Below are 268,207 nucleotides of genomic sequence, written 5' to 3' on the forward strand. Positions count from 1 at the left end.
TTTTTTTTGCCTGAAGCTTTTACCCTAAATTGTAAGGAGTTTAAGGTCCTGTAACAACAACTTTTAAAGGTACATAATTGACTTTAGTTCACCAATTGGATGATCATATATTCAGTTAAGCTAAGGAAATATCACTGTTGCTCCGTGTGTTTATTGGGGCTGCAGAAGTTTTCAGTCAGTCAAAGTTGTGCCTTAATATGTACAGCTTGTGCACGCACTTAAGACTGAAAGCATTATCAATGTGAAAATCGTAGACTTTGCTTGTAGAAAATTGACTGTTATTTGAACTAAATGCTTTTGCATATCTGTCCAGATCTCTTTTCTAAGCAATTTTTTGGGGTGGGAGAGAGAGGAACAGGATTGGCAAAGGACCTCGAGCCAGGAATCAATCGTGTTACCGGATGCGCAGTTGTGCTGAATGTTGGAGCACTGCTCACGAGGTTATCTACTCCGACATCAGTCCAGATCTTAAAGGAACTTATTCAACTATAAATCAAAATCAGTCATGATTAAGTCACTCACGTGTATTTTGAAACATACTTCAGTGGAACACAAACATGTTAGGCAGGATGTCCAAGATGCTGTTTTCCATATAAGATGAATCTTAATAATGACCCACAGATAATCAAGGTAAGATGTTAAGTTAATTATGACTTAAACTTCAGTCTGTTCCCCATTCAAAGTTATTGTATGGCTTTAAAAGACTTGAATTCAGACTACTTTTATGATACTCTTATTGTGCTTTTTTGAGCTTGACAACCCCAGTCCCCATCTATGTCCATTGTGTGGAAAAGAGCAGCGTGAACATTCTTCGAAATATCTTCTTTTATGTTCCACAGAAGAAAGAAAGTCGTACAAGTTTGGAATGACACGAGGGTGAGTAAATGCTAACAGTTTCGAATTCTGAAAAGTTACTCCCTTAAAAAACAACCCTATCACCACAAGCACTGCTGTTCTTACTCTTATCTGCACTCAGCCTTTTTTTAGAACATCATCACGTCATTTTTACCTCGATATGGTCTAAAAAAAGAACAGCTAATCAGATTCGACCCACATATGAAGTTGAACCTTAATTAGACTGTCTCAGGAGATCGCAGCAACATTTACAAGAAAGTGTTGTTGACTAAACTTTGTCCAAGTCCACATGTTGTTGCTTGTGCAGAAAAACATGATCACTTTAGATCATCAATGCAGGTCCATTCAGAACACAATGAGATAAACCTGTCGGGATGGATGCCTGACGCGTATCCCTCCCTGCCAGCGTTCCGTGGAATCTCCCATATCTGACTGACAGCTAATGTGTGTGTGTTTAGAGGTCATGTGCTACTGTAGGAGTGTGTGTGTGCTGAGGTAGGAGGGGCGAGCAGTGTAGAAACAAGCAGTGTTTCAGCATATCTGACACACTTTGCACTGTCACTGCTGTAGCACTGGGCTGTATGACTCTGACTGTCGGACAGGAGCCAAGATGAGCCAACTCCACCTGCTAGGGCCACCTTAAAAATATATTTATATATATATATATACGCTCTAAACAGACCAAAATCATGGGGGGATCCCAAAGCAAGAAGGGCAATGGGTCAAACTCCCTAAAGCAGAAGAGCATTAGCATGTAAGTTTGACTTGTATTTCATATTTTAAATTCATATTATAGATTCATGCTGATACGTACTTTAAGGCGGTGTGACGTATCATGCATAATCATGTAAATGTGCTGTAAAACCCTGTTAATATTTCACCTGTTTAGACATTATGTCAGTGTTATTGTGTCATATGCACTTCCCGATGTGACAGCAAAGGTGTGGTCATCGTGCTGGTGAAGTTTCTCATGGAGTAAAATTAATTCTGAGAACTGAAAGGGTTAAAAGTTGTCTTTGTTTTATGCAAGCCCTTCATATAAAGATTTCCAGGCTTCAGTCACCAACTTTTTAGAAATGAACGCAATGCTTTGTTTAATGCAAACCCCAGCTCTTGTGCAAATAACTCCACGCCTTTTAAATACACTGACAAGTTTCAGGATTTTAGTCTATATTTGAACATCTTTTATTTAGCAAGGCGCTACTGTGAGTGCGATTTATATATGGCATGTCAGCTGTATTGAAGTGTTTTTGTAAAGTGTCTGAAGTGTGCTTGCATTTGTTTATATCCTAAAGACCATCCATAAAACTGATGACCGATTGCATCACCATCTATAGTGGGTTGTAAAGGTGTAAAAATGACACGTCAGCTTGTCATCAGTTCATATTGAGGGTTAGATTTGTTTAACTCATATCGAATGAGTTGGTCAACTCAGTTTGGCTTGTGGCGTAATTTGTGTAGCATATTTGCATATGCAAATGTATGGATGATTCATACCCTCTTCAGGTTCATGTATTGTAATGCATTAAACTTAAGAAGATATTTTAACGAATGTCGGTAATCAAACAGTTGACGGCACCCGTTTACTTCCATAATATTTTTTCCCCCAGACATTTATTAATCTTAGTCAATGTTAATTTCAACATTTAGAAATCAAAAGTTGTATTTGTGAACATTAATGTACTGTGAACAATGAAATATTATGTTTTTACTAACTAACATTAACAAGCATGATGCTTTAAAAAGTATATTGTTCATTTTAGTTTATGTTAGCTAATGCATTATCTAATGTTTAGAAATTAGACCTTATTGTAAAGCGTTGTAAAGAAAATATTCTTGTCAGGTTTTCATGCTTTGCACTGCTTGTTGTACAAACACACACCCTAAAAATAGCTTTTCCATGCTGGTAGCGCTTCTTAGAAGGACACTTGAATCAATGTTACCATTTTCCCAGACAGCAGGTCAAAAATGCCATAGTTATTGTTTATTAGTCATTTTGAAGTTAGTACTGTTAGAGCTTTTGTTAGATAAAGAGAGACTGTCTGTTCAAAGAAACATTCCTGTCGTTTTATATGGATTGGTAATAAGGAGGTCCTCTGATGAATGTTTGGAGGGGGTCGAGTTTCTGGTTTTAGGTCAGAGGGTCAGTGCTGAAATGATATTCTACATTCATGCATGTGATTAAGGGTGCACATCTATGGACAATGGCATATTTGTGTTGAGTTTCTGTATTGTGATGTATTATGTCAAGTGTGCTGGAGCGTGATGATGCATACGTGGGAGTAGTACTGACATGCCTCAAAAAGACTTTTATTGAATTAAAATAAGAAAATATTGTAAAACATTATTATAATTTAAAATTTCATATTTTTTTATATGTAATTTATCCCTGTGATGCAGTCTTCAATGTCACATGATCCTTAAGAAATAATTCCAATATGCTGTTTTAGGGCTCTAAAAACATTTATTATTGTCAATGTTGGGATATGTAATATATGTTTGTGGAAATAGTGATGCTGTTTTTTCAGGATTCTTTGATTAAAAAAAAATAATTCAAAAGAACAATTTATTTGAAATAGAAATCTTTTGTAACATTATAAATGTCTTTAAGGAGAACTCTGGCGCAAAATGAACCTTTGGTCTAATAAAACATTGGTACCTAGTCAACCGTTCTTTGAGATTTGTTTTCATGATATTCGAATGTAAAGAGTTTTATCTCTTTTAGCGTATAACGCTAGTAATGGGGGCATCTATTAAGTAAAAATAAATCGCTAGTTTATACCACTAACAAGACTCAAAATAGCCCCACACGAACACAGTAACATAATGAGGGTCCCTACATGCAAAACGAAGCATTGAGAACTTTGTAAGTGTACAGACCGTTTAATAAGAAGATATTTTATGAAGACAGTCCACTTCGTGTATACAGACAGGAGCCATCTTTGGAAAACAGTCTCGACTAATCAAACCACGAACGCCATTCATACAGTTCAGAAGTTCACTGAACTTCATACAGTTCAGCTCACTTACCACGTCGTTCGTGGTTTGACTAGTTGAGACTGTTTTCCAAAGATGGCTCCTGTCTGTGTACACGAAGTGGACTGTCTTCATAAAATATCTTCTTATTAAACGGTCTGTACACTTACAAAGTTCTCAATGCTTCGTTTTGCATGTAGGGACCCTCATTATGTTACTGTGTTCGTGTGGGGCTATTTTGAGTCTTGTTAGTGGTATAAACTAGCGATTTCTTTTTACTTAATAGATGCCCCCATTACTAGCGTTATACACTAAACAGTTTTTAGAGATAAAACTCTTCACATTCGATTATCATGAAAACAAATCTCAGTGAACGGTTGACTAGGTTCCAATGTTTTATTAGACCAAAGGTTCATTTTGCGCCGGAGTTCTCCTTTAACTGTCAAGTTTGATCAATGTAATGCATCCTTACGGAATAAAAGTATTAATTTATTTCAAAACAGAACTTACAGATTTTTTTATTTTTTTATTATAGTATATAAGCTATACTATTGAAAATAACAATATAAAAGCAGAAGTTATTTTAGATCTGTTATGATATTTAACAGTGGTGGGCCGTCAGGGCCAGCAAGGCCTTCTCTGCTGGCCTAAACACTATCAGAATCACTGACTTGCAGTTTAATATATTTTTTCCATGAATGAGTATTAAATTATTCCCAATAGTTCATTCTCTTAATTTTATAGCTTTTCTCTTGGTTGCTCTGCTTCCAGTAGTGTATGTTTATTTTAGCGCTTTTATCCAATCATATTTCATATTTCATATATCTCATTGCTTTCGTTCAAAACTCTGTGTGAGAGCATGGGACAGCGGTACACATCGTCAGGTTATGCGGTGACTGTGTCCACTGCTTCTGTCGAGCAGACACTCTCTAAAGCGAATTAAAACTTATGCTAGAAATATGACGGGACTCGACTTTCAGCATTAGACTCGTTATTGTTGGAACTGAAACGCACAGATAGCCTGTACAACAGAGTAATTTAAGTCTTCCTGAGGAAAGAAATAAGGATGGATTTTGTGTAAAAAATAATCAGTAGTTTTGCTGAGTATAATGCTTTTTTTCCCGTGGTGAATATGATTTTCTTCTTAATTTTTCTTTTAAATTTATGATCGAAACTTAATTTTTTTTCAAACATCCATACTATTGTAACCATTGAACGACAAGATAAGGGAGGCTCCGTTTCTGAACTTATAATCGGAACGCAAGCGCACCAGCCGAACTCAAGCCTTGTTTATACTCGACGCGTCCGCACGAGCGCGAGTCTCCGCTGACTGCGCGCGGACCTCTCCATATGGACGAGGCGTTTATACTTGACGCGCTCGCCGTTGTGCTATTCTGTGAAACGACAGGGGGCGACTCGGAGTAATTCTCCTCTAAACCACCAGGAATCAGCAGTGAAGAAGTAGTTTGCCATTTATTAGTAGTTTATTAATTTCTGATTCATATAAAAAGAGTAATAAATGCAGTAGGTTTATTGTACTTTCACTGCATGTAAACTAGTAAACAACTGAAGCCTTATTGAAGAGTGTTTAAACCTTAATTTCATCAGCAGGGCTTACTTCTGCTATTGTAGGCTTATTTTGTAAATATAAGCAGTTACTTTAGAGTGCAAACTGGGTGCTTAATGTAAATGTGTTCCTATTCAAAAAATGAGAGGCTTTTATGGTCGCCCATCAATGCAAATGTCTCTGTGTATAGAAGGATCATAAACATGCTGATACAGACGCACCAGTTCGGCCAGATTCGGCTCGAAGTCGTTCATCTTCGGATGCGGCGCCGCGCGCGATGTTACAAAAAGTGCCGTGCACACCGCCAGGCGAAATGGGGTCTTGCGCACCCAACGCGCACGACCGCCCACACCGCAATGACGTCATTTTTGCCGCGCGCACTTCGCGCTCTTGCGGACGCGTCGAGTATAAACAAGGCTTCACAAGCTCGTTTCTTTCTACCGGCCTTTTCCAAACTCACCGCATTAACCCAATAACTGCCGGTGCAAAATAAAAACAACAATTATAGAGTCTTTGCACTGCTGCTACACTATTAAAAGTTATTAATTCAGGTAGGACAGAAGGCCTAGGTGTGAAATGCACGGCCCGCCACTGATATTTAAATATTTTAGAAGTAACTCCCACATTTGTTCACATCTGTTCATCTGCTTGTATATCTGCATTTGACCACCAGATGTAGCCAATGTGCTTTATTTACAGCTGCTCAAAATATTTTCTGAAATTATTGTTCAAAACTTCAAATGATTTTAATGTGAGCTATTGCTCTTTTCCATTATTTGCAAAGCACAATATATTAGCTCCTAATAGTTACAGGTAACAACTTTTCTGATATTTGTTTCAGCTTTTACAATATTTTTGTTAGTTTAAAAAAAAAGTCTAATTAAATATGAAAACATTTTTATATTCAGGTAAGTACATTTTTGGTTAGATTCTTTTACTTTTAATGAAGTTAAAAAATACCAATGCTTTAATTAATTTCTTTGTATTTTTTACACCCCTGTCTAGTTAAAACAGTTATTACTATGGACCTACATGAAATGGAGCAAATTCTCTAAAAATCCAAAAGAATTACTTTACAGTTTGTGTGACGGTGTTGATGGATCATGGTCACAACACACAAAATGTAAGCACTATTATTCTTTAAATATATAACCATTACAAAATTAAGCATCTTTTGATTATTTTCAACGTTATGAAAGTGATGGATACTAATGTCTGTTAAAGTTGTGAAACATGTTCTATTTCTTAAGAATCATTTAACTCATTAAGAATATAGACTATACAGGGATGAAGTTGATATAGTTCCCCTTTCTGAATACATTCGTTGTAGTTTTATTAGTAGTTACATTTCTCACCACAAGGTGGCTCTGTGACTTTAGACTAACAGTAGACTAAGGCGTGCAAGGCCTTTGGATTTGACTGCAGAGTTTATATGATTTTAGTTCTTAAATCTACATCAAAAACACACCAATTTGCAGTCAATGGAAAATTCTCTAGAATTCAGTCTATCGAATAATTTTGGTACTTTGTCATCTTTTCAACTTTGCATCTTTGTTAACTTTATATCACCCAACAGTTTGGATAACTGTGTTAAAAAAAACCTCAAATTGTAAAAAAGTAAATGATTGCTAATGTTCCACTTATGCTCACTTATATCATAGCAATCTAACCTCCAGTTAATCTCCTGTATTATACCAAGATTAAACATCAAACTGTGTTACTGGACTCATGTTGAGATACACCCTTACTTTGAAGGGAGTGGTTTTTCTCATGTGAATTGTTTTTGGACAGCTGTTCTCCCTGCCTTGTGACTTCAGTAAAAATAACAATGATTATTGCTCAGCTGCAAATAGATATGGCTTCATAAAAAGCCTATTGGATAGACTATTGTCCATCATGTTCCAGTCTTTTCTGGAAATGTGAAGTGTTTGCTGATTGACCTATTTAGCGCCTGTTTAGTACACAATGAAGTGCAGCCGTGTGAGGTTGTTCTGGAGGCGTGAGCTCAGTTCTGATATACTGGTATTTCTCACATTAGTGAAGATTGTTTATGTAAAATGGCTCTGCACCCATTCATGTTCTTTGTGTAGTTCTGTCTGCCTGTTATTATTACATCTTACTGTATGTAGATCTAATATTTCCTTTAAGGCTGAGTAACTCGGAAAACATTGCTTTTTGAAGACATCCTCCCATAAATTATACTTTTTTCGAATGTTCTTGAAAAATATTTGAAATCCTGCACACTTTTTTATTTTGTCATATCAACTTAAATATTGAATGTGGTTCAGGTAACATATTTTGAGTTTCTATTTATTAAACCAATCTCCTTCATTGTATTAACTCAGTTTTAATTTCAATTAACTCATTTATAGTCTTATCTAACACAGTGAAGTCTCCCTAGTAGCAGATGTCATCATTCACACTCAAGCTTGATTGGATGCTTGGAGCTAAGGAGATCTCGTGCAGAGTCTGGCACTGAACACAGGAATATGATGCTCTGAAGGTTGTCTGAGAGTATCATTGTTATGATGTGTTAAGCTGGCCTGACATCACAAGTTCATAGGCCATAGCAGCTGTTCAATAAATAAAAGTAGCCTGAACAAAAAATAGCAAGTGTTGATTAGTCAAATTCCCCTTAAAGTCTTTGAACTAAACACATATCATATAAAGAAACCCTTTTTGGGTTGCTGCTTCTCTAATAGAATCATGTGCAACAAAGGTATTTCAACAGAGCAAAACTTTGATTATGAAAATCCCATGTGTTGGAAACTCGTCTCAAAACGGTACTTTTGTGTTTGGTGGAAGTGGGTTTTAAAAAGCTGAGCTTCACTGGACAAACACATGTAAAGCTCACTGTACCTTTATTCTGTAAATCAGTGTCAGGTGTCGCCCAGGGAGCACCCAGGACAAACTGATTGGAATCCTTCACATTTTTCATCTCTTTTAGAGACTCCTTTGTTACAAACAAGGGAATTTTGTCTTTCTTTGAGTCCCAATCGTGGCGTTCAGTCACAGGCTATTTTGGATCCAAACACAGAGCTTCAACTACTTCAGTCTGTTCGACTCTGCAAATGTGGAATCTGTAATTAGAAGCACAGACGCACACTCCCTTTGGACTTTTCTCTTGAACCAAAACTGTCTGAGAAACCATCATATTTAGGTCTGTTTAGTTTGCTTAACGTCTTGTTACCGGGAAATGTTCTGAGGCGTGGGCCCAGTCATTGTTTTGGGGCAAGAGAGCAACGTTTCTCTTACTTTTTAAGAAGCACTTTCTTCAGTGGCCTGGTTTTCTTTTATATTGTGTGTATTCCTGCTTCTGATGTGTCTCTTGCCAAGTTTTTTTTTTTGTGTGTTTGAAATGTGAGACCTCCTTGTAAAGTCCCCCTGAACTTCATATCCTGAGCATGTGGAATTAAAACCTCACAAACGTATATGGGTGGTCTCCTATAAGCAAAAGTCAATGAAGTTTTTCTGTGATTATTCAGTCACCAAAACATGATGCACTCAATTACAAACGAATGTTAGTAACATGGCTAGCAGTGTATGCTAAAATTCTCTCCCAAGCTTCTAAGAAAAACCCAAACCTTGATAAAAGATGCGTTCATTTTGTAATTAGCATTAGCAATTCTGCTAATATCATACAGGCTTCCGAAACGGTTTCTGTTTCCTTAGTTAAAGGTAAACTCCGGCGCAAAATGAACCTTTGGTCTAATAAAACATTGGTACCTAGTCAACCGTTCTTTGAGATTTGTTTTCATGATATTCGAATGTAAAGCGTTTTATCTCTAAAAACTGTTTAGCGTATAACGCTAGTAATGGGGGCATCTATTAAGTAAAAATAAATCGCTAGTTTATACCACTAACAAGACTCAAAATAGCCCCACACGAACACAGTAACATAATGAGGGTCCCTACATGCAAAACGAAGCATTGAGAACTTTGTAAGTGTACAGACCGTTTAATAAGAAGATATTTTATGAAGACAGTCCACTTCGTGTATACAGACAGGAGCCATCTTTGGAAAACAGTCTTGACTAATCAAACCACGAACGCCATTCATACAGTTCAGAAGTTCACTGAACTTCATACAGTTCAGCTCACTTACCACGTCGTTCGTGGTTTGACTAGTTGAGACTGTTTTCCAAAGATGGCTCCTGTCTGTGTACACGAAGTGGACTGTCTTCATAAAATATCTTCTTATTAAACGGTCTGTACACTTACAAAGTTCTCAATGCTTCGTTTTGCATGTAGGGACCCTCATTATGTTACTGTGTTCGTGTGGGGCTATTTTGAGACTTGTTAGTGGTATAAACTAGCGATTTATTTTTACTTAATAGATGCCCCCATTACTAGCGTTATACGCTAAACAGTTTTTAGAGATAAAACTCTTCACATTCGATTATCATGAAAACAAATCTCAGAGAACGGTTGACTAGGTACCAATGTTTTATTAGACCAAAGGTTCATTTTGCGCCGGAGTTCTCCTTTAACTGTGTCTCACCGTATGAATTCTGCCTGACATATCTGCAGATCTCTGATGTGGAATGGTCCATCTTCTCAATGAACATCAGTTATATAAGTTACCCCGAGCCATTGAGGGACATCTGGTTTCATAAAGATTTGAGTTCATTATCTTAGCACTCACATTATCATTCCTCAGGACATTTTGTCAAAGCTAAGTCGAGTGATGGCTTCGAGAACCGTTACTCTGGTTGTGTGGGTAGACTTTGTGATGGCAACGACCAGCAACACAGCCTCACTGGGGTTATATTTTTAGACTCTTGACAGTGATCAAAGGATGTGGTTGTGGTGTAAAATGGAGATGCTTGGTTTGGTATCCATCAGCTAAATCCTTGAGCATCGTTTTATCCTGATTAAGATTATGTGGACACCGAGTGTACTTTGGTCGTGTTGGAACCCTTTATTTTGTGTTTTAAAGGCAAGCTCCTGACTTTTTGTATAGATTATATTGTGGTCATTTTACCTTTGTAAAAAGATTTCGGTTTAAGTACAGATTAGTCATGGGAACGCTGACTTCCCCTGGCAATCTGCTAAGGCATTCCAAACAGGTAACAATGTGTGTGTGTGAAAGGACAAGTGAAAGAACAGGTTTCCCTGGTTGTGAGCCGGAGCTCAAGGCTAGAGATGGTTAATGGAAAAAAGACTGAGGAGGAGCTCAGCTCTGCATTCCACAGTCTCCCTACCGAAACCACGGAGCCCCTCTCTCCCTTCCCTTCAGCCTCGGTTGTGTTCCTTTCTTCTGCTTTTCATGAGAGAGAGAGAGGCAGTTCTGATTTGGAAGCTACCATTTCTGTTCCACAGGGGCTCCCGGACAAGCTGGACCAGAGATACAGGCACTCTCTATTCTCCTCCCCCCATTAGTTTCTTCTCAATAGTCTGATCCTGAAAAGGAGGGGTGGACGGGGGAGTTATCTGGCAGCCAGCTGATCTTTGCTGTGGTATTCTGCGAGGGAAAGGAGACTGCAAACTCTTCGTTACTCAGCTGCACTGAGAAAGAGGAAGCCACGAGAGAACTCAACATCAACACTCGCGTAAGAGGAAGGAAGCAGTGAGGCTTTTGCGTCAAAAACATGAAGCTCGGCTTCAAGACCACGTGAGCCCTCCGCTGAGAAAAAAACATCTATAAGAGAGAAAAAGAGGCAAAGAGAGACTGACTCATTTGTTTGGATTCGCCCACAAGGTGTTCCAGTAGACGCTTGGCGTATCACCAGTAAGAGGTTGAAGATGTCTTGGCTGTCACCAGTGCAGTGGGCCAAATGGACCTGGTCAGCCGTTAGAGGAGGAGGGGAGGAAGAAGATGAGACCGATTCTGGTATGGACGACGAACCCCTCACTGAAGGGATGCGAGTGGCTATGTCAGGAGATCAGGAGGACGACGAAAGGTCTCATGGCTGCAGGCAAGTCTAGAACCTTGTAAACTTCCCAGCGTGAGAAAGGAAATTACTCTGAAGATGTGATATATGGAAGTATGAAGTAAGGGTGGGAGGTTGCTTTTAAGAGAGGAAGTGTGGGGATATCTGTTTCTTTATAATGCTCTTATATCAAGTTCTTACCTTGAAAATGAGCCCAAGATCAGCAGTGGAGGCCAACCTTAGAAAAACTGCCTTTAGAGCCACCTGTTTGAGTCAGATGATGGCGTTAACTGTTCTGAATGCTGTGCAGACAGCCATGGCTTAGCAGTCAGCCACATGGATCAAAGCAACCAGAGATCAGAGGCTCTGAATGTCCATGTCTGTTGGTGCTCTTGTCGTGGTTGGGGAAAGTGGCATGTAAACGTTTGCTCATCTTGTATGCGTGTACTCAGTGTGTCTGTGGGTGTTTTCAGCATCATTTGGGGATTTCCTTAGGAAGTGTGCATGGCTCAGGTTCTAGCTGTTAGTCGAATGTGTCCCTATGCTTAGATAAAGATCAGAATTTAGCCGTTCTCCTCTCCCAACCCCCAACTGTGTCATGGCTAATTTCCTTTGCTAGTAGATAACAGTCTTTCTTGGCACTTTCGATGCTTTAAAAGAGGAAACGTATTTGTATATTACCTTAATTAATTAGTAGTGCTAATCTAATTCATTAGTAGTGCATGCTAAGACAATCATCACTATTTCTATTGTTTACATTAAGGATTGAGGATTTGACTATTAACCTTTGGTGGTGCATAATTTGTTCCACATCTTTATGTGACAGACATGCTGTTAAGCCTAACTCTAATATAATTGGGGGGTCCAAGCATGGGCGTCAGTTTGGTTTGAAATGTGGTGGGGACAGAGACGCATTCGGAAGGGCATTTTCAAAAGTGCTGGGTACAATGACGCATTCATTCTTTTTTCTCTTTCGCGCAGGTCATGGTTTGAAAGACGATGTCCTGTAGCTTACTGATTGAAATAAATAAAAATGTATGATGTCCGACCAAAAATGTGATGGTACTTTGGGTTTAATTGGTCGTAAAATGAGATCTAATATAATGTTGTCAGAATCGAGAATTTTTACGTGAATAAATACATAGATCCGCCTGCGTTGCATATGTATTGTGATAGTCCAGTGGCAGAATTTTTGCCAAGCGTGTCGGGGGTTGAGGGTTCTAGTCCGCACTCGGTATAGTTTTTTCCCCTCATCAAAACCGATAATGTTTATCAGTGGTTGTATATCAAGAATCTTGATATACTTTATCACTGATAAACATTATCGGTTTTGATGAGGGAAAAAAAACTATACGAGTGCGGATTAGAACCCAGAGAAGCAGGGACACGTTTGTGTGCATTTTGAATTGTGATTTCTCTGGAACGAATAGAATCTCTGCAACGGATTGAAGCGCGCGTCCGAGTGAAGACAACACATTTCAGCGCTAGATCGCGTCTTATTTAACAAATGAATGAAACGAATGCTGCTAGTTAACTGGAGATGTTTTATTTGTATTGTTACATCCGTGACGCGAGATGTTTCAAAAGTGGTGGGGACAATATCGACCCTGGCAAAAAGTGGTGGGGACATGTCCCACCCGTCCCCCCCGTAAATGACGCCTATGGGTCCAAGCCATATCTAGAGACCAGAATAACAACAGCAACCACCCAGAGCATCCCAACTACTGCAAAGCAATGTGCTGCGAACATCTTAAGAAACACATAGCAACACTCTGGCAACCACCCACAACAGTTTAGCATTGTAGAAGTTTTTTTTTTTTTTTATAGGCAAGCACCACTCATAAAATTTAGTTTATTTTTGTTTATATAATGTTTAATTCGTATGTGTCATCCGGGCAAAAATAATGTTTTGGTTTGGTTCCCCTAAGCTGTGTTGTTGACATCCTGTCTGTGCTGTTGAGCTGTCTGCTAACATTCCTTTCCAGGAAGAATCTTTTCTTTCCCAACGCCTCGCAGCCTGAGAGACTGTTGCAAATTAATCACCACACAGACCTGAACAATGGCCCAAAAGAGTGTCGGGATCATGAAAGTTGTAAATATACTTAGAAAAGCACACAGTAAGCCACCCACACAGAGAGCTACTCATTTCTCTGGAGCTCAGTATGAGTTAACACAAGCAGCATGAGTTGTACAGGGAGGGATTTTATGAAAAATACAGTGATTTAGTGGAGTGGTTTGTGTTGGGTATAACAGAATGAAATTGATATTTTTGCAAAACCTTTTCACAGCACTACTTAATAAGATTTCAGTTGTGTTTTTTTTTTTGCAAGTTCATCTATTCTCTCGTCTGTTGTGTTTGTTTGCTGGGCTAGTAATGATTACTTCCCTAATGGGACTGCAGGTGGCCTAGTGCAACAAGACTGGGCAGTCCTCCCAGATTGGGGACCGATCACACACACACACACACACACACACACACACATACACATACACACACACACACACACACACACACACACACACACACACACACACACACACACACACACACACACACACACACACACACACACACACACACACACACACACACACACACACACACACACACACACACACACACACACACACAGAGATTAACAATGCTTCCCTTTGAGCTCAGGCTCATGACTGTTATGCTCTGTTGTGAATGTAAAAATGATAGTACACCCAAAAATGAAAATGTTGTTTTAAACCTGTACACTGTAAAAAATTATATGATCAATAAGTTTATATGTACACTGTAAAAGTTTATATGATCAATAACTTTTTTTATTCAAGTTATACAAGATTCAGCTCATTTTTTTAAGTCAGTTTAATGTAATTTAAGTCGAAATGACTTAAACATCCAAGTTGATTGTTCTAAAAAATTGAAGGCAGCAATTCTTTTTTACAGTGTATGTCTTTCTTTCTCTGCAGAATACAAAAGAAGACATTTTAGGAAACTGTACTGATCGCATTTTCCCATTCAATTACAATGAATAGGTTTTAAGAAGTCATATATGTTGAAATGTATTTCATTATTCCCTTAAAATCTTTCAAACCCTCACACAAAGCTTTCACATAACCCCAGAAGACTTAGAAAATAGCGCATGGGTAATCTGCTCTGCTTTCGTGACACTTTTATGTAACAAGTGTCTTTTCTGAAACTTGAAAGCCTAATATCATAATGCTTCTTTTGTTTTCCACGGAAGAATTAAAGTCATATGGGTTTGGAACAACATGATGCTAAGTCATTTTCCATTTTTTTTTGTGGGACCTATTCATTTACCTAAAAAGCTCTTCAGTGTTACCTCACACAAACACACACGTGAGCACATAAAACCACCACACGTGATAAACAACAATTTGCAGAAAGTATTGGTGTCACAGCTATACATAGTTATTATTTAATGAGGACATAATGTGCTCAGTTCAGTTTTGTTTCATCCAAGGCTAAAGCTTAAAGCCACATGTACAAAATGTTTTATTAAATATTGATGTAATTTGATGATCTGATGAGTTTGAGTTTTATACTGATCAGCTCTGATCTGACATCAGCATTATCCATCTGATTTAAACCAAGCTGCGCCAAACAGTCATGTCAATGTCCTTTTGTCAACATAGTACAGATTTAAGAACTGTCCTGTTACTAACCACAGAGTTTTTCTTCATTTTCCATCAGTTCGGACTCAGAGGGGCAATTTGACACACCTGAAGCTGATTCACCTGTCCATCAGCCATTTAAAGAACCATCAGCACTGGATCAAACAATAGCAGAGAGCACAGGTAAACAAAGACCTCATAATAACTGAGAGCCATAGAAACAGTACATAGATTCAGAGATGCCACATAGCACCTGTCTCTACATATGCCTCTATTCCTCTCATGCAATGTGATGTTGCCATGGCAACGGGAGGAAGGTATGTCTCCAAGTGGTTTTGTGTGATCTTTTAGTATTACTTTTGTATGTAATATATTGTAGGTACAATTTATTGTAGTGTTGGCAACAGGGGATAGTGGGTCAGGCCCATTATAAATTACTATAAATTATACTTTACCTTATGGAATGCAAGTAAATGGGCAAATATTTATTTTAACAAAGCAACAAAGTTCTTCCTTTTATGGTTGAGTAATTTACAAACATGAAGGGAAAAGGACTGTTTTAAAATAATGATTGTTTGCAAACAATTGGGTACCACTATTCATAAGGCCTGACTTGCTTGTAGAATAAAAGCTAGATTCTGACTTATACTCCATTTCCAGTTCTTTATCTAGAAGAGTTTCTTTTACTTAAAAACATGCCTTGTTTTCTTTAAATTTTCCTCTTAAAGACACGTGTCCAAATTCAAGGGAGTGTACCATATCACTAACTGAAAACAGCTGCACTTCCCCAGACTCTTTTTGAGGAACTTATCTGCCCATTAAAATCTCATAAACGCTCTAAAAAATGCGAGTTGTCACTACCGTTAAGCCTACATGAAAACATGTGTATGTTGCTATTGTTTTGCACTTGAAATCTTATTTTAGTCTCTAGGTGTACTGTAGCTCTGGTAAAGTTGGCCAGTGTTTTCCTCAGTGAGGACGAGTTTCTTTGTTTTGTGTTTCAAAGATTCAACTACAGTGACGCATTTTGACCTCAGCTTGAATCAAAAATGTGCAGACAGTATTAGTTACTTAACTGTAATGGAGTGGAAGAGGTTTTGAGGTTGGAAAATAGAGGTTTGGGTAAAGAGAGGCCCCTGACCCAATGTGGGAAAAGCTCACAGCTTGGAATTCAGGAGTTTGGAATTGAACAAAAGCGTCCGCTCCTCTCAGAGCACGTTTATCAATGGAAAAAGGTCAAAGGCCTGCAGCGAAGAACGTCATGTGATTTAGTTCTTTTCTCTAAATGCCACACACAGACGCTCTAAAACACACATTCGCACTCATTGAAATTGTGCTTGCTAGCTCGCTTTCATCATTTTGGTTTATTATGGTTTTTTACGAGTTTGTTGTATCTCTGTAAACGTGACTGTTACTTCACAGGAATAAATCTGTTTGAGACATGAGACATTTTTGGTGAGTTTTGTAAAAAAAAGTTGTCCTGAGAAATGCGGAATGCTTTAGGCTAATAGAGCCAGCCTTTCCAAGCCTACGTGTTGTGGTTTGGATTGCTTGAGCAGACAGACAATCTGTTTCCACAATCCAGTTTCCACTACAGTCGTCCTCAACCTCACATCTGCACAGACACATGCCATTGCTGAAGAACACGTTTTCGTGGCTATCCGTGCATTAGCCAGAATTTGTGGTTTTGTAAACAGAAGCCTTCTTGTGTCCTCTCCACCCCAGGTACTAAATCCTGCTGCACCTTCAATGTAAAGTCATACATAAACACAGTTTCTTGTTGACGTCAGAGAATATAACCGAAAAACAAGTATTATTTATCGTTTGATTGCCTTTTCTACTCTATAACAAACTCAGTCATGTACAATGTAATTTTTATGGCTCTTTTGTGCATATCTTTATGACCGTATTGACAAATGTGTTGTGACAGTATTATGCATTTGCCTGGTATGAGTGTTCTTATTATTTTGCTGTAGTTATATAATCAAAACCGCTCTGAAACGTTTCTCAGGAGGGTGGAGATGAAGCATTCGTGTTTTGAATTTATTAGCTCATGATGTCCGAAGCACTGTCTGCTCTGTTTTGATGAAATAAGCATTGTCGATGCATCACACTCCCACCACAAAGAGGAAGCTTAAGTCACTGCCACTAGCGCTGGCTGCATAACCAATACCATTGTGTCTGATGATAATTCTCCTTCACTGGTGTTGCATGTTCAAACGGCAACAGTTGGTTTTATAGCCTGAAAGCTTCTGTTTCTGTAAAACATTCATGATAACATTCAAAATAACATTTATGTCATAGAAACAGCTTGAACTCAATTTTTAGTAGTCTTCCATTTAGCAGACACCTTTATCTGATGTACAAACATACATTTCAGATACCACATATACCCAATATAAGGTCCTATTTCAAGGCCCTAAATTGACAGATGGTAAATACGACATTCAAAACTTCCTGTTCTTAAAAAAGGTCATAGAATGCATAGTTACATGGTGTACTTCATATCTGCCAAGAGGTTTATCTATTGCAGAAATTAGCTCGCCCTATACACTGTAAAAAAAACCCAGCTGTTTCAACTTAAAAAGTAAGTATTTGTGCTGCCTTCCAATTTTAAGTTTAGTCAACTTGAAATTTTAAATTGTTCTAAGTGACAACTTGGATATTTGAGTTGACTAAACTTAAAATTAAGGCAGAACAAACACTTACTTTTTTAAGTTAAAACAACATGTTGAGGAGGAGTCTTGACCTCTGGAAATGATGACAAGAGCAGCTGTAGAGAAAGTGCTGATCAGAGTGCATTGTGTCCTCGATGGGAAGGGCTGTCTGTCATCTCATTTAACAGTGAAGGACATCGTAGTACCAGATGTGTGGAAAAGACACAAAGAGTAAGAGATAGCAAGAACTTGGCGAAAGGAGGAGGAAGATTGGGCGTAGACATTGGAAAGGACTCATGGAAGGTCTGTGCTCTCTGGGTTGAATATTGTCATTACAATGCTGAAGGCTGCAGTTGTGTTTATTTCATACATGAAAAGAGGAACTTGAGCTTCACAAACTTGTATTTATAATGCTAGTTCGTGAAGCTCAAGTTCCTCTTTTTAGATGTCCAGTAGAAATCATTGTGTTACAGTTAAGAGATTACTAGCCTAAAAGTTGTTTTTGTTTATGTGATTTTTCATGTGATGTTACCCTAGAACAGTGCTAAGAACCTTTTAGTCAGGAGCAGTCTTTGGTTAAGGTATACTCCTTACTTAAGAGTACAATAGTTAAGGCTTATGGCTTGCTCATTCTGGGGATCAAACTTTTAACCTTTCAGATAGCACCCTTGAGCCTTAACCACTACAGAATATCACTCGAACAGACTCAAACTCATGTTGCCCACATTAGCACAAATGTCAGAATGTTGGAACGGTAACAGAATTCACAAATTCAACTCTGATACAGTCGCCTGTTGGACATGTTCTTTCCTGCATGTAAATATTTTGAACAGCTAGTACTTCTCAAAGCCATCTCAATTGGAGGTCAGCACAAAGTCATACATCTTATTTATAAATAGACTGTCTCCTCCTTTCTCTTAGCAACAGACTGTTGCATCAAAACTCAGTGATGACTGCCAGGAAAACTGTTGGTTAAAGGGAATTGTTTCAAAATGACTACTTTAAGACTATTGACAATTTCACACGTAGATGCTTGAATTGTGACTTGTTCAGCAGGTATCCTCTTGTTACAGTGGATTGAAATGCAGTTGTAGAGGCAGTTTTTTTCTTCGTATTTTGGCACCGAGGCACAGAACCTGATTTTACCAAGTACGACATGTTCCTGGATCAACATCTTAGTTGATCCTGGAACAACATTCCAATCAATTAATCAGATTTGAGGGACAAGTTTAAAGTTTATGTCAAGTTTAGGTTTACAACCAGGGTTAGGTGCTTCTAGATCAGTATTGTTCACCATTTTTCCCTCTGATTTTAGGTATAAATTATGGTTAGGGTTAGATTTATAGGGATATGGTTAGCATTACATTTCCTTAAAGGAATGTTGTTCCAGGATCAACAAAATATGTTGACCCAGCCAGGAACGCGTCTAACTCGGCAAAACCAGGACGTGTCTGAAAGGCCAAGTCTTCTTTTCAGTAAATCAGAAATGGGTGTGATGAAACATCTAGCCCACTTTTATGGCTGATTGTTGCTTGAGGTTGAGTTATTTTTGCCTGTTGGAGACAGGGAAGAGAAGACTATAATTGTTCAACTCTTTGCATCCTGAGTGGAGCATTTCCTGTCTTTTCTGACGCAAGGAAGTCTGTTCTTCAAATATCCTCCATAGGTTTAACAATAGAGCATACTGTATGTATGTGCTCTAAGAACATATGAAAGGAAAAGTGAAAACACTCTGAAAATACAACAAAGATGATATTAGGGGAACATATTGCATTATCCTGTAACACATTATTACATATTTCAAAAGGATAATTCTATCAATTATATAGACCATGATAAAAAATGTTTTACCTCTTCTACTCTCAACAGGTTTCCCAGAAGATTATGTGAATCAGTTGACCTCCATTACATCCGAAGCCCAGAACTTGACCCTGGATGAGCGTTTTCCTGAGGATGCACCTGCCCTGGTCGTACGCCAGAACAGTGTGGACCCCAGCCCGACCCTGAAATCCAGGAACCAGCTTTCCTCTGCTGACATGGATGTGGACCAGCCTGATCCTGCTGAAGCTGTTACAACAGATGATGCCAACATCTGCAATGGTCACATTGAAGAATTGTCCTCCAAACCACACACTAATTCCCTCAAGCTTAGACCTCCTTCCCTCAAGGTGAAGGCCCCACTGAATGGCGTAGACCCCAACGAAGTGGACGACAATCCTCCGATACTTCCGAAGGGGAGCTGCAACTTTGACCCTAAACAGTTTGATAACACCATGAATACATTTGCAACTGAAGAGGCCAAGTTGCAGAACTCTCCACCTGCCAATCCCACTACTAAATCAGAGTTGGAGGAAATGCCTGCACAGCCAGTAATGTTGGAGTTTGGACTTGATGATGTTGAAGCCAAGAGACCCAAGAAGTTTGGAAAAAAGACAAGCAGCAAGCTGATTACTCCAAAAAAACTGCGACCAAAACCAGAAACAGCAGCTCTACCACCGGAGACTTCATCAGAAAAAGACCAACCACCATCTGAGAATGTGACTCCAATGAACGTTGATGACATTCCTATTCCTAAGAAATCCAACAACTTTGACCCAAGTCAGTGGGATGATCCCAACTTTGATCCTTTTGGTGGGAACGGTAAACTTAGCAACTCGGCAACACTCCCTAAAGGATCATATAGTTTTGACCCTGATCGTTTTGATGACTCTATTGATCCTTTTAAGCCATCAAAGACCTTAGGTGAAAGTGACACAATTAAAACAACGACTGAGAAGCTAATGGACAAACACAAACCAGACGAAACTCTGGAGCAGAGGAAGCAAACAGGACAGTCTCAGAAGAAAAACAAAGACAGGATCATCACGTGAGTGGCAGTTATGCTAGACAGACAGGCAAAAAGTATGTTGTGTGTTGCATCTGTGGCTTTCTGTTGTGTCTATTAACAAACAGGAGTGATTTTCACCCACTAAGCATGATAAACACATCAGTCACACCTACTTTTCACTTTTGTGTTTATTGTTGGAATGCTACCCTGCCTTTTCAACATCTCAGTTGTTGTCTAATCATGCATCTTTCATGTGGTGCAATCGTATGTGGTAGTTCACAGTCGTAAAATTTATGGTAGTCTTGTTTACTCTGTCCCAGTGTATACGATTCCCACTTTCCACTTAACTATGGCATCCCTTCGACAAACTAACTCATCTTTGTTTGTGAAAGTCAGGAAGCTTAAACTCACTCCTACTTGTTTTCTTCATGCTTCTATCTCGGCCTCTAATGTCTTATGGCACGTCCCCTCTCAACATCCCCTCCTCTCTGTGTCTGCTCCCTCCCTCCTTCCCCTGTCCCTGTCATACTGTCCTCAGGACCACTGAGCAAGTGCGGTTTCTCTGTTTTCTATTGTAAGTATCCTCTCCTGCCCTCTTTTCCTGTACTTTCAATGTTATCTCTTCTGTCCCATTGCACGTCATGAGCGCAGTTCAAGGCTGAACTTCCCTCTTGCTCCAAATCATGTGCAGTATCAGTCCTCCAAACTAACTAGGGCAGAATGTGTACATTTATTTATTTTATTGTATTCTGACTGTTCATGCAGACAGTATTGATTTAGTCCATGGGCATTTTGTAATGATTTTCAGATTTGACCCTCTCATGGTGCTCTATATACTAAACAGTTGTTATATCAAGCACAATGTAGATATGCAGGCTCTGTTTTAAATGGTCTAAACTGTTTTTTTTTGTAGGATACAATGACTATCCCTATTTCTGAATGGTTAACCATAGCCAGTGAGTTGTTCAATAGATGCCAATACCAAGAAAACAGGCTGGATGGCCAACATAATGTTGACGTGTATAGGCTATTTAGATATAATGCACTAATATAACTGGAGTTTTTAATCTGATGTTAGTGTGCATAATTTTAAACACGTTTATGGAAATAAATGAAAAATATTTAGTGCACTTTTAATTATGCCAAGATGTCAAGAAAATTGCTAAAAGTAAGTTAGTTCACTCAAATGTTTAAAAGAATAAAATGTGCATTATGCCTTGACAAAATATCTTAAACGTGTCGTGGGCAAAATATCACCAAATGGTGATTAATCAGCCTGTGTATTGTTCTCTCTGATACTATCTGTATTATTGCAACTATGAGGGAAGTTTTTGCTAAAAGTTATTCCAATGTTTCTTGGTCGCATACTCTGATGTTGTCAATATTCTTTTCTGCAGGAACTCGTGTAAAGTAAATAAGTATGAGAATCAGTCCCTGGTTCTGGATGTCTGCAATCAGGTAAGATTTCAGTACTGCCCAACAGATAAGAGTATGCATCTTGTTTTGTGTGGGCATGCGTGCATCTCTGTATTTGTATCTGTGCATATTACTGTATATATGTGTGTGCTTTTGTATGTACATGACTATGAAAGCATAAGCAATATTATACAAAGATTTGCTGTATTGTCTTGGACCTTGTGGTTACTGCAGTGACTCAGCAAACACCCTCCTTCATGTTCCCTCACAGTCTCTCTCTTTCTCCCATTAACCCACTCTGAACAAACCTTCCTCTTGAAATACAATATCTCTATATTATTGCTCTCTCTGAACCAGGACACTAGTGTGCGTCATTGTTTGTGTGTGTGGCTCAGTAAACCCTAAGTTATGGGGACGAAATGTCCCCACAAAGATGGCAATATCCAAAGTCGTTGACCTTGTGGGGAAATGTTTTGGTCCCCATTAGGAAAACAGCTTCTAAATCATTCTAAGTGATGTTTTTTGAAAATGTAAAAATGCAGAAAGTTTTCTGTGATGGGTATAGGTTTAGGGATAGGGTTAGTGTAAGGGGATAGAAGATATTGTACAGTATAAAAACCATTATGTCTATGGAAAGTCCCCCTTAAACATGAAAACACAATGTGTGTGTGTGTGTGTGCACCACGCAAACTGAAATAGGATGCGGTTCCCTAAACAGGTCACGGTGTCCGCCTACGCTTTTGTCCCAGAGAGTTTAAAGCTCTATGTGGAGAACAGAGTCTGAGGGCTGTGACTGATTTTTTAGACTGTTCAAATATTTTGCCTGTTTAAAGCTGAATTACAGTGCTATTTTGTATGCAGCCAGGGAAAATCACTGTTCAGTGCAAAATCTGTTAAGTATTACCATTACATATCAAGTGTTTTAAGTTTGTCAAGTCTATATGTACAACATTATTATCTGCTTTCTTATTCACAGGAGAAGGACGTGCAGGAGGATCCTGCGTCTAAACTGCCTCACCGCGTCCATCACGCCACAGATGAGGAGAAGTTAGCCTCCACTGTCATGGGCCAGAAGGACGGGCCAGAGGAGTTTTCAGACTGCACCAAAACAACCACCTGTACCAAGACTGCAGATGGTGAGGCTTGTAACTGCTCATTCTGTTCTACTTGTAGTACTGCAGTGTTTATTCTCAGATAATAAATCAATAATCATTAGAGACTGGGTCAATCTGTCACTAATGAGGTTTAACAAGCACTGCTCTGTTAGATCAGACAGTTTGGGGGCATTGTATGGGAAACAGACTTACTTGTTCAGCTAGCTTCAGTTCAGTTCTCTCTCTCTCTCTCTCTCTCTCTCTCTCTCTCTCTCTCTCTCTCTCTCTCTCTCTCTCTCTCTCTCTCTCTCTCTCTCTCTCTCTCTCTCTCTCTCTCTCTCTCTCTCTCTCTCTCTCTCTCTCTCAGGAAGAGTCCTCTGTTCTGTTGCCATTTTAATTTGCCCAGTAAACAAAAACAGTTCCAGACAATCCTATTTTTGAGCCACCAGAGAGCAGCAGTTTGGCAAGATTATGAAGTTCATTAAGTTGATTAAACAGTGGTCCTGTCATCATAGATGTTGAAAAAAATATGTCCCTGCGGTTACCAAAGATAATGTGAAATCACGCAGACAGATTATTTGAAAGAAAAATGTTTTCATAATGCTTATAATACATAATGCTTTCATAAAAATATAAATTTATCAGCTTTAGAAACTTACTTTTATATTTTGCTGCTGACGTCGTGTCTTGGAGCGGGAAGCGAATAACCAATACAACCATAACACAGCCTTCGCACGATCCAATCAAATCGCAGAGGATACAATTAAGTCCCGCCCTTCATTAGATCCCACTGAATATTGTTTTACCATTTTTACAAACGAATGCCGTTTTGTGTTGTCTCTTTAGATAATGCCTGCATAAAGAAAGAGCTTTCTCTCCGTTTCTTCTTTCACTTTCATTAAAATTTGTAGTTATGGGTAGATACATTTAAATTAGAATAAAGAAGTGAACGCTGCACTCGCTTTTGATCTGAATACAAGTGATACCATTTCGCTATAGTAGCCTGTGCTGCCCTCTAGTGGATACTTTATGAATGATTTGAAATCTTACTATTTCCTTTAGAGAGACCCTTATAAACGGTTTACATATTTTCAAATAGGGCTTACATTTTTGTCCACTGGCAAAGTAGATATACTGGTAACACTTTACAATACGGGTGCACTAATATGCATTAATTCATGTTTAACTAATGCATAGATAATCATGAGTTAATGTATGATTCATGAAGAACTAAACCATTAATTAATGATTACTGCATCAGCAACTAATAAAGAGTCTATATGATTAATAGATTAAGTAATACATGAATTGCTATTAATTCAATGTGTCATTATGTATTAATTCCTTAATAACATATGTTATTAACTAATAGTGTAAATTAATGTGTTAATTACCACAATTAGTCAAAGCTATGCACTTCAACTTCCAGTTGTCTGCTTTAATTAATCATTAGCTAATGATTTGCAAAGGTATCATTATGTTATGACTTTACTTGTTGAGGCACATCGTTATTAACTAGTCTAGTTAATAACGATGTGCCTCAACAAGTAAAGTAATTACATAATGATACTTTGCAAATCATTAGTAATGATTAATTAAAGCAGACAACTGGAAGTTGAAGATAGCATAGCTTTGCTCATTGCTGGTAATTAACACATTAATTTACACTATTAGTTAATAAAATATGTTATTAAGGAATTAATACATCAATGACACATTGAATTAATAGCAATTCATGTATGAACTAATACATTAACCATACAGACTCTTAATTAGTTCCTAATGTGGTAATCATTAATGAATAGCTTAGATAATCATTAGTTACACATTAATTCAGTATTATCTGTGCATTAGTTAAGCATGAATTAATGCTTATTAGTGCACCCGTATTGTAAAGTGTTACCGATATACTTTTTTACCGATTATAAAATCCTAGGAAATTGTTACAATATAGGCTAATCAAATCAGTAATAATCTGCCTTTCTTTTTAATCAGATCTGCCAGTAGGGATAACAGACCGGTTTGATGAGAAGGACCTCTCCTCTTCGGTAAGTTCTGATTGATTAGTATCTATGGCATTCCTTTAAATTCTGTATGACTATCTTCAACACACTAGGCTACTAGCAGAGGTGCCATATCTGCATGACAGAGATTCATAATTATAAACCCTTTAAGGGGATTAGTGATGTCCACAAGATTTAATCTGTTCAAGGGCAAGCTAATAACTGGGTCAGAGGAAAGAGCGTAGTCATTATTTCATCTCCTAGAAAAATGTGGTATTATGTATGCTGCCATATAGTACTATTATTATTGATAGGAACATTTGGTATAATAAATCAATTTCAAAAGGAAACGGTTCCTAAAGTTTTTCTCTGATTGTGCTTGTTCTGCAGAGTGAGAGTCATTCTCTGAGCCTTTCAGACAGCGAGACCATAACGAAGACGAGTCCTGGGCTGGATTCAATCCCTCTCAGTGAGATGGATAAAGCAGCAGTGCTCACGCTGATCAGAGAAGAGGTAACACTCAAACACCTGCCCTGTTTCTACTGTCCTAAGATCAGTCCGGCACAATATTCAGTACATGTAAACACATTAAATGACAAATAAACTAAATAAAAATGGTTACATTTATTTTGTTTTTAATGACATATTTTTTACATTATTATTATTTATTTATTTTGCTATCCAATTAGTTGGAATAGTTTAATGTAGCATTTTAATGTAGTTTTAAATTGAATTTAAAAGTCGAACTGGATAAAGTTGCATTTTTGTAACTGTAGATCATCGCCAAAGAGATCGAAGCCAATGAGTGGAAGAGGAAATGTGAGGAGGGTAAACTGGAGGTCATTGAAATGAGGTACATCCTTATCTAGAACCCTTCCCAGAATGCATCGAGTTTAATCTGACACTGAAACTGACACTTCACTGACAATGAAACATTCTAACATTATTTACTGATTTTACTTTAGGAAAATAGTTGATGAGTATGAGAAGACGGTAGCTCAAATGATAGGTGAGTGATCTACCTCTCAAAACCGTTCAAAAACATAATGAATAAAGTTAAGTGTTTGCACATTTCTGCAATGCACTAATCTTTTTTTTTTTTTTTTTGATTTCCGCAATACAGAAGATGACCAGCGAAAGAACATAGGATCTCAGAAAAGTGTCCACCAGGTAACCCTGGAGAGAGATCAGGCTCTCGCCGACCTCAACTCGGTGGAGCGCTCGCTGTCCGACCTGTTCAGACGCTACGAAAACTTGAAGACCGTCCTCGAGGGCTATAAGAAGGTAAGATGTCTTCTTCAGTCTCCAAAATTCTGAATATATAAACGATTCATGTGAATGTGTACAGATGATTCTGCTGCTCTCTTATCAGAATGAGGAAGTGCTAAAGAAGTGCGCTCAGGATTACCTCACGCGTGTGAGGCAGGAGGAACAACGTTACCAGACCCTCAAAATCCACGCAGAGGAGAAACTTGACAAGTAAGAACCATTTTCACTATTAGGGTACGTTTACACGACAACGATGTGCTAAAAAAAAAAAAAAAAAAAAAACTTTGGACAGATGACAAGGAACCTTTAATTTTTCATGACAAAATGTTATATTGTGTTGATTTGTGTAATTCTTATAACCACTTGTGGTGATGTCAGTATGCCTCCCTTATTTCTTACTGTTAATATCTCTATCCTTTATTTGCAATAAAAAGGGTGTCGTTTTCAAAAACTTCAAAAGTTTGCGTTTTCAGGCCACCAAAACGCAGTTGTCGTGTAAATGAACGGCCAAAACGCATAAAAAGTCTTCCGTTTTTAGTTGAAAACGTTGTCGTGTAAACAGACCCTTAAAGGGGTGGTTCAGAATTTTGGACATCGGGCCTCATTTCCAAGTTAGCCTTAGTGTTATTTATCAGTGGAGACAGTTTTCAAAAATTTTCATCCAGTCGTTCCAGTTGCATAGTTCGCCAGTGCTAGGCTAGCGCGAGTCAACGGTAACTGCTAGCCTGCCATTAAAAAACAGTTTTACCCACTCCACAGTACACCAAAAGCAAATATCGTAAATGTCTGTTGAGAGAATAATGTTAGAAATCAAACTACCCTTTCATTGCATTGCAATAGTTACTTTGTTCCATGTATTTATTAGCACAGTCTACAGCAGCGGCGGAGTGATATGTAGTTACCTAGGCAACCAAGAGAGGTAGTGAGAGAGAGAGGTAGAGAGAGGCAGTTCCGACTGTAGTGCGCTTCGGTTCTGTGTTTACTTTTCGGTGCAGTACTACTAACCGGAGCAAAGTAAAATTCCGCCGCTGCTGAGAAACTAGTTCCTGTAAATGTATTGCGATCATTGAGAGATGCAAGAGTAGTTTGATTTTTAACATTATTCTCTTAACAGACATTTACATCGATAGTCTGGCGGTATAATTTATTTGCGTTTGGTGTACTGTGGAGTGGGAAAAACTGTTTTTAATGGCTGGCTAGCAGTTACCGTTGACTCGCGCTAGCCTAGCACCGGCGGAATATGCAACTGGAACAACTGGATGAACATTTTTGAAAACTGTCTCCACTGATAAAAAACACTAAGGCTAACTTGGAAATGAGGCCCGATGTCCAAAATCCGGAACCACCCCTTTAAAATGATGCGTCAGTTTCCCATGTGCATGTTTGACCTTTTATCCAATGTATTTTGCATAGCCTTTTCATAGTTCCTATAACTAATTGCGGGAGTACCAGCTTTTTGGTGTATTCGCACCGCATGAACTGAAACACCAGCACCCACCATTTAAAAAAAAGCCGTGTACACACAGTTTATAGCTTATATATTTACTCCACGAACTAACTGTACATGGAAAACAGTGATAGATGGACCTTTCGATGTTTACGCTAAGGAGAAAATCCAACGCAACTATGAGGGGACTAAGCGAAACATGATTATGTACTTCTGCTCAGCTAGCAACACATCAAACGTTAATACTTTTTCATATACGGTCTACTTTCTTTGTATAACAGCTCTATCTATTAACGTATTAAACAGGACAGTTAAACGGATCGTAAACTAATGAAGGCGGAGAATAGAGTTGCGTCACTTCAGAGTTCCTATTGGCGGTGCGAATACAACCAGGAAAATGGTCCTAGGGGAACATTTAGTGCTCGAAAAACCTAGTTCCTATAACCAAGTTCCTAGAACTGCCTAGTGCGAAAGGGATATTGAATGATTTCTGACCTGCGTTCGTTTTTTGCAGAGCGAATGAGGAGATAGCTCAGGTGCGAACTAAGGCCAACGCAGAGAGCGTGGCGCTGAACGCCAGCCTGAGAAAAGAGCTGATGAAGGTGGAGTCCCTGGAGCGGGCACTTGAACAGAAGGTAAACTCTCACACATTCATCCTCACCCACATCTGATGTGTATAACACATGCTGTAACATCAAATCAAGATGTTGCAATTCATTTTTTCCAAGCAAACCTTATTTAAAAGTCACATTATTATTTCCAGAATCAAGAGATTGAAGAGCTCACTAAAATTTGTGATGAGCTCATTGCAAAATTGGGCACAACGGACTAAAAGGAACTTAAGGAAGGAGAACCTCACCATTTTTGACCCAAACCCACCCCGACCAAGAACGCCTCTGGATCTCCCATTGTTTTAGTTTTTTTCCTTTTTGGAAAGGAGTCACTTTTCCATGGGTCTGGCTCAGGCATTGGAAGAAACAACAAGATATGAGTCCCAAATGTTTTTTACAGATTCAGAAAATGCTGATGTTGGACTTACACCTATATTTTGGTGGTATAAAATGTTTCATTGGTCTTGAAGAAAGTGGGGAAAACCACCCACATATCTCATTCTGATGACTTTCTGCTGGCTGTTATGGCAGCTGTGTGTTTGGGAGAGACTCCGGGTGTGTGTTCAGGTGTTTGTGGAAAGGCCTTGTTCATAGTTTACATGATTGCACTGCTGCTATTTGTAACGGAGGGAGCAAATCATATTATTTACAACTTTTTTAGTTACATTTCTTGCATTGGATAATACTGTAACCTGTGTAATTATTTGGTTATATATTAGAGATCATAATACAAATTTAAAGGAATTACGGGTTCAGTACAAGTTCAAGATCAATTGACGTCACTGGTGGTATAATGTGGATTACCACAAAAATGAATGAATGAATTAATTTCCTCTTGTCTTTAAAAAAAAGCAAAAATACAGGTTTACAGTGAGGCACTTAAAATGAAAGTGAATGTTAAACGTTACAATATCAAGTAGTTCAACTGTATAGTCATATGACGAAACAATATGAGGGTTAATATGATTTTAGTGTGAAAAATCACTTGCTAACCTTTTCTATGTAAAGTTTAATGCAATTTTCCTACTTTTGTTGCCACCCACAAAGCCTAAAACCCTAAAAAAAAATATTTTTGAGCTTAAATAATATGCACATGTTCACAGAAGAATTAATCTGAGTACTTCCATACAATTGTAAGCATATTTCTGCTCTAAAATTGGCCCCCTTCCATTCAAGTCCCTCACTGTAATCTCGGTGGAAAAAAGCAGGGATTTATATTACATTTGTATGGATTCAAAAGACATTTTGTGTTACTCAACACAAATGCTGTCGAGTTTAACTTGTATTGAACCCGCAATAATCTTTTACGGAGTAGCTTTTAGCATATTCAAGACTTCTGTTGTAAGAGTTTGTAGACAGTTGTAGTTCCATACATTGTTTTTCTTACTCTCTGGGTGTTTATAGGTGCCAAATTATCATAATTTATTATATTAAGCCAGCTCTGGTGTCACCAGGTGTTCTGATGGGTTACTTTTTTCTAGGCTTGAGGTCATAATAATCCGATCAAATGCTTGCTTCGCAAAATGTAACGGCACAAAAGCAAACCTAACTGAAAGCACTTAAACTTTTTGTATGAAACACTTTGTAGTCTGCATGAATTACAGAGAATATCACAAGTTTACTCTCCGTCGCAGAGAAGCTGTCCAAAGTTATGCCTGTGGACCGAATCATTTTCGAAACATTCAAAAGTCATTACGAGGATTGACAATCTTTTGCCCGACTAGTATACGTGCCTAATGCTGAAGTGATGCTTTCTTTTGGCTGTTTTTTTTTTTTTTTTTGTACCCACAATTCCTCTGTGCTATCTTATGCAACATTTTTGCTCAGAATATCCAACTGCCAAATGAATCCGCTATCCGTGTGCCAAGCGTTAACGGGTCGTGTAGAGAAATCGAGCCTGCGTTTCACGAGCGTGTTGGTGTTCTTTACAGTACTCACTGACCTGTGTATATTTTTATGAGAAGTTCTTTTACTGTGTTATTAATGTTTGTAAAGTGGAAGAGAGAGTTGCACAGATATCCCGTTGACTAATATATATTTTGTGCATAAATGCAATCCCTGAATAAAGAAATAATTAGCTTGTTGAATGAATGCCTTAAGAAGTGTTATTGGGTTGCAGTCAGTATCGGTATCTGTCTTTACAGAAATGATTGTGAGTGTGTAGCATATATAATCTCTTCTTAAGAGGGATATCTGGTGACAGGGTATTAATATGTGCACTCACAAAGAGATTGTCCTTATGTTGAGGACAGGTACACTGCAGTAAATTCAATCAAAACAGTGTTGTGCTGCAAATAACACACAACAAATGCAATGTTTGAATCATTGAAATGTACAGTAGGCTACACTGTTAATAATAAGTTCCCGGGTGTCATTCTGTGGCCTTCTGGTAAGTGTACTTGACTTGCATGGGTCCTGGAGTCATTTTTAAAAAGGAAATCTGTGTTGAGATGTTCAGAGAAATGTCCAGATCATGAATCATTTCTCCTCTGTAATGGTTCATCCTCGCTCTCGCCTGGTTTACAGTTAATTATGCAGATGCGTCGTGTGTGTTAAGCCGGTGATGAATGCACACTGTGGGATTATGGAGAGGCGCTGAGGTGTTTTGTAGTTTAAGACTTTCACACTGTCTCAGCACTTCTCTCCAAACAGCATCTCCTCAACATGAAGACTCTCCTCGCCGCAATAGTCCTGTTCACCGCTGTGTTACACAGTGAGTATCTGTATAGAACCAATACCAAACGCGTCCAAATCAAATGTTCTTTTTTTTCTTTCATATTTCTTTATGGTTCATTTTAATGCTGCCATTACTTTGAGTGTTGATACTCCTGTAATAGAGATTTTACAAAAATACTTACAATTGTTCAAATATTAATCGAATATTCATTTTCTTTCCCCGCACACATAATAAGTATACATGTAGCCTATACAAATATAATATACATTTTCGTTATTTATTATTATTGCTATTATTTATAATAAATATAAATATTAAAATGGATAGATGTATTATAAATATTTTTATATACATTTTGTAACAGCAGTAAGTGTTTCTACATTAAATGTAATTATTATTTTATTATTAATATTGACGACAACACGTTGCTGTTACTAAATGTAGCCTATATAAAATGGTTTATTTATTTATTTACTGTTCATTTCGTTCATGAATTAAATGTATGTGAAATTCTTTATTTTAGATGTATCATAAATGATCACATTTTAATATAAATGTTATATATTAATTTTAATGTTAATAATTGTAATGATACAAATTAAATGTAGGCCTAATTATATATATATATATATATATATATATATATGAATTTATTTAATAAAAAAATCCAGTAAAAAAAGTAATGTTGTGAAATATTATTACAATTTAAAATAATTGTTTTCTATTTTAATACATTTAACTAAAAATGTAATGTATCCCTGTGACATGAATTTAGCATCATTACTTCAGTCTTCAGTCTCACATGATCCTTCAGAAATCATTCTAATATGACGATTTTCTGCTCAAGAAACATTTCTTATTATTATCAATGTTGAAAACAGTTTTTGCCGCTTAACATTTTTGTGGAAACTGTTACCATTCAAACATTTGTGTAAGATTAATACTTTTATTTTATATTAAAATAAAAACAGTTCTATTAATGCAGACTTGTTGAGCATAAGAGCATTTTTAAAACATTAAAAAACAAATAATTCTTCCAAACTTGACAGGTAACATATTTACAACATATATATATAAAGCGCTTTGAGTACAGAGAAACCCGCTATATAAATTTAATGAATTATTATTATTATTATTAATTATATATTCAATACAGTCCTTGTAAAGAGATTACTAGTATTTGCATAGTTTGGAGTGGTATAATCTCAGATCAGTGGTGTTGTCTTGTTCGGTGTGTGAAGGTGAGGGGTTGAAGTGTTACACCTGTGTGGCTAAGAACATGGAGGATTGTAACCGGCAGGGATCGACAGTGTGTCCTGCTCACTCAGATGCCTGCTCTACTATCACGGGACCCAGTGAGTAGTACACACACACACACACACACACACACACACACACACACACACACACACACACACACACACACACACACACACACACACACACACACACACACAGACACACACACACACACACACACACACACACACACACACACACACACACACACACACACACACACACACACACACACACACACACACACACACACACACACACACACACAGACAGATTGCTGTTATAGTTCTCTTAGTGACCACATGGTGGAGACATCCCTCTTGAACATCTGTGGTGTTTCAATTTAATATGGTGGGGCAAACCGGGGCTAGTTGTCACAGTTTTAACCCAAGTGATTATTTCCGAGGGTGTGATTATTTATGAAATACAATTAATGTACTTGGTTACAATTAAAGCTATCAAACATTTACACCTTTACTGCAAAACACCGTTAATTACACAGTTAATTGAACTCGTTGACCTATTGTGACAACAACATGCCCCGATATTCTAATCTATATGAAGTTGTTAAAATTTAACCTGCCATTTAATTTTTTTTAAATTGAATTAAAGCACTGAAATAATAATAAAATGAAAAGAAGAAAAATATGCAACAACTTGACAAGACCTGATATTTAAAGTTAGAAAAGTACTCTAGTCTGCATGTTCTGTATGTCAATATGATTATGCTTTTTCCAATTGTTTACCCAGCATCTATAGCAACAAACAAACAAATAAAAATATATATTTTAATTTGGAGGTCAGAATTCATAAAAAATTATGCTGATTTAAGACCGTTTTGAACTGTGTGTTTAAAGCCAATATACAAAAACACTGCTAAAAAAACATTAATGTAAATTATCTTCTGACTTAAAACCTACAGTTCTTGTGACAAATAGCCCCGGTCTGCACTATTACTAACATAATACTGTGTGTCTGCTGGATTGCACACACACTCAACCAACAGCACAGACCAAACGAGGATAATCTGACGTGTCCTTCAGCAATGCTCGGACTGAGGGTGATGTGTTTCTTTAAATCTGTGTGTTTTGTTCACCGCAGACTCTGTGATGAAGTCATGCGCTTACAAGTCTTTCTGTGACAAGTCTCACATGAGCAATGGTGAGGTGAAGCTGGAATGCTGCTTCAACGACGACTGCAACGGCCCGCACCGGTCCCACAGCCACGGGGAACACGGTGCCGCCCCGCCCCTGAGCTCCTGCCCTGTCCTGCTGCTGGGGGTCCTGCTCATTACACTGGCTGTCAGTTCCCTGTGAACCCTTTAGTCTTACATGTCAAATAAAGCCTCCTCTGATCTATTTAATGTAACTGATAGATAGATGAGCTTTTGTCTATTGGGCAGCAGCATAATCTGTGTGTGTTCATGCTGTTACACACACAGGGGTTAATTAAACACTGCTTAGATTTTGTGTTGATCTCTTTTATTGTACTTGAGCTCAAATGAGCATCTGCTGAACTAATGAATAAACTAATAAATGACCAAGTAAAAACAAATTGTTAATTGTGATTATCTATCTATCTATCTATCTATCTATCTATCTATCTATCTATCTATCTATCTATCTATCTATCTATCTATCTATCTATCTATCTATCTATCTATCCATGTCTAACCATCCATTTATATCCATCCATCCGTCCATGTCTGTCTGTCCAGCCCATTCTCATCCTTTGGCGTCATACATGTGACGCTTTGGACATTTCGTTGAAATCTTACGCACATGGCATCCTTCAGCATCAATATGAGACGCAGAACCCAAGGCGTCATACAGGTGACGCTCGTCTAAATCCAACGCACATGGCATCGTTTAGCGTCAATATGAGACGCAGATCCCAAGGCGTCATAACCGTACCCAGACCTAAACCTACCCATAACAGTGCGTGTTATATTAAAGGATGCCATGTGCGTAAGATTTCAAATGTCATATGGACGTCACCTATGACGCCAAAGGTCTGTCTATCTATCTATCTATCCATCCATCCATCTATTCATCCATGTCTAGCTATCCATCCATCCATCCATTTCTATCTATCCATCCATGCCCATCCAACAGTCTGTCCGACGCTGGATGTTGACGTCAACCCTTCTTTCGTTTCCAACCAAAATGCAACCCCTGCAACCAAAATCATCCCCTGACTGGCGTTACTACTTTCTACTCGAGGACCTGACAGAAATGTAGGGGAGTAAAAAGTATGATAATTGACTTTCAAATGTAGTTAAGTTAAAGTTAAAAGTTTCCAGAAAAAAATAATACGCAAGTAAAGTACAGATACTCAAAAAGTGTATTAAAGTACAGTACTCAGGTAAATGTAGCCTACTTTGTTACTGTCCACCTCTGTCAATCCATCGTTGTCTATCTATCCATCCATCAATCCATCCATCTATGTCTATCTATCTATGCATCCACCCATCCATGTCTCTCTATGGTGAACGTGATTTCACCAAGTACCACATGTTCCTGGATCAACATCGTTGTTGATCCTGGATCAACTTTCCAATCAACCAATCAGATCTGAGGGACAAGTTTACAGTTTATGTCAAGTTTAGGCTTAGAACCAGGGTGAAGTACTTAAACATCAGTGTTATTCACCTATCATTACCCTCTGATTTTAGGGAAAAGTTATGGGTAGGGTTAGGTTTAGGGGTAGGGATTGGGTAAGGACTACATTTTGGGACAGGAATGTTGATCCAGGGTAAACAAAATATGTTGATCCAGGACCATGTCTTACTTCACAAAATCACGGTGACCGTCTATCTATCTACTGTATCTATTTATCTATATCCATCCATCCATTCATGTCTGTCTATCTACTCTATCTATCTATCTATCTATCCATCCATCCATCCATCCATGCCTGTCTGTCGTTCTTTCCGTCTGTCGTTCTGTCACAGTCAATGGAAAAGTAAGCGTTAGTCGTGAGAAGCCTCACCTAGGTCTACAGGGCATCCCCAGCTGTATGACGACAGTCATGTGCAGCACGCACACACACACACACACACACACGGGGCGTCTGTAACTTTCATAATGTGTCAGCGATGGCTGGTTTCATATTGCAGTGGTGGTGGGAGGCGGTGAAGCGCGTGTACTGGTTTAAAAGTGTTGCAGGAGACAGACAGAACCAGCGCTGCTGCACCAGATCCAGATCCAGCTCCAGCTTCGCGTGTAACTGGGCAGAGTTTCTTCACTACAACAAACTTTGTCCAAAGGTAAGTTAAGGCGCCAAACAGAAATTATATTTAGTAGCCTATTTAATAATTTGTTTACCACTGAATCGAATTCTGTTTGAAACTTCAAATGCTGACTTCGTAGTTGTGTTGGATGTCTTTATTAATAACGAAATGTGATTAATGATATAGCCATGACTGGAATTTAACCCCAATAATATGGATATGTAGGAACAATCGTTACAAATTTGCAGTCATGTTCTTAGAAATGTACTCGTTGTTCATGTTGGTTTCGGCATAGACTTTTGAAAATGCTTGTATTTATTGTATTATTATAAAATTCTTAAGAAGTGTAATCATCAAGTGATGAGGTAGGCCTTATACAACTTTCCTAGCGCCTCAAATACAAATTATGTATACCTAGGCAATGTGTATTTTTCCCCAGAAAATTGTTTTTCAAAAATCAACAATGTTTAATGTTTTTTTTTATAACTAAATTGCTTTACAGCTTAGAAATATAAATAATGACACAATCACACACACACACACACACACACACACACACACACACACACACACACACACACACACACACACACACACACACACACACACACACACACACACACACACACACACACACACTCTCTCTTTTAATTATACTTTTATTTAATTGTAGGCTATCTCTGTATAATAAAGTATTAATGCATTATCAATGTGTACAAACTTATTTGGCTCTGAATATTAGCATATTGTATATGACAATTAATGTGTAATGAATGAAACAAAAAAAAATAGTCATAGTCAACAACGTTTTAACAATGATGTCATGAATCTAAGTGTGCTGTCCTGCTGCTGCTTGCTCTGCAACACTGAAACGGGTGAGGTTGCATTGTTTGGACAGTGATTGACATCACGTTAAAGTCTCTTTAAATTAATAAAGCGACTCACTGTAAAGGCAGCTTTTTGTTTTAGTGAATTATCTGGGAACAGAATCCCAAAGGGAATAAGTCAGAAAATGGGATATTGTGTTACGGGTAATTGTCCTGCTGGGTGGACAGATGAGGAGTGTGCTAAACTTTAATTCAGTCACTAATCTTAACATCATTTCGTGAAGATAAAAGTTTAGTTAGCGTACTTCACACAAAGTACATGATACATGTATGGGAGTTAAACATCTTGACCATGTTGATGTCTACTTCTATGAAAATGCCCACTGTGGTTTTGGCGGTTAGATGTGTATGAATGAAGGAGGTTGTAATGCCATGCTGCCTTTTCTAGAAACTAGAAACATCCTGGAAACCATTTGGCATAGTTCTTGTTTGAATGCTGAGCTGTCTTTTTTGAGTCCAGAATTAATGTGCATATATATGCAGCTTTTAATGCAGTACATGCATTCCTTTGTGAGACATCAATAATGTCTGTATATAGGTCTTATTCCTACAAATAAAACCTCCGACTGACAGAGATGATTGGGATTTGGGATGATTGATGGAAAAGGTAGACACTAGACATCTGTCTGCATGCTATAGCCTCAGGATTTGGGGAAGGGAGGACTGACATTGAGACGGAGTTCAGCATCGTCATACACATGCTCTGCATTAGTGAAGAAAAGACCTTTACCTCCCTTGTAGCATTCATCTAATCAGTTTTTGTGGTCATTATACACTGCATTGAATATGCTGATATCCAGTTCACCAAATGAATAATGTCCCAAATTGGTTAAGTAAATTAGGTTATTTTATGTTAGATTATTAATCTTGTGTTTGTGCTGTTTAATGCTCTCGCAGGTCTTTGTGGAAGTTTAGCCATGGCGGTCTCTTCTGCATTGTACATCTTCAATCTGTTGGTCCTGGTTCAGGCCCAATCTGAATCCCAGCAACCCAAGATTCAACTCCGCCTAGCCGGTGATAAACGCAAGCATTACGAGGGTCGTCTAGAGGTCTTCTACAACAATGAATGGGGGACTGTCTGTGATGATGACTTCTCAATGGAAGCGGCTCATGTTGCGTGCCGGCAGCTTGGCTTCCTGGGCGCTGTGGCTTGGTCCCCATCTGCAAAGTTCGGACAAGGAGAAGGTAGGCAAGAATTACTCCAAAAACTCAGTCTGATAGGCATATTATAAGCGTATATGGTCCATTGAAAGATCCACTATGTTCATATATTCTTAATGCATTAGTAATCCATCATGTTTTAGTCATTAGCAGTAATTGATACCAATCAGACAGTTAAAAAAGTATGGAAACAAGATCCAACGTCAAGAGCAGACATAATCTCATCTCTCTGTCTCTTTACTAAAGAAACATGATGATTTGTTTCAATAAATCTGTCCAAAGATTGTAAATCAAACTCCAGAGTTCAGTGGGTGGTTTTGATTGAGCCCTATGGAAGAATAACCACTTTTATTTCATTTTCCACTGAGTACGCAAAATCAAATGCAGCATGTAATGCACAGTGAGAGGAAATTCTGGAAGGATAACTTTATATTGAAGCAATAGAAAATAGCTAAATCTAGACTGACTAGGTCGGTTAAAGACGGTTTACCAAGGAGGTTTTGCTGTGTCACTATCAGCCTTTTTAAATTCATCGTTCACTTCAAATCTGAATGACATTTTTGAGAAATTTTAAAGAAAGAATTGAGACTGGGACTTTTAAGCTACAAAGAGCATCATAAAAGTATTTTTTCATTGGATCACTGAGTTGATCCCGAGAACCCAATCAGTCCATTTCATGATCGAGTCATTCAGCAAATTCATTAAAAAGATCCCATTCAAAAGAACAATTAATTTATCTAAGGCAGATCTGATTTTTTATCTGATTTCGGTCTGTTCATTGTACAAAGACTTTCAGAACACTTTAACAATATAGCACACGAGTTGTGTGAAGCACTTTTAATGATACCTTTATGGTGCTTTTTAAGGATATTGTTTAAAAACTCACCTTTTGTGGAAGTCATACAGTTTTAGAATTAGATAAAGTAGAATAAGAGAGTACATTTTGAGAGTTCCTCTTAAGGAATAATTCACCCAAAAATGAAAGTGTTCCCGTTATTTACTCACCCTCATGCCATCCTAGGTGTATGTGACTTTCTTCTTTCAGCCGAACACAATCAGAGTTATATTAAATAATATCCTGGCTTAAATTAAAAAAATTCCCAGTTTGTAATGGCATTGAATAGTGTCCTAGTTTTGAAGCTCCAAAAAGCACATCCATCCATCATAAAAGTAATCCATTCGACTCCAGGGGGTTAATAAATACCTTCTGAAGTGAAGCGATGGGTCTTTGTTTTTATAATCAGTGGTTTCCGGCAACAGCCATATGTGCGTTCACGAGAGAGTTGAGTTCCAGCGGAAGGGTGACCTCTGACCCGATGTAGGACATAGGCGTATCGTAAGCTTAGTAGAGAATTGATGAACGCGGAAGTGCAGCGTATAGAGCAAGGCAAAACAAAACGCCGGTCATGAATTAGTAGTCTGAAATGAGAAGTTTTAAAGAAAAATGTCATACGTCAGGTCAGAGGTCACCCTTCTGCCGGAACTCGACTCTCTCATGAACACGCGAACGGCCGTTGCCGGAAGCCAGTGATTATAGTCTATAAAGTTTTAAATATGGATAGTTTTCTTACAAAAACCCATCGCTTCGCTTCAGAAGGCCTTTATTAACCCACTGGAGTCGAATGGATTTTAAACATTTGCTGGTGATTGACAAAACCAACAATTGTTCTTTATTCCACAGGTCGCATTTGGCTAGACAATGTCCATTGCACAGGAAGAGAAAAATCTTTAGCCGAATGCCCCTCGAATGGCTTTGGGGTGTCGGACTGCAGGCACAGCGAGGATGTTGGGGTGATGTGCAATCAGAAGCGGATCCCTGGCCACCGGTTCATCAGTACCATCAACAACAATGTTGAGGTACGTCAAATCACTCTGGGCTCATAGAACATTGTAATCATGGTAGTTTAGTAACCTAACTGATGTTGACAGTGCTGAGTCACTTGGATTTTACTGAAATGCAGTGCAGATGTGAGTTCAGAGCTAGTAAACCAAGCCTGTGGTAATTAGATTTGAAACAGACCAGATATGCCTTTGAAATGCCTTTTTAGGATGACAATTTCCACACTGTATCAACAAAACCACTCTGTTTCCCATCAGAAGAATCAAGAATCCTACCCAGAACCTTCCTCAAAAGCATTATTTCTTAGAGAAACAACCACATATCTTTGTCATATCCGGAAATTCAGTCGAGTGGAGGTTCTGCTTCCCCCACATTCCCTCATCATTTTATCTCTTGGATAAAGGGAAGTGAAGGTCTGCTACTACTGGTCACACATTCCTCTCCAAAGTTCTCCGCTCTAGAATAGTTTTTAAGCATTCAATTCTCCTTTTATGACGTGCCAGCTGTCCACACACACCCGTTTTCTTTGATGCAAAGGTCTGTGCCAGAATCATGATGTTTGTATATTTGCCATGTTACTGTGGCAACCACAGTAAGCAGGTTTAAAGATGGACATTTGAGAGCGATCAAAGAGCCCATGGTGTGCTTTTCCATTTCCACAACCCTGAGGTTTAATGACATTACCACATTGTGTGTCTCTCCCCCGATCCTTCCTGTCCCAGAGCCGCTCCCCCACTCTTTCAATGCCTTCTTTGGGAATTGCTGACTAATGGAAGGAATGAAAGCAAAAAGCAAAAAGTCCCACCTGTCAAACGTGAATTCTTTAATTATGAGAAGCAAAAAGACTGCGCTGGTTAATCGGTTTCAATGAGGGACGGTGTTTTTCTTGTCTGGCATTAAAAACACCAGCCGTCAGGTAGGCAACCTTCTCATATTTCCGGCGTTCAGAAGTCGTCATAGTTGGGTAAACGTCTATAGTGGTGAATGGGATACGGCAACAAATATTAGTTTTGTATTCCCATTTTCTCCAATAGCAACGACTTTCCAAAAGAGTGAAAAATATAGAGAGATTAATTACAGCAGTCAGAAGAGAGAATGTCAAATTTGTCGTCACTCCCTCAGCCGTTGTATTAGAAAAATACAAAAATACTAATACCGGCCCACATCTAGACCATGTGGAATCCACGTGTACCAGATGTGGGCCGGATCTGGGCCGACACTATGTTGCTGTCTGGGGTGTTAATCTGTTTTGTAATTTACTGCAAAGGTATGAATATAACACAAAGTGTGGCATTATAAATGTAAATAATTCTTTTTTAGAATTAAAATATGATAACTGTGGAATTGTGTTTGTGAAAAAGGTTCCACTGGTCACTTCAACACCTCAAATTTCTGTGATGTCACCAGTCAGGAGACAGTCTGTGAATGAATGTGAGAATTGGTAGGTGTTATCGTGACTTTTCCTGCGTCACATACCAGAAGTCTGAGACACAGGCAGTCTCTGTGAACCTTGTATGAGTGAATTCTCAAACACCAGCGCAGCAGGGTGACCTGAACTGAGACAGACGCCCAGATTCCTCAGGCTTCCTTTCACAGTCAATGTTTTTATAAGCAAGAGTCCATCTTTTTGTGTATTTTTTCTCATCAATGGACAATTTGATGTCAGAAATGACCAAGAGTAGCCAAAACCGGCAGCTGGACCGTGCTAAATTCTTAGCGCGTCACGAGCAGTGGATTACGAGATCCTTCCACAAATATTATCCTTTGCCAAAACTGGAAAATTGCTAAATAAGGGGTTTTCTGTCACATACATACAAACAACACCATTTGAAAGTCTGTTTGCCTGTTTTATTTACCTTTCCTGGGTGTCAGCACAGCTAGCCAGTGTGTGCTCCACCCAGCAAACATTACCTCTTAAAGACCTTGTTTAAAGATTTAAGAGAAGATGACAGATAGACAGATAACTCCGTTGCATCCAGTATGCTCATATTAGCTTATTATTTCCATGTAAGGAGACACTCCATTACCCTGAAAACATGTTGTGGTTAGCGTTAAACATTAGTGTTAGCGTTATTTCAGAGCTCTAAGTGCAGTTTAGACACTATATTTGACTAGCTGGGTTTAATGGCTTGTGAAACAGTTTAGAAAGGTCATTTAAAGACTGTTTAATTGGATGACCTCTAGCAAAAGCACAAAATACTTGATCTAATGAATGTCTTTCAAGGATGCCATTAGATTTCGGCTGCGTTTAGATGCTCATAGATTTATATTTTTGCACAGAAGCACAGATATTTTTCACATTCACATTTTTGTGTTAATATACGCATTGCCTGAAATACTTCTCTAAAGACAACCATGCATAACAGTCTAATAGCATAGAAACATGCTAACAATCACTACTCGAGTGCGATCATTTCTTTTGGAATGATAAATCAAATATGTAACTGTTTATATTGTTTCCTGTTTCACAGTTTTCCCACTTTATTATTGGCCTCTGAAACATAAACAGATTTTATACTTATAACTGACCACACTCAGCTGGACACTAATAAGAAAGACAAAAGACGGGCTCTCAGAACAGACAGCAGGGGTAAATGAATGAGTGAATTGTTTGTTTTGTATTCTTGTAAACATTCAGTGGAACAGAAGAACAGCTTATCGTAATCAAATGAATCGCCACCACACACAATCTGCCACAACACATGGAAACAATCAGAGGTCCACAGAATGGTCACCAAAAGTTCAGAGCATGAAAGTTTGCTTGGATTGAGTAAATGGATTTGTTGCAATTAATCAGCTAATGATTATATGATTTATTTGTTTGTCTATAGCAGATGTTTCCTAGCAAGCGAAACCTCAGACAAAATTCGGTTACAAAAAGATTCAAATTATTCAAAATCATTAGATATTGAGTTGTACCTACTTTATTTGTTGTGGACAGTCAGGAGATGTTTAGCAGTCTTCAGGATAGAACATTGTAAGGTCATGTTCATAAGGCAAAACGACAGGTCAGGACCTGAAGATGATTTGATGCTTATAATGGATTGCACTCTTCTTGTCATGGTGATTGATGAAAAAATATATAGGCCTATATATTCACCTACAGACAAAGCATGGTCTTAAGTCAACAAACCAGTGTCTGTCTCAACCAGTTGTCTCAACAGAATGTACCAGGAGTGAATCTACATGCTAAATGTAGCCTGAAGAGGTCAAAGTTCAGGATTTTCCACCAGGCTAAGAGGTGTTAGCTTTCTCTCACATTCCATTTTCAAACAAGAGTAGGAAACTCAAGATTCTTCATGATTTCTAGACAATAAAAGCTGTGATATTCAAAACCAGGAAACCAGGATGTATAGGGAGAGGAGGTCAGTTGTGAGGTTAGGATGCCTTTAACATCAATTCTTTAGGAATAGCAAGCATAAAATGTACTGATATAACTGAAAAGGGTATATTGAGAAATTACTGAAACACACATCTTATTTGGGACCGGACATGTTTATCCAAACAATGAATTTTGATTGATATCAATCCACAATCTGACTTGCGATGCAGTCTGGAATAAATCACACCATGTTTGTTCATTTGGCCTGAGGAAAACTTGCCCCCTGACTGATCCTGATTTCTCCCAAAGTTTATTTCTCCATATCTGTCACCTGATGGGGTTTGGGTTCCTTGCCATCATTGCCTTTGGCTCGCTTGGTTGGGGTTTAAAAGACACTTTATTCCGAAATGTTATCAAATTGACTGCAGTGACATTGGATGAAAACAAAACTTCAACTGAATTGTGTTTTCTGCAGAGCAGCTTTATAGCTGAATTGACTTTGAATTTTGAAGTTTGCATCACTGATTATTGTGTAAAGCATTACATATAAAATAAAGATGACTTGACCTGACAATGGTAAGATGGGTGATTTTTGGAAAAAGTTATTATTTTGGCAATTCCATTTAGTGCCACTAGTGGCAAAGAAAATAGTCAAGAACGAATCCAAATGCCCCTGAGTCCATGACAAGACCAAGACCATAAAAATATGGTTTTGGACTTGGAATCGAGTCTAAGTTATTTTAAGTCAAATCGATATTTCATGTCTAATTATTATTTATTTATTGGTTAGTAGCAGTGTTGTAGTAGGCTACTCAAGATAGAAAGGGGAAACAACCAGTTAAGTGGTTTTCAGAGACAATGGTCTCTGGTCCCATAGAAGTTTATGGGTCATACAAAAGTTTATACAAAAATATTTGACCACAGAATATTGTCCAATCAGAATCATGTACTCAGGGGTGGAACGTACACAGAAGTCACGGTTCGGTTCATACCTCGGTTCAGACATCACGGTTCGGTACGATTTCGGTACAATGGAGGGAAAAGCAAAACAAAAATGCAGAAGGTATTGTATTTTTAAAATAAGTTTTATTAATAAAGGCATAGATGCACTGACAATAGTTGTATATAATTAAATTAATAAAAAGACAAAAAGACCTTGCGATATGTTTGGTAATTGTACTATTAATTTAAAATTATTTTGCTATATTTCAGATCAATATATTTGTTTTCCTTAATTTTAATTAACATTATGAATTGACAATGTAACATTATTCTCATCTGAACTATAAATAATTGATTTCTGCATGTATAAAATAATACTACCATTAAAAACATTCGATTTTCTTTTTTTAATGAATGTAGAATGTGTAAGATTAGTGCTCCGAGGACACGAAATGAAAACCAATGCAATATGAAGAATGTTTAAAAGATGGGACCCACAGACTGTTTTGAAATGGAGTTGGATAAATATGTTTTGCTTTTAAAACAGTGTGTGTGTGTGTGTGTGTGTGTGTGTGTGTGTGTGTGTGTGTGTGTGTGTGTGTGTGTGTGTGTGTGTGTGTGTGTGTGTGTGTGTGTGTGTGATTTTGGTTGGGTGACAGTTGTAGGTTACAGTTTGACAAGAGTTTACAGTGTGACAAAAGCACAATGTTGTGTTTTATTGCGAGTGTACACAAATATAAGTGAACACTTTGCAGGTTTAATGATCTGTATGAACAAAATGACGGAGTAGGCCTATGTTTTTTATGTTTTCACTGTTCGATCTCGCGCCACTCTCTCTCTCACACACTCACACAGTTCGATCGCGCCCGCGCGCCTCTCTCTCTCTCTCTCTCTCTCTCTCTCTCTCTCTCTCTCTCTCTCTCTCTCTCTCTCTCTCTCTCTCTCTCTCTCTCTCTCTCTCTCTCACACACACACACACACACTCCAGCATTGCAATCTTGACATCGCAGCCTGTTCATTATGCGGTCACGGTCACACCAAACGCGAATAGAGCGTCAAATTCGCGTCTAGTTCGACGCTAGTCCAAAGCGAATAGGACGCGCATATAAAGCCAACGTTTGAAGTGAACGCGCGTTCAGAGCTAAGCCGATGGTACAGATTATGTGTCCCTAAAGAACCCGCGTATCTAACAGTAGTTCCGCATTACATTAATTAATTTGCACGCGAGTTTTATTTATTTTTATACCGTGTATTCTCCGTGTAAATTCGTGCACCGAACCGTGTACGCCCGTACCCAGGGTTCTCAAGTTTTATCAAAAGCTTGGACTGAGATCACATGCGGTTAGGGGAGGAGCCCAAGGGGAGGAGCGGAGCCCCAGTGGAGCCCCGCCCACCCCCCAATTTTACCCATTGTTCATAATTAACCAGCACAAATTAAAATTATAACAATTGGTAAATCTGATAAATGACAGAGCAATTCATCACATCAAATATACTCTTTAATCTTATATTTCAAAATTACTAAAATATAACAAATTGCTCCAAACAGTTTGGAAAAACAAATCTTTTTGCATTTTTCCCTGACATCTTTGAAAAATACAAATCCAATGGCAGTGATTATTGTATGTTTTGACAGGATATAAAATATTACCCAGAGCACTCTGCCTTAATGTAGCCTTAATGTAACTAGAAAGACTATTAATACAGTATAATATATAATTTAAAATAAAATTCAATTCTTCAATAAACTTCATTCCTTCCCATACCCACTGACATTTCCCTTAGCAAAAGCTTCTGGCTTGGTTGCAAAGTAGTTGTAGAGTTTTTGACTGCATCAATAATAATGTATACGTTTGGCTATATATTAAATGTTCTAGCCTAAAAATGTTAGACGAGCTTTCTTCCAACTTACCTTCTCCATCACGACCTATGATCACGACGTGTGTTCGCGCGATATTGTTGGTTACCTAGTAACGAACGTACGGTGGCCGAAAATGTGTGTGCGTACGTTCGCGCGATGGCCGAGAATGTTCCGTCAACTTCCGTGTGTTCGCGCATCTATGTTGCCATAGTAACGAACGCAATCTGGCCGAGATACAGAGGCGCTGGCGGCAGGAAACTTCACTTTGTGTGCCTGCGCCTCATATACAACGTTATATAAAGCTTGCAGGACAACTTGGTTGGCATTGCCTTTTCAGCGTGAGAAATACATGGTGTGGCGTGTGAGCGTGTGAACTGGTTGAATTGCGTGTGTCTCACGGCCAATGCGTGAGACTTGAGAACCCTGCCCGTACCGTTTCGGTTCGATACGAATACATGTACCGTTCCACCCCTATGTCTTGATGCATTGACTTTTAAGTTCATTTAGTTGTATTGCCGCCTTTAGTTTTTAATGTAAAGGCTCATGCATTCCTCCTAAAACTCTTGTTGTCCCAGAACCCAAGACTTGTTCTGACCAGTGTCTTTGTCCACAAACGGTTTAGATTTTCTCCCTTTTTTTTGTGAAAAACCACCCTTGTGGGTAGAACGTAAAGGTTGAACGTAAATATGGGATGCTCTGTGAAATGAGAGTTTAGGGATCACGTTAAACTGGAGCGTTTCCTTGGAACCGACGTGTTCATGGGACCCCGTGACCCTTTACTGCTCCCAAGAGTTCACCATTAGTTCTATCATACTTTGTTTCTTGTCCGTCCACCCTCTCTTTTCTCTCATGCACAGAATTGCAAGTGGTGCCCTGACACAAAAATGACCCTGAAAAATGTCAAAGCCTGTCTGAAAATGGCATTCCTCGCAGATAGTTGTAGACAGGCTGGCTTTGGTGTGGTGGTGTGAATATGCGTTATGTGTTTGAGAGCGTCACTGATGACACACTGAGCTGTAGAAACATCCTGCTTTTTTGGGGGGGGTGGGAATGATTGTGTGTATATGCTTGTCTTGTAACTGTAGAGAAAGTCCAGATGTTTTTCATGTATCCCCTTTCTCTGGAATTACTTCAGCAAAAATCAATATATCAGCTGAATCCATCCATCCCTCACATTTGTTCCCCCTTTATCCTTTTACTTCCTCAAAAAGTGCCTAAAATACCTCTGTTCCCTTAAACGTTCACCACAAACCTGGACAATCAACAAGCGTTTTCACTTCAAGTCCCTGGAGCAGGCACGTGGAGGACCAACGTGAAACACGAGGCAGGAAGTGAATTAGAGAGGAGATTTTGACTTCACGTCTGCACCAGACACCGTCACCTCACCCTCGCCCACCCCGAAAAGCCCTGCGGAGGAACATTAATGGCATGTAAATATTTTGATATCTGGATTCCATGAATGTAAAAGAAGGTGGTCCTGTCCCAGCTGGCACCTCAGCAACTGAGGAATGTCTGGACGACGAGGGGCTTCCTCCCCCTCATTTAGTCTTGCTGCTACCGTTTCCATCGCTTACACGTGCTCTTAAACGCAGTCAGATGTGGGATTGGTTTCTCACTTCTATGAATGACTGTAAGTGCGTATGTCTCAGACATACTGCTGTATATTAGCTGAAAGACAGCATTTACAATCTCAAAGACCTCTTTGTCGGGTCTTATTACTACTAAAAAGCCACATGCCACGAAGGAAAGGTGACGTGATTTAATGAAATCTGTTTGGTCGTACACTTACTTTAAGATTATTAGCAGTGGGTTAGTCACTTGACAGTTCATTTAAGCACTGTTCCATAAGCACTGTAGTCGCGTATGGCGAGGCGTTTGTACATATTGACAAAAATGTATACCTGTTTTGTTGTGTATAAAAGCACCTGTCAAATGTGAGAATGTAGATATCTGTAATGAGTCATGTTATTTGTGCATCTAATGAACATCTTTAAAAGGGGGTTGAACATTCGATAAATACCTTTAAAAGGTAGTGCTGTAGGGACAATTTTCAGAATAGGAAAAAATACTTTGTATAAAAACACATTAGCTGCATCTGAAATCACATTCTTTCTAGTAGGTACTACATTTGATGAGCAGCTTCACAGCCGTATGAAAAAAAAAGTTCTATATAATATGAATGTATGGTATGAATGAAATTTGGACCCATTACATTCGCCATGCTGTCATTGTCATGTGACTTACTTCTTCAGTTGCGTCGTTTCACTGCCATTCACAAATCATCTTATGAATATGTATTCAGGCATACTTACTCTTTTCAGATACTGTTGTGTTTCTCACGTACTATGTAGGGAAGAAGGCCTGAACTACAATGTTGATAGCTAATGGGTGTCTGGCACTAAATCAGTATTTTATTTATACAGCAATGTCAGACTTTTTTTCTTGGATTAGATAAAGAGGACTGTTATCTGGAGTAGTTTGCTTCATTTCATTTATTTTAAAGGGACTTACAGTACAAATTAGATTCACATTTCATCACCATCTGTGTTCAATGGGAATTGAACCCACAACCTTGCCATTGCTAGGGCTTTGCTCTACCAATTGAGCTACAGGCAAACTAAAAGGCATTTCATGTACATTCACAGTGTTTTAGGGTCAAACCTTAGATTTGAAGCCTTGATGGCTCCTGTCAAACTTGTCATCCTATCAGTCAGAGAGATTATACCATTGCCTTCATTGTTAGTCACTGCATGTTGGGTCTTGGACCAGACATTCTTCAAGCTTCACAAGGCGCAAACTGTTGGTTCAAATGTTATGTACAGAGAACATTCCCTGTTAGCCTGATATTTTATCCCTTAAAAGGTGCTTGATGTATCACCGAACTCCTGCATGGCATTTTGATAAGTAAGTCTACTACAGCTGGCGAAGGATTGCATATATATATATAGAGATTTATAAACATTCCAACGGTATTTTTTTTTATCAGTATGTTGAAAAAACCCCAAATGTACCTGTGCTATCATCGTAGCTCAACCTCTGAAATTTGACAAAGCCTGAGATTGATTAAGCAGGGCGTCTCTTTGGTGTAAAAATATGCTGTGGAAGGGTCTGGTTTATTTAGGCGGAGGTCACGCTATCGGGCAACAGGCGTGGACTCTTCCTCACATATGGCTGGATGACCCCGTCCCAAACCCTCAGCTTCAACAGTCAGCTCTTTAGTTTCCTCCAGACTTCCAGTGCTTAAGAAAACAGGGATGTGTCTGACTTGAGAGCCCACTTCAACTCAACCCATTGGTCTGGCCTTTATATAGTAATATTTACATTTAACTCAGTTCTGCTCACTCTGCATCTAGAGCATTTAGGTCCATGTGAGGCCGCCACATTCCTTTGGTTTTAGCCTGCTGGCCAACTTTCTCTCTCTCTCTCTTTTCTTTCATGCACATCAAATTGAACACATGAACACACGCTGAAATTAAATTAGAAGCCTCAGTCTTCGTCTTATGTTTACCGTGGTCAGTTAAAACATCCAGTAACCACCTCCTTGTTAATAGTACAACATTTCTGGTGGTTTTACACATCTAAAACATTCCTTTTAGGTGATAATACGGCAAACAGCCCTTGTGAGAACACGTGAGCTAGCAACAACACTGTAAAAAGTGATCAGTTGACTTAAAGGACTAGTTCACCTCAAAATGAAAATTTCCTGATAATTTACTCACCCCAATGCCATCCAAGACGTTCATGTCTTTCTTTCTTCAGTGGAAAAGAAATTGAGTTTTTTGAGGAAAACATTTCAGGATTTTTCTCCACACAATGGACTTCAATGGCAACCAACATGTTGAAGTCCAAATCAATGCACTTTCAAAGGGCTCTGCATGTTCCCAGTTGAGGAATAGGGTCTTAAATAGCGAAACGATTGGTCATTTAAAAAAAAAACGAAAAAACATTTATATACTTTTAACCACAATTGTTCATCTTGTGCTGGTCGGCGACGCGCCAGGCATTACGGCATCACGTTGGAAACGTCACCATTTTTTTTTTTTTTTTAAATAATAATACAAAGATGTCAGACGATTTTGAAGTTGGGGTAGAATACGGGAGAAAATGAGATGGAATTTTTCGCCTTTCCCTGCCTTTTTGAACCGGAGTGCACAGACAAATAAATTAGATAGATGACGTGACGCGTGACGTTTCCAACGTGATGACGTAATTCCTGGCGCGTCGCAGACCAGCACAAGACGAACAATTGTGGTTAAAAAGTATATAAATGTATATAGTTTTTAGAAAATTACCGATCGTTTCGCTAGATAAGACCCTATTCCTCAGCTGGGAACCTGCAGAGCCCTTTGAAGCACTTCATAGCCCTTTGAAAGTGCATTGATTTGGACTTCAACATGTTGGTTGCAATTGAAGTCCACCATTGTGTGGAGAAAAATCCTGAAATGTTTTCCTCAAAAAACTTAATTTATTTTCCACTGAAGAAAGAAAGACATGAACATCTTGGATGGCATTGGGGTGAGTAAATTTTTAATGATTATTTCTCCAAGCTATAACATTCCTGTAAATGAATGGATTGGATGACAGATTCACGTGTTACTGTAAAAAAAAAAGTTCATGAAGGTCAAACACAACCCTTCAAAATCTAGGTTAACCTCCACAAGACTGGTTAAGAATGTTTTGAAGGCATTTCTGAAGTGACATTGAACTGCTGTTTTAGGTCAAATTCCAACGTTGACCTTGTTTCAGGAACCATATCTGATCAGCCTTGTCAAATGTGAGTCATGATTTATCTGGCTCCTCCTTATCTGCCTCCTCAGATTCCACCTTGCAGGAGTGGAAGACACTCTTAAACAGTGCCTAAAACATCTCCCAAACTTTCCCCAAGTGATCTACTGCTACTTGAGGAAGTGACCTGAATAAATATTTCATGTTGGCCATTCTGGTAATATTGTGGGAATTCTGCTAATGAACAATAAAGTTTTCTTTTGTTTCTTCCTCTTAAGACTCTTGAAGAACGGGTGGAAGAAATCCGTATAAGACCCATATCGTCTCACCTCAAGCGCATCCCAGTCACAGAAGGCTATGTGGAACTGAAAGAACGGGGGAAATGGAGGCAGATCTGCGATGAGGAGTGGACCCCCTTTAACAGCCGAGTCGTCTGTGGAATGTACGGATTCCCCGGAGAGAAGAGCTACAACAACAAAGTCTACAAGTAAGGAAAAGTCCCCACTGTTTTTGCTTTGTGTGAAAACTGGGCATGAGACAGACATGAATTAGAGGACATAATGAGAATCTCCCTGTGAAAAAAGATAAAAAAAGATTATTATGATACAATGAAAAATGAAGAAAAAACAGACAAGAAAGAAGGCAAACACACTATGTCAAAAACATTGCATGGAGAATTTAAGGTTTCCCCTAAAGTAACATTAACTTTGTAAAGTTTAAAGTTACCATGCAAACATGCGGCAAGAGTTATTTCGTCCTCGGATGTGTGTGAACGCCTCCGAAGTGAATTATAGCCAGATTGTTTCCCAACATAATTCTTGGCCGTTTCCCATCTAGCAGAGAACATTGTGTTTCCTCTGTAACTCTGTGAAGAACATTTAACTGTAAAACTCCCTAAATTATTATAGTTTTGGTGTGTTCTAACCACATCGGTACACTAAAATACACTATTACATAAAAGTTTATAGCCAAAAATGGAGCATTCCAGGAAATAAGTGTTATGAAAATGTTTTATTTTTCTTAGATGTTTTCATGGCTTTATTGCTAAACTAAGCCATATACTAAAGAAAGTAATGCCTGGTAGTATTTAAAGGTGAGGTATGTATATGTTTTTTTGTTTTGGAATATTTCATAAAGGAGCAGTGTTTAAGCCACTGGCAATGTGACCTCACTTTTTCTCAGTGGCAGTCCATGTGTTTTAAGTCTAGGCCTATAATGTTATTCATGCCATTGAGAAGTCTATTTAGCAATGAATAGCACACCCTATGGACATCATGAATTGCATTGCATTGCCTTACATCACAGTCAACATATAGAACCAAAAAGAATATTGACACAATTTCTCACAAATTAAGCCCTCTTGTGTTGAACCCAGAACATGTTGTACTCATTAAATTAATATTTAATGGTTTCCTAATCTGGAGGAAAGGAAACCTGCAGGCTTCACAGCTTGTTTGAGTCTTGATTGTCTGATTTAGGATTTTCTCTGGACTGAAGAAGCATGGGAAATTTTCTAATGGGTACCGTTAGCACAACGTTATTGCTACAGGCAATGTCTGATCACTATAATAATCATAACAGATGTTCCTCTGAATCATTGTTGTGATATCCTCCTAAACAAGAAGGAATCACTGAAATATGTACAATACTCCATAATTTAATGATTATTTTATAGCACCAGTGAGGTTTCTCTGTGGCTCTGTTTTACAGATCACTGTCCATGCGTAAAAGAAAGAACTACTGGGGTTTCTCAGTGAACTGCACAGGAAATGAAGCCCACCTGTCCAGCTGTAAACTGGGCAAACCCCTGGTGTCCAAGAGGAACGGCACTTGTGGACGTGGCCTGCCTGTGGTGGTCAGCTGTGTGCCTGGAAGGGCTTTTGCTCCCTCATCCTCCACTGGTTTCCGCAAGGCCTACAGACCAGAGGTTGGTAGTGTCAAATTTGCATTAACAGCCTTATGATTTGAGAGGTTGTAGCTTTTAGCACGGCTTTGCGCCAAAATAAGAAGTGACACTGGAAATCTACAGAATCTAATGTGCATAAACTACTATGGAAACACATTTACCGAATAAATTCCTCAATGCGCATCAAAAAAGTAATGTGACTGCACGATTGGACATCATACCTGGACAAGACCGATCTCGTTGCACAGCATCTGAAATGCTGTTTTGGTCATTCTGAAATGCCTTAGCAAAGTCTATCGTCAAAGTGGTTCGGTATAATTACTAGGGGTGTCACGATTCTCCAAATCCTCGATTCGATTACATTTTCGATTCTAAGGTCACGGTTCGATTCGATTCTCGATTTTTACAATTATTTTTTTAAAGCCGAAACCGGCCAATCAGGATGCTCTCTGTCTTACATGCGCTTCATGAGGCACATACGCTCTCGCTCTCTCCCTCTCTGCCGTGCGCGCGCTATACGGTTCGGAGAACAGTCTTTTCTGTCTCGCATGCGCGCTCTTGCTCACTCACTCTAGATTCCGGAAGATTTTAACTAATTTGCGGGCATCAGAGCCGCTATCAATATGCGGGAGACTCCGGACATGACATGGGGGCGTGGCAGCATCGACGATTCCATTTTTTAATTCGAAGTTCGAGATTGTGAATTAATTTGACACCCTTAATAATTACATCCCATAACTGTCTTACACGACTTCGTTCCCAAACAGCAGGCATCCACCACTGAAAGCAATGGATGGAAACGGTGCTTTATTCACGAATGCTTTATGCGATATTCCAATTAAGCGCATAAGTTAAATTCATCACAACTTTAGATGGATACATAGCTATTGGCATGCACAACATTCAGAGCATGAAGTTAACATTAGCTGCCTCATGATTGTGGTGGTAGCTATAGCTATAGCGCTGTTTAGCAGCAAAGTAAGGAGGAACGCTGGAATAAAAATAGGTTTCCTAAGAATCACACAGTCATCCGCAATGACATCATGAAGGAAAATTATCTTTGGACTGTCTTCCATCAGCTGTTTCCCGGTAGCATTGTGTTCACAGACTTTTTGTTTGTACTTTTGCGCGCATGAACATTGTATTAATTTTCCATTTTTTCCTTCTGTCTGTCTGTAGATGGTTGTATGTTGAACTCTAGGGTTACACTCCCTCAGAGATGATTTGTCGTTGTGGAATGTTTGGCGAGTCTGTTTTTTCTCATCTATCGGCCTCTTGCTCACATTTCTGGAAAGAATCGCTTCCTCTTCCAATATTGTATTGTGGATTATCATTTTCATTCAGCCTGGATGTCATAGAGACATTTGAAAAGTCAGGTAGTACATTAAATCACGTTTCCTTTTGAATGAAAAGGAAATTACATAACATTCAAGCACGGCACCAGAGAGCTGAAGTGAGTGTGTTTATACTGGGGATGGGAAAATATTCAGGCTGAATCACCTGCATCAGATCTGTAGACGGAGAAAGCTAGACTGAACAAACACTGGTCACTGAGCTTTTGTGGATTTACTCCCTCCCTGTCTGATTTCCCAGCAACCCCTGGTTCGTCTGCGGGGAGGTGCGAATATCGGTGAAGGGCGAGTGGAGGTGCTGAAGAATGGTATTTGGGGAACGGTCTGTGACGATAACTGGAACCTGAGGGCCGCTACCATCGTGTGTCGAGAGCTGGGCTTCGGGAGCGCCAAGGAGGCTCTCACTGGAGCAAAGTTAGGGCAAGGTTAGTATGTCTTCCCTTGCATAATACATTATATCAGTGGTTCTAAAATGGTGGATCACAGGCAGGATTGGGAGTCGATCCTAAAACAACCAGATTTTAGATTCCGAAGCATTTCGAATCAAGAGTCTACTCCATTACCTTGATTTCCAAACTACTACATGTCCCAAGAGAGGCTTAAGAACTAGTAGAGGGAATTTTTATTCATTCCATTGTCTCGATTGATCCAGTTTACCAATATGACTCAGATTCGTTCACTGATTCATTTGGTGATTTTTTTTTTTTTTTTTTTTACACCATTACGCTAATAGGTGGTGATGAGTGAGTATCTTTTTGAGTATTATGAGTGATACTTTCAATCATTCACTTAACAGATTCATTCAAAACCTGATTCGTTCAAATTTAAAATACAGAATGTATTCTTGGAATCTGCAATCTGCAAAAATTCGGAAAATCCAAATATAAATATAATGCTTATATAATATAATGCATGCATAGCTTATATTTCACAACAGGCTCTCAGAAATCTCTAATATCTACATTTTGGAAACAAAACAATGATGTAAACCCATTAAGCAGGAAGCAAATATCAGTCAAACACACATTGTTATTTTTCAAAACAACAGCATCTACGGCAGCCTCTGTCTCTGGCATTTAACGGAAATTCAATGATCACCGCCCTTTACTAAAGTGTCTTTGATCAGACACATGAGAGGCATATGTGAACATTCTTTGGCCAGGAGACTCATGCATAATGTAACATCTGTTCTCCAACTGCATGTGCAGATGTTTGTACAGGTCCTTAGTTGATTACTCCTTAATTTCTTAATTACTGGTCCTTACTTTGCTGAGAGATAATGTGAAATATTTACATGCGAGCTTGTACACTTTTATTTTATTCCTATGCATATGCAAACACTGTAATTAAAGGGTTAGTTCACCCAAAAATTAAAATTCTGTCATTAATTACTCACTCTCATGTTGTTCTAAACCCGTAAGACCTTCATTCGTCTTCGGAACCCAAATGAAGATATTTTTGATGAAATCCGAGAGCTTTCTGACCCCCACTCTTCGAGATGAGAACAATGTATTATTCTTTGTCAAAGAGGGTTGTTTTATGATTTGAGTAATGCAGCCTACAGATTTTCAATCTTCGAATTTACTTTAGCCTTCAACTTTGAGAACTACTTTAAAAAGGTTCCCAAGCTGTTTGGATTTACGTTAAAATACTTCCCGATCAAAAGTATTTGTGTGGTATTTTAAGGCTGCATTTAGTCATGTTTTCAAAAATTGACAGTGAAGTCAACAACTCTTTGCTTATTCTAGTATAAACAAATACAAACCTTCTGCAGTTCTCCCAAAACATCCTCTTAAAATCCATTTATGCACAGTTATTACTGTCATCAGATGTGGTCAGCAGAGAACATCAGATAAACAAAATTGTTTGCTTCATCTAATGGAGAAAAAAAACATGTTTTCATGTGACTCCAATGAGTGGCATTTGGTTGATACTTTTCAAGCCCCGAAAGGTGCTTATGAGCAAGTCAATTCACACTAGGTTACTTCAAGAATTGATTTGCATGAGTGCTATAAATTTGTGTATTAAATGTGCAATATATGTGTATCTGCTTGGTTCTGATTGGTCAGTAATTGCATCATTTAGTGGTCAAGTCTCAAGTCTAAGATGACTACAAAAAAACAAAAAAAACAATGCTAAATAAAATAATAAAATATGCTTTTTGTTATGTGGGTTGTTATGGACTTTTTAAAACTTTATCACATTTTCCTTTTGACATATCATACTATAAAAAATATCCTGTAGGTTTCAGAACTCAAATTCCCTTGTTAGTTCAAAAACAGCTTTTATTGTAACCAAGCCCAGAGAACGACTCCTTGTGGAATGTGCCTATAGATAGGTGAAAGACAAAAATCATTGCATCTTTGGCCCCGCCTACTGGCGTGTTAGTGAGATGACGAGGAGAGAACAAAGGCTATGTTCACACTGCAGGCTGAAACGACCCAATTCCGATTTTTTTGCCCCAATGCGACCTGTATCTGATCTTTTCATGACAGTCTGAACGACACAGATCCAATCTTTTCAAATGCGACCCAGGCCACTTGGGTATGTGGTCCAAATCCGATATGTATCCGATCTTTTGAAATGCGACTTCAATCTGAACGGCCAGGTCACATGTATCCGACCCGCACGTCATTGATATGCGACAAACGTCATAATTCTGCGTTGAAGTAGGCGGGAATTGACCGTTGAGTACTCTTCTGCGCATGCGGGTCACTTCTGGGTCATTTCACGTTCACATAGGAGATCACAAAAGGTCGCATTTAATTGGAAATGTGAACGGCCTTGCAAAAAAATCAAATTTTAAAAAAAAATCGGAATTGAGCATTAAGCCCCTGCAGTGTGAACGCAGCCAATGATACAGGATCACTGAACTAAAAATAACTATAGTTTAAGATCCTAATGCTAGGAATGTGGTTATGTTTTATTTTATTTGCTTTGCAAACAGACTTTTACGAAATGGACTCAACAGTAATCCGACAACATGTCAGTCACTGGATTAATTCTAATGCCTGATCTGTGACCAGTGATTTCTGATATGTAATGATTCATGTACAGTCAGATGTTCTTTGTCCATGTGGCAGTAAATCAAACCAGTAACTAAACGGTCAACTTCTCATTGATGCTCTTAGTAGAATGAAAATAATCTGTCATTTAAACTGTGATTAAATGATATATAGAAAGCGATCAAACAACGCTCCCTTTACAATTGATGGAGCTGTCAATCAAACAGCACAAGTTTATGGAGTTCTGGACTCTTGCCACCGTTATAATCAACGAATCTCTTATTTACATCGTGTTTGCACTTTCTCACAGCAGACACGCCCCTTCAAACAGAGCGTTCGAATCAGAGGGCTAAAATCAGGGTTGGAAAAATGCCTTTTATTTCTAAATTTTGACCATTTTTGAGGTAAAAAAAATCATACTAACATTCTAAGTGCACCCCAGGAAACATTATAAAACAATGCAGATCATGTCCCCTTGAGATAATCCACAGATAAGACAATAAAATGATTTAAACTCAAATTTCCTGTCCATTAACACCCTATTTCATGTTTTCCTTAGGAATGGGTCCGGTCCACATGAACGAGGTGGAGTGCTCTGGATTTGAGAAATCTCTCACTGACTGCTACTTCAATAATGATGCGCTGGGCTGCAGTCATGAGGAAGACGCTGCTGTACGCTGCAATATACCTGCCATGGGTTTCCAGAAGAGGGTGAGGACTCTTAAACGTTTACTTCATATTCCGTTAATGTTCTAGCAATACTTCGAAATTCATGGATCAGTAAGATTTTCAAGTGATGGATACTTTTGACTACAGATACGTCTAAGCGGAGGAAGAAACCCCCTCGAGGGACGTGTGGAAGTTCTCGCTGAGAAGAACGGTTCTCTGGTTTGGGGAACCGTTTGTAGTGAAAACTGGGGGATTATAGAGGCCATGGTGGTCTGCAGACAGCTGGGATTAGGCTTCGCCAACCATGCGTTTCAGGTAAATCTCCATCACTCTCAAACCAAGCAGCTTTCTGTTGGTCAACACTTCAAATCTGTCTGACAAACTTGAATCCATTAAATCCGTACACAAAATTCATGTTCACATGGAGTACTATTAAATTGTCCAGATTTCACCCATGCCATGAGAATTCATTGAACAATGGTAGATGAGACCACAACTTGATTTCCACACTCCAACCTTCTCACTACCTTCAATAGTGTTTAACCATCAATATCCCCAAGGCATCATTTGAGTCATCATGATAGAGTTCATAGCATATGGGACTATTTTGGAGTGTTCAGTGTAGATGAAGAACTTTAATAAAGGCACACACCATGGTACGGAGCCAGTGTGGCGTCCCCATTTCATCCACCAAAAGTTTGCTGGATGCCATAATCTAATTAAATCCCATTCATTTAAATCATAATTGAATGTGCATGTAAGATCACACAGACTTTCAAGAGCTGAAATGGCAGGACTGGAGACAGATCATTACCAGCCCAGTGACAAACTCATGGTGATATAGGTCTGGAAACTATTATTGCATTAGAAACGGTATGGAAGGAATAGCTTGATCGGCGGTTTTATGAGTGGAAATTGGAAAACGCTTCTGCAGGCTAATGCCATGATTAAGTTTTATTATGATGATTGACTGAAATTTGCCACTAGCTGATGCATATGGCCGCATGTCAAGACATTATGGCCGTAATGGCTTCGACCTAGGGACACAAAGCAGTTAAATCTGTCACTCATTAGAGTTCTTAGAGCGTTTACAAGAGTTTATGCTTGTGTGGTGTTGATTTAACTGTTGCCCTGCTTAAGAATAAACACCTTAAACCAGCTTCAACATTTGCTGGTCTTATTTAGTCTCCCAGCCCAGTCCGACAGTCTATTTGCTGGTTTTAAAGGGTTTTTAGGCCCATTTCAACTGGTCAGGCTAGGAGAACCCATCTAAACTAGCTAAGACCAGCTTAAACCAGCTTAGGCAGGTTGAATTTTTTTCTTTTGTAGCTAAATGTAGCAGGTGAAGTTAGTCAACTATCATCATCTTTCTTGTTTAGTGGTTGACCAAGAAAACTAGTCAAACTGACGTCGTCCAGTGAGGGCTTTTTCTCCTAATGAACTTTAGTCATTTTAAATAAAATGAAGTCCATACTGTTCCACCCATATACTCCCATTCAAAATTTTGGGCTCGGTAAGTTTATACTTTTATTCAGAAAGAACACATAACTGATCAAATGCGACACTGAAGACATACAGTACTTTCAAATAAATTCTGTTCTTTTGAACTTTCGGTTTATTAAAGAATCCTGAAAAAAAAAGTATGACAGTTTCCAAAAAATATTAAACAGCACAACCATTTTCAGCATTTATAATAAGAAGAAATGTTTATTGAGCATCAAATCAGCACATTATAATGCTTTCTGAAGGATCATGTGACACTAAAGACTGGAGTAATGATGCTGAAAATGCAGCTTTGACATCACAGGAAGAAATTACATTTTAAAATATATTAAAATAAAAAAATATTATTTTTTTAAATTGTAATAATATTTCACAATATTGCTGTTTTACTGTATTTTTGATCAAATGAATGCAGCTTTGGTGAGCATAAGAGATTTAAAAGCATAAAAAAAACATTAACATTAAATTATGCATTAACTTAATAGTGAGGTTTGTACACTTTGGCATGCTGTTGGTCACGTTTTCAGACTGTTACCAAAGCTCAAAAAGTGCAAGATACAACTTCCAGATGTCTGAGTGGCCATTAAACATGATTTGTCTGACAGTCTGGAGCGGTGGGTCTTTCCAGACAGCATGTGTGGAAGGTTTTCGACAATGCACATGGAAAGTCTGACAGAATGTGCCCACTTTCCCCCCTGCCCACGCTGGGAGTCCTGAAGGCTTATCTATCAGAGGAGGCTGTGACTCAGCCCTGGTCAGCCTAGGACACAGCACATGGAAAACAGAACATAACACTGTTTGATTAGTCATCACGAACATATGTTTTTGCAGTCATGAACACTGACAAAGACTTCCCCGATCTTGTGGGGTACGGGACGTCTTGTGTTTCAAACCTCTAAACTTATGCAACAGCTCTAATCTTGAGAGCAGATGCTCAGGAACATGCAGTCGATCTGTAAAACGTGACTGAACAGCCCTCGTTTGGTGAGAAGGTGTAATGACACCCAGATATCCATCTCCAATATTCAGTTTTAAAACACACTAACGTTTCTTTCCGATGTCATTGAAAAACAAAACACCTTAGAGGTATTCTATGTGTTACATTCCAGTTTGTGTGAAGAACAGACTGAAAGTGAAGTTGACAATCTGCCTGAATCAATGACCGAATCAATCGTTTGTCAGTTCTTTTCGGTAAACTGATTGATTTGCCTCGCAAACCGAACTGATTCTTTTACAAATTGCTTTCTTCCCTATTGTGACGTATATCCAAGTGAAATGACTTCTCGAACAAGAACAAATGTAGAGCAGGACTTGATTTTGTCCACGTGGAATTGATTGGATGGTCGGATGGTTGTGGTTTGCTATTGGTCAATCTCATGTGAGTGACAGGTTGATCCCGCCCTTGCACCAGTAAACACATCATCAGAGAAGAGAAGAGATGCCATTGCAATAGTGAGGGGAAGTTATTGTTTGAAGATTATGAGGACACGTTTTATGTTATTTTATTTTATGTGATTTCATTGTGACTTTAAAATGAGAATGTTGTGACTTAAATTTCAGCTATAATTCCTATGATAATCTTACCGACTAATATTTATCACGTGTTTGTATAGGAGACGTGGTACTGGGCTGGAGATGCAAATACAGACAGTGTTGTGATGAGTGGGGTCAGATGCTCAGGAACTGAGATGAGTCTTCCTCAGTGCCTTCATCACGGCAAACACATCAACTGCCCGAAAGGAGGAGGACGCTTCGCCGCTGGGGTGTCCTGCTCTGATAGTGAGACAATCACCTCTTATTAATTATCATTCTCTTAAGAATAGTGATTTAACTTCGCCTGTGTCGAGCTTGATGTAATGGTAGACTAAAAAGCAGCTCCAAAAATAATTGTTGTTTCCCTCAATGCAATGCACTCCACTTAACCTTTCCTTTCCACTGTGACAATTAACATTCAGTAATAAATTATTTGAAAAATGAATGTTTAACTTTTCCCCTGCCACAGTTGCCAAATTTTGTTTTATGAATATCTGAACATATATCAAAAGAAAGAACAGTCTCTGATTTTATCTCTGATTTTACCCCCCCCCCCCCCCCCCCCCCCCACCACAAAAAAGACTGCTGCGTCTCAATTCGCCTACTAATACTACGCCTTAAAAGTATGTACTCTTTTTGTGAAGAAAAAGTGCATACTTCTGAGTGTGTAGCAGAAGAGTAGACAAGCTTTGGGACATATATCACGTCATATGTCTTTTACAGTTTCTCTCTGTCCCTTAGTTACCCGCATCCTGTCACGCAAATGATGTTTAGTTCCTCCTCCAAAGCACAATGGGTTGTTGTGGGCACTATTAGCCTACTATTAGAGTGTGCACAGATCCACACTTCGAAAATTCACCGGAAGTAGTAGACCCTCCGGGGACTTCTGGCGTACTCTTGTCAACATACTATGCTTTGGGACACACTTATTTTAATCTCACATACTGTTTAGGATGGATAGTATGGACATACGCATGGCTACAATGTGCATAAGCAATGCTTTTATCGCTTGTTTCTGCCTCTCCTCCTGTGTTTTGATCTGGAGATTATGCACTCTTTCAGTAGATGTGTAATAGCGCCCCCTACCGTATAACAGTGAAAACACAGAAAGCCAGAAAGTTTCGTCAAATTCCCCGTGGCGGGGAAGTGTTGTTCTCATAAATGACAGAAAATTGCGTCAATGGTGGCATTTTTTAAAAATGAAAATTTGCTTTCATTTGTTCAAAATTTTGGGGTTGGTAAGATTTTTTTAAAAAGAAATTAATACTTTTATTCATCAAAGATGCATTAAATTGATCAAAAGTGACAGTAACATTTATGATGTCACAAAATATTTTTATTTCCAATAAATACTGTTCTTCTGAACTTTCTAGTATTTTAAGAATAATCAAATAAATGCAGTCTTGGTGAGCATAAAAGACTTTCAAAAACATTAAAAAAATCTTACCGACCACAGACTTTTGAACAGTAGTGTACTAATAATATAAAATAGTGTGCTACTGTGCCATATGTAGTAGTATGCTAGTGTTCCATTCTGAACATGACTAAACAGCTTTAATATGACACCTAAACAACTTATATTTTGTGAAACTAAACATAAGATGGTAGATCTTCAGGACCAACTAAGCCCACTGACCTGGTTGTCTAGACTGATATGCATGTGGAATTTGCTCTGTCTGACCTCTGATCTCATCGCTCACAGCGGCTCCTGACCTGGTTCTAAATGCTCAGCTGGTGGAGCAGACCACCTATCTGGAGGACCGGCCCATGTACGCTCTAGAGTGCGCCCTAGAGGAGAACTGCCTGTCCAGCACAGCGAAAAAGAACGACCACAGCTCCTACCGCCGCCTGCTCCGCTTCTCCTCCCAGATCCACAACGTCGGCCAAGCTGACTTCAGACCCAAAATGGGTTACCATTCCTGGACCTGGCATGAGTGTCACAGGCAAGACCATAAACACCTTAGTAAACGACAAAGACGTCAACACATGATGCCAGTATGGCGACGTTTAAAGGGGTGGTAAAATGCCCTTTTCACAAGATGTAAAATAAATCTCTGATGTCCCCAGAGTGTGTGTGTGAAGTTTTAGCACAAAATACCCCACAGATATTTTTATATAGCATGTTAAAATTACTTTTTGAGGGTTAGCAAAAACGCACCGTTTTGTGTCTGGCCCTTTAAATGCAAATGAGCTGCTGCAGAGGGCGGGGTTTCAAGAGCTCGTGTGTGTTAGCAGATGCGATTACCAAAATGACAGAAACTGTTCTGCCTTTAATGTTAAAACGGAGTCAGACAAAGACGGAGAGACTCGAGAAGAAGTGACAACACGTAGAATGCAACGGGAAGTCTCTGAATGGTTAGTTGATGAATTTATGCTGCTGATGTGAAGTTAACTATCTTCAATTAGCATATTCTGTCATGATCATCTATAAATCGCTCATATAGGAATTGTTGTGAGTTGCACACAGAGTGACTTTCTATTGCATGTGAAAAGAAGGATGCTAAAGTTTGAGCTGACTCACAAATGTACTCTTATACAACAACTTTTCCTCTTCTCAACATGGACTGCGTGTTCCCGGGGGCGGGGTTTATGTACATTTTAGGGTTGGTGATGTCACTAACCCGGGAGGAATGTTGTGTAGTTCCTGCCAGCCGTTTGTTGTAGTCCTTTTCTTTAAAAGCAAATATCTTCCTTTTGCTTTGAACTTGAAGCATTGTAACTTTGCAGATGTTGTTTATGCTCAAACACCAACATATTTTACACTAGCTAAAATTAGAAAAGTGAAATCATGTTTTACCACCCCTTTAAAACTTCTAATCATTGTTTTGTTGTGTCTCTGTGTTCAGGCATTATCACAGCATGGAGGTTTTTACACATTATGACCTGCTGAGTCTGAACGGCACCAAGGTTGCGGAGGGTCACAAGGCCAGTTTCTGTCTAGAGGACACTCAATGTGACGAAGGTGAGAACTTCTTACGAGATGGTCCAATAGTATGGCAAGCCGTTTTAGCTTAAATTGTACCCAGCCTTACTCGTCATAATTACATTTTTACTAGTAAGAATTCAGTTAGATAGCTCTGCAATTCAATTATTATTAGTAACAATTACAATTAGAGAGCTCTCTAATTCAATTCTTACTAGTAACAATTCCAGTTAGAGAGCTCTACAAATGAATTTTTACTAGTCATATGTCTCCATTGACTTCCATTCATTTTTAATTACAGAGCTCTCTAATTGAATTGTTACTAGTAAAAAACAAATTAAAGATATGTATAGTTGCAGAGCTCTGTAATTGAATTAAAGAGCTCTGCAATTGCATTCTTACTAGTAACAATTGAAATAGAGAGCTCTCTAATTGAATTAATGAGCTCTCTAATGCAATTGAGTTGTTACTAGTAAGAATTGAATTAGAGAGCTCTCTAAATGAATTGTTACTAGTAAGAATGCAATTGCAGAGCTCTTTAATTCAATTTGAGAGCTCTCTAATTGTAATTATTACTAGTAAGAATTGAATTAGAGAGCTCTCTAATTGTAATTGCTACTAGTAATAATTGAATTGTAGAGCTCTCTAATTGAATTTTTCCTAGTAAAAATGAAATTACGATGAGTAAGGCTGGGTACAATTTAAGCTAAAATGGCTTGCCATACAATAGTGCTAAAGTTACTCAACACTAGTACAAAGGTGCGTTCACACCATGTCGTGATTACGGTAATTACGAGATTCTGACTTTTAAAAAGCGTTCACGTCCTCGTAGAACTCGTTATTACAACTTGTAAACTCGACCGCTGCAGATTGATAGTGTTGTAATAGAAAAACTTTATTCTGAGTCCGAGGATGTGAACTGCTCTGAGTAGAATCCCAGACAGCAACATAGTGTCGTCGGCCCAGATCCGGCCCACATCTGGTACACTTGGATTCCACATGGTCCAGATGTGGGCCGATGAAACGAGTTCTATTCAGCCATAAACAGCTCTACAGAAGACGATAGTGTCGTTATTCAGCTCGAAGATCTAATTGGTTGTTTTCTTTGATCCAGGTATTCAGAAACGGTATCTTTGTGCCAACTTTGGTGAACAGGGCATCACCGTTGGCTGCTGGGACACTTACAGACATGACATTGATTGTCAGTGGATCGATATCACAGATGTGAAACCAGGAGACTATATTTTCCAGGTACTGGTTTAACTGAAGTGAACTAAAAATAAGGATTTTCTTTTTTACTAACATGACTCTGTCACACAGGTCGTAATCAATCCTAACTATGATGTAGCCGAGTCGGATTATACCAACAATGTCATGAAGTGCAAGTGCCGCTATGATGGATACAGGATATGGACGTACAACTGTCATATAGGTGAGTTGGTTAGAAAAATACTGTATCGAAAGTCTGCCAGGACAGTTGAACTATTTCCCTGCCATTGACGGAAATTTCCGTCATTTGTGAGACAACGCTTCCCCGCCATTGACGGAATTTTTCCCGGTTTCCGTGTTTTCACTGTTATACAGTAGGGGGCGGTATTACAGATCTTCTGAAAGGGTACAGAATCTCCTGATCAAAACACATGCGAAGAAGAGGCATAAACAAGTTATATCATATGTAATCATATGCATATGTAGAATAATGCGATCACCAACCTTAAACAGCATATAAATCAAAACGGCCTAATGTTACTGAATGAAATGTCAACCCAGGACGATCTACAGGACTGTAAAGGTTTGGGGGTGTTGATGGACTCGATCTACTCCATCAATGTTTAGATCATCGTTCTGAATCCCATCCAGACATACTTTGACAAAAACTTGATTTTCTCAGTTTTATCTCTTATTATCTCTTATATAAGTCTCTTATTGGCCTGTTTAGCCAAGCCCTCCATAAAACAACCCATCCAAATGAATACATATTATACAGAATATTCCTCTTTAATAGTATTAGATTATTTGTTAATTCCATTTAATACTTTCAGTAAAACTTTTGCATTTGGTTTGTAAAAGTGTTTTTATGCATGGTTTTGGTGCATTGACTCTCGAAAAAGTGAATACTTTTGCGAAGCAATTGGTTTAATTGATTCAAAGTTTCGAAAAGGTTTATTTCTCCAATCAGTAGTTAGAAGTAAATAATAATACCACCTCTACCACTTTCCAGGTGGCTCGCGGAGTTCAGACATGGACGAATACCCTGGAATGAGCAACCAGTTGCACCTCAGATAGGAGACAGTGAGGAACGACAAAGGCTCTCAGTGGAGGATGCTGCAGGCTGTCACTCAAGACTATTGAAATATGACTGACCACTATAGAGACTCCAGCACTTCAATAGGCAGAGACCGCTGCTCTGTAACCCTCTACGCAGTCGCTAGGTTGAAGTACAGCTCATGTCCTTTCACGGCCCTCCCTATAATATCAAGCTTGCTTTGTACAGAAACTATTTAAATTCTTTAAACGTACTGTACTTGTTGCATTTCTGTGTTTAAAATGCTAGTTAATTGTTGTAGTGCTTTAATGTTCAAAATTGGAGCTTCCATAACGTTTCGATTCTTTTTGTATTACAACTTAAGGTATCGCAAAGCCTGCAGTTTCATGAACCAAACGCCACTTGCGACTCTTTTGTGGTTAATTCATCAAGCATGTCAAGTAATTTATTGTGTTCAGTCAGGGATTATCTTTTGTCAACTTTTGTGTATGCAATGTGAAACTGTAAGAATTTGTTGCAAATTTGTGAAGCATCTACCCTCCGTTTTACGAGGGTACCTATGACCAGTTCAATGGTTTCCAAATATATACTGTGTTTATGACTGAACAACACATTTGGTCAAACCATTGCATTGTTTTCTATTATTAAAACAATTCATGTTTGTTACTTGGAGGATGGTGAGTTTTTTATGTTAACCTGACAACCCATGTATTTTCAGAGCTAAAATGTGTGGAAACAATTAAAGACTTGACACCAATCAAAAACCACAACAAACATTTAATCAATATGTAAAAAACAGTTTGAAGTATCAAACAATTTTAAAACATCATAGTGCAGAAATAATTTTCAACTTGTTAGTATGGAGAAACAGAGCAAAAGAAAGCAAACAAGGCCGTTTCCTGCTAAAAAGGGGGGGTATTTGGGGGAAAAACACTCAGGAAAATAATCAAATGATCATTGACCTATTTCTCTAAAATAGTAGAGAACTAAAAAAATAATAATAATAAACAAAACTGGAAACTTGGGAGACAACATATTTCATGTGTTTTAGATTTTCATCTTCGTGGGCTGCTAAGATAAAGCTTCACTCCTTTTCCTCCTCCTTTCTGGATGATGTCTAGAACATTAGTCATTTGAATGAATAAAAACAAGACAGGAACTGGGGTAGATTTCTTCAGTTGGGGTCATTTCTTCAAGCCACTGCTCAACCCCAGCGCTCTGGTCACCATCCTGCGAGCCACCTCTGTGTCCGTGCGGGGCCTTTCCTTCACCGGCTGAATGAACTCTAAGGGGACACAACATCATCACACTTGATAGTAATATACTCATGCTCATTATGCGGATCAGTGTCATGATGTTTGTATCTATTCATTTAAAAATACATACACGTTTAAAAGAAGCACAAGCGACATCTTTTATGAGGAGCTTATTATTTTATTTCCCAATTAAAATTCATAGGTTTTTTTGTACCATGAAATGTCAGTCTGATGCAACTCCTTTAAAAAAAAGCTTTTTCCCCCAAAATTGCAGTTCTTTTGAACTTTCTATTCATCAGAAAATCCTGAAAAAAAATGTATCATGGTTTTCCCAAGAATATTATGCTGTATTCAACATTGATAATAATCAGAAATGTTTATTGAGCTGCAAATCATCATATTATTAATCATCAAAATTCAGCTTTGCATCACAGGAATAGATTACATTTTAACATACTGTATATTAAAATAGAAAGAAAATGAAAACAGTAATATTTCAAACATTACTGTTGATTTGTATTTTTGATTAAATAAATACTTGGTCTTGGTGAGCATAAGAGACTTTCAAAACAATTTAACAAATCATACCGACCCCAAACTTTAGAACAATTTTCTGTTTCACCACTTACAATTTAAATTTCTTGAAAAAGGTACAAAGGTTTTTTGTTTTGTTTTCTTGCTCACGGACACACTAATGTCTCCTAATATAAAAATCGCCATATTTCTGAGAGCCGTTTATTCATACCTGCTCGTCTGGCTGCTTTCCACTTCGCTTTTTGACTCCCCTCTTGTAGCACGCGGGTTTTCAGTATCGGATGCTTAAGAGAGAGTGCCTGTGTGGCTGAAAACAACCAGAAATGTGTCACTCAAACAGAACAATATAAAAGAGGATAATTCTTGACACATGAATGGAAAAAAATACTGCCGAATGAAACAATACCTGCGGACTGACTTGAAAATATACCGAGAGCATGAGTGTTATCCACCCACTTGATCTTCATCCCTCCTTCACTGGAAACAGAAGTAGACCAGTGTCACATTTATGGATTTGTATTATTATTATTTCTCTCACATTATAAGGGTGACATATCACCTATAATCAGCAAAGGCATCAAGAAGGTCGTCTGTTTTAAACAAGGCAGGGAAGTTGTAGATCTCAATGACGTGGCCGAACTCCTCAGGGTCAAGCCAGATGTTTGCATAGGCGGGGAAATCATTGCAGGTGTTCAGTACGGTGATGTCCTCGCATTTGAGTTTGGCTTTGATCTGACCAACACAGAACGAATGACAAAATGTGGGAAAACAAACAGAATAAAGATGACGGTAATTACGGTAAGAGATGCATTGGGTCTTTATGCAAATAACAAACCTCAAAGGGCCCGTTTACACCTGGTCACGTCATGTGTTGTTACTGATCGGATAGTTATCTGATTTGTTAAAACGGTTCCATTTACACTTCCACATAAATGGGTCTCCGCAAAACGAATATAAATCCAATCTTCAATTCCCGCGCTAAATGCAAATTTAACAGAGTTCACGTCAATGTAAGAAACAGATATGAGCTGGATTTCAGACCGCAATAGGAGAGAAAGCTGCATCATATCTGTTCGCAATGCGTGTTGCAGTAGCGCTGTCATATCTGGCTAACCGGAGCACTATAATAACACTCTCACATGATTTTATATATACATTTCATATACAACTATTTTGGGAAAAGTAATGTTTACATATAGTACCGGTCAAAAGTTTGGAACCATTCCTATTTTTAATGGTTTTGAAATAAGTATTTTATGCTCATTAAGCCAGAATATTTATTTGATAAAAAATACGGGAAAGAAAACAGTAATATTGTGAAATACTATTACAATTTAAAATAATGTTTTTTTATTTTAATATACTTTAAAATATTATTTATTTCTGTGATGCAAAGCTGAATTATCATCAATGTTGGAAACAGTTGTGTTGCTTAATGTTTTTTTTTTTTATAACCTGTGATTCTTTTTTCAGGATTCCTTGATGAATTAAAGTTACAAAAAGAATTTTCTAGCAATATACACTACTGTTCAAAAGTTTGCGGTCAGTAATTATAATTTTTTTTTTTTTTTGTTTGAAAGAAATGTATACTTTTCTTCAGCAAGGATGTTAAATTGATAAAAACTGATAATAAAGATTTCTATTGTTAGAAAAGATTTCTATTTTGAACTTTTTAACTCGTTTACACTTGTCCAGTTTCATCTGGAATGCGTCTCAAGCAAGCGGCAACATTCTAATCTGAAAAATGAAGCCTACCCGGAAGTGCGAAAAACTGCAATACATCGAAAATCCGCTAGAGGGAGGTCCCAAAAGGGAGCAAATCTCCATAGACCCGCATGTTAAAATGTCCGTTTTCACAGCATAAATTTATATGTTTACATGTTGGTCCCATGGACTTTTATTGTATTTTTGGATAGGTCCCGAGTGCCTGACAACTGTGAGGGGGGTGAATTTTTTTCTAACTCGGTAGTTTAGATCGTATTTAGATATAAAATGTATGACAAATAAGCGCGTGATTGACAGCTGATAACGGGCTGCCCCGAGTGGAATTCCTGAAATTTGACGTCTTGGCCATGATCTGACACAACACATCATACCACCTCTGTATCCTTTCTGAACATTTGTATTTGAAATATCGTAAGATTTTCCAAGATGGCACCGCCCATACCCCCCATAAACAGCCTCAAAACCGTTCTTCAGAAAGTCTATGGGTGACGTATCAGACGCTTTGTCCATATTTTTTACAGTCTATGGTCTCAAGCCACCACTTCAAGTGGTTTGAGGGATATACAGTAGGGCCCGGTTTACACCTGATCGCATTAACATTAGAATGGGGCTAACAAATTCATGCAAGTACGCACATGCTGTGAATTAGGTGGACATTTTTCATGAGAATTTGTGCATTTAAATATGAATAATCCAAGCAAGTATTAGTGTACGAGACCCATTAAGTTACAATACCTCAGAGAGTAAACTTTCATCAAAGTGCTGTAGTTGGAGGGTCGCATCAGCGGGAAGGCCCGTGTTGTTGGCACAATATTCATCTGCTTGGTCATCTAATGTTAAAGATGTGAAGAAAGACACAGTCTGGTCCCAGGCTGGAGGCCACGGGGAAGGCCCGGACCTTGAAAGCTGCACAAACTTCTGATCGGCCAGTGATTGGTCAGTGCTGTCCACCACCTCTGTCTCCTGATTGGGTGCAAGAGCTTCCTTAGCAACGTCAGAGCTAGAATCCTCAGATGATTCCTCCAGATTCACCTTATGTCTCCTAGCGAGTGGAACATAAACAGCCTTTTCTGGCCGTCTGGCTCTTCTTCTGTTGCATTCGTCCTCCATTTCCCCACCCCGACCGCGTGCTCGTTCATGGAAACTGCTCTTCGTATATCTATGATCCTCTTCTGGCAATCTGTCAGATGCACCACAATGATGAGACACCAAATCTCTGTGAGCATGTCACGTGACATTAGGTCTGGCAGCTTTACCTGAGCTCGGAATAGCACACTACGACTCTGCGGGCGCAGCCCTCACCCACAGAGAAGGTGCTGAGGTCGGGGAGATTGCCAGTGGTTTGGTGAATCAGGAAGCGAAGTCGGCTCGGGATAGGCGGGAAGAGTAGAACGCTACAATTGGGAAACATTAAAAGATAAACAATATGGCAGATGTCTATTTATCTATCTATAGATAGATAAAGACAGACAGACAGATAGATAAGATAGATAGATATGCACAAAGTACTCTAATCATTACACCGATGGTAAAATGTGTAGCCCATTTGAATTACATAGAAAATTTACTAACATACAACGCTATGTAGAAAGTCAGTCATCTAAAACAGCCACACAAACTAAGACTGATGAGAAAAAAGGGAGACAACAGACACGCACCAACATAAATTAGAAGGCTTATTAAAATACTCATGACCACCCTTACAAGAATTAATAACATTTTATTTTAGTAACATGTTGTAGTTACATTTCATAGAAAGTACTAGACCTGTAGATTGTACATTGGCCTAAAACATGGTAATGAGGAGCCATTAATGGTCTTATCTGTTAATATAGTCTTAACAAATGCCACAATTACAAGAATTATTATTATTATTAATAATAATAATTAATAATAGGGCAAGCCAAGTACACATCTAGAGCTTTAAAGTATGGACCTTCATGAATTATGGACCAAGCTAGCTAGTAAATCAAGTTAGTTAATTTATGTACAAAATGAGTTCTGTTCTAAAGACGATTGATATTAAGAAAAACCTGGCTTTCTGGCATTCAAAAATACTACATAAATCATTAAGATCCTGGTCAAACGAAAACAATATCTGTGTAAGCAGATTGAAGAAAATGTTTAAGTTTAAAGTAAAAGTAAAAAAAGAAAATGCTCCAGATCATGGTTATAATATTAAATACTTAATACCCGTGTATGCTATGCAAACAAGGAATTGTGTTAATAATTGTAACGTTAGTATTCAACTTTGCAAGTGTGGGTTATAGGCAAGTTATCGCAATAATAAAATCTCACAAGGGAAAATGTCTCAGGACCCTGCTAAAACGATTAGCTGTCCTAATAATGTTGGTGAATATCCTTCCCTTCCTCAGAACAGATATGTGATGAAGTTACCTTTTCGGCTCATTTCTCTGTTGAAATACGTCCAGCTCCTCAAGGACTGTATGGATAAACGCAGTCTCTTGTTTGGGGAGGAAACAGCCACTGACGCAAGGACGAGCCAGGGTGCTGGAGGACGATCTCTATGCACAGAGACTAGGTGCTGTCAGTCCGGATTTCATTAATACACTTAAGAAAAAAGAAACATTAAAGAGCGGATCAAACATCATGTACAAGGTCGCTAGTGTTCGCTGAGTCAAACTAAAGAGATCATTAATTCACCTAACGTTATAACTGTACAAATCAAACCTAAAATGAAGGCACTTTAAACGTTATTTTATGGCTAACTTACTGGCTCACGTATACGTCAAATATAAAAAAAAACACTAAGTATATTAGGGAAAGAGAATGATATAAAACATCTGCTCGTGAATCTAACAGCGAAATTAAACCCATTTAAACATTAGCAACTAAAGTTAGCTTAGCACACTAATCTCATTCAATAACATTATACGCGTTTGAAGACGAGACTGACTAATAACAAATAAAAGTATGCCACCCTTTAAAGAGACCTTTAAACACTATTAAATCCCAGTTAAAAACGACATCCCAGGACAGCCGCAAACAGCAAGCCACAAGTAACAACACTGAATTTAACCGACACCTCTGACGTCATTAAGATTTTCGATGTGAAGGCTTTTCGTCCCCTCTAGCGGTCAGGGGTGCAAAGTGGGGTCCGGAGCTCTATAGAGTTATTTTTTAAGTTACTATGAAATCAATTCTTTTTTTAATTAAATATTGCAGTATTATTCTAAATGATTTAATAAGGTCATGCGCCCTCGTAATCTTTAAAGACAATATCTTCTCTGATGACGTTTTTACTGGCGTGAGGGGCAACCTTTCACTCACAATCACAACCATCTATCTATAAATTACAGGAACGTCCGTGTGTCTGTCTGTGTGTCTGTCGGTCTGTCAATCGAATATCTCTCCAACCGTTGTTTGGATTATAAATGCAAAAGATATCGGTAAAAGAAGCACACATTGAAGTTGTGGTTTAAAAAATAAACATTCTGACATTAGAGAGAGTTGTGGTTTAAAAATTGTGGTTTAAAAATAAACATTCTGTCAGCTAAACAAGTCAGCTACACTGTTTACTTCTGAATATTGTAGTTATTCAGAAGTAGTTAGTTGTCAGTAGTTAGTTATTGTTACATTTTCCATATTATTGTATGTCATTATGTCAGTATCAGTATTTGCTTTCAACCATGCACAAATAAAAATGTCACTGAACTTTTGCTGTGTAATTGTAACAATAAGCACTCAAACACACCAAACACACAATTACTAAAAACACACACAAAAACGGATTTTGAACGGGCATATCTGTTATTCGCATATCTCTCGAACCGTTAGTCCGATGGATTTCAAACTTGACAGGTGTCTTGCTATGGGCACGAGTAAGTGCAGTGCCAAAGAATGCAAAATATATCATTAAATATATCGGTAAAAGAAGCACACATTGGCTTTTGCCGCTCTAGCCGCTGGCCACTCCCCCTCTCACACTGCACACTGAGTGGCCACTCCCCCTCCACACTGAACACTGAGTGGCCACTCCCCCTCTCACACTGCACACTGAGTGGCCACTCCCCCTCCACACTGCACACTGAGTGGCCACTCCCTCTCTCACACTGCACACTGAGTGGCCACTCCCCCTCCACACTGGACACTGAGTGGCCACTCCCCCTCCACACTGCACACTGAGTGGCCACTGTCCCTCCACACTGAGTGGCCACTCCCCCACCACACTGCACACTGAGTGGCCACTCCCCCTCCACACTGCACACTGAGTGGCCACTCCCCTCCACACTGCACACTGAGTGGCCACTCCCCCTCCACACTGCACACTGAGTGGCCACTCCCCCTCCACACTGCACACTGAGTGGCCACTCCCCCTCCACACTGCACACTGAGTGGCCACTTCCCCTCCACACTGAGTGGCCACTGTCCCTCCACACTCCACACTGAGTGGCCACTCCCCCTCCACACTCCACACTGAGTGGCCACTGTCCCTCCACACTGCACACTGAGTGGCCACTCCCCCTCTTACACTGCACACTGAGTGGCCACTCCCCCTCCACACTGCACACTGAGTGGCCACTCCCCCTCCACACTGCACACTGAGTGGCCACTCCCCCTCCACACTGAGTGGCCACTCCCCCTCCACACTCCACAATGAGTGGCCACTGTCCCTCCACACTGAGTGGCCACTCCCCCACCACACTGCACACTGAGTGGCCTCTCCCCCTCTTACACTGCACACTGAGTGGCCACTCCCCCTCCACACTGCACACTGCTGAGTGGCCACTTCCCCTCACACACTGCACACTGAGTGGCCACTCCCCCTCCACACTGAGTGGCCACTCTCCCTCCACACTGAACACTGATTGGCCACTGTCCCTCCACACTGCACACTGAGTGGCCACTCTCCCTCACACACTGCACACTGAGTGGCCACTGTCCCTCCACACTGCACACTGAGTGGCCACTGTCCCTCCACACTGCACACTGATTGGTCACTCCCCCTCCACAATGCACACTGAGTGGCCACTCTCCCTCCACACTGCACACTGAGTGGCCACTCTCCCTCCACACTGCACACTGAGTGGCCACTCTCCCTCACACACTGCACACTGAGTGGCCACTCCCTCTCACACTGCACACTGAGTGGCCACTCCCCCTCCACACTGCACACTGAGTGGCCACTCCCCCTCCACACTGAGTGGCCACTCTCCCTCCACACTGCACACTGAGTGGCCACTCCCCCTCCACACTGCACACTGAGTGGCCACTGTCCCTCCACACTGCACACTGAGTAGCCACTGTCCCTCCACACTGCACACTGAGTGGCCACTGTCCCTCCACACTGAGTGGCCACTCCCACTCCACACTGCACACTGAGTGGCCACTCCCCCCTTACACTTTACACTGAGTGGCCACTCCCCCTCCACACTGCACACTGAGTGGCCACTTCCCCTCACACACTGCATACTGAGTGGCCACTCCCCCTCCACACTGCACACTGAGTGGCCACTCCCCCTTCACACTGCACACTGAGTGGCCACTGTCCCTCCACACTGAGTGGCCACTCCCCTTCCACACTGCACACTGAGTGGCCACTCCCCCCTTACACTTTACACTGAGTGGCCACTCCCCCTTCACACTGCACACTGAGTGGCCACTGTCCCTCCACACTGAGTGGCCACTCCCCCTCCACACTGCACACTGAGTGGCCACTCCCCCCTTACACTTTACACTGAGTGGCCACTCCCCCTCCACACTGCACACTGAGTGGCCACTTCCCCTCACACACTGCACACTGAGTGGCCACTCCCCCTCCACACTGCACACTGAGTGGCCACTCTCCCTCCACACTGCACACTGAGTGGCCACTCTCCCTCACACACTGCACACTGAGTGGCCACTGTCCCTCCACACTGCACACTGAGTGGCCACTGTCCCTCCACACTGCACACTGATTGGCCACTCCCCCTCCACACTGCACACTGAGTGGCCACTCTCCCTCCACACTGCACACTGAGTGGCCACTCTCCCTCCACACTGCACACTGAGTGGCCACTCTCCCTCACACACTGCACACTGAGTGGCCACTGTCCCTCCACACTGCACACTGAGTGGCCACTGTCCCTCCACACTGCACACTGATTGGCCACTCCCCCTCCACACTGAGTGGCCACTCTCCCTCCACACTGCACACTGAGTGGCCACTCTCCCTCCACACTGCACACTGAGTGGCCACTCCCTCTTACACTGCACACTGAGTGGCCACTCCCCCTCCACACTGCACACTGAGTGGCCACTTCCCCTCACACACTGCACACTGAGTGGCCACTCTCCCTCACACACTGCACACTAAGTGGCCACTCCCCCTCTCACACTGCACACTGAGTGGCCACTCCCCCTCCACACTGCACACTGAGTCGCCACTCCCCCTCCACACTGCACACTGAGTGGCCACTCCCCTTCAACACTGCACACTAAGTGGCTACTGCCCCTCCACACTGCACACTGAGTGGCCACTTCCCCTCACACACTGCACACTGAGTGACCACTCCCCCTCCACACTGAGTGGCCACTCTCCCTCCACACAGCACACTGAGTGGCCACTCTCCCTCACACACTGCACACTAAGTGGCCACTCCCCCTCTCACACTGCACACTGAGTGGCCACTCCCCCTCCACACTGCACACTGAGTCGCCACTCCCCCTCCACACTGCACACTGAGTGGCCACTCCCCCTCCTCACTGCACACTGAGTGGCCACTCCCCATCCACAATGCACACTGAGTGGCCACTCCCCCTCTCACACTGCACACTGAGTGGCCACTCTCCCTCCACACTGCACACTGAGTGGCCACTCCCCCTCCACACTGAGTGGCCACTCCCCCTCTCACACTGCACATTGAGTGGCCACCGTGGCCACTCTCCCTCCACACTGCACACTGAGTGGCCACTCCCCAAAATAAACATTCTGACATTAGAGGGTTGTGGTTTAAAAATATCTGAATATTATATTTTATTCACGGCCATCATTTATAGTAGTCTATTCACAAACTGTTTGCTCAAGCGTAGTGTTTTCTCAGAGTTCACTGTGTAGCGTGCTCCAGCCAAGGTCTGAACCTCCCCTGAATCGTCACGATTATTCATTTGTGGATGTTATCTGAATCTGCAAGTCAGCTACACTGACTGTTTAATTCTGAATATTATATTTTAATCTGGTGCGCTTAACGTTATCGTTTTCTCAGAGTTTAGGCTCCTGTGTAATAGTAGCCTAGGCTATTCAGCAACTCAAACATACCAAACCAACAATTACTAAAAACACACAAAAACAGATTTTGCACGAGCATTGCACTAGTCTAATCAATTCCCCATGGACAAAATCAAGTCCCACTTAAAACTTTTTTTTTTCAATGGAGAACATAAACAAAGAAGGAAGCAGTCACAGTAAAGAACAAACAAACAAGAAAAAAGGTACAAAACAGGGGTATATAACTAATCAGAATAGATCACCTATCAAAGGACGAGATTAAAAGACTTAAATATTTCAATTGTTTTTAAAGCCTTCTTGTTACACGAGTTAGAGATAGTCCTGGACCTGCTTATGAAAACATTATAATTGCAAAGCAATAAAACATTTAATTAGAGGAAAACAATGTGGAATAAAGTTCCAGACAGAGGTTGGATTTTTGAGAAAGCGTTTGACCTAATTAATTTTAAGAGTATTATTAAATGTACAAAAATATACAAGTATCTAATCTACCAAAAGTATGTAAAACAACATATTTCTTGATATAATGTATTTCCCATATGAAATTAAAAAACATTGTCAATATTTATGAAATATTTAACAAACAGTTACTGAACAGCGTAATACATGGCATTCTTTAATTGAAAGTAGTTCTTTTACACATACTTTTTCTTGTTTGATAAGCAGTTTCACTCGGATATACACTCACCTAAAGGATTATTAGGAACACCATACTAACACTATGTTTGACCCCTTTCGCCTTCAGAACTGCCTTAATTCTACGTGGCATTGATTCAACAAGGTGCTGAAAGAATTCTTTAGAAAGGTTGGCCCATATTGATAGGATAGCATCTTGCAGTTGATGGAGATTTGTGGGATGCACATCCAGGGCACGAAGCTCCCGTTCCACCACATCCCAAAGATGCTCTATTGGGTTGAGATCTGGTGACTGTGGGGGCCATTTTAGTACAGTGAACTCATTGTCATGTTCAAGAAAACAATTTGAAATGATTCGAGCTTTGTGACATGGTGCATTATCCTGCTGGAAGTAGCCATCAGAGGATGGGTACATGGTGGCCATAAAGGGATGGACATGGTCAGAAACAATGCTCAGGTAGGCCGTGGCATTTAAAGGATGCCCAATTGGCACTAAGGGGCCTAAAGTGTGCCAAGAAAACATCCCCCACACCATTACACCACCACCACCAGCCTGCACAGTGGTAACAAGGCATGATGGATCCATGTTCTCATTCTGTTTACGCCAAATTCTGACTCTACCATCTGAATGTCTCAACAGAAATCGAGACTCATCAGAACAGGCAACATTTTTCCAGTCTTCAACTGTCCAATTTTGGTGAGCTCTTGCAAATTGTAGCCTCTTTTTCCTATTTGTAGTGGAGATGAGTGGTACCCGGTGGGGTCTTCTGCTGTTGTAGCCCATCCGCCTCAAGGTTGTGCGTGTTGTGGCTTCACAAATGCTTTGCTGCATATCTCGGTTGTAACGAGTGGTTATTTCAGTCAAAGTTGCTCTTCTAACAGCTTGAATCAGTCGGCCCATTCTCCTCTGACCTTTAGCAGCATCAACAAGGCATTTTCGCCCACAGGACTGCCGCATACTGTATGTTTTTCCCTTTTCACACCATTCTTTGTAAACCCTAGAAATGGTTGTGCGTGAAAATCCCAGTAACTGAGCAGATTGTGAAATACTCAGACCGGCCCATCTGGCACCAACAACCATGCCACGCTCAAAATTGCTTAAATCACCTTTCTTTCCCATTCTGACATTCAGTTTGGAGTTCAGGAGATTGTCTTGACCAGGACCACACCCCTAAATGCATTGAAGCAACTACCATGTGATTGGTTGATTAGATAATTGCATTAATGAGAAATTGAACAGGTGTTCCTAATAATCCTTTATGTGAGTGTACGTCACAATAGAGAAGCCTTACGTTATGCTAACTAACATAGAATGTACCTCTGAATATAAAATAAATACAACTAAAAGAAATATTTGCAGACAATGAAATTTGTTCAAGAAAACACTATTTATTGTACGATACACAGTTTAAATAAGTGTCAAAAGATTTTCAAAAAAGACTATGATACAACACTGATAAAAAGATTTTACGCAAGAAAGTTAGAGCTGACAGCAGTCTGAAATACAAGCTGGATATGCAATATTAAATGCAAACCATGCCTTTTAAGGATTTTATGGCATTTGTGTGTAATAAGGATTATATTGCAGACCCAAATAAAAGTACAGTAGTTCATTGGTAAATATAGTAAAATGTAGTGTTACAAAAGAAAACTATTTTTTTTTTCATAGAGGGGAATGGAACAATGTTATAAACTAAACTGATTATTACTTAAAATCATTAAATACAACAAATTGTAAATATAAGTCTCAAATTTCCATGTACATATAACCAAAGTTTCTTCATGAATGTATTGACAGTTTTAACAAGCACATATTTGATCAGATTTCTCAAACTATTTTTTACTATGAGAACGCAGAGTCATAAACGATCCTAATAATCAAGATGCAACTGTAATGAGACAGAACATTGTGCACTTAATCTATACTTCCTATTCAAGACAAGTATTTACAGAAAACAAGAGACAGGAACATAATGCAGAGAAATCAAATGCAGCAATAAAAAAAAAATTACATGGCACAACAGATTTAAAATAACTCCGATTAAGTTACACATTGGAAAGCTGCTAACTGAGGGAAAGCTGAATTGGAGTTTAAGATGCATTATATAATCAGTCTCTCCCTCTGTCAAAAAAAAATAAAAAATAAAAAAATTAATGAATCAATGGTCTGAAAATAAAGGTATACTATCTTCATTTAAAGCAATAGGGTTGTGATATCATGAGATGGAGAAGCAGGTTCTGAGTCCAGCAGGCCAATAATCACATTCCAAACATGATCCTGCAAGAAGAAATATAACATTGCATTATTTCAAGATTAACTAATGCACTTCCAAAAAATGGATATCATATAGCAGAGTCCAAAAAAAGACTTACCTTTGGTGTGTTTTATCTTGAACCAATACTTCTATCCTCAAAAATAGTGATCTCCACCTTTAAAAACTCAAGTTGAGGAAATCTAGTGCTGCAAAACTCTGAAAGTGTTTTTTCCCTGCGATACAGACATGGAAGTTGACTGCTCACCTACAAGAAAATCTATGAAATATTCAGTTTTAGCAGCCAAAGACGTATGACTAAATTAAGGTTTTCCATGTCAAATACGATTTGTATCAAACTTGAACATGGGGAGAAAAAAGCTTCTCATTTCTTTTCCTTGAGCAAGACATCTTTATCTGATGTACACCACTGTTCAAAAGTTTGGGGTCAGTAAGATTTTTGAAAAGTCTCATGTTCACCATTTATTTGATCAAAAATACAATAAAAACAGGAAAATTGTGAAATATTATTAAAGTTTAAAATAACTTTTCTCTTTTAATATATAATATATAAATGTAATTTTTTCAGTGGCCATTGTCACATGATCCTTCAGAAATCATTCTAATATGCGGATTTGCTGCTCAAGACACATTTTTTATTATCAATGTTGAAAACAGTTCATATTTTGGTGGAAACTGATCTTTTTTTTTTTTCAAGATTCCTTGATGAACAGAAAGGTCATTAGAACAGTGTTTAATTGAAATAGAAATCTTTTGCAACATTATAAAAGTCTTTGCAGTCACTTTCGATCAAACTAATGCATCCTTGCTAAATAAAAGTATTAATTTCTTACTGACCCCAAAATTTGAACGGTAGAGCAAATTCCTAAATATTAAATGTTACCAGAATTCAATGACAATTCCACCAGGGGACAGAAAGACCCGCATGATGTTTCGATGTAGGAAAGGATACAACCCTGAGTCCCCTCTCTATGGGGTCAGTCAGGAGAAGCCCAAGGGGAGCAAAGATCTTCTCATTCTGCTCCTGGATGTACTTGGCAATCTTTTTCAGCACCTGCAAGAATTAGCGTATTGTTGAAATCCATATCGACAATGTCATATTGATGATATCTACAGCCTACAACACTGTCAACTGACTTTCTCATAGTGGGTCTCCATGCAGAGGAAGATTGTGTACGCAGTGAGGCAGGCCAGACAGCCCTCCAGATAAGACCTGCCGCCCAGCTTCTCCGCCTCTGCATAGAGATTATTCAGGGTCTGCATGGTCTCCTCAAACTGCTGCTTGTCAATCTGAGACAACAAAACAATTATCAGCATTCACACTCAGTGAGAGGTGTGAACTAGAAGTACAATCACAGCAGAACATTCAAATCTGCATTGAGAGAGCAGTTGTCATACATAGTTAGGGAACACCGGCTCACAAACAGTCTTTTCAACCACACTGTATCATTATTTCTATCTTACAATAACTCATTATCACAGAAGTACTGGGATAAAAGTTTAAAGTTTGGATATAAACACTGATGTCTACAGTAGTGATCAAAATAGAGTAAATGACCTTTTGAAAGCAACTTGTTGCTTCAAATATATGGGGTTAGATTTGGGTCACAATTCTGCGCGCGCAAGATCACATTGTTGAGCGTGCAAAAGGGCATTTCGCACGCGCGTGAACTGAAAATATTCATTCGTCTCGCAGATAAGAAATTATTTCGAGCGAACGAAAATCAATTTTGCATTTAAAATACGTATTTGGATGTGCGCAGACGTTCTCTTTCGCAAGTGGAAAGTTTCACTTTCTTGCTCCTCTCATACCAGCCCTGAGCGCTCTCTGTGGTTCTCAAACCTGTCCTGGCGCCCCCCCAACACTGCGTGTTTTCTTTGTCTCCCCAATCAAACACACCTGATTCAACTCGTCAGCTTATTAACCCATGTGATTATGAGCTAATGAGTTGAATCAGGTGTGTTTGATTAGGGAGACAAAGAAAACGCGCAGTGTTGGGGGGGCGCCAGGACCGGTTTGAGAACAACCCAGCGTTACAATATGCCATAATTCCAGCCAATCAGAGATGTCTGGCTTGACAACCAATCACAAGACTCCCTGCATCACCGACAGCAGAAGAGGAAAATTACATGGTGGAAGAGATGTTTTTTAATGGCTTGAACGCTTTAATTAACATTAGTGGAATATGAATCTGACCGAGCTGGGGTCTCAAATGTTACACGTTTTCAGAAATAAAGATGGACAGACTTTTCCCCCTTTAATGAGATAAGTGTGTAAAAACGGTACATCACTCCATTAGAATAAAAAAAAAAAGCCATCAAATAAACATAGCCTAGAAATGCAATGTAATAATAAAATAATAATCAATCTACTTCATATCCTTATAATTATTTAAACAAAAACATTCACAGCAGGGATGTTCTGTAAAAACAACTATCGTACTAAAAATATAGACTATTTTCTTATACCATTTAGGATGGATCGTGTGCACATTGGGATGCAGGCTTATTCCCCTTACTGCAAAAAAAAAAAAAAAAAAGACATGTGGGGAACAATGCAAACATATAATGCAAATATAACCGTAAATGGAAATCTTGGGGGTGTGACCCACAAGACTTCTAACACATAATTACTCGCATAATTAGATTTTAATTTTTTTGCAGTGTGTATACAATCCATCCTAAAAGTAGTTAAGATTACTAATCCAGTCTATATTTTTACAGCTCGGTCACAATCATATTCCACTAATGTTAATTACATAACTTGGAGTTCAGAGCTTGCCACTTGAGGTGTAGGAAACCCTGGGACATGCCATTATGTACAGTAATAGTACGATTTGATTTTTATTAAAAATAAGCTAGTTACATGTGGTCGTCGAGTAGTAGACATTTGAACTTAAATTAAAGTGTTCAAGCCATTAAAAAAAACATCTCTTCCACCATGTAATTTTCCTCTTCTGCTGTCTGTGTTGCAGGGAGTCTTGTGATTGGTTGTCAAGCCAGCCAATCAGAATTTAGCAGCCTCATCTCTGATTGGCTGGAATTATGGCATATTGTAACGCTGGGTTGTGTTGAGCAAGTGCTTAGAGAGCGCTCAGGGCTGGTATGAGAGGAGCAAGAAAGTGAAACTTTGCACTTGCGAAAGAGAAGTCTGCTCTGCGCACATCCAAATACTTACTTTAAATGCAAAATTGATTTTCGTTTGCTCTAGTAAATATTTTCTTATCTGCGAGATGAACATTTTTCCGCAAAACGCGTGCAGAATTGTGACCGAAATCTAACCCCATACAAATAAAGATCAATTACATTGTTACACTAGTAGGTGGCGACAAGTGACTTAATGTATTTGTCAGTAGCTATGTTTCCATCCATCCATTTTTTTATGTACATTTTGGGATATCGCATAATAATACATAAATATATAGTGTGTTTGCTATGGATCTCTACACACCCTGCTCTCCAGCTCTGCAGGGAACTTGGTCTGAAACTTGCAGATAGTGCCGGAAGCGTAGTCTCTCTGAACGAAAACCTTGGAGGCGACGGCTGCTTGCCGCAGGTCCTGCAAGCTGTGCGTCTGGAGAGAAAACAAGAGAGTGGGTAATGAGTATTGTTAAAAACATAGGAAATATTACATTTTATCAGCCAAAGCTGAAAACTAAACTTACGTTTTCCATGTCAAAAGAATATGATTTCTATTTTATTTGTAAATACAGGTAAACTTTTTTTCACCCTAGCAAGACATCTTTATCTTTAACATACACTACTATCATTTAAAAGTTTATGAAAGAAGTCTCTTATGCTCATCAAGCCTGCGTTTATTTGATCAAAAATACAGTAAAACAATAGAATTGTTTAGTATTATAACAATTTCAGTTTTCTATTCGAATATATTTAAAAATGCAATTTATTCCTGTGATGACAAAGCTGAACTTTTTTGCATCATTACTCCAGTGGCACATGATCCTTCAGAAATCATTCTAATTTGATGATTTGTTGCTAAAAAAAAATAATATTTCTTATTATTATCAAATTAATGAGAAATTAAAAACAGGAAATCATATCCACACAGAAACCTCACACAACGCCCTTATAGCACCATGTTCAAATAACACTACTGAAATCTGATGACAACACGAAGCTCGCTCTAAACATGACACCTGGTTTTATATTTATACGTGTATAGTGACAGTGAAACTTAGGATTTGAATTTTACTAAAGTTACTGATCGACGTAGATAATTATCTTTGACGACCACTAGAGAAGCACTAACGTATCGAATAATGACGGTTTACAAAGACACGTATGTATTATCCGATTAGTAGGATAATAAAACACGTATTATAACGTGTTATTTCAGGCGTTAATCCTTGTTAGTGGACAAGAGGAAATTGTAATAAAATGATGTTTTTATTCACATACCTCCGCCATGGTAGCTGCTGCTGCTGCTCCTCTTCCTGTTACTCAACCTCCTGTCCTCCTCAAAATACAGTCCGGTAGGAACCTTTTGCTGTATTCATCAGTTCTGCTGCCACACCAATTCCAAACTAATGACTAATGGGGAGTTCCCCCAAAGTTTTTTTTTTTCAATAAGAATAATATTAGCTCGTGTACCAAAAGTAACGCATTTTTGTTTAAATAACACATCTGAACGTTTAAAATTTAAAATAAATGCCATCACCAGCCCACCGCCATTTTATATGAAATGTTTTCACTCAAATTAGTCCACAAATAGGCGCCTAGGAAACATGTGTGATTCAAATAAAATTGTAAAACATAGAACACCTTACTTAGCTTTTAGTCTATAATTTCTAAGACTGAAGTCATTTCTGACAGTGGGGAGCGCGGGGCACAACGTAACGCGGTGACTAGTTTTTTTTTTTTTTAAGATTCTATGGTTGTAACGCACTTGTACTTCCACACATGCCAGCATGACGAAACTTGGTGTATCTATTTACTAGTTGCCATTTCAACACTAGAGAAAAAAATGCGCCAAAATTCAGAAATCTTTGTAGGCTTTCACTGAACATTTATTTAACCATAGCAAAAGTACATTTTTCATCTCTATTTTTTGTGTTTATTTAAAATGAGACAAATCTGATATTATTTTAATCTCCAATCTGTTGTTTAACAGTTGATATAGTTCTTTAATGCTTCGCTAACAGAAGACACTAGCAGGATTTAAACCCCAGTTGTGCAGTTGGGGCATTGTAACACTGCGTTACAATGTGCCCCTATTAGAAATATGCTATTATATTCTATACTTTTATTAATTCTATTGAGAAAAGATGAGAAACATGTAAATAAAGACTGAGAGTCAATGTTCAGAAATTATTCATTATTATTTTGTTTTGAACTATGCTGTAAATCTGTGTTTTCCGGTGTGTTTGTTGTCAAACTAAAATATGAGTTCATTTTTAATTATTAAAAAATGCCATTATTTTATATGAAAAAGTTAACAATTGTATTTTATTAAGAAAATATTTTGGTTTGACTTGTATTTTTTTTTTATTAGATCAGATAGCATTTTAAGCTGTCATGGTGATGTTAATGTGTCCCTCACATGTTACAATGTACCCCATTTGGGACATGTTGTCACATTTCACTTCCATTCTTTCGGGGTAAATCAAGAAAAAAGTATACACTGTATTAATAAAACAAGACCATATAATTGTACTAGACATGTGGGAAATTAATGTGGGAAAAAATAAATACTCGAAACCCTAAGTAGATTTACACAAACTGAGAAAGTAAAAAAGCGTTACGTTGTGCCCCGCTCTCCCCTACATAACCATGAACCAACCTATACAAGTTTAAATAGGCTATTGATTTAATTGTTAAACCCAACAGAAGTAATGTCTCTGTGGTAAATTAAATTTAATGTAAGGGAGAAGGTAATTAAGGAGAAGATAATTAAGCAATCTGACTATTGAAAATAAAAAGTAAAGGACATGTGTAACAGTTACAGAAATGAATTGGGAGAAGCATGTGGCAGAAAAATAAACTCATAATTTGTCTATAATGTAAGCTATAATCCTCCTTTTAAAAAAGAATGTATTTGTAATTTAGTTTTGCATGTAATTTAAATGTAAAACATATGTTATCTCATCTAATATTGTATTTGTTTGCCAGCATTAGGACACGTCCGAACATTTCGGAGAGGATGACATTGTGTCTCTAAATGAGAAAAGGAAACAGCCCAGTCCAGCTTACTAAAAGTAAACTGATGTTTATTCACGATAACGCTCACTTTTATCACAGATGCATTTGTGATACTGAGCTAAACCTAGGAGGAAACTATAATGCCTAAAACAGTTATTTCCTTGTCTCCATCTGTCTTTTTACAACAGAGAAAAGTCTTTATGATTGAGAATACAAAGAATCACTCTTACAGCAGTTCAGTCATCCTTGCATGATAAATGATTCATAAGAAGGATCATTTATTGCTAAAGGTTCCCTTGGGAAACCTGGGCCATTTTTCACCATCACTCAGTTCCTTTTAAACAGTACTGGATCATCTCACTTGATGGACATAAAAAGCATGTGGCCTTAGAAAGTCTGTGAGATCTGTAAACCATTTGTCAGATCATACAATATTGTGTAAAAATAGGATGTTGCACATGTGATTTTTTAATCTTATCAAGTGTATTATCTGCAGTTTATCAGCAGGCAAAGGTGTTTTATATTTTCTGTTTTAATTTTAGTTAACATTTTAGTAATTACTTTTCATGTTGTGTTTTTTTATGACTAAATAAAAATTAAGTTTTAGTTTATTAGTTTGAGTTATTATAATATTTAAATTAAATGAAAACGAGAAATGTTCTCAGAGAATAAAGTCCACAGAAAAGAAGGTCAGATGAAGATGAATTAAAAAATAAAAGTATTTAATCAAATAAGCTCAGATAATCCACAGGTTATGTAAATGTGTTCTAGTACAAACTCCAAACACAAATAATAACAACTCAGGCAGAGAAATGAGGGGCTTAACAGATAATGAACTAAAACTATTAGCAGGCTGACGATTAAATGAATTACCATAGTAACAAATGAGAGAGGGAAACATGAACAAAACACAGGAAATTAAGATTTTCAAACCAAAAGTCCATTATTATTATTTAATGATTTTTCAGTTAATGTTTATTTTATTTTATTCCAGTAATGAAAATGTTTATGTTAGTTATAACCCTGATCTGGGTAAAATAATTGTAGTTATTGGTACAAACTTTTACTTAAAATTAACCAAATTTAAATGAGACATACATCATCAATTCTTTTTTCAAAGCGTGTTTTTATCTTACCCTGATTCGCTATAAGCCTATTATAAGTGTTTATTTAAAAGATTATCATCATAAAACATTTCATTTATGAATAAAGCATTTTCATCCAGTTAGTCGAAGAAAACAAAATCGTCACTTCCTGACAAACTGACAACCCGATCTCATGAAATGTGTCTCTATAGCAAGCATGTAAATGGAAGTTGTTGCAATAGGAGAACACACTTAAAGGCTATAATGTTTGTATCCTATAATAAATGACTTGGGTCTCAGAGTGTGGGGATGAAACACAATAAACCCAGTCTTGCTTTCAATAAACATCTTGCTTTCAAAGGTGGATGCCTGCTGTCGTGTAAGTTCTGAAAGGTAACTTCATAAGTGCAACGAGAGCGGTCCGCTGGTTGGTCCAGTTATGCCGTCTCATCATACAAAGTCACATGAATTTTTTGATGCGCATAGAGGAATTTATTCGGTAAATGTGTTTCCAAAGTAGTTTATGCGCACGTTTTCGTCTCGGACAAAAAAATGATCCGACTCGTAGCTTGTGTCCCGTTATATCCGTAATAGAGAAAAGTTGCTCCAGCTACTGACACGTGTATACGGTGTGGGAGTGGCATAGTTGTCACAACAAGCGAGAACTGTTGACATGAAGCAGCTAAATCTCGAACCTCCGGGGAATCGCCTGTTTTTGTTTTGATTTTAAAAACGCTGAACACCGGAGAGTCTGCTGGCAAAAAGAAAACGTGACATTCGAAATAAAACAAGAATCAACATTGGCTTGTCTTTTTAGAGATGGCGAGATCTGAGGGATTTGAAATGTTTTTTATGCATTTTTATTACTCAACAGGTAAGTTATTTTATTGAACAGATACATTGCCATATGTAGCTCTCTAACAGTTCATTGTAAAGCATTATATTGTGAAAGGTCATATTCATTCAGTCATGCAGTTGTTTTATAACGCTGTAGGGTCAAAAGTCACACAGTGTACCTTTAATAAAAATATTAAGAACTCAAAGTAAAAATAATTGTTTTTTTTATTTCGAATTATTAAAAATCGTCTGTCGGTGCTGTGAAGAGAGCGGGTGTTTGCCATGTTTTACTAAATTGAAGAACTATTTTAAAATTGGATTTATCGACTACCACTAGTCTGAACAAAAGTGTTAGCCCAAAACTATTGTAAGCCTATATCAAACCAAAAACACAACTCAGTCCTCAATCATTTCCTAGTGCTCTGCAACTTTATTTATATTTCACCAAATCAATGTCATGGGAACAGAAAATATGTTTAACTAGAGAGTGCTGTCTAAAATATCAGGAAAATATCTGATTCCATGCCAAGTCAAAGGAGACTTTCATAAATCTCTGAACGACTCCTATTTCTCCTTGCAATCTCTGAGATTCTTCCAACAGGTGGTCTCATTGGAGGGATATGTGGTCTAAAGATCTTCTTGTGTGGAGAGAAAAAAAGGTGGGTAAACACATCCTTATGATAGATGTATTTTGGTGTAATTAAAACATCTTAAGTGATGACTAGTTTGGCATCTCATGATAGCATGTCTGTTTTTATTCAACTGTCACTTCATTATGAAGATTGTGAAATAATTCTGCTCTGTGTGGTTATGAAAGCCAGTACGCAGCTGCAGTAATGTGATAGAGGAAATGCACACACTGATTTTTGTGATGGCTGAAGTTAGTATTTGAGTAGAAATTCAGCAAAAAAAAAAAAAAAAAAAAAAACTAGATGCATTTTGAAAGCATCTGCATCCCAGTCCCAGAAACCGAGCCAAAAGGCGCAGATGCTGCATTGTAAACTCTGAATAATGTGTCTTTGTAGCAGAGGAGCCATCCAGCTTGCTGTGACCAACTTGACAAACACTGTTATAAATCAGGCTGTGGAACTTTTATAGAAATAGATCAGACATTTTACAGATGCACCACTGACACAGTCCATCTACAGCCATTTTCACTTTCATTTTATTAGTCTGTTACTGTTATAAGGTGAGAGAAAACCCAACAGCGAATCACAGTCAAAGTGTCTTTAATTCAACCAAATGAGGAAGCCGCCAGCAACTGAAATGATCTTGTAGGAAAATGTACAACAGAAACAGCCGGTACTAGGGCCAGATTAACACTAACAGAAAGAATCCTCCTTGGGAGTGCGTGGGTGGCAGACAGCAAGGATAAAGCAGCAAGGCGGCGGCTATCCTCTGGTCACTCGGGAAACACACGATGGATGGTCAACGGGAAACAGTAGCAGATCAGGCAGCATAGGTACTGAATAGATACAGAGAGCAGATTTAGCACAAATGACAAAAGTACTTGCAACTGATGATTCCCAGTAGGACTGTTCAGGACCAGACAGGACAGGACAGGACAAATCTGTGACAGGATGGACACGACGGAGGTTGAAAGGTAACTTTAACTTGACCGAGACAGGACTAATTACCTTGGAGACCCGAAAAGGTCCGACAAAACGGGGGGCTAATTTCCGAGAAACGGACTGGAGTGGTAGGTTATGAGTGGATAACCACACCTTTTGGCCGCAATGATAGCGGGGGCTCTTCACACGACGTCTATTAGCGGCGATACACATTCGGGTTCTAGAACGACAAAGGGCTGATCTCACCCTCCTCCAAGTACGTTTGCAGCGGCCAACAAAGGCTTGAACAGACGGAACGCGAGAGGCGGGTTCTTGGGAAGAAAACAACGGAGGTTGGTACCCAAGGCAACCCTGAAAGGGAGAAAGACCGGTAGCGGATGATGGGAGAGAATTGTGGGCGTACTCGGCCCAGGGCAGTTGCTCGGACCAGGAAGCGGGGTTCTGTAAGGCGAGACTGCGCAGCATGCGGCCGACAATTTGATTGGCGCGTTCGGCCTGACCATTAGTCTGGGGGTGAAAGCCGGATGAGAGACTGGCAGAGGCCCCAATCAGGTGACAAAACTCCTTCCAAAATTGAGAGGAGAATTGGGGACCCCTGTCAGAAACTATATCGGAAGGGAGCCCGTGAAGTTTGAAAACGTGATCAATCATTATCTGGGCCGTTTCCTTGGCGGAGGGGAGTTTCGAGAGGGGGATGAAATGTGCAGCCTTAGAAAAGCGATCGACGACCGTAAGAATAACGGTATGTCCTGCTGACGAAGGAAGACCAGTGATAAAGTCAAGCGCTATGTGCGACCACGGACGCGACGGCACGGGTAGGGGTCTCAAGAGGCCAGACGGAGGAGAATGACTAGACTTAGTTTGAGCACAAACGGTGCAGGCGGCAACGAATCAACGGATGTCCTTCTCACGGGAGGGCCACCAAAAACGCTGTCGTACGGAGGCGAGGGTACCCCTAACGCCGGGATGGGCAGCTAATTTAGACGAGTGGCCCCACTGAAGGACCGCTCGACGAGCAGAGACCGGGACGAAAAGTAAATGCTTAGGACAGCCTCGTGGAGTGATGGAATGAGAGAGAGCGCGCTTAACCAGTCTCTCTATTCCCCAAACAGTAGCTCCGACGACGCGCGCAGGGGAAACTATAATCTCCTGGTTAGGGGTGACTGTGGAAGAATCAAAAAGACGAGAGAGAGCGTCGGGCTTAACATTCTTAGACCCCGGGCGATAGGAAATAGTAAAGTCGAAGCGAGAGAAAAAATGAGCCCAACGAGCCTGACGCGCGCTCAATCTTTTGGCGGAGCGAATGTATTCAAGATTACGGTGATCGGTCCACACAATGAACGGAACAGACGCACCCTCCAACCAATGGCGCCATTCCCCCAAAGCTAAACGGATAGCAAGCAGTTCACGGTCGCCAACGTTGTAGTTACGTTCGGGTGGCGAGAGACGATGAGAGAAAAACGCGCACGGATGGACCTTGCCATCAGAGGATGAGCGTTGGGAGAGAATGGCCCCGACCCCCACCTCTGAAGCGTCAACCTCCACAATAAACTGCTGGGAAATGTCGGGAGTAGTTAGGATGGGAGCAGTAGTAAAGAGTGTCTTTAAATGGTCGAAAGCTCTCTGAGCGGAATCGGTCCATACAAAACTAGACTTAGACGAGGTAAGAGCGGTTAAAGGGGCTGCCACTTGACTAAAATCTCGTATGAACCGGCGGTAAAAATTTGCGAAGCCGAGAAATCGCTGGAGCGCCGTGCGAGACTCAGGAACAGACCAAGTAGTGACGGCCTGGAGCTTAGTGGGGTCCATACTGATCCCCTCCGCCGAAACTACGGACCCTAGAAATGTTACCGAGGTTGCGTGGAATGAGCACTTCTCCGCCTTGACAAAGAGACGGTTCTCCAAAAGGCGCTGAAGTACGCGACGTATATGCTGAGTATGTACCTGGAGAGAGGGTGAGAAAATTAGAATGTCGTCCAAATACACGAAAACAAAGATGTTGAGCATATCACGTAAGACGTCGTTAACAAGAGCTTGAAAAACCGCAGGTGCGTTTACCAGGCCGAAAGGAAGAACCCGGTATTCAAAGTGCCCGAGGGGAGTATTAAACGCGGTCTTCCATTCGTCCCCCTCCTTTATGCGCACTAAATGGCAAGCGTTACGCAGGTCTAGCTTTGTGAAAAATTTAGCTCCCTGTAATATCTCAAAGGCTGATGACATAAGTGGCAGAGGGTAACGATTCTTGACAGTTATGTCATTGAGCCCGCGATAATCGATACAGGGTCGCAGAGACCCGTCCTTCTTTTTAACAAAGAAGAAACCTGCGCCGGCGGGGGAAGAAGAGGGAACGATAGTACCAGCATTCAGAGCCTCGGAAAGGTAATTCTCAAGTGCCTCGCGTTCGGGAATCGACAAAGAATAAAGCCTCCCACGGGGGGGCGTGGATCCGGGCAGGAGGTTGATACAGCAATCATACGGACGGTGAGGAGGGAGAGAAGTGGCTCGGGAACGGCTGAAAACCGCTCGCAGATCGTGATACATCTCCGGAACTCCGGTCAAATCACCAGGCTCTTCCTGAAACACAGAAACAGATGAAACAGGGGGTATGGCAGACACTAAACATTTCACATGACAAGACAGGTTCCAAGAAAGAATAGTGCCCTTTGACCAATTAATCTGAGGATTGTGCTGGATCAACCAGGGATGCCCTAACACTATGGGGGAGAAAGGAGAGTGAAAAACTAAAAAAGAGATGGTCTCGCGATGATTACCAGAGACCGTGAGAGACAGTGGAATAGTCTCACGAAAGACATTGGGAAGAGAACTGCCATCTAAGGCGAAGAGGGGTGTGGTCTCCTTTAGATCAATGAGGGGGATACCTTGTCTCAGAGCCCAAGCCTCATCAATGAAATTCCCCTCTGCCCCGGAGTCTATCATAGCACTAGCAGAAACTGAGGAACCTGACCAGTGCAAATGAACCGGGACGGTAGTACAGGATTTTAGTGGAGGGACCAGAGAAGTAGTGCTCGCCAGAACTCCTCCTACTACTGGCGAGCGTTGGCTTTTAAAGAACAAGTCGAGACGAAGTGCTTGTCAGAGCCACAGTAGAGACATAAGCGGTTTGATATTCTCCGATCTCGCTCCTTTGAGGAAATGCGCAAGCCTCCCAGCTGCATAGGTTCGGGAGTGGCATCAGCGACAGGGGATGAGGGTACAGCTGAGAAGGGTAGCAGAGAATGTGGAGCAGCATTAGAGTTCCTTGCCCGTCGGCGCGAGTCAAAGCGCTTCTCGATACGGATGGCGAGATCGATCAAAGGATCAAGAAGACTGGGAACCTCCCTGGCGAAGATCTCATCCTTGACGTCCGCGTTGAGTCCCTCTAAGAAACGAGCCACCAGCGCAGGTTCATTCCAGCCAGCCGTAGTTGCTAGAGTGCGGAATTCAATCGAAAAGTCAGCGACTGAAAGCCTCCCCTGGCGAAGAGATGAAAGCAGGCGGGAAGCCTCCGCACCATGCGCTGAACGGTCAAAAACGCGGATCATCTCCTCCTTAAACAGGGAAAAGCAATCCATGAAGTCAGCTTCAGCTTCCCAGTTGGCCGCTCCCCACTGACGAACCCTTCCAGAAAGGAGCGAAATCACATAGGCGACCTTGGTGCGGTCCCTGGAGTAGGTAGAGGGTTGAAGAGAAAAAATGACCTCACACTGTGTCAAAAACGCACGGCATTGCGTGGGCTCACCCGAGTAGCACGGTGGATTATTGATCCTGGGCTCCGGGGAATCAGGCGATCTAGACGGAACCGAGGCTTCGTGACGGAGGCGATGAAACTGCGTAGAAAGTTCAGACATCTGCTCAGCCAGAGACTCCACGACGCGTCTTGTGGTGGTCAGCTCCTCCTCATGCCTGCCGAGTAACGATCCCTGGCGTTCCAACGCGACATGAAAGGGAGTCTCGTTCGCTGGGTCCATCTTGGTCAGATTGTACTGTTATAAGGTGAGAGAAAACCCAACAGCGAATCACAGTCAAAGTGTCTTTAATTCAACCAAATGAGGAAGCCGCCAGCAACTGAAATGATCTTGTAGGAAAATGTACAACAGAAACAGCCGGTACTAGGGCCAGATTAACACTAACAGAAAGAATCCTCCTTGGGAGTGCGTGGGTGGCAGACAGCAAGGATAAAGCAGCAAGGCGGCAGCTATCCTCTGGTCACTCGGGAAACACACGATGGATGGTCAACGGGAAACAGTAGCAGATCAGGCAGCATAGGTACTGAATAGATACAGAGAGCAGATTTAGCACAAATGACAAAAGTACTTGCAACTGATGATTCCCAGTAGGACTGTTCAGGACCAGACAGGACAGGACAGGACAAATCTGTGAAACTCCTTTCATCAGAGGTTAACAAACAATCTGACAAAAGACAGGGAAAAGAGAGGAAAGAAGTAGCAAGCGCAATCAGAGAAAAGAGAGAACAGGTGCGGGGAATCTAGAGAGAAGCAGAAGGGAACAAGGAACAGCTGGAGAGAGAGTAATTGCGAGTACAATACCGTGTGTGACCAGGAGAGGGAGGAAGAGGAAAGAGAAAGAGACTGGATCATAACAGTTACACAAGAGCTTTCAACCCGAAGCCTCTTCAACAAATTTAGCTGTTCAGATATCAGTTTTGCCATTGTTTCTTTTTAAATATGTCTCTGACTGTATTTGATTCATTTTTATTTCAGTTTTAGTTTTTATCAGGGTAAATGGAAATGAGAAATGTTTCCTAGGCAACTAACTGAGATAAAGTAACTTTTTATTTGATTTTATTAAAGTGAACTTTATTTTAATTTCAATAAAAAAGCGTTTGTTTAATTAGGCTACCTATAATAACCCTGATTCACTCACACAACAGACTATATGAAGCAACATAAATTATTTGAAGTGTGATCACTCAGTGTGACTGTGTCTGTGACCCTTCGAGAACCGATCAGACTGCTCGTGAACAACCTGTTCATTAAAAAGATTCGATTCAAAAGAACGATTCGTTCGTGAATTGGGACATAGATATTCAAGTTCTTTATAATACTGGTATTAAGAGGGTGAGTGGCTATTGCATTAAAACGACAAGCTTACTGTTGTATCATTTTGTTAATTCCGTTAGTCTGTTTTTAGACGTGAAGGGGTTAATTAAATAATTTATTTTCCTCTTGTCTGAAAAAACATTTGTCAGGCACGTTGAGCAATCTTCGCGTTATGCCAAGCCGGTTGCATTACTATTGGTTGTTTCACCTTTCGCATTCATAACTGCTCTCGCGCTGCGCAAACGAACGGCAGCGCGCGACACTTTTATCGGGACTGAGGAGAACGAGGACGTCAAAGAAACCAGTTCATGCATAGATACTAATGCAAATACATTCTTCTGAAATCTGAACAGTGCAACGTAGTGGATAGGCCTATAACTGTTATCGATAGGCTACTTCTCCCTCGAGCCATGAAGAACCTTCTCCCCAAGCTGTGCGTCTTCATCGCTGCAGTCCTCTTCCTCCCTTTGCTCAATGCTGCCGAGTATGAGGACTACGTGTGGACACCGGAAAGTTACGGCAGAAGCCCACAGTGCATGGACATTCCCGAGGACCTGCGGTTGTGTTTTAATGTGGGTTACAATCAGATGCTGCTTCCAAATTTGCTCGAGCATGAAACCATAGCGGAGGTGAAGCAGCAAGCGGGCAGCTGGGTTCCTCTGGTGCACAAAGCCTGTCACCCCGGCACGCAAGTGTTCCTCTGCTCGCTCTTCGCCCCCGTGTGCCTCGAAAGACCCATATACCCGTGCCGCTGGCTTTGCGAGGCTGTTAGAGACAGTTGTACCCCTATCATGCAGTCGTTTGGGTTCCCTTGGCCTCAAATGCTCAACTGTAGCAAGTTTCCCGAGGGCGACGTGTGCATTGCCATGAACGACAGCAGCAGCGATGATATGGACAAATCCCCAGGTGTGTATTATATACGTATTTGTGTGTGTGTGTGTGTGTGTGTGTGTGTGTATATATGTATATAAGCTATATATTTTGTCTAATATTCTTCCAAAACTATTAAAAAACATTTTTTTTTTTCATAAAAGAACCAATTTTGGTTCCACAAAGAACCCACAGTGAGCAGTTTTTAAAAGAACCATGATTTAAGAACATTTAAAAAAGCTAAAGAACATCTATAGGCCTACCACTATAAAGAACCTTTTGTGGAGTGGAAAGATTCCATTGATGTTCAATTTTCATCACCACAGATGCCAATGAAAAGAACCTTTTGTTTTCTTTTTCCCCCCACATTTTGTTATTATTCTACTACAATTCTAACATTTGAAAAATTAGTACATTTATAATGTTTTGACACCTATTGATTCTGTAATAATATATTGATGGTTTGATAAAGCTGATAAAGCAGATGTGTTTGTGATGCATTATAAACAAATAAAGTTACTAAAATGAGATATTATGAACTTAGTAATAGCTCTCACTTAACATAGATTACATTTAACATAGACTAAACTTAACATAGATAATTTGAAAATGCTACATATATAAAAAATTTGGCCGATATGATAACAATAATTCTTTAAAGCCAATAACCGATATATTGGCTGATAATCCAAATTTTTATATAATTTTTGAGAGCCTGATTAAAAAATTAAAAAAACGTCTCAACATTAAAAGTAATTTCTTATAAGCACAAAATAACAATGTTGTCATTATAATTTTATGTAGCCTATATGACAGACCTGCACTGCACATGTTGCACTTATCTGTATTTTCCTTATTTTAAGTGATTCCAATCATATTTCAAGCAATTCAAAACAATCATGGTGAACAGTGTGCATCTGAAGTGTCTCAGCTGAACGAAATAATCCATTATTCATCGGCTTTATTATATCGGCCAAATAAGATACTTTTACATTTACAAGCATTATTTCTTGCATATGCCAGGACATGCCATAATCGTTTTTCTCCTTTTCTAGGTGTATGTCCGCCATGTGACAATGAGATGAACTTAGACGCAATTCTGGAACACATGTGTGGCAGTGAATTCGGTAAAGAATCATTTATGTGTTGCATTAGTGTTTAAAAAAAGTAATTATGTAGTCTATTTAAAAAAATATGAATACAATGCATTCAAGATAAATAATAACATAATAACAGTCCAGAAAGTGGATGTGGCTGTATATTTTTCCTGACTACTATCAACATGCTGATCTTAAGGTTGAAACTGACTACAAAGTCAAAGACTACTAGGTTCAAAACATGTTTGAAAATGAGGTATTTTATAAACTATCATGGAAATCTGGCTAAAACATATTGAAATACACTTCAGATGTGAAGAGTTTTGGCATAGATCTTTACTAACATAACATGCACTGAAAACCAAATCTTTCTCCAAACACTTTTCAGCATCCTGCTACTAATGCAAGTGATTTCAAAACACTTCATTTACTGGCAAGAGCCTAATGACTTCAAGAGAACACAAAATCCGATCGCCTGATTCCCATCATTGTGATTCCGTTCAGGTCCAGGGTTTTAGCCCACACATTTGTTTCCAATAATATTGTTGCCTGAAAAAAGTTTTTTTTTTGCACTCCTTAAATCTATCTCTCTTGAGACTATTGTGTGTCCAGTATTGTTTACAGCTGAATTGGTCTTTTTTTTTTTTTTCATTCCCGTTGGTTTGTTTTTAAAAGCAACTTGACATGGTTAAACCTCCTTGTATATTTCATGTCTAGATTTTTTTGTCGAACCACATATCCTTGACAGTGGATTATTAGATTTCGACCGCAAATGGAGATATTTTGGATTTATAAAAAGCAGAGCTACTTCTTCCATTACAAATGCAGTTTCTAAGAACCAGTGATGTGGTCAGAATCCAGCAAGTCTCTTTTTTCAGGGTCTGAGATGTTGTCAAAGACAGGAAGCTTGCCGTTGGCAAGAATTTCATGGGACCTTTTATTTTTATGGCAAGCTATCAAGCACCGACCCAACAAAGGCTTTTTTCTAGTCATTATAGGATGACTGTATTTCAAGCTATGTGTCTCAACGCTGTAAAATGTGGAAAATGAAAATATGCAGTTGTTACCTTATTCAGGTAGCTATTTCTATCCGATCTGAAACTGAACCTAAAAGTTACTTGTTGTTTGTAACCAACCAAGCACATTTTACGTTACGTTACAGTGTGCTTGTGTTAAATGAATGCTTGTTTTATGTTGAAGGTATAACTGCAACACAACCTTTGGAGAGATATCAATGGAAAACTTGATGTAGTTTGTATCGCTGGCTGTCTATTTTCTTTTTCCATCCACCGCATCAGTGTGTTTGATGAAAATACATTCTCATTGATGAAAGTACACCATACAATCTGTTTTGTCAAAATAGAGCTCCAGGGAATAAGAATATTTTGCAACTCACTGGATGATGTTGAAAGGATTTGATCCTGAAAGACAGGAGCTGAGTTTGACACCCCTGTTGTAGAGTTTAAGAACTAGTACTTTAATAGGATGCTGTTAGCCTGATTATGTGTTTGATTATGTTTAGTAGATGTTCTGTGTTGTTGGTAATGCTAAACATTTTTATCCACAACACATAAATTCAGAACGGGCAAATTCTGTCATAATGCAGTGTTTGAATAGCCAGTGATTTGAGGAGTGCCTCAGGGATCGGTAATAAGACCCATTTAGTTGTTTAGTTACTAACAGGGAAAGTTTGGGACAAATTGTGCCATCTCTTTATTGATCTTGGTTGGATTTAGAATTTGATTCATACCCAAGAATCATATCCTCACACACCCTGAACGATATTGCGATACAACACGTTGCACCATCCAGCTTTGCATAATTAGTGCAGAATAGCATCTGAAAGACATAAACTAGAGTTCTTGGCCTAAATGTGAAAACGGATGATGAAAAACACCCAAGTGTTCAGCATCTCCATGGCAAAGAAATACAACAATGACCTTAAGCAAACATACTTTAAATATTTGTATTTTCCATCAGTACTTGAATGTTTTAAATAACGGTTTAAACTTGTAGTGTTTTAGAAATTACATAAATCTTCTAGATTTATTCATGACTTCATTGGTATGCAATGAATTTGTCTCATTTAAACCTTCATGAACATTAATGACTTGTGAAAATCTAAAATCTTCTTTTTTTTCTTTTTGTAGCAATCAAGACGAAGATTAAGGAAGTCAAAATAGAGAACTTGGACCGAAAAATCATTCTACAGAAAAAGAGGAAGCATGTGAAGCTTGGAACTCTGAAAAAACAGGAACTAAAGAACCTTGTTCTTTACCTGAAAAATGGAGCAGACTGTCCCTGCCAACAACTGGAAAACTTAGGGAGCCACTACTTAATCATGGGTCGTAGGGTGGGCACACAGTATATTTTGACAGGCATTCACAAGTGGGAAAAATCTAGCAAAGAATTTAAGAAGGCCCTTAAAAAACTTAAAAGCCATACATGTCCAACTTATGAGGCAGTGTTCAAGTGATTTTGATCATTTGGTAACTAATCTTGTTATTATAGCATTATAATACATTTTGCCTACAGTATAGAAAGAAACCAATCCAACTTGTCCGTTTTAAAAGAGTTTGTTTGCCCAATAAATGTCTGAATACATGCAAACAAGTGCAATTTAGTTCAAATTGAAAATGTTCTTCACCATTTCTAATGAATGCAAAATAAAAAAACAATATTCACAGTTATTTACATTTCATTATGCTGCAAGAAAGTTGAGTTTTGTTTTTGCAAACACTGCATTTCGATATATCTTGACATTTTCAAGTTGGATTAATATCTATTCATACAATCTGTTAATAATGTTTATGTTTTATAATATTCATCACAACTGTCAGTTATTACTAGCCTATTCAGTAAAATAAATAATACATGCACCTTAAACAATAAAGGGACACTTTTTTTGACAGTTTGTTTGGCTTGCATAGGATGCCAATCACAGTTAATCATGAAGTGTAAGATATAGCATTTCTGAGGACTTGCACAATGCACTGTAATCATTCAACATTAAAACATAAAATATTTTTAATTTATTCGACTGCACTGGATTCTTTCTTAGAAATTGTGCATTAGTGACTGCTTTAAGTAGTTATAAATCATGAATATTCAAAAGACAAGTAACAGTAGTGACCTGCCAATAGTCCAGATTTAAAACAAAGCACATGCTGTGAAATAACTGCGTCATAATCACTACGAACTGAGATCAGATTAGAGACATCTCAGACCGCAAGTGTCCTGTGTAAGCAAACAGCCAAAGTGTGTATCTTGTATAGACAGATCAGATATATTTGTTTTGGATGGAAGGAGAGATTTGGACATTTTTGCTCTCCTGAGGAAAGCTGGTATGAGTTTTCCCTCTTGTTTTTTATGAGGACAGTTAATGATATATTTTCATGTCAAAGCCAAAAGATTATATTATAAATTATTAACGATAATAAATGATCTAAGAGGATTTTCTATAAATAAACAAACAAATAAATACTGTAAAAAAATGCTCTTGGATTTTAAACAATTTATGTAACCAAATTTTCACAGGCAACTACCTCCTTGTGCTTTCTGGAAAGAAAGGCAATCTAGACAGTTATTCCCAATTAATGGCTTAGAAAAGCAAAAAAAGAATATGCAGCTAAAAAATTAAATGAAAAATTAAAAGTTTTATTCCATATTATTTTTTAAGGTCATCTATGCTAATGTACTTCTGACAACTTTGAAATACACATTTCAAATTTACAGTCTTCATGGAAATTGGACCAAACATATTCATGACTCGTCCTTTACTACACAGATTTTTGGCCAATCAAATGCTTTCCAGAGAGAGAATGTCACTCCGCCTGATGACTAGCATGCCTCCATGTATACAAATCATGGTTAATGGCTGTGACGCAAGGTTATTCAAAGCTTTTTGATATACGTCAAACTCAAGAAAAGCAAACTGCATGGTTTTTGACTGAGGGCGTTTTCCTGAGAAAACATCTGTGTTGTAATGCCCGCCAATCAGTGCCTTTATTTGCTGCTGATGAGCTGTGAAGCAGTAAGATCTGGTATCTACTATCATGGTCTAACATGCCTGGACTTTAAATAACCTAACTTTGCAGTAATGATGCATTCTGGTCTTATCAAAATGCTCACTTACATTCATCTGATTTCAGTTTACATTATATCAGTAAAGCACTGCATATGTGATCAGACCCATGCAGGATTCTATGAAATTCAATGTCAGCAAATCAGAGCCGTTGAAAGATGTTGACCGGATACCTCTTGTAAGTGTAAGAGCACATTACTCTCAGTGATGCCATTGTGTGTACATGTGTGTCTCATATTGCCTTTGGCACTACACCTGTTTACATTCCCAGCATCATAAAGTGTGCAAAAGAGATAGCATCAGATTCAGATAGTGCAGGTGTTGACAACATGCCTATGCCAATGAATCTGCCATGAAATCATTCTAGTCTGAACACACAGGTGCTGCTTTTAAAGAGCATAACACGGACATGTTTACGTGTGGAACAATAAAGAGTGAAAGCTCGCAAAGAACTTATAATTTCACATATAATTATGCCTTTCTCAGCATTTGACTTTTTATGTCATAATTATTACTTTTTTATCTCAATTTCAACTGCCATAATTTATGTCATAATTACTTTTACGTCATAATTTCGATTTGTTATAATTATGACATTTTATCTCATAATTTTAATCGCTTTTCATTTCTGAGAAGGCAGGTTCAGAAAAACCCTCGAGCGACTGGAAAAGACCTGCAGCAAGACTTGTTGGCAACAGGCACTGAGGTTTCAGCTGCAAGGCGTGTACCAAACGCATGCGGTTCCATGCCAGAACTCCAAGATGAACACCACTACTGACCCAAAAATGTGGTCCCAATTTGCTCAAAATCATATAAATGAGTCACAGAAGTTTGGGGATTCTGTTCTGTGGAGCGATGAAACAACTTATTTTCGGCCCCATGGATCAGCGGTATGTCTGGAGGAAGAAAAATGAAGCATTTGCTGAAAAGAACAGTTAAGCTTGGTGGTGCTCGGTGATGCTCTGCAGCTGCTTTGCATCCTCTGGCACTGGAAACCTGCTGCGTGTGGAAGGCAAGATGGATTCCTTGAAGTCTCAGGAAATCGTAGGAGAAAACGTCATGCCGTCAGTGAAGAAGCTGGAGGTTGGGCGTCATTGGACCTTCCAACAGTTACAGGACAATAATCCTAAGCATACCTCAAAGGCTTGGTTGCAGAAGGTCTGGAATATTTTACAGTGGCCATCACAGTCACCTGACTTGAACCCCATAGAAAATCTCTGGTGGGATTTGAAAAAGGCGGTTGCAGCACGCAAACTCAAGAATATTACTTAACTGGAGGCCATTGCTCATGAGGAATAGGTTAAGATTCCTTAGAAACGCTGCCAGAAGGTGATGGTGTCTGGTCATACATCTCGTTTGCTGCAGGTCAGAACAGCAAAGGGTGTTACTAAATACTAAAGATGCTTGCAATGAAGGGGTTGAATGATTTTGAGACTGCAGACGTCAATTATTTTTGTTTGATTTGTTCATTGCAAACAGCTGAATGTCTGTAAATTTTGCCAATAAACCTGATTTGCAATGGGGCTTGAATAATTTTGATTACAAATGTAAGCATTTCCAATCAAGCTGTTTTTGTCAAATTATGCAAAAAAGGTGATTTTTTTGGTGTGTGTGTGTGTGTGTGTATTTGAGACTTAGCCTCAGCAGAGAAAGGAGCTGACACAAAAATGTTTAATATGTCATTTCTACCAACATCATTTCAATCACAGAATGCTACATCATTTGAAATGAGTTTTTTCATGACTTAAAAAAAAAAGACAATTCTCCAGTGATGTTTGTATATACCCTCTTGAATATTGTTAATAGACAAATGAATATAATAGTACTAATAACTTAAGTTAAATACAAGTTTTTGGACCTTCTAGAATGTCGTGTCCCATAGACTTGTAAGTGCATTTTTGTGTGATTTTACAAACTGAGGGAAGAGTCTAAATTATTGTCTGTGGTAATCGACAGCATGCCACAGATGTTGTCCATAGATCTTAACTTGCACTGAACCAGGAACATTCCTTAAAAACTGTTTAGTTACATTTGAAGACCCCCACAACCTTTTGTTTTGACATCATTTCGAGTTGATTCAACCCATAATGAAATCATCTGCAGGGAACACGTTTCGAAAGAAAATCCATACATGGCAAGTGGCTAAAACCCGAGTGCGTGTAACCCCCAGGAGAAGTCGACCAATCCCAGCTCATGCAAAAGCATAGTGATGGTTTATCCAGGTTAAGCAAATAGCTGTGCTTTGTGCTCTGGGATGACACTGACTGCCAGACTCTATGGGATGATCATTAGAAGCAGCTGTTGGCTTTGCTGCTGCATATTTCCCAGCTTTATTGAATGAAAAAGACTTGCTCCTTTGCCTCCAGCCTTGAAAGGAGAAAAAAAAGCCTATTAAAAGCCATAAATAATATGATGCTCTCACAGGATAGCAACTGAGGTAAGATGGGCTCTGCGGCAAACATACTTCCACATGGGGTTTGGAGTGAAGTTCTCACACATGCCAACTGCGAATTCTGCCAGATGGGATGCGTAGACTCTGAATATTGGTGCCATCACTGTTTCCAATTCAATGTCCGCCAGTGTTATTATGAGTGTTAATTAGCATGCATACAAGTATCCAAACTGATCAGTTTGAGCAAAACCCGATCCATGATAAATCTGACTCACTTAGTTTGTTCAACTTCTCACAATTTTATCAAACAAATGGCCTTCTCGACTCCTGCGGGTGGGAGTGAAGGAATGCTGTCTCGTCTGGTGTAGTATTTCTCAAAACTTTGGGTCCAAGAAATGTCCTGAAGAAAATGACTCAAGAATGGTTTATTTAGACATCTTCAAGAACATGATGTATCGATATTTGGTATAACTTCCTGATAATGTTCAGGGCTCGGACACACTCTCCCAGTTTAAATCTAGACTAAAGACACATCTGCAATTAGTTAGAACAACTAAATAATTGTTGAGATAACTTAAATATCCAACTTAACTAACTAAAGTTAACCAAACTTAATATTTTAAGTCAAGCACGAACACATACATTTTTAAGTTGAAACAACACATTATTTCTTTTTAAATGTTGAATTTTAAGTTGTGATAAATAATCACAGCAATATTTTTTTTACAGTGTAGCCAAGCATTCACATGCATCTCATAACCTTGTACTCCAGTTATATTAGCTCAAATGCACATGGTTATCTCTTTGCTTAATTTTGAACAGCAGGCACAAATTCAATGCTGAATCAGATGCATTTAAATTCGGACAGCATGCATTTCAGTTTTAACATAACCAGGACAGATGATAACTGGCTTGGGTGTCGTGGATCATGGATTTGGCAGAGATGGGAGTTGTAGACTTGATTTGCTCATGCAAGTCTCGAGATACAGACCTGACCCCTACTGTGAGGTGAGAGCAGATTTTGGCAGGAGGGAAGGATTTCATAAATCAGCTGATGGCATCTCATACCTCTGGGATATAAACATATCTTTTTCATATGTTTCGTTTAAGACATTGACAAATTGAGAATGGGGTAAAGCTGTGGAGTTGAATTACATTTAGCCCCTAACAAGAGAAGAGTCCGTTAAATCTCAAGTCCGTTCTTTCAACATGAGAAAAATATGAAAAACAGTTTGTTCTAATTTATGACTGTCACTCAATAGGCCGATATATTGGCTCAAGGAATTCTCTGTCTCTTATTTCCACAATCAAGGCCTGACCTTTATACCGAGACAGTCAGTCACTGTGATGCCTGTAGCAAGTGTTATAAACATATCAATGTCTCAAAAGCATCATATGACGTATGACAGCCGAATGTTTATATATCCAATGATAGGGTATGTAAAGCAATCAACTGATTTACGAAATACTTCCCAGCTGCGTCCATCATCTCCATCCATGCACTTACACCAGATTCCCAATAGAGGGAAGCATCTACTTTACTTTATTCCTTTTTATGCAGTACCTGTTGAACTCTGCGACTTTGCAAAATGATGCTTGTGTCAAATGTAAGGAAATGTTTTTATGAAGGTATACCAGACTTTGGGAAACATGCTCTTTTCAGGCTTATGCACTTTAACTTTATAATTTAATCTGATTATTGTAACAGGAATCTAAACAGGGTGAAAATAAAGAGGTAAAATTGATCTATCTTTAAAAACGTGAGTTTATTTCAATATATTAGACATACATATTCGATGGGGACATGAAGATGCTGCATAGTAGGAATGACCCTGACTGCTGAAAAATCCAGCTAAAACCAGCCTAAACTGGTTGGCTGGTCTTAGCTGGTTTAAGATGGAAGTAGCTGGTTTTAGTTGGTCTCCCAGCCTGGCTTAGCTGGTCAAGCTGGTCTCTCAGCCTGGCTTAGCTGGTCAAGCTGGTCTCTCAGCCTGGCTTAGTTGGTCAAGCTGGTCTCTCAGCCTGGCTTAGCTGGTCAAGCTGGCCTCCCAGCCTGGTCAAATTGGTGGTCAGCTGGCCTCCCAGCCTGGTCAAGTTGGTGATCAGCTGGTCTCCCAGCCTGGCTTAGCTGGGGTTCAGCTGAGCTGGTCTCCCACCCTGGCTTCCCAGCTAACACACGACGTAGGCTAACAGTTTGATTCAGGTCAAATTATTGTGAAATAATGATTATGTTAAAACATAACCTACACCATCAGATCACCATTTCTATTTGTTCATCTGGCTGTTATAACTCATGTACAGCAGCCAAACATGATTTGAGGGTCAAGAGCCCAACTAAAACAAACACTTATCACCATACTGGTGGCTTAAAAATCGCGGTTTTCTCCTTCAGTGATTATGTTTGTTACCATCAGGTATCTTCAATAATACTCAATCATCACTCAATTAATCACTTAATTATCTCATTAACTTTTAACACTGCTTCAGTGTTCATTTAACACTCTGTTCAGGGTTTATATAATTCACACTGATTTTGCTGTGCCTTTAGAGTTACGTCTGTATGTAGTTTTTTAGCATTTTAATCATTTCAATTAATAATTTTGTACATAACTGTTAGCATATCAATGGTTTGTTTTAAGGGGCTGCAATATCAAATAAAAGCAATTTGTTTAAATGGTTGCCTCAGCTCCTGAAGATTATTCAAAGTGTATTTGGAATTGTTTATATTTGTCACAACAACCAGTGGCAGGAAAAATAGAGAACACATAGCCAGCCTGGCCAGCTAAGACCAACACTAACCAGCTAAGACCAGCCTGGCCAGCTAAGACCAACACTGACCAGCTAAGACCAGCCTGACCAGCTAAGACCAGCCTGACCAGCTAAGACCAACACTGACCAGCTAAGACCAACACTGACCAGCTAAAACCAGCCTGACCAGCTAAGACCAACACTGACCAGCTAAGACCAGCCTGACCAGCTAAGACCAGCCTGACCAGCTAAGACCAACACTGACCAGCTAAGACCAGCCTGACCAGCTAAGACCAACACTGACCAGCTAAGACCAGCCTGACCAGCTAAGACCAACACTGACCAGCTAAGACCAGCCTGACCAGCTAAGACCAACACTGACCAGCTAAGACCAACACTGACCAACACTGACCAGCTAAGACCAACACTGACCAGCTAAAACCAGCCTGCTAAGACCAGCCAGGCTGACCAGCTAAAACCAGCCTGACCAGCTAAGACCAGCCTGACCAGCTAAAAAAGTGTTCAAAACCCCTCTAGAACCAGCCTGATAAACCAACTATGACTAGGCTGGGAGACTAGCCAAAACCAAGGGGGTAATCCACCAGCCGGAAACTGAAGTCTCCCCGGGCGCCGCCATTGGCTAACAAGCCTTCACCTGCTGTTAGCATTCCATTGACTCCCATTCATTTTTGCGTCACTTTGACAGCGAATAACTTTACATCTGAGACGTTTAAAGACTCCATTTGTCCATTATTTATTTCTAAAGAAACACGACAATGTATAAAATAATCCATTACCTTGTATCTTACGTTGTGGCCCCGTAGAAGCAGTTTTTGTAAAAATAGGCTAACGATTGCGACATTGCGTCATAACACGCGACTCTCTGTCGCATAGAAGAGAAATGACCGTAAAGACAGATGTAGAAGCTCACGCGCAATCGGGGGACGTGGAGGCATAAAGTCAAGGGAGAAGCCCATAGAGAGTCATAAAGTTGCTCCTGCTGCGAGCTCATGAACAGCTAATACTCACGATCTCCGGCTCTGCAAGATTCAGAAGGGAATGATTCAGATTCCTCTTGGCACAGCTACTAGAAGACGTACAACTGTCAGTCAGGTTGCTCACGTCACAACTACGTCTTCAAGCTCAGTTTGAGCATGCGCAGTGCGCTTGGCAATCAGGAAGTGAGTGCTTCTATTTGACTTCACTTTTCTCCGTTGAAGTATGGGGTCGCTGTGTCCATTTCTTTTACTGTCTATGGCCAAAACCAGCCTGACCAGTTTAGGTTACTTTTTTGCCAACTCTGTTATGTGTACTGTGAATATACTTCTTTTACATACTGTTTTTTGCCAACTATATTTAGGGAAATAGGCAAACCTTTGAGATTTCAGGTGCAGTCCGATATAAAAGTAAAGCTGGTTTTGGATTTTATACTGACACCTGTTGGCCTGGATGCATGAAGTTTGTTTGCAAACTGCCGCCCATCTCACACCGAAACTGTTTGTTTATCTTTTGTTGTGTTACTTTTTATCTTTGTTATCCTTCCATCTCCCTATAATGAGCATGGTTGGATTCAATCTTAACAGTACAATCAATTGAACAAAAATTTGCAACAGAACATAAGGTTTCGTTTGTAACGCATTTTAAATAACTCACCGTTCTTCAAATGTTCAGCTGACATTTCATTTTCTTTATTTGCACGTTGCCGATGTCTGGCGGAAGCAGCAGCCAATGAGCGCGCCGGGGGGCGGAGACTGAGCGGTCGACGAACATGGAGCTCCCTGACACACACACACACACACACACACAGCAGCAGCACGCGCGCGGCATCACCTCTAGTGATGGGAAGTTCGGTTCTTTTCCGCGAACCGGTTCTTTCGGACAGTTCGTTTCAATGAACCGGTTCAAAAAACCGGTTCACCAGTTCTTTTACGTCCTCGCGTAATGACGTCAATTATATCATCCCGGCGGATAAAAATACTTTAAATTAAAGGCATTTGTAATCATAACTTCACTTAAATAATAGTACTCATCGTAATAATCCTCTTGGATAAGTTTCTTACATTTACATTTTGCAAACGAACCCTGTAGCCTACAGGCGATGTGCAAACGCGGATGTTTAACATGTCTTAAATATATAAAGTGCATAAGTGGTCTTCATCATTTTATTTGTAATAAACTTACATTTCGCCGAATTCGGCCCCTCATTTAAGTCCTCGGTTCACCCGTGCTGCGTGCTCATCAGCACATCATCAGTTGGCTGAAAGAAAGTTCTGTTTAGAGACGGTGCTATCACGCATGCTCAGTATCTCCAGCTCATCGGTTCTCCGTATCGAACGTGTCCGAAAGAAACAGTTCTCGGTTCTGTACTGGTGATTCAAGAACTGCAACAACCAGTTCTTGACTCCAGAACCGTAGCATAGGCTGTGTGCTGAGCTGAGAACTGCTGAAACCTGAATATACAGTCGACAAAACTAAAAAAATCGATGCATGTCTTTCTTCTCCAATATGTTTAATACGTTATGTTTTAACACATTATAAACATTTACTAAGCAGTACTGTGCAGTGTGCACCATTAAAACTTTGGCAAGAGTTTACATCAAATATTTATATCAACTTACTTAGAAATTAAATGAGCAGTTCCTGAAAATATTATTTTAATAAATGTTTAGTTTGACAGGTTTACAATCCATTCATTGTGTTTCCAAACTTTAAAATAATACAGTGATAATACAGTAATTATGTGATAAACATGTTTCCAACATGTTTTTTTTTATTACACTTACTGATGTTCAACTAAATAAATACTTAAGAAACGTACATTTCGTCCCTCAGAAAAAAATTGCACGCGTGCTCAGCTCATCGATCAGTTGTTCTCATTATGTCGAACGTGTCCGAAAGAAACAGTTCTCGGTTCTGTACTGGTGATCCGATAACCGCTGTACATGTGCGTTCGGTAGTACGCGCATGCGCAGTATCAGCTCGTGCTCATCACTCTCAAAAACAGCACGTTTCAAACTGTTGGATTTACTGGAGTGAAATATACTCCGGGATATTGGTTTATTTCGAGTCAGAGGGACTGTCAGGCATGTCTGAAAGTGAGTAACTTTAGTAACTTGTGTATCAGCACTAACGCAAGACGCGAACTGTTTCGAACGATTCAGTCCGATTTAGTGTACTGGTTCGACCGGTTCACTAAAAAGAACCGGTTCAAAAGAACGATTCGTTCACGAACCGGCCATCACTAATCACCTCACACACACTCTATGGACTGTATCAGCCCTCATCTGAACGTCGGTTCCGATCAACTGTATCGAGGATACAGTTTGGAATTACAAGTAAGCTTTCTCTTCACTTTTAAGAAAATGTTCATTATTTCTCATTCATCAAAATGCATGAACTTGCACAGGCGCAACTTTCTTAAATTTTTTAGTTTATTATTATCGTACTAGCCTCATACTACTAGCCTACTACTACGACTGCCATTATTACTACTAGGCTACTACTAATACTACTACTATATTCTAAATACGTTTTTAATGCTACTAAATCTGGAATATAAAGCTGAGCATTATTTAAATAAATGTCAAGCAACTGATAAGGGGTCTTCATCTATATTGGATCACAAGTGTTGTTATTTTAAACAAATATGGCTCCATAAAATAACGTTTTTGGGTAGCCTATACAGTATATCAAATTCCAGAATTCATATTTAAGTTGTAATTTTTAAGACATTTAGGCTACATGACCAAAAGTTCTGAATAATACAGGAATATGTCAGCTTTGATGTCTAAACTGGAATATTGGTTTAATCTGGTTATTATGGCAATCATGTTTATGGCTCTTTTGCATAATCAGAATATGACCATATGTTTTCATTAATATCAGAATATTCTTGTTCATATAAGTACAGTCAATGTCATCAATAGTATAGTATCGTGATGCTGGTAACTTATCAACTGTCTTCTCGTCTCAGAAATGGTGGGTTTTGTAGGAATAAAAAGAAAGCACCTGCTCTTCTGTGCCTCCTCTCAATGATATATTTTTTCTCCTCACTTCATTCTATAATGTTCCAAATAATGGAAATTGCACCCCCCCCCTAATTTAAGGGAAATCAATATGTGGTTGTGGGGTTTACGCGAGGCAAGCAATCACTTTTCCACACATGAAAGAAGAGCGTTATGCTCATCTGGTCAGGTCTTTGTTAGCCGGAGCTTTTATTGACGTGATTAACTTTGACAGGAGAGACTCTGATAAGATCCATCTCTTCAGAAAACCATATCTGGCCAAATCTTTCTGTCTAAAAAGCTAAATGCTTGCCTACTTTTTTTCCTCTTGATCTTTTTTTGTTAGATTTCAGACTTTTGGATTCCTAGACCGTCTTTGGAGTGACACCTGATATGTATTGAGAAAGTTATTCACAGGTAAAGTCTCAAATATAGTGTCGGACCAATCATGGTATACTTCCCAATTGATTTCTTAAACTGTTGTAATCCTACACTTCTAAATTAAAGGTTGAATTTCTGAGAAATTGCCAGGTGCTATTCTGAACTCCATTTGACCCATTGATTATCATTTAGAGGGGCTTTTGTAGTAACAGTTACTTAAGTTCAACCCATAATTCAGTGCTTTACTTTTGAGGAAGCAGATTATTATACAAATCAAAAGTTCAATGCATAAGTGAGAATGCATTTTGAGAGAGGATAGATGGCTTTTTTTTTTGGATGTAATGATTTTGGAATATTGAGTGTAAAGTCATGGACTGCTGGATGCTGCAGGGTGTTATTTAGTTTTTGGGGGGCATCAGAGGGTCACAGACTTTCTTTCTGCCTTTAAACAATTTGTCTGGAATAGTTATGGGATACTTAGTTGGTTTGAAGTTACCCCTAGGGCGAGAAAAAAGGGTTTGAAAACAACCATTATTTTATTTTTTATATAAAACTCTTTTATCATTATTCAAATTTCAGTTGGCAATGCCCTTGAATCACAAATGAGCCCTAAGCAGTTGTTTGCTCAGATCTGGCCCCCCGAAGTCGAATCTAGAGCACCATAATATCTCCCATGACAATCTCAAAATGGATGTGAAGGAGTAAAGAGTCATCAAAGCATGTGGAAAACATGTAAACTGCAGAATTATAGGGTTGTTGGTTTTCAAAGCTGATTTTAAAAGTAGGCCATTTTGTATGCCTTATTGTCTGTGTTCATAATTTTTCTATTTTTTATTATTATACACTCTTAAAAATAAGGGTTCTTTATTGGCATCTGGTTCCATGAAGAACCTTTGAAGGTATCATGGATTTTCTTTGGGGTTCACTTATAATGTTAATATTTAACCCCTCTGTCTAAAAGTGATCCGGCTTCTTTATGGCTGATCGCCAGTGGTGCAATAATATAAAACTATTTGTCGATGTTCTCGTTATGATCCCTTTAACATACATGGAAACTTTCCATTGCACAAAAGGAACTTCAGATTAGAACATCATCAAGGCATTGCTGAAAAAACAGCCTTTATTTGTAAGAGTGTAGATTACTTTCGGATTAATAAAAAATACACCTGGTGAATTTGTAAGGTCATCCAAAAAATGGAAAATTTGATCATCTTTCACTCACCCTCCAAACTTGAATGACTTTCTTTATTATGCTCAACACAAAAGAAGATAGTTTAAAAAATGTCTTTGTTCATTCAATGAAATTCATTGGGGTACAATGTTATGCTGTTGGACCCCATTAAAGGGATAGTTTCATTTTTTTTTTCACCCACAAATTAAAATTTGCTGTTAATTTCCTCATCCTCAGGCCATCCTCTTGGTGATTTATATAATGCAAGTCAATGGCTACCGTCACTTTAAGAGTAAAAAAAAGCTATTGAGAATGAGAAGGTGACGTCACACGTATCACTCCGCGTTGCATTGTGGGAAGGATTCGCCATCTTGGTAGGATACGCTATCCGTTGTCATGGTTACTTCGACAGTGAGACCGAGAGAAATAGCGACAGAGAGAGAGAGCAGCTTGATATTTGTTTGCCTTTTTGCGATAAGGCACAGTTTCTTGGGAATAAATGAAGAAGGGGGAAGCAAAAGGAAAGGGGCTCTATCGGGAGAGACTAAATAACAACACCAAGCAGCGTTATTTAGAGAAACTACTTGACATCAACATGGACCCGTACGACCTGCTACAGAATGGACGAAAGACCCAAAGCACTACCACTTTCACATACGCTGACATAGTTAATTACCTGGTTTGTTTATGGTATCAGTGCCTAACGTTACTGCCTACACAATGCAAGAGTTCAGAAGCTTTAAGTCATTAGAAGCTGATCAAGTCTGTTGCGGCTGGGTGCAAGACTTAGAAACCCCCAGACCTGTAACGTTAAACTGCGAGAGTTCAGTCATACTTGATGTTTCAGGCCTCATTCATATGGAAATAAACCTGATATGAATCAGACACGTGCATTTGCACCTGCCGTGCAACGTTAAGCGAACAGTTCGGACATTCCCCTGTCAATGCGAATCGTACGTCATTAAAAAAAGTGTCTTTTTAAAACATTTCGCGGTACAGATCTATAACAAATGAAACAACTCTAGTTGAATAACAGAGTATTAATTTCGTTCGTTTGTGTTAAATAAAAGGCGAACTGTGCTGAAATGTGTTGCTTTTGAAAGCAGGCTTTGCTCGCTGTTGCTGCTGTCAGTTTATTGACAAGCAGTTTCTCTAAACTGGCTAGCATTGTTATTTAGTCTCTCCCGATAGAACCTCTTTCATTTCTCTTCCTTCTCCATATCTTCCAAAGAAACTGCGGCGTATCAGTAAAATGTAAAATGTAAACAAATACTAAGCTGCGCTGTCTCTCTTTCGCTATTTCTGGAATGTTTTAGTCGCGCCTCTGTGAAGTTCTGAAGGCGTTGCCCCTGGCAACCGATGATAGCGTCTCCTACCATCATGGCCGACCGGCTCAGACCCCGCCCAAATCGGCACGTGACTCCTCATTCTCAATACAGGCAAAACAAAATTAATACACGTGGCTTCTGATGATTCATTGAGGTCTTATGAAGTGAAACGATCAGTCTGTGCAAGAAACTGAACATTATTTACAACATTATTACCTGTAATCCACAGCCTCTGCGCGTTCATGGGATAGTTCTCCCCAAAATTAAAATTTGCTGTTAATTATTGGCTAGCGGTCCTGAGCGCGTTCACAGGAGTCTCGAGCGCAATCTTCCTGTTGCATAATGACGTATGCATGGGAGCTCAAACGTTGGGAATCTGTAAAAAGTCAATCTTCCCAATTGAGATGATGCAAGCGAACGCAATCATCATTTTTAATACAGGTTGCGGCATCCAGGATAAGCACAAGTATGTACCACTTTGATGAACAATACAACACGCTCATTGGGTGAACTACCCTTTTAACAAAACCAGTAGAAACACTCTTCAAAATATCTACTCTTTTTTTGGTTTCACAGAAGAAAGAAAATAATAGAGGTTTGAATTTGAAATTACACTAGTTAAATTACATCATTTTCATTTTTGGATGAACTATCCCTTTAAGATCCCTGTCAGGTGCCAGGAGCTTTCCAAACGAGAGCATGGTCCGAATGGATGACCTCACCTCCTTCTGTCATTAAAATCTCTCTTTATTATGACCTACAATCATTTTGCAGTGTCTAGATTAAAAAGGTCAGTATTAGGTAAGGTTGGCGTCAGATGGTCCCAGATCAGCACTAAAAAGATGTCTACTACACATGCCTCTGCTTTCTCCTTCAGGCATATATAGTTGTGAGTTGTTGCCTCTTTTGACACGGAGCGGTGCCAGATTTATCTCTCCTATTGTCTGTCTCATTATACATCCCTCCCAACCTCCCTCTCCTTTTTCCAAAATCAAAATGTCACAGAATTCATCAGTTTGCACAAAGAATGTCACTCTACGATAAACCCAAAATGTCACAGCGATGAAATCTTGCATGATTGATTTCGGTGAGGTTATGACTGTACAAATACACTGAATATTGTTTGATTATCCAATCAGGTGTTTATTTGTTTTTTTTTCTCACTGTTGCACTATTAAAAAGTTTGTGATAATGATATTAGGAAAGAAGAGATGGTCATGGTCTCGCAAGACTTCAGACCTCATCTAGTTTGGAGTGTTCCTAATGAATGTTTGAAACCAATAACCATACTCACACTGATATTCCTCTTCAGATGAAGTCTACGGAAGTGGATCCGGGGTTATTCACTGACAGCTACTGCAAAGTGTGCAGCGCTCAGCTTATCTCTGAGTCACAGAGAGTCGCCCACTATGAGGTGAGTAACACACACACTCACATTCACACAAAGCATAAACATTTACTGATAGCTATTAATTTGATCTGCTGTCAATAATTTTCTACGGTCTGCTGCGCACTTTCTAAAAGAGAGCAGATAAGTAGGTTAATTAGATTTTTGTAGCTAATATTCATATGCAATTAAAAAATGGGCATGCATTTCAACCGCCATCAATCATAGTATGGAAATAAATTTAGTTTTCGATAATATCAAGCTAGAAATGTGAGCAGATTCATATAAAGCCTTATGTGATGCGCCACAATCCTGCCCATATGAAAAATCATAAATGAGATCAGAAGTGCATCTACATTCACCTAAAGGATTATTAGGAACACCATACTAATACTGTGTTTGACCCCCTTTCGCCTTCAGAACTGCCTTAATTCTACGTGGCATTGATTTAACAAGGTGCTGAAAGCATTCTTTAGAAATGTTGGCCCATATTGATAGGATAGCATCTTGCAGTTGATGGAGATTTGTGGGATGCACATCCAGGGCACGAAGCTCCCGTTCCACCACATCCCAAAGATGCTCTATTGGGTTGAGATCTGGTGACTGTGGGGGCCATTTTAGTACAGTGAACTCATTGTCATGTTCAAGAAACCAATTTGAAATGATTCGAGCTTTGTGACATGGTGCATTATCCTGCTGGAAGTAGCCATCAAAGGATGGGTACATGGTGGCCATAAAGGGATGGACATGGTCAGAAACAATGCTCAGGTAGGCCGTGGCATTTAAACAATGCCCAATTGGCACTAAGGGGCCTAAAGTGTGCCAAGAATACATCCCCCACACCATTACACCACCACCACCAGCCTGCACAGTGGTAACAAGGCATGATGGATCCATGTTCTCATTCTGTTTACGCCAAATTCTGACTCTACCATCTGAATGTCTCAACAGAAATCGAGACTCATCAGACCAGGCAACATTTTTCCAGTCTTCAACTGTCCAATTTTGGTGAGCTCTTGCCAATTGTAGCCTCTTTTTCCTATTTGTAGTGGAGATGAGTGGTACCCGGAGGGGTCTGCTGTTGTAGCCCATCCGCCTCAAGGTTGTGCATTTTCGCCCACAGGACTGCCGCATACTGGATGTTTTTCCCCTTTCACACCATTCTTTGTAAACCCTAGAAATGGTTGTGCGTGAAAATCCCAGTAACTGAGCAGATTGTGAAATACTCAGACCGGCCCGTCTGGCACCAATGCCACGCTCCGATGCCACGCTCAAAATTGCTTAAATCACCTTTCTTTCCCATTCTGACATTCAGTTTGGAGTTCAGGAGATTGTCTTGACCAGGACCACACCCCTAAATGCATTAAAGCGACTGCCATGTGATTGGTTGATTAGATAATTTCATTAATGAGAAATTGAACAGGTGTTCCTAATAATCCTTTAGGTGAGGGTATATCTCAATTATTTCTCCTAGATAACAATGAGATTAAATGACGATCAACTGGAGATTTTGGTGCAAGTCTCCTCTTGATTTTTCTCTTGAGAAGTAGACTGGTAAGTTTCATAGTTTCAAGTTTCACAGCTGTGCTGCTGATTTTTGTGGAAATCCTGATTTTTTCCCCAGTTTTCTTTGATTTATTAAGTTTAAAAAAAAAAATGAAATATAAATATTTTGCCACATAAATGTCTTTACTGTAACTTTTGATCAATTTATTGCATCCTTGCTGAATAAAAAGTGTTAATTTCTTTCAAAAAACTACTGAAATCCAACTTTTGAATGGTAGTGTATATTTCCATTTATACATAGAAATTATTTTTGTGGTCATTATTTATTTGCTAGGCTATGTCTAAAGAACATTTAAATTAGTTCTAGATCAACTGTGCTTTGGTAATAACCCCAATAAATCCACTTGAACCAGTACTGATGCAAGTCACGTGACTACACAAATTCCCCTCTTTGCGTAAGCATATTAGTACATTTAAAAAGAAGTAATTGCTTTTGTTTATTTGCATCAGTTAACGCTTCGCTGATGCATAAACCGCAGTGGGATAAGCCATTATATCGGGACACATATGGATCACTAGCAGCGCATTTTCAGCTTTCTTTCTTCATAAAACTCTCCAGTTTTCCCCCAGAAGCTCGCTATAGGAGTCACATTATTGCTGGCAATTTCAGAGCTATTTCCAAGTCAGATAATTACATAGAATTGAATATCTGCGTTTGTGATTTGTCAGTGGTTTGTCAGTGGTCACTGAAATCTCAGTGGTTCTCTGAAACACCCAGCTGTTCCTCATTTGCTCCTTTCACCCTACACTATTTCACAAACAACCTGAGGAATTAAATGTGCTGGCCTTTATATTGCACACCAATCATCCAGGCCCCCGGACCAGCTGGGGCTCCTTAATCTTGATATTTGATATGATATAGTTGTTTGCCCAAAATTGAGACTATTCTGCTTGAATAGCCCAGTGGTTTTTGTCTTTGCAGTCTTATCGGGTGCATCGGCCTGATGGGAAACTCCGAGAGTGGTTGATTTAGATGCATCATATTCTTCTTGCATCATATGTCATTACCTCAGCCATGAACAGAGATTTCTTAATTATTGCCTCTTAAATTTGCATGTCGCTCTCGTCTCCCGAGGAAATGGAGCCATGTGGTCGACACTTGAGCTGGCTGAGAACCAGCTGTTTGCTTGTTATCCCAATCTAGAGTCTGGTCTCGTCTGTAATATAATGTCTCTCATGTTTAAATGATGAGGCTTTCAACATGAGAAGTTCAGGTTTTATCTGACCTTCTTGTTGCCTCGCTAGGTCATGCAGGACTGCTGTTGATACATGGATCGGCTATGTTCTTGACTGAATGAAAGATCGTATTTAGAGATTGCTAGCACACTTGAGTCACAGTTGTACAGGTAGATGGGGAATAAATATGTTTCTTCAAACCTCTATTCAATTTAATAAAAAAACAACAACACGTTTTTACATTGTTACGTTGTTTATAAGCCGTTTTAGGTTGTAAGGAAGCTTGATAATGTCATTAGCAATGTTTTTTTCTCTCTCCGAGTGTCCAGTCACTGCAGGCATTTTTTTCCCTGTGATTCCTTAGTAACAGTGACTTTTCTGATTTCTTTGCGATTACTGTAGTTTTTCAACTAAACACATTCTACAAAAACCGTAACAATCTCATGTTAGGTCTGTATTGGAAGGTATGTGTGTTATTGATAAAATGAATAAAAATGAGATAGTTACACTTACAAAACCCCCCAGTTGCACTCTAGCCATCAAATGTATCGTGAAACGAACTGCATGTTCCCCATTACAACAGAGTGACAACAGCGCTTTTGCTTTTCTTTCTTTTTCCTCACAGAATTCAGAAAACAAAGCCCTGAGTTGTAGGCTTGTTATTGTCAGCCGGTTCGTGCTATAATGAGGACGCTAGAAGTTTGCTGGAGACGGAGCGATGAGGCCGTGTGGTCATGCATTTAATGAGACCGATCCCAGTGTCGCCACCACCCCGCTGAGGAGAGCCTAGCTTACAAGAACGAACAAAGTCAACGCTATAGCCTTAGCAGCTTCGCTTATTATAAGAGAACAGACAGTTAGGATCAATGCCAAACATTTGTCAGAACATTTGTGCATAAAGATGCCACAGCATCCCAGTTAGGTGGAACTGGGATGCTGTGGCTTCTTTATGCACCCTGGGTAAATGCAGACACAATGCAAGTGACGTATTCAGTGTTTTTTTTAATCAAAGGGCTGAAATGATCAGATAAGCAAGAGGAGAAGGAACAGTTGAGGGAACGACTCAGGGCTGACTGATGGGATCAAGAGTATCCCGGGTCAATTAGCACCTCGCTGCTCTACATTGAAGCACTTCACAGTGGTGAAAATGTGCTCTAGCGAATGAGAACAGTGGAATATCAATGGATCAGACTCAAGGTCTGCTTGACTAAATGCATACTTAAGTAGCATTTGCATAATGACTGAAACAGTTACTGTGAGGTTTAAAAGGAACAGTGCAACCTAAAAAGTCATGTCATTCTAAACCTGTATTAGCTTCTTTCTTCTGTGGAACATAAATGGAGAAGTTATCACAATATTCAAGCTGGCGTTGTCCATACAATCAAAATGAATATGAGCCTAAAAAGCAACATTAAAGTATGTTGCGTCTTGAAGAAATGAACTACTTATCTCATGAAGCATTTCAAATGACGTTCAAATTACAAATGTTACTGAATTTACTAAAAGTGATTTATTGTAAGTACAAAAACACCATATATTTGAGGATTCAAAATATATACAGCTAAAAAAAATGGAGGGAAAAGAAAACATTTAGCAGAATGAAGAATATCTCCATACAATGAAGATGAATATGAGCCAAAAAAGCATCATAAAGTAGTTCATACTAGGGTTTTTCGAACTGGGATCTGGAGAACATTTGAGGGGGAAAAAGACTGGATGTATTTTTTTTAGGGCTCACAGTTTTTAATTAAATCAATTTTGAAATTAAATATGTTTTAAAAAAGTAAATTTTTCTGATTTTAATGTAAATACCGTTTCCTTCTGCTTTATAAAAAAAAGGAAATCATGAGATTAATTACAATTATTTATTCAACTGACAGCCTTAAAGAGTAAGAAATAACAACCAAATCTGTTTTTTTTTATTTGAAAGTTTGAAATTTAACATTACTGTAAAATTGGATAGAAGATACGCTGTCAACTTAAAGTAAATATTCTCAGATAATAATTTAATTTATTTTGAGTACTGTGTCAATGTAAAAGAGAATTCTTTAATTTCGTAAACAACACAGTAAGTGGGTCTTTATACATGAAAATGTATTTATTTTATGGAGATATATGGAGTATGAGCTAATTGGACTACATTTGTAAAACTTTTATGCTGTTATTTTTGTCATTTACATTCATGAAAAGACCCACCAGGAACATTCAGCAAAATCTCTCATGTGCTCCAGATAAAAGAAAGCAATACAGGTTTAGGACGACATGATGTTTCATTATTGCGAACTATTTCTTTGATGTCTGATGATTCATCTTTCTGCCTTTTAGATTTCCAAAAATCCTTTGTCTTGCAGGCACCATAACTGCTACAAACCGTTTTAGTTTTATGGAGATTGACTATTTTGGGTTAGATTTCTTGATAATGGATTGAAGAACCCTCTGTGAGAATTACTCCTCTGGTGCCTTTTCACTGCTCATATGTTTGGGCATTCATCTGCTACACAACAATCAATACGGACCTTTATCCACCCACCAGAGCGATCATTCAGAGGGGCACATCAAGCTTTGAGAAATGAAAGCTGTAGTCCATAATCTTGTTCCTGTAGCTCTGATGAGAATTGTTTGGGTCGGGTCTGACATTGCTTAGCCTGATAATCAATGGCGAGCTGTTTTTTTGTCAACACTGGTGTAGAAAAGGCCCCAAAGTTATTTCAGTGTTGCTATTATTTTGTATAGTTGACCATATTAGGCTTTGTTTCACGTTTACTTCCGTTTATTCAGTGCTTGTAACGGTAGCCGAAGCGCGCGCTGGTTTGTATACTATCTGACGTCACACAGTTAGTATGCAGTACGATAGAGATAGTCAGTCGGTCGGTCGGTCGGATTGTAGATGTGAGCTGCACCTTTCTTCAGAGTGTGCGTAAATGAGAAGAGTAAGTACATATGTGATATTGTATTATTTGTTAAACTAGTTATTTCTGTTATTTGATGTGGATAAGAGTTAGGAGTTTAAGGAGTCGCTATGCGACCGTGGTGCTAATTATATCCACGTTCGTTCATTTCACGCTCGAGCTTCGACTCGTCTGATTTTAGTACGTCGAGTTAACGATATGTAATATCGTGTTTAGATGTGTTTATACTTTCATATTTGTTGTTAGGATTGATCAGTACTTTGTGGTTGAGTAAAATAAGAAGTAAGTGGTGGTAAATATTGTTATTTGGATCGCTATCGAGGTTTCTCAGTCAGGGCTTTGCTAGCTCGAATGGAATATAGCATTCAGTACGGGGTTTTTTCATAATAAAACCATCCAGCTGTTTAGTTAGTTGAAGCTATAAAGTGTATTATCATAGATGACAGTAAGTGCTATCTATGTTAGTGGGAATTTAACTTATAATAGAAAATCTGAGGATCCTTTATAATAAGTGTTTGAATCTTTACATTATGCTTACAGTATTAGAGTTTAAGAGATATACTGTATAGATATATTTTGACTATTGTTTGCTTTGTTTAGTAATGTATATTAGTGCTTAGAGAGGAATGAGTGTATGCATATGTTTAATTTATTCATTTGTAATTTGTTTCTCTCTTTATAGAAACCACACTCAGAATTACACTCACCCTCAAACTCACTCACACAAGAAAGAGGAATAAAGAAACAGAATCAGAACTATTTCTCCGCTCTTTATTTCATACTCTGGAACATTTGGCCTTAAGTGGTGTTCTGGCCGACACACCTGAGTGAACTTGGTGATAAACCCAGAACTAGCACCTAGACTGAGCGTCTACCCATTATCTTCACGACATTGATGGTCCTTCGAGCCGGATCACTGAGTTTACGTCAGAGATGGAACTACATCCAGAGTATGATGCTAGTGGTGCACGTCCCAAACGGCACATTCACCCACCTGTGCGCTATGCAGATTATGAGGTCGATTATAGAGGCTACATCGGTCAGAGGTACAGAGAGGAATCAGAGAGTTATCACCAGGAGGGAAATGCCAGGATGACACCCCTCACCTCCCCACCAGACTCTCCTCTTCGACGCCAGAGGCGGGATGCTATTCTTCAGGAGATGGACCTGGGCTATAGGGCTGAGAACCAACAGCACAGCCAGAAGAATCAGCTAGCCCCCCAGCGGTTTCCAGAGAGAGAGTTTAGGGAACAGCTACGAGATTACTCTACTCCCCTACCTCCAGCGCTGCACCCCATACATCCACAGCATGACAGCCGAGTTGAGTTAGATGACATTCGTCATGAAAGACACCTCCTGCAGCAGACACAGCGGCACATGGCATCAGACTTGGTCGAGCTTAGAGCGCTGCGAGCAGACATGAGACAGTTAGTAGATTCTGTTTGTAACATGCAGAGTCCAACCTCTCTTCATACCAGAAAGCCAGAGTTAACGGTGATGTCGCCACGGCCACCTGTCGAAAGTGAACCTAACGCTGAGGAAGAGGATGATTGGCCTGCACCACCACCATGGCCAGACCCAGTAATTGACGAACTTCTGCCTGGTGACCCACCTATGCTAAATTCGCTTATTAGGAGAACAGATGAGGTTCCAAGAACTAAGGAAGAAGCATTGCCAGCCCCAGCTCCTGACATGTTTGTGGGCCAGCCACAAGTTTATCACTCAGCACATGGGGCCCTTCCTACTGCAAAGCCATGGGAGGACACTGTCCGTCAGCCATCGCCCTGGTTCAAGCCCGTTCAGTTTCTGCCACAGCCACACGGATTACCTCCAGCTGAGCCCAAGTGCCCTACAGCTTATAGTGGTCAACGGAGTAAGCTTGGCTGTAACGCAACGCCCCAACAGCGACATCCAAGCATGGCATGGACACAGCCACTGCCCTTTAGATCACCTCAGGGTCATAACTCCAACGTCCCAGAGCCAAGTTACCGTGGGCCACGCCCAACAATCCGCAACTTCGCCAGTCGGGACCCAAGTGAGTTTGCACGGCTCAAGATCTCATTGGAAAACCTCTTACCACATGACGCATCTGAGCTGTTTAAATACCAAGTGTTGGTCGATCACCTGCAACTAGAAGAAGCCAGGTTAATAGCAGATGCTTACCTTAACTCCCCAACACCCTTTTCAGACACAATGGTTGCCCTGAATGACAAGTTTGGCCAACCACATCAGATAGCGCTGAGGCGTATTGCTGCTGTGCTGGACTCACCAGACATAAGACGGGGAGACTTTGCTGCATTTGAGAAGTTTGCACTCCAGATACAGTCACTCGTGGGAATGCTGAAAACACTAGGCCACGAGGGTGAAGTGGAACTACAATGCGGCTCACATGTTGCTCGTCTGCTGAGCAAGCTGCCATCTGAGCAAAGAGCCGAGTTTCGCCGCTGCATGTATCATCAGGGCACAAGAACCCACACCTTAACTAATCTTTCAGATTGGCTGAAATACGAGTCTTGGTGCCAGGACTTTGAAGGACAGTTAGCTGTGAGAGGAGTGCGGGAGAAGCCGGTGTTCCGACAAGAGGGTAGGAAGGGTAAGCAACCTACCACTGTCCTCCATGGTGTGAAGGACACAGCTAAGAAACCTGAGGCTCCAGTGCCACGCAGCTCCTTCAAAGGGAACAAGAGCAAGCCATACTGTCCATTCTGCAATAACGAGGAACACTACCTTAGCCAGTGTACAGAGGTATCCAGGCTATCAAAGGATCAGCTGACTGAATGGATAAAAAGGAACAAGAGGTGTTGGCGATGTGCACGGCCACACCAGGCGGCTCAATGCAACTTAAAGAAAACTTGCAGCCTCTGCCAAGGGAAACACCTCCAGGTGCTGCATGAGGTGAATATGAGGTCACCTAAGGAGGCATCATCGACACCAGCAGCGGAAAGCCATGGCATAAGGGGCACAACAGAGGTTCTGTATCTAGACAGACCCACTGAAGGCAGTCGGGTTCTTCTTAAAGTTGTCAAAGTCCGGATTCACCATGGTGACCAATCAATCAACACCTATGCCATACTTGACGACGGTTCAGAGAGAACTATGCTGTTGCCAGATGCTGCAGAGAAGCTAGGTGTGCAGGGGATTCAAGAGGACCTACCACTACGCACAATTAGAGATGAAGTGCGGACCCTCCGTGGTGCATCAGTGTCGTTCTCCATTTCTTCGCCGTCAAAGCCAAAGACTAAGTTCAAGATTATAGGTGCATTCACCAGTGCTCGTATTGGACTAGCTACCCATACTTACCCCATGGAGCAACTCAGGAACACATACAAGCACCTTATTGGTCTTCCCATTCAGACCCTTATGAATGTTAAGCCCTTGCTTCTAATTGGAAGTGACCACCCCCATCTCGTCACTCCCATTGAACCTGTCAGATTGGGACCTCCAGGAGGGCCTGCTGCCATCCGCACAAGGCTGGGCTGGACACTGCAGGGCCCAGCGAGTGTAGTCTGTCACCTCACCCAACCACGGCAGTGTCTATTTACAACAGTAGCACCCCAGGTGAGCGAACTGATGAAACATGTTGAGAGATTATGGCAGGTCGACGATGTCCCATTCAGAAGCGAGAAACTAGTTACTCGTTCAAGACAGGACCAAGAGGCCATCAGCATCCTGGAGACCAAAACCATCAGGGTAGAGGTTGATGGCATTCTACGTTACGCCACCCCGCTGCTCCGCAAGAGAGACATGCCGCTCTTTCAGGCTACTGAAGAAGCCGTCATGCCCAGTTTACGAAGTGTAGAGAGGCGACTGGCTAGAGATTCTGCACGGGCAGAAGCCTACAGAGTGGAGATGGAGAAACTTATCAAGGCGGGCTATGTCATCAAGTGTGGACCGAAAGTTTCAGCCGAGGAAGGTTGTGAGGAATGGTATATTCCTCACCATCTGGTGAGCCATAATGGCAAGAATAGGCTGGTATTCAACTGCTCCTACCAGTATCGAGGGCAGATCCTCAATGACAATCTACTGCCTGGGCCGACATTAGGAGCATCACTACTGGGAGTCCTGCTAAGATTCCGAGAGCATGCAGTTGCGGTTAGCGGAGACATCAGAGGCATGTTCCACCAAGTTCGCCTCCTCCCAGAAGATCGTGCTCTGCTCAAATTCCTTTGGCGCGACGTCAGTCAAGAAGGCCCTCCTGCAGTGTACGAGTGGCAGGTGCTACCGTTTGGTACAACATGTAGCCCCTGCTGTGCCACATTCGCCTTACAGCGCCACGTCTCTGATCTGGCTTCACGCCAGCCAGATGAAGAGGTGAGGTTCTCAGTTGAGAAATGCTTTTATGTAGATAACTGTCTCCAGAGTGTTCCCAATATTGCTGATGCGAGGCACCTTGTAGACAAGCTACGAGCCCTTCTTGCGTCTGCAGGCTTTGATCTGCGTCAGTGGGCAAGCAACGAACCAGGTGTAATAAGTCACCTACCAGAAGAGAGCTGCTCTGCCAGTGTTGAGCTATGGCTGGCTCAGAACAAGACGGATACCCCAGAATCTACTCTAGGGCTAAGCTGGCTCTTCCACACGGATGTCCTTGGCTACAAGCATCGCCATGTGGAGTATGGGGTTCCCACGATGCGTAATATCTATAAGGTGCTGGCGAGTCAGTACGACCCCTTGGGGTTCATCCTACCCTACACCACCAGGGCTAAGATAATTGTCCGACACCTTTGGGACAAACACAGGGGATGGGATGATCCATTACTACCGCAGGAGCTTCTGCAGCAGTGGAAAGACTGGGAAGAAGAATTACAAGTCTTACCTCAAGTCACCCTGCCCCGACCATACTTGTCGAAGGACGTGGACACCTCCGGTCTTCAGAGAGAGGTGCATGTATTTTGCGACGCCTCAGAAGAGGCTTATGGATCAGTGGCATACCTCCGGACCACTGACAGACACGGTGAAGTGTATCTGTCATTCCTGATGGCCCGTTCTAGAGTTGCTCCCAAGCGATTTCACTCTATGCCCCGATTAGAACTCTGTGCTGCCCTTACGGGTGCACAGCTCTCGCAGGTGCTGAAGAGGGAGCTTACCATCCACATTGATCAGACAATCCTTTGGTCAGATTCCACAACGGTGCTGACATGGCTGAGGTCTGAATCTTGTCGATTCAAGGTCTTTGTGGGCACCCGCGTGGCCGAGATACAGGAGCTGACTGACAGGCATGCCTGGAGATATGTTGATACCGCAAGAAACCCTGCTGATGACGTAACACGAGGGAAGAAGCTGAGAGAGCTTGTTCAGCCAAATAGATGGAGCCTGGGACCTGCCTTCCTCCTGACCAGTCCAGACTCATGGCCAGAGGACCCTGCTGTTGAACAAGCAGAAGATACCTCAGAGCTGCGCAAGTCTACTTTCTGTGGGGTCGCCGCAGTTGCATCAAGCCAGTCGACTTCAGAAGTGAGTCAATACGGCTCGTGGAAGGAGCTGCTGGATGAGACAGTGCAGGAGCTGCATGGGGCGGCCAACTTTAATGATAAGCCCACAGCTGAAGACTACCGACAGGCTGAACGGTTAATACTTCAGAGGGCTCAGAGGGATAGTTTTCAGCAAGAGTACAGCCTCCTGAAAGCTGGTAAACCAGTTCCCAGCAGCAGTCGACTCCGTATGCTGTCTCCAGAGCTGGATGAAAAGGGAGAGCTCATTCGTGTTGGAGGACGACTCCGTCGAGCAGAAGGCCTAGAACTGACCACTCTTCATCCAGTCATCTTAGACCCAGGTCATCGAGTGACTACGCTCTTGATCCAAGATTTCGACAACCGCCTACGCCACCCAGGCCCAGAGCGGGTGTTCGCCGAGCTTCGACGCTCCTTCTGGATCCTGCGAGGGCGTGAGGCTGTCCGGCGCTACCAGTATAGCTGCGCTGACTGTCGGCGATGGAGGGCAAGACCTGCAGTGCCGAAAATGGCAGACCTGCCATCAGCCCGTCTGCGCCTTTACAAGCCGGCTTTCTACTCTACAGGGATGGACTGCTTTGGGCCATTTGAGGTCAAAGTTGGCCGGCGCCGGGAGAAGAGATGGGGGATCATTTTCAAGTGCCTCACAACGAGGGCAGTGCACTTGGACCTCCTTACCTCTATTGATACGGATGCTTTTCTGATGTCCCTTCGTCGATTTATTTCCCGTAGAGGAACACCTGCCGAGCTGTTTTCCGATCAAGGGACAAATTTCAAGGGAGGTGAGCGAGAACTCCGTGAGACCTTCGCTGGAATGTCTAAAGAACTACAACATCTCCTTGCACCACAGAAGATCTCCTTCCGCTTTAACCCCCCAGCCGCTCCTCACTTCGGAGGGGTGTGGGAGAGGGAGATACGCTCAGTTAAGAGTGCACTCTATGCCACAGTCGGTGCTCAACCTGTTCCGGAAGAAGTGCTTCGCACTGTACTTACTGAGGTGGAAGGGATCCTCAACAGTAAGCCCTTGGGTTATGTTTCTTCAGATGCCAGCGACCCAGATCCAGTGACTCCCAGTGTTCTTCTTATGGGGCGGCCTGATGGTTCGTTGCCTCAGGTAGTCTACCCCGAAAGTGAGCTCATCTGTCGCCGCCGTTGGAAACACTCCCAAGTTTTGGCTGACCACTTTTGGGCCCGTTTCATCCGACTCTATGTGCCGAGCCTGCAAGCTCGCCAGAAGTGGCAGGCTACACCAGCTGATATTGAAGGGGACTGGGTAGTGATGATCGCTGACCCACATCTTCCGAGGGCTCTCTGGCCCATTGGGAAAGTGGTTAAGACTCATCCCAGCCCTGACGGGCACATCAGGTCCGCTGATGTAAAGGTGAAGGAGAGAATCTACACACGGCCAGTTGCCAGACTGGTTGTCCTCCCTGCACTTCCATCTGGAGAAGATGGAAACGGTTCCACTCCTGCCACTACACCCCAGCCATAGAACTTTGTTGCCTTTATTGATGAGCGAATGTATTACATACATTCGGGGGCGGCTGTAGAAAAGGCCCCAAAGTTATTTCAGTGTTGCTATTATTTTGTATAGTTGACCATATTAGGCTTTGTTTCACGTTTACTTCCGTTTATTCAGTGCTTGTAACGGTAGCCGAAGCGCGCGCTGGTTTGTATACTATCTGACGTCACACAGTTAGTATGCAGTACGATAGAGATAGTCAGTCGGTCGGTCGGTCGGATTGTAGATGTGAGCTGCACCTTTCTTCAGAGTGTGCGTAAATGAGAAGAGTAAGTACATATGTGATATTGTATTATTTGTTAAACTAGTTATTTCTGTTATTTGATGTGGATAAGAGTTAGGAGTTTAAGGAGTCGCTATGCGACCGTGGTGCTAATTATATCCACGTTCGTTCATTTCACGCTCGAGCTTCGACTCGTCTGATTTTAGTACGTCGAGTTAACGATATGTAATATCGTGTTTAGATGTGTTTATACTTTCATATTTGTTGTTAGGATTGATCAGTACTTTGTGGTTGAGTAAAATAAGAAGTAAGTGGTGGTAAATATTGTTATTTGGATCGCTATCGAGGTTTCTCAGTCAGGGCTTTGCTAGCTCGAATGGAATATAGCATTCAGTACGGGGTTTTTTCATAATAAAACCATCCAGCTGTTTAGTTAGTTGAAGCTATAAAGTGTATTATCATAGATGACAGTAAGTGCTATCTATGTTAGTGGGAATTTAACTTATAATAGAAAATCTGAGGATCCTTTATAATAAGTGTTTGAATCTTTACATTATGCTTACAGTATTAGAGTTTAAGAGATATACTGTATAGATATATTTTGACTATTGTTTGCTTTGTTTAGTAATGTATATTAGTGCTTAGAGAGGAATGAGTGTATGCATATGTTTAATTTATTCATTTGTAATTTGTTTCTCTCTTTATAGAAACCACACTCAGAATTACACTCACCCTCAAACTCACTCACACAAGAAAGAGGAATAAAGAAACAGAATCAGAACTATTTCTCCGCTCTTTATTTCATACTCTGGAACATTTGGCCTTAAGTGGTGTTCTGGCCGACACACCTGAGTGAACTTGGTGATAAACCCAGAACTAGCACCTAGACTGAGCGTCTACCCATTATCTTCACAACAACTGGAATGAAACTGGCTACTTGTGAAACACTCTCTATCTCATTTTCTTGCAGAGTCGAAAGCATGCAAACAAAGTTCGCCTGTATTACATGTTACACCCAGTGGATGGTGGCTGCCCTGCAAAGAAACTTCGGACAGACAATGTAAGTGAAGAAATACGCCTACATATGGCTTTTTAATGTACATGCATTGGCACTGATAGAGAATTTGTTGCTAGTTATGCTATTTGAATTTGTTAGATTGCAGGAAAAAAAAATACTAGCACCAATTCCAAGCCACTTTCCTTCTAAAAAATTGAAGCTGGCAGTTTCATTACTCCATTGAGGAACCCAGATGTAGCTACCAGGAAAAACGGTTTTATGTCCACAACATATTGATTGACATGGATGACCTGCTCGTCTAAGCGTATTACTTCTGCCCAGTCCCGCGTCTCTCACATTTCAGGCTATCATTGGGGTTTAGTGATTAAGTGGATCTTTTAGAAGTACGAAGAATGACCCAATCCATTTTGTTACAACTTTCACATGACAAGCTGTCACTTTATGTCACACATGGCTTGTGAATGTCTGGGGTTTGGACTGCTGTACATGACTGGTACAAACTAGTTGAGGTTTTGCTAATTTTGAATGGATATATTGGGCATATTTTAGCAAAAAATGTTCTTGAGTGACTTTCTTATCAAAGCAAATTACATAAAAAAACAAACAAATCTGTGACAGACTTGCATGATTTGTTTCCTCTACAAAATAAAATCTTATTTTACAAAATTGTATTTATATGTCGACAGGAACTTTTGCTTGTATAGTCTGTTTCAGATTACAGTTTATTCAGGCCAACTCTGATTGACCTGAATATTGTTAATATTCATAAACAACATTTGAATAATCTTAAACAATATTTGAGTCATTGTTTTTATATAAACAATATCACACGAGTAGCCGTTCAATATCGCTCTATATAAGCATGGCTGTGATTCAGGCAGAGTGTCGTAGGTAATCACAGCGTGCTGATATACAGCAATGTCGCATGGCTATGAGTGTGATATTGAGTTTATACAACAGTTCGACAGCACAAGTGTGTAAAAAGAAAAACTACAACGGAGTGTCTTTAAAACCCTCTTTGTACAGAACTATTTCCTTCCGCCACGGATTCAAATCTCAAGTTTACAGTTTGACAGGTGTGACCGAGTCTCCATTACTAATTCTAAAATGTCACTTTAGAGCTAGTAATGATGGAACACCGAGTCGCTTCATTGAAGCTTATTGTATTATGTAGAGTAGAGTATTATGAGAGAGAGAGATAAGGCCAATTCACACCACAAAGACAAATGCCAACAAACAAATTGGCCGTTTGATTTAGAATGTTATGAAAAATAACTGTCATGATCACACTGCCCCAACCAACGCCGACAGGGGTAACACACTGATCTGACAAAACCCTGCTGTGCGGTGTGAATTGGCCTATAGACTAAGCGAGTGCATTACCTGCATCTAGCTGATATTCTTCAGGTCAATCTTATATTCATAATCACAAGATCAGTTTGAAAGTCTGCTGAGGAAAGCGATATCTTTGTCTTTGTCCTTTTAACAGTTAAGGGGATTTCATACGACAGCGCTAGTCAGTGCGTCTTATTGTTTACTACCTTGTTTCAGTCCCTTTTAATATAAAAGTATTTTGATACTGACTCGCTCATAAAGACTGATGGTAACTTTCACTGAAGTCGAAATCACTATCACTAACGGACCCTTTCTCAATACCAAATGCGGCATGCTATTTATATAAAATAATATTTATTGAAAAATAATACTTAACTAAACAAGATTAGCCATTATAAAAATATAAGAAATTTGTACAATAGGAAATAAACAAGCAAACAGTTCAGTCAAAAGTACAAATGCAGCGCTAGTTATAGTACAGGATTTCAGTTAAATTAAAAATATAATGTTATGAAACTTAACTTTGCCCGTAGCCAAATCCATTTTCTCTGCAAGATATAATTCAAGAGACGCAGTCATGGATATCAGTCATGGAAAATGTTAGTCCAGGATATTACAAGCATTTTGAGGGAATGTTGGAAGCTGCTCCGCATAGAAAAAGGGGTGTTGTAGGGTGCAGATGCAGACAGAGTTTTGTTTTTTGTTTAGTTAAATGTAATTGTTGCTTGCACCTGTGTTTTACCCTAGTTCTTTCACCTTTTTCATGTAGCTGGACCCTGTGACGCATCCACTGTGTGTGGTTGAATCAAGCTCAAGCCTAACTGCGGAGCTCTGGAAAACATTTGTGTTTACCTTTTCTTGTGATATATAAGCAGCATTAGAATCAGCATTAGATTAGAAGACTATTTTAATTCAAAATAACAAAATAAAATAACCCCCGCAGACACACCTATAAAGCATCTAGAAACATTTGAGTCTCTGCTCCTCATGTATTTCTTTGGTTAATCTCACTCTCATAATGTGAGTTAGACACAGGTTTGTTTTGTCTCGTCACTGCCAGCAATATTAAAGAATTTGCTTGAAATTAAAAGAGATGCTTCTCTCCTGTGCAGAGGTGATGATTGTTTCCAGTCAAGGTCAATATCTAAATGGACTTTGACGGTTTAGCTGGAGATTGGTGAGGTCTTTTCCCTCGGGAGAGTAAATAAAGACATTATGGCGTGTCAGGAGAGGAATAACAAGAAGCAGAATGAGTGGACACAGATCAATGCCCCGCGGAGAGAAGACAGACCTCAGTTCAAGCTCAAGGGTTATAGAACAATTAAAGCTCAGAAAGTCAGTCAGGTTCTCATTATTTAATGCTTAATGGAACATTTCATGCAAGAAAAAAATTGTAGGTCACTCATCATCATGTCATTTTTCCGTGGAAAAAAGAAAGGAGAAATTTAGATTTAGATTTTCTTACCACAAATGACATCTCATGGATTGTATTAAGATACTTTTATGGTGGTTTTGGTATTTGTTGTTTTTTGGGGTCCTTTTTGAAGTGTGACAGACATGGTCACTATAAACTGTTGTTATATTGCAAAAATTGCATACCGATTCTTCAAACATTTCTTTTGTATTATAAAAAATAACAGTATACAGGTTTGAAATGACATGATTGGAAGTAAAAATGACATAACTATTCCTTAACCCTTTAGAACCTGAAGCTAAAATAGGTGTTTTTCTCACATTTTGATTTTTTTGACTGTAAAATTCTAAAACAATGTGCTATCTTCATGTGCAAGGTGTCATGTTTTTCAGAAAAAGATTAGCTTTCAACAAATTACAGTTATTGACCGTTATTGTGTGTGGTGAGTTTGTAAATAGAATTTAAATAGAAAAAAAAAAAAAAAAAAACGAGAATAAATTTACTGATTTTTATTTAGAAAAAAAGCCAACAACTAGCCTCTGCTCTTAGTTTTTTATTTATTGTTTTGTTAGGGTCAGGTTGTCATTGTTTTTGTTGTATTTATTTTCAACTTGTATAATCACACTCGCGCACACACACACACACACACACACACACACAAAGAGATCGACAGATAGATAGATAGATACAGTAGATAGATAGATAGATAGATAGATAGATAGATAGACAGATACAGTAGAGTAGATAGATAGATAGATAGATAGATAGATAGATAGATAGATAGATAGATTCAGTTAAAAAATGCACTATATTTTTAAATGAAATATATTTTTTTATTGAAAATATTGCCCTCTCATGTTTTTGTTATTAGTGTAATAGGTCTATTAATAGTGTACTATTAGCTTAGTAGTGTAACTACCTTTTCAAATAGTACTTTGACTGCACTTTAAAACAACAATTAGCTTTTACCGAAAGTTTCGATTTGACTTCCACAACAGTGTTTAGAGCCAAATTTCAGTCAAGATGAGAAACTCAAGAGTGGTTGCATCAGTGCAGGAAGTAGAATATATGCTACACCGTTTTTAGAAGTTTTTAAATTACTTCTCCACAGAGCGACCCACATCTGCCAATTTGACAGCCAAATTTCATATCTTCCTCTTAAAGTTTTGATATAACACATTTGCTTCATAAATCATTCTGTTCTCCAGTATTATTAGCTGAAGATGAAAAACGGGCCCGGTTAAAGGATATCAGAGTATGTGTCTGTCTCTGTGTCGTCCCAGGGCAGTGCGGAGGGAGACGTGGACAAGAACAAATGCTGCACGCTGTGCAATATGTCGTTCACTTCAGCGGTGGTGGCCCAGTCACACTACCAGGGCAAGATCCATGCCAAGAGACTGAGGCTACTGCTGGGGGAACCACCTGCCATCACATCTAAAGGTAGGGGTCTAAGATCAGCTCCACACTGACTAGATCACCATATTAATGAAGCCCAAGCTGTTCCTGTATCAGTATTCATACTCAAATGAGTTTTACACACATATGACGTCTTAAGCAGTCAGCGGGGAAGTGACCTGTTTAGCCATGGACAGACTCTGAATATTAGATAATGAGGCAATTTGTTCTTGAGAATGAGTTCATTATTATTAATGCTCAAGTTATTTGATATTATTGATGTTTGATGAGGTGTAATATGATATTTGATAAAGACTACTGCTCACAGTTAGAGTTTTGGTCTTTTTTAAAAACCCTAAACCTGCATTTTATACATAGGTGCTTAACAAGCCCTGCAATGCACAAAAAAATACTCGGAAGATCTTAGCCACCGCATAGGAACCATGCAAAACACCCGTGAGATCGCAACGCAGTGCACTGAAAGCTACTTAGAAACCTTGGCAACTGTTTAACAATCGCACAGAGCCATTAATCGAACCCAACTGCGTAGTAATGCACAGTTTCACAGAAGACCTTAGCAAGTGTATAGCAACCACCCACAATAGTGTCTCAGATCTTAGCAACCGCATAGCAATGCACTAAAAACTATTATGTGCAACAGCGGGGTTCCGGAAGTAAAAACTCCATTCATTTTCTCCATAAGGAAACTGATTTTGAATGATAACTTTTAAACCTTTAAAGACAGCCTTACTCTGAGCTACGAGGTTGTTAATCGATGGTATTTGGCCGTCAGCCCGCATTATTTCAGCTAATTTTTTTAAATAATCATGCTTAACAGTAGAATTATTTTTAACAGTAAAAAACTACATTACCCATGATACTGTACAGAAAATTACACCAATCAAAGAGTCGAAAAAAGCAACATGTAGACAACAAGACAGACAGACAGACAGACAGACAGACAGACAGATAGATAGATAGATAGATAGATAGATAGATAGATAGATAGATAGATAGATAGATAGATAGATAGATAGATAGATAGATAGATAGATAGATAGACAGTCTTGTACCTTTGTCTTTTTGTCTGATTTAAAAAAAATTTTGCTTCAAATCAGAAGTTTGTAGCAAATGAACAATAATAAAAGAATACTTCTGGGACCAGCACACACATTTTCAGAAAATGTAACAATAAATAAATGAATGATGAAGTTGACAAGTGAGTTTCACAAGTTTGCAGTATATCAGGACTTGGATGTCCTTTTTTTCATTCACCCAAATGTGAGTGCATTAGGCATATCAGAGGTTTGTGTTCTCAAAACTGTCGCTTGTAGCATGTTTATGATAAGAGCAGGGCCTTTAGCAGGGACAACACATCACTGACTCACTTAGCATGCATAATTGCGCGTGGCCAAGGTACCTGAGGGTGCGAAAGGACCCAAAAAAGAAACAAATGGAAAGAGCTCAGAAACAACCCAGAATGACTGCTGGATATGCAGAAACAGATGAAGTAGGAGTGTACTGCCATTTCTCATTGACAAAAGACAGGGACCTCTTGATGTTGTTGTGTTTTATCCAAAGTGTCCATCCCATGCAACACAGTATATCAGGTTAAATCCATTCACAAGACTAGATTTGACATTTTCTGCAAAAAAAGTGAGCTTTGCCTGTTTTATCATCCACATCAGGCGGCAATCCTATGTCCAATCACTTAGAAAGTAATAGCGCACCTCTCATCAACAAGTCTCATGATTTAATGTGCTTTTATGTCCACAGCACAAATGGTGCGGGACGAGTTACGTGCTGATTTTTTAAAGTGTTTGTTCAAATAGCAAGCCTCACTAAGCAACACCATTAAAAACTATTAGTAACCATAATAGGGTTCAAGAAACTGTCCTTTTGTTGTTTGTTCAGCAGTCATAGTAGAGGCTCAGCATTATTCAGTTACATTTGGACGGTTGCTATACGGCTGCTTCCGCCGTCATAAAGGTCTTACATGATGATGATTTTTCTGGTCCGAATTTTTTGTTTTACATGTGTGGCGAAAAACGCAAATTTTGAGGCAGTTATGTTTATTTTTGAAAACATGTTTCTAATAAGTAACTAGCATTTGGGGTGTGACTGTGCAGTTTACGTTGCAGGACAAAACGGCCAAGTATATTTAACACAGACCGTACTTTAATCATAAACAGAAAACCCCCCATTTTAAACCCCCGTAAGAAAATCTCGAGGGAACCAGTGGCGAATTAGACTTCCGGGTTTTGACGTCACTCCTGCACCACTCTATAATGATAAGGTGTAGACGAAATGGACATGGTCAAGGATGGAATACAGATGAGGATATCGTTTTATTAAATTACCCTTGAGTGTCATTGCCATTATTAAACCGGTCCACTGCAGATCTACATAATTACTGTAATGCTAATTTGAACAAGATATTATTAAAGCTCCAAATGATAACACATACAATTATGTTGATCTTTTGCACCTGCACCCCTTTCCAATTATAAACAGAGACAGAATGTCAGAAGAAACAGGTACAAAACCGTTCAAAAGCCAGTAAGAATTTTATAAACTTGCAATTTACTTGAATTGCTAAATATTTTTATTTATTTATTTAAAAAAAATCTTGCTGACTTTAAATGGCAGATAAATGTTTAAATAATACGAAATACCAAAAAAATCAGAAGTTCTCATTCTCCAATTGTTATGCTGATAACATTATTTGCAATTGAAACATTTGTATATTAAATTGTGAAAAAGAAAAGCTAAATATAACCATTTTCACTTGTGGTCTCAGACCACTGTATTTGTCACGGTATAGCGTTTCATATCACACTCTGATTATGTGTTATAATGAAAACAACCTTCCATTCAAACACCTCAGGGAACCTGAGACAGAAAGAAGAAGAAAAAAAAAGGAAAAAGAATGCTTCTATTATCGAGTTATGTTGACACCTTCTATAAATACACCTGTAGAGCTGCCAGAATCTACCCAGATATCTTTCATTTGAAAAACAGGAGAAGAGCCAAGACGCCCCATTTGTGCCATTCGCCGTTCCTATTTTCTACTTGTTATGACACGGGATCGCTGTCAGTGTAGTCTTATGTTTACCGTTTACTATAACTGAGCATAATTAGCATCTTCTTAGCTTTGTAATAAAAATGCACTTCTTAAAAACAAACAGAGAAACACCTGCTAGTGTGAGACAAATGACCTCCCGTCTGTTTATGAAACAAATTCATCATATTAGTGTCATGAGATTCAGAATGCACCTTATTAAGTTCCAGCCACAGGGGACATTGTGTGTTCCTAATTTGCGGCCTTTACCCATGAAATATTTCAAACTGACATGAGACTGTGCCCTATGCCTTGACAGGTGAGATAGACCACTAGCAAAAAAACGTCAATAGAATCACGTATGCATGTCTCCGAAATTCTAACAAGTGTTATTAATGCTGTCACACACCTGCTGTTGTTGCTCCGATATTGGTAAATAAAATGAGAAATGGATATAACATTTGAACTGTAAGGCTGGCTGTTATCTTGTGTTGGTATGTTGCAAATGATTTAAACTACGATTATGTTTTGTTTATTTTTCTTTTGTTGCAAAAATGTCATAACTGCAGGACTCCATTAATAAATAGTTTGATATGTATATGTTATGTATATATACACAGTTGTAGTCACAGTATTGGCACCCCTTGTAAATATGATCAAAGATGGCTATAAAAATAAACCTTCATTGTTTATCGTTTTGATCTTTCATTAAAAAAAAAAAAAATCTAACCTTTCAAAATCCAACCTTTCATTGAAGTAAAAGAATTGAAAGTGTGGGCACCCTTTTATTAAATAATTTTTACAAGCTCCTTTTGCCAAGATAACAGCTCTGAGTTTTCTCCTATAATGCCTGATGAGTTTGGAGATCAGAGACCATTCCTCCATACAGAATCTCTCCAGATCCTTCAGATTCCCAGATCCATGCTGGTGCTTCTCCTCTTCAGTTCAGCCCACTCTTTTTCTGTAGGGTTCAGGTCCCTTTTGAAGTTCCAGTCGTGTCTGACAACTGAAAGCTGGAGTTTGTTTTTGGATGAGTGAGGAGGATTTTTCTTGAAACCCTCCCAAACAACATGGTGATGCAGGGGTTGTTTGAATTTTTTTTTTTTTTTTTTTGGCTTTCTGACCCAAGACTCAAGTAATCTCTGCAATTCTCCATCTGTGATCCTTGGAGAGTCTTTGACCACTCAAACTGTCCTCCTCACCGTGCATTAAGACAATATAGACACACGTCCTCTTCCAGGCAGATTCGTTACATCTTTAGTTGATTGGAACTAAAGAAGCTTTTTCAAAGCTTTAGCTATTTTCAGACACTTTTTTATTTTGTGGAGCTCAACAATCTTTTGCTGAACATCATAATTATATATTCTATATTCTTTGGTTTTGCTCATTGTGATGGATGATTAAAGGAAATTTGGCCTTTGTGTTTCCTCATATTTAAACTCCTGTGAAACAAGAAGTCATAGCTAGACAATTTTATGTTTCTAGTCACCCTGGTGTGCTAAAAAAAAAATATTAATGAGAATACACTTCAGAGATATTTTACTCATAAATATTCTAGGGGTGCCAATAATTGTGGCAAGTTTGTTTTGGAGAATGTTTTTTTTTTATTTCATACTGTGACTTACCCCCCACTTTCAATTATTTTATAGGTTAGATTTTTGCTATTTTTTAAATAAAAGATCATAAGGATAAACAATGCACATTTATTTTTACAGCCATCTTTGATCATATTTACCAGGGATGCCAACAATTCTGACCACAACTGTGTATCTCCTGTATGAGTGGTAAAGCTCAGTTTCTCTCTCAGTCATGGTGTTTTTTTAACATAAATAGTCTTTATCTGTAATAATAATAATAATAATAATAACTTTAATTTATATAGCGCCTTTCATAAAACCCAAGGACGCTTGTAGCCCATCTGTAGCCTGTTAATGAACAGAGCACCAATACTAAGTCTGTTTTGCCCTCTTGCAGAGGTGACAGTCAGTTCAGAGCATATGGTGACTGAAGATTCCCCGGGAAGTCCTTCCGTACATGGCAGGCTCTCACACCGTTACTGCCAGATGTGCAAGGCCTGGTTCAACAACCCCGGCATGGCTAGACAGCACTATGAAGGCAAGAAGCACAAAAAAAATGCAGCCCAAGCTAACCTCCTTGCACAGCTGGGTAAAAGTCTGGAGGATGGAGATGAACTGAACGGTATGTTCGGATAGGAACAGACAAAACATGGATATAAAGGGATCGTTCACCCAAAAGTGAAAATTCTGTCTGTCATTCTGAGATAAAAAAAAAAAAATAGCTGTTTGCTCTTTTCGAAGCAATTACAATAGATGAGGTCTGGAGCTTTAAAAAGGATGCAAAATGCCATTAAACTATAAAAAAATTGACTTATGCCACTTTGTGTGCGCTATATTCCAAGTCTTTTGAAGCAATTCAATAGCTTTGTGTAATGAACCAATCAAAGCAAAGTTTTTTTTTTGTTGGATCTTTTCAGTAAATCGTTTGGTCTTAATTTTTCTTTTACTGACTGACCTGGTCAGTAAATTTCCAGTCGAATTAAAAAAAAATCAGTCTGTTCATCACACAAAGCTATCGTATTACTTCAGAAGTCTTGGAATATAGCGCACCAGTTTTATGATTTGCATTCTTTTTAAGCTTAAAAGCTGAAATTGTGTTTCATGTTAGGGTGACTCCTTTTATGTTCTGTGGAAGAATGAAAGCCTTATAGGTTTGGAATGACATGAGGGTGAATAAATTATGACAGAATTTTCATTCTGGGCTGAACTGTCCCTTTAAAAAAGTACATTCAACTGTAACGATGTTTGTTTTCATCAGTCTGTTGTAATGGCTCATGAATAACCCCGTCGTAAATGCCACCGTTTAAGCACAGATATCATCTTAGGCCATTGACCATCCACAGTTTTACAGGTCTCAGTAGAGGCATTTTAATGGTCTTAGAGTCTTTTCACAAGCAGGCATTTCATTAACGATTTGCATTATTCAGCAGATAGCTAAAGAGTTTTCGTACAAGGCAGTTATCAATAGGTAATTAATGGCACGGCAAAGAGTCTCCCCGAGCACAAGATCTTTGCTCGCCAAACAAACCGTCAATGGCTGAAGTTGCAGACAGCAAAGCCACCTCGTTGGTGAGTTGACGCGCAGAGGGACGAGAACCATTTCGTGGGAGGTGTTTACCAGCTGCCATTTAGCCAAATGTTGGATTTAGATTCATATTGAAGTGTCCTGTCCCTCACGTCACGCTTGTGACTCATAAATATGACTCATTGCTGCAGTTTTCATTAAGGCTTCCCAGTACTGCACTCTCGGGATTGAAAACACTATTTTTGTGGCAGGCTTGTTATAGTGTGGTGAGTTTAAAATATTAGTCTTCTATAAACATAGACTAGAATAGTATTTGACATGCTATTTCTACTCACAAGCAATTGTCTGTTCTAAAGCCGTTAGTGGTGCTAACAGCAGGGGGCTGAATCAATGCTCAATAATAACGGAATCCCATTTTATGGCGTTTCAATCTGACTTCCCACTTCACAGGAAGCCAGCAACTGATTTTTCGAGCTTCACATAAGCTTATAATTTACTGGTCTGTCCTAGTTAAAGGCGGAGAACAGATTTGGTGTAGGAAGACAGAGCTGTGGGAGGATACGGCTTATCAGTGTATTTCACGGCCCCTTCTGTTGTGTTTTTAATCATTGCAAATGTGCACAATGCCAAAGAAAAGCTGAGGCAGTTTGGTTGCAAAGATGAGGCCAACGTAATCTATGACTTTGATTGAATATAGATCCGTGGTAAATGGTGTTGATGAGACTCCTAGATGAGCCTCCATTCATTATCTGGCCCGATCGCTCAGATACACGGATTACAAAAGATTCCTCTTGTTTAAATAAAGGAGGTTGTTGCTTTTTGGCATATTCAAGGGTCATGTGGCATATGCAAGGGTCATTTAACACCACCCATCTCCCCATAGTAAATCGCATCACACGCTAAATGGTTCCACGTGTATAGTCATGTTTGGACATAAGCTTATGTTCATGTGTGAAGGAGGCAAATATATATATATGATTTATGCATAACCTGTTTACTGGAGCATGGAAGCCTGCATTTCATGCCTTTATATTTCATGAATGAATGTCACAGAAACAAGTCCACGTCATATTTTATACCAACAAACAAAAGAAATGGTTGTATATTTTATTATTACATTAATATTAAATGTTCCATGAAGAAATGTATATCTATTTGTTGGACCATTAGGAATTTCTTTGCATTCTAACATTATTACTTTGATAATTAACCATTTTTGTTTTATTCTCATTAGTCTCAATGGTTATTTTCAATAGTATATTGTAAGGATCTATAATTTAGGGTACATTTCACATCATCCAAAAAGTGTAAAAACAATATGCTTTCTCAATAAATCAACGATTGGTTTCAGTTTATATGTTTTAGGAGTGTAACTTATCTGCTAGTTGGCAAGCTAAATCATTAAAATTTCACCATTTTAATACAATTACAAAGAAAAACTGTTCTCTTACGAGAGGTTCTCTCGTACTGCGTAATATCTTACGCTAGGGGAAAACCTCTTTTCCACGAGATATTGAAGCCAAAATTATCCTTAATGTAAAACGCGTGGCGGCAGCATGCAGACATAGGCAATAGGCTCGCGTGCCTATTGGCTGTCCTGCGGCAACTGCAGCAGCCTATCGAGAGAGGCCCTTGGTGACGTCAGATCCAATGGGGGCCGAGACAGGCGTGGCCTGGGCCTATAAATACAGCTCGATGGGCTGATATAATCTGATTTTTCATCTCTTCAGCAAAGCTCACGCATCGCTGGATCCGGAGTGAAGAAGCCGCGCCGTCTGAGAAAAAGCTTTCTGCGGGACGAGCCTTTGCATCTGAAGCCGCTGGCCTTCATCTCGCCGCCTTCAGTCGCTGTACCTGCTACGCTTTCCGGCGTTTATATCTTTTTACTCTGCCGAGTGTCTGTTCGCCGCTGCGATTCACACTCTCTATCTAAAAGAGCAGCGTCTTTTTAAAGATGCCTCGTTCCTGTGGCTCGTGCCGAGCCGCACTCAGCGACGGGGACCGCCATTTCATCTGCGTTTCCTGCCTGGGTAAGGATCATGCAGCTCTCGCGCTCGCCGACGGCGGCTGCCATCATTGCGAGCTATTGCCCGTGGTGACTCTGAGGACTCGCCTGGCATTTTTCTCCGAGTCTGCACTTCCGCCCGCTATAGTGCCGCGCCGTAAAATGCTTCACCAGCTTCACTCGAGACGCTCACCGACGGACAACGGCCGCCGTCCGCCGCCGCTTCCGCCATTGATGACGAGATAGCTGCATCTGTAGAGGAGGCCAGCTGCTCTATCCTGGCGTTGGACAGTGAGGATTGGGCGAGCTCTGTGGACCTCCCCCCCTCTGCCCGTGAGTCGTCAGGGAAACGGGCCAGCATCGAATCCGAGCTGATGCGTCTGCTCTCACAGGCCGTGGCCGGTACCATGGCCCGCTTGCCTGCACAAAAATGCCGTTTCCACGGCGACCCAGATAAATCACATAAAGAATGTAATTTCTGGTATTCTGGCCACGGCAGATGGTGTTATGAGTGTAATAAAAATGCCCACGACCCAGTGTTCATTCCTACACACAAGCACAGCCCACCACAGTACAGGGCTCGCACAAATAAAATCGACTCATGTCGATTGTGCATTAAATGTAGTGAATGTGCCCACAACCCAGTGCCCACAAACACTACACACTGCATGTCCCACGGTTTCTGTAAAAACGAAACCAACACACATACAGTCAGCTCAGGCTGACGGTGTTTTCAGTGCAGTAAATGTGCCCGCTGTCCCGCGCCCACATTCACTCACAGACATGTTAAGCCCCACAGGGTTTGCCCCGCTCGCTCTCTCTCAGCAAACTGCCATAAGGGAGTCGAGCGCGGCCGGACTGCCCGCCGTGATCGGCACGCCCCCCGCCTCAGACCCATTCTAGATCTAAGACAGCTGAACAAAGTGCTTGTGAAACGCCAGTTCAGAATGCTCACAACCAGGAAAATCCTCGCGCAGATTTGCCAAGAAGACTGGTTTATGTCAATAGATCTGAAGGACGCGTATTTCCAAATACAAAAAGCGTCACGTCACAGGCGATTCTTGAGATTCGCCTTCGAGGGCCAGGCATATCAATACACAGTCCTACCGTCTATGACTATGACAGCGCGACTGTCGCAAGAGCGCAGACTGAACATTCAGCGCATCACGAAATCCTTCCGCTGCGGCACTATAGTCCCGCTCAAAAGGTTTCAGAAAATGCTGGGTCTCATGGCCTCAGCATCATCAGTACTCCAGTTGGGTCTGCTTCGCATGCGCCCGCTGCAGTTATGGCTAAAAGCGTGAGTACCACCTCGGGCATGGGCCTCTGGTCTGTTTCGCCTCAAGGTCGATCAGAAATGCGTCACAGCTCTGAAACCTTGGAGAGCAATCGACTGGTACCAGTCAGGTGTAAACCTGGCGACTTCCTCGAGTGTGAAGGTCGTGTCCACGGACGCCTCCACCTGGTTCTTTGGCCAGTGGTCAGAACGGGAGAAGCTTCTACACATAAACTGTCTGGAAATGATGGCAGTCGACAACGCGCTGAGGCGTTTTTGTCCCCAGATAAAAAATCACCACGTCTTGGTCCGCTCGGACAACATGTTAGTGGTGGCCTATATAAATCGCCAGGGTGGCGTCAGGTCCCGAAACCTTTACAGGTTGACGGAACGCCTGCTGGTCTGGGCTCAGCACAATCTGCGCTCATTGAGAGCAGCACATGTTCCTGGTCACCTGAATTTGGGACCAGACAGACTGTCCAGAAACAATGTTCCAGCAGGGGAATGGTCTCTGCTCCCGCAGACGGTCCTACTGCTGTGGGAGACATTAGGCAGAGCGCAGGTAGACCTGTTTGCGTCCCAAGAAAACGTTCACTGTCCGAAGTTTTTCTCCAAGAGCAGCGATGCGCTGGCCCACGTCTGGCCCCGCTGCCCACTCTATGCCTTTTCCCCTGTCTCGCTCCTGCCTCAGGTATTGGAACGAATCAGGGAAAACGGATGCTCAGTGCTACTTGTGGCTCCGCTCTGGAAAAACCAGGCTTGGTTCCCAGTTCTGATGCAGCTGACAAGCACTGCCCCATGGCCAATACCGATGAGGAAAGACCTCCTCTCTCAAGCCAAGGGCTCGATTTGGCATCCTCGCCCAGAGCTGTGGTCCCTACATGCATGGGCCATCAATGGGTACCCGCTAACCTCCCGGAGGGAGTGTTAAAGGGGTCATATAATGCCATTTTTGTACAAGTTAATATGAATCTTTAGGGTCTAAATGAAAACTTTGTAATATACTTTTATTAAAAATTCTCATTAGTATTGTAAGAAACACTAATTTTACCTGGTCAAAAACAGCTCTGTTTTCAGCACGCTGTTTCAGTGCATATGCCTTTAATTGATAATGAGCTTTGCTCACTCCGCCCCCCCGTTCTTTGGTGCGTTTTGATACAACGCACGTGGAGTGTTGCCTTGACAACAGTTGAGGGTATTTTTGGAGAAAGAATGGCAGCGGGAGTCTCTGAGGACACATCTGTGCAACCGTATCAGTTTGAACCGGAGTCGGAGTCGGACCTGGAACAAGATGATGGCCCGAAGAGGTTTGACAACTAAGGCTCGAACAGGACGTTTCTGAATGGTTGGTTAACGTAATGTCACTTTGATCTATTTTTGTATGTACTGGTAGTGAGATACGAACGCTGTGTGTTTACTGATGTATACGTTATTATGTTTTCGTTGACAGATTGATGTTACAGTTAATGGTCATGAACAACTCTTTTTTAAGTTGATTAATATAAAGCTTAATAAAACTTTACACTCACTTCTTCTGGAGGTGCAGCAGAAACACGAATAGTTGGTACCGATTCTTTTTTCAGGAGCAGATTCTTAGCAAAACTAGCTTTATACTGACCCTCGTTTATAAAGCAGTCTGGTGAGAAATGATTCGCGCAAACATGAAAGCATTGACGTTGCTCGTGGGGAATAACGTTATTCCATTCGAAAACAAAACTCAGCCACTGCGTCTTCAGCGGTTCGGATTTAGGAACATCAAAATGACTGCTGTGTTTGTTATTACACCCAAGACCAGAACACCACAATCGCTTAGACGCCATTCTGCTCCAGCGTATCAACAATGGCGGACTATGATGACAGCCCGCGGGTCTGTGTTGAAACCCTGCTTTCAATCAACAATCGTGGGGGGACGTCCGACCGTGTGACGTCACAAAATCGAATGGCTCGATTTGAGGCATGGGAAAACATATAAGGAGATTAAAACAAAAACACTGGATGAATTTTTATCATTATATGATGGTTGTGTACAGGCACTGCCAACACACATTTCAGTACAATCAACTTGTAAAAGTGCATGTACCATTATATGACCCCTCTAAACACGATCACGCAGGCTAGAGCCCCGTCTACTAGATGACTCTATTCCTCAAAATGGTCTGTGTTTTCTGGCTGGTGCAAAGCTCGAGGCTTTTCACCCCTAGACTGTGGGGTTACGGAAGTTCTCTCCTTCCTTCAAGAGCTACTGGATAAGGGCAGAATCCCATCCACGCTCAAGGTTTATGTGGCGGCCATAGCAGCGTTTGCTATACCAGCGACTGGCCAGTCACTGGGGAAGAACGATCTGGTCATCCGCTTCCTTAAGGGAGCTAAGAGGCTGAATCCTCCCAGACCCCCTTCAGTCCCCATATGGGACCTTTCGACGGTTCTGGAAGCCATGAAAGGTGCCCCGTTCGAGCCAATCCATTTATCAGACATGAAACATTTGTCGTTCATTTGTCGTTCTTGCTTCAGTGAAGCGCATAGGGGATTTACAAGCGCTCTCAGTAAGCGCGACGTGTTTGGAATTTGGGCCAAATGACTCGAAAGTCATACTCAAACCAAGACACGGGTACGTGCCTAAATCCCTCAACACACCGTTCAGGGCTCAGGTTATTTCTCTGTCTTCCCTGCCGGTTTACAACGAGGAAAAGGACGCAAGCTTCCTTTGCCCAGTCAGGGCATTAAGAGCTTGTGTGTCTCGCTCGTCTGTTTTCAGACAGACTGAGCAGCTCTTCGTTTCATTCAGCGGACGTTCTAAGGGACTAGCCGCATCGAAACAGAGCCTATCCAGATGGATAGTTGATGCTATAGCGCTGGCTTACACTTCTAAAGGCTTGCAGTGTCCTTTGGGTGTCAGAGCGCACTCCACAAGAGGCGTGGCCTCGTCGTGGGCTTGGTATAGCGGGATTACCTTGCAGGATATCTGTATGGCGGCAGGCTGGGCCTCCCCGTCTACATTTATAAGGTTTTATAACCTAGAGGTTCCCGCCTTACAGGCTAAACTACTTTCGGTCTAAAGATCAGTGCTGTCTGCCCCGTTGCTTCGGCTCAGAATACTGAAACCGCTTGAGCACCGCTGGCTGATCGATAAAATAACTCCATGGGCAAAAGTAAGACCCATACTGTTACCCAGTTCAGGCCGAACATTTTCACCCTGACTGTGTGGAACACTGATGCTACTTATACTTATTGGGAATGACGCTTATAGCCTCTCTTCTCAGACTCTCTGTGAGTCCCTGGTGTTTATGCACTATATGAGCCCCGGGCACCTGCCCTTGGGACTTTGGTGTTGGATCCCAGCACGCACGGCGTTTTACACTGTGTTCCTCTTGCGTAAGGTATTACGAGAGAACCTCTCGTAAGAGAACGTACTCGGATACTAACGTATCCTCGGTTCTCTCTAGAAGAGGGAACGAGTACTGCGTATCTTTGCCGTGCATACAACACGCTCTGGTTCGCTTCGGCGATGAAAAACCAGATTATATCAGCCCATCGAGCTGTATTTATAGGCCCGGGCCATGCCTGTCTCGGCGGGACGTGACGTAGTGGGCGCGAAGCGCCCCCATTGGATCTGACGTCACCAAGGGCCTCTCTCGATAGGCTGCTGCAGTTGCCGCAGGACAGCCAATAGGCACGCGAGCCGTCTTGCCTATGTCTGCATGCTGCCGCAGCGCGTTTTACATTAATTCAAAATTAAGGATAATTTTTGGCTTCAATATCTCGTGGAAAAGCGGTTTTCCCCTAGCGTAAGATATTATGCAGTACTCGTTCCCTCTTCTAGAGAGAACCGAGGTTACGTTAGTAACCGAGTACGTTTTACATTGTTTAAAAATGTCTAATAGATAATGTTTTTGGGTAATTCTCATTCATATGATTCTAAGTATTGTTATATATTATGTAAAAAATGTATCTTTTATTAAAGGGGTGGTTGATTATGATTTCACTTTTCTAACTTTAGTTAGTGTGTAATGTTGCTGTTTGAGCATAAACAACATCTGCAAAGTTACAACGCTCAATGTTCAAAGCAAAGGGAGATATTTGCTTTTAAAGAAATCGTTTTTTAAGGACTACAACAAACGGCTGGTAGGAACTACACGAGCTTCCTCTCGGGTTAGTGACTAACCCTAAAATTTACATAAACCCCGCCCCCGAGAACACGCAGTCCATGTTGAGAAGAGGAAGAGCTGTTGTAGTCAAGCACATTTGTGAGTCAGCTCAAACTGTAGCATCCATCTTTTCACATGCAATAGAAAGTCACTCTGTGTGCATCTCACAACAGTCCTATATAAGCGATTTATAGATTATCCTGACAGAATATGCTAATTGAAGATAGTTAACTCCACATCAGCAACATAAATTCATCAACAATTCAGAGATCTCCTGTTGCATTCTACATGTTGTCACTTCTTAGTCTCTACATCTTTGTCTGACTCCGGTTTAAACATAAAAGGCAGAACAGTTTCTGACATTTTAGCGTGTGTCAGCGTGAGGTAATCGAAGCTGCTAACACACACACTCTTGAAGCTCCGCCCACTGTGTCGGGAGCTGCAGCTCATTTGCATTTAAAGGGCCAGACACAAAACGGTGCATTTTTGCTAACCCTCAAAAAGTGACAACTTTAACATGCTATATAAAAATATCTGTGGGGTATTTTGAGCTAAAACTTAACATACACACTCTGGGGACATCAGAGATTTATTTTACATCTTGTGAAAAGGGCATTATACCACCCTTTAAGGCAGTACAACAGTTACTGATATGTAAATAGTGTGAAAATGTCCTTAAAATAGGCTTTATTTTCTTTAATTTTAGAGTGAATTAGACCATTATGGTATTGCATTATGTTTTTTTTTTATTTATTTTTTTAAAGAATACCAATGTGCTTTATTCAGGCTGTATGCTAATTTACCTCATGTAATTTATGTACTGTGAAGAGATGGTCATATGCTCATGATTCTAGCTGTTGGCGTTTGTCTAAATAAGTCGTTATATTTACCCTGAGAAAAGATTTGAGGTCATTTGCTGTTGGTTTGTATGAAACAACACAGTTAGTTCTAGTCTAATAGATGTGTATGTATTTATGTATGCTCTTAGGCCCGAAGCGGAGTCACACATGTGAGGTTTGCAGTGTTACGCCTAACTCCGTGGCACAATATCACGCACATCTGCAGGGCTCCAAACACCAGAACAAGTGAGTTTCAGCCACTGCATCTCATCTTGAAAAAAAAAGACAAGAATCAAAGGTAAACCTGCAGTGAACCACATAATGTTAATGTGACAGAAAATACATCTCTACAGTAATATCAAAACGCACATTTTAATAAAGCATAATAAGACTAGGTGAATAAGGTTGGCGAATGATTCAGTGACTCACTCATAACACTCAAAAAGACACTCACTGGTAACCACATTCTGGTGTAACAATTCAGAAAGTGCCACTGAATGAATCAGTAAATAAATCTGAACAAATCTCTTTGGTGAACAGGTTCAAAAGATTTAATTTAGGAACTAATTTATGCTTTTTTATATTTTAAAATTTCTTCGGTCTGCAAAATTACAAAGAACACTCTATATCAGTAAGCGCTGTTTCTGAACTCCCTGAAATGCCTCGATTGTAGTCTTGAGGATTCTTCTGGGAACAAACATGTCACAATATTCTTCATTTAAATAATTGCTGAAATTACTGAGATAAAATAATTTTTATCTCACAATTCAGACTTTTTTCTCAGAATTGTATGATATACTATTATTGCAAGTTATAAAGTAAAAATATCGATAAATAAACTAACAATTGCGAGTTATAAAGTCAGAATTGCGTGATATAAACAATTGCGTGATATAAACTCAGTCTTTTTTTTCTTCATAACTGGACTTTATAACTCGCAATTGCGAGTTTGTATCTTAATTATTAGAAAAAAGTCAGAATTGCGAGAAAATAAGTCAGAATTGCGAATTCTGAGAAGTAAACTCGCAATTGTAAGAAAAAAAGTGAGATAAAAAGTTGCAATTATCTTTTAAATAGTTTTATTATTTGGCAGAAACAAGCTTCCATACCCGACACGTACACAAAAATAGGGACGAGGCCTAGTTGAGTTGCGAAAGTAGTGTGTTGAAACTGGCGGTTATGGTAAGGGAATTTCTGAAACACTCTCGAAGCAGTTGATCAATCACAACACACTGTTCCAGCCAACCAATCAGAGCACCTTTTCGGATGGAGGGGCTTCATAGAGACGGGAACTAAACAGAGTGTTACAGGCAGACTGGGAAAAGAGGTGCTGCAATAAATCCTATTAGTATACCCCAAAAACAAAATCAAGACTTTGTAAAAGGGCATAATACTGTCAGTCATCTTCAAGTGTTGAGAAGCAAAATCTCCACCACGAAAAATGTTCAGCATTCAGAGACGTCATAAATGTTGTTGCTATTGTTATTAATTATACTGACATGTAATCGTTGTAATGCGGACACTGTAAAATGCTACAGTATGGAAGTGCGCAAGACCAGTTCTCATAACAGCAGACACGAGGTGTTAACTTGCATTGTGTTCATGCGAGAGAAGTTAATGGAGTGTTGTATACGCGATCAATATCTGCTCTGAATCAATATTCCGCCTGACTGGACCATGTCCTCGCGGTACCGTACAGGCCACAGTTTCCATGGGAAGGCTGCATCGGAGCAGGCAAGGTCAGAGCATAGCGTGCTGGGATGCATGGAATGTTAATTAGGTAGAGATGAAGGTGAAGGAACGTGAGATGCATGATGGGAACCGGCAGGCGTGTCCAAGCTGTCACAGAGTGGCACGCAGCGGAATTATTCCACCCTCTCTCCTTGCATGATGTGTTCATAAGCATGCAGAAGAAGAAGCTGCGATGAGCATACACAAGGACGGCCCTCAACGAATGGGACCCTGAGGCACATTACAGGAGCTAATGTTTTAATGTGGCTGAATCTTGAGAGAGAGGCTTTAGGGGACAAAAATACTAATCATCAACAGTACACTAATATTACTAAACTTTTGTATGTAGTTTCAGTCTTGAATATTCGGTTACATTGTACTTAATGATTTGTTCCATTGTAATTAAAATCATACTGGTACTGGTTATTAAAATCATACACCCTATGGGTGTCCCCATTCAGGGTTCAATTTTAGGTCCCTTACTTTTTAGCATTTATATATTTCCTCTTGGATTGCTCTTAAGATCACTCAGGCTTAATTATCGCTTCTATGCAGATAATAGTCATATATATATATATATTTACTCTAAGTCTGGAAAAAACGTGGATATTATTATTATAAACAAACAAAAATAGCCATGTCAACTGTTGGAGATTCATCTCAAAGACTCAAATCTTTTTAATCTGTTCACACAAAAATGAATTTGTTGGTTCAGTTATCTTTCTGCAGGTTATACAGTCATGCCAGTTCATAGTTGGTGACAAGTGACCGGTTTTCCATGTTATGAGCGATTCACCTGATTTGTTAAAACCGACTTTAAACATACACTATTGGTTAAATGTTTAGAAGAATTAAGATTTTTTTTGTGTTTAAAAAAAAAGTCAATTATGCTGAATAAGGCTCCATTAATTTGATCAAAAATACAGTAGTATTTTAATATATTAAAAATGCTATTTTTTCCTGTGATGCAAAGCTGAATGTTCAGCATCATTACTCCAGTCTTCAGTGTCACATGATCCTTCAGAAATCATTCTAATATGCTGATTTGATGCTCAAGGAACATTCATTATTCTCAATGTTGTAGTGTATGGTTTCCGCAAAAATATTAAGCAGCAAAAACTGTTTTCAACATTGAATTACCATCTATCTATAAATTACAGGAACGTCTGTCTGTCTGTGTGTGTGTCTGTCTGTCTGTTAATCGCATATCTCTCGAACCGTTAGTCCGATGGATCTCAAACTTGACAGGTGTCTTGCTACGGGCACGAGTAAGTGCAGTGCCGAGTTTGACGTTGTTTGGATTAGAAATGCAAAAGATATCGCTAAATATATCGCTAAAAGAAGCCCACATTGGTTTTTGCCGCTCTAGCCGCTGGCCACTCCCCCTCTCACACTGCACACTGAGTGAGCACAGCGCAGGACCAGAGACAGAGGGACGAAGAAAGCAGATTTGCTTCCTGAATCGTCGCGCTTATTCATTTGTTAACTGAATCTGTAAGTCAGCTACGCTGTTTACTTCTTAATATTATATTTAATGCGTTCGCAGTCTCTTTCACGGCCATCATTTGTAGTAAATGCTATTAACGTTATGTGTCATGCGCGCTGAAGTTAGCATGTATATGTTAACTATGTGATGTTTAATGTGCTATGTTAACTATGTCATGTTTAATATGCTATGGTAAATAGTTGCCCTGCCTATTCAACAGTTTATAGCAGGCTTTAACGAGCTTAACGAGTATAGTAATCCTCTTACCGATCGTGTGACAGCAAATCTATGAAGGTAAAATGATGACATAAAGAATCGCATGCACAGGGTAAGATTTGTGAAAGCGTACATAAGATTGCAAGCGTAAATTAAATTTGCATACGCAAGAGAAGATTTGTAAAGGTGTAAATCGCCCTTCAAGTGTAAGAAAAAAATATTTGCAGCATTTAACTGTTATTTGTAAGTGTAATTCATGCATTTTGAAGCTGCAGCTTCATGCTAATGCAAAATAAATAGGATCTGTATTCTTCAAACTTTCATTTTTCCGCGCTTATACTTTTGGCACCGTTTTTGCGCACAAACGCGGCCAAAAGCACTGCAAGCCTGTGAACAGCAATTTGCAACCGAAAACAACAGAGGCAGAAACTGCAAAACAGATTAACTGCGTAAAAGTTTCATATGTTTATTTAAAGCTACGCTGTTTACTTCTTAATATCTATCTATCTATAAATAGATATTAAGAAGTAAACAGCGTAGCTGTTTTTACTTCTTAATATATTATTTAATTCTGGTGCGCTTAACATTATCGCTATCTTTCACGGCCATGTAAATATATTACTGTGTCATGCTTAACATTATCGCTATCTTTCACGGGCATGTATCTGTATCCACTCTAAATATATCCTCCAATGCATCATTATGTCAGTATCAGTATGCTTTCTACCATGCACAAATAAAAATGTCACTGAACTTTTCCTGTGTAATTGTAACAATGAGCACTCAAACACACCAAACCAACAATTGCTAAAAACACACACAAAACAATTATTTTGCACGGGCATTTTGCACTAGTTAATTATAATTAGAAAATAACTGAGCACCAATAATAGATGATAATAATTAAGCACCAAATCAGTGCTCGTGCTATAAGACTTTGAAGACATCAGTCCTGAACAAGAACGAATGGTTCACTTATAAGATTCATTCAAAAACAGATTCGTTCACAAACAAAACCCCTCTAATGTGAACTGTTACAATATGTTATTAAAGGTTATCACATGTTACTTTTTAAGCATTACATTTTTCCTTGGATGTTGTCTCTTATACTTTATATCTCTTATTTGTGACTACGGTTGGGAAAGCGATCACTCATGCACGCAGGGCTTGAAATGAAAGCGTATGCGTACGTTCAGTAAGCATGTTTAGTCATGGGTGCTTAGACACTCCCTTTGAACTACTCACCTCAGTAAACACTGCTAAACAGAGCAGGGGATTTGGTCGTTCGCCACCAACATTTCATGCTTTTTGTGTTGTTCCAGTTTGTTCATCTTTGAATCCCCATTCCATTAACCTTACAAACACATTTAAACTAATCATTTGACTGAGTGCAAGGAGTCACAAATCTGTCCGGAGGCCGGTGTCCGAATCTCCGGAACTCGGCTCAATTGAGCGTTTGCTGCCGGATTTGGAAATTCAATGGCGGATCAATGCGAGAACAACGAGTGTCACTGCTGGAGTTCTGTTTGGGTCACTAATCACACACCCTTAATCAGTGTTAATGAAATTACTAATGAATGAAACTACTAATGAAAGTGTTTTTTTTAGTTCACACAAAGCACATTACATCTTGCAGTATTTTTATGTACTAACTATGCAAAACATAACTATTTTATGAGGTGGTGATTTTATATGAATTTGTTAAATGTGGTTTGTTCGGAAATTTTTGATTTTTGAATTGGCCACCATTTCGCAAAACGTATAATAATTACTAATTGCCATGAGAAGCGTTTTTGTATAGCGGGTCAATTGGCTCAACAAAGTGAATCCTAGATTAACCAGGTACACAGCATAAACGTAATATTACAATTTTTATCTTCACAAAATTATACACTGTAAAAAATTATATGATAAATAATTTATGACTACATGTTTTTATATTGCTTTAACTTATCACAATAACTTTTTTATAAGTTATACAAAATTCAACTCATTTTTGTAAGTCAGTTTGATGTAATTTAAGTTGAAATGTACTTCAAGTTGATTGTACTTTAAAATTTAAGGCAGCAACTTTTTTTACAGTGTACAAACGCACAAGTGAACTTGAACTAAGTTATTTACTAGTCAGAATGTCACATTGTAAATATGCTAATAAATAAAAAATGTTACGATTTCACAATATTATATTACATTAGTACTTAAGGTATTTAATTGATGCATTGGTATGTTTAAATGTATATAGCCTATAATATTTAAATATTTGCTTTCATTGTAAACTTTCTTGTACACTAAAATGTTATTTTCGTTTACTAAAATTAAGCTGCTTTTTTTTAACCATCGAGCCGAACGGTAAGGAATGGTTCAGTTATATTTTTGAGCTTGGTTCGGCATGGCACGATTACAAACCATTCTCGCCTGGGCCGGATCGCCACGGAATGGAACGGTTAAGGAATGAGAACAGTTTGGACCAGCGGTGGAAAAGTGACTTTAGATGGCTATTTAGCCACTAAAATGAAATATATAATAATATATAAAACATTAACTAAAGAAAAGGCATGACAGTCAAATCTGTTTTGCTTTCCCTCTTAGCATGAAGAACAAATGAAGTTTGATGGAGCATCTCTACTCCTGAAACTGAGGATCTTTCTGTGGAAGTCAAGGCAGCTTCTGCCCCTCCGTCTCAGACAAATGACAGCGAGATCTGCTCATATTCTCTTGATCCATTGTGTTTATGACAGTGGTATGGACACTACCAGTGCAGATAGAGACATGTTGATAATGATTACTATAAACCACAGTGCATTTTGCTAAATTACAAAAAAACCTTAAAAAACATTCACATCCTGCACACTTTAATGTATATATTTAAGGCATGTAAAATGGGCACAATTTTTGCTTTATTTAAATGTGTTGTGTTAAATAAATTATTTTGATTGTAATATTGTGTTTATATTTTAATTTAAATGTACATGTAAGAAATATACATTTTGTATTAAAGTGAAAATGTCAATCAAATATCATCTGAAGATGTATGAAATTTCCTTGTTTTATAAAGTCTGAGGGAATTGTTCTCTAATGATATTAAAACGAGACATTTTGAAGCTGAATTTAATCAGCAGATTCACAAAAGTAATGGACCGAAGTACAGGAATAGTTTTAAGTCATCTTCCTTTGAAATCTTCATTATTTCAACAAGACTTTACAGTGATTTGTGTTGCTCTAAATGTTCAGCAAAAGCTTTTTATTCTCAAAATGGATAGAAAATAAACCATTTATCTCTTGCAGTGAAGAAAGAAACCCAAGAGATCTCTATAGGCATTATTGAGATGAAAAGGGTGATATTATGTGCTATATTTTACTGAGATGGGGTCATTTTAGTGCTTTTTACAAAGGACTGATTTCCATTTGTGCACTGTTCCAATTAAAAGAGACACAATCTAATTATTCTCTAAATGACAACACCTTGAAATAGCATTATTTATTAAAATATTGCATCCTAGAAAATAAAACAACTCTGACACAAATAAGATGAGTGGTTCTGTTTTTTTTAATGTTATACATGAAGCTTGAATTTAAACACTATCAAGTTGAATGCTCGACTTCAAGTGTTGTGATGCTAATTCACACTTATTTAGGAAGTGCCACTGTCGTTTTTGTACTGGAATGACAGGCAAACAACAGAAGCCATGATACTCCTATAAATCACAGCTCAGTGTTTCCCAAAGGCCTTTTTTCTTACAATGTTTTTCATTCTGCAAATGATGTATGTGTGGTAAGAAACCCCATAGGGCTTTAAAGATAAAAGGACCCGACGTAAGACAATCTTTAAAAATGAAATGGATTGCAAGTGATTCCCAACAGACAGTGGCTGGATCTCTGAAGGGCCCGGAGGGGTTTCCTTTGTACAGATCCGATGACTGTTCCCTGATTTACTACTGATGACGCTCAAAAAGCATCTCAAAATCTCCATTTTAGTAGGTTTTATCATGCTTTGAGGAAATCAGCTACTTAAATATTAAAACATGGAACTAAAGTGTCATGATATCAAAATGCAGCTTTGGTTAACAAAAATGAGCCAGTTTAAACATTGTGGTTTAATGAAGTTGTTTTGTTGCAAACATATACAACGCAACTGTTCCATTTCTGTGGGCTCAGCTCATTATGCATCTCTGCACTACCATGATTGATTATTCAAATATATGCAAATAGCACAGCAAGGGCCTCTGATAATGTATTCATAACTTTTACCTTTTAAATAATGGCATATATAGTGGGTTTGGAAGAGAAAAATGTCATGTGACAGAAGCCAAAATTGTTCTGTCATATATGAATTAGCAATTGAATTGTGTAATTTTGCTGTGGAGCACATTTTCTGTAGTCTCCATTAAGTACAGTAGAGTAATCTTGCTGATTTCAGCTCTTTTGCTCTGGCAGTGATGTAAATAGTTTGTTCAGTTTCAGTGTGTAATAGCTTTACTCACACTGACAGGGAGTCCAACATCATCACGTAGCGCGAGCTTTAAGGCAAGAGGCGATTTTTCATTATAAATTTCCAACAGATAATCCCAAAGGATTCATGTATGTTCTTCTAGCTGCTTTTTCATGTTTTGATTACCTGAGATGAACTGGCTGTGCCTCTTTCGATTTCCCCAGTGCAAATTGCACTGTTAAAAAACAAGTCACTAAATAGACAGTGATAGTCACCCTGCGTCATTTGTCACGAAGATCCAAGGGCACGCTTGTAAACTTGTTTGTTTTTACTCATTCCCGGAGAATCCCAGAATTTTTTGAGGGCAAAATTCTTCCATATGTTGGCAGCTGTAAGCTGGAGGATTTCATCGGTTTGAGGGCTGTGGTTACTTTGTTTTCATTGGCTCTGAGTCAATTCAAAAGCTGAACTTAGACTAACTGAAGACTGGACTAAAACAATTTGCTCATTAGGACTGATGGATGGCCCATGTGTTGTTCCAAACCTGAATGACTTTCTTTTCTCTGTGGAACATAAAAGAGGATATTTGTGAGAATTCTTTTCATTGTTTCAGTGTTTTTTCATCCTAGTAGAAGTAAAAAAAAAAAAAACATCCTGTACAAATCTTCTTTTGTGTTCCGCAGAAGAAAGAATGTCAGGTTTGGAACAACACGAGTAAGTGAAAAGAATTTTAAATGTGGATGAACTATCCCTTTAAAGAATTACAACAGACAGAGAGATAGAGAGATAGATGGATAAACAGACAGATAGATAGATCAATACACGTAGACAGATAGTTATATATATATGTACAGACAGACAGACAGACAGACAGACAGACAGACAGACAGACAGACAGACAGATAGACAGATAGACAGATAGACAGATAGATAGATAGATAGATAGATAGATAGATAGATAGATAGATAGATAGATAGATAAACAGATATAGATAGATAGAGGTACAGATAGATATACGTACAGACAGATAGATCGACAGATAAACAGGCAGATAGATATTGATACATAGATAGATAGATATTTTATTATAAAAGCTTTTCATGAAAAAGGTGCTTTACTTGAATACATTGCATTACATACTACAGGTACATTAAAACACAAAAGGTGCAAATCCTTTATTGTCCAGAAGGTGGAGTCCTCTGCACAGTTTTGTACAAAATGACCTTGATATAGAGTCAACCCTGCTGGATCTGTTTTACTTGACTGTACTAACCATTTATAAATTAACAGTACTGACATTTTGAAAAGTACATACATTATCTCTAACTATGAGAATATACTTGAAGGCAACTAGTCCCCAGGAATAATTTCATATTATCTCTGGAATATTTATTGTGAGTTTTACCTTTCTAAAACGTGGTGTCATGGGCACACAAGTGTGTACGCGGCTTTACATTTTCAGAAGTATTGATGGTCAATGACAAAAGGTGAAAAATAAGTTTGTAAGCAGAACTTTAAATGTGACATGAGGACAGCACACCAGCTTCAGTTAAAGGTGTTGACTGAAGTTTAATCAGCAGAACACACACACAGTTTCAGTGTTTATCACGGCCTGCTGTGACCTAGAGAGTAAACACACGGGAGGGACACTTTTACCACAACATGCCTGTGTAAATGAAAACATTGCAAATGAAAACAGTGTTAAAAAATGAAGAGGTTGTGTATTTTTTTAAAGGATAAAAAAAGGGTAAACAGTTACTGAACAGGACTCAACCGTTATCAAGCAGCCCAAATATATTATTTTCTGACTTTTTATTTAATAAAAACAGAACTAAGTAAATCAGACAGGATTAGGAGGATGAATAATATTCCCACAAAGTCTATCTCTGAGGCATTTTTCCGTCTCATACTGAAACACGTCAACGTTTGGTCTGACATTTGATTTCCGAGGAAGAGTTTAGTCCTCGGGCATTCAGGACAGTCTGACCCCATGAAAGGATCTACTGTATTATATTTCTGTAATATGTCGGCTTTCATCTTCATATAGTACAGACTTTTGCCAGTTGCATTTTATAAGTTTATCTTTTGATAATATTGTGTCATTTGTGTCAGTCTATTGAAAATGGGATTAACCAGATTAGTTATTTTAAATGAATTGGTCACACTTTATATAGGTGTCTTTAACTACTATGTGCTTACATTAACATTTATTTAATAAAATATGTACACTATTATTAGGTACACAATAAGTGCATTATATAAATGTAACGATTAGACAGGAGTGAAGCGGAGAGAATCCAAATGCATGTGCTAATTTAATAAACAAACAGGTAATCCAGGGCAAAACAACAGAACATGAACTCGGAACACGGAACAAGAAAACAGCTACAAGCAACAACGACCGACAACCAACAACTGAAGCACAGAGACTAATAACCAAGACATGGAACAGCTGTGGACACTGAGAAAACAATTAACAAATGACAAGACACATGGCAGGATCACATGACAAACAGGGAATCACGTGACAGACAAGAACAAGGAACAAGACACAAAACCCACACCGTGACATAGTCCCCCCTCTATGGGCGTTTCCTGACGCCCATCACAACGAAAAAACACAATAATTCAGGAGTGTGGTGGAACGGAGGTGGTCTTGGGGGAGGGATGGAGGGCCAGGCCCGTGCAGGGGAATAGGACCAGGACATGGCAATGGCGGGCCAGGGTTGTGGAGTGTGGGTGGACCTGGGCCGTGGAGCTTGGGCGGACCCGACAGTTCAGGGGGCCAGGGCGGATCCGACAGTTCAAGCGGCCAGGGCGAAGCAGGCTGTGCAGGCGACCAGGGCGGAGACGACCCTTCGGGTGGCCACGGTGGAGAAGACCCTTCGGGCGGCCACGGTGGAGAAGACCCTTCGGGCGGCCACGGTGGAGAAGACCCTTCGGGCGGCCACGGTGGAGAAGACCCTTCGGGCGGCCACGGTGGAGAAGACCCTTCGGGCGGCCACGGTGGAGAAGACCCTTCGGGCGGCCACGGTGGAGAAGACCCTTCGGGGGGCCACGGTGGAGCCGGCAGTTCAGGAGACCATGACGGCGCGGCCTCCATGGTCCTCTCGCGGGACCTACTGCCCCCCCCCCAAAAAATTTCTGGGGGCAGCTACGGGGTCATAGGCTGGAGCAGGCACCGGCTCAGGAGGAACAGACACCGGCTCAGGAACAGACACCGGCTCAGGAACAGACACCGGCTCAGGAACAGACACAGACAATGTGGTGGCAGCCATCTTTTCCGGAGACACTGGCTCGGCGTGCATGACGCGAACAGTCTCTGGATCGGCAGACTTGACGTGAACAGTCTCTGGATCGGCAGACGGGACATGAACAGTCTCTGGCTCGGCAGACGGGACGTGAACAGTCTCTGGCTCGGCAGACGGGACATGAACAGTCTCTGGATCGGCAGACGGGACATGAACAGTCTCTGGCTCGGCAGACGGGACGTGAACAGTCTCTAGCTCGGCAGACGGGACGTGAACAGTCTCTAGCTCGGCAGACGGGATGTGAACAGTCTCTAGCTCGGCAGACGGGACGTGAACAGTCTCTGGCTCGGCAGACGGGACGTGAACAGTCTCTGGCTCAGCAGACGGGACGTGAACAGTCTCTGGATCGGCAGACGGGACGTGAACAGTCTCTGGCTCGGCAGACGGGACGTGAACAGTCTCTGGATCGGCAGACGGGACGTGAACAGTCTCTAGCTCGGCAGACGGGACGTGAACAGTCTCTGGATCGGCAGACGGGACGTGAACAGTCTCTAGCTCGGCAGACGGGACGTGAACAGTCTCTAGCTCGGCGTGCTTGACGTGAACAGTCTCTGGCTCGGCAGACGGGACGTGAACAGTCTCTGGATCGGCAGACGGGACGTGAACAGTCTCTGGCTCGGCAGAATGGACGTGAACAGTCTCTAGCTCGGCAGACGGGATGTGAACAGTCTCTAGCTCGGCAGACGGGACGTGAACAGTCTCTGGCTCGGCAGACGGGACGTGAACAGTCTCTGGCTCAGCAGACGGGACGTGAACAGTCTCTGGATCGGCAGACGGGACGTGAACAGTCTCTGGCTCGGCAGACGGGACGTGAACAGTCTCTGGATCGGCAGACGGGACGTGAACAGTCTCTAGCTCGGCAGACGGGACGTGAACAGTCTCTGGATCGGCAGACGGGACGTGAACAGTCTCTAGCTCGGCAGACGGGACGTGAACAGTCTCTAGCTCGGCGTGCTTGACGTGAACAGTCTCTGGCTCGGCAGACGGGACGTGAACAGTCTCTGGATCGGCAGACGGGACGTGAACAGTCTCTGGCTCGGCAGAATGGACGTGAACAGTCTCTGGCTCGGCTGGCACGACGTGAACATTCTCTTGTGCGGCGGGCACGACGTGAAGATTCTCGTGCATCGGGCACGACGTGAACATTCTCGTGCGGCGGGCACGACGTGAACATTCTCTTGTGCGGCGGGCACGACGTGAACATTCTCTTGTGCAGCGGGCACGACGTGAACATTCTCGTGCGGCGGGCACGATGTGAACATTCTCGTGCATCGGGCACGACGTGAACATTCTCGTGCGGCGGGCACGACGTGAACATTCTCTTGTGCGGCGGGCACGACGTGAACATTCTCTTGTGCGGCGGGCACGACGTGAACATTCTCTTGTGCGGCGGGCACGACGTGAACATTCTCTTGTGCGGCGGGCACGACGTGAACATTCTCTTGTGCGGCGGGCACGACGTGAACATTCTCTTGTGCGGCGGGCACGACGTGAACATTCTCTTGTGCGGCGGGCACGACGTGAACATTCTCTTGTGCGGCGGGCACGACGTGAACATTCTCTTGTGTATCGGGCACGACGTGAACATTCTCGTGTGCGGCGGGCACGATGTGAACATTCTCTTGTGTGGTGGGCACGACGTGAACATTTTCTTGTGCGGCGGGCACGACGTGAACATTCTCTTGTGCGGCGGGCACGACGTGAACATTCTCTTTTGTATCAGGCACGACGTGAACATTCTCTTGTGTATCGGGCACGACGTGAACATTCTCTTGTGCGGCGGGCACGACGTGAACATCCTCGTGTGCGGCGGGCACGATGTGAACATTCTCTTGTGTGGCGGGCACGATGTGAACATTCTCTTGTGCGGCGGGCACGACGTGAACATTCTCTTGTGTATCGGGCACGACGTGAACATTCTCGTGTGCGGCGGGCACGATGTGAACATTCTCTTGTGTGGTGGGCACGACGTGAACATTTTCTTGTGCGGCGGGCACGACGTGAACATTCTCTTGTGCGGCGGGCACGACGTGAACATTCTCTTTTGTATCAGGCACGACGTGAACATTCTCTTGTGTATCGGGCACGACGTGAACATTCTCTTGTGCGGCGGGCACGACGTGAACATCCTCGTGTGCGGCGGGCACGATGTGAACATTCTCTTGTGTGGCGGGCACGATGTGAACATTCTCTTGTGCGGCGGGCACGACGTGAACATTCTCTTGTGCAGCGGGCACGACGTGAACATTCTTGTGCGGCGGGCACGATGTGAACATTCTCTTGTGTGGCGGGCACGATGTGAACATTCTCTTGTGCGGCGGGCACGACGTGAACATTCTCTTGTGCGGCGGGCACGACGTGAACATTCTCTTGTGCAGCGGGCACGACGTGAACATTCTTGTGCATCGGGCACGACGTGAACATTCTCTTGTGTGGCGGGCATGACGTGTTCAGTCTCAGGTTCGGTGGCCCTGACGTGATGCGTAGGCTCGGCAGGACTGACGTGAAGTGCAGGCTCGGCAGGACTGACGTGAAGCAGCTTTTACCCCTTGTAAATATCAAGCCACTTATCTGAATGGCAATGTCAATATACTGGGTTAACGTCCATTGTGGGGTGTTGTCAGGCATAAGGTAATCCAGGAGGTCCGTAAGGCCGTAGCGGAACATGTCTTTCAAGACATCATCGCCAAAATCCACCCCATAGCAGAGCTCGTAAAATTCCTCCACATACCTCTCAATCTGGCGGTCACCTTGGCTGAGGCGAAAGAGACGGGTTGCTGGGTCCATGTTTGACATCGCTACTGGATCTTGGTGTGGCGAAGTTTTCTGTCACAAACTGCTCCGAGACACGAAGGTTGAGATCCAAATGCAGCTTTAATAGGGGCAATCCAGACACGTAATCCAATAACAGGCAATAGGTCAAAACACAGGTAGGCACTCCACACCAGACTATTATCACTCCCTCACAAACTACATTTCCCACAACTCACTGCCCGGACTCATCACTGATTGTATTCACCTGCGTCTCATTACCCTGTTAGTCTCTGTCTATTTATACCATGTTCACTCATTCACTCACTGCGAAGTTTTGTACAGTATGTTGTTGCACTGCACTTCCGAGCGATTTCCCTGGTTTCATGTCTCTTGGTTTTTTGGATTTCTTGCCTGTTCCGTGGATTACTGACCCCTGCCTGTTTTGTTTGTTTGTTTGTTTGGACTGCCTACCTGTGTTTTGACCTATTGCCTGTTATTGGATTACGTGTCTGGATTGCCCCTATTAAAGCTGCATTTGGATCTCAACCTTCGTGTCTCGGAGCAGTTTGTGACAATAAAATGATTAAATGTTATTGTAGTTAAAGACACTTAATATAAAAAGGGACTGATGAATTTGACTGTGAGTGTGTGTACGGTTGATGTCAGAGTGACTCACACTAACTAACAGCGCTGCCCACATACTGATGGAAAGATCACTAATAAATGACAACTCTTGGCTGAAATGTAACTTCCCCTCTCTCATTAATCCACAACTGTTAATCTGGACAGTTTAATCCACTAAAACAACAAGATCATCATCAACATATATTTAATAATAATTATCATTATACATTTAATGTATTATATTTAATCATGTTAAATATAAATACTATAATATTAGTACATTATATTAATAATAATAATAAATTATTTTAACAATAATAAAGAAGTTTATTTCTATTAATAATTATAATGTATTATTATTAATATTATTAAATAATTACTATATATTTGATATTACATTTGATACATTATTATTAAATATACATCAAATGTGTAAATATCTATGCAATAATAACTGTTGTAAAATAATAGAAATGTATTTCTATTAACAACAACAATCATCAACATAATAATAACAATAATAATCATCATCATCATAATAATTATGCCTAAATATATTATATATTATAAATTGATGTTAAATATACATATATTAAATGTTTAAATATAAATACTATAACATTAATACATATGCTAATTTATTTTAACAATAATAAACAACTTTATTTCTATTAATAAGAATTATGTATTATTGTTATTAATATTTACAAACACATACTATATATTAGATTTAGTACATTATTAAATATATATCAAATCTGTAAATATAAACACAACAACAACAATAATAATAAATATTGTAAAATAATAAACATTTATTTATATCAAAACACCAACAACAATAATAAATAAATAAACTTTTATTAATGTTTACACAAGACCTTACTGCGCCCGTCACTGATGTTTTTTTTAAATATAGCTTACAAGATACCTGAAAGCTTCCTCAGAAACACTTTAATGTTGTTCGGTCTGTAAAAAAAAAAAAAGAAGCAGCATTTTGAGTCAGACTTAATGAGATGACAGTTGGATTAGATTCAGGGTAATGTGATCCTCTGTTTGACCATAAATAAACCGCCACTGTTGTGATAATACGCATAGAGAGAAAGAACAATCTGAGCTTATAACTTCGTTGAGTCGGCCCTTCAGTAAACATTAGTTCTGGTCCCTATAAACATAGTAAAACAGTGTTGCATTATGTCATAAGTTAAAGCACGATTGTGATGTGAGAAGTGTCCACTGTATACCAACAGACTTCTTGAAACCATGTTCAAATTGGTAATATACATCTGATATTTATCCCTTTGCAAAAACAACTTCATATTTGTGACCCATAATAACATCCGCCTTTAAGAGCGCAAACTGGATCAAACTAGAAGAAACTGGCTCTTGCTGATGGATAACAGTCTGTCAACATCAGAAAACACCCTTATCTCGGTGAACAGACACAATTGGTTCGATAACATCTGCTGTGACTGTGAAAAGATTTCTAGCATCAAAAAATGTACTCACCATAAAACAATACTATCTCTTCAGGCCTAAGTCTATTGTTAATATTTAATCTGCATTTAAGCCATATAATGAGTGGTTCAGATTCAGAATCATACTTTCTTTTCATAAAGTCTTTTGAACAGTATACGAGCACATGATGTTTTGATGGTGGGGCAATCTGAATTTTATGCATATGAAATTTGGATTTGTAATGTTCTTTGTTTCATGTTAGTTCACAGGGCATTAACTAATGTTAACAAATACAACTTTTCATTTTAGAAATATGTTGGTTAACATTAAGATGAATAAATCATGTAAAAATTATTGATCATTGTTAGTTCATGTTAACTAATGTAGGCCTATTTATCTAATGTTAACAAATTATTTGTTATTATTATTATAAATGATTGACCTTATTGTAAAAATTGTATATATATATATAGGCCTAATACCTTGACTGTGCTATATTCATCAATAAAGAACCAATATATAAAATATAATATACGTTTTAATAATTGCTCTAATTCATCCCGCCAATTGTCAGTGCTGCGCTCGTTATGTTCTTTTTTACAGTTTGTATTTTTACAGCATGAAGGTAAGATCTTACGGATTTATAAATGAACCGCTCGTTAATGGCTTAATATAACATAAAAGATGTCTCTGAAATATGTAGTAGAAAACATAAAAAATATGAAGCAGTGAAGACTTGAATTGCTTCTCTTGTTGCCCTTCAACTGAAAATTACAACCAAAAGCCGCACAATGTGGCATCTTGTCATCAGTTTATTTACATATTTAAAACTTTACAAACCGTAATCTCTAACTTCCGGTAACTGTCGCACGCGCGTTCACGAGAGACTGGCGTTCCAGCATGGCGTAGGATCATAGACATTTCAACGGAGAAAATTGAAGCCCATTAGAAGCACTCACTTCCTGATGGCCGAGCGTATATACTGCGCAGGCTCAAACTGAGCTTGACGACGTAGATGTGACGTGAGCAACCGTTCTGACAGTTGAACGTCTTCTGGTAGCTGTGCCAAGACAAATCTGAATTGAAATCTGAAACAAATCTGTTGTTGAAATATTTCGTCCCGTTGCTTTTATGGACTCTCTATCTATGGGCTTCTCCACTTTATGCCTCCTTTTTTAACTATCCCTTAAAACTCTAATGAGTAAATCCACTTCTAATTAGCTAATTGTGCTATTTTCTATAAACAAGTTGTGCACGGCTTTAACATGGAGTTGATGCACGACAAAATAGCCTACAGACGTTTTGTTGACACTAAAAGATTGAGCTAAACACTATTTTGAAACCACTCTCATTCACTGAACTAAATGCTCGTTTGAGCAATATAATAAATAGGCATATTTATTTACACATTTACCTGACAGTGCTGAAAAAGAAAAAGGAATAAGCTACTCATGAGATTATCAAAACAATTTTATTTAAAAACATAGGCCTATAGATTTTTTTTAAGTAGACTCTAACATTGCAATAGACATACTGAATCTCTTCATAATCAAATTTCGCCCGTGGTATCAGTCCATACTTCAAATGTTCTGCGTCAAGAAGCATCAACACGTCACTCGGGTGTCTTCAGGCTCAAACTTCGTCGCTCTGGATCCGGTCAGTCACTGGATCAGTTCTTTATTTTCACAGCACACCAATATGACTCTGATAGGAGGACACCATCTCAAGTTCAGCACGAAGTCTTGAACAACACCCTTCAGCATGAGTGCCGAGTCCTCACGGTCTTTTTATCTGTGCTAAAAGACGAGAACTTAGACGAAAACTTCCCTCAACGAAACTTCAGCGACTGGCGCGTCAGTCCAGTAATAAGCATAAATTTGTCCTTCTTGTCCTGCTTAAGAGCCATAAGTGCTTTAGAGATTCCCTCAGGATCCTGGTACAGCGTGAGGATGCTCCTGGCTCTCTCCACCGCCTTCAGGTCTCCAGCTTTCTCGAAGAGTTTCACCAACACGTCCTGGTTGATGTTCTCAAAGATGTTTGGCGACGCTTTCTTGCGGTGCGCCGTATCGAATTTGACGCCGCTGGCGGGACTGACGCGAGGAAAGTCTGAAGACGCGTATGAAGACATGTCGTTAGATAGAAAAGACAGTTTTCGAGATCTCCTGTGTCTGCTGCAGTTGTGACTCCAGCATTGGAGATAACAGCCGGTTATATAGGGTACTGACTGACTGAACCAGAATTCCCTTTAGATGTGACGTCACATGGACGGTTAGTGAACGCCCAACTTTAGAAGCAGTTCTCAGTAAGCTGGACGCGCTTAGGGAAACTGCTCTGACGCAAAGATGAGCTTAACGAAGAATTCATTAATAAGTAACTGGCTCACTGTAAGCGAAATATTTCTGTTCATTTCAGTTCAACTTTAGGCATTGCTAAATTGGCATGACAGTAGGCCTAGATGCTAAGTTCTGCAACAGCCACAATGGAATAGCAATCTGCAATATTTCCTCAAGGATAGTGCCATCAATGACATTATGCAGTTATTTATTTATTTGCAAGAATTTATAGTAATATAATTCGGCCTATACATATTAATATATCCTACTATAATTTTGTTATAATTTGTGTTGCTGCGGGATAGATTACTAACAAATTGTAGTCGGTTAAGGCTACATGAGAAAAATTGTAGTTTAACATAATCCATTATATTACAAGTTTGAAGTAATATAATCTGACTACTTTTTTTTTTACCCTAATCGTTTATCACATCGATTTGAATAGGAATATTGATATTGGCCTAAAAATACAAAGAGAAGGAAAATATATTCCTTTTTTTTTTGTCGTCAACAATATGAAGTGCATTAAATATTACAGTGTCAGGGTTTCCCAAACTGGCATTCATGAAGGAACTGTAGGGGGTTCGGGAGTTTAATGATAGCCTTTTAAGTAATTAAATCATTAAAATAAAAAGAAATACATTTTAAAATAAAAACAGATCAAAATAAAACGCTTACTAAAAAAGATACAATAATGTTATTTGTTCAGCATGTCACCATTAACCAACATTAGAGAACGTGAACCTAATTTTATTATTTATTATCATTTTTATTAATGAATTTTTATTACTGAGTGTCTATTTAGCTACACCAAGTGCAAATAGTGGTGCAGGTATGACATCAATGTGTAAGCCAAAACTCACGAGTTAGCATTTTAGCACTTCCGGCTCCATCCTCCTGAAGTCAATGTGTTTTTTAAATGGGATTTTGGTTAAATGGCTGAAATAAGGTCTGTGGTGAACACAAGCTCAAAACACTTTCACGTTTTATTCTACAACACAAAATACATCATTATTAGCCTATATACCCAATTTTTTTAAGGTGTAATGTGTCTTGAAGAAGGTAGTAGCTAACAAATGGCAAAATGGGATTGGCAACAGCAGTGTGCATGGTGAGAATCCGGAAGTGATCCGGAAATGGAGGATGAAAATTTTGGCGCGGATGATGGAGGGAATGGAAATAAATGGATGGAATATAGTAGAAAATCGGAAAAGAAAGAAAAACAGGAGTAATGCATCTGAAACTGACAGTGAAAATGGATTGCATATGACAAGGAGAAGAAAAGAATAGTTTAAGGTATTGATGAAATTTGTTGCTGGGTCTTTCAGTAATATTAATCCGCTAAAGCTATCTAAAGCGATTAAGGAAATGATAGGACTGGTTGAAAGTGTTAAGAAGTTGAGGGATGGTAGATTGCTAATGTTTTGTAAATACAGTAGGCAACAAAAAAAGGCTCTAGAAATTAAATCAATCATGGGGCAAGGTGTGATTTGTTCAGTACCAGAAGAAAAAAAATGGATAAAAGGGGACGGGGTAATTACAGGGATCCCTACTGATGTGACAGTTGAAAAGATTAAGAAAGGTCTTATGGGAGGCTCAGTAATTGAGTGCCAATAACCAAACCAAGAAAAGACCATCCTCAGCCAATTAATTTTAGACCTATTGCACTGACATCAAATATATGTAAACTTATGGAACGGATGGTTATGAACATGTTGACTTATGAAATTGAAAGTAGAACAATTTTGTCAGAATATCAAAGTGGATTCAGAAAAGGGCGAAATACGATGGACCCAATTTTGAGTTTGGAAGCTGAGATTCGAAAAGCTCAAATTAACAAAAAAAAGTTTGGTGGGAGTCTTTTTTGATGTAGAAAAGGCTTATGCTACGTTGTGGAAAGAGGGGTTATGAAATTGGAAAGTTTGGGAATTGAGGGAAAAATGTATAACTGGATTTCGAGTTTCTTGTTTGGAAGAACGATTCAAGTAAGTGTGGGGTCTGAATATTCTTCTACAAATTGAGAATGGAACTCCCCAGGGAAGTGTGAGCAGCCCTATTCTTTTTAACTTAATGATTAATGACATTTTTCATAAAAATGATACTGGAATAGGAAGATCATTGTATGCGGATGATGGAGCTTTATGGAAAAGGGGGCGTACTATTTCATTTGTAGGAAATAAAAAAATCACCTTTCTTTCCCATTCTGACATTCAGTTTGGAGTTCAGGAGATTGTCTTGACCAGGACCACACCCCTAAATGCATTGAAGCAACTGCCATGTGATTGGTTGATTAGATAATTGCATTAATGAGAAATTGAACAGGTGTTCCTAATAATCCTTTAGGTGAGTGTGTATACAATTATATATGCAATTATCTAATGGCCCCCACAGTCGCCAGATCTCAACCCAATAGGGCATCTTTGGGATGTGGTGGAACGGGAGCTTCGTGCCCTGGATGTGCATCCCACAAATCTCTATCAACTGCAAGATGCTATCCTATCAATATGGGCCAACATTTCTAAAGAATGCTTTGAGCACCTTGTTGAATCAATGCCACGTAGAATTAAGGCAGTTCTGAAGGCGAAAGGGGGTCAAAGACAATATTAGTATGGTGTTCCTAATAATCCTTTAGGTGAGTGTGCATACGGTAGTGCATTATGGCGGTAATGCACCTTTTACGTTGGCTTGCCAATCCGCCATAAAACAACAGAAGAAGAAGAATGGTAATATGGGACTATAAAGACTGTCGAGGAGATTAAATGTCATCACGGCGAACAGGTGAACTCAGTCCAAGATAAAGATAAAAACTGAAAGAGTTGGCGGTATTAGGCTATTAGTGGTGGTGAAGTTGACCAACCGTTCGTTCATAGCCTACTTTTATCTTTTCACTTCTGCCGACTGGATTTAGGCTTCAAAACTTACAAAAGTTGTTTTACTGTTTTCATCTGTGAAAATTATCTTGGACTAAACGTGCAAGTATCATACACTTTTGCTGATCACAGAGCTTGTTTTTTGCGATAATCCAAAAAAATCGTTTGGGGTTTTTGTGAGGGAACCAGTGTAATCCTAACTGCCGGTTGGCCTACAAAGTGACGTCTAAAGCAAGACGGATTGTCAACAGTAAAGGAGGAGTGTTATTATAATCATATGTGATTATATCTAAATTATGACTAGGTTATGGAATACTCTAAAGAATATAGGCATAACTCAAGTTTCGGAGTTTTCTTGCTTTAGAGAAGTTGTAAGTATCTCCAGTGTATTTTGTCATACTATCTGTTTTATTGATGATGAGGGGACACAAAGCATGAGACCACTTGCTTAGTTCAGGTGATTTCATCTGTACAAGTTTAACATTTAAATGTTTTATGTCATGTGGGAAGTACCTGCATGACATTCGCCTACAAACTTTATGAAAATGACAAGTGTAATTTAAAATTTCAGCGAAAACTTTAAATATTTTAGCACTTCTTCCTCCTGCAGGACATTACGTAGTAAACGAGCTGTTTCATTGGGCAGAATGCTAGATCTCATCGGTAATGCTGGTTTGGGAATGAAGAACAACATGCAACTCTCTCATTTTATGAGATAATGTTCAGAAATAAGAACTGTTTGTTCTTTCCGCATGACCGTTCTTGTTCCATGCATGCATTATTGTGCATGTGCCACGAAACAAGTACACCATGCCATGAAAGCATTTGAAGAAAGGCGTATATGAATTTTCTATAAAAAAAAAGTGTTAAAATGTGTCAATATGTATAACAAAATAAAAGTACAGTAAAAACCTGTTAATTGTAAGTGAAAAATTCTATTTTCCAATTCTACTTAATTTAACAATTAATTATGGAGTATATCAAAATATTAAAAAATTATTTTAAAAAGACTTGTATGGTGAAAACAATACTGCTAAAATTGTATTTAAATGACAATGACAATGTCACCAAACTAACCCTATAGCCTGTATTGTCACTGTATTTTTGTCACTTCCAACAACCAGTTTGAAAATAAATAAATAATTATATATATATATATACACTCACCGGCCACTTTATTAGGTACCCCATGCTAGTAACGGGTTGGACCCCCTTTTGCCTTCAGAACTGCCTCAATTCTTCGTGGCATAGATTCAACAAGGTGCTGGAAGCATTCCTCAGGGAGTTTGGTCCATATTGACATGATGGCATCACACAGTTGCCGCAGATTTGTCGGCTGCACATCCATGATGCGAATCTCCCGTTCCACCACATCCCAAAGATGCTCTATTGGGTTGAGATCTGGTGACTGTGGAGGCCATTTTAGTACAGTGAACTCATTGTCATGTTCAAGAAACCAATTTGAAATGATTAGAGCTTTGTGACATGGTGGAAGTAGCCATCAGAGGATGGGTACATGGTGGCCATAAAGGGATGGACATGGTCAGAAACAATGCTCAGGTAGGCCGTGGCATTTAAACGATGCCCAATTGGCACTAAGGGGCCTAAAGTGTGCCAGGAAAACATCCCCCACACCATTACACCACCACCACCAGCCTGCACAGTGGTAACAAGGCATGATGGTTCCATGTTCTCATTCTGTTTACGCCAAATTCTGACTCTAACATCTGAATGTCTCAACAGAAATCGAGACTCATCAGACCAGGCAACATTTTTCCAGTCTTCAAATGTTCAATTTTGGTGAGCTCTTGCAAATTGTAGCCTCTTTTTCCTATTTGTAGTGGAGATGAGTGGTACCCGGTGGAGTCTTCTGCTGTTGTAGCCCATCCGCCTCAAGGTTGTGCGTGTTGTGGCTTCACAAATGCTTTGCTGCATACCTCGGTTGTAACGAGTGGTTATTTCAGTCACTGTTGCCCTTCTATCAGCTCGAACCAGTCTGGCCATTCTCCTCTGACCTCTGGCATCAACAAGGCATTTCCGCCCACAGAACTGCCGCTCACTGGATGTTTTTTCTTTTTCGGACCATTCTCTGTAAACCCTAGAGATGGTTGTGCGTGAAAATCCCAGTAGATTAGCAGTTTCTGAAATACTCAGACCAGCCCTTCTGGCACCAACAATCATGCCACGTTCAAAGTCACTCAAATCAACTTTCTTCCCCATACTGATGCTCGGTTTGAACTGCAGGAGATTGTCTTGACCATGTCTACATGCCTAAATGCACTGAGTTGCCGCCATGTGATTGGCTGCTTAGAAATTAAGTGTTAACGAGCAGTTGGACAGGTGTACCTAATAAAGTGGCCGGTGAGTGTATATATAGATATATATAGATATAGATAGTTCAAATATGTATTCATGGAATTAATCTTAATTACAGTTTTAGAGGATTAAAATGACAGAATACGGACAGATATAATTTAAAGTCTAAATTTAGTTGTCTAAATAACTTAGTACACCTAACGGATGGATAAAAATAACAGCCTATTCCTTAGAAAAAGCAAAACAGCCTGTACTTTTACCAGCTAGTGTAATCAAATTCCATAATCAGTGTTCATATTAGCTCCCACAAGCTACCAGTCATTTATGATGGGAAAAAGAAGGGTCTACTATAAATAGCCTACATATTTCAATGGCAAATGTGTGCTCTGATACTCAACATTTCTGAGGAAACAGAACGCATTAAGCTAGTTTTATTATAGCAGTGTGGTGCTATCGTCAGAGGGGAACAGCTGGGAAGCCCATTAGGTCTATTGGCTCCAGTAGTACAACAGTGTAACATCCGGCACTGAATGCACGTGCAAACTCACAATTTTATATTCAAAGCAAAACTACATGATTAAAATAATCTAAATTGTACTGCTCCTTCAATGGAAGGAAGGATCACGTCACATTGACTTCCCATTTGCACATACGCTACTGATTGTATTGTTAGAGGCTCTTGTGTTAATAACAGTCTCAGTTATTCACTGCTTAGTCAGGCTGACAACCATCAACAGGAGGACTCTGTTATGAAGCACGACAACAGTAACTAACAGTGACTCTCTGTACTCTTCCTTTACATGCCTTTCCTCTACAGTCACGCATGAAAAAGAAGTCCTGGCTGGAAAAACTGTTTCTATATGTCCATACCACTTTTTATTTTGAATTGAATTTTTTATTTCCTCTTAGGAATTATAACCCCTACGTTTTGTGTCTACCTCACTTGGTTTAGCATAATTAAACACTGTCACAACACGGTCTGACTCAGACTGAATAAATATGAACTCTATGTGCACACACTTAGTGGTTAGAGAACAGCGCTCTCTAATGGCTAAAAATAGAGGGGTCAAATTTACTGTTATTTATATGGGATCATCTAGTCTGACTGACCGTGACTACTATCAAGTTTGTCTTTGACTTTTCAGACAATAAAGGTAAGAATGAAATGGTCTCTTCTTTACTCCAGTTGACACATTTTCGCATCATCCTTTGGCAATTTCCCCCTACAAACGCTGATCCAGAGCAGGGTTTCATAACCTTGGTAAAAAGCGCTGCTTAGCAGTTTCTAAATTACAAGTGTGGATGGAACATGCCTTTACACAAGCTTTAAAGTGGGGTTTAACGATGATAACCCCATAAGTGCAGTGCGAAAAGCCAGTCGGCATGAAACAGAAGTTGTGATAGTCTTTTCTTCCCTATTGGATGTGAGGTACAGTCATGTGAAAAAGAAAGTACACCCCATTTGAAATTATGGTTTTATGTAGGACATGTACTGTAAATCTGGGCCCGTATTCATACAGAATCTTACTGCAAAGAGTAGCTCTAGTGACAAAATTCTAAGAAAGTTCTTAGAAATGTGGCCGTTTACACTTAAAGAAAAAATCCTAGTAAAGAAAAAAGTAATTCAGAAAGTATCTTAAACCTTAAAAGAGGTCTTAAGGTCAAAATTGTTAGGAGTACGGACAAGGACTTTTAAGAGGCTTAAGAGTTTCTTTAGTAGAGGAGAAAATGGCAGAAAGACGAAGAGGGAGAAGAAATGTGTTGCAGACAATAGATGACAGTGAGTTAATAAGACGCTATAGATCGACACCCGGCCCGAATTCTCCTTTAAGGATGGCCTTGTGTTCATCCACTATCTGGGCTAACAGTAAACACTGTTCCTCTGTCCAGTCGGGGTTACTTGTTCCTTCTTGGTTTTGATTCCATGTTTGTTACATTAAAACCAACATTCAAACCACCACTTAAATAGACATGCCAGCAATCAGTGTAATTGGAAAGAGTGGAACAATTTCATCATTCTAAGCCAATCAAATACCTTATACAGGAAATTAACAGCATGGTAAATAAAAAAAAGGATTTATATACACATATATAATGTGTGTGTGTGTGTGAGAACGGTAAAATATTATGCATGTAATTTCAGAGTGAAGGCTTAGAATAGACCCTATAGTTAAAATCACTCTTTTTTTCCTTCTTGGACAACCAACCAATCACAGTCTTCAAAAGATTGTGTCATACATAGCAACAGGGTCACCCCGCCTCCTCACTAAGATGAAAGTTTTTGTCTTTTCCTTACTCAGAGTTGCTCTCAGATCCTTCCCGGATCGCTCTTAAGCTAAGACTCCTACGTAAAAGTTTTTAAGCTAAATTAAGAGTTTTCTGAGAGGATTCTTAGAATCTTTATGAATACGGGCCCAGGTCTTTAGCTGGTCTTAAAATTAAGTAAATTAAACCTCAGATGAAAAACAACATGTCATTATTTATTTAACAAAAATATTAAGCTACAATGGAAAAGTCATGTGTGACAAACTAAGTACACCCTGTGATTTAATAGCTTGTACACATGAGGACATGATCATTGTAAATAGGATTATTATTGTGAAATTGCCATTAAAAAAAAAAAAAAAAACATCTTCAGAAATTAGTCGCTGGAAAATCATGGTGCTTTGTCTCCTTCACAAATACGAGAACATATAAACATCAATTTTTGCCTTCAGTTGAATCAACAAATGACTCGAACACTATAGTGAACAACAGTTTCTTAATAGAGTTAAATAAAATAAAAAACATACATAAGAAAACAAAAGAGAACACCATTGATTGGATTCTTGCAGCAATGGTTGCCATGGATTCCTGCTACCACTGAACATAAGAGGAGCACAATGGAATAGGAATACGCAGGGTTGCGTGCTGATCAAGGTTACTTCATCAAGAAAAGGCAGAATTAACCCTTTTATATACCCTCCTGTGTCTAATCTACAACCCCTGGCAAAAATTATGTAATCACCACATTTAGATGTTCATCAAGCTTTAAAAAAAAAAAAAAAAAAAAAACTTTTCAGCTAATAAACAAATCAAAGATATGAAATAAAATAAGTTTTGTTCAATAGCTTAACATGGCTTCATTAAAAATACCTCAAACAAATGTAATTACATTTTTGGTAACACTTTATTTTACAGAGTCATTGTTACATGTTGCATGTACTTTAAATTATGCATAATTACAAGCAATTAACCCTAAACCAAACCCTAATCCTAAAACTATTGTAAGTACATGTTGTTAATTAGTATTAGTCAGTACTTGATTGTATAATTAAACTGTAACAAGGAGGACACCATCAAATAAATTGTAACCCTTTTTTTTTATTATTAATGGCATGTTTTTTTCCAGTAGAGGAAAAAAGTATGAAATCACTAAAAGTTGAGGGAAAAAATGTATGGAATAATCTTTTAAAGCTGCTGTAGGTAAATTTTGAAAAAATGTATTTGCTAAAACTGTCATTATGTCCTGACAGTAGAATATGAGACAGATAATCTGTGTAAAAATCAAGCTCTTCTGGCTCCTCCTAGTGGTCCTATTGCCATTTGCAAGAAATACACGCTCCCGGTCAGAAACAACCAATCAGAGCCAGGAGGAGTGTCTTAGCAGTGTCAATCACGCTCGTGTACGCGCTGATCACACCCCTCTCTTGCACAGCGCGAGCCGTCATTCAAACTCAAGATTGCCGGCGTGCTGCAGCTGTGCTTATGACGGAGAAACAACCTAAACTGCCAATTCTCGAGTGACACCTGCTCATAAAACAAAGAGGTAAAAGGAAAAAGACCGATGACGATAAACAAGCGAAAAAGAAAGAATTACGCAGAGCCCATTGACTCGGTGTCAAAACTATAGCCGCATAACATGTATAAATGTCACGCACTCTGCTAAGCAACAATTGAAACCTGCTAATTCACTGGCTTGTCATGTTGCTGAAATAATGTACTAGCACACCTTATCTAGCATTATATATCGCTAGAATAATTACTTACATACTGTAACGTTAGTTACCGTTATATTAACGTTATCTTACTAGCTATTTATAACTTATAGAAAGAGTGCAACGTTGTAAAGTTACATGTAGGCTATTGCAAAATACATAATGATTTGAGGACCAAGTTTGTAGTCAAAGTATGGGCAGGACATAGTCAATGTAAAGCATATTATTGACGTTTAGTCCCGGTCAGGCTCCGCTGTGGAGGATGAGCTGTGGAGGGAGGGCCCTGAGTTTTTCTCAAAACTCCCTACTGCAGCTTTAATTTGCATTTCTAAAACAAATACATTTTGTTTTGCATTTCTTTTGACCATTGATTTTTACACATCAACGGCGTTTTGGAGGCCTGAAAACACTTGAAAACAGGATACAACGTTTTTTGAAAACGATACCGTGGCGTTATTGTCTCAGTGTAAACTACAAAAACACGAATTTGTGAAACCGGTTACCTCATGCATATCATGTGTTCAGTCCAAGCGGCAACCTCCCTGTCTCTCTCTTGAAACCAACACGGAAGTGAATTAAACTGCAATTCATCGACTGGCCGCTTGAAGGCTGCAGCAAAAGTGAGTCAAATCTATATCTCCCCCATGTTAAAGCAACACTAAGTACGATTTTTTACCTTAAAATAATGTTTCCAAAATCGTTTCAGTGGTTCATTAAGTCATAACAGGGTGAAAGGCATTTCTGGATTCGCTTTGCGGTCCTACATCTGCTATAACCACGCTATGTAAGATTGCCAGATCACGTTTCTGTTGTTGCAAATTTGACTTGCTTTGCGTCAAGCGTTACAATGGTCATTATTTTGTTTTTCTTCGTTTCTGATGTCGCAATACATCATACTTTCATGAAATCATGCAACAAACTCTACCTTGTCTGTGGACATTGTTAATCCCAAAGCCGGTGCTGGATAAACAACGAGCGTGCGTGCGACAGTAGGCTGCGGTAGGCTAAATTATTTACGACAGCGGTAATGGACAATTCCGCTTCCAACCTGTAGGGCGACCACAGAGGAAAAGTTACGGTGTTGTTTTAAAATGCCAAACTTTACAGCAGAAAAAATATGTTTACAACCTGGTGGCAAATAGTGGTTTTGGTCTATAGCTAATTTTGCCCTTCATGACAACTGTGAGGGGGGTGAATTTTTGTACAACTCATCCTTAAAATTATATTAAGCCTTAAAGTTCTGAGTAATTAAGGGCGTGGCCAGTGACAGGTGAATTGCGGCTGCTGTCACTGCTAGCCGTTTGTCTGCTGTCTGTTAACGTCACCCTCGTCTAATTCCAGCAGCTGCTGTACTTGCCATCTATGCCGTGTTTGTGCTTTTTTCGGGATTATTTCATACACGCATTATACCTCCGCCCTAGCTGTTGGATTCCGTCGTTGTCGAGTATGGAGAGAACAACCAGCGCTGATCTTGTTTGAATTGTGCCCTGAATTACACATAATGATGTTTTTCAATTTAAAAGATAATTATGAAAATCAAGAAAGTTTGATGTAAAACTGTTGAGGTATAAAGGCCTGTTCACACCGGGACGAATTTCGCGCGCGATATTCGCCGACGTTTAACGCCTCGTGACTAAACAAAGGGCGCCAATGTGAGTGTGCACACCGACGCGATAAACGCCACGTGTAAAAGCGTAATTTTTTTTAAAACGCCTCGGGTTCGTTTTTTTAGTTTGACGCGCCGCGTCAAAAACTATCCGACCAATGAGATTGCCGCTTTTGCTCACGTGTCTGGAGCTTCTGAAGTTACAGTAAAACACAACTTGGGGGCGCTCAAACACAAAACGGTCTTGCCGAGCACACATACGTAACGGCAAAGAAGATATACGCAAATTTGTTATGGAGACTTTCTTACTACTGTGGTTCAATAGTGGTGTGATCGCGGAGTGTGCATCGGTTAGAATGCAATGGAATAGGATGGATGGATCTTTATGGTTTTTTTATTTTCAGATGGGAGAGTATAGAATGACTAGTTACATATACATGTGTGGTTCTGTAACAAAACAGACAGTAAAATAAATATTAATTACCATTTACATACAACTAACAAAAAATAGTAGTGTAAATATAACCTGGGGAAATGAGAATTTAACCAAAAGAAGATAATAGGTAGAATTCACCATATATTCACTGTAATAATGCAGTCACATGCTATCACGCAGGCCCGAAAGCCTTCACCACTACACATGACTACTGCTATTACACATAAATATACACTACTACACTACTAATCAACAGAACTGACATACAGGTGACTGCACTAGCATAATAGGATGCTATCAACCAACTAAACATAAATAGAATGAGCATTAAGTGCGCAGAAAAAAACATGATTTGTCTTAATATCTTAGCTCAAGTGCTAACAACAATGAACGAGAAAAAATTATGTCCAACATACTCTAGTAACACTCTCATACATTTTAACATTACAGACATTGCACAGCTAAACACCCACCTGTCTCAAGGACGCACACAGTGAAGAAAGGAAAAAGAAAAACGAGGGAACATGCAACTATCACCGATGCTCTGGGCCGACTAAATAAACACAGAAGCTTTCCTAATTCGCAAATGGCTGCGCCCCCTAATGGTCGGCCTGGGAACTGCATGCAAACTAAATATACTGTATATAAGCAGTCTTGTCTTTTCAACACAGCCGCCCCCAAACTTGCTCCAGCAAGTTTGAAGACTGGATTTACTGTCCATCTTTGTCCGGCACAGCGGGGAGCCGAATGAGGCGACTCACAGGTCTCACATAGGTGCGGTCCTTCACCTTCACTTCCGCTGAGCGGATTAGGCCATCAGCTCCTGGAAAGGCTTTACTGATCTCTCCAACTGGCCACGACGCTCTTGGTAGTTGGGGGTCTACTATTAGTACAACGGTGCCAACTTGAATGGGGGATGTGTCCTTCTGCCACTTGTACCTGGTCTGCAGGGTTGGCAGGTAATGGCGCAAAAACTGTGTCCAGAAGCGGTCACTTAGTACTTGACAGGTCCTCCAGTGTCGGCGTCCAATCAGCTCAGAGTCGTGGTACATCACCTGGGGAAGTGAAGGATCCAGCCGCCCCATCAGCAGAATATTGGGGGTGACGGGGTCTGGGTCGGCCAGGTCTGATGAGACGTATCCCAGAGGCTTCGAGTTGAGGATTCCTTCTATCTCGATCAGCACTGTCTGGAGTACTTCAGCGCTTACAACCTGAGAGCCCAGAGTGGATGTTAAAGCGGATTTGATGGATCTTATCTCCCGCTCCCAAGACCCGCCGAAGTGTGGAGCGCTGGGAGGATTGTAGCGGAATTTTAGCTGGTATTCCGCGAGCTGGGCCTGCAGGGATGGATGTAAGGCGTTGAATGCTTCCTGTAACTCACGGTCCCCACCTCGGAAATTAGTGCCTTGGTCACAAAGTATCTCAGCTGGTTTCCCACGACGAGCGATAAACCTTCTTAGTGCCATAAGGAAGGAGTCGGTATTGATGCTGGACAACACTTCAATATGGACAGCTCGAGTTGTCAAACATTTGAAGAGCAGGCCCCAGCGCTTTTCATTACGGCGACCAACTTTCACCAGCATGGGCCCAAAGCAGTCTATACCAGTGGAGAAAAAAGCTGGTTGCTGTAACCGGAGGCGGGACACAGGAAGGTCGGACATCTTTGGATTTATTGGTTGGGCTCTCCACCTTTTGCATTCTGTACAGGAACGCTGCTCCCTTTTTATGGCTTCACGGCCTCGTAGAATCCAGAATTTTCTCCTCAGCTCTGCAAACAATCTCTCAGCCCCCGGATGTTTCAGCTCACTGTCAGTCTGCCTGATGAGTAATCTGGTCACAGGATGCTTAGGTTCCAAGACAACAGGATGTTTAACATCAGTTTCCAGGTCATGGCAGCGTCTGAGCCTCCCGCCTACTCTAATGAGCTGGAGTGTGTGGTCAAGTTCTGGAGCCAATGTGTACAGGCGACTTGAGGTGGATATGGGTTTCCCAGATGAAAGGTGCAGGAATTCATCATGAAAGCTGTCTCTTTGGGCAGATCTTAGGATACAGAGCTCGGCCTCCTTGAAATCATCTGCTGAAGGGGTTCCTTCAGGATCACTGGCCGCTCCATGTAGGCGCTTGGCAGTTGCCTTAATCAGGTCACTGAAGTTGTCGAATTTCTCTGCATCAGGCACAAGGTCAATGCTCACAGATGTAGCCAAACATATTATAGGTCTGCGCTGTTCATTGGTGAAGTCCTCACACGGAGGAAGTGGATGCTCTGGCCATTGCGGTGGGGGGAGCGATAGGAAGGGAGGTCCATAACCCCAGCGAGACTGACCTGTAAGCTCCTGTAGTCTTTTACCTCTGGTCAGGTCATCTGCGGGGTTGTCTGCTGATGCCACGTAACGCCAGGCCTGGTTGTCTGTTAGCTCTTGGATCTCTGCAATCCGTGTACCCACAAATACCTTAAAGTGGCAGGAATCAGACTTAATCCAGGTCAGGACGGTCGTAGAATCTGTCCACATTACAACTCTGGACAGTTGTAGCGTCAGCTCTCTGGTCAGTAAACTAGCAAGTTGGGCGCCTGTGAGAGCTGCACATAACTCAAGGCGTGGCATAGAAAGCTGACGTTTGGGAGCTACTCTGGATCGTGCAGTCAAGAATGCAACTTCCACATGTCCATCTGTGTCTTCTGTGCGAAGGTATGCTACACTGCCATATGCCTGCTGAGATGCATCACAGAAGACGTGTAACTCTCTGCTGCACTCAGGTTTGTCTAGGGCTGGGTTGACGTAACAACGACGCAGACAGATGTTATCCAACTGTGGCAGTTCAGCTTCCCATTCTTGCCATGCAGTAAGTAGATCACTGGGAAGTAGAGGGTCATCCCACTCACGTTTCTTGTTCCACAGTTGCTGGACAAGTACTTTGACCCTTGTAGTGAAAGGGATGAGGAACCCTAAAGGGTCGTATTGACTGGCCAACACTCTGTAAATGTTCCTCATTGTAGGAGGGCCACTCTCGTGGTGCTTGGACTTGTAGTGAAGCGTGTCAGAGTGGCACAGCCAACGCAGACCTAAGGCTGGCTCTTGAGGGTCCATGTCCGTGTGATTCAGCCATTGTTCACTGCTCTCTGATCTCAGTTCTTTGGGAAGATGGCTGACGAGCTCTGGCTTGCTGCTGGCCCACTGCCGAAGCTCGAATCCCCCTTCCTTTAGTAGCGTACTCAGTTTTTCCATAATATCTTTGGCTGTGTCCATGGAGGAGAAACTCTGCAACCAATTGTCCACATAAAAGTGCTTCTCAATAGAGTTGCGCAACTCATCTCCCTGATGGCTGTGATCATGTACGTGTCTTTGAAGCGCATAGATTGCGCAACAAGGGGAACATGTGGTCCCGAATGGAAGGACCTGCCATTCGTACACCTTTGGATGAGCGTCTTTCTGCAGGTCACGCCAGAGGAAGCGCAACAGAGGGCGGTCTTCGGGCAGCAGTCTCACCTGGTGGAACATCCCCTTGATGTCACTGCTGACGGCGATGGAATGCTCTCTAAAACGTACCAGGACACCAAGGAGAGAGGCGCCCAGGTTTGAACCGGGCAATAGCAGCTCGTTCAGGTTCTGGTCTTTGTAGGTGAAAGAACAATTTAACACAACACGATTTTTATTGTTGTGTGTCACCATATGGTGAGGGATGAACCATGATTCAGTTGAGGTCCTCACCTGTTCGTCACTTGCTTCTGTGACATAGCCTGCTTTCACCAACCTTGTGATCTCTGCTTGATAAGCTGTGGCCTTCTCCGGGTCTCGACTGAGGCGTCTTTCAGTCCCTCGGAGACTGGGGAGGACTACTTCAGGTGGTACAGAGAGTGTGGGCATGTTATTAACACGCAAGAGAGGAGTGGCATATCTCTGAATGCCTTCCACATTTACTCTTGTAGCCTTTACTTCCAGAAGATCCATAGCTTGGTGCTCTCTCAGAGACCGTGTGATCAGCTTCTCACTTCTGTATGGCAGAACATCAAGTTGCCATAGCTTCTCTACGTGACTGAAAAGCTCTGCCGCAGGTGAGATAGTAGACAAGAAAAGACATTGTTGGGGCTGAGTGTTCTGACGGCAAGAGGGGACAGGTCCCTGTAGTGTCCAACCTAACCTGGTCTTGACTGCGGCAGGACCTCCAGGTGGACCCAAACGCACAGGCTGGATGGGAGTAACCAGGTGGGGACAGTCGGAGCCAATCAGTAGGAGCGGCTGGGCATTTGTGAATGGCTGCAGTGGTAACTTTCTCAGATGCCTGTACTTCTGTTGAAGAGCCTTCACCTGGTATGAATGCTCAGCCAGTCCTAAATCATCTGCTGTAAAAGCCTTCGCAATTGTAAAGGTCTTCAATGGTTGGCTTACTGGTGAGACTTTAAATGTCACTGATTCTCCGTGTAGTGTTCTCAGTCCTTGTCTCACAGTTCGCAGTGAGAGACTCTCTGGGGTTCCCCTTAACTTAAGCCTCTGGGCGGCCTCTTGAAGCAGGATTGTCCTCTCAGATCCGTCGTCAAGTATGGCCAATGTCTCTAGTGTATGCTCACCATTTCGCAGCAGGACCTTACTGATCTTCAGGAGAACCTGATTGCATCCTGCTCGCCGGTCTAGATAGAGAACATCTGCAGAAGATTTATTCTCTGGCTCAGAAGTTGTCGGGTTTACTGCTCTGGATGCAGCCACACGCAGATTCACGACATGCAAGGCCTCAAGATGCTTTCCTTTGCATGTCTTGCACTGTACTTTAAGTCGACACTGAGCCACTTGGTGGCGCCGCCCACAACGCCAGCAACGGTTATTGAACTTAATCCAGTTGGTCTTCTGCTCCTTTGTCAGAAACTTGAAATTGGCACACTGATCTAGAAAATGCAGAGTGTTGCAGCAGTAGGGGCAGTATGATTTGGGCTTGTCTTGAGCATCTGGAGTTGAATGGGTTTCAACTAGAGTCTCTCTGGATGTACCATCTCGTGTCGCGCCAAGCAGGACTGTTGTAGTCCTCTTAGCAGCTCTTTTATCTCTCTTTGTACTGATTCTGTCTCTTTGAACATCCTCTCCTTTGTCCACTCGGTCCCCGCCCTCTTGAATAACCAGCTCATATTCCAGCCACTCTGAAAAGTCTCTAAGTGATGGCACGCCACTGTTTCGTGGGTAGAGATAGCGGCGGAAGGCAGCTCGTAGATCCTGAGGCAGCTTTCTTGTGAGTCTCGCCACATGAGATCCACACTGTAGCTCTACACGGCCGTCCCCCCCAAGCTGTTCCAACATACCAACCAATGCTCGGACTCTGAGTGCAAACTTCCTGAAGCCTGCCGTGTCACTGGAATGGATATTGGGCTCATCCATCAGCTCTGCTATTCTTTGCAGTGACAAGTGATGAGGCTGACCATATTGCTTGATGAGTGAAGCCATAGTGTCTGTGTATGGGCGAAGAGAGTTACTGTACGAGTCAGCAATCAGAAGAGCTTCTTCGAATCTGAGGTGGTCACATAGCACCTGATACTTAAATCTCTCCGTTGCGTCAGCTGGAAGAATGTTGTCCAAAGCCAATCTTAATCGAGCAAACTGCCTGGGGTCAGCCCGGGTAAACTCCGGAATTGATGGCTTTGGGCCTCTGTAAATCTTCTCCCTCGTGGCTATAGGTTGAGTGGGAGTAGACGCGCACTCTGGAAACAGGATTTTGCCCTCTAGTGTTGTACCAAGAGTTGGTGATACTGGGACAGGCTGCGGCACATGGCTCTGGGTGTCTGTACCAGTGGTCACTGCAGCTGCGGCCTGTAGAACTCGTAACTCCTGCAGGCGCTGGCTAAGCTCTTGAACAATACCTGGTGATTGCGAGGGTGGAACGAACTGCACGTGTGGCAAATCAGGATGGTCTCTGGGAAAGGAGACTGGAGGTGGTGGTAGTGGCCACTCCTCCTGCTGTTCAGCTCTTCCTTGTGCGCCAGGTATAGTATCCTGATGCAGAGAGATCTGAGTGGGCGGATGTGTGGAGAGCCACGAGTCACCGGCTGAAATACTTCCTGACGGCGCAGGCTGCAAACTTGTAGAAGCCAATGTTGCAGTGCCACGATCCATCCGTCTGCACATATCTGTAAACATCATCTGAAGACGCCGGTTTTCTTCCTGCAGCTGTTGCACAATGTTTATAAACTCGTGGGGAGCACTGGATAATGCTGGTTCAGTGATGGGAGTTCTAACATAACCAGGAGATATTCCACTTATCTGTTCTGGGGGTTGCTGGAGGGGCGTCATCCCGGCGTATCCCTCTCTGGCCCTGTACTGCTCCGGTGGCCGTGCGTATCCCTCATAATCGCTCATCCATCCTGGCGGTCGCACTGTTCTCCGTGGACGGGCACCACCTCTCTGCTGATCAAAATCCATCTTCACCCCGTAATCATCAATTCCCGGGTTTCGGCACCAAATTTGTTATGGAGACTTTCTTACTACTGTGGTTCAATAGTGGTGTGATCGCGGAGTGTGCATCGGTTAGAATGCAATGGAATAGGATGGATCTTTATGGTTTTTTTATTTTCAGATGGGAGAGTATAGAATGACTAGTTACATATACATGTGTGGTTCTGTAACAAAACAGACAGTAAAAGAAATATTAATTACCATTTACATACAACTAACAAAAAATAGTAGTGTAAATATAACCTGGGGAAATGAGAATTTAACCAAAAGAAGATAATAGGTAGAATTCACCATATATTCACTGTAATAATGCAGTCACATGCTATCACGCAGGCCCGAAAGCCTTCACCACTACACATGACTACTGCTATTACACATAAATAGACACTACTACACTACTAATCAACAGAACTGACATACAGGTGACTGCACTAGCATAATAGGATGCTATCAACCAACTAAACATAAATAGAATGAGCATTAAGTGCGCAGAAAAAAACATGATTTGTCTTAATATCTTAGCTCAAGTGCTAACAACAATGAACGAGAAAAAATTATGTCCAACATACTCTAGTAACACTCTCATACATTTTAACATTACAGACATTGCACAGCTAAACACCCACCTGTCTCAAGGACGCACACAGTGAAGAAAGGAAAAAGAAAAACGAGGGAACATGCTACTATCACCGATGCTCTGGGCCGACTAAATAAACACAGAAGCTTTCCTAATTCGCAAATGGCTGCGCCCCCTAATGGTCGGCCTGGGAACTGCATGCAAACTAAATATACTGTATATAAGCAGTCTTGTCTTTTCAACACCAAGTAGCGTCTACACTGCCGGGAAGAAATAAGACGAGGAAAATGCAAGGCAAGATGAATGTAGAGCTGCTGGTCTCGTTGGTGTCGGAACATAAAGAACTATATGACAAACGCGGCAGCGACTACAAAAATCTTGATAAAAGAGAATGTTATGGAGTGGCATTGCAGAGCAAATGGGCGCCATCTAATGTCAGGGAATAAATTTGCATGTTCACTCGGATCATCGTCAGCCAAAATCGCTTGGGTGTGAACACAAAAAACGCGTTGAAAAACGCTGCCGAATAACGCGCGCCGATATTCGTCCGGTGTGTACGAGCCTTAAGACTGTACATAATTACAAAAACTACAAACCCAAAAGGTGCACATTTTCTCTCAATGAATGAAGCTAACTTTACTGAAGCTAACGTCTGTCATTTTTTCTACAGTCTTACGTTATAACCGTAACGTTACGCCGTCATGCCTGAGTGTTTTGTACCAGACTGCACACACACGAGCAACGGATCTTGCTCGTTGTTTCGCTTCCCGGGAGATGTAGTTCATTGAGCGATTTTCACATAAAACTAAATGTTACTCTTCTGTTTTATGACAAACTGCGACTTTCTTGACTTTCATAATTATCTTTTAAATTGACAAACATCATATGTGTAATTCAGGGCACAGTTCAGATGGAATAAAAAGATAAGTTGTCTCTCGCCATTGACTACCATACATATTTTTTCCGAAATAAGGTACCATGAGCCGGAAGCGGAGGGGAGGGACTTAGGCTCTCTATGAGCATGTAGTGTTTCTTTACAAAGTGACATCGCCATCTACTGGCCTGGCATGAATACAGCTTTTTTACTCAGCTTACACACCTTAAAGTTGCAAACGACTTTTCTCCAGTGTTGTGACGTATTTCCGAGAGAAACGGAATACTAAATGAGGCAAAATAGTGGGCGTGGCTTTTTTTCCAACTAGCAACTGATTGGATCTAGATAAGTAGGTGTTTTCATTCAGCCTGTCTACTGTCAGTTGGAGGGGCGTGGTTACGGATGTTAAGCAGACACCCAAACCGTGAAACCTACGTCATCAGGGAAGGTCCTCCAACGCAGAGGGGAGGGGAAATTTCAGATTTTGATTAAAGATTATGAAGCCAAAAAATGTTTTTGTGTGGATTGACTTGCATGGATGAATTGTTCACCAAAAAACGATCAATTTAGGCAAACAAAGTAAGTATGGTCAATTTTGAATTCATGGGGACTTAAAAGAGCTGTCAAACGAAAACCAGCTCTAACACCCAAACAGAAGAAAACAAGGTTAGAGCTAAAGAGAAGCAGTTATGGAGGGTGCCATTTAAAAACATATAACTGCCTGAAGAAAACAATCAAATTTTCTAGCCCATTTATGAAATGGGGTTGCATTGTCAGCAGTAGCCTAATGGAAAGTTCGGATCATATTACTGACTCGGATCTTTGAATCTCGTTCATCAAAATAATCTAATCTTTTTTCAAATAATTTCGTTCATTTCATGTTAATAGGCCAATTCCCCAACACATCAACTTACGCTACGTGGATCACATTTAGAATAAGAAAAAAAAAGATTGCAATAGGCTTTATGCCCAGCTGCACTACTTCCTGAACTTCAGCCAGCTCCTTGTTTCCTGTCTGACATTATTGGACAAACTGATTAACCCAGGTGTGTCTGGTATTTGTTACTGGTCAGGCACACCTGGATTAATCAGTTTGTCCAATAATGTCAGACAGGAAACAAGGAGCTGGCTGAAGTTCAGGAAGTAGTGCAGCTGTGCATAAAGCCTATTCAAGACCAAGAACAAATTATGAGAAAAAAACTGATTAAGGCACTGCTTATCTGGGTCTTCAGGCTTCACAGTCTTTTAGTTTACCTCACCTCCCGATCTGAATTGTTCATTTATCCCGTGACATCTTCATAAGATGAGCTGTGCAGTCGGTACCCGGATACAGAAATGATTAGTTCACCCAGGGCTGCCAACTTTTGAGTTTAGCTTGGAGTGAGAATTATGGAAAGGGGGATGTAAAAAAACCAAAAAAACTTCCATCACAATAAGTGTATGTGATTGTCAAAACATTTGGTAACTAAACAGAATTTTATTAAAGGTGCAGTGTGTGATTTTTAGCGGCGTCTAGTGGTGAGGTTGCGAATTGCAACCAACAAAAGTTACGGTGACCGACAGGAAAAGATGTCATCGTCTAAGGCCCTGTCCACACGGACATGGGTATTTTAATAACCGTGACTTTTTTTACGTGGTTTGGCCGTTTGTCTACACGAAAACGCACTGAAACCGAACATTTTTGAAAACCCCTGCCAGCAGGGTTCTCAAGTCTCACGCATTGGCCGTGAGACACACGCAATTCAAACAGTTCACACGCTCACACGCCACACCATGTATTTCTCACGCTGAAAAGACAATGCCAACCAAGTTGCCCTGCAAGCTTTATATAACGTTGTATACGAGGCGCAGGCACACAAAGTGAAGTTTCCTGCCGCCAGCGCGTCCGTATCTCAGCCAGATTGCGTTCGTTACTATGGCAACATAGATGCGCGAACACACGGAAGTTGACGGAACATTCTCGGCCATCGCGCGAACGTACGCACACACATTCTCGGCCACCGTACGTTCGTTACTAGGTAACCAACAATATCGCACGAACACACGTCGTGATCATAGGTCGTGATGGAGAAGGTAAGTTGGAAGAAAGCTCGTCTAACATTTTTAGGCTAGAACATTTAATATATAGCCAATCGTATACATTATTATTGATGCAGTCAAAAACTCTACAACTACTTTGCAACCAAGCCAGAAGCTTTTGCTAAGGGAAATGTTAGTGGGTATGGGAAGGAATTAAGTTTTTTGAAGAATTGAATTTTATTTTAAATTATATATTATACTGTATTAATAGTCTTTCTAGTTACATTAAGGCTACATGTATTAAGGCAGAGTGCTCTGGGTAATATTTTATATCCTGTCAAAACATACATTAATCATTGCCATTGCATTTGTATTTTTCAAAGATGTCAGGGAAAAATGCAAAAAGATTTGTTTTTCCAAACTGTTTGGAGTAATTTGTTATATTTTAGTCATTTTGAAATATAAAATTAAAGAGTATATTTAATGTGATGAATTGCTCTGTCATTTATCAGATTTACCAATTGTTATAATTTTAATTTGTGCTGGTTGATTATGAACAACGGGTAAAATTGGGGGGCGGGATAGGCGGGGCTCCACTGGGGCTCCTCCCCTTTGGCTCCTCCCCTAACCGCATGTGATCTCACTCCAAGCTTATGTTAAATCTTGAGAACCCTGCCTGCCAGGGTGAGGATTTTCAGAAACGCTGATTACAGTGTTGTCGTGTAGACAGTGAAACCGGGGTTTTTGCCTTGCGACGTCAGAGTGTGCGCCGTTATCCGCTGTGTTTGAAAACGCTGTAGGAAAAACTCTGGTTACAAAAATACCCGTGTCCGTGTGGACAAGGCCTGAGACAGCAGAGTAGCCAGTTAAGCAATGCGGTTTCTTTTAGGGCTGACATCTAATAGTCGAGGATTCGACGATTCGATTCGGAGAGGTCGGATTCGACTGTGAACCTCATAGTCGAATATAGGGAAGTGTTATGTTACGTAACCAATAGGGGTGTATTATATTACCGTAAGACAACGGTTATAGGTGAACACCGTCATTAGAACTCTAGCCTATAACCGCCAAAACCGTGCTATTCAAATATTTTTTACAAACATTTTTTATCATAGAGAATGTTTAAATACTGATATCAGCTTACGAGGGAAGCGGAGGCGGAGTTAGTGGTGCGATCGGAGGCTGAGTGCTGGAGATGATTCGGGAGAGGTCTGTGCACCTTTACCGATCAGAGCGCGCGCTGACACGGAGTAAAGCCTTGTTTATACTCGACGCGTCCGCACGAGCGCGAAGGTGCGCACGGCAAAAAATGACGCGTTGGGTGCGCAAGACCGGCAAGACCCTTTCGTTCGGCTGTGTGCACGGCTTTTTTTGTAACAGCGCGCGCGACGCCGCATCCGAGGATGAACGACTTCAAGCCGAATCTGCCGTCTCACCGCACCGGCTCGCAGTTTGCGCGTCTAAATTGCAAAGTTCATTGCAAAGTTTTTTTGTTAAGGTTTTGTTTACTGTGTGTGATTTATTTAAAACAAAGTTCATTGCAACGTTTTTTTTTTTTTTTTGTTAAGGATTCATTTAATGGAAAGCACATTCACTTATAGTTGTCTTGTCTTGCTGTTCATTTTAAATAAACGTAGAGCGAGTTGTCCTATAACAGACGAACAGTTATTCAACCGAACGTGTAGCTGCTATCTAAAAAATATATATATATATTCGACTATCAGTCGACTACGGCAAAATCTAACGAATCAGATTCGACTATGAAAATCCTTAGTCGAAAACAGCTCTTTACAAAGATACATTAAAAAATGATGTTTACTATTATTCAGTAAAACGATATCCCACATAGCAAATGTTTTCTGGCCCAGCTCCGGGCCACACAATCACTTTTCCCTCGGCCCAAGTACCGCAAAGAATGACGGTACTGAAGTGGCCCAGAACTGGATTAAAGACAAGGGTCACACATGGGCCATAACCGGCCCGAATCTCAGCCAGTTAATCACCCTTAACTGGCCCTGAAGTGGCCCAGAACTGGATTAAAGACATGGGTCACACATGGGCCATAACCGGCCCGAATCTCAGCCAGTTAATCACCCTTAACTGGCCCTGAAGTGGCCCAGAACTGGATTAAAGACAAGGGTCACACATGGGCCATAACTGGCCCGAATCTCAGCCAGTTAACCCTTAACTGGCCCTGAAGTGGCCCAGAACTGGATTAAGGACAAGAGTCACACATGGGCCATAACTGGCCCTGAATAGGACCAAAACAGGTTTTATTTTTGGTACCAAGTCTCAGCCATAAGTTAACCTTATCAACACCAGAAACCCCAAAACTGAGCCATAACCCAGCCTAATCTTACCAAACCATATGAACAAATAAGTCACAGGAAAATTCAATTCTGAAAATTGCTTTATTTAACAATAATGTACACGCCAAAAATACATTTTTAAATTACATCTAGAATTGTGTAACTGTGTGAAGGCTATTTTAGTACATTCAAAGCATAACATCTTATTAGCACCTCAAAAAAGTGCATTTAATTTCAAAATGTTCTTGTCTGTCTTTAACAGTTACTTATTGTAGTAATGCACAAGCCAAAACATTTAATAATAATGAAAATTCACATCTAGAATTGTGTAACTGTGTGAAGGCTATTTTTTTTTTGTACATTCAAAGCGCAACATCCTATTACCTCAAAGTGCATTTAATTTCAAAATGTTCTGGTCTGTCTTAAAGGAACACTCCACCGTTTTTTCATATTAAACTATGTTATTCCCTTAACTAAGACGAGTTGATACATACCTCTCTCGTCTCAGTGTGGCACTCAATCGCTCTGGCGCGCGGCAAAACTTTGATAGCACTTAGCTTAGCCCAGTTCATTCATTAGGATCCAAACAGAGATGAAGTTAGAAGCGACCAAACACCTCCACGTTTTCCCTATTTAAATACAGTTACACGACCAAGTATGGTGAAACAAAATAAAACATGGCGCTTTTCTAAGCGGGTAAAATGGATAATAATGTATGGCGGAATAGCACTTGGACTCGGCGCAGTAATATAACTATATCATCGGGAGAGGATTATGAGTGATGATAGAACTGCACCGAGTTGAAGTGGTATCAAGTGCTATTCTGCCATACATTATAGTTATCCATAATATGTTATAAGGCAATAACATAGTTTAATGGTCTGTTTAATAAAAAAAAAAAAAAAAGTTTAATATGAAAAAAACGGTGGAGTGTTCCTTTAAACAGTAGCTTACTTATTGTAGTAATATTGTAGTAATACAGCTAGAGTTGTGTGAACACTATTTTAGTTGCCTGAACAGCCAAGTATACAACATTTTCCAATTCTAACTAAATTAATCTATGAATGAATCTAGCACTGAAATGTAACCATATTATAATGTAATTTTACTCTCAACAAACATAGAGCAAATTAAAACAATTACTTAAAACAAATTTACACATCAGAATTTTTGTATGTGTGAGGGAGAAAAAAATTGTTCTCAGGAAGTGAAGTACAGCTCTGCAGCCCCTCTTTTCTCCTCAAGCGCTCTCTCCTTCCTCCATCTCTAATCAGGAGCAAGCTGAAGCCATCTTGTATAGTTGCTTCTATCTCCTGATCGGGAGCATGTTGTGTCAGACGATTTTTTTCTCACAGCAGCTAAAAGACAAAATATTAAATTAATACAAAATTAATAAATACATATACAAACATTAATCCACCTGTAAATAAATGTAGGTAACAAAATAAAATAAGGTTGCTTTGGTTACATTTTATACAGGAAATGGTTGCTTATAATGTGGCACTATTGAATGACTGTCAAAATACTGTTGTCAAACTCACAACAGTATGACAACAGTATTTTGACAAACAAAACCTTTTTAGCAAACAAAAACCTTAAAAATGTTTAGAAATGAAAACTGTGGTGTAAACACATGCTTATCTGTGAATTAACTTTTAATTTATTAACTGTTAAAATAAAACGGCAATTATCCACTAAAGAAATAGTTCAACCAAAAATTTAAATTCTGTCAACATTTCCTCACCTCCACTTGTACGATGCCTGTATGAGTTTCTTCCTTCTGTTGAACACAGCAGAAATGAAAAAAAAAAAAAAGTTTAATCAGTAGAGAACCACTTTCCAATTTAATGTTACATTCCAGTTACCTGTCTGGTCACCAACATTCCTCAAAATGTGTTCTTTGTGTTCATCAAAAGAAACCAACTCATCCAATCTTAAAGGGCATATTGCAGGTTAGAGGACCCAACGAGTCAATATATAGAAAAATAATGTAGGAACTAGATTTTCTTTAAAATATTCTTATAAATACGCTACATAAGCTTCTGGAGTCGTTTTTGTGAGAAAATTTTACTTCCGCGTCTGAAAATGGGTGTGGTGGGCGTGACGTAACGGGCGGGAGAGCGGTCGATTCAAACAACAGGAAAACAATGGATCGCAATGACATTTCGGACGCTGAGGAAATACTTACTCGTATGACGGACTACAGCCATACAATTATGAGCCTGCTATGCTGCCAAGAGAGTAGGGACAGGCCAGGATTAATATTAGACAGAACGGTCAGAGACACATTGAGTTGTGGTGTGAGGAGAACCAGTGGAGAACAGGACAGGTGTCTTGGTGAGAGACGTGCTTATAGATACACGTTCGCTAACGATATACACTGTGCTCACAATATTGTACAGATTATTACCATCGTATATCAGGCCAGCAGACATTAGTATGTTTAGGGTAGATGTATACTATTAAATGTATAAAAACTATACTTGAGTATATTTCTATTGTAAGTTACTAAAAACATACTCAAGTACATTTTTAAAACATATTTTTCATCTGGGTTATAACATAAACAGAAAATTAAAGATTTGAATATTTAATCAACCTAGTAATTTTGTTTTTCAATTACAAGTTGCCTCTATTTAGGGCATGACTACCTATATCACACTATTTGATGCCATTGGTACAGTATACGACGATCAATATTCTTGCTTCGGCATCCCATGTTAAACTCCATCATATCGCCGGGATGATAATCCTCCGATCTGAAGTGAACGCTACACACGATCTGAAGTGAACGCTACATACGATCTGAAGTGAAAGCTACACACGACCGCGTTTCTCGAAGCCGATGCGGAAGAGAAATCCCGTCTCTTCACCTGCACAAACCGCACCAGGCACGAAATATATACAGCACCGTCCTTTTTCTTGTTATGGAAACCTGTGGACTCGATGTCCTGACAGGCCGGAGTTTTTGCAACCTCCACAAACACAATAATTTACCATGACGATGATAGATTGAAATACAAAAACTACCGAAAACACACTGACTCACGGGCGCTCTCACTGAATGCCAGCCTGCTCTGCACTGAGGCGAGGCTGAGGCTCCCTAGCGTGACGTAAAATGACGCGATGTTGAAAAAAAAGCCGTTTTTACGAGCAGTCCAAGAAACGCTCAATTTATCTACTAAATTTGTGCCCTTATGTCGTTTTAAAACATTTTAAATCCTGCATTACCTTTTCATATGGTATTTTCATACAAGGTTATATATTAATTTAGATTTTTTTTTTTACCTGCAATATGCTCTTTAAGAGAAAATGATGAGTAAATTTTCAGTTTTGTTTGAACTTCCTTTAAAAAACAAGAACAGACATAACGTTACACACACACACACATAAAATAGCAGACATATCCTGATTATCAAAGTCACAGATTAGATTTAGATATAATTAAATCTGATTATACAACCATTGAATCACTTTGAGCTTTAAAAGTCTATTACTGTTGTTTGTTGCTGATTTCGCTGTGATTTTTCCTATCATTTTAACAGCATTAACTTACATTACATCCCGCAGGCCGGTCTATCGCACCGGTCGCGTCAGTCTGTACTCGCATTCTCAAGGGGCAGTGGATCCGCTACCATATAAGCAAAAGTTCACTTCAGTAAAGAACAAAGTGACATCCGAGTTTGAATTCTGGTATTTAAAAAAGCACAAAGAAAGAGAGCGACGAACTTCACTTACCTGAACAGCAGTTGTCTGACGCTCAAGTCACTACTTTGGGCTGATTATAGCCCTCGCTTGCACATGGCCAGACAGTGGAAATACGGCTAATAATTTCGGGATATCTGGCATGCACAAGTTTAACTGAACAAAACAAACGAAGGAAAACGGGTAAGGGAGGTGGCCCATGGGCTGCAGCCCAGTCAAGCCCAATGGTAAGTCCGGCCTTGCTCACGCTAAATGCACGACAGTTGGCAGCCCTAGCTGGTTCACCTCGATCTTCGCCTTCGTTCTTTTCTGTCACGTATGTTGTTGTTATATGAAGGTATCTTTGCTTTATTAGTGATTTTCCCCATGGATAAATTCTAACGCATTGCCAACTCTTTGATACCACATAGGGTATGTAAAAGTAGCTACCTTAAATGACAGAAATTAAAAAATATTTAAATTGTGAGAAATAAAAAATAAACTTTTTGAGACCAGAAGCGCATAATGTTAACTGTAAGAGTTGACTACGCGCTTGTTTGGAAAGAAGTTTGGGAATTATTTCTGTATCCAATTCAGCTGTCATGTCACGTGACAAAAGAACGAACGACTTTTGGTAGGTGAACTAATAATTTCTACACTAATCCAAGTGAAACAGCAAGTGAGCAAGTGATCCAGCAGGTGGAGCTGTTTACACGTTTCTCTCAAACAGATGAAATGCTCAGACCAGGCTTGATTGTTTGAAGTACTGTAAATGATACCATGCTTTTTCTGCTAAGCATTTTTTGGACTCTTTATTAATTAAATGTAATTGTGTGCACTCCATATAATCTGCATGAAACAGCAACGGTGTGACGATATTCAACAAAAAAAAATGTCAGGGACTAGATCATGCAGATGGATGGAATTTAATGCGGTTTTAAAAGCATTAATCAAGGCCAAAAGGATCATGTATTGTTCTGCGAGTCTTGTCCAAAAACACCCTTTAGCAATACAGCACAGCCTCATACTCAAGAGTGCAAGCTGCACTTATTATATACAAGGTTAAACCTCTTAGAAATTGGTTATATTGTAAGATACACCAGAAAAAAAAAACAGATGTGCTGTAGGATGAGCTTTCAGAAGGATTCTGAAGACAACGGCCTTGACAAAGACAGTCCAAGATAAAGAGAAATAAATCACAAAGAACAGCCAAAAGTAGCCACGCCAGTATGTGTGGGTGGTCAATAATGCTCTGCAAACCCTTTACGCCACAATGGGCAATTGCAAAGAAGAATCCAACTGTTCAGCTATTGCTAAGCACACACACATATCAATAGAACCAACCTTCTTTTGACAAAGAGTAACGTGCACAGAATCCACTCATTCAAAAATAAAAACAGGAAAATAAATATATTTACACTAACGTTCTAAAGTTTGGGGTCTGTCTACAACTCTGCATAGCCTCATGAAATGAGTATGACATGTGCGTGGAGGTATGGAATGCATGGTGACAGGCAGACCGAATGCAATGATTGGACATTTTTTGGTCCTCCTGACACTTCAACTTCTATTATTGATTGCTATCAGGATGTGAAGAGAGTTTCAACCAGTATAACAAACAAATAAAAAGAATTGCCTACCCTATAATGTGTACTTATTTAAATTAGAAAGTCTATTTGTACATAGTTTCTTATTTTTAAAATATATTTTTTTTTAAATAAAAGCGGACTCTGAGAAACGCACAAGAATTCCAATGTACTTGTACTGTAATGTACCTGTGCAAATGGCAATCAGCTTTAAACTTACGGTAATGTAACCAGTTTTTAAAAATATCGCTCTAATATGTGGAAGGTCTTTTCTCACTTCCTGAAATATTTCTTCTATTCAGCTCTTCTAGCTCACCGCCATTGTGGGTTGCATTGTTTTACTCTCCTATATATCGGGGGAACTAGTATTGAACGTTAACCACATTACATGACCATGTCCTTCACAGCAGCAAAAGAGAAAAAATGTTTTTGTTTAGTTTTTCTTCATTTACTGAAGAAAACACGAGTGATGCTCGCCTCCACAATGCTAGGGAGAACTGTGGACAGACATGAAAGCGGGAAAAGATTTTTAAAAGCATCCGTTGTCATCAGATTACAAAGGCATTTATTACAGGTAGCTACAGATAAATGATCCCTCAGATTAAATACTGCACATGATGACTATTTCATCTATTGGATTAGATAATCCCATTTCTCATTGAGCATAATGGATGAGACCGGCTTACATTAAATAAACCAGTGTGTTGTTAGTACAATAGCATCTATACAGGGACAATGTGCTTTCAGAGGATTATTAAAAAATGAGCTTGTGAAGCCAATCACATGAACGACAAAAAACCACAGCAATCCTGACAGCAACTAGCTTGAATAACCGCTCTAATCCACCTACCTAGAAAGGGATGTTAAGTGCACTGTGAAGTGTGACCCTGCCCCTGCAACACCTCACTATTCAACAAGAGGGCGCTCTCCACTTGAGATACTCGCTTGAAGTCCCCCTGCAGCAGAAGCGGTTCTAGCTTATTTGGTGCGGTAGGTGAAATAAGACATTCTGATTGGTTGATAACTTCTGGCAACATTAAATCCTGTATCCATCTTACTTTGCAACACTGAATTAAACTATTTTATCTGAATGTGCAAGACTTTCAATTTATTAACTGCTATAGACAAATAACTAGAAGAAAAACAAAATGCATTAAAAGGTAAAAGTATTTGTGCTACAAGCCAGTGCGTTTATGATTATAATAAAATACTATAAAAAAAAAAAAGACTACAAACAGTTTGCAATATCAAACAGTATAACAGACTTTCATCAATGCGCACATCAGTTGCGGTAAAGAGAAGCTCAAGCATTTTTGTTTAACGTGCGAGAACCAATGAGGCTCGTTCTCGTGTTCAGTGTTGGGCAAGTTACTTTTAAAAAGTAATTCGTTACAGTTACTAGTTACTTCTTCAAAAAAGTAACTAAATTAGTTACTCAGTTAGAAATTTTAAAAGTAACTAGTTACTTAAGAAAGTAACTATTGCGTTACTTTCAAGTAAAATTAAATTTTAAATGCTCAAATGTGACCCCACCTCTACCCCTCTTTAACGGAACTTAAAATACATGTGCATGTTCAATTAATTATGATAAATCTGAATATTATAATGAAATGGACACTTAATACAATACATTATTAACGAAACATGAAACATTGTACACACATCTAAAAAAAAATGTTGCTGTAGGACACAGTGAGACTAGCCTCCAATCAAATGCCATGTATGTAGATATTATGTTTATATAGTGGATCAATGCAAATAACACAATAGATGTTTTGGAACTTTTGATATGTATTGCCCCTCAACAGGCCACAACTGGGCAAAATTAAATTAAGCTTGTTAAGCTCGTCGCCATACCTGTCTCTCGTTGACTGACTGGTTTGTGTTGTTCCTTGTGTGTCCTGTCCTGTCCGACTATGCGTTATGATTCGCAATTCATGAGCGTTAGCCGTTAGTGATGATGGATCGACTCGTTCGCGAATGAGCTTTTGATGGGTCGTTCGCGATTCGCGAATGAGGCGACTCTTAGAGCCGGCTCTTATAGCTGAACGTCGGGAGCTGGCTCGCATATCTGAAGAGCCGACTCTATTTTTACAAATTTAGCCTATAGAAATTAAATAATTATGTAATAAAAATTGAAATATTATAGTCAAAGTCATTTAAAGAGCCGTTTGTGAGCTAAAAGAGCCGGCTCTTTTCAGTAAGCTGAGTCAAAAGAGCCGAATGCCCATCACTACTATGTGTGCTTTCGAACACCCGCCCAACTCTACCTCTGATTGGCTTACAATGACATTTTACTCTACCTCAGCCAATCGTCAGCATTTATAAGCTTGTCTCGTGCTCTGCCCACTAACCAAGGAAGAACAGTAAAAAAAGTATTTGCCTCTCGCTCAGAGATCTAGTTGGTCTGATAAAAAAACCCCCAGCTTCATCAGTTATAGTAACGCGCCGCATTTTTTGGCAGTAACGGTAACAGCGTTATTAAGATGAGAAGAGTAATCAATTAGATTACTCGTTACTGGAAAAAGTAATGCCGTTAGCAGGTTTGTTATTCCCATCACTGCTCGTGGTACGCAGCATGTTTGAGCTTCCGCAAGAACCAATGAGGTTCGTTCTTGTGTTACGCAGCATGTTTGAGCTTCCGCAAGAACCAATGAGGTTCATTCTCGTGTTACGCAGCACGTTTGAGCTTCCGCAAGAACCAATGAGGTTCATTCTCGTGTTACGCAGCACGTTTGAGCTTCCGCAAGAACCAATGAGGTTCGTTCTCGTGTTACGCAGCATGTTTGAGCTTCTGCAAGAACCAATGAGGTTCATTCTCGTGTTACGCAGCACGTTTGAGCTTCCGCAAGAACCAATGAGGTTCGTTCTCGTGTTACGCAGCATGTTTGAGCTTCTGCAAGAACCAATGAGGTTCATTCTCGTGTTACGCAGCACCTTTGAGCTTCCGCAAGAACCAATGAGGTTCGTTCTCGTGTTACGCAGCATGTTTGAGCTTCTGCAAGAACCAATGAGGTTCATTCTCGTGTTACGCAGCACGTTTGAGCTTCCGCAAGAACCAATGAGGTTCTCGCAAGTCAAGCAAGTTCGGTTGAACTTCTGTTTATGTTCACTGATCAATGTTTATATGTGAATAGAAGACTAAACTCAATCTGTTCATCATAAAGCGATTGAGTCATTTAGTATATGCGCATCCATGAATATGCAAACTAGTCCCCGCCTCCACTCACTCACACCAGCTCGGACCACCTGGCCGACAGTAGTAAACGCTACACAATGCCTAGCAAATGGAAATATTGATTGAATTCAATGATATATTTTTGAACCAGAAATTAAAAGCATTTTATAACATCACATTAAAACTTTGATTTCACCTCAGGGGGTCTTTAAATAACACTCATATTCACAAGCATTTAAGAGAAATCAACAGGATGGATGTACTAGATCTAGATCACTCAGTCACTCGCCTTTGTAATAAAGAATAAAGTAAACGCTTCATATATTCAATTGCCACAACATCAGGATCATCATCGATGATGATCTCACCCTCCTGATGCTACGCAAATGAAGGAAAGAGAAAAATGACCTAATTAACTGCTTTTTTTTTTAATACTAGTAACTGCTCAAATGAAGGTCAAAAAGGTCTGTGAAGAAAACTTGCAGTATGAAAGACTAAAGTCATAAAAATGAATCTGATAACCTCCGCACATTCAGCAGCAGACTCAGTCTACGTACATTTTCAATCCAGAAAGATGTGGTAGTACTTTATAGGCTCAGTTACACTTAAATTATACATTATCATATTTAATTATGTTGGTTTTCAACCTCACATGAAGAGAGCTTTATTACATACTAATTAAAAACAGTGTATAATTGCAATCATAATTGGGTTGAGCAGTTACAAGTAATAACTATCTAATTTATTGTAAAATCATGCGAGTGGTTTGTTTTCCTGCAGGACTTTCAATGTATGCTCCACGTGATCTGCTGACTGATAATGGAAAACTGACATTCATCCTTTTAGCACTTCTTGGAATTATTCAGGTTTGTCGGGAACGAGCAGGCTTTAAAATGGCATTGAATAGGTGAATGGAAATATTCTATGGTGCAACAAACGCTATTTCAAGGGCCTGCTTCAGTTCAAGGCCCTTCAATAAAACAAAAGCATGATTTTATTTTGTGTTCAGCTGCATCCTTCACACGAATCTAGTCTAAAAACACCATTCAACAAGACCTTCGGATTTGAAAACTGAGCTTTTCAAATAAACCCACGTTCAGGGTATAACACAACATGGACGCACCATTTTATCATGTTGCTGCACATGATTAATATTAATGCATAGATGTAGTTATTAAAATATCTAATAGCTTGATAATACGACTAAATATAAATGTTTTGAAATACATCTTACTGCACTGTAAAAAGTGATCAGTTGACTTAATTTTATTGCAACTGGTTTCCCCTCTTTTAATTTAAGTAAATAAACTTTATGCGTAATTGAACAAATTAAGTAATGTGAACTTGACAATTCCACAACTTTCGACACAATACACGTGGAGTGTTGTCTTGACAACAGTTGAGGGTATATTTTGGAGAATGGCAGCAGGAGTCTCTGAGGACACATCTGTGCAACCGTATCAGTTTGAACCGGAGTCGGACCCGGAACAAGATGACGGCCGCAAAGTAGTTCGACAATTAAGGCTTGAACAGGACTTTTCTGAATGGTTGGTTAAAGCTGCAGTCCGCAGTTTTTCCTCTTTGTCGTCATCTCTGTTCGAAATCTGCAATTGCAGTTATTCGCGGAATGATCAACTTTACGTGAGTTGTACTTCGAAACGGCACAGCGCGTGTTGTGCCGAATTTCGACCCCCGCCAAATTATTACCCCCCTAGTATTGGTAGGTTTAGGATTAGTTGTGGGGGAGGGGTTAGGATTCGGCAATCAGGTACTGACTTCAACGAGGGGGGTAATAATTTGGCAGGGGGTCGAAATATGATATTCCGATATGTATCCTTGTTATCGCATGGGTCCGGTGGCAGTCTCTTTTTTTCTGTAGCCACTCCGAACGAAGTCTTTTGCATTTTGCATTGAATCTGAATCGTTTGAACCTTTATGGATCCGCCATCAAATTGATAAGTTTAATTATATCAAGTGCTGTGAGAAAAGGCTATAAATCTCCACCTCCAACATCCTCACACGCAATATAGCTTATACTAGCCGAGACTCCTTCTTTATGTGTACAGATGTGACGTAATGACGCAAAGACATGCTCGAATCTCACGCGGAAATACACCAGTACCACTGGAATTAAAAACATTGTTACAAGCTTACCGCTCTGAATCGAGCTAAGGCAAGCAGATAGTTTTGAACACTGGCTGGTTATGCATTTTCTCAAATATGTATTTTGGATCATTTTTAACCCCAAAAAAGCTACGGACTGCAGCTTTAACAATGTCACTTTGATCTATCTTTGTGTACTGGCAGGGTAGAGTAACTTAAGTGAGATGTACGAACGCTATGTGTTTACTGATGTATACGTACTCAGTTTGTAATAACACAATAACCGTTATGGTTGTTCATTATAAACGTGGGATTATGAATTAGATTGAGAACGTCGTATAGAAACCATGCCGTAATGTACCGAGTGTAAACCTTAGCCGCATTCATCGTGAAGCGATTTGCAAAGATTAATATACAATTTTACACACTTCTTCTGGAGGTGCAGCAGGGACACAAATAGTTGGTACCGATTCTTTTTTCAGGAGCAGCTTCTTAGCAAAACCAGCTTTATACTGACCCTCGTTTATAAAGCAGTCTGGGTGAGAAATGATTCGCGAATCGCGCAAACATGAAAGCATTGACGTTGCTCGTGGGGAATAACGTTATTCCATTCGAAAACAAAACTGAGCCACTGCGTCTTCAGCGTTTCGGATTTAGGAACATTAAAATGACTGTGTTCGTTATTGCACCCAAGAACAGAACACCACAATCGCTTAGACGCCATTCTGCTCCAGCGTATCAACAATGGCGGACTATGATGACCGGTCGCTCAGGGCGGGTCTGTGTTGAAACGCTGCTGTCAATCAACAATTGTGGGAGGGGCGTCGGACCGTGTGACGTCACAAAAACGAACGGCTCAATTTGAGACGGGAAAACATAAGGAGATTAAAACAAAAACACTGGATAGATTTTTATCATTATATGATGGTTGTGTACAGGCACTGCCAACACACATTTCAGTACAATCAACTTGAAAAAGTGCATGTACCATTATATAACGCCTTTAATAATATTTTGAATTAGCATTTATATTTTCAGCTTTCATTCTAATTTTAGTTTTAATAATTTGACGTGCTTGTCATTTATTCGTTTTATAAATCTATATATTTTTTTATTTGGCTTCATTTTTATTCCAGTTTTAGTCATTTTAGTGCTTCAACTTAAAACCTTATTTTAGTTAAGTGCCAAGGCAACACTTATTTTATTATAACTTTAGATGAAAAACTTGCTTAAGTTTATATTTTATTTAAGCTTTGCTTTATTTCAATTAACGAAAAAGGATTTCAATAGTTTTAGCCAACAACAATGTGTGAACTAGGCTTGAGATAAAGAATGCACACAATCTGAGCCTTAATCGGCATGTGCTTGTGTGTGTGGGCTGTGTTCAGACAGGTAACTACACTAGCTGTCCTTCAAGCACAGAATGTTGAAAATGTGAGTGTCGTAATCATAGGAAACCTTGACGAGCACAGACATGGATAAAAAAGAGAAAATGACAAAGGGAGTTTCACAAAACACTAGTTTGCCATCAATCAGGAACTCAAATTGTAAAAGCAGATGCAATATGAAGAATCTGGAAACACAATTCAAAGCAGACAAAGAAAGAAACAACACCAGGTTTTTTTTCCCCAACATTTTTTGTATTTCATTTTACTTTCATTTTTAATGGAGCGATACATCAACATAATTCGAGATTTATAGAGGCCTCGCAATACAAGTACTTGACACAAACTCCTCCTTGCCCTCTTTTAATAGCTATTAAGAAAAAAAGATCTTAAACATTTTTAGTAGATTCTGCAAGATATGTTTGGAATTTGCAACAGAAGCCCTCCTATAACGGGGTCAGTGGTCCTAACGCCCCAATTCCTCTCCCATATGAAACAAAACCCTGCCCCTTCCACCAGAAACCCCTGACTCTCACACCAGACATCCCCTTTTAAATTAAACATGAAGGAAACTAAACAAAATAATAGTTTGCAGAGGCTCATAACATAAAACAAAGACTTGAAGAGACAAACACTTAAAAAGAGGACACAAAAAGGTGGTCATGATGATCTTTTGGTACCCTTTTAAGGATGTAGGCCTCCCTCATATCGCAAAGAGTAAAGCGTCAACAGGTGTTTTTTTCTTTTTCTTTACATGACTGCGACACTGATTTGAGCACTCGCCTCTTCTCAAGCGAATGCAGAGGCAATGATCATATACAATCAGCAGTTGTTGTTTTTTGTCAATGATCAAAAGCCATATATTACATTAAAACACTGATTTTTCTTTGGATGAAATTTACTTTAAATACAGTTATGATAACATGTAGGTTTACCCTCGTCAAGTCTCGTATTACGATGCGCCATGAAAACGGAGTGTTGCGCAAGGCATACAGAAACTGAAATGCTTGCGGCGTTAAATAAAGCAAAAAATGGGCGAGCGACTGCCTCAATGCCTGCACACAGAACTCTCGCTATAATTATTAGCATGGCACATGACCTCAAACGTGTAGCGTATGGGAAGTCAGAGTCTTTGCGCAGCGAAATCTCCAGTCACCGGATTTTATGCAATGACAACGGTACAGTGTAGAAAAGAAAAGAAAAAAACGGAAACAAAATGTCTGAAAAGACGATTTGGTAAACAGTTCTCGCAAAACCTGTCCTTCTCAAAACACTCAGTATAGTAAAAGCAATCAAAATAACATTGTTTTTCTTTAGGTAAAAGCAAAAGATGAGGCTTTAGTCAATCATATGCGTGGAAAATGGTCCACTAGAGAATACAGGCGTTTAGAAGAGCGTTCTGCTCAACTATAGAAATACTAGCGCTGAAGATACTTACAAGTTTGTTGATGCAAACCTTTAAAGGTACAAAAATTAGACAAATTGAAAAACAATTAAATGGGGTTTAATGTTAAAAACATCCAACTGGTGGGCTACAATGGTTTTGTAGAAACAGAAAATAAAAAAGGCAAGCGAGACTTTTTCGGTTTAATTAATTTCATTTAGTCGAGATGAGACGGGATGTTAAGGCATGTATGCTCATTTTCTGAGATGCTTAACGTTTCACCTCATCCAGTCACATTTATCATTTACATTATGGGCGGCAAGAAAAATGTCTGTAAAATCATGGCAGTTAAACCGTGCCTTTTACCACTATGGTTCTAACAAAATGCGTCTAAAAGTGTTCAAAATCATGGCAGAGGCCGATAAAAGCGTAACTGACTACAAATCGAAGGAAAAAAAGTAAAGAAAAAAAAAAACAAGCTCCTCCAACCATCTTGCGGGATGGCTTTTGCTTTTTCACCTTATTGATTACAAATCAGTATAGTAATTTGAGTTATGAACAGGAAAATGAAAACAAATGAAACAAAGTAAACATTACATTTGGTTGAGGGAACACTTGAAAATGTACATGTACATATAAATGTGTCAACACTTGTTATTAATGCACTCCCCTTAGCTATAATTGGCATTATGAAGGTTTGTTTTTTTTCACATTGTTTCAATAAAACTTTTTTTGTTTTGTTTTGCATCAACAATTATCATACTTGCTTTGGGTATTCACAAATAAGCATTCTATATAATTATGTCAGCCAAAAAATTCCTTTGCCAAGCGCACAAACAACGATAACGTAATTCTGCCGAGCAAGTCTTGGTTGTTAAAAAAAAAAAGAAGAAAAAAAAAAGAAAAAAAAATGTCAGAAATAAATCTAATTTATAAACGTAAATTTACAAAATGGATTGTTTTTTTGTGTTTGTTTTTTTAAACTACTGAATCTAAGATGACCTTACACCACCCCAATGCTATGTCTATATATATATATTCTGTTTATGTACACATGTAATATTCATCACGTATGTATTCATTCATCTCATTTTTTCCACCATTACAGATCTTACATTTCTTATCATCTATATCAATAAATAAATAAGAACCATGGTTTGTTTTTCACTACGCCCTCTTCATGGTATTGTGCGATTCTCCCCAAAACGGTCCTGGAGAGTTTTGCATGTAGGGGGCATCACCTCTACCAAAAAGAGAGAGAATGAGAGGAAAACAGAGGGAGAGAGAGGGGAAAAAAAGAGAGACAGAAAGGATGAGGGAGAGTGCTAGGTAGCTGCTGGGTTACTACGCCTGTGCGTTGGTGCCGTTCTTGTCGGGGGAATTGGCTGCGTTGATGGAGTTGGCAGTGCCGTCTGGCTGCACGCTGTCCCTGCGCGGAGGCATTCGCTCGTTTATCCGGTCCAGTCCACGCGCTTCTTCGAAGCTTTGGATCTTGTGTTGAGGGTTGAAGCCTTGGATGGCTGGAAGTATGGAAGCACGTAGTTAGATAATGCTTATGAAGTGACATACAACAATGACTGTGTTTGCTTTCGTTTTGGGCATTACTGGTATCCTTGTGCATATTACCGTGTCAGTTTACAGATTACACTAGCCTTAAGATTAAACGAGCTGCGTTCACGCCATGTCGTAATTACATCATCAACACTATCACTGCCAAAGTCAATCTCTAGGGGACTGGTGGTACAAGTCATATCTCTCAGAAAAAAAAAGAAAAAAAAAAGTCTACAAGTTCTACAATGACGTGAACACTTTTTACAAGTTGGCATCTCGTAATCACGGGAATTACGACATGGGGTGAATGCACCGTAAGATTTGAGACTAGATTTTCAAATCCCAAAAGGGCTGCAGTTATCTTTTAAACTGAAAAACTGAAATTGCGATATGGATTTTTAAAATGTAAAGGCAGCGATTGAATTAAATAAATGTATGCACTAAGTGTTTCAGAGTGAAGTGTGTCTTTTACACGCAAACAGCTCAGTTCACAGGAAATGCCACACAAATTCAACTCTGAGCTTGGGTTGCTTATAACGTGCATTTGGGAACGCAACATGCGCCAGCCATCTTACCAAATTTGTAATGAGAAGCACTTTTAAACCGGCTATGCAGGCTTCCTATGGTTTTCCGCCAAAATAAAAGTTTGGTGGTTTAACGTTTGGAAATGAAGTAAGGGATAAATACTATCGTAATTTTACAGTGATATATTACAATAGTAACATTCATTATTTTGGTTAACATTTTTATTTAGTAATAATAAAACTACTATTTTATAGTAATATTGATATATAATCAGAAAAAGCACAGCAAACCTGGATCTTAAAAAAACAAGCTGAAGGAAAAATTGCAATTAGTGATTGCCCACCCACAAATCATGCAGTCCTACATTCCAACATTAACTTATTAGACATGAACATTTCCAGTCACTAAAGTCGCATTACAACTAAGAGAGGGCTGTTCTTCCCCAAACAGCTAAACAAACCGAGCATGAGAAAAGTAAAAAAAAAAAAAAGAAGTTGAGGCTGTACAGTAAGGGTACGACTAGTTCGGATAGTATTCACCAGAAAAACGCTGATGTACCCACGTGAAGCCTGACATTAAAAGGCAAAAACAGGCCTAGATTTGAGTTTATCTGTGCGCTCTTTGGTCAGGAAGTGAAACTGATAAAAACAAAGATTCAGTCTCATGCTGTGGTCTCCTCACACCCCTGCCTCTGGCTTCCCCCTTTAAACAGCTGTGACTGAAGCGCTGGCGTTCACGATTGTGAGACTTTTTGAAACGTCCTCTCTCAACGGCCAGATCTACCAAAGTTTATCCTGAGATAAAGAGATAGTTTACCCCAAAACAGAAATACAGTCATCATTTCATTGTGTAATTTTTATCCGTTTAGTGGGGCAGAAATGACATGTCACCTTTAAATGCAAACAGACAAAATGCAACAAAACACCACAAAGGAACAACAAACAAATATCTCCACGTGCAAATCAAACTAAATTTCTAGCTTTAAAAGTAACAAGCATGTGAACTAGATACACACAAATAAATAATGATATTGGCGACTACAAAAGGACGAAATGCACACGAACGACAGACAGTAAATCACAGGGGGAGGGTAACAGACAGACAACACTGAGAAGGTTTCACAGATGTCTTGCATACCTTGTGCTTCCTCTGCTTCTATGGTGGCTGTGTAAGCATGAGTAGTAGTGCCATGCCCAAAACGAACGGGGAAAGAAAGTGAGTCAAGTTATCAATGCAATCACAAGTACATTCAAACCCCCCTCCCTGTTGCCCATTCATTCATCTTCCCCTCCCAACATAAGCCCAAACGCTTCACATGCCACACAGGAAGAAACCTAAAAGAGGTTAGTTTAGTTGCTTCATTCAGAACATAAACAGATTTCAACACTAGTTTTTACTTGGTGAGGTTTGTTTTTGAAAAACCATGCTTTTGGATCTGAGACGCAAGGCCTTCTTAATGACTCTTGACATGGGCAGAGTCTATTTTTACAGCTGAAGGTATACAATAGCCAAACAAGGAGAGGCTTTCGCCGTAAAAACGCCATGCAATGTACTGTATATGTGAAGAGTTTATTTGTGGCCTTCACAGGAAGATGAGAGGCAAGACAGCTTTGAGCGATGTGTTGTTTTATTTCTATTTTCAGCTTCTGAAGAATCCTATTATTTACATCCCCTCCCCCAGTGCGCCACCAACACGTTACAATCACAAGACGGTGTTGTATTTTCTTGTGCCTTGACGTTTGACCAACAGAGCAAGGCCTTTCAAAATGTAATGCCATAGACCCGTAAATATGAAGAGTCCCTTAGAAGTGCCTTTCAGTGTATTTTCCACAAATAAATAATTTTTTCTTTGATATATATTGTGAAATGAAAACAATTTCACCTAGGGACCACAATGGAAATAAGTCTTTGGGCTTTGTGTCATCCCTGACTATTTATGTATTTTTAATGTATGACACAGATTATGGTTTCATATCTTTTATATATATATATATATATATATATATATTTATTTATTTATTTATTTATTTAAGTGGTCAAATAAAAAAAATCAAATAATCAATCAAAACCAGATGACTTGAATAGCTCTATTTGAAAAGAATGAATCATTCAATAATGATTCAGGTGATTTTGTAGGGGAGATAATCTGCATAGAAAATAAATTACATGTAGGGATGCGATGCACAATATTGTTCGCCATGATTGTTTTGAATTGCTTTAAAATATGATTTAAATGACTGCAATGTAGTGCAAAATGTGCAGCGCAAGTCTGTCATATGGGCTACATAAAATTATAATGAGAACATTATAATTATGTGCTTGCGACATGTCTTTTAATGGTGAGACTTGTTTTTGTAATCAGGCTCTCAAAAATTTGTATAAATTTGAATTTAGATTTATCGGCTTTCAAATATAAAGAATTATCGGTATCGGCGCATCCCTTATTAAATGCATAGATCAATACAACAGAACAAAAATACAAATGCTTTATATTTTTCAGTTAAGTCTAACTATTCATGTACAGAAATTGAATCAAATGTAAAATTACACTACATGGTCTTTAACAAATATTAATTATATTTAATTTATACATTAAAGCTACAAAAGTGATTTTCCCTGTCTTTTGTTTGATTAACAGCAGCAGGTTTATTCGGATGCTGTTTTCAATATAATGATACACATCCGTTTTCTCTCAATTGTTTACGTTTACAAGAACACTCGCCGAGAAGGGCATTTTGACGTGTATATGTCCGTTTAAGCACAACAAGACGAGAAAGAGACCTGAATTCGGTCTTCGCGTGCTGTCTGCGCACAGAAAACAACGCACAAGCCCCGAATTGAGTTCTTTTTCGCGTGTTCTTGTGCTTGTTTTAATGTTTTAAACTCATTTGAATGTCTAAACTGAGGCCTTAAACACATGCAAATGATAAACTTTCACTCTGTGATGGTTAAACTTAGCAATTAATAATGCAAATCACATGCATTCTGCTGCGTACGGATCACGGACCAACTACGATCCCAACTTGAAAAGCATTTATTTGAAATAGAATTTTTCTGGTAACAACTTAAACTCTATGCTTTAGAAAACCAATTAAATTGAGCAGTTTTGGCAGAACGGTGGCCTAAGAGGTTCATAGGAGTGTAGTGCTCAGACATGTTAAGCTATTGTGCCCATATGGGAAGCAAGCCAATTTATTCACCCTAACAAACAAGTGTTTTGAGCACGTGAAACTAGTCACTGTGATATCTGTGTTTCCAAGTGGATATTAAGATGTCCTGAGTGGTGTTTAGCACATTGCTAGGATGTTTCTAGGAAAGGGAACTAGTTTAATCAAAAACAAACCTGACCATGTTAATGTGGCTGTGAGTAGGAGGGCAGCAGGGTGCAGCAGGCTGGTGAGTTTTTACATTAAAGGCCAGGAGAGGAAGCGTGGCACACCGACAGGCGCTGTTTAAATTGGGTCATATTGCGTCATAGTCATAAGCTCACAGGAGCTCCTCTCACTGTGAAAGCATCACCCACAGCAGCTCCTTGGCACTCGCTATGATCTCAGCAGTGCTTGGAAGTTTTTTAGGTCCCTGTCAGGGCAGGAAAACTGAAGCGTGTTGATTGAAATCCCCTTCATGACCAAACCCTTCTAAAATCTTCCCCCTCTCTAAACGATATCACTTTCGATAATGGGTGTGTTTCACAGTGAGAGAGACAGAGCTGCCGGGCAAGGCGGTGACAGCAACAGGGCGAGAGAGAGAGAGAGTTATAGCCAGAAAGACTGAGAAAGAAAGAGCGTAACAGGAGCAGGGGGTTGGTGGAGAGCCGGTTACACCCTCCACAACACCACTCAATAAGGCCAGGAGCAAGACTTACCGCTCTGTAGGGTCTGTCTGCCTCCTGACAGGACACCCAGAGGCAACGTCCCAGTAGGGGTCAAGCCCTTTAACTGCAACACACTCTCGTTCTCCTCCCTGAAAATACAGATTTTCTGTATTTACATCAATGACAAATAAAAGGGTCCACAAAGTAAAAGGGTTTTGAAATGTGCAAAGCTCTTAGAAATGTACTCATTGTATTCACCATGGTTTCATGTGGACTTTAATAAAAAAAATATTGAAAATGGTATAACAAGGTATTAATGGTATTAATTAATTGACTCGAAATTGTCATGTGGTCCAATCAATAAAAAAACAACTTATTGACCATGACACAGTCATGAGTTTTTCCAAATAAATACATTTTTAGGAAACACTTTATTTTTAAGGTGACACGTGTACTTACTATAGTAATAACAGTAAATGTAGTTAATATTATTCAGTACTTATTTGAGTAAGTACAATGTAACTACATCACCTTAAAATAAAGTGTAACCCATTTATAAATGGATTGACCAACCTTAAATTCATTATTCATATTTTACAAACCTGCATCAAATGCTTTTAAAGAATAGACCCCAATTTTTTTTTTAACAGAAAACACTGTAAAAATGCTACAGTAAAAAACATGTTCATTGGTTAAATGAAAGTTAGCTTACCATATACGGTGAAAAACTGTAAATGGTTTAATATCACTGCTTACATTTTATTACATACATTTTATTTAGTTAATGTATATTGCATTATTTTATTTGACTGGTTTACTGTGTTTTACCCTGATGGTGTTTTGTCTCTTTCTGTGTGTGACCCTGTACACCATCTATATATTGTACTGACCATGTTTTATGGTCAGGTTGCTTAAACTGAACCGATTCATCATGAGGTTTTCTATTGTGCCACCTGTATTATTGTTGTGGTTATCAGTACTTTTTAAGGTAAAAAGACAGACTTTAGTAGTTAAAGTAGGTATATTATCATTATATCACTTAATAAAATATACAGGCATCCTGTAAAGCTGGAAACACTGTCACAGTATTTCTTTTTCTGGCTTTTTTCTTTTCTTTTTCTGGCTTTTTTCTTTTCTTTAAGTTTTTTTACCGCAAGTATAACAGGATATTTTTACAGTGGTCAACATCTCTGTTGTGGAGAAAGGAGTGTGTGCGCGTGTCAAATTCCTAGTATGTGAAGTGTGTATATTCACCTAAGAACAGAGAAAACTCTGGCCATCTTGCCAATGGCACGAATCTTATTTCGGATCACCTCCTTGCGGACTGCCGGGGTGCCACCTGCCACAAACGGGGAGGGACAGAGGAAAACAAAAAATAGAGAGAAAGAAGGTTAGAGTCTAGTTTCATTGATGGTACATGGGGACAATTTTGCTATATATCCGTCTACTTAAACCTACCTTGTCTTGTAAATTTTATGAACTAATTTTATCCAGAATTTTTTTGTATAAAAGTAAAGAGGTAATCAACATCATTACCTGCAAAGTGCAAACTAGTCCTAATCTGATGGCTAGAGTCAGACATCCTGAATCCCATAAGGAATAAATAAACCCCATTTCAAAACTTAAAGGCTCACAGACACACAGAGGAAGTGTGTCAGGCCAAGTTAAAATTATGCACCATTCAAAAAAAAAAAAGGAAGGACAAATCAAATGGGCATCAAGAACAGTAAATGGGACACTGTATTCCTTCATGACAGCTCCCCAGATGTGTGCTCAGAACGGGTTCATCTGGTTTCATTACAGCAAGAGAGGCATCACTGTACTTTCATGGCTCTTACGTTAAGAGCAGCAATTCATTTTGAATCACTGACGTGACTGAATGGAGACCCAGTTCGGGGTAGTTTTTGAAAACGGTAAAGGGCGATGCATGTTTAGCTAGAAGGTTTGTAATAAATTTGATAATTTAAAAAAGAAACAAAAAGAACATGCTTTGAAGGCATTCATGATGTAAACTAAGCACCGTCTATGTACTTCCTGTCTCTGCAGTGTTATATGCATCAAACAGATAAAACAATAAAGCAGGATGCCCATTTAATCACACAACGCAGAACACGGAGTTCATATTTAAAGCAACTTTCACACGAGAATATAGTGTCCTAAATAGAATTATATGGGTTATTCACGGAGGACTAATGCACACTAATCAGAGAACTATTATTTGATGAGATGAGGGGCATGCAGATATATATTTAACAGAGCTGAAATCCATTTGAGGAGAAAAAAAGAAAGTGAAGAAAGGGAGATATTTATGCGAGAAAGCTAATGGAGCACACTTTTTGTTACATTTAAATTCAAGCAAATGTTGATTACATTATTATTGCTGAGTGGAAAGTAAAAAATCGTACCAAATATTATGATATACAAAAATGTTTCAGTCTGGGGTGAGTTTTTTATTTTGAAAGAAATTGTCACTTTTGATCAATTTAATGCATCCTTACTTAAGAAAAGTGCTAGAGACATTATTAATACTACAAAAGTTCATATTTCAAATAAATGTTGTTCTTTTGAACTTTCTTTTTTATATCAATGACGTTTGGCAATCATAACAGTTTCCTTAAAGGAAAAACAGATCATTTTTAGAATGGGTCAGAATGAGCATTGAAAATAATTGTTTTTCAACAATTGTTATATCTTTGTTTTTCAAAATATTTAAACTTTATATTAGTTAGGAGTAGTTTTAGCTGTGGTATCGAAATTGGAATCAAGAATTGTTAAATTTCACTGGTATCTAATATATTAAATAACCGTTTAAGCATTTTTTGGAGGGGCAAGTAAAAATCTGAACCACAATTAAAAAAATCTTTAGCAATCATTGATCCCTGATCCCTCACCTCTAAAAAGAAGTGTTATCAATTTTAAGTCTAACTGAATTTATTTGGAGTAAAATAAAAAAATAAAAAAGCTACAGTGCAGTAAAAACAGCTTTACATGTTCTTACCTTCACATGTGTCGTCTCCCTCTGACATAAGCTCATCATCGGAGCAGATGTTTAACACGTTGACCAGCATCTCTGTTACTGAAGGCACATACATTGAGAGAGAAGACATTACATGGACCACCAACATATGCTTTCTGAAACACAAATTGGTCTACTACTATTTATTACATGCTTAGGCTCTAATACTACATACATGTCATACTTCATAGTGTTCAACATAAGGACTATGGTCATTTTGTACAGATATGAATTTGCTTAATCCATCTCTTAGTTAGCAGCTGTTTTGTCTGAATGTTTCCTTGAGGATCAATAAAATAAACCATCAGAACTGATAAATCGCAAAACTAATTTTTAAAACCACATCCAATAATTCTGCAAATACACTTCTAATAGGTGTCAAAATCAATGTAAAAAAAAAAAAAAAAAAAAAAACTAAGCTGTTCCCATTTGCTCTTTACCTTTCTCCCCGACGAAGGGCAGTGACCACGTGAACACATCCATGAAGTTGGGCAGCCAGTACGGGTGAGGGGAGCAATTGAACTGCCGGATGTTCATAACGTTGTTCTCGTATTTCAACACAGCAGCTTATGAGGTGAAAGGACAAAAAAAGAAAAAAAAGAAAAAGAAAATATGTTCTGATTTTGTGAGACTTAATATTTAATTAAACTTGAAAGAGAGAGAAAAAAAAAGACATTTTCATTTTAAAACTGGCTTGCCTTGTTGAGAAATTGCATACGGCTACGGCTAAATATTACACTGCACAGCATGATAGCACAGGCTCAAAAGCTTTTTGAGAGTTCTTACCTTTATTGTTATACACATCTAAGTAGTTTGGTGCAGAGAAGATTGTGATTAATGAGGGGAAGCCTGTCGTCTGACTTTTTCTGTACATTCGATACCTAAGGAGGTCAGTGAAATGGGACCGAAATTGTCAGGGGTTCATTTAAAAACAGCTGTTAAAATTGAATTGAAGTTCTTGCTGCAAATAGCCTGGTTTAAGAGTGTGCTGGGCCGTGAACTCACCCTGCATCTTGGGCTTCATGTGCTCTTATAACTGACAACAAGTTATTATTCATCAAAAAGTCACATACTGCAGGGTAGCTGTTAGAGACGGAGAGAGGTGTAATTAGCGATTCCAGTCCATCAGTCAAAACGCCATGACTAACATTGAGAGGTGCGACTGTGAATAGGGACTGAGTAGGCAGCTATCGAACAAATGTGCATGTGGGTAGACTGTCAGCTGGAGTACCTGTAGAAATAGGAACATCCTCTCACACTGTTGTGACAAAAGTGCTCTGAGCTCTTTTCGCTGCCGTAGTCCTCACCAGGGTCAGACCACAGCAGGTCGCACATCGGCCCGAAAGCTGGCGGCTCTTTAAACCGGTCTAACTGCAGAGCAAAGCAAACAATCAGACCATCTTATCCATCACTGCAACAATACAAACTCAATCTGTTTGAATTCGCTTAAAATCTACATGATCGGTGAGGGATTACTGAAAGAACAAAATCGCAAATCATCATCTTGTTCAAGCCAGTGCCAATTGCGTTGATGAATAATTTGTCAACGACATTTTATCCCTGACGAAAACAAGATAAAATAAAATCCAGTATTGAATGACAGAAACTATGACGAAAATCTATTTACATTTTCGTCAGATAAAAACAAGATGAAAATGTTGGGTAGGGACGATTTTGGGAAGAGATCCAGTCAGAACTGATGTCAAACGTGGTAGATGCGCACATTTGAATTGTAACGTGCTTATCAACCTGACGGGTTGACATCAGTTGGCATACACTTGCTGCATGTCTCATACAAAAAATTTAAATGTCTGGGAGAAAGAGAAGAGCAGACATATATGGATGAATCTGAAAAAGCGTGACGACGTAAAAAAGAGCTCACACAGAAAGCCGCCTCTCAAACACCAGTGCACGAGTACTGAATTGAGCTCTCTTTCGCATCTTTTAAAATGTCTGACTAAATGTAAACGACTAAAACTAAAAACATTTTGTCAAAAAAACTGACCAAATCTAAATTTGCTGTCAAAATTAACACTGGTCCAGGTTGATAATAATAAATAGGGATGACTCAGGGTGGTCGCTAGTTGTCCAACAACAATTTCAAATGATGAGGTAGACAAGTGAGTTTTTGAATTTTTTTTTTATCTTTCTAATCTTAGCGGCAGTGCTTTAAATGGGATCCATTTAAAGATGCAACTTCTCAGAGAGGGTTTCAGCATGTTGACAGCGTGCTGTGATTTAGCGGCACAACTCCCCCCTTTAAAAGCATCATCACTACACGGATCAAAGCGCTGCCTTTGTAACATATTCACCATCATCTGGCACTGTCATACCCAGGACACAGAATACCATAGGTACACAGGACACAAAGTGATGCTTCACATCTTACTTACTTTCCGGATGTCGTCGAGGCAGGTGACCTCGGGGGACAGGCCTCCGTGAACGCAAAGGAACTGCTGGTTGAGCAGAGCGGCCAGGGGAAGGCAGTCAAAGGCCTCCATGCAGGCATCATACACCAGCTCAGAGTACTTAATCTTGCCTGCAATAAGAGAACCACAATAAAAACACTCATGTATATCTGAACAGACGCAAGCGGGGTGAATGAACTTTTCAAGCCAAGGCTGTCACGCTGTCCGTTTGACATATCGCAGTAATGCTGGGTGGGTGAGGGCAGATGGGCTTGCCAACTTTCCAAGGCTGGAGGAATAGATGGAGGAGGAGGAGGATGTTGCATGCCTTGTTAGGTGATGTTACAGCAAAACCGCGTGCTAATTGGGATGAACTGAAGAAACCAGCGTGGCGGGAGGCTGATTAAAAGGAAGCTGAGGCCAGACACAGGTTACACGTGGAACAAGGGCCGCATGCCGCCGCTAAATCCTGACATTTTAGAACGGGCCAACCGTGCAGAGTATTGTAAACAGCAGCACTGACAGATGAGAAACAGGCTGCCTCGTGATGAGCAAAGAACAACATTGCAACGCACCGGCAATTGGTGAAGTAGCACATCATAATCAAAGGCTCTTTGATTAGCTCGATGGAGAAACAGCCAGGGATACAAATTAGGGATGTGCAGCATGACTTAATTTCCATAACTTATAAACGGACATTTTGTAACTGAATAGTAGTCTCTGTAAGTGATCCATCTGAAACAGTCTAATTAATTTATGTATTAATCAATCATTCAAACAAATCCCATACTGAATGCTGTAGATAAATAGGTCATATATATGTGATGTGCTTACCTCGCATTATAATCCTTATGCCAATATAGCCAATTTATTACAAATCAATTGAATCAATAAGCAGTGCAGGACCAGTAACTACAAACTCAATACTATTAACAAAATGCCTCAAAAGTCAGTTAACAGACTATAAATCAGAACATGTCAAGTTATTACTGTTCGTTACCATGGCCAATGCTTGAGCGTCTGTGATTGAAAGTGCTTCTCATGTATGGAAAGTATTTGTACAGAACAAGCAGTGGAAATCACAACTATACATTATTTAAAGGAACACTCCGACTTTTTGGGACTTTAGCCTATTCACCTTATCCCCCAGAGTTAGATAAGTCCATACATACCTTTTTCATCTCCGTGCGTGCTATAAGTCTGTTTGACGCACCCACCGCTAGCCTAGCTTAGCACAAAGACTGGATGTAAATGGTTGCAGCTAGCATACTAATCCAAATAAGTGACAAAATAACGCAAACATTTTCCTATTTACATGTTGTGATTTGTATAGTCACAGAGTGTACAAAAAACAGTCACATGAGACACAGACATATTTTAACCGTATAAATACTGGGAACTATATTCTCTGAAGGCGAAGCACTGCTACTTGGGCGGAGTGATCACCGCAGCACCTGAGACGCGCTCTCTGCTCCTCACCACGGCGCGTCTCAGGTGCTGCGGTTATCACTCCGCCCAAGTAGCAGTGCTTCGCCTTCAGAGAATATAGTTCCCAGTATTTATACGGTTAAAATATGTCTGTGTCTCATGTGACTGTTTTTTGTACACTCTGTGACTATACAAATCACAACATGTAAATAGGAAAATGTTTGCGTTATTTTGTCACTTATTTGGATTAGTATGCTAGCTGCAACCATTTACATCCAGTCTTTGTGCTAAGCTAGGCTAGCGGTGGGTGCGTCAAACAGACTTATAGCACGCACGGAGATGAAAAAGGTATGTATGGACTTATCTAACTCTGGGGGATAAGGTGAATAGGCTAAAGTCCCAAAAAGTCGGAGTGTTCCTTTAAGGGTATTCTATTTGTTAACTTAGGATATTGATATAGGATTAAAAAAAAAGAGGGCTGAGAAAACTGCACGGTGGCAGCTGGAAGCATATTTATATTAGCCAAAGTATTTAATGAACGCATACAGAGCAAGGACTTTATAAAATTGCATAAATGACAGGTGTTACAATTTTGCACAGATTCTGTGTGGGTCTGCTTATGATCATCAGCTGCTGGTGGAAGGGTTTCAGTTAGCTGTCAGAGTTTGTCATGACTGAAATGATGGCTGATGTAAATCTAAGTGGGGAGGGAAGAGCCCTGACGAGTGCCGAGGGATTGTGATTGAGCTCTGTGCCTGTGGCCCGTCATCCAATACTCTCAAGACGACATGAGCTCTCTCGGGATGCCATGGAAAAAATTGCCATGACAGAGTTGAATGATAGAATGGGGTAAAATCTCATTTCGCTCTCTTTATAACGTACACACACACACAGTGTTTCTAAAGAGCTGAGCTTACATTCTTGTTTAAAGGTGAAGTACTCCGTGAGATGCCGACACTCGTGGTTGCCCCTGAGGAGGAAGAGGGTGGTTGGGTGGTTGATCTTCAGGGTCCACAGATAGAGCACACACTGCAGATGCAAACAGAACACACACATCACCAAAATGAACCACATACACTAGCAATACTTTCATATATATGATAAAAACAGCTGATGATCTGAGCAGATTATATCCCGTCAATCAAAAGGGGGCGGGAAACCATGTCACTCTGCAGTGCACACACTGTTAATGCAATGTTAAAGCAGGCTTTATTTGAACCTATGAATACCCTATGAAACAATAAATGGCATTTTGACGGTCTTAAATGTGATGTGACAGATCGCTGCAACTCAGTTCAAGCGGCAGCGTTAGCCATCTCTTTCTCTAAATGCATGTTACAGCATGAAAAAACATGCATGAATATCAAAAGCTTTGTTGAAAGATACAGTACAACTTACCGAAATGTATCATGACTTGTGTAATCGCTCAGTTTTTCAACTGCTGAACGACATCAATAAAACAGCTTGTCACTTAACAGCTTGTGAACAATGTCACTTTACGTTGCATGTACCTAAGGAAAGTTATCCAATGCTCAGAGTTTGTTAGTTAGCTATAAAAACACTAGAGAGGAGCTTATTAAAATAAACAGTAGTTGAATATAATAATTTGGGCTCTGTTGTTGTTAACCTCTAATATTATAGTAATGTACCAAATGAGAGGGATCCCTGTATAGTTTAACTTTAGTGAATTAGTTGGGGGATATTTTTTTCCTTAAATTTTTTTGAATAATCAGGTATCAGTATCTCTAATCATTAGTATTTTGATTAAGCTCAAACTAATATGCAGGTTCAGTGTTTAAGAGGATTATACCTCCATTACTCCTGATATTTTATTAAAGGAATAGATCACACAAAAATGAAAATCCTTCTATTATCATAACAGACCACTAATATTGACAGTATGCAAATTTCCTTTATGCACGGAATACACTCTGTAAAGAATACTATATCGGATAATGCAATGGGGTTTACTTGTCCTTCCATTTCAAATAGTTCCATCAACAAATAAAATAAAATGTTCTTAACTCTAAGTACTCCAATCAAATGAGTTAAGACATTTTTACACAAAACTGAATGCCATTTTTTCCCCATGAATTAATTTGATTTTATATCTATTTTCAAGATTGTAAAATATGTTTTAAAATAGAAGGGTCTTGATGAACAAACTTTCAAAAACACTTTTCAACAGTAGCGTACCATTTATACAGTAAGAATACAGTAAGTAGTATGCTAGTATCCACAACTTTAGACTACCGCTAGCAGACAAGAATTTCCAAAACCGAATCTCACTCCAAACACACTGAACCGCAGACAAAGAACATTTTGCTACGTTAAGCAAGACTATGATTTCAATCTTTTCACATTCTCTTCTGATATCATCTCTCAACTAGCAAGCACTGAATATTGTTTTCTTGAAAAACATTGGCCTGTCTTGTCATAGGCATGCTATCCCATTAAACACCTGCAAGGCTTTTGGGTTCACACCTGGTTAGATTAATCACAGAACACCGCTGTATAACAGTGGACAGGATGTTTTCTCTATCCTCTCAGGAAAGATACGCTGCGTTTAGGTTACAGTTATCTTTAAAAAGGCCAGTCCTATAGTGAAAGAAATACTGAAAATAAAGCGTACTCCACACAGATCTGGATGTCGGGGTGGGGCGAAGTCTGGTGGCCTAACCTACAAAACGTTTGATGACTGCAGTGTCTCAGTCAGAGGGCATTAACAGGTGGTGTGGCGGATGACTGAAGTTCAGTCCTTTGTGGTCTGTGATGTCCAGGGAGGGAGTAGGAACTTAGCGTGGCCTTTATTGTGAAACACACATGCTCTCTTTCTATGCGTCTCAGGTGGCCCGCGGCCCTGAACCCTCAACTGTGTTTGATGGTATTGAGCAGCGGTGTGTCTGCTCTCTTATGCCGCCTCTTTTAACCATGACATTTCTCCCGTCCCTGAACTTTGCAACCAAAGCGAGATGCAGAGGTGGAAGCTTTTTGAGGACTCGCATTCGACGGCCCATTCAGAATGACAGCAGACATCAAGGCTAACGATATAAAAGACTGCAGCTGATAAACTGGACCAGAATTTTTCTCAAACCAATTTACGCGTAACCTCGATGTTGAGAAACGCTTTCTCTGGCCTACAGGATGACAGGATCAATAATCCTTTAATGCCATCTGCTTCATCATTGTGGTTGCTTTACAATGATGACACAGTGCTACAGGCCGAGGCGACATGCTGATTGCATCATCACAATGCATCCTGGTACAACAGAGGCTGTTTGAAAAGCACGGCCACATGGCATCTTCTGAAGGCCAAGTTACATTAAATGTGAACATCTTAAATGTTTACAATGTGCAAGATGTGTTCACAAAGCCTTAATTACAAAATACTTTTTATAGTGGATTACAAAGTGGTTTAAGGGTGTATTCACACCAGGAAAGTCCGATAGTTCACTTGCTTTGGTCCGGACCAAATTATTATTATTATTATTTTTTTGGTACGGTTCGCTTTCACACTGCTCTTTTTGCAAGTGAACCAAAATTTGTAAACAAAACCACACGTGTGCTAAGGTCGTCCATTCATTGGACAAGGATTCTCAAGTAGGGAAATCAGGAAGTGCAAAAAAGGCTCAGCATGGAGATATTTCGTACTGCAATATTTGTTATTTTACTAATTTTGTGTTATTCTGTACAAACGCAATATGAAGAAACTGCGCAGAAGACGGATAAGGTATAAAGTTTTCATTCATAGAGAGGGGCTATGTTCACACATTCAAATAATGAGATTCTTATTGTATATACTGCTAACAAGTGCTGTCAATGTTAACGCTTGCGATTAAGTTTGTCCAGTTTAACGCAGCATCATCCTTGTATATCGTTACATTATATGAACTGCAAAAGCTTTTTTTGCAACTATGCGCGATTAGACTAAAGAGTATGTGAATGTCCTGATGCACACACTCATTCATTCATTCCATTCCAATGACGCACACACACGACGCGCAGAAAGACGCGCAACAGTATCGTGTGGCCAGACAGCGCACCGGAATGGAATTCTCTTTCGCACTTGAACAACAATAACACAAACCATTATGCCAAAATCTCCGACTACGGAAGCCTGTTAACTCAAAGGCGCAGTGCTTTCTTGCAATTGGGTCGGTTCATGTTCACACCGTAAACGAACCGTACCAGAGTTCGTTTGGAACCGTACCGAGACCACCTCTTCAGCTGGGTCTCGGTTCGGTTGTTTGGTCCGCACCCGAGTTCGATTGCTGTATTCACACCTGCCCAAAAGGTCCGCACCAAGGGGGAAAACGAACTAGAGTTCGATTCAATCGAACCAAACAAGGCAGGTGTGAATACACCCTAAAACACAAACTAGCCTCTTTTAATTAAAACAATATTCTGGATTTAAAGTAGATTTGGCTATTGACAACATTTGTGGCATGCACCAAAATAAATTAACAAAAGTAAATTTTTAATTTAGACAAAATCTAAATCCCAAAATAAAGTCAGGGTAGTTCAATTTGGGTAACTGAACTGTTCAGGGTGTTATGTTTTCAGTAAAGTTTTTCGAATACTTTTTATGTTCCGCCTCTCAATGTTTCAGCCAAACAAATGTTATATAAGGCTACTTTAGCATCCTTTTTGATCACACTGCTGACATGTTTACCTGTAGTAGCTTTTCCATGATGTGTGCACAAAATAAATGTTGACATGGTCAAATGCATCACACGAGTTGAACATCATAAATTCAAATTCGATTTGTTTTGGCATTTAGACAAAATATATTTGGTTGTCAAAATGTCAGTGTATCACTATGGCATGCTGTTGATTACCAGAGAAAATAAGGTTTTGTCCACCAGTTAAAAAAATAAAATAACCAAAACTTTGTGCAGTACTTATAATGGAAGACAAGACATTCTGGACAATTTAAAAAGCATTAATCTGAAGCTAAACGTTTGTTAATGTGTTATGTTGATTTTTTTTCTTCATTTTTTTTGTTAGTAGCGGGAGAAGAACGTCTACGAATGTAACTTCTGCACATGCAGTTTTCCCCAAATAACCCTTGTGTTATATTTGTTCCAATGTGAAAATTACCATATTTACATGCTATGGGGGAAGTGAAAGATCACACCAGTCTCATGTTAGCAGGTATAAATGTAAATTCTAGTGACTGTAATTTCAATAATATGTGTGTATTTTAACTTTTCTTCATGTATAATGCCTTGGCAAATAGACTTTTTTGCAAACAGAGAAGCAAGTTTAAATGATTTTCTATGGTATTCGACAGCATGCCACTGATGCTGCTGATAGAGCTTAATATGTATTGAACTGTAGCATTCCATTAAATATGCTTATTTAGGCATAAAATAGAAGTTGTTGACCACTTAACCCTATTTTACATAAAGTGCGACCATTACAGAGTAACACTCACCTCAATACTGAAATAGCCTCGATCCACATAGTCTCCCAAAAATAGATAGCGTGTGTTTTGCGGGGAACCCCCCACCTCAAAAAGCTTCATCAGGTCGAAGAACTGCCCATGGACATCTCCACACACTGAAGATGGAGACAAAGCATAGAAAGACAAACACTTGAAAATGAAACAAAAACAGAATGACATCATCGGAAGTATGTTGCCAAACCAAAAACATTGGAAAACCTTGTGAAATGAAGAAATATCACATTGTGTCCATGCAAGTTCATCTTAAGGTGGAGGAAAAAAATTGGTAGCAGAAATGCTAAGATTTGAATAACTGATCTTAAAACCACTAAACGGAAGTGTACAAATAATAGGCCAACCCAAAACAGGAGAGTGAAAAATATTATTAGTGGTCACCCTAAACAGGATGTGGGCCAAACCAACATCATTTCCTCTTAAACCTCCACAAGGTAAAAAGTTGTAGAAAACAGCAAGCAGATTTTTTTTTTGCTTTTCTCTTGTAGGCCAATTATTACGCACACAGTGCGCGTTATGAAAAACATGAGTGTGCAAAGGGGGGGTTAAAGGGGGTTAGATGTGGATAGACATGCCCATTTATATCCACACACCTGTTTGTGTGTTTGCTCGAGTGTATGGCGAGTGTTGGGGGTTTCCTGTGGCCTCCGCCGGGGAATTAAAGTGTGGGGGTGTGTGCGAGAGAGTCTAGGATGCAACTGTTTCTCTGACCTTTATAGAGCAGCCACATTAGGTTGCTGTGGAAGACTAGCTCCATATGAAAATAATCACACTCTTCTCGCTGGCTTGAGGATTATGTTGAGGTCAAGACTAAACCTTAAAGATTAAGGATGACATCAGAGATGCCCTATCAAGTAACCGTAGAACCTTGAGGGTACTTTCATAATGTTCTTCATGATAAGAACCATAGCACTAGGAACCAACAAACTGACCTTGATCTAATTTGGCATCTAAGGAAGCAGGCATTTGGGCGAGCACCGTCAACAGTGGGCATCGTGTTTGTCTGTGATCGTACGGCACTAGGTGTATGGAAGAACCTGCGAGAACCACATCCTGGATGTAGATTCTGCTTGTGAATCACGACAGGTTTGTAGTGTCACCACCGCACAGTGAGTCATCAGAACAAGCAGCACACAGCTGAGTGAGCAATAGCCTACCTGTGATGGGGGCCTCCACTTCCAGCATGCACTTCTCCTGGCGGAGGATGTTGGCGCCGTCGTTGATGATGCGCAGGGCCAAGTCCTCCTCCAGACGGCCCTCTTTCACCAGGTGGCTCTTTAAAAGCTCCACCTTGGGCTTGCCGTCCTCGTACAGCTCTTTCATGGTGAGCCGCGTCGTGGGAGGGTACGGCACCGCTGCGGGAAAGAGGAGAAAGGAAGACTCAATTCTTTACTCTTGTTAGTCACAGGGAGACCCTACTGGCGAGTATTATACATTAGAAAAATACTAAGCAACTACAAGACGACATTATGTGTGTTTTTGACTGTACAAAATGGATTACAGCTTTGTGCCGGAGCACAGACCCAGACCCCATATTGATTTGGAGCTACCCGTTAGAACGTCGCAACAAATGTCTAAATTTAAAGCAGCATGTTTACAGTCACGACCATGCAGAGTCAATAACAGTGTGGGTGAAGTCTCAGAGTCTCTCATAGGATCCGAGACCGGGGGTGTCTCCAAGTTAAGGAAGTGCAGCTCCTTCACAAATTCAAAGCCAGATGGTGTGTGATAAAAGTGCTGAACCATAAACAGAAAGGTGTTACTCCAAATATAAATATCTCAGCCCAAGATTTTCTGATCCACTTTCAGGCTTCCATCAAAAGTAACTCAAAGCTTCTATCTATATTGTTCAAACTAGATTTTTAAATGTTCAGAACCTGAACCAGCCTAATTATTCAAGATTTTAAGACTTACTGTGCGTTCACACCGGACGCGAATAGCGCGTCAAATTCGCGTCTACCGCGTCTAGTTTGACGCTTGACCACTTTGTGTTAATTCGCGTGTCAATGGCGAAATTGACGCGCGTAAAAACAAAAGTTTGAAGCGAAATTTACGCGCGTCAGAGGCGAAATCCGGAGGCGAAAGTTTCGAAACCCGTTGGCGGCCATCTTTTTAGATGTTTATCGAGCATTAGCATTAGCATTATTCGAGAGAGTCACCGCTCGTATATGCTCTGGAGAGCAGAAGCAGCTCCGTAGGGGACATCGTCGCTGTACTCGGGTCCACCAGAACCTCCGGAGGGTTTCAGGAGTTTCACAATTTGCTCCAGGAGCTAGGTTTGGTGGACCTAATGGTGAGGACGCTGATGAGGACAGCGTAGGCCGTATAAGCCCTCGGCCTCGAGTGGTCTAGCTATGCCTGTCGAGCCCGCGCTCTACAGCCCGGCGCGAGGTTCACCCTCGCCCGCATCCACCTAATCTGTCATTTATTTTTGTTTTGATAATAAATGAAGCCAGCCTCCAAAAGTGATTAATCTGTCCTGTGATTTTTCTCTCTCTCTCACACATCACTGTCCAGACACGAACTTATATGTTGGTTGTCTTTACATTATAATAATATTTCATATAATCTAGATATGGAATAAATAGCATTCAATGCAAAATGAATATGTCTCATATATTGAAATCAAGTTTTATGTGATAAAATATTTGCTTTGTTGTGCATTAGAACCACAGTCATATATTACAAAATAATTTATTGAAGCATCCAGATACTTCACCACGTGACAGCAGCAAGCAGCTAGGCTCCTGATTGGTTAACGCGGCGCGAATTGACGCAGAAGTTCAGATTTTTCAACTCGGGCGGCAGACGCGAATTCGCGTCAAACGCGTGAATGCACAAATAGCACTAACTAAATCATTCGCGCGTAACGCGCTTAACGCGCCAGACGCTCAATTCGCGCCATTCGCGCGAACTTGACGCGCGAATGAGGCGTATTCGCGTCTACCGCGCCGCGCTCTACGCCTCATTCGCGCCGCAGGATTTTTTACGCGCGTACCGCGTCTTTGCATTGACTTAACATTGAAATCACTCGCGCCTGACGCGCTATTCGCGTCCGGTGTGAACGCACCTTAAGTGTTGGAAAAATATGCAGTTTTGCACATCACTATTGCTTGCCTGTGCAAAACTCGCCACAATGTTGCTAGGGTGTTCTGGGTGGTTGCCATGGCATTGCTATGGTTGCTGTTCTGAGTAGCTGCTAAGGTGTTCTGAAAAAGTCAACATGATTTATTTTCTTCTGTTTTATTGTCCACCAGCCAAAAACCGTACAATAACCCACACGATTTGAGGTATCGTTCATTGTCACAGCATAAAGGGTGCGGTATGGGTTACATGCTAATGTTTAATACTAAGCATTATGGATTTTGAAAACACCAAACCCTAAAATTATTTTTTTCCCCTAAATGTCACGATGCAAGGGTGTTCTGGGTAGAAGCCATGCCATTGCTATACAGTTGCTAAACTGTTCTGAGTTGCTCATAGGTGGCTTATTAAATAGAGGCCACTCCATCTTCTAAAGTTGTGCATCTTTGGAAGCAGAGCCGCTCACAAAGTTACAAAAAATGCTGAGCGAGAGTGAACCTGAGTGCTGAACACTGAGGGGTGGGGCAGCATATATTTTCTAAATTTTTTCTCTTTTGGCAAAAAACTGAAGCTACCATTTTCGTCCGATAATTCTCTGTGGTCTAAATTTTGGTGCACCCCTATTAAGCAGCAATAACCTTAATCTCAATATAGTGTTGGTAACACATTATGAAAGTTAGCATTATGGTTTGTCACGATCGGATCAATTTGTGATTTTTCTGATACTCTATTAATTTTCTTGATCGGTGACTGTGAATAAATTGACCAATGACATTGTTGCATGGCATGATTTGCATTTAACTGGTTTAAGAAAAAAAAAAAAAACGAACGCAAAAACAATACTAGCACGTGATGCAACACTAATAAGCATTGCTTCAATTCTTTCCCTGAATACAGGGAAATTAAACTGATGTGTGAAACTTGGTTGCAAGACGACAATCTATTACTCAATTCATTACGATAACTCAAAACATACAGTTTGCAATGAGGTTGTCTGAAAAGTGCAATGCCAAGCTGCCTTTCAGAAACTAAAAGTGAAACATATGCACGGTAAAACGGTTACATTTATTGGTCTGAATTTGGGACTCTCCCACAAAGCTATGTGGGTTATCAGAACACATATGGCCACAGCTGGTCCCGTCCCTTCCCCCAACCAACGCGCACAGGCCTTGTTAAGAAGACATGAAGCCCTTGCCGTTGTGGAGAAGACAGCTTAAACAAACCCTTGACAACCTGGGGGCTGGGATTTTACATTCAGACACCGTGCGCATGGGCGAGCGGCATGCAAACAAATGCCTGCTGGAATTGCTCTGCAACCCCCCGAGCCTTGAGCTATTTTCAGTTGCAGAAATTCCACAACATTCAAACCAGTTTAAGAGGAGTGGGGAAGTTACGTCCTGAAGTTAGGGTGGGGTAGAAGGCCAGCTGTTGGCATCGATACGGAATCCTCTCCGCTAGGGTCACAGGCCAGGTTGGCACGACTCGCTCTTCAAAAGAATGTGGGTCTGGCCGACGGCCACAGCTTTCAGCGCTGGGACCACAGGCATGATAGACCACAATAAAGCTTCGAGCTCAGATGACAGGAGGAACCTTCCAGGGACTCCAATAGCAGAATTAGGATCAATTTGGGTTTACAAAATCAACGATTTTTCGATGACTTCGGAGTCTGCTCAGGCAAAAATAGTCGGGGTGTTGGTCTTGTTGCATGCCAGTATGAGGAAGAGAAACAAGGTGAATCTTTCATGCTTGACAGAATAAAGGAAGGACACCTGCTCATTTGCCTATATTAACTAAAGCCGTAACTGGCCTATTATCTGGATTGAGAGTTGAGTTCACTCTTCTGCAGCAGCGGCGGCGAAAATGTGTAACCTCTCAGTGTTGTGCATTTGCATGTGAAAATTAAGCCCTCAGGGCGGGAGGGGGATTTTACTATCAAAGTACCAACATACTGAGTATATGATCTCAAAACCTAACCCAATGAAGGCCCACTTAAAAGGAGGTCAGTTTTCAAGAACAAAAACGGTGCTTTTGAACTTGGTCATTTCATAGCTGTCCAACCATAAAAAGTGTAAAGATGCATTGCATTCAAAGATGCATTTGAAACCAAATGTATTTGGATTCTGTAATCTTAAAGGAATAGTTCAACCAAAAAATGAAAATCCGGTGATCATTTACTCACCCTCATCGTTCCAAAGATGTATGAATAACTTTTTTCTGTAGAACATAACATTTTGAAAAATATTTTCAATCTTTTCACTAATGGAAGTCAGTGGGGTCTAACGTGGTTGTTTTGGACCTCACTGGCTTATTGTTTAGACAAAGAGATTTGAAACATTACTGAAAATATCTTCATTTTTTATGCAGAACCAAATAAGTTGGTGATTAAAGGATGATAGAATTTTTTATTTATGGATGGACTAGCCTATCCCTTTAAGAATCATTTAGACTAGACCGCATGTACATTAATAAGGAAGCTAGAAAAGTCGTTACTTCCTGTGTCAGCCTTATCTGTGGTTTTATCGCACTAACCGTCTTTTGACTGAATATTAGAGAACATTTTAGGTAAGAAATCTCATGGACTTGTTCTGGGCAAGGATGACGAGAGCTATCTTGGGAGGTACAAGCGAACCTAGAGAGACGCCGTTGTGTGAGACGGGCCCGAGGTCCGTTAATCATGCATGAGGACAGAATAATTACACAAGCAGGGTGACGTTGACCCTGACAGCTCTAGTTTCTATCTGTAAATAAGCCAAAAGGTCAAAACATCAAATTTACCAGCAGCCTGACAGGGGTCCAAAACTTTATAGCATCAGCTGCATAACTCATTTCCAGACGACATGCATTAGATGGTGATTTGATTTCATGTTGTTGAATGTTGATAGGAGATGCTCCAGTCAACCAGCCATCAAAAAGTCAACCGACCGGTTGCCGATCGTGCGCTCAAAACAAAAACAAAAAGTTCTGATTGATGGCGTTTTTTTGTGTGGCTGATCTCTGTTCTGGACTTGTACACAAACTGCTTTGTAATATTTCCACACAAATTACATTTTGGGAAATTATTGCAAAGTCTATAACCATGACGTTAGACTTTGTTTACAGTAGAATCATTTGTTTACATATACATATTTTTTTCCTGAGTGCAATATTTGACAAATTATAGTAATTTAATTGAGAATACTATGGGCTAGTTTTTTGTATTTTTGACTATCGAACATTTTACAGAAGGGATGGGAATAATTTGTTTACAAAGGTTTTCTAGTGCTGTTTTTGACAGAAGTTTGCATTTAGATACTTTTATTATAATGTCATATTTGCTTGTATTCTGCACAGTTCACCTTACAGCAGAGCAGTGATTTGTTTTTTTTTTCTACTTGAATGCTTCAGTTTTAAATAATAAATACCCTTTCCAACTATATGTTTCAATTAGTAATATATCAATATCATATTGACATTGTAAAACGGAGTTAGTAAAATATAAGACATTTACAAACACATTTTTGAATAATGCAAAATATCGTCTGATTATCGTTATCGGCAAAATCCCAAAAAATATCGAGATATCATTTGTCAATATCGCAGACCCCTACCAGCAATATATTTTTATATAGCATGTTAAAATTGTCACTTTTTGAGGGTGAGCAAAAACGCACCGTTTTTGTGTCTGTACCTTTAAATGCAAATGAGCTGCTGCTCCAGTCACAGAGGGCGGAGCTTCAAGAGCTCCTGTGTGTTTGTGTGTTAGCAGCTCCGATTACCTCACACAGACACACACTGGAATTTTAAAAAAGTTTTGCCTTATGTTCAAACCGGAGTCAGACAATGATGGAGAGACTCAAGAAGAAGTGACAACATGTAGAATGCAACAGTACATTTCTGAATGGTTAGTTGATGAATTTATATGTCCTAATGTGGAGTTAACTATGTTCTAGTCATTGATTAGCATATTCTGTCATGATAATCTATAAACCGCATTCCCGGGGGCGGGGTTTATGTAAATTCCCATTTCCTTATAACAAAAAATAAATAAACCGTGAAAATGATCGTGCGTCCCTAGTTTTGATGTCTCCCCACAACCAGCAACAAAAAAAGCAACCAAACTTGAATTGCTCTTTCATGCCAACCTTACAAGCTTTCAACTGACTGCTGGTCCATGTTTAAATACACAGCACCACAACTGCTGCACTGTCTGCCGTTCTCAGCAGGGGAAAGTGAGAAAAGACTTGCGTGGAAACGTCTAGCAACTAATCAAAGCTTTTAAAGGCACTTAACCTCAGCTTTCCTCCGCCTCCGTGGTATTGTTCCAAGCAAGGCTCGGCTGATGAGTGCGGAGTAGAAAAGTGCCGCTGCGATCCTTGATTCCCCACGCTCCGTGCTTTAGCTGTGGGAGGACTCATCAAGACACGGCCTTGGCGAGAACCTCAACTCCCACTCAGCACTTCAATCATGCTGGAGTTCAATTCTCACAAAGATTATAGTTCTTTTAAAGACAAGCTTTAGTTATTTTACCTTCCAAACAATTTTTTTCTGGACGAAACAACAGACGAGCATGGAAAATGTTTCTTTTTACACTCAAGACTGAATTCACCTTTCATCGGCCAGAAAAAGAAATGCTTAGCCAGAACATCTCAAGGTGGTATCAGAATACGGGCGCAACAACAGCACTCAATGCTTGATTGGTCATTGGGTAGCAGTGGTTTCAAAGTGCTAACAATTAACAATAGAGTGCAACAGTCAGGTTCTGGAAGAACAAAAACTCACGTTCATTTTCTCCACAGGGAAATTGACAGTATAACTTATAAACCTTTAAAGACAGACCTAAGATGAGGACCGAGGTTGTTAATTGACGGTATACATTTTTGTTGAATCCATACGTTTGCATTATTTCAACTTACTCTTAAAATAACGGTTTAAAAGCTGAATTCCTGGTGAGAAACTACATTACCCATGATCCTCTACAGAAAATGTCACCAATCAGAGTTGCAGAGAGAGTTGCTCTATGCAAGGATTTTGATCGTGCCACTACAGTTTTGTACCACGGGTTTTTTTTTTTTGTCTGATTTATAAATACTTTTTCACCTTGTATCTAGTTGGCTTGGTTCATGGCTTATAACGCTTTAACAAAGACTTTTTAAAAATCCCTATGGGAAAAATGAATGGAAAAACGCCACTGAAAACATGGGCAGGCACTAATGCACTCTATTAACACTTGCATCATTCCACAGACAATGTTCCCTCTCCGCTGTCTTTTTTTGTTGAATAAATCTCAAGTTTCAAGTAGGCTTGCTACGATAGTCGGTGTTACCAGTGTTCAGAAGCAACACCGATTACATCTCTTGCAAAACTTTCAACCTTCCGCAACATGGATGTCTGACCACCGAGGCCTACAAATAAAACATTTTTTCAGACAGCCTGCAATTAAACATATGTGTTGTGTAGAGTAAAATCCAGGTGTTGGAGTGCTTAAACTGAAAAGAGGCATTCAGTGAAACCTGGAACTAATTTGAAGCTGAAATGCTCCTGTTCCTGCAAAACGGGGATCACAGATTCTAGACAGAAACAGGCTTCGGCTCTTTTTAATGAGGAGGGGTTTTTTTTGTCTGTGGCGATTTAGATTGCTGAATGGTCGGTCTTGGGAAGGAAGATGCAAGTCATTACGGATCCAGAACTAGACTACTAGAGAGCCCAGTGCTATCAGCTCATTACAGAGACCTAGACGTCTAATTGAGCCCGATCAGACAAAACACATCGAGCTGACAGCAGCACATAAAAGACTGAGAGGAGAGAACACGCTATATATGTCAGCGGACACACTAGTTTTAATCAAAAACAAGACCAAGTTCCCCAGGTGCTTCTATACCCATGAAGCTACGGACCAAATGATCCAATTAGCGTATTACTCTACTGTGTCTCACTCCTTTGATATAAGAAACTCCCACGAGCCCTTGATAGGGAGCTGATACACCACGTAACCAGAGGTCAATCCTTTCTTGAGTTTAAAGATTATTTGTATGAGGTTAATTGGGATCACACGGATAACTTCAATTAGTTTAGTTCTATCTCAGTCAAGGGAGCAAGGTAAAGTAAGTGACACAGATTTTGAGCATAGCGTTTTCTGAACTAAACTGTCTCAAGACCACTGACGTTGCCTAAATCCCAAGGAAGGACGGAAGCAAGAGGATGAAAGCAAATGCACTACAATAATATGATGAATTAATATTAGCAGAGTCAGTATTGTGCATGTAAACCTCTACAGTCTTTCTGAAAAAGTGGCTTTTAAGCTCACCAAAATATTTTAACATTAAAAAAGTTAGATGAATCTCTCATTTTAAGATGTAGGCCTATGTATGTATGTATGTATATATATATATATATATATATATATATATATATATATATATTACATATAAAGTAAAAAAAAAGAAGTCATTTCTTATTTTAAGATTTATATTTATGTATATTAAGTGTAACCAGAAAGACCACCAAAATCTGTTTACATTTTAAAAAGTTAGATAAATCTATACATACAAAATCCTTTTAAATTTTAAAAAGGTTGCTGTGAAATATATATATATATAAACACACACACACCCACGGCCGCATTAACAATAGGGCTAGGCGGGGCTAAAGCCCCGGGGCCCGAGCAAGGAGGGGGCCCGTGATTGGCTGTGGAGTAGATACTAGCCATCTGATTGCCAAAGCCTTACCACACAACGCCCCCCACAAATTAGCCCTGTTATTTAGTGGCGCTTTGCCGTATATACCATGCATTATCATGGAATCATTATCATTAATATTATGACCGTTCGCAAAGACCCGCCTTTTTTAGTTACTGTGTGACAAGCCAGGCGGCTCTCATGAGTCACGCACATCATGTTCTCACTCAAGCAGTGAAAAATACATTGCGGGGCAAAGACTAACGTTACACCGAGTGACTACGAGAGAGAGTTCAGAGCAGCTTACTGTTGATATGAAACAAAGTCTCAACTTTCAAATATTGTCATTTAACTAATAAACAACAGCCTACCGTTTTCAAGTTCAAGTCCAACGACGTTAATCTACTGACAGCTTTGTTGTCGGACAAAATTGCGTATTCGGCGTTATGATTGGCCAGTTCGCCTGTCAATCAAACCCCCGTGGGCAGCAGGGCATGGTGAATTGAAACGTCACGTTTTAATTTGATATACATTTATTCTTATTTAACTTGTGAACGATCTACCTGCTGCTGCACGTAGGCCTATCAGATGGCTGCCTGCGCCTTATTAGAATATACGCATCAACCAATCAATCGCATCCACTCTTCACTTCATTCTAGTCTATTCTTAAAACACATGCGTCATCATCGACCCCACAAATTTTCGGTAAGTTTGATTATTAACTTGATGGATGTATGATATTGCTTTTTGTGTTTGATCAAACTCTATTTTCGCCTAAATGGCCTAAAATATGTACATTTTCCTGCGCCATCATGATGTAAGTTTATAATTTAAACGCATTTTTAAGCATTGTGGTTTGGGTACAAATTATTTTAAACTGCTCAGGCACAGTAAGCAGCGGGAGAGAATTCATTTTGGTTTTGAGACCATGGTGAACTTGAGACGGTTTTGCACAGCGCACTTGAGTTCCGACCCTGAGGTCTTAAAGTGACAGTAGCTGCTAATAAAGCTGCTGTCGCCATTTGTGTCAATAATGTTAATCAAACATCAGAAAGAAAGTAATTTACTGCCCTTGACTGAATCACTTTTGTAAAATTAATAAGAATGAATGTTGAATTTATAGTGAAGACTATGTATTGTTTATTTGATTACTTTATACAATATAATATTATTCAGTGCTTTAAGTTTTTCAAGTAGGTCGATTTCTTATGTGCCTTTGTTCTATTGTTATTTGTGACTCTTGTCATCAGTAAGCTTTAGATTCTTTTCTTAAGCTACTATTATTTTTTGTGATATTGAAATTGGTCACAAGAATTATGAAATTTTAGTGGCATAAAATTTTGATATGATAAAAAATCTTATTAAAAGTAATATAACTTAACTGTGAAGTATATCATAGATGAATAAAATGACTTGTATAATGATGGAACATTTAGCTCATGTAGTTGGTGACCTAAAGTGGTGGTGGGGGGGCCCTGCAGTAACTCATAGCCCCGGGGCCCAGTGAGCTCTTAATGCGGCCCTGCACACACACACACACATATATATATATAAATATACATACATACACACACACACATATATATACACATATACATATATATATATAATTTTTTAAGAGAAAAAAAACCTGCAATATGTAAAATTTTATTTTCTTCTTCTTGACACGGCTTTGGTAGTTTCAATTTCATGAATCACCGGGGCTTTGCATATTCAGACCACTGAGTAACATGCATTCCCACTAATATCCCTACAATGGTCTAATTCACTAAGAGCTTTCCTTCTGCGTACTGTTTGCACACTGCAGCTTAAAACTTCATTGATCTCATTTAATTCATGCCAGTCCATCCCATGCAGCCTTAGCCAACCTGTCAAATTAGCCATCAACATGTGTGTCATTAGACTTTCGAAGTTATCCTAAAGTCAGTCAACACAACAGATGTCTACACTTGTTTATCTTTATATTACACATAAACTGAATGTCACCCATCAGCTACCAGAGCGGGTTAGCTAACACAAAACCAGGAACACTGAACAAAAACGTACGGTTTCACATAGAAAATGTACCTTTTACGAGCCGTTCGGTGGTGGATTGTTTATTCTGCTCCTTCCCCGACATCCTTCAGTGTTTCTCGGTGGAATAATTGTAATTCCTCCTTGTAGCTGAACCCAGCTAGTCGCGTTAGCCCGCTAGCTCGGCTAAGCTACTGACGTTTCAGTTCGCGAGGAAAGTCCTGACCGCTCCGCTATAAAAGCGGGGAAACGGAGTCAGCGCGCTCGTCCGGGTCGGCTTGTTGATATGTACACTCAAACAGTGGGGGAAAGGGGAAGGGGGAGCCCACTATAGCGGCAGAGTTTTATTTTCTGCCGTGTCTGTCCTTCGGGTTTGCTCACACAGGCGACCCAGCTGCTGTCAATTTCTCCGAGGGAGTAGCGATGTCCGATTCGTGAACGAATCGTTCGGTTGAGTCGGATCTTTTCAGGGAATCGTTTGAACCTGTTCATAAATCCTGTCTGAACCTGAACGGCTCGTTGTCGAATATGACTGAATCGGTTCTTGAGTCAACAATTCACCGACTCATCGACAGAACTGTCTCCCCTCTCCTGTTTAAATTGTTATGTATGTTTAAAATGTAATTTAAACTAAACATAGCCTAAATAACAAGACACAACAGACATGCTGCCAGAGTAACAAAAAGGAAATAACTTAAATAGCCTACACAAGGGCACAAAAGATGAATTTATGAATACAGTTTCTGTTGCTTTAGAATTAACAGAGCTTTAGATGGTTTCCTTATCAATTTTCAATAAAGAAAAGAGGGGTTTAGAGCCCCCAATTTTGTTTTATGTAGGCCTATGTGAAATTTTGCTAGCATGATAATGTTATGTAGCCTAATACATGTAATATTTCCCTTCTCTTTTGATTCAAACAATCCAAAGAAACATATTTAAAAGAGAAAGAAAAGTCTCTTACAAAATTAAATTGGATAAACAGTAAAAAAAAATTTTTTTTTAAATGACCACAATATCTGTGCGTGTAGGCTATAGCAAAAACAAGTGAATAACATTTTCCTCAGAAGAGTGACAGAAATAGCAATTATTAAGGCTTTAGTTGGGTAAACTTTATGAATCAATTTAAATGTTATTTATTTTACTTTATAAGCAGATACTCAGGACCATACTTTCCCTTAATATACAATGTAAGGAATTGTTACTACCTCTCTCTGGAAGAGAGCTCTGATATTACAGTTATTTTTTTGTTGCTCGAAAAGCATATGCTTCCAATCATTGTGTCAGTTAAGTTCAGAGAGATAGGCTACATGGCCATGGAAATGTAGAAACATGCAGCAATAAAGACAAGACAAAGAGGCAATGGCATGGAAAACAACAGCATAAGGAAATTGAGGAGTTTTAATGTTGAAAAGGACATTCTGACAGTGGTGTATAAATCACTTATCGAATCTGTGCTTACTTTCAACATTGTATCCTGGTTTAACTCTCTTTCTGTCAAATGTAAAAATAGACTGTTAAGGATTATAATTATGGCTGGTAAAATTATTGGTGAGAAACAAGTAACTCTGTCTGATCTTTACACTGCGGCAGTGAAAAGGAAAGCGTCTGTTATTGTGACAGACTCTACTCATCCCCTGCATAGTTCATTTAATGTACTTCCATCTGGTAGACGATATAAAGTACCTTTGGTGAAAAAGGCCAAGTATAAGAAGACTTTTATTCCGACTGCCATTGATATTTTAAATAGGAAATAGGGGAGGGGAGGGGAGGGGAGGGGAGGGGAGGAGGGGGGAGGCGTGTCTTAAATAGTGTGGTTGTCTTTTGTATTGTACTGTTTGTTGAGCCCTTGTCTAAAGACAATTTTCTACCCCCCTGTGGGGATAGACAATAAAGCTTTTTTGAATTTGAATTGAATTGAATAATTCATTAGCGGAATTTTGTATTTCTGTAATAAACAAACAAACAAACAAACAAACAAACAAACAAACAAACAAACAAACAAACAAACAAACAAACAAACAAACATCTAAATAGGCTTTAAACCTGCACTGTGACCAAAAATAGGCCCTACGGTGGCCGAGAGAGCTCAACGCGCTGCAACTGAAGAAAACAAATAGAAGAAAACACATGCAAATAGAAAAAACGCGTGCAAATTGAAAAAAACAAATGCAAATAAAATAAAACGCATGCAAATAGAAAAAAAACGCGTGCAAATAAAAAAAACACCCGCAAATTAAGAAAACATCTTCATCAGTTTCACAACACACGCGTGTGGAGCTCCAAATACTCACAACACAACCAAATAAAGAAACGCGCTGCAAATAACACAGAGCACAACGGAAATGTTTCCAGGGGAACCAAATAAGTGACGAACCCGGCTGGGACGTGCTGGCATAGATATCCATAAATCTATGCGTGCTGGTGCTTACAGCTTAAAATTATACTTTATTTATTTATTTATTTATTTATTTGTGCAAAACATACAGAGATTAATTTTTTTTATGACATACAACTTGTATACAATGTACAAAATGTATTAACAATATGTTCAATGTCATCAGAATACAAATGAGCAAAGAACAATGAGCTGGAAACTAAAATAAATAAATAAAAAAGATAAAGAAGAAAAACATGAAGGAAAGATATTTATCTTTAGATCAGTTACACTGTACAAATTGTTTCATGTTATTACATTTTCATAAAGAAAAGTTTCGTAAGAAATGTTAGGTATAGGGTCCAAAATTTTAAAGTTGAGACACACAGATATATAACGCATATTTTAAAAGCTTTTTTGTAAAATAAAAATAAAAATGTATTTGCATCCATTATGTTAACAGCATTATATTTCTGTCGTAAGACCAGCTGATGGACACCGTGCTGCGTTGTCATGGGAACATCCCAGGTGAAAATAATGAGGAAATTACGTTGTCTTTCGTTGCTCCCTTCATCAAGTGCGTTCCACACGGCTATAATGGCACACTAGAGCCCTGCTCACTCCACAGTCCCACTTTAAGGGCACTGCCGTCTGCCCTTCGAAGGGAGTAGGGCACAGAGACGCTCACGAGCAGTAAGCACGTCCCAGCCAGGTTCGTCACTTATTTGGTTCCCCTGGAAACATTTCCGTTGTGGTCTGTGTTATTTGCAGCACGTTTCTGTATTTGGTTGTGTTGTGAACTTTTGCAGCGCGTTTCTGTATTTGGAGCACACGTGTGTTGTGAAACTGATGAAGATGTTTTTTTATTTTATTTGCAGGTGTTTTTTTCTATTTGCACGCTTTTTTCTATTTGCATGTGTTTGCTTCAGTTGCAGCGCATTGAGCTGTCTCGGCCACCGTACCCCTACGCTTGTTTTGAACCAGTTGCAAAGAGGTGGTTTATTTTGTAGAGAATATCCTTATTGTTCCATAAGTAATACTGTATCTGAAAAATTGTATTTAGAGACCAAGCCAATAACATCTTATGGAAATTAGAAAATGTGATAGGGATCTTTGCAACATTATAATTACAAAATAGGAGAATATCCAGCCCACCAACTTATAAATATAATTAGGGATAATATTCCAAAGTGAAGAGGGCTTAGGAAATTCCCAAGCGTCTCCTTTAGACATGTCCGATTCACAATAAACAGAGAACTGATGAGTGAGTTAATCAAGTTGTCAATAGCATAACTGGCCCTATTCCTAATAAAATGTAGGCTACTGGGCAAATGTTTGTATTTTATCAACTTTTTTTTATTAATTTGGACACGTAAACATCCATTTATTAAAACTCGTAATAAAACTCGTAGTAATTATCAATATATGGTTACAAATGGCTTAATTTCAAGGTTAGACAGAATAGAAATGCCACGCCGGTGACGCAATTACGTCACGACGTAAAAGAATCGCTAAATTGGTTGCTGAACCGGTTCTTTAAAACGAGCTCTTCAAAAGAACCGATTCCAGAAAATGGCTCAGACTTCATAAGGGAAAGGAGGCGGGGGGACAATAAAAAGACTGTGCGCGAGATGTTGCCAATTTTTGTCAAGCGACCACAGTGGCCTGTAAATAATAAAGATGTATTCTGGTTTGGTTTGATTGTAACGCTCAAATTCCGTGCCTCACTGTTTTGTCTTTCTTCTTTCTTGTTTGATCCACTGAGTCGTCCTGACTCCCTTCTTGCGGATTAAACTCTAATCCACAGTGCAAACGGATTTCCTACAACATGGCGACTTGTGCTCAGCATACATATTTGTGGGTAGTGTAGTTTTTAAACATAGCCTACATGAAGCATACATGCATACAAGCATACATAGCATACATTTTATGCATCGCTATAAAATTATCCATACGTCTGGGATAATCCGATGATTTTTAATAGCCTGCACGAATAGCTGTTATACGCCAGTACAATTATAGAGAAACACATTGTGGAGGTTAGAATTATGAATGGAGATAATTCATGAACAGTAATCCAGCATTGTCACCCAGTGGTCAAATAGAGAAAAGTCAGATTGTTTCGTGGTTTATAAACCTGACTTGAACGATATATTATTTATGTAGGCTATGTAGCCTACTAGCCTAATTTTCACCAACTGGTCATAGCCACAGCAGATGTACACTGTAAAAAGTGAATATGGGTGTAAGTTGGATAACTAGAATTATTTGAGTCTATTTACTTCGTATTTCTGCTTTCCTAATCGTAATTGATTATTGTACACTCATTCAACTTGAACGCATAGAAATTCACAGACACTCAAATATCTCACTTTCACCCAAAGTATAATTTCCCTTTAAGGACCTCCGCGTCAGACGGTTTTTTTTTTCTGACGTCATGACGCACGAGCCTGACTGGAACTTCTGCTCAACCGCCATTTTCTTTTTCTCTCGCACTCGGATGAATAAGGTAGGTTGGAAGTTTGTTTTAATTAATATACTCGAATATGCAACTTTTGGACGTGTGTTTTAGTTGTTTATGAGTTAATTAATGTTGTTTGTGAACATGAATACTAACGCAATCGTAGGCCTACGATTGCGAAATAGCGTTAACGTTACTGAATATGTAACTTACACAGGATGTGGTATACTATTTACTCGTTTGTTTTATAAAAATGTGTTCATTTTGGATCTTGGAAGTATGTGTAATAAAATAATTTTAAAATTGATGCCTCCTTAACCGTCTGTGCCCGCGCGAGATATTGGAAATGCTTTGGGCGGGAAGTGCTCGGGGAGCGGGACTAAATGCTCGAATTTGAATTCCTGCAGTATAATATTGAGTTTGCTTTTAAAGTAATGTTTGTCTGTTCTTTTATTTGCCTTTGAAACGTTAGCTCTGATTTATTCATCGACTTTTTTTCGCCCAAAATGATGTTGAAAGTCTGTGATAAAAGTCATTGGGTGTGTCTCAATCAGCTCCCTAGTTCGGTAATCAGGGCACTGATCAGGGAGTCAGCACATTGACTGATTCCCTGATCAGTGCCCTGACTAAGTTACTGAACTAGGTAGCTGTGCTTAACGCTAGCTTCATTTGCCTAGCTCGAGGTGTTTCATCCGCCTAGCTCGAGGTGTTTCATGCAGAAAAAAAATGTCAGGGTTTTCTTTAGTAGAAAATTATGTTTTTTTTGTAGAAATAGTAGTATTTTCACAACTAATGAATTACTTGACCTGTAGCAAACCATTTTCTACCACTTAAGTTAAATACTACAACATTTTTCTCCCCTTAGGACCGAAAGCGTTTTACCTGTTTTACGACTGAGGACACACCTTGCTATAACGTTACATGGTAAGTCATTTCTATTAATTTAAGCAATTTCTAATTTCTTCTATAATTGATAATAGATTATATGAATTACTAATGTTGGATATGTTTGAATAAATTCCATCTAATGTTATTGACTTGCATTTTATCCTAATTAAGAATTTTCAAACTAAAATTGGCATTAACTCACCCTTATGACATCCCGAATGCATGTGCCTTTTTTTGATTTTCAGAAATATCTCTTTTGTTAGTTTATACAGTGTAAACCAATTTTGAAGCTCGAAATGATTATATGGCGTGACATGTATTGTGCATTTTTTCTTTTCCAGTTTAGCTTTCCAATAATATATCACCTTATAGTACTGCAAGAAAATACTGCACCTTAATAGAGAGCGTGATGGTGTTGCCAGGAACGTTTATATATTATACCGTATTTTCTGCACTATAAGGCGCACTTAAAAGCCTTTAATTTTCTCAAAAAAACGACAGTGCGCTTTATAATCCGGAGCGCCTTCTATATGGATGGAACACACGTTCACCAAGACGGGGAGACAGCGCCGGGCGACTTACGCCACTATCTGCCAATGGATCGTGGATGCCTGGGCTGATATATCAGTCTCAACTGTGATCCGAGCTTTCACGAAGGCAGGAATAATCTCTTTATTCAGCCAGCTCACATACCCGTATTTACTTCCGGTTGTTAAGAGGCTAAAAGCAGGTTTAAAACTTGTCCCGTTTAAGTCAACAGGGTGCAAATTTTAAAAAAGAGGATAACACGGTGTAGGCAACACTGGTTTTTGTCGTTGTTATCTGTACTGACTAGGCATGTGCCGGTATCAAATTTTCATGCTGCGATTAATTGATTGAGCTTTTATCACGGTATACGGTATTATCACGATATTTTAATTGCACAAGAGAAACAGATGGATTGGGGGTATCTAAAAAAACTTGCATCACAATGTGTAATTGTGATTGTCAAAACATTAATTTTATTTTTTAGTGACAACATGTTACAATGTTTACATGGTACAGTTACTGAGGCTACTGTTTGTATTATTGCTTAACACCATTTTCACGATTTCAATTAAATTCTTGGATTTAATTTCAATCTTGATTCAATATTGACTCATTTGGATAAATATTAGGTAGGCTACAGTAGATAGCCTGCATTTAAATTTTTCTCAAGAAAAAATATCTCACATAATGCTGTAAACATACAGAGAGAAATTAAATATAATGCATACAATATAAATATAATAATAATATAAATATAAAAATGTAATATGCCGTAATTTTCATTATAATAACAATTATATAATGACAAGTAAACATATATTAAAATATGTAATATAGTGCACATATTTAGCAAAATACTCCTCTCTATAGCTATTTTCTTATAGTCAACTAACATTAAATGGCTTTCCTGAGGTAAATGTAACGTTCTGTGACATAATTGTTCTCCTGCAGTTTTATTGACCTCTTTCCGTGGTTGAAAAACACTGATTGATCGAAAGTGCGTACCTTTCGGTGGGTTGTACTGTATCTTTAATAAAAAGTAACAGATGATCGGTTTACTTGAACTGAGGCGCGCGATCTGTCACGTCACATTTACAAGCAGCAAAACAGTATTTACTGTCTGAATTTCGTTATAAAATGGACAGAACCTGAGAGCTGATGTTTTTTTCATATCAAAAGTAACCTGCTCTGTCTAGTCTGTCGGTGTCAGTGTCCTCTTTGCTCCGCGATTTTTCTCTGCGTGAGAAAATGGATGTGTGGCGCGAGACCGTGTGAAAGTGTCAATTGCGTGAGTCTCAAGATGAATGCGTGAGAGTTGGCAGCCATGCGGGGGATAAATAGTCGGCAGCGTTCCTCCTTCCGCCGTGCTTCTTCTCCACGTGAGGATTGTTTACGTTAGACTAGAGTGCGCACTGCATGCACACAGTGCTTATACATGTGATGTGGGGATTGTTTACATCAAAGTGCGCACGTGTTTTGCGCAGCATACGCATTGTTTTTTAAGCGGTTGATGGAAAATAAGCTGATGCGCGTTCTAAAAATCTAAATTCGGATCTATTATTTTTCACGGTATTTTGAAGTCCCCGCGATAACAATATCGTGCATATTCATTACCGCGATTTATCGCATTACCGAATACCGGCACATGTCTAGTACTGACAGCACTCCAAATTTACAAAAAATGAGCTCAATGTTAAAATTGACCAGAGTTCTCCTTTAATGTTTGAACAACGTTACCATGGGAGTGAACGGAGTTATCAGAACGCTTAATAAAGTTTCACTTTATCTGACTGTTTTGTTGACATTTGTTGACATCTAGCACATCTAGTGGATGCATTAACGCAAACCCAGTCAAACGTTTGACTGCAGTATCTTATGCGCCTTATAATCCGGTGCGCCCGGAAAAATATTGTATGGTAGTCAATGGCGAGAGACAACAAACATTTTGATCCCGTTTGAATTGTGCCCTGAATTACACATATGATGTTTGTCAATTTAAAAGATACATTTTAAAGTCAAGAAAGTCGCAGTTTGATGTAAAACTGTTGAGGTATAAGACTGTGAAAATACGTAATTACAAAGACTACAAACCCAAAAGGAGAGCATGTGACGTCTTACCTTTTTTCTCAATGAATGAAGCTAACGTCTGTCATCTTTTCTATAGTCTAACGTTATAATCGTAACGTTACGCCGTCATGTGTGTTTTGTACCAGACTGCACACACACAAGCTCGGTGACGTACATAGTGCGAGACGAGAGATGTAGTTCATTGAGCGATTTTCACATACTCTTCTGTTTTATGACAAACTGCGACTTTCTTTACTTTCATAGTTATCTTTCAAATTGACAAACATCATATGTGTAATTCAGGGCACAGTTCAGACGGAATAAAAGATAAGTTGTCTCTCGCCATTGACTACCATGCATATTTTTTCCGAAATAAGGTCCCATGAGCCGGAAGCGGAGGGGAGGGACTTAGGCTCTCTATAGGACAACTTAGTTTGAATAAACGAGCAGACACTGATTAGCTTGCTCTACGTTTATTTAAAATAATCAGCAAGACAACTAGAAGTGAAATGTGCTTTCCATTAAATGAATCACTCACAGTAAACAAATCCTTAACAAAAAAACTTTGCAGTGAACTTTGCAATGTAGACGCGCAAACTGGGTGCCGGTGCGGTGAGACATATATGCTCGGGCAGATTCGGCTTGAAGTCGTTCATCCTCGGATGCGGCGCAGCGCACGCTGTTACAAAAAAAGCCGTGCACATCGGCAGGCGAAATGGGGTCTTGCACCCAAAGCTTAAACGGAGGTCTGAAATCTCTCCCCCTTTACCGATCAGAGCGCGCGCTGACACGTACGAGCGCGAAAGTGTGCGTGGCAAAAATGACGTCATTGCGGTGTGGGCAGTCGTGCACCCAAAGCGCACGACTGCCCACACCGCAATGACGTCATTTTTGCCACGCACACTTTCGCGCTCGTACGTGTCAGCGCGCGCTCTGATCGGTAAAGGGGCAGAGATTTCAGACCTCCGTTTATTAAGGAGATCTCCAAGATTTCTCTTCTTGGGGAGGGGGTGGTGCACAGACCTCTCCCGAATCATCTCCAGCAGTAGCAGCCTCCGAAGCACCACTAACTCCGCCTCCGTTTCCCTCGTAAGCTGATATTAGTATTTAAATATTCTCTATGATAAAAAATGTTTGTAAAAAAATATTTTAATAACATGGTTTTTGCGGTTCTAATGACGGTGTTCAACTATAACCGTCGGTCTCACGGTTATATAATAACAAATGCCCGGAATCATAGGCAAATCAGTGCTCGATCACGCCGAGTGATGATCACGCAGTGTGAATGATCAAAGATGCGATCTTAGAGTATCGTAGATGAGTCGCCGATGCCTGTGAGATATTTGGCATGCTAAATATCTGGACCTGTCGGTGATTAAAAAAAATGACATTATCGATGACCTACAGCCAATAAGAGATTAAGAAACAGGGCAGCGGGAGGTTCAGGGAGGAGATATAGACTAGAATATCAGTATTTTAATAGATATATTTACAATTATATCAAGCAGAAATAAAGCATAAACATTTGCTTGACCAGACGCAACAGCAGCACAATTCCAGTTTCGCGCGAGAACTCCGGTTTGACACACGCGTGATCTCGCGTTGTTTCCTTGTCACTTCAAATACAATTGGCACAGTTTGGATGACATGATAGTGAGTTTTTGCCAGAAAACTTACTTTAAGTAAAGAGTAATTTTTATTTTTCATTCCAGGGTTGCACTTAATGTGGAAATGTAAAGACTGTGGGGGGGTCTATACAAGAAGATCTGAACTGCTCAAACATTACAAACTTAACCACAAGCATTATGGACGCGGATCCACTTATCCATGCACTTATTTAAACTGTGTATGCAGATTCAAGACTTGGAATGCTTTATTAAGCCATTTATCCAGAAACCACCCTGTCCAAAGGTTACCCAAAGAACCCCTAACCACTTTCAGCTGTCATATTTGTTTTCATCAACTTTCAGCCGAAAAGGATTATTTTCAACACATCTTTCACCATCTGAAAAACAAGGAGACCATAACATGTATGTACAAGGACTGTACCTACAAAACTAATGTTTATGTGAATTTTAAAAGTCACAAACATAGAAGACACTCTGGAGCAAGTGATTTCAAGCATGGGATTGTTGAAAACAAAATTTTAAACTCTGGCAGTGAGTCATTCAGAAGTATTTCATGTGATATTTCAGATGATGAAATACCTTGCAGCGATGAGCATGTTGACCCTGCAATTGACAGTGATCCTGTGAACTTGGAAAAAGAAATAGAACTTAAACTTGCTTTGGTCCTTTTAAAATTAGAAAACATCTATCTTGTATCTAACACAGCCATCGATGAACTGCTACAAGAGTTGAGCTATTTGATTGGCTCTGTATCGCTTCCTATCACACAGAAGACTTTGACTGAAATATTACAGGAACATAGTTGTGAGTTTGACCAATCAATCGTTGAAAAATTAGCTAACGCATTGTGTGAGTCTAATGCTATTAAAAAAGCATTAGGACACAAAGGGCCGCTTTCTACTGCGTGGAGAAGAAAGAGTTACTTCAAGAGACACTTTAATGTTGTTGAACCTGTAGAATTTGTACTTGATCGCAATGAGAAGAAAACTTTCCAGTACGTTTCTATTCTAAAGTCTTTGCAGCAAATTCTTGAATGCCAGAATGTATTGGATCAGGCTAGGAATTTGAAAGACACAGATGAACTGGAACAACCAACTAAACAAAGGGGTTCTGTGCAGGTTTACAAATCATTTTATGATGGTGCCCTTTTCAAAGAGAATGATTTTTTATGCCAGCAGAAAAGTATTTCATTGATATTATATGTTGATGAATTTGAAATTTGTAATCCGCTGGGTACGTCACGACGGAAGCATAAAATCTGTGGCATTTATTGGATTCTGGGCAATTTGCCACCATTGTATCACTCATCTTTGTCTTCCATCTATTTGGCTGCTTTAATCAAAAGTGATGATCTAAAGTCCTTTGGTTATGAAAAGGTGTTAAAGCCTTTGATTAATGATCTTGTCATTTTAGAACAGAGTGGTATTTTTGTGTCAAAGTTAGGCAGAACAGTAAAGGGGGCAGTTCAGTGTGTCATAGCTGACAACCTTGGGGCCCACAGTATTGCTGGATTCGTTGAAAATTTCACAGGGTCTTATGTGTGTAGATTTTGCACTGCGGAAAAAGTTCAAATTCAGACAACAGAAGTGAACAGTGGAAGTTTTTGTCTCAGGACCAAAGAAATTCATGAAGAACATCTAAGACAACTTCAGGACAATGGACTGGCAAACTATTATGGTGTAAAGAAACAATGTACTTTGTCGAAACACCTTTCATATTTTGACGTGACATCTGGGTTCCCACCGGACATTGTCCATGATCTTTTTGAAGGAATTGTACCTTTTGAGTTGTCGCTTTGTCTTAGTGTATTTATTAAAAAAAAATACTTCACCTTACTTGAACTGAATGCAGCAATAACATCTTTCGATTTTAAGGGGACGGACAAAACAAATAAACCTCATCCAATCCCTCTTCATTTTGGATCAAAAAAAACTGTTGGAGGGAATGCTCATGAGAACTGGAGTTTAATCCGATTTGTACCTTTGTTGATTGGTCAGAAAGTCCCCTGTGAAGAACCAGCTTGGCATGTTTTAACGGACTTGAAGGATATTGTTGATCTAGTTGTTTCTCCAATTCATACAGAGGAATCCATTGCTTATCTCAGTTTCAAGATTTCAGAGCACAGAATTCGGTTTCAAGAGGTTTTCCCTGACTTTGATCTCAAACCTAAACACCACTTCTTGGAACATTATCCACACCTGATTCGTCAATATGGACCGCTTGTTGCGTTATGGACTATGCGTTTTGAAGCGAAACACAGTTTTTTTAAGCGAGTTGCAAGAAATATAAAGAACTTCAGAAATGTGCTCCTTTCGCTTTCTGAGAGACATCAGTATCAGATGGCACATCACTTGTATACATGTTCTTTTCCCAGGCATCGACTAGAAGTGTCAGATGCTTCCACAGTTCACATTGATGTCCTTGACAAAGGGATCTCCAGTGGATTGAGAGACAAGTTTTTAAATGTGGACACCGTGCACCTAGCTAACAATGTGACACATAATGGTTTGAACTACAAAAGGGGGATGATCTTGATTCATGGATCTGTTGGAGGACTGCCAGACTTTTGTGAAATAATCCAAATGGTTACTATAGAACAAAGATTGATCTTCATTGTCAAGAGACTCAGTGGGTGGTATATTGAACACTACAGAGGTTATAAACTCGAAACATCATCCGTTAAGGAAGTGGACCTTATTGAGCCTCAGGAACTGCAAGATATATATCCCCTGGCTGATTACAGAGTTGGAGGAATGCGTCTTGTTACCCTTAAAAGATATGTCCATTTATAAATGGTAAGGCCTATGATTTTGTCCAGAGAAAAAAGACCCTGCTATTTTGATGATATTTTGAGTTAAGAGTTATAATTGTGATGTCAGTATCTAGTTGGCTATTTAAAGGGATAGTTCACCCTAAAATGAAAATTCTGTCAGTAATTATTCGCCCTCATGTTGTTCAAACCCTGTAAGACTTTCGTTCATCTTCGGAACACAAATGAAGATATTTCTGATTAAATCCGAGAGCTGGATCACTCCTCCATAGGCTTCTAAGGGATTGAAACTTGCCGGCCCAGAAACGTTATTAAAGACATTGTTAAAATAGTCCAAGTGACTACAGTGGCTCAATGTTAAGTTTATCAAGTGACGAGAATACTTTTTGTGTGCAAAAAAACAAACAAAAATAACGACTTTATTCAAGTATTCATTTCCTTCTCTCTTGGCCTCTAGATAGTCACGTAGTATAATTGCGTAGAGCTTCTGTGTTGTACGTCACACGTAGCCTCACTATTGGCCGACGCTGGTCATGTGTGTGATGAGTGTGACGTTCAACCAGAAGCTCTACGCTGTTACACTACGTGAACTCACTCGAGGCCCACAAAGAAGGAAATGAATACTTGAATAAAGTCGTTATTTTTGTTTGTTTTGTTCGCACAAATGTATTCTTGTCGCTTGAGAAACTTAAGATTGAGCCAACTTAAGATGAACAAACTTTAATGCCAAACCCACTAGCAGTAAATGTGACTGCAGGCATGTATGGTGAATTGAAATTGTTAAAGGGTTAGCTGCTGGAAAAATTGCAAAAAGATAAACATTCTGAATTTATGTTTAGTATGAATGTTCAGTATTCTGAATGTTTACATATTAAAAAGATGTAATGTCTTCCCATTTGGCACATACTAATTGAGTAACTTCTGTCTTGCAGATTGCCATGGCTGTATCAAAACCTGCAAGACTGAAGGTGGTTTTAGGGGAGAACAACATTGAAAAACTCAGCCTTCCTAGTGGCATACCGGAGTCACTTGAAGACCTTCACTGCTCAATTAAGACGACCTTTGGCATAAAGAGCAACATCAGACTTCAGTACATGGATCAAGATTTTGGCAGTGATTTCTTCAATCTGAATTCTACCACTGACCTTAAGGATTTGGGAACAGTCAAGGTCATTCTTCATCAAACCACTACAGATCTCAGTACCACTGAGGCTGTATTGTCTCATTCCACTTCATTTGACTTAGATGACACAGTTTCTATGGCTTCAAATGACACCGTTTCTATGGCATCAAATGACACATCAAGTGTCACACTAAAAATGTCATCCCCTGAATCTGTTTTTTCACGAAAAGAGCAGTGGCCAAAAGACTTTGCAATTCCTCAATTTTCCTTTGAGACTGAACTCCAGCTAGAGCATGGAAATGCTGAATACCTTACAAGCGGGAAACTGCTTACTCTCAGCTCTCGTACAAAGTCTGATATCCTAAATAGACTTGCAGAGGAAATTTTCAAATACAAGGCCTACCCAGAGGACACACACTTCTACATAGTCGCAGAGGCCTTGATCAAGAAGTACCCTTGTCTGAAAGAACCTGGCTCTTTCAGTGTATGGTCTGGTTGGAAACAGCGACTGAAGTATAAAATGGGAAATTACAGGACCCAACTCAAAATGCAGGGGTGTGTAGAGGTGTCTGTTAACTCGCTGAAAGCCAAAGCAGCGACAGATGGTTTCCCTGCAAAAAAAATGAAGAAGCCGAAACGTGCAGAAGCAAACTTTTACCCTTCCCTTCCTGTTGGACAGACTTGTGAGAGTCTTGAAAAAGAAAGACTTGAACTTTTAACAGAGGCTGAAAAAAGGAAAAATGAAAGGGTTGTCAAGGAGAAAATGGCTCTCACGTTTGCTTACAGACGGCAGGAGGTAGTGAACCAGGAGCCCAGTGTTAGGGATTTCAAGGCGAGGTGGCCTGCGCTTTTCAGACATTACGAGGTATTGAAAAAAGAAGTTAAAGTTCTAGTTTTACTGGCTAAATACATTATTTGAGTTGATATAATAAAATTTTGCTTGTGCAGTTTGACTGTTGTTGACACTTTTTTGTTTTTGTTTTTTTGTTTTTGATTTCAGATCAATGCAGAGTTCCATAGGCTTATGGCTGTTCCACTAGAAGACACGTTCCTTGCCCAGTTAGATGTGCACATGAGTCAACTAATTAGAGTAATCCGTTTAAAAGGAGGTGCAACCCGTGAGAAGACTGCAGAAATTCTTCAGATTTTGGATCAGGTACGTCTGTGTGTTTTACATTAATATCAACTACACAATCTTATTTTAGTCGCAGTATGTTTAACAGTAACATTTACTTGAAATTTGAAAGTGTCATAACTAGGGCTGTGTATCACCAACAATGTCGCGATACGATACGCATCACGATACTAAAGCCACGATACGATACGTATCACGATATGGATCAATTCGGAATTTAAATTTCTTTTGAGCTGAGTTTAGTAACAGTAATATCTGTTTATTGAATAACCAGTGTTATAACAGTTGTGATGACTGAAAAACAATTTAGTTTTTGTCATTAAAAAAACGAGTTAAATAAATTAAAAAAGCTTAGAATGGCTCTTCCTTCTGCTTTTAAAGTCTGCCTTAATAACTGAAATGACAATTATAGTGACACTGAAGGATGTCTACACTGCTCAATGACTAAACAAAACTTAAAGGAGAACTCCGTTGCAAAATGAACCTTTGGTCTAATTACACATTGTTACCTAGTCAACCGTTATCTGAGATTTGTTTTCATGATTATCGAATGTAAATAGTTTTATCTCTAAAAACAGTTTAGCCTATAAAGCTAGTATAACGCTAGTATATTGGGCATAGTGTAATGACAAATAAAAATCGCTTGTTAATACCACTAACAAGGCTGAAAATAGACCCACACTAACACGGTAGCATAATGAGGGTCCCTACCTTCAAACCGAAGCATTGAGAACTTTGTCAGTGTCCAGACAGTTTAATAAGAAGATATTTTAAACATACAGTCAACTTCGCGTATACAGGCAGAAGCCATCTTTGAAATACAGCCTTTACCAGTCGATCTACGAACGCCGATCCAAGCCTGCTGTTCGCGCTCACCTTATCACAACTTATAGCTCGTTCACATCTCACCAGCGCACTTGGATCGGCGTTCGTAGATCGACTGGTAAAGGCTGTATTTCAAAGATGGCTTCTGCCTGTATACGCGAAGTTGACTGTATGTTTAAAATATCTTCTTATTAAACTGTCTGGACACTGACAAAGTTCTCAATGCTTCGGTTTGAAGGTAGGGACCCTCATTATGCTACCATGTTAGTGTGGGTCTATTTTCAGCCTAGTTAGTGGTATTAACAAGCGATTTTTATTTGTCATTGATCTATGCCCAATATACTAGCGTTATACTAGCTTTATAGGCTAAACTGTTTTTAGAGATAAAACTATTTACATTCGATAATCATGAAAACAAATCTCAGATAACGGTTGACTAGGTAACAATGTGTAATTAGACCAAAGGTTCATTTTGCGCCGGAGTTCTCCTTTAAAACATTCCATAAAAGCAAAAACGGTAACAACTTAAATTTAACTTAGTTTTCTCAAACTCTTTTAAACACCTACAATTTGGTCTTAAGTGTTGGAATGTGCACCAAACAAAGTCATTTATTCTACGTTGAAATCATTTTAAATGAAGATTTTTTTTTTTTAAACGTAGACATCAGTGTTTATATCTGAATAATGATTTTTGTATACTTCTGTGATGTATATATTTTGGCCACTCATTAATACAAACTTTTATAGTTTTGTAAATGTTTATCTTTTCTTGTCCTTTGCGAAATCTGATTCTCTATTACAGATTACTCAGAATTTTAAAAATAATCACAATTGCTTTTTCACAGACTGAAAATATTCACACGAAAAGAGAGTGTGTCCTGAAGGCCCTCATCGTTTTCCTGGGGGAAAATCCTCAAGACCTTATCAAGGAGTACCTTGTGAGTTGAAATTCCGCATATTCTATTTCGATTTTGATTTTTCAGAAAGTTTAAATTTGGGTTTTGTAGTTATGAACGCAAAATGTATTTTGTTTAATGTACACTACTTTAGGAGAACCAGCGAGATGATTGTGAGGGTGAGCTGGAGCAGCTCACCATGGCGGTGTATGTTATTCGGAAGGAGGGGGGAGAACATCATGAACCACCGGCTGACATAGGTATCATCATTGAGGGTGTTAAAGTTTTGAATGAACTGCCGTCGTTCACATCAGCTTGTGCCTTGCTTCTCGGGATGATATACATCATCAATCTGGCTTACCCAAAACCACTTCGTTTGACATTCGAGGTATTCCAGAAAGTTCTCTTGCAGCTTGATCAGCACAAAATGTCACCAAAAGTTCAAAGTCTTTTCAGTAAACTACAGTGAACTTGCAGTAATGTTTGAATGTGCATATGCCTAGTCTGTGTTTGAAAAAATGTTTAATTTGTTTTCTTATGTTTGTAGACTATCCATTTGTTCATTCATATGTCTAGTTTGAATGTGTAGTTGGATGTTCGAATCTGTAGTTGATTGGTTCACTTCAAATTTAGGGCATTGCCTGTAAGCTTTTCTAAAGCACTTTTCTCATACACTTATATGGTTCTATTTTAAGAATATATTAAAGGGATAGTTCACCCAAAAATGGTTCAAGTTGTTCCAAACCTACATGAGTTTCTTTCTTCTGCTGAACACAAAAGAAGATGTGTTGAAGAATGTTGGTAACCAGACAGTTGACGGCACCCATTGACTTCCAGTATTTGTTTTTCCCTGCTATGGAAGTCAATGGGTGCCGTCAACTGTCTGGTTACCAACATTCTTCAACACATCTTCTTTTGTGTTCAGCAGAAGAAAGAAACTCATGCAGGTTTGGAACAACTTGGAACCATTTTTGGGTGAACTATCCCTTTAATAGTTTTTAGGTGGCTCATTTAAGGGCATAACCACTGTTTTTATATTTATTTTTATAAATGTATTCGTGGCTCAGTTTTGAGCAAGATGCAGTGCAAAGACCACTTTGCAAAAAGACTGTTAATGGAATGGATGTGAAGTGTGTCAGTAAATTAAATTTCATTGGCACAACAAATATGAACAGTTTGTAATGATTTCTCAAAGTTTGTAATATGGAAAATACTGATGGTGTATACAATGAATTAATGTTAATAAATATGTCTAAAGCAATTTGATTATTGTGTGATACTGTGATTGACCTAGTGAAATTAAGTTGAGAAAATATAATAATTTAAGTTGAGAAAACGTCATTTTTTTAGGTGTTACCAATTGAAGTAATTTTTTTAAGTTGAACCAACTGTAGGAAAAAGTAATACATTTAAGTTGGAATGCAGTGAAATTAAGTCAGACTAATGTAAATAACAGGATTGAATGAACTCAAATAATATAAGTGTCCTTGACCTAGTGAAATTAAGTTGATAAAACGTGATAATTTAAGTTGAGAAAACTAAAAAAATTTAGGTGTTACCAATTGAAGTAATTTTTTTAGGTTGATCCAACTGTTCACTTTTTACAGTGTATGGACTTTTTTACTACCCCATAATATTTTTTTTCTTCTTCTAATTTTAGGCTTTGGGGTCAGGCTCAGGCCTATTGTTTTTTCTGCACACTGTAAAAATATTTCAGGATTTGTTTTCACAACTTTTTTTCTTTTGTCAAATCAATTTATAATTCATGTGATTCAGATAACAGCCTAATATTTTGAGTTTCTGTTAATTAAACCAATCTTTTTCATTGTGTAACTCAAATTTTTAATTTCAATGAACTCAAAATTTTAAGACAAGCAGGTTACTTAGCCTACTTTTTTTACGATAAATATTTAAAATATTAAATTGTTTACAGTGCATTTATGAAACTATATCAGAGAAACCATTAATGTTTTTGTTGTTTTAACATAGACCGTATAAAGATTATTATGGTATTACTATCATGGAGTACATTAAAATATAAAGAGAGCATTTGACAGAAGTCTATAAATATTGTAGTACTGATGAGGTGATTATCTAACAAACTATATCCTCCTTTAGGCTTATAGCTAATTTGATGTATGCCTATTTTATGGAAAGTTTTTGAAGCCAAGATTCATCCCCAGAGGGCGACCTCCAACCATCTGAATGGAACATGGTGATTAAACATTTTTAATTTTTTATCTAACACACTGCAGACCCAAAAAGGAGTGTTTCGGAATTGGATCGATTATTTATAGGCTACTGAATGAATTAAAACTGACCTAACTGCTCCTGAATAAGCAATAGGCTATTATTTGTATTTATCTGACTTATATTAACGTAGCTTTAATAATAGGCCTAGATAGATCTAATATTTAATATTAATATAAATATAGAAAACTTGACGTTGCTATATGCAAAAAAAAAAAAAAAAAAAAAAAAATCCATAAGCATATCAAAGCTGTTATATTGTGGAATAAACCAGGACTGAAACATTCTATTGACCAATCAGAATAATCTTTATACGGTCTATGTTAAAACAACAAAATCATGGTTTCTCTGAATCAGTTTAATAAATAGGCCTATACGTAAATATATTTTCACCAATCAGAAACCAGAACTTAATAACGACGTAGGCTATAGCCTTTTTAAATTAGTATATCATAAAGTTATTTAATATCAATATTATTTTACCAACGCTTTGTTTAAGTGGCGTTAATTGAAAGCATATTTTAATTGCAAAACAAATATTTTATTTTTATTTTGTAAGAGTGTTATGCACTAGCGTCTGTCAGGGTTCACTGGCAGGTTCACTATTCTTCACTGAGCGGCTCTCAGAACTACTTATAGCACGTGTTTTGTTTCTCCCCCTCAGCGGAACGAGGCTGAGAGAGTTCTCTGTGTTTCTCATCACTCTCCTCGGGTGTAGGTATTTGGTCGTTTGGAGCCGGACTCGGAAAGGTCGTATAGGCACCATGACGTTCACTGTCCACTTCAGGGGCGCGGAAGTTTTATTCACTGCCAAAATATCGATACAGTGATGTTCACGACACAAGGGGCTGAACTGGTTTCGGGTTCCAGAGAGACCGAAATCGCCTTTGTCAATGGGACAACTGAGTTTTCCCCCACTGTTCTAATAACCACAGTGGAGCCCAAAAGTAATGAGTCGTGTGGGGAGCAGCAGACTCTGGACCTGGACTTGACTAAGACTGTGGTCATTGGGATGATGCTGAGCACCATCACTGCGGTCACTGTGATGGGAAACACCCTGGTCGTTATTGCGGTGTGCGTCGTGAAGAAACTCAGACAACCGTCCAACTATCTGCTAGTATCTCTGGCTATAGCTGATCTTTCTGTGGCTGTAGCCGTGATGCCCTTTGTCATAGTGACTGACCTGACAGGGGGCGTCTGGCTCTTTGGGGAGGTTTTCTGCAATGTCTTTATTGGGATGGATGTCATGTGCTGCACGGCTTCAATAATGACTTTGTGTGTGATCAGTGTGGACAGGTAAGATCATATGAAGAGTTCGAGATTCTTTAAAGGTTTTAGTTCTTTCAAAGAAATTGAATTCATATGCAGTTTATGGCAAATAATTTGACACTTTTTATTAACAAACGTTAATAGATGTTATAATGCTTAACAGATCATTATATATTGGTGTGTTATTTAGGCTATTTGCTTTGCTTGTCTTTTAGCCAAGATGTTATGGTTTTCAAATAATCATTCAAATAATAATTTATAATAATTTAAAACTAAATTATATATATATATATATATATATATATATATATATATATATATATATATATATAGCCTAGATATTCAGAAAATGTTATGTTCTTGGCTGGTTTTCAAAACAAAATTATAAAATCTATATATAGTATAAAATCTATATAGATATTCAATGAATTCTATATCCTTGGCTGTTGTCAAGATGTTATGATTTTCAAATAATATGCAACAGAAATCTATAAATCTATATTTTGTATAAAATATATATAGATAGTCTATTCAATCAATTAATAGAAAAAGACCCTATAAATAAAACTTATTATTATAACTTAATGAAAAAAGATATCAAATTATTTAAATAACCCATGTAAGAAATATTCACAGACATGCTCCAATATCAATGTGAAAACCTGCCCCCACCTGTTATTCATTAAACACACACACACACACACACACACATTTGATTATTTTATTTGGAATGAGCAATACTGATTAAAACAACACAGCATCCAAATATTCACAAAGAGCCTGTTATGTTTTTTTCACCTGACAATACACACATCGACAATAGTCACAACCACATGAATATATAAATAAATAGACTATGGATAGAGGTCACACACGCACACACACACACACACACACACACACACATTTACTAAATGAATTAATAAAAAATATCATAAACATTTATTTTATTAAAAATCTGAACTTGCTATTGCAAAATATGATAATAATGGAATTTTTCTTTGGAGGATAAAATCCACAATGTCTTAATTTTAGAAAGTTTTAAGAGTATAACATACAAATCTAAATGATGTAGGTATTTATGTAATTGTATTTTTGACTCCAAACCTTATACTAAAATATATCCCTTGGCCTTATAATTGAAAGTGCATGAGCTAGGATCTGTTAGTTAAGCATACTTACAGTGTACTTACCTATAAAGTACTGGCTAATATAAGGTAAGTACATGGGTTAGGGGTAGGTTTAGGGGTAGGTTCAGGGTTAGTACCTAGTTATTACCCAGTAATTATAATTACTTTAATAAGTACATAGTAAGTACCGGTACATGGATAACAGGACTGTAAAAAGAAGCGTTACTAATTATTGTTTAATGAAAACTGAAAAGCATGTTGGGTATCCATTTCCATAATATATATATATATATATATATATATATATATATATATATATATATTTATAGCCTATTATATATATATGTGCAGTTTAGGCAAATATATATAAAAACACAAGAGCAACCCTAAATAAATAAACTGAGCAATAAAAAATGCTTCCATGTAATTTGAGGCTATGAACTAGACTTTGAAGCTGAGTCCTGGTGCGTATGCAATTTTGATGGTGCTCTTTGATAAAGTTCTGAGCTGGAACCCCAGGAGGTGAGGACTGCATGCTGGAACACCCTGCCGCGGTTATTCGATTAAAAAGTTAGGTCCTTTCACGAGTCTCAATGATAAGCGCTGGCCTGACAACGTGTATTTGCTGCTTATCTGAATGTTTCGTGGACAGTGCAATGTGTAACTGTAGATGAAGTACTGTGAATAGTAAATTTCGCTAGTGATGAAGATAAATAATTCAAGGATTATAGATGGCTGTAGAAATATTCTCTTTTAACAAGCTTTGTGAAAAGTTTTCTCTTCAACTTGAAGTCATTATTTAAGGCAACTTTAAGGCTTCATTTAGAAGACGAATGTTAAAATTACAAAATACCAATCAACCAAAGTCTCCATGCACCTGATGGAGATGTTTCTGTTTTCAATATGGCTTTTCATTTCAATACAAGAGCTAGTTGTTATGTTCCCCAACAACCTTCAATCCAAATGAGTACAATACATACTATGTGTTACGATGGTGGTTGAAGCACGGAGGAAGCAGGATCCACATGCAGTACACTTTATTAAATAAACTGAAAACTTCACAAAGACTCAGACTCAGAACAGGAACAGGGCATCCAACATTAACAGTAACAATACAAGAACTCACAAAGACTGGACTGAAACACAGGGCTTAAATACAAGGGCAAACGAGCTGAACAAGATAACAAGGGGGCGTGGTTAACCGGGGACACCTGGGAAGACTAATAGACATAATGGGGAACTGCTAAAACAAGAAATGACAGGGGAACACAGACTGACATAACAACATAGCCCCCCCTCAATGGGCGGCTCCCGACGCCCATCAAAACAAAAACAAAAAACAGACATTTCAGGAGGGTGGTGGAGCGGAGGCGGTCCTGGGGGAGGGATGGAGGGCCAGGTCCGCACGGGGAACAGGACCAGGGCCTTGCAATGGTGGGCCAGGAACGTGGGCGGACCTGGGCCATGGGATGGGAAGGAGCTGGCTGCGCAGGCGACCAGGGCGGAGCAGGCTGCGCAGGCGACCAGGGTGGACTAGGTAGTTCGGGCGGCCACGGCGGCGAAGACCCTTCCGGCGGCCACGGCGGCGAAGACCCCTCAGGCGGCCACGGCGGCGAAGACCCCTCGGGCGGCCACGGCGGCGAAGACCCCTCGGGCGGCCACGGCGGCGAAGACCCCTCGGGCGGCCACGGCGGCGAAGACCCCTCGGGCGGCCACGGCGGCGAAGACCCCTCGGGCGGCCACGGCGGCGAAGACCCTTCGGGCGGCCACGGCGGCGAAGACCCTTCGGGCGGCCATGGCGGTGAAGACTCCTCGGGCGGCCACGGCGGTGAAGACCCTTCGGGCGGCCACAGCGGTGAAGACCCTTCGGGCGGCCACGGTGGTGAAGACCCTTCGGGCGGCCACGGCGGTGAAGACCCTTCGAGCGGCCATGGTGGAGAGGACCCTTCGGCCGGCCATGGCGGAGAAGACCCTTCGGGCGGCCATGGCGGTGCGGCCTTCACAGTCCCATCAAGGGTCCTACTGCCCCCCCCCCAAAATTTTCTTAGGGTCAGCCATGGGGTCATCAGCAGGAACAGACACCGGCGCAGGATCAGCGGGCTCTGGCGCAGGATCAGCGGGCTCTGGCGCAGGATCAGCGGGCTCTGGCGCAGGATCAGCGGGCTGTGGCGCAGGATCAGCGGACACCGGCTCAAGTGTGTGCGTAGCCCACACACACCACATGGCTGTGGCCATAATGGCCAGTGTTGCGGTCACTGAGGGCTCAGGCGGCGCATGCGTGGCGTGATCAGTCTCTGGCTGGGCAGACGTGACGTGAACGGTCTCTGGCTGGGCAGACGTGACGTGAACGGTCTCTGGCTGAGCAGACGTGACGTGAACGGTCTCTGGCTGGGCAGAAGTGGGCTGGACGGTCTCTGGCTGGACGGTCTCTGGCTGGACGGTCTCTGGCTGGACGGTCTCTGGCTGGACGTGGCTGACGTGAAGCTCTGGCTGGACGTGGCTGACGTGAAGCTCTGGCTGGACGTGGCTGACGTGAAGCTCTGGCTGGACGTGGCTGACGTGAAGCTCTGGCTGGACGTGGCTGACGTGAAGCTCTGGCTCGGCAGGCGGGACGGTCTGGACGAAACGAGTCCCAAGCAGGTTAGCCTTTTTGGCAACCCGTGCTGACCTCAGCGGGGGATCGGCCACGCTGGACACCAGACGGCTATAGATCGATCTGGTGGGTGGCTTGATAATGGGAGTGACGTAAAGACCAGACTGAAGGGATACTACTGGTTGATGGAGTTTCTTCTCCATGTCCACAGCAAACGACGAATCGCTCAGGAAAAGTGCCAGGTCGATATACCGTTCTAGCGTCCAGTCGGTATAGTCATCTGGCATCATAAGAGCGATGCCCTCGTCTAGTCCGCTCCGGAACAGCTCTATAAGCTGGACGTCGTCTAGGGACGCTAAATGGCAGCAAGCCCAGAAGTCCTTCACATACCTTACTATGGGCTGGCCATCTTGTGACATTGACAACAGGTATCTCCTTAGGGCCTGGTTGTTTGTGACTACTGGATCCATAGTTTCGGTGAGTTCTTCTGTTACGATGGTGGTTGAAGCACGGAGGAAGCAGGATCCACATGCAGTACACTTTATTAAATAAACTGAAAACTTCACAAAGACTCAGACTCAGAACAGGAACAGGGCATCCAACATTAACAGTAACAATACAAGAACTCACAAAGACTGGACTGAAACACAGGGCTTAAATACAAGGGCAAACGAGCTGAACAAGATAACAAGGGGGCGTGGTTAACCGGGGACACCTGGGAAGACTAATAGACATAATGGGGAACTGCTAAAACAAGAAATGACAGGGGAACACAGACTGACATAACAACACTATGTATATGGCATATGAAATTATTCTTCAAAGGGGTATGACTAGTAAAACCAGATATACTGTATATTGCACACTTAATACCATTCACGAATGCATGTGAAAGCGAAAACACAATAGACATAAAATATCCAGTTGAGGTAAATTAGTGTAATTTATCAATTTGAACAGATCCTCTTAATAAAATTATTCACAAAAGGCGTTTGAAGGTCAGATGATACTGAAAATACAGTTCTCTAATAATATCTTCTCAGAATTTTTCTTTCTTTGTTTTCGACTACTGCTGTTCTCTCAAGTTAATTTGCTCTGATACATTTGACGGTTCAAGAGCGCTTTTCGTTACACATAACTGAATGCTGCAGTGCAAATTCAGTAATGTTGATGTAATCTAAACATTACCACCTATAACAATCTTGTCATATTGAGACCTTCAATTTTGCTTTGATCTGTTTTTCGCTTTTGTCTGCCCATCATGCTACAAAAAAAGTCTTGAGTTGTACTAGCTTCAGACAATCAGCTGCTACAACATAACATGGGTTCCAATTCCAAAACTTACTGAGCTGCTTAGTTGCAAATAGACAGCTCCTTTTAAGTGAACTTCCTAATTGGCATGCAATCTCATTTGGAATGCTACAAACGGCATACAAATGTTGCTCCACACAGAAGACTTGCATTTGATTTCAATATAATTGCAAATGACTTATTTAAAATCAATTTAGATTGCGATTTATAATTGATATTAGCATGTTGCTAAGCTAACAGCGCAATACTCAAGCATAAGGGGCTTTCGCACTGGATAGTTCTAGGAACTTAGTTCTAGGAACTAACTAGGGGTGCGTTTCCCAAAACCATAACCTGTAACCTGTTAGTAACTTAGTTGGTTGGCAATGGGAAATTGCATTGCAACCAACAAAGTTACTAACTTTAGCAACTATGGTTTTGGGAAACGCACCCCAGGGTGGCTCCCCGAGAACAAATGGTTCCCCTAGGAAAGTTTTCTGGTTGCATTTGCACCGCCAGTAGGAACTCAGAAGTGACGTAAGCCGCGCTTGTTGTTGTGACTTTTATTTTGACGGCGCGGAGAACGCCAGAGCCTTAAAACACAGTGCTCACATTCTCCTTGGTCAGTCTAATATGGTATTAGATTATAACAAGTAGACAGTAATAAAAAGTTAATATGCCGTGTGGTTGATGTCCAGTGTTGCCAGCTGAGCAGAAATACATAATCATGTTTCGCTTTGTCCCCTCAAAGTTGCGTTGGATTTTCTCCTCAGCGTAAAGGTTAAAGAGGCCCATCTATCACTGTTTTCCATGTTCGTAGAGCTAGTTTGTGGAGTAAATATATAGGCTATAATCTGTGTTTACACAGCCTTTTTAAAAATGTCGGGTGCTGGTGTTTCACGTGCATTCGGCCAATCAGTGTACACAAACGTCACTGTAGTTCCTATAGTGCTGGTTTAGACCCGACCCTGAAGTAGGAGCTAAATTAGTTCCTCCAAAAGAGTTCCTAGAACTAAAAAAGTTCCTAGTTCATGCGGTGCGAACGCGCCAAAATCCGGGCTCTTTCGCCAGTAGTTCTAGGAACTATGAAAAGGTTCCTCCGGTGTGAAACAGTATTGCTAACCAAAACTATCAAAATAGGCACTGGAACGGCCTTCTCTGGTTTGGACACATTTGATTATTTTTATTTGGCCAGCATTTGGAGCTTGCCTTAGTTTTTGAGGTGGAGTTCACCTATGATGCCTGTAGGTATCTCAATGGGTTTTGCAACAGCAAATGTTGTTTTCAAAATCAATTACAGCAGCAACAAATGTTATGCTGTGATTACATCATGCCCATGACTGAAGTACACAGACACTGACTTAAGTGCTTGCTGATGATACTCAGAATTAAACGCATTCATCCACCTGCCTGTCTGAATGAAAGTTTTTTAATCTTACGTTTAGCATTAGCTGCTTTTGTCTGGTGTACTGTCTCTAATGACCGAATATGGCATTCAAAGCTTGGGTTTCGTAACTACCCATGTCTGTCCTTACAGTCCCTTGTAATCCTTTTGCTGGTTCTCAAATCATGTCTCATTAAGAGTCACAATAACTTCCGCTCATTTGCTTGACCTGTAACTGTTAGCATCAGCCGTCCAATCTTGAGAAGTGCCCCAGACTACAGTGTTCATTTCCCATTTCACTTTTCCAACTGAGTGCTGTTTTTAATCCAGTTATTATTCCAGTTTTCTGAGAGGCGTCTGCAAGCGGGCTGTATTTCATCCAGTATGACAGGAGGCACAAAGAGCAAACTGGAGTGTAGACAGTACTCAACATCAAAAGACGCTACTACCCTGCTGATTTAGCCTATATTTGATAGCACAGTGTTTGATGATGACATGAAGAGGCTTTCAGTCATCTGCATATCATGAGTGGTGCTTGCTAATACAAACATCACTAATACTATTGCTCATATGTACTTTATAGGGTTATTTGAACAAACATTTTTAAAAAGTAAATAAATAAATAATGATTTACCTTTAATATAACCTCCAAATTATATTCGATATCTTTAACTCATTATGTTTTAATTGTCTGAATAATAAACAAAATTAAAAAAGTTAAAGAGAGCACTTTAGCAACTATTATTAAATGGTTTCATGGTTCAGCGATTTATATGGAGTTTCTGTGTAGGTGTATGAAAGGTTTTAACTACCTTAAGTCTCAGGTCCAATAAGTGTGTCTCTAAGCCCTTTCTTGATCAGAGAGGGATTCTCATGCGTGAAATGAAAGCTTTTATTTTTAGAGGTGGGCAAGGGTATAGAGACTTTCTGCTTTGGTAGGTAAAGAGAAGCCAATGTACTGTGTGCTATTCAAAATTTAGAGAACCTTTAGTTACACTGAAGTCTTTTGAAATGCTCACTGATGTGAAACAGATTTTGATGAAATCAGATTTTGATGAATGAATGCAGTGATTTGTGGTAAAATCTCTAGAGAATGTGATTTTGTTTTGAATTTCAAGGATTCAAACCTTCACCAAAGCTAAACATGTTGGTTCACAATAACCCCCAAGACAGCTCCAACTGTAAACTTTAGAGGTGTGTTTCAGTCTCGACATTAATGATGTGGACAATGAGATCAGAAACATCTCTAACAGGCTATATTCCTTATTTCATGTCCAAGGGTATACCTATAAGCATTAAATGGTGACTTAACAGCACAGAGAAGAGAGAGATGCAGCAAGAATTACTGCTAATGCAAACATTACATATTTATAATTAGTTCTTTTTGAAAGCTTTTGAAGCCATCTAGACTAGAGTGAATATGCTAATGCTGTCTGAAACTTTTTGACAACTGAAACATCAAGTTGAATGAACATCTTAATGCAAGTTTAACACACACAGAGAAATGTAACTTTTTCCCTTGACACTGAGTGCATTCAGAAAGAAAGAACAACTGATTGTGAACCCAATCCAATACTGTTCTTATATGTATATGAAGATAATGGAGCGTCCGAAAAACTGAGTAGGTGCTACATTTGGTTAGGAACGCAGGACATGTGCCTTTCGCTGTCAGTGGATTTACTACTCAGAATCTCGGCTGTAGTAGTAGGTCATCCTGGTACTTTACGCCTAATGTTTTATGAATACTGTGATTTTGGACTTTCTACACATTTCACATACTGTTTTCCCCCCACTATATGGTAGGGATGTAGGCATATTCGGATGCTACAGCACTTTTGTTGGCCGAGTTGCTTGGTTAGTTGAGTTGTCTGACATACCAGAGATTTAGCTGTGAACAATGTATTTTCCACTCAGTTTGTTGGCAAAATTCAGGTCAGTAGGAATTTATTGGGTCTGGTGCTTTTGAGGAATTTTGAGCCATATCTGGCATATACCAGGGTAGATCGTGTGCGAGATCTTTGGGTTCAGTCGTTTTGAGGAATGCAGTTCTCTGCTAAAACGTGAAACATGTCATTTGTTCCTTTTCTATGAAACATTTCCATAAGTTACCTCATTAAACGCGCTATCCTCTGTTTCCGCAGATACCTCGGAATCACTCGCCCTTTGACCTACCCAGCGAGACAGAATGGACTGCTTATGGCCAAGATGATAGTCGGCGTTTGGTTGGTGTCTGCATCCATCACTCTGCCACCATTCTGCGGTTGGGCTCAGAACGTCAACACTGCGGGAGTGTGTCTGATCAGCCAGGATGTGGGCTACACCCTCTACTCCACAGCTGTGGCCTTCTACATTCCAATGGTGGTCATGCTTTTCATGTATTACAAGATTTTCAAAGCTGCCCGCAAAAGTGGGGCCAAACACCACTTCGCCGCACTTCCCCAAATTCAGATGGCCTGTCCTGAACCAGCGTTGGCCACCGTAGAGGGGCTCTGCATGCAAGGGATGAAGAACCCTGCAGCTACCGAGGAGTTTTCCACCCTCTCCTGCCTGTTGAACCGCGAACGTCGGAGCGCCTCGATTTTCAGGCGGGAGCAGAAGGCGGCCACCACTCTTGGGGTGATCGTGGGAATTTTTTCGTTCTGCTGGTTGCCGTTTTTCCTCTTCACCACAGCGCGGCCGTTCATCTGCGGGCTGCTCTGCAGTTGCGCCCCTGTCTGGCTGGAGCGGGTACTGCTTTGGTTGGGCTACACCAACTCGCTCATGAACCCTTTCATCTATGCCTTCTTCAACCGAGACCTGCGTTCAACTTATAAAGACCTGTTACGCTGCCGTTATCGAAACATCAACCGCCGACTCTCGGCTATGGGAGTGCATGAGGCTCTAAAACTCTGACTGCTCTCAATCTGTTTATATAATGGGATGGTGCAAAATATCCTCTTGACTCTTCTAAAAGTCAAGAAACACAGTTTGGAAGGAGTTCATTGGGAATTACAATAAGTCGGATTCATCAAAACATCCCAAGACAGTGAAGTTTCCTACGTAGCATCACTGGAAAAACATACCTCTTTTTTAAAAACAAACAAACATTAAAACATACCTATACACACAACTCACTGCAGTTTTTAGCTGAAATGAACGCTAGTAGCTTGGTGGCCCACCTGGTACATCATTACACTTGCGATGTGCTTGGGTTGAGTCCCATGAAACACGAGTAATGGCAAATGTTCAGAAAATGTGTTTTTGATAACACTTTAGAATACTGTTCTAACTACTCAGGAACAAATGAGTAACGCAATATTAACATTCTAGTAACTACTATTAACTAACAAGAAACTCTGATTAACGAATTAGTAAATAATAGCGCTCAGTTGAATGAGTTCACTATTAGCTAATCAGTAACTACTATTTTTTGCATACCTCCCAGAGGACTACTAAGAACTGCTATATACAGTTTCATAATTAATGAGAGTAATGCACAATTTATGATTAATTATAAAGTAAAGATCATGGTAACCAACTAGTAATTACGCAGGTATTACCAAATCCTTCAGACAGAATTACTAATTATTTGAAACAGTATTCTAAAGTGAAAAGCATGATAACTCCCTATAGTCCATGAGCCAGGGCCCCAAATTTGGTCCATCGGTATCATCTGGGGGGACAAAGTCTCATAGTGATTTTTGGCAAGGTATACACCACTAGTATTAGAAAAATCACGATAGCAGTGCAGGGGTGGTAGCGAAATCTCATGAAGTTACTAACCCCCTAAAATAATTTCCGCCTAAACTGTATGCTTTCTTTTATCCCTGTGGCATGAAAGAACACCAGGGGCACAAAACTCAACAACTTCAATACTCAAGGCACTCTGATGACTCAGAAAATGTATAATATACCCATACTATTTATTTGTGAGAGCCTTAAAGGATAATTCCGGTATTTAACACTTTGAGTCTATTTTGTAGTTTGTTTTGGATGAACTAGAGTGGTGGACTTAGACATTTTGACGATGGGTCCTGTCTCGACTTTTTGACTATTTTAGAATCGCCTCTGACCGCTTCAGAGTGGATGTCTATGGGCATGCTCAAACATGTCCTTAAAACAACCCTTAACGTTCGTTTTCAAAACTGTGCAACTCACCGAGTGGTTAGTGGTGTTTGTTGATGATTAGAAACAAATATATCGGCGCAATGTATGCTTTCAATCCGTGTTATTTGCTATAGTGGAACTATTTTTTCAGATACCTCACAACCGCATATAAACTTCCGCTCGATATTTGAGTCTGAAGCGTTAGCACACTCCCGACCACTTGATGGCGACAACCACTTTGCCGCAGTTGCTCAGCTCACGCTAGCCTTCTGAGAGACGGAGAACCGAGCGAAAAGACTACAACCAAATGTAAACAGACCCCTTTCCGTTTCCGGTAGCGCAGTAATATCAACGAGCACTGAGACCTCCAGCAGACATCAATGCGATTTTAAAAAATGGCAAATAAAACACGACAGAAACTGTATTTCGCTACGCTACTTGTTTTGGAACATCAACGAACACCACTAACCACTCGGTGAGTTGCACAGTTTTGAAAACGAACGTTAAGGGTTGTTTTAAGGACATGTTTGAGCATGCCCATAGACATCCACTCTGAAGCACTCAGAGGCGATTCTAAAATAGTCAAAAAGTCGAGACAGGACCCATCGTCAAAATTTCTAAGTCCACCATTCTAGTTCATCCAAAACAAACTACAAAATAGACTCAAAGTGTTAAATACCGGAATTATCCTTTAAATTAGATTTTTGTAAGGTTTTGGATTGTAATGACTCAAGTGTTATACATCCTTCTAAAGGAATTACTGGCCACTTGGAACAGTATTCTAAAGTGAAGATCATGGTAACCCACTAGTAATGACTCAAGTGTTACCAAATATGTCAGAAGCGATTATTATCTAAAACCTTACAAAAATCTCAAAAGCTTACAATGACTTCAGTCATTACTAAGGCAAGGCAAGTTTTTTTATATAGCACATTTCATACACTATGGTAATTAAAAGTGCTTTACACAGAAATTAATTAAAATAATCACAAAATAAAAGCAAGGAAAATTAAAACAGTTATAAAAGGAATTAAAAGAGTAAAAAGATGATACATGGATAAACTTCTCATCATGGCAAACCACCTGTCTCATATTTTTCACAGCTCCCAGTTTTACTCTGAGATTTTCCTATGGTGATTACACTGTCTGTTGTGTTCTTTCTGCGCGCCTAGGAAATCTATTGGACGTCTCCAATAGACCTGATTTTTCACTAAAATTACTAGGGAGTTATCGGTTACATTTATATAGCGCTTTTCTGGGTACTCAAATCGCTTTACATTGAAGGGGGAATCTCCTCAACCACTACCAATGTGCAGCATCCACCTGGATGATGCGACGGTAGCCATATTGCGCCAGAACGCCCACCACACACCAGCTTACTGGTGAAGAGGAGACAGTGATGAAGCCAATCAGTATAATGAGCTTTGGTCACTCCGCCCCTCTGTTCTGCGGGTGTTTCGACAGAACGCACGTGGAGTGTTGCCTTGACAACAGTTGAGGGTATATTTTGGAGAGAGAATGGCAGCGGGAGTCTCTGAGGACACATCTGTGCAACCGTATCAGTTTGAACCGGAGTCGGAGTCGGACCCGGAACAAGATGACGGCCCCGAAGAATTTCGACAATTAAGGCTCGAACAGGACGTTTCTGAATGGTTGGTTAACGTAATGTCACTTTGATCTATCTTTGTATGCACTGGCAGGGTAGAGTAGTGAGATACGTACGCTGTGTGTTTACTGATGTGTTTACTGATGAACTAACGTTCATTGACAGATTGATGTTACAGCTAATGGTCATGAAAATTTTTTTTTTTTCCGCGATTTGCAAAGATTAATATAAAGGTTAATACAACTTTACACTCACTTCTTCTGGAGGTGCAGCAGGAACATGAAGAGTTGGTACCGATTTTTTGATTTTTCAGGAGCAGCTTCTTAGTAAAACCAGCTTTATACTGACCCTCGTTTATAAAGCAGTCTGGTGAGAAATGATTCGCGCAAACATGAAAGCATTGACGTTGCTCGTGGGGAATATTCCCTTCGAAAACAAAACTCAGCCACTGCGTCTTCAGCGGTTCGGATTTAGGAACATCAAAATGACTGTGTTTGTTATTACACCCAAGAACAGAACACCACAATCGCTTAGACACCATTCTGCTCCAGCGTATCAACAATGGCGGACTATGACAACAGCTCGCTCAGGGCGGGTCTGTGTTGAAACGGTGCTGTCAATCAACAATCGTGGGAGGGGCGTCCGACCGTGTGACGTCACACGGTCAGACGGCTCGATTTGAGACGGGAAAACATATAAGGAGATTAAAACAAAAACACTGGATGGATTTTTATCGTTATATGATGGTTGTGTACAGGCACTGCCAACACACATTTCAGTACAATCAACTTGGAAAGTGCATTATATGACCCCTTTAACTACAACTACATTGTTGACCTTTTAGATTCTTACGCATCAGACAGGACATTAAGATCAACGAACCAATCCTTGCTGGCGGTCCCCAATTCTAAAAAGAAGCCAAAGGGTGGCCAAGCTTTTTCAGTTGTGGCTCCCAAGTTGTGGAACAGTCTTCCCCTTCATACCCGATTAGCTCAAACAATAGAAATCTTTAAGTCTCAGTTAAAAACGTATCTTTTTAGCTTTTAGTTAAGGGTAGTGCACATTGTAGTTATTACTTATTTGTAGTTAGTTTTATTTCTCTCTACACTGATCTCATTATACTGTTGGTGGGTGAAGGGGAATGTCTAGGAGTGTTTAGTCATGCGTTCATCTGCTAGGATTCATAAATGTTTTTATAGATGTATGTTTTTACTGTAAACTGTGAAGCACTAATTGCGCTATATAAATAAATAAAAGTTGAAGTAAGTGGTCTAAATTTATTTACATGTAGCTAAGCCTATATATATCATCTGTGGAAGGCGTAGGACCATAAAATGTTCGTCCAATCATTGAATTCGGTCCGAATGCAATGATACGAAGTCCTACCTGCCTGTCAACGCATGTACCTCCGCGCACTTGCTTGCGCAGACATCACACGTCATCAGTGCGTTTCTTGCTATGCAGAGTTAGACAGACGTCAGTCACCGCACACCGCGACCGAAACAGCAGCTGCCTTTTACATTTCCTTTTGAACCAAAACAACGAGCTTATGCTGCGTTTACGCCATAACTACTGTGATTTGTAAGAGACTTGAATATATGCGTTTCAATGGCAACACTATCAATGCTGAAATGAATCTGCAGCAGTCAGGTGGTACAGGTCAGAGCTCATTAAATTGTTTTTGTTCAGTATTATTGTAATGTTAAATGTGCTTTGAGACGAGGTAGTTAAACGCCGTCTCTCGTGATGCTTTTGTTTGCTCGCATGCCATTATCAAGTGTTTTGAAGGAGGCGTGGCTTTGGAGGCGCTCTGAAGGGAGGTTGGGATCTTATGCTTTCAAAGCTAGCTTGCTATTGCTAGCCTCTCCGAAGATTGCCTATACCCTACCTTTAATCCCTATCTGTTGTGCTTCTGAGCCTTGAATTTAACATGAGATAGCTTTATTTCTGATGAGTGACACAACATGGTCTTTTCTTCAAAAACGAATACAGATAAATTTATACAATAATTTAAACAAATAAATAGGTTTTAAAAAAATGATGTCGGTACTAATTTCAGTTTTTCAGTGATTTCTACATCAGAAATGTTATGCATTCAGCTACTGTGTAAATATGCATGCTATTGCATTATTAACCCTTGAAAAGTGTTGTGGCATTTTTTATTTATTTATTAAATACACATTTTATTTAAAAAAAAAAATGCCACAACACTTTTCAAGGGTTAATAATACACTCTTGAACAAAATCTTAAGACCGGGGGAAACATTGCAAGTATTCGCATTTCGCACTGGTGGATCATAACCGGGTTGTAAGTACTGCTTCAAAATGCCAAAAGAAGAAACAGGAGCAAGAGACAAAAAATAGAGAGTAGGCAATTTATTGAAAACTGCATTTAAACTTAAACAGGCTGGTCATCAGCTGATCAAAAGTTTAAGACCATAGGCATAAAAAGGTAAAATCTGCACTAAAATATGGCTTTCGTGTCATTGATCTTCAGGCAGTCACACTGTCATGATCTCCTGATGGCAAAGGCAAAAAGGCTTTCTCTCTTTGAACGTGGCAGGATTGTTGAGCTGCACAAGCAAGGCCTCTCGCTACGCGCCATCGCTGCCAAGGTTGGATGCAGTAAGACAGTCATTTTACATTTCTTAAAAGATCCTGAGAATTATGGGACAAAAAAGTCAAGTGGTTGACCCAAAAAAAATTCACCTGCACTGAGCCGCAGGATCCGACGGGTTGTCCGTGAAGACAGAGGTCGATCCTCGACCCAAATTAAGGCACTTACTGATGCTGACTGTAGCCCAATAACCATAAGACGTCATCTGCGAGAGAAGGGCTTCAAGAACAAAAAACGTCTTCAAAGGCCACGTCTCCTCCCACGCCACAAACTTGCCCGTTTGGAATTTGTAAGGGAGCACCAAACATGGGACATTGAAAGGTGGAAGAAAGTTTTATTCTCTGACGAGAAAAAATTTAACCTGGACAGTCCTGATGGCTTCCAACGTTACTGGCATGACAAGGAGATCCCACCGGAGATGTTTTCTACGCGGCACAGTGGAGGAGGCTCCATCATGATTTGGGGTGCTTTTTCCTTCAATGGGAAAATGGAGCTTCAGGTTGTCCAGGGGCGTCAAACGGCGGCTGGCTATCCCTCTTGACTGAGGGCCCCCGTCTGTGCGGTAATGACTGGGTCTTTCAACAGGACAACGCTGCAATTCACAACGCCCGCCTGACGAAGGACTTCTTCCAGGAGAATAACGTTGCTCTTTTGGACCATCCTGCGTGTTCTCCTGATCTAAATCCCATTGAGAACATTTGGGAATGGATGGCAAGGAAAGTTTACAAAAATGGACGTCAGTTCCAGACCGTGGATGCCCTTCGTGAAGCCATCTTCACCACATGGAGCAACGTTCCCAGCAGCCTCCTGGGAACAGTCGCATCAAGGAGGCCGAAACGAGTTTTTGAAGTGATCAACAAGAACGGTGGGGCTACTCACTACTGAGTCCTTTTTTGACACTTTTAGTTCTGTTGTAGGTTTATTTTTGGGCTATGGTCTTAAACTTTTGATCAGCTGATGAACAGCCCGTTTAAGTTTAAATGCAGTTTTCAATAAATTGCCAACTCTCTATTTTTTGTCTCTTGCTCCTGTTTCTTCTTTTGGCATTTTGAAGCAGTACTTACAACCCGGTTATGATCCACCAGCGCGAAATGCGAATACTTGCAATGTTTCCCCCGGTCTTAAGATTTTGTTTAGGAGTGTATATTAACCCTTGATATATTAGGCCTGTGGCACATTGCCTTATTGTCCCTTTTTTTTTGGATCTGCATTTTTCCAATGTAAATGTGTTGTTGTCTGATGTAATGTAATCTAAACGGCGAAATACATTGATTCACAAAGGGATTCAAGTTCTGCATATAGAAAGATTGTACATATTGTGACCAGATGTGCTAAATATTATATTTCTAATATAAACTTCTTAGTCAACACATGTTGTATCAGTATTCTGCTTGTACATGCTTTGCACTCAGTGTTTGTTTTGTAAGATGGTGTATAAACCTAACTGTCTCGATACTCATGTTTTCTTAATAAACATTACCCTAATGAATATTCGATTACACATGCATTTCATTAGCTTTAATATGCTAGAAGCCCAAGTGTCTCCGATGCTTGTTTACCATGTTGTAGGTCTTGAATGTGATTAGCGCAAATGTGTTTACTTAAAGTCAGCATTTTAAATCTGACTGATACAAATGTTAAACAAATACTTCCTCAAGATCGATAAATCTGAAACACGGCCCTGTAGAATTGACACCTTATTTCATATGAAATCAAAATGGACATTATAAATGCCTGAATTAATCGAAATCGAATTAAAGGAGCTCTTCTAGAGCTTATGAAATGGAATCAAACTGATTCTCTGCCCACATATCTCTAACTCTTCATTTCTTTGAGGAAAGTTGGACATAATAAACGCTAATATGTGTAGAGCCTCTGCAAAACAATTTAGCAGAGTGTGCAGATGAAACATGACGGCTGCATCAGAGGCAGAAGAACCACACGCATCTACACCATGAGTGGAGGTGTGATGAAGCTGCAAGATGCATCATTTAAGCACTAAGGAAATAGTGCAAGTCTGCTGCTCAGAATCATCACATAACTTTTTTGAGTGCTGCTCAAGGCCTTCTGCACACACTTTCATTTGTGTACTGAAATGTAAGTTCTGAATTAGATCTTCTCACTTGAGGGTTAGCCATCTGCCCTGGTTTCTCCATCCCACAACATTGCTCCATTGAAGTGACAGTTTCTGCCATCTCCATTTCCCCTTCTGGGTGATAAATACACTCTGAACTTTGCTTAAAGCCACCATGAAACGCAAGTTGCGATAGGCTTTTCTTCCCTATTTTGACGAAGGCCTATATCCGAGTGAAACGGCTTCTCAAACAAGACAAAATGTAGGGCAGGACTTTACTTTTTCCATGTGGAATTGATTGGATGGCTGTGGTTTGCTATTGGTCGATCTCATGTGATTGACAGGTTGTCCCGCCCTCGCGCCAGTAAACACGTCATCAGAGAAGAGATGTCACTACAAGAGGGAGGGGAAGTTATTTTAATTACAGATTAATTCAGTTTTGATTTCTCAATTTTGATTTCATGGTGACTTTAACCTTAATCTACATAGGAAGACAACATTTGTGGAGTTTTGGCGGGCTTTGGATATGCAAAATCAAGTCGGCTGAAGTGATCTTAAGGCTGCCTGTTTTTGCTTCATCATCAATTTATGCATCATA

General features: G+C 39.8%; 11 protein-coding genes and 1 long non-coding RNA gene across 19 annotated transcripts; 7 read left to right on the forward strand and 5 right to left on the reverse strand.

Moving 5' to 3' along the window:
• Nucleotides 1–765: 765 nt before the first annotated feature.
• Nucleotides 766–30,301, forward strand: tacc1 (transforming, acidic coiled-coil containing protein 1). 3 transcript variants are annotated; one of them, XM_056247894.1, is made up of 13 exons: nt 766–876; nt 14,975–15,078; nt 19,422–20,418; nt 21,777–21,837; nt 22,772–22,931; nt 24,885–24,937; nt 25,283–25,405; nt 25,669–25,745; nt 25,858–25,901; nt 26,016–26,176; nt 26,265–26,371; nt 28,123–28,243; nt 28,372–30,301. In XM_056247894.1, exons 1-13 carry the CDS (start codon nt 866–868, stop codon nt 28,438–28,440), a joined length of 2,088 nt encoding a protein of 695 aa, XP_056103869.1. In that variant the 5' UTR covers nt 766–865; the 3' UTR covers nt 28,441–30,301. The 3 variants fall into 3 exon arrangements, with proteins under 3 accessions (XP_056103869.1, XP_056103870.1, XP_056103868.1); XM_056247895.1 differs by lacking the exon at nt 766–876 and adding an exon at nt 1,394–1,609; XM_056247893.1 differs by lacking the exon at nt 766–876 and adding an exon at nt 10,650–11,316.
• Nucleotides 30,302–30,807: 506 nt separating this feature from the next.
• Nucleotides 30,808–33,743, forward strand: si:ch211-113d22.2 (urokinase plasminogen activator surface receptor). Of its 2 annotated transcripts, none has more exons than XM_056247597.1 (3): nt 30,808–30,932; nt 32,111–32,251; nt 33,297–33,743. In XM_056247597.1, exons 1-3 carry the CDS (start codon nt 30,884–30,886, stop codon nt 33,509–33,511), a joined length of 405 nt encoding a protein of 134 aa, XP_056103572.1. In that variant the 5' UTR covers nt 30,808–30,883; the 3' UTR covers nt 33,512–33,743. The 2 variants fall into 2 exon arrangements, with proteins under 2 accessions (XP_056103572.1, XP_056103573.1); XM_056247598.1 differs by having other exon boundaries at nt 30,823–30,932; nt 32,138–32,251.
• Nucleotides 33,744–35,317: 1,574 nt separating this feature from the next.
• Nucleotides 35,318–65,466, forward strand: loxl2a (lysyl oxidase-like 2a). Of its 2 annotated transcripts, XM_056247915.1 has the most exons (14): nt 35,319–35,463; nt 37,212–37,499; nt 39,157–39,332; nt 50,444–50,652; nt 51,876–52,092; nt 53,665–53,848; nt 56,988–57,139; nt 57,245–57,412; nt 60,214–60,379; nt 61,836–62,076; nt 62,980–63,095; nt 64,171–64,307; nt 64,377–64,488; nt 65,278–65,466. In XM_056247915.1, exons 2-14 carry the CDS (start codon nt 37,232–37,234, stop codon nt 65,340–65,342), a joined length of 2,211 nt encoding a protein of 736 aa, XP_056103890.1. In that variant the 5' UTR covers nt 35,319–35,463; nt 37,212–37,231; the 3' UTR covers nt 65,343–65,466. The 2 variants fall into 2 exon arrangements, with proteins under 2 accessions (XP_056103889.1, XP_056103890.1); XM_056247914.1 differs by lacking the exon at nt 65,278–65,466 and having other exon boundaries at nt 35,318–35,463; nt 64,377–64,559.
• A 969-nt stretch (nt 65,467–66,435) lies between these two features.
• On the reverse strand, nt 66,436–72,140 carry r3hcc1 (R3H domain and coiled-coil containing 1). The gene is made up of 8 exons (XM_056247619.1): nt 72,129–72,140; nt 71,235–71,362; nt 70,094–70,231; nt 69,573–70,017; nt 67,672–67,844; nt 67,519–67,589; nt 67,324–67,419; nt 66,436–66,607 (listed from the first exon to the last, which is right to left on the reverse strand). The coding sequence occupies exons 1-8, from the start codon at nt 72,138–72,140 to the stop codon at nt 66,507–66,509; spliced, it is 1,164 nt and encodes a 387-aa protein (XP_056103594.1). The 3' UTR covers nt 66,436–66,506.
• A 6,434-nt stretch (nt 72,141–78,574) lies between these two features.
• Nucleotides 78,575–83,476, reverse strand: golga7 (golgin A7). The gene is made up of 6 exons (XM_056247920.1): nt 83,397–83,476; nt 82,429–82,551; nt 80,115–80,267; nt 79,930–80,031; nt 79,078–79,134; nt 78,575–78,982 (listed from the first exon to the last, which is right to left on the reverse strand). Exons 1-5 carry the CDS (start codon nt 83,403–83,405, stop codon nt 79,090–79,092), a joined length of 432 nt encoding a protein of 143 aa, XP_056103895.1. The 5' UTR covers nt 83,406–83,476; the 3' UTR covers nt 78,575–78,982; nt 79,078–79,089.
• A 10,323-nt stretch (nt 83,477–93,799) lies between these two features.
• Nucleotides 93,800–98,688, forward strand: sfrp1b (secreted frizzled-related protein 1b). Its single transcript, XM_056247916.1, has 3 exons — nt 93,800–94,595; nt 95,615–95,686; nt 97,807–98,688. Exons 1-3 carry the CDS (start codon nt 94,100–94,102, stop codon nt 98,130–98,132), a joined length of 894 nt encoding a protein of 297 aa, XP_056103891.1. The 5' UTR covers nt 93,800–94,099; the 3' UTR covers nt 98,133–98,688.
• A 9,449-nt stretch (nt 98,689–108,137) lies between these two features.
• Nucleotides 108,138–153,380, forward strand: zmat4a (zinc finger, matrin-type 4a). Of its 3 annotated transcripts, XM_056247918.1 has the most exons (8): nt 108,166–108,215; nt 109,231–109,301; nt 113,077–113,178; nt 126,965–127,054; nt 131,045–131,201; nt 136,192–136,416; nt 145,734–145,830; nt 151,607–153,380. In XM_056247918.1, the coding sequence occupies exons 3-8, from the start codon at nt 113,077–113,079 to the stop codon at nt 151,620–151,622; spliced, it is 687 nt and encodes a 228-aa protein (XP_056103893.1). In that variant the 5' UTR covers nt 108,166–108,215; nt 109,231–109,301; the 3' UTR covers nt 151,623–153,380. The 3 variants fall into 3 exon arrangements, with proteins under 3 accessions (XP_056103892.1, XP_056103894.1, XP_056103893.1); XM_056247917.1 differs by lacking the exon at nt 109,231–109,301 and having other exon boundaries at nt 108,138–108,215; XM_056247919.1 differs by lacking the exons at nt 109,231–109,301; nt 145,734–145,830 and having other exon boundaries at nt 108,138–108,215.
• A 9,793-nt stretch (nt 153,381–163,173) lies between these two features.
• On the reverse strand, nt 163,174–163,884 carry LOC130082744 (transcriptional and immune response regulator-like). The gene has a single exon (XM_056247599.1). It carries the CDS (start codon nt 163,720–163,722, stop codon nt 163,423–163,425), a length of 300 nt encoding a protein of 99 aa, XP_056103574.1. The 5' UTR covers nt 163,723–163,884; the 3' UTR covers nt 163,174–163,422.
• Nucleotides 163,885–201,357: 37,473 nt separating this feature from the next.
• Nucleotides 201,358–231,048, reverse strand: ppp3ccb (protein phosphatase 3, catalytic subunit, gamma isozyme, b). 2 transcript variants are annotated; one of them, XM_056247921.1, is made up of 14 exons: nt 230,670–231,048; nt 220,023–220,220; nt 218,842–218,966; nt 214,322–214,433; nt 211,962–212,107; nt 210,800–210,939; nt 210,574–210,651; nt 210,355–210,449; nt 210,009–210,134; nt 209,551–209,628; nt 207,807–207,891; nt 206,604–206,701; nt 203,876–203,902; nt 201,358–202,182 (listed from the first exon to the last, which is right to left on the reverse strand). In XM_056247921.1, exons 1-14 carry the CDS (start codon nt 230,719–230,721, stop codon nt 202,007–202,009), a joined length of 1,536 nt encoding a protein of 511 aa, XP_056103896.1. In that variant the 5' UTR covers nt 230,722–231,048; the 3' UTR covers nt 201,358–202,006. The 2 variants fall into 2 exon arrangements, with proteins under 2 accessions (XP_056103896.1, XP_056103897.1); XM_056247922.1 differs by lacking the exon at nt 203,876–203,902.
• A 954-nt stretch (nt 231,049–232,002) lies between these two features.
• Nucleotides 232,003–232,370, reverse strand: LOC130082967 (uncharacterized). The gene is made up of 2 exons (XR_008806802.1): nt 232,299–232,370; nt 232,003–232,106 (listed from the first exon to the last, which is right to left on the reverse strand). It is a non-coding gene; the product is annotated as an uncharacterized LOC130082967 (long non-coding RNA).
• Nucleotides 232,371–244,617: 12,247 nt separating this feature from the next.
• LOC130082964 (uncharacterized) lies at nt 244,618–247,910 on the forward strand. The gene is made up of 4 exons (XM_056247923.1): nt 244,618–245,319; nt 245,455–245,610; nt 247,260–247,352; nt 247,465–247,910. The coding sequence occupies exons 1-4, from the start codon at nt 244,651–244,653 to the stop codon at nt 247,777–247,779; spliced, it is 1,233 nt and encodes a 410-aa protein (XP_056103898.1). The 5' UTR covers nt 244,618–244,650; the 3' UTR covers nt 247,780–247,910.
• A 2,329-nt stretch (nt 247,911–250,239) lies between these two features.
• LOC130082965 (5-hydroxytryptamine receptor 7) lies at nt 250,240–260,604 on the forward strand. Its single transcript, XM_056247924.1, has 2 exons — nt 250,240–250,856; nt 259,368–260,604. The coding sequence occupies exons 1-2, from the start codon at nt 250,390–250,392 to the stop codon at nt 260,116–260,118; spliced, it is 1,218 nt and encodes a 405-aa protein (XP_056103899.1). The 5' UTR covers nt 250,240–250,389; the 3' UTR covers nt 260,119–260,604.
• The last annotated feature ends 7,603 nt before the right edge of the window (nt 260,605–268,207 follow it).

The sequence above is a fragment of the Rhinichthys klamathensis genome, unplaced genomic scaffold (assembly GCF_029890125.1).
Source record: "Rhinichthys klamathensis goyatoka isolate OS25496 unplaced genomic scaffold, OSU_Roscu_1.1 h1tg000050l_1, whole genome shotgun sequence".
NCBI lineage: Eukaryota > Metazoa > Chordata > Actinopteri > Cypriniformes > Leuciscidae > Rhinichthys > Rhinichthys klamathensis.

What these genes read in the sequence shown, in the direction of transcription:
- tacc1 (XM_056247893.1), top strand. Translation starts at nt 11,144, where the DNA reads ATGTCTTGGCTGTCACCAGTGCAGTGGGCCAAATGGACCTGGTCAGCC. An exon ending in AACAATAGCAGAGAGCACAG is followed by an intron (nt 15,079 to 19,421) that starts GTAAACAAAGAC and finishes TACTCTCAACAG; the next exon opens with GTTTCCCAGAAGATTATGTG. An exon ending in TCCTCGAGGGCTATAAGAAG is followed by an intron (nt 26,177 to 26,264) that starts GTAAGATGTCTT and finishes CTCTCTTATCAG; the next exon opens with AATGAGGAAGTGCTAAAGAA.
- si:ch211-113d22.2 (XM_056247597.1), top strand. Translation starts at nt 30,884, where the DNA reads ATGAAGACTCTCCTCGCCGCAATAGTCCTGTTCACCGCTGTGTTACAC. An exon ending in GTTCACCGCTGTGTTACACA is followed by an intron (nt 30,933 to 32,110) that starts GTGAGTATCTGT and finishes ATCTCAGATCAG; the next exon opens with TGGTGTTGTCTTGTTCGGTG. An exon ending in CTCTACTATCACGGGACCCA is followed by an intron (nt 32,252 to 33,296) that starts GTGAGTAGTACA and finishes TGTTCACCGCAG; the next exon opens with ACTCTGTGATGAAGTCATGC.
- loxl2a (XM_056247914.1), top strand. Translation starts at nt 37,232, where the DNA reads ATGGCGGTCTCTTCTGCATTGTACATCTTCAATCTGTTGGTCCTGGTT. An exon ending in GCAAGGCCTACAGACCAGAG is followed by an intron (nt 52,093 to 53,664) that starts GTTGGTAGTGTC and finishes CTGATTTCCCAG; the next exon opens with CAACCCCTGGTTCGTCTGCG. An exon ending in CAGGAGACTATATTTTCCAG is followed by an intron (nt 64,308 to 64,376) that starts GTACTGGTTTAA and finishes TCTGTCACACAG; the next exon opens with GTCGTAATCAATCCTAACTA.
- r3hcc1 (XM_056247619.1), bottom strand. An exon ending in GTGTGCTATTCCGAGCTCAG is followed by an intron (nt 70,018 to 70,093) that starts GTAAAGCTGCCA and finishes TGCATCTGACAG; the next exon opens with ATTGCCAGAAGAGGATCATA. An exon ending in ATGAAAGTTTACTCTCTGAG is followed by an intron (nt 67,845 to 69,572) that starts GTATTGTAACTT and finishes TGTGTTGGTCAG; the next exon opens with ATCAAAGCCAAACTCAAATG.
- golga7 (XM_056247920.1), bottom strand. An exon ending in CTGCAGAGCTGGAGAGCAGG is followed by an intron (nt 80,268 to 82,428) that starts GTGTGTAGAGAT and finishes TTGTTGTCTCAG; the next exon opens with ATTGACAAGCAGCAGTTTGA. An exon ending in TGGAGACCCACTATGAGAAA is followed by an intron (nt 80,032 to 80,114) that starts GTCAGTTGACAG and finishes TAATTCTTGCAG; the next exon opens with GTGCTGAAAAAGATTGCCAA.
- sfrp1b (XM_056247916.1), top strand. Translation starts at nt 94,100, where the DNA reads ATGAAGAACCTTCTCCCCAAGCTGTGCGTCTTCATCGCTGCAGTCCTC. An exon ending in TGATATGGACAAATCCCCAG is followed by an intron (nt 94,596 to 95,614) that starts GTGTGTATTATA and finishes CTCCTTTTCTAG; the next exon opens with GTGTATGTCCGCCATGTGAC. An exon ending in CATGTGTGGCAGTGAATTCG is followed by an intron (nt 95,687 to 97,806) that starts GTAAAGAATCAT and finishes TTCTTTTTGTAG; the next exon opens with CAATCAAGACGAAGATTAAG.
- zmat4a (XM_056247917.1), top strand. Translation starts at nt 108,144, where the DNA reads ATGGACTGTATCAGCCCTCATCTGAACGTCGGTTCCGATCAACTGTAT. An exon ending in AGAGAGTCGCCCACTATGAG is followed by an intron (nt 113,179 to 126,964) that starts GTGAGTAACACA and finishes ATTTTCTTGCAG; the next exon opens with AGTCGAAAGCATGCAAACAA. An exon ending in ACCTGCCATCACATCTAAAG is followed by an intron (nt 131,202 to 136,191) that starts GTAGGGGTCTAA and finishes GCCCTCTTGCAG; the next exon opens with AGGTGACAGTCAGTTCAGAG.
- LOC130082744 (XM_056247599.1), bottom strand. Translation starts at nt 163,722, where the DNA reads ATGTCTTCATACGCGTCTTCAGACTTTCCTCGCGTCAGTCCCGCCAGC.
- ppp3ccb (XM_056247921.1), bottom strand. Translation starts at nt 230,721, where the DNA reads ATGTCGGGGAAGGAGCAGAATAAACAATCCACCACCGAACGGCTCGTA. An exon ending in CACCGAACGGCTCGTAAAAG is followed by an intron (nt 220,221 to 230,669) that starts GTACATTTTCTA and finishes TCTTTCCCGCAG; the next exon opens with CGGTGCCGTACCCTCCCACG. An exon ending in GAGGCTATTTCAGTATTGAG is followed by an intron (nt 214,434 to 218,841) that starts GTGAGTGTTACT and finishes TTGCATCTGCAG; the next exon opens with TGTGTGCTCTATCTGTGGAC.
- LOC130082964 (XM_056247923.1), top strand. Translation starts at nt 244,651, where the DNA reads ATGTCATCCCCTGAATCTGTTTTTTCACGAAAAGAGCAGTGGCCAAAA. An exon ending in TTCTTCAGATTTTGGATCAG is followed by an intron (nt 245,611 to 247,259) that starts GTACGTCTGTGT and finishes GCTTTTTCACAG; the next exon opens with ACTGAAAATATTCACACGAA. An exon ending in ACCTTATCAAGGAGTACCTT is followed by an intron (nt 247,353 to 247,464) that starts GTGAGTTGAAAT and finishes ACACTACTTTAG; the next exon opens with GAGAACCAGCGAGATGATTG.
- LOC130082965 (XM_056247924.1), top strand. Translation starts at nt 250,390, where the DNA reads ATGTTCACGACACAAGGGGCTGAACTGGTTTCGGGTTCCAGAGAGACC. An exon ending in TGTGTGATCAGTGTGGACAG is followed by an intron (nt 250,857 to 259,367) that starts GTAAGATCATAT and finishes CTGTTTCCGCAG; the next exon opens with ATACCTCGGAATCACTCGCC.